Raw genomic sequence first — 260343 nt, 5'->3', positions numbered from 1 at the left:
CAGCTTTCTGGAAATCCTGTGTGTACATTGGCTTGTCTTCCTTTATTTTCTCAGTCAATTAAGAGATGGACTTGCCAGCCTGAAAAGCCCTGGTGCGGGGAGTGGGGGGGGAAGCTGTCTGCACTTGGTGTCTGGGCTCACCGAGGTGCTGCTGCTCCCCGGGGCTCCACACAAACCCTGCCTTTCATCCCGGGGCTTGGCTCGCACCCCCAGGGAGCTGCAGGGTGAAGGGGGACTCCGGCCTTCCATCCTGTTTTGGGACAGAAATGCCTTTCTGCCATCCTTGGTGGCAGGTTTGCTGGGCATTGCTGGCTCTGGCTGCAGCCCAGCCCCTGCCCTCACCCAGATCCTGCCCTGGCCCCAGGGCTCCCCAGCTCTGTGTGGGACAGTGACAGGGGTGATGCGTTCCTGACCCACCTGGGCTGAGCTTGCTGCGGATCCTGGGGACATCACTGGCCACGGGGACGCCTTCACTGGCCCTGGCTTGGGTGAGATTCCCAGCCTGGCTCTGGGCCTGCCCAGGAGCATTAATGGTTATTTCAGCCTCCTCTTCCCTCTTTATGCTGGGCTCCCACCTGTTGCCCAGCCTGCAGCTTGCCAAACATACCTTAACACATACCATCTCACTTTTTACAACCATCACGTATTGTTCCAGAATAAAGCATGGAGATGATGGATAAACCAAATGCTTCATTGTGATATGCAAATATACAGTGCTACACTTCAGACAAGAGTGTTAGTATCAGGAGGACAGCAATGGGGTGAAGCGTCTCACTGAAAATCCCTGTGGCTGATTATCACAAGAGTCCCACTGTCCTTTTTGCACTGCTCCAGTACCTGGTGTCTTGCTGTCAGAAGCTGCCTTCCAAAATGTGGCCCTTTTCATGCTCAAAGCTTTACAGCTCCCCCCCCAACAGCACCCTCAGCCTGTAAGTGCATCAAGAAGGGCACCAGCACACCACACTGCTTGGAAAACAGGCTTGGAAAGACGAGGTGCAAGGTAGCAGTGATGCTGGGCAGTGCTTATTGAGCCAGGACCCAATGCAGCCCCTGAGGAATGTGGTTCCTGCTGCCCTGAATGGCAGAGGGGGAAAGAAGCCTCCTCCTACAAGCTGTCTACAAAAAATACATAAAACAGCATGCTCTGGACCGATGTGGGGAGAGCTGCTGGCCTGGAATGGCCTGTAAAGCTCAAGCATGTGGCTGGAAGGGCTGGTACAGAGAGGCCACTTGGCTTCAGGATGCTCTGCCAGCACTCCTCACCCCTGCTCTCTTGGCTGCCTTTTTTTTCTCTCTCTCAATAAAACAAGGCTTGTGCAATGTGTGTCTGTATTTTCTGCTGCTTTTGAGCCTACCCAATGATTTTCGGAGGTGGCTGAGCTCCAGGATGCCCTTGGGCACCGTGAGTGTAGGATGCCAGCGGAGTTTGTGGGATCTCTGCATGAGAGCTCTGCCGGACCTGAGCCTGGAAACAAACCCTGACCCCACAGAGGGGATCGCTGCTCACGACAAGGGAAAAACATTTATTTTAAGGCAGGATCTTCCTGCACAGCCCTGTTTTGCCCAGCCCTCACCATGCCCTGCTCCAATTTCGGGGTGGCTAGGCTGGAGGCTCAGGGAGGGTGCTGGAGCCGCTCAGGGCAGGGTACTGCTGCGACCCATCCGAAACCCACCGAGGCTGGTGAGATGCATTTCCCTGACTCTCCCAGGCTGTGAAGCAGCGCTTCATCTCTCTCTGCTGCACTTGAGCACAAGGGGATGTGGCTGGGCAGCGTGTGGCCCCAGCACCAAGCCCAGGCTGTGCGAGGTGGCGCTCCCGGCCGTGCCGAGGGAAATGGGAAGGGAAGCAGGGTGCCAAGGCACGTACGAGGGGCCCGGGGGTTGAACCAGCCTCGGCTCACGCCCGGGACAGGCGGACGGGGTAGGTGACCATGTTGAAGCTGTCCCAGGCAAAGAGCCGCCGCTCGGCAGGGTTGTAGTCCAGCATGCTGAGGTAGCGGAAGCGGTTCTCAAAAGGGATGCTCAGGGCCCGGCTGCTGCCCGTGGCAGTGTCGTAGGCAAAATTGATGGTGGCGTTGGGCGCCGAGTAGCTGCTGACGGTGTAGAGGGTGCCGCAGATGAGGAAGGAATTGGCCACCCCCCGCTTGCGAATGTTGGTCTCCCAGGTCCGACGGATCTCCAGCGTCTCGGGGTCCAGCTTGGAGAGGACGATGGCTCCCCGGGCCTTCTCAGTGCTGTAGATGACCCAAAGCCCCGTCTCATCCACCGCCAGGTCGATGTCCGTGTAGCCCCCCCAGGAGTAGGGGTACTGCCCGTGGTAGCCGGCCCCGGGGATCTCCCTCTCGGCCGTGATGGTTTCTCCCCGCAGGTCGTAGCGGGCCACGGAGCGGGAATGGCGGGGCTGGAAGAAGAGCCCGCCGCGGTAGATGACTGCCCCCGTGCTCTCCAGGGGCCGCGGCAGGATGTGCACCTTGGCGGGGTAGCCCCGGGCCAGCTGCTCGGCCTCCTCGTACTGGAAGAGCTGGCGCACCTCGGTGCCCACGGTGTCCACACGCCAGGTGTTGTCCCGCGTGAAAGGCGGCACGGGCTCGGGGTCCTTCATCCACACGCCGTACTTGCCCGCGATGGAGTCGGCTCGGCCGAACACTACGGGCTCTCCCACCCACACCAGCTGACCGCAGCCTGCTCGGGGACAGGACGGGACACAGAGGAGTCACCGCCAGCCCTTCGTGAGCAGCGGGACGCGGGGCCGGCCCGGCGTGCCCGTACCTGAGTCCTCCTTGCCGGGGCGGCCGAGCGCCGTCTCGTCCAGCAGCCGCGACACGGGAACCTCGGTCCTCTCCGACTGCAGCTCCTGGTAGCTGAGGGGCTGCGGCTCCCAGCGCGGCGCTGCAGCGGGGTCAGGCACAGCGTGAGCGGCGCCCAGCCGGCCCCCTCACCGCCTGCCTGCTCCTGCCGCCCTCGGGGGGCTCCGTGCCGGGCTGCTGCCCCCCGAAATGCCGATGCCTTGGGCAGGAGGAGCTCGCTGCCCCATCCCACTGCGGCAGAACACATCTGCGAGCATTCTCTTTGGGGGAAAACTCCTAATACCCGAGATCAGTACGGTACCCTCCATGCCCCCTGTGCTGCGGGGCAGGCGATGGGATGAGGCGGGGTGGGAAGGGAGGTACGGGGCAATGGGCTGCGACCTCCCAGCAAGGCTGAGACCACCAGGGTCCCCAAGAGCGGGGAGCAGCGGTAGGTGCACAGCACGGGGACTCGGCCGGAGACGAGGAGCCGGCGGCAGGGACACACAGGGGTCCCAGCCCCGGCACTTACCCTTGGCGGGGGCACGCAGCGTGTCCCGGCCGGGGCCCTCTCTGCCGGGGGGGCAGCGGGAGGCCCGTAGCCGGGTGATCTCTTGGGCGCTGCTCTCCAGCCGCCTGCCCAGCTCCTCTTTCTCCCGCTCCAGCCGCCCTTTCTCCTCCTCCAGCCGGGACTTGGCCCGCAGCAGCTCGCCGTAGGCAGCCTCCAGGCGGGCGGCCACGGCCACTTGCTGAGGGTCCCGTGCGCTCCCTGACTCGGCTCCCCGCGGCCCCGAGCCCCCCGCTCCGCGCTCCCGGCTCTCCAGCCGGCTCAGCCGGGCGGTGAGGGCGGCCAGCTCAGCGCGCAGCTCGGGCACGCCGCCGGCAGCCTCGGGGCAGGCGGCCTCCACGGGGCTGGCGACCGTGAAGGAGTAGGTGCAGTGCCCGGAGCTGTCATGGGCGCGGCGGAGGAAGGCGGTGTCCGCCCGGCCTCCTAGGGCCACGGAACCCCAAAGCAGCAGCCAGACGCCCAACATGGCCTCGGCACCACCGCTCTGAGCGTACCGGTCCCCGGCACCCGCATTTATAGAGCAAGAGGGTCGGGGAGGCGGGGGGCGGGCGAGCCGGAACCTTCCCCGTGCCTGCGGGGTCACCGGCACTGCCCCGCCGCCTCCCCGGGGCCGAGGCCGCGTGCCAGCGGTGACGCCGGGGCGCGCGAGTCAGGGGCCGAGCCCCACGGGGGCCGCTCGGGGCCGGGACCGGGACCGGAGCCTGAACCGAACCCGCCGGCCCCGGCTCCGCCTCACAGTGGCCCCGCCCTCCCGGGGCGGCCCCGCCCGCTCCCCGAACGTGGCCCCGCCCCCGGCCCGCCCGCCATCCGCAGCTCGGCGCTCGGCTCGGCTCGGCGCGGCGGGCGGAGCGCCGCACGCTCGATGTGACGGGGGCTCTCCGGCACCGGCCATTTCCCGCCGGTCCGGTCCGGCCCGGCCCGGTTCGGTGAGCGCGGGGCCGGCGGGTCCTATTCTGGGCCTGCCGGGCGCTCCCTGCTCTCCCCTCCAGGCTTCTCCTCCCGGACGCGAAGCCCCGCGGCACTGACCGGCCATGCCTCCCAAATTCAAGCGGCACCTGAACGACGACGAGGTGACGGGCTCGGTGAAGAGCGAGCGGGTGAGTGCGTCTCCTGTCCCGTGGGGTTGGGCGTGGGGCGGCCGGGCTCGGTGCCCGCGGTAGGGCTGCCTTGGCCGGTTCTCCTCCGGGGCCCAGCAGCCTGGAGCGCGGTGACAGCGCCATTCAGGGAGCGAGGGGCTGTGCGAGCGCCAGCCGCGGTCCCTGTGTGTCACGCCGGTCTCGGTACGGCTCCTTTGGGAGCTTGTTGCGGCTCCTTCAGGCTGCATCTGTGGCCGGGAGACGCCGGTGTGCTCCTGCCCTTCCGCAGAGCCTGACAGAGACACGGCCTGGCTCTGCTGCCCACGCTGGCTGAAGGATTTGAGTGAAGTCAACCTGTGCTTTACAGCTGACTTTTTTTCTCCTATCACCACGGTCCCCTCACGTTTGAATACAGGTCCCAGCAGTTGCTTGGTTTGGACAAAGTGGATTTAACCTGCTGGGGTCAGGCTGTGCTGAAGTTCACATTAGGCTGTGGTCAGAAATGCTGCTGCAGCTCCTGACAGCTGTCAGCGAGACCAAGAGCCCGAGCTGCCAAGAGCAGATTGCTCCTCCCCTGAGGGAAGCAGCGGCTGGAACTATTGCATAGTGTTGCACGTTTGCTTGAGTTGATTGAGCAAACGTGACAGGATGCAAATGTAGGTGAGCTTCAACATCAGAACATCAGGCTTACAGGTGGGAGCCCAGATCTACATACAGGAAAGCAGCAAGTGTTGGTACCCCTAGGACCATCTGCTGGGTCCCTGGGCCCACACCTTTAGTGTGTCACCTCCCCCTCTTGATTGTTTTTGACCCTAAGCAGAAAAGTTTTTGTCTGGAATGCTCAGGCTTCAGTGTTGTTCCTCTGTGGTCATCCCTCTTACACCTGCTGCCATCAGATCTTGAAGAAACCACGTCCTCCAAACCTGGAGTGGATCTGATTTCCTATGTGGATGGGACAGCCCAGGGTGGCTGTGGGTGATGCTGATGTTTTTGGGTGCAGGACTGGGGATTGTCCCTTAAGCAGCGAGGGTCTCCCCATTGTCAGAGGATGCTGAGTTGGATATGTGTGTGTGAGGTGGTGGTTGCTTATTGATGAGATGGTTTTTCTGTGTTTGCAGAGGAACCTCTTGGAGGAAGACTCTGATGAAGAGGAAGACTTTTTCTTGTGAGTTGGAATGCAGTGTCATACCTGCCTGCAGCTCTGAGACTGGGGGCTTGGGAATGAAAACCTTTGATTCCTTTGGGATGTTCTTCCACAGCCTTGGCCTTGAGCATGAATTAATAGGTGTGACCTTTTGTAAGAGTGAGATGTCCCATGCATCCTAAGAAATGGGAGGGACCCATGGGAGGTATGAAAACAATCTTCTGTGCACAAGGTGTTGGTTCTCTCCTCTGTATCTTCTGGGTGTGTTTAAAAACATGTTTTCATTGTACCTCTTGTCCTGATTCCTCTTTTCTGCCTGCAGGAGAGGGCCTTCTGGACCCAGGTTTGGACCCAGGAATGACAAGATCAGGCAGTAAGTTGTTGTTCCTTAGTGTCACAGAGAGAATAATTTATTCTGGCACTGTGAGCTCCTGCTGCTGTCTTGTCAGAGTATTTCTGTGTAGCTCATCATAGGAACATTCCTTGTGCCTGTGTTCTTCTAACTGACATGTCCTACCCTATGTGTCCACAGCTAAAGGAAATCTTAGCTTTGATGCAGCCTGTCAATAAATTGTATGTTGACAGAGGGAAAGGGATAAAATTATATCACAGGAGCTTACTGGAGTTTCTGAAGCCATTGCTGTGTTCTGGTGGTGACCTGTTCCATGCTTTTCTGAGGTTATTTCTCTCTAGCATTAACCCTGAATTTTAACCTTTCCTAGCATCATTCTTTAATTTTTGAGGCTTTTTTACCTCATCCTGTAACAAGCTCCTTAACATTTCAAGAAAGTGGTCAGGAACACACCAGGACCATCGGTTTTGGGCAGCAGCTGCTCCTCTAGCGTCCTCTTCTTCAGATAAAAATCTGATATAGGTGACCTGGAGATGAGCAGTGACTCACTGGGGTCAAAGCAGCTGGAAAACAGGAAACCATTACAGCTGGAAGAGGACTGGGGCAAGAATGAAGGAGTGAACAGTCTGGATCCTTCTCCCATGGAGTAATTTCCTGGATGATGCTTGTTCAGGGCTCCAATTTTTCGTGTGAAGGATGTGGTGGTGCTACTCAATCAAAATGTGTGGAAACTGACAGCCCCCTGGTCTGTGTTGCCCTATTCCTTTGCTGATCTCTGTGGAGCCAGGATAGAGATCTGTGTGGGGAATGCTGCCTGGGCATTCTTCAGACTGGATCATGTTTGCAGCTTGAGTGTGGCTCTTGGTTGGGGATTGTTTCCATCCCAGGAGGAAGCCAGCACATCTCTGGGATGACTCACTGCCATCAGCATTAGGCTGTGCTTGTTATCTTGAGGAGTGAAGGGCACTTGAGCTGCACAAGAGGCAGAGGGCAGGTGGCTGCACCCTGAGTTTTCAGGGTATCTCTGTTCCCTCCAGAGTGTGAGGATGCTGTTGGTAGAGAGGAACTGCTCTTTGGAGTAAGCCAGTGTGAATAGAGCCTCCCTTCTAGGGCATGATCTGGAATGAATGAGAAAGCTGAGAATGAGGTTTATGAGTGGGATCTCACCTCCACAGAGAGGTAGAGATGGGGTAATGCCTATCCCTTCATCTTCCTGTGCTAGGCAGCACCTACAGTGGCTGCTGTGTTCCCTGTTGGTGGGAGAAAACAGGATCTCCTCTCTTGTCCTCTCTTGTCCTCTCTTGTCCTCTCTTCTCCTCATCTTAGCCTGGCAGAAGGGAACAGTGGCTTAGGTAGAGAAGGACACTGCACCTGTGGAAAGGAAGAAAAGTGAAAGAAGCATTTTGCCAGGAGCTGGTGGGTCCATAGGTGTGATGGGACTAATGACCCACACATGAGGCTTGCCCATTGCCAAATATTGCCTGTTTGTAGTGGGTGTGGCATGGAATATATCCCTTAGGCTATCAAGGGGCTACATCTATGGAGCATCTGTTACAAAACAGAATTTATTTTCCACTATCATCAGCGTTGATTGCTTTGTTTAATAAGCGCTTACACCGTGAAGTCACCACTTCTTGTCATGGAGATCACTATGAAATTTCTGATCAGTTCAGCCCTTGTGCTGTAGGCATCAATGCCTCGTCTCACTGGGTGAGTCAGTTTTTGTTTCAACAAAGAAAGGGTTGGGTGGCTGCTGAAAAACTGGAAGGAAAAGGCATTTTAAGGAGGAATTTGAGCATTTGGAGAGCTTAGGCATAGCTGGGCAAAGCTAGAGAGGTCACGGCATTATAGGGCTGGAGGAACGAGGTGTGAAGATGGGCGTAAAAGGAAACTGGACGGAGAATTGGGTAGAGGAAAAAGTGATGGGATTCTGGGAGCAAAGGTGTAGAACATGTTAAACGTGAGGGGCAAGACTGGAAAGTTTTTCTAGTTGTCCTTGGCAGGAAAGGGGGATGGATTGGGTCAAGGTGGAGTGTTTGGCAGCAGAGACCCTCAAGGCTGCCTCGGCTGTGGGGAACACTGCAAACCTTGTAGAGGAAAGAGGTAAGTTACAGTCAGCAACAGTGAGAGGAGGAAGTGTCAGCCTCCTTCAAGCTGAGCTTTGTCCTGAAGTGTCTGGAAGCTGCTTGCTTGGGGAGGACTCTACTCTGGTAGCTGAGAGAGCCACTTTGGCTCCCTTTGAGGCCTCCCATCCCCAGGGTGGGCTGGAGCTGAAATGCAGCTTTTAAAGAGCTTTTATCCTTTTTCCCAAAGGTACGAAGAACAGGTAAGGGAGAGCTGGTCTCCTTTCTCTGCCTTTGCTTTGAGGCTTTGGAAGGAGTGCTGATTGTGTGCATGAGAGCCTTTTCAAGGGAAGGTGGGATGCTCATCATCCAGCTGGATTTCTTTTATTTGGAAAAGGATCTTCTCATCACAGACCTTCTTTTCAGAAATTCTGTTAAAATCAGCCCCTTTTCTGTGCTGCTTGACTCACTTCCCTCATGATGTTTGTGCTTTCAGGGAACTGTGCCATTGGGTTCTTGTTCATGCTGCTGCTGAGGATCAGCACAGTGCTGGGGTTCCCCAGGAACCTCTTGGTCTCTGTGAATCCTCCGTTGTGCTGCTTTGAGGGGGTCAGCATTCCAAGCCCTAGTGGCTCTGTCTGGCTGCAGCCCCTGAGCAGGGGGAAGGTTTGGGGAATGGTTTGAACTCTTGAGGCAAGAACTGATTGCAGCTTCCCAGGGCTCATTGCAGGTTGTGCAGTGAACCCCAGCCACAGTCCAGGCTTTCATCTGAAGGTGCTACCAAGAGCACCTTGACAGATATCATGGTTGGATATAATCCTTTCAATGACTGAAAGGCTTCAGGGAGGCATAGACTGATGTTTTCCTCCCAGCTGGAACTAAGCAGCAACTTCAATACAGGGCTTTGTGGCATGGTTCAGTACTGTTACCCCATTTTTGGGAACAGCAGAGGGCTGGGGAGTGCTGTGCAGCACTGGCCTCCTGCCACTGTACCTTCCATCTGCCTTGGCTCTCCCTTCTGTTCCCTCTTCCCTGGGTGGCTGCCACAGTCAGGGGTGTTTGGGTGTAATTTGCACCAAAATACACAGTATTAATATTGCTGGGGTGGAAAACTGGAGTGTATCATGGCTGCAAACAACCAGCTTGGAGACAAGCAGCAGCCTCGGGCTGCACATCCCATGGTGTGTGCACAGGCTGTTTACAGTGTCTGGAGAATGCAGAATGTTAGCCCAGCACCCTGACCAGCCTGGGCAGGTTTTCACTAACTAACCCAGTGTGGCCAAAAATGGAAAAGCTTTTTCCTCCCACTCTGGAACAGCAGAGCACAAGAAAAGAGGAGTCTAAAGTGAGCCAAGTGCCGTTGGATCGTGTTGCTTTGATGGTGTACGCTTGCTGTCCTTGTTAAAAGCTTCAGGCTTGCAGTAATTAGTAAGAAAAAAGGTCATGGAGACATATTTCATGTTTTTGTCTTTCTCCCTTTCCTGGCAGGTATTTATTCCACTTTATTTCTCTTAGAAATCTGGCAGGAGTAAAGCACATGAAGTGTATGTGTCAAAAGCCTGCAGCTCCCCAACAGGAAATAAACTTTGTGTTAGAGGACTCGTTGCCTCTTGCCAAATAAAACAAGAAAATATTTTCTTATTAATATGACTTGAGTTTCCTACTTCAAGCATGCCAAACTTGTGGGAAGTTTTGAATTTGTTCTGAAGCTGCTGGGCTAATACATAGGCTGAGCATTTGTCAGCCTCCTCCTGGAGAGGCAGCAGTGAAGGGTGGGAGAGAGTAGAAAGAAAGAAAAAGCTGCCTTAGGGTCTGGGTAAGGTGCTGTGTGGAGGTCTGAATTTTGCTGGCTTGGTCTCTTCCCTCCTGTTCTTTGCTTTGTTGTTTTGTTGGGTTTTTTTCCCCAGATGGCAAACCAAATGTATCTGTGTTCCATGGCAGCAAACACCTCAACATTTTTGGGAGTTCATAAACCTTGATTTCTTTGTGCCTCCATTCTCCATCTGTGAAAAGTTTTGTTGTCTTGGGGACAGCTGACAGCTTGCCAGGGTTTGGGTAGGTAACAAGGGCCCTTAGCATTTTGCCAGCAGCTCAAGTGAGAAGAGACACAATGCTGAGAGGCAGCTTGGGCAGTAAGGGTCTGTGCTCCATAGCTCTCCCCCAAATGCTGTTAACCACCACAGCAGCTTGAAGTTACCAGCTTGTTTTGCCTCTGACACTTTGGGGTGTCCCAGGACTGCAGCAGCACACCTCAAGGCTCTGATCTGCACTGGCAGGGATACAGGTGGTGTTGAATTGCTCTGCAAGTTCCTAGATGCACTGTAACCTTGCGTGCTCCCACTTGTTAGTTGTACCCGGATAACTTGGTTACAAATCTGTTGTGGGAGGAAATCTTCCTATATTCAAGCCAGAAAATTATTTTAGAAACATTTCCATACTGTAAATATAGACTTGTGCTTGTGAAGCCGATGTCTGAGGCTTAGAGGTTTTGCCAAGTTGGCTCATCTGGGGTAGCAGATGTTGGTGCTTTTCCTCTCGCTCCAAGCTGTAGCTGCATCGCTGGCAGCTCCAGGCTGAGACTTGTTGTGCCAAGGTAAGGAAAGCCCCTTGCAGAACATGCCTGCTTGTTACCCAGTGCCCCAGGGGTGGGCCATGGGGCTGTGTGTCCTGTGTGGGACACCTGGCTCCACAGGGCACTGCCGTGTGTTTCCTGCTGCATCCTCAGTGCCGCCTTCCGAACTTTGCCAGCAGCGGCAGCTCTTCCACTCGCCTCGGACTTTGTAAAACAAACAGTGGATCAGAACAGGCTCCTGGGCACGGGGCACTTCCTGCTGAGAGGTCTTTGGAGATTATCTGTGCCCTTCCCCTCCAGATAAGGAGCTCCTGGCAGGCGGCTCCTGTCAGTGTGGAGGGCGGGAGCTGCCACTGTATGGTGTAGGCGGGTTCAGAGAGATGCTGCTCCCACAGACTCTGCGATGCAGCAGAGAAGGCAGGTTCTTTTTTTATGCTATCCTAAATAAAGCACATTTTTACATGTGGTGCTATAGTCCAGCATGTGCCTTATCACAGCTGTTGACTCAGAAATTGGTTTCAGAGGAGTTGCCTGGCTCTTCTAGCCCTGGAAGCCACAGTGCAGTGGTACTGGAGAGCTTGACCTGAAAGCCTAAGATGGGAAACCACTTCATATTTAGAGATGTGGAACTCTTCTAGAGCTTTCTGAGGAGAAAAGTGCCTTTTAATGACTATTCTCACCTCTATTTGGAACAGTAAGTAACTGTGAGCAAGTGATGTGACCACTATTGCTGGTTTCAGATTAGCACAGGTGTCTGCTTGGTGAGAGGCACATAGCTGGTGGGAGAAATAGGTCAGTGTGAACCTGTGTCTCTAATTAATTAATTAATTAGAGGCATGGTGGCAAGGACAGAGCCCTGTTTCTGGTTCTGCAGTGCCCCATTGACAGGCCTTGAGTCTGTCTTGGCCCCAGTGTGATGGCTGTGGGGGAGGATACACTGTTTCTCTTTGGAGCTATTTCTGTCTTGTTGCCTCCAAGGCCCTGCTGTTGCCTTTCTGGGAACAGTATGTCTTAAGCAATGTATTGTTATCCCCCAGGCCTCAAGCAAATCCTCATTTCTGTCTCCAGGAAAATAAGCGTGTATTAGTTCCAAAATACCAACCAGAACGGAGCAGTACTTTTCCACCAGGAAAATTTTTTTCTCTTGCCAGTGTATGTTTTTTTTTGTGGAGTGAATAAATACATTTTTAATAACCCTACTGGTGTGATTTAGGCTACTGTTCACTGCAGGCTACACACAGAGTTGCATAACCTATGAGAAGATGAATTATAGCTTGGTTTAGTTCGTATCAACCATTTCTTTGCTATCTGCTTGATGCCCCTGGCAGAGTTAATTTAGCAACTCAGTTCCTGGAGGAGGGAACTGATTTAATTTCACCCCTAGTTATTGAGCAAAGGTGTGATGTGGAGTTCTATGAAATGTAGAAAGATAAGGTATGGTTTTTATACTTCTTTCTGCTTTGTGAACTCTTCTGTAGGAGAGGTGCCCACCAACAGTAGTTAGTGCCTTTTCATACTGCATTTGTGTGTTAAAGGTGTTAGAGAGGGTGTCCCACTTCTGTTGACTTCCCTGTGCTCTCTCTGAACCCCTTGTGTTCCCTTCCCCTTCACTGGGATTGCCAGAGATCTACCCCATGCAATGTCATCCCTTTGGCTTTCTTTGCATCCCATCAACCTCTTTCCACTGTTGTGCCCTTTCATTTTTGTGTTTGAGCTCTCAGATCCCGCTAGGCTGGGCAGCTGTGGTGGTCACTTCTGCCTCTCACGCTGCCTTTGCCCTGCCCTAGTGTCCAGAACCAGGTGGATGAAGTCATCGATGTCATGCAGGAGAACATCACCAAGGTGATCGAAAGGGGCGAGCGCCTGGATGACCTGCAGGATAAATCAGGTGTGATGTCAAACACAGCTCTGCTGCCCTGGTCCCCTGGCTGCTGGAACAAGTTAACCTGGTTCAGTTCTGAAAACACCTCGTGTCAGACCTGGGCTTACATTTCCGTCCTTCCTGAGAGCAGTGTTGCTCAGCCTTGGGGCTGCAGATCTGATTTTCTGCTGACTCTCTCTCCGTCTTTTCCTGCTGCTCTGTGCAGAGGCATTAGTTGGGAGGTGTCTGGGTGCTGGGATCTAGTTGGTCCTTCAAGCAAAGGTAGATTGCTGTCTTCTGGCACTGTCCACTGGCTTGCAGAGCAAGTTCCTGTCCTCAGAGAGCAGCCACTACAGAAAGGAGCACAGTGGGACTTGTCTGTGCACTCTGGTGAAGAGCATCACATTGACCCTGCTGTGGCTTTGGTGAATCATGCTGTGCTTGGGTCTTTTATTGCATAGAACACAATGGAGTTAGAACAGGTGAGCGGGTGCTGTAACAGTGTGTGTACCACTGAACTGACTCTTTCTTTTCCTTTAATAGACAGTTTATCAGACAACGCAGCAGCTTTTAGCAAAAGAGCCAAGCATCTCCGGAGACAGATGTGGTGGCGAGACTGTAAGGTGAGCAAGAAGGGGAACAGGCAGGGCTGTACCTGTGGAAGGGTGGTGCCAGTGGACAAACTCTGCTTCCTAGCTGAAAACATGCTGGTAGGCAAAGGCCTCCTTTCAGCTGGAAGCAGCTACCCCTGGCACCCTGTGTAAGGTGGCTGTGTGTTCCTCTTGCAGATGAAGGCGATCATAGCGATGGTCGTGGTCATTCTCCTGCTCGTCATCATCGGTGAGTAGCTCCACGTCACCCCAGCGTGTCTGGCATGGACAGATTGGTGGCACTCTGTGCTGTGAGTGACACTGTGGTGCTGTTGTCCCTGAGGGACAGCACCTGGGCCACTCCGTGGGCTCCACTCTGCCTTAAGTCACCATAAGGGGTGCCTGCAGAACATCCTGTGTTCCTCTTCTGCAAGGCTTAAGGGTTTGAGCCTGCTCCTCTGCGTGCACCAAGTCCTGCTGAATGTGACCAAAGAAAGACCAGCAGTGCCCTGCCAACCTTGTACTGAGCCAGGGTTGGCAATGACTGATCCCAAGGCGGGTGGCAGTACATGGAAAAGTTTCAGGTTAGAGCAATATCTTCCAGAAACATCTATATGTATCAGCCACCTTGCAATGAGCCTGCTGTGTACAAATGCTCTTCCCTAAAGTTGATGTACTGCTTAATTTCCATCAACTAGCTGCTGTGGGTTTGCCATTGGTCCCTTCCCATGCTCTCTGCCTTCCCTGGAGCTCCCCAGAACAGAGATGTCACTGCTTTTCCTACCAAACAGCACATAATGACCAGAGCATGTTTCTTCCAGGCAGGAATAATTGATCCCTCTGCCTGCAGAATGACATGCACCAGGGATACAGGCAGCCCAGCATGGCAGTGCAGCTCTTCTGTGCCACTGGGTCTGAAGGTTTTCCTCCCACTGAAACGTCCAGGGGCAGCTCTCTAACTGTTGCTGTTGCTTCAGCAAAGCCCTTGGGGCCTGTTGTCCTTCTAACACACAGCTTGCAGTGGGAGAGGCAAAGCTGGCAGCAGGGTTGAGACTGATGGAAAATCCCATCTGGTTTAGTTTTGGGAAGCTGGAAGGAGATGAATGAAGCAGGATATGTTGTCCAGCATGTGTGCAGACAGCAGATTGCTTTAGCCTGGGGCTGGGAACGCACTTCTGCTCGCAGCTGCTGGGTGTTTGTCACTGCAGAAATGGGGGAGTCCCTGGCAGGGATGGGTGTGTGCTGAGAGATTCTTCCTTTGTGTTTTGCAGTCCCCATAGTCCTGAAGTACCGTTCCTGACAGGGCAGCTGGAGGCTTCAGTGGATCTGCCTCTGGAATAACCCAACTGCTGTGTAATTTAAGTGACATATCTGTATATAGCTTGGAAGTTGTTTATTCTCCTGGGAGCAGGAGGTGGTGGCAAGCAGCCAGTTCTGAGGGAGCATTTTAAGGACTACCAAACAACCCTTTTCTAGTCCAGTACCTGTTCCTGCTGTCAGACTTTTTTTTTATAATACAAGATTCAGATCCCCAACTGCCTGTTTTGTGGAGTTCTGGGTCTCTGGTTTGGAGCTGGCTACTTGCCCCTATGGTCCATCTGTATATATGGTTAAGTTGTAACAATAATAATAATAATATAATAATAATAATAATACAGTTTTGAGCAGCTCCCTGCTGCCTACTGGAAGGCAGAGGGGACTCTGTCTGAATCAGAGAAAAGGAGGTGATAAATGTCTGAAGAGAAATATACCAATATATCTTACAGGGAGTGGATTCTTATGAGGACAACTGCAAAGGTGTTGTTTTTCTCTTGTTCAAAAAAAAAAGGTAAAAAAAAAAAAAGTGAAAGATAAAAATGAAACTAGGTTCTACAGTCCAGAAGACTTTCTGGTTCTGCCATGGGAATGCACAAGCTCAGTGTTTTCAGTATTGCTACTTACAGCTGTGACTAAAGACATTCCAGTAAACCTATTTTTGACTGTACACGTAGAGTTTTTTGCACATTTTCATCAAGTTTTGGAGGACATTTGGGGCTCTGTGAGGCTGGCATGCTCTGTTTCTGTGTGTTCTTAACCAAAAGTAAGAAATGCTTGTAAAACCCAGCAAGCAGCACGATTATATAAAGACACAGCTGGAGAACAATTCTCCTGACACCCGTCCAGTTCATGTTTAGAGCCCTTCACCATGATGTGGTGGTTGTGGTCTTGAATAGCAGCTGATTTTGCTTCCTTGTGATCCAGGGGGGTGGGGATTATTCCCTGACATGGGCACTGGGGAGCTGTAGGGATCCCTGTGCTGGAACGAACAGGAACTGAGCTTCTCTATCCATAGGTGGGACTGTGGTGCTTTGGCTGTTTCCAGCCTTGATCTCAAGTGCTGGTGGCATTTCTGTCAGCCCTTTATTTTTGGGGCCTTCTCCTTACCAGCCCTGGGCCTGGCACTTTAGCTGAGGCAAGCTCTTCTGGTTCTGTTTTTGGTCTTTTCTAATGAGAGAGAAGACTTCTGCTTCAGCTTCTGCTTAGCTGTCCTGCTAAGCACGTGTTTGAAATAACTCTGGAGAGGATAAATGGTGCCCCAGAGAATTTCCAGTGCCATATCCCAGCTTCCTCCTCTGACCCTGCCCCCAGGACCTTGTACAATTTCCACCCGAGTGCTGCCCCATGCAGAGAAGGGGATTAGGAGTGAGCAGAGCAGCCTGGAGGGCTGGACGTGATTGCAAGCTCTCTTGCCCAGCTGGAATATAAACAGGGCTTTTCCCCTCTGCTAGACCTGATCTCTCCAGGTGGGAATCAGGAAGGCAAGCTAGGGTTTTCCTGCTGAAGTATAGGTTGTTTTTAACATCCTACACTCAGTGGAAGGGACAAAAGTCATCCTGCCTGTGCCTTTGGCTACTCTCTGCCTGCAAGGGATGGTGAAGGTAGATGAGGAGGGACTGTGTCTACCTCCAGGGGGGGGATGCAGATCCTGCTGAGATGTTTTGTTCCATGTCCTACCAACTGGAAAGTGAGTTAATTCACTCCTGCTGCTGCAAAGCCCTGCCAGTGCCTCTGCCTTTCTCCTCCAGCGCAGCCTTGCCTTTGCTGCTGGTGCTGCTGCCACCCACAGGAGTCCTGGTCAGAAACATCACAGGAACAGTATTTGCGAAGCAAGTTTTATAGATTTTGTTTCCCCACAAGGCTGGAAATACCATTAGACCTTGGGGTGGTACAGAGCAGTCCTCCACATACTCATTTGGTATTGTGGTTCTATAGTGCAGCCTGGACTGGTGGCAGAGGGAACTTCAGTCAGCAGAAAGGGGTGTTGTTTCCAGCACTGTCTGCGTGCTTGGGGATTGATTTTCACTTAGGAGATGTTATGAAGGAGATTCTGCAACAAAAACAACTCTTTCAACCAAGCTTTGGGTCTGTTTTACCCATTCCTGCATTGTGCAGAGGACAGACCATCAGCTGCTGTTTTCCACGATTTCTTTTGTACAGGGAATGGCGTCTCCTGGCAAAAGCAGTGCATTCCTCCTCCCGGGATTGCCGGTGTGAGCCTGTGGTGTGACCCCGGGTCCCCATGAGGGAAGGGGCGTGCAGGCATGTGACACAAGTGTGGAGAGGCCTCCTGGCTGTGGCAGCTGGGCAGCCCGGGGGGAAGGAAGTCCCTCCTGAGGACTTTGGCAGGGTCTGGCAGTGAGGAGGAGCCTGGGTGCACGGTGGGAGGGCTGGGACTCTGCTGCAGCTTCTTCTGATGGCTCTGCTCCCCACCAGCGCTGCCCTGTTCCTGAAGGGCTCCACACTGGCCCCGTGGACAGAACTCTTGACTCGAGGAGTTTCTGTTACAGCCGCCAGCCAGTCCTGTGTGTACCTGAGATGCAGGGCAGGGAAGGCTGCCACAACCCAAGCCATCAATGCGCAGCCCTGAGCTGCTGAATTGGGTGGTTTTCAGGTGTTCAGTTTCAGGTTCAAGTCACTCGGTTCTGGGGTTATCCCGGGCACACACGTTCTCAAGAGACAGCTCTGGCTGTGAGAGGCACCACCAGCAACAATCCAACAACGATGCAACTTGATCGCTCCGACACCGCAAACCTGATGGCAAAAGGCAAAGAGACGAGCCAGAGGTCGGAGGCTGAATAGAAACAAAGCTTGGAGCACAATCTCCTTCCCGATTCCCCGTCTACAGCTAGTTCTACTTCAGGAAGAACGGCGCGTGGTCCAAAGGCCGGGCTGTAACCAAGGGCCGGGCCCGTGAGGGGGACAGGTTGCCATGACGACCCGCCCCGCATTTCGCGTGCCTCTCGCGAGACCTACCCCGGCGTTCCCCCTGCGGGCCCGCAGTTCCCGCCCCCCTGGCGCGGGCGGACGTGCTTCCCATTGGCCGGGCGCTGCGGGGCGGAAATGCTTCCCATTGGCGGGGCGCGGCGGTGCCACGGGCGCTGATTGGTGGCTGGGCGCGCAGGGGCCGCGCGCGCGGTCAGCATGGCGGCACAGGCGCGGCGGAGCGTCGTGTTCGTGACAGGCAACGCCAAGAAACTGGAGGAGGTGAGGGGCGGCGGAACCGGGGCCCGGCCGGCGGGTTTCCCTCTATCCCTCCCTCTCTCCCTTTTCACCCCCTTCTCCCTGTGCAGGTCACGCAGATCCTCGGGGACTCCTCTCCCTACACGCTGGTGGCGAAGAAAATTGACCGTAAGTTGTTGGCAGGGCCTGGCGGGATGCGGCGGCTCGGCTCGGCCCGGCCCTGCTCAGCTCCGCTCCATCCCTGTGTCCGCAGTGCCCGAGTACCAGGGGGAGCCGGACGAGATCTCGGTGCAGAAGTGCCGCGAAGCCGCCCGGCAGGTCACTCGCTCCTTCCCCTTTCCCGGCGGGATGGGTGTGCAGGGACCCCAGACAGGGACACTGAAGCATCCCAAACCCATCCCACCTGGCCTCGCTGCTCTCCTATCACCCGGCTGTTCTGGTTGATGCCGTGTCCCTCTAACAGCCGGAGGTCACGGAAGCCTCTTCGGTCCAGGCGTGGTGGCTGCAGGACAAAGAGTTTTATGTCTGCTGAACATTCCAAAGCTGTCTCTGGGATGGGTGTTTTAAAAGAACCAAGTGAGGGCTGAGACTGGAGAAAAATGCAGGCATGCCTCTGGAACACAGGCTTTCCCTTTCCTTGTCCTCCAGGATGGCAGGGAGTGTTCAGCTCTGCTAGTTTTCCTCCATATGAAACCTTCCGTGCTGTTCTTCAGCCTTTCTTGACCTGCATGGGGAGAATTTGGGTTTGATTGTGTCTGTCTGGTGTAGGTTGCTTTTGGGATCAAGGAGATGGGATGGAGCAAGGGAATGGGTTTGGAGGCAGTGCCTTCATTTAGGTCTAATGTTCTTCTTCTCTTGGGCTGTCGCTGTAGGTTCAGGGACCTGTTATAGTAGAGGATACTTGCTTGTGCTTCAATGCCCTGGGGGGCCTTCCAGGACCCTACATGTAAGTAGGAGGGAAGCTGTTTCCCCTTTCAGGTGGCAGGGTTAGGAGCACAGGCTGGCAGGGTGGGCTCCACACTCCAGAAGCAATGAGGCCATGGAAGTGATTGCTGCTCTGTGCCCAGCTCTTCATCCTGCACCTCAGGGGCTGGACTGGACTCCTTGCGCCCTGCTGTAAATCACAGAGCAGGAATGGAGAGATAAACTTGTGTTGTTGGCTCTGGTTTCCAGTCTGCGGTGCCTGTGGTGCTTGGGAAGCTGTCCAAAGAGCAGGCTCTGTGCAATAAAGGCACCAAGCCTTTTAGCAGGAGTCTGGCATGAGTGCCCCATAGGTTCTCGTAGGGCCAGCTTTAACCCAGAAGATAACAAAGCTATTATGTATTTCTGTGGACCCCAGAATGCAGTAAGTAAATACCCCACTGCTGTTTTCACTGTGTCCCCTTCAGCTTAAGAGATAAGTCTGTCCTTCCTGGTAAATAGTCAAGAATGGGTGATCTTACAGCACACTGAGAGGGATTCAAAGGCCTATGAAAATGTAAGCAACAGTGTCACAAGGATGCCTGTATTTCTGAGAGATAATAGCAAAAATTGATCTTCCCTCTTTCCTTCCTTTTCAGAAAATGGTTCCTGGAGAAACTCAAGCCAGAAGGTACTGTCTTCATTTACTGCTCTGTGTGTAACCCACTCCTTTGCCCCTGAAGTGGCTCCCTGCCCATGCTGGGAGAACCAACAGGTTCTTCTAGCCTGTTCTGGGCTCTCCTTCCCAGGATGTTGTTTGTCTAAGTAGTTTCATCCCTGGATTCCCAGACTCCTGCCTCTACAGGTTGGTGGCAGGGCTCATGGGAGCATCTTGTTTGTCCTCAGTGTGACCTGGAAGACCTCCTGTTCCCTGTGGCTTCAGGGCATGCCCCTCTCCACTGATGCTCCCCTCCCCAGCCGTACCTTGATCCCGCAGTTCAGAATGTGACTGCAAATCCTGTGCTGGTCTCATTAACATGAGCATTAATCAGGTTCAGTCACCGGGGGCTTTAGTCTTCCTTGGTGCTGCATACTCAGTTGCTTCCTCTCCAGAATTCATAGCAGGACTCTGGAGATGAGCTCTGAGGCTCTGGCTTCAGACACAACGTCCTGGTGCCTGAGCTTTGTCGCCTCCTGTGGTGGTTGGGAATGCCATGCGGAGCACTTCCCTCATCCTTCCGTGCCTGAGTGGGTGTGCTGCTCTCCCAGGGAGCAGCAGCACCTCCAGGGTCTCTTCTGTGTCCCTCAGGCCTGCACAAGCTGCTGGCTGGCTTTGAGGACAAGTCTGCCTACGCGCTCTGCACCTTCGCCTTCAGCAGCGGGAACCCAGAGGAACCAGTGAGGCTCTTCAAAGGCCAGACCCATGTAGGTGGGGAAGGCAATGGGGACGACTGTGGTGTGAGTTTCATCGCAGCTCTGGCTCTGCTGAGGACAATTGTGGTGGCCTCTGGGTGGCTGAATGTTTGGAACAGGCTTAGGGAGAGTGCAGCTGGTGGGAGGTGGGTTCTGGGGGTCAGTGCTTTGGTCAGTGGTGCTTCCTGAACTCTGCCTGTGACCTCAGTCTCCTCAGCCCCCCCCTCCCCCAGTCCACCTCACTCTCACAGGGCTGTATTCAGTTGTTAGCTCAGTTATTTGGAGGCGTCAAAGCACTGTCAGCATAGGGCGGCACGAGTTTGGAGCTGCTAATGTTGGTCATGTCCTGGGGAGGAGCTGGGAAGGGGGACAGCACTGCAGAGCCTGTGGTGGCTGCAATGTGAGCTGTGGCTGCTGTGTGTGTTCAGAATGTAACTGCAGGGAAAGTGCAGTCTTTAAGGTTTTTTTGTGCTTTCTCACGGCAGGGACTGATAGTGGAACCCAGAGGCCCTCGGGATTTTGGCTGGGATCCTTGCTTTCAGCCGGATGGCTACAACCAGACGTAAGCGGTGCTTTACCTATAGCTCTTTATGTAAAGCAAACCTTGGTCAAGAGTGTCCAGAGGAAGTTGCTTGTGAGGAAGGGCATCAGGGAGAAATGTCCTTCTGGATCAGAACAGGGTGGGTGATGGGGAAACCCCCGGATCAGGGGTTCTGTCACTACAGACCCCTGCTGAGCCAAGCAGGGAGGCGGAGGGAGAGCTCTCGGTGCTTGGGGGATGTGCTGTAGCGTCTGTGCCACTGACACCTGTGGTTTCTGTCCGCTGCAGCTACGCTGAAATGCCCAAGGCGGTGAAGAACTCCATCTCACACCGGTACAGGGCGCTGAGCGAGCTCTCGGCCTTCTTTCTTCAGAGCGACTCGACAGAGCCCCGCCCCGCTCCCAGCTAGCGCCGAGCCGTGGGCTCAGACACCCACCCAGAGTTACTGGGGTCGGGAAGAACTTCTGGAGACCACCTAGTCCAACCTCCACCAAGGCATGTCCCACTCAGCCCCGCTGCAGGATGCCATTAAAACAGCTCCTTTTGAACCCACCGCTGCCTCCTTCTCCGCTCCTTTGGTGGTTTAAGCGGTGCCGCGGAGCCCAGCGGGGGTGGGCTGTGATTCGGGGGCGGCTTCGGACAGCCACGGGGGGGAGCAGCCGGGGCGGAGCCAGCCAGTGGGGGAAAGCGGCCGGGGCGGAGCCAGCCAATGGGGGAAAGCGGCCGGGGCGGAGCCAGCCAATGGGGGAGCGGCCGGGGCGGAGCCAGCCAATGGGAACTGGCGCGCTGCGCCGCGCAGCCGGAAGCGGTCAGCGCGACGAACACGTGGGGCCGAGGCGGCGGCGGGATCGGGGCACGGCTCGGTCCGGTCTGGCCCACCCGGCCATGGAGCTACTGCCCCGCAGCCCCGCCGAGTTTGGCTCCGCACGCTACTGGGATCGGTTCTTCCGCCAGCGCGGGCGGCGGCCCTTCGAGTGGTACGGGGCCTTTCCGGAGCTCTGCCCCGTTCTGCACAAGTATGTGCGGCCCCGCGACAAGGTGAGCCCGGCTGGTACCCAACGCTGTGTCCCCTCCGGGCTCTTCCTGGGCGGCGAGCTCTGAGGTTGTTTTGCCTAGAGAAGAGGAGGCTTATGAGTGATCTTACCGCTCTCTGCAGCTCCCTGACCGGAGGCTGTAGCCAGCTAGGGGTCGGCTTCTTCTCCCAGGCAACCAGAGACAGGATGAAAGGACTTAGTCTTAAGCTACGCCAGAGGGGGCTTAGGGTGGACATTCAGATAATGAATTTCTTCAGAGAAAGGGCGCTTAGACATTAGAATGGAGTACCTAGAGAAAGCTGGAGGGGTCACCGTCCCTGGAGATGTTTAAGGAAAGACTGTATGTGGCACTCAGTGCCGTGGTCTGTTTGACATGGTGGTGTTTGGTCATAGCTTGGACTCCGTGTTCTCAGAGGGCTTTACCAATCTACTTGGTTCTGTGTGTGAGGTCTGACACAGATGATATGAAGCCTCCAGTGTGCCTTAGCAAAAGGACAGGAGAGACCACTGGGTGGCCCTGGTCTGGGGAGCTCTGAGGGTTAAAACACAGGGGTCATTCTCAAGAAACATACAGCAGAAGCATCGCTTCTTTGCCCATGGGACTCCTCTGTGGACATGTTATCTTAGGCTGGGGAGAGTGAGGTTGCAGGCCCTAAGGGTGTGGGCTCCTAGACACAATCTGGTATTTGCTCCTAAAATGGGGAGGGGGGGGGTGTTTCCAAGGTGTTCTCACCATCACGCTGCTCTCGTGCTGCTGCCCAGGTTCTCGTGGTGGGCTGTGGGAACTCGGAGCTGAGCGAGCAGATGTATGACATGGGAGTGTGCGAGGACATCACCAACATCGACATCAGCGATGCCGTGATCCGCCAGATGCGGGAGCGCAGCGCTAGCACGAGGCCCAAGATGAGCTACCTGCTGATGGACATGCTCCAGATGGACTTCCCTGATGCCCACTTCCAGGTGGTCCTGGACAAAGGCACGCTGGATGCCCTCCTGACCGATGAAGAGGAGGCAACTTTAGCCAAGGTGGACCAGATGTTTGCTGAGATCAGCCGGGTCCTGCAGGTAGGAGGGCGCTACCTCTGTGTCTCCTTGGCTCAAGCCCACGTGCTGAAGAAAGCCGTGGAATACTTCTCCCAGGAAGGCTGGGTCGTTCGTGTCCACCAGGTGGCCAGCAGTGGGGACAAGCAGCAGTTTGTCCTGCCGGTCTTCGTGTATGTCATGACTAAGTTCAGGAAGATCCCTGGCTCAGCAGCACAGATCCTGGAGATCTGCCCTGAGGAGCAGGACAAGCCGATGCGGGTGGAGAGCGCAGAGCGGCTGGTGGCAGCAGTGAAGGACAGGCAGCATTATGCCCTGCTCTGCAGCCAGATAAGCAAAACCCCTTGCAGGGAACAGCTTTTTTTGGATCTGTGTGACAAAGAGAGCGGGAAGCCTCGCTACACGCTGCACGTGGTCGACAGCCCCTCCGTGAAACCATCCCGGGACAATCACTTTGCCATCTTCATCAGTGAGTACAGCCTGGCCAGGCTGCACTCAGGTGGTTGCCCTGGCCAGGAGCTGCAAAAGAGTCAGCTCTTCAGGGCCTGTGGAGTCAGGGGCTGGAGAGGGATATAACCCACCTGTGTGAGGCTGGGTTGATGTTTTAGTCCTGGCTTGGCAGTGGGATATGTGCTTGCCTGGTGAGGTCTGCCACAGAGCTTGCTGGGATTGTTGCCTGCCCTGCCTCCAAGGTGGTGGTGATTCCTGCCTGGATGCTGGTGACAGCCAAGTTAGCACATTGCAGCTGGGAAGGCATCGCTGCTCTGTCCGGGTGCTCCGGGGCTACACTCACAGAGATGAGTCAGCCTCTGCCAGCAGCACCATTCCCTCCCTGCATGCTTGCAAAGCTGGGGCTTAGCACAGCCTGGAGACAGGTCAGGAACCTGTTGGACACCCCCTTCTAATGAGATGTGGTTTTTCCAGCTTCTTGCATGAACCTGCCCAAAACAGGGGAGATCCTGGCTCTCCTGATGGTCACAGTGCATGGCTGTAGCCTAGCAGTGGTACCTCCCTCTTGCCATTTCATTCCCTATGGCTCCTCCCTTGGAAGCTGGAGGGCCAGGAGCAGCCCAGGCTGATGGCAGCCCCTTCTGCAGTCCCACAGGGCAGAGAAACGGAGTGGCTCTTTGGGACGGAGGAAGGGCGGAGGCAGCTGGCGGCCAGCGCGGGCTTCGGGCGCCTGCTCACGGTGGCCCTGCACAGGGAGCAGCACTACGAGGGCATGGCTGGCATCCAGGCAGAGCTGTCGGGGAAGGTGATGGAGCTGGCCCCGCCAAGCCTCCCTGCCCGCCAGCAGGTGAGCCTCCACTGCCCAGCCCCCTGGCTGGGCTTCCCAAAACAGAGCCAGGCTGGCTCTCTGCCAGCAGGGAAACCCTCTTCAAGGGAGACCAAGCTGTAAGGTGTGAGCTGGATGCCATGGTGGGCAGGAGATGGGCTTCAAGTCTTCCTTCAGCTGTCTGCCTGTTCTTGGAGGGAGGATTTGAGGTGCCTGTGTGTTAGGATTCATTATTAAGTCCTTGCCCTCCAAAACCCAGCATCCCAAGAAAAGAAGGGATACAGAAACCCTGAACTCCTCCCTGTCTTAATCCTGGCTTTAACTTCTGTTCCTTCTGTCTTCTCCTTCCTGCCCCAATTGCACACTTGCAAAAAATCTTGCTGTGTTTGCTCCCTGTATTCCCTGTGTCGGGTGTGAATCTAGTGAAGATCCCCAGCTCTCCTCTGGCATCCCACTGCTCCTCTATTGTGTCTGCTTCATCCTGGATCTGTAGCCATAGTCAGGATAGTGGGAATGCCAAGCTGTCTTCCTGTACCCTTTCCTCCTTCAGAGCAGCCCCTGTCTTCCCTGCAGGTGCCCTTCCTGTCCGTGGGAGGGGACATTGGGGAGCGGGCGGTGCGGCACTGTGGCAGCAGCCCCCTGAGCGGGGAGTTTGTCGTGGAGGACGTCAGGGGAGATGGCACCTGCTACTTCCGCCGCCTCATCTTCCTCCAGAACAGGAACGTGGTGCAGTCAGAGGCTCGGCTCTTGGCCCCCATATCTCTCCCAGGTACATGGGGCAGGGGCCAAAGCTGATTTTTTGGGGTGACAGAGAGTGAGAGCAATACAGGAAGAAGGTAGAAGTCCTGCTGGGACCCGCCTGTCTTGTCCGGGAGCAGCTCTGGGAGTGTTTTTACACCATGGGTGGGACAGGGCTGGGAGTGGCTGGTTACCAGAAAGCACTTCCATCTTCCCCCTTGCCTTACTAGCTGGTGTCTCCTGTTACTCAGGCCAGAAGAAGCGGAGGAAGGACAAGAAGAAACCCAGCCCCACTGAGCCACCTGGAGCCATTGACAAGAGCTACCTGTGCTGTGAGCACCACAAGGCCATGGTTGCGGGGCTCTGCCTGCTGGGGGGCCCCGACGCCCTCCCAGGTGACGAGGCCGGCAGTGGGAGGCTGTGCTGGGGGCAGGTGTCCCCACACCACAGCCCCTTGGGGGAAGGCTCTTTTGGCCAAGGTGCCCCATGCACCCTTCCCAAAGCAGTTTGGGGATGGTGGGTGGGACGGGCAGTGGCACTGTGGCACGCTGGTGGCTTACTGGCTGCTCTGGGTTGACAGGAGAGCTGGCAGTGCTGGTGGTGGGGCTCGGCGGGGGCAGCCTGCCCCTCTTCGTCCACGATTACTTCTCGCAGGCCCGCGTGGCCGTGGTGGAGATCGACCCCTCCATGCTGGAAGTGGCCACGCGCTGGTTCGGTTTCTCCCAGGGCGACAGGATGCAAGTGCACATCTCCGATGGCCTGGACTACGTGGCCAAGCTGGCAGCTGAAGGTACCAACCATCTCACAGAGCATTTCAGCTGCCCCATTGAGCCCATTGGGTGCCACGCTGGGTAGCAGAGTCCTGAGCTGTTGCCACCACCTGCTTCCTCTCCCTGCTGCATGTCACAATTTCCAGCCTCACCAGGTGTCTGTAGCTCACAGCCCGTCCTTGCCAACCTGTGTAGAGGACCTGAGATTTGTTGCCTCCCCCAGCACCTAGGGCTTGTAAACAGAAACCCCAGCAGAGAAGACACCCATAACATGGTGGAAGGGGTGTCTTGACCCTCCCATCTTTGGCCTTCCCTTGTGTGTAGCTCAGCTCTGTCCCATAGGATAACAGCTGTCTGTGCTTTGTCCTGCAGGACCAGCCCAGTATGATGCCATCATGTTTGATGTGGACAGCAAAGACCTCACAGTGGGGATGAGCTGCCCACCCCCAGCCTTTGTGGAAAAGCCCTTTCTGCAGAAAGTTAAAACCATCCTCAAGCCAGAAGGTAGGAGGGTAGATCTGGCCATGTCTCCCTGGCCAGGCTGGCAGGTTCGCTGTGGAGCTGGGACTGTGCCACCCTTTCTCATCCTGAAGAATAGTGGCCACAGCCAGGATTGCTGCATGGCATCCCCTTCTCCTGGCATCTGGGTGTTTCAGTGGCACTGTTGCAGGAATTCAGGACTTCTGAACAACTAACCAATGTGGTTGTGCAGAAGCCACCTCATTGTTTACATTATGCTCTACTTACACATTCTAAAACTATCATGCATTACTTGATTGGTGCCTCTATCTTGTCCACAAGCTCTGCATGCACCTCTCAGGAAATATGATTGGTTACAGTCCAGTGTTTCACTGCCCACCTTTATCTAGTTCTTGCAGTCTTGGTATTCTGTTTTTCAGCCTCTTCTTTCACAATTTAGCGCAATTTATGTTTCAGTAACCTTGATGAGTTCCAGAGTATTTGATAAGAAAGCTGGCTTGGTTGGAGCACTGTGGCCTAAGCTGTTCAAATACATTGCTGCACATTGTGACAGCAGGATGGAGAGGGTGACCTGCAACGCTGCTGGCTCGGGCAGGCTGAGACATTCCAGGGAGGCCAACAGAATTTTCTGAAAGCAGAAGATGTAGGCAGTTCCTGAGAACAGATCTTGTGGCCACCCACAACCCGTGGGGCTGGGGCCACGGGGGGGACGTTTTCACCAGGGTGGCAGTGATGCCTAGAGGAGCTGGAACAGAGGCTAGACAGAATTAAGAGGAGTAAAATGGATATTTGTTGAGGGGCCTTCAAAGGCCACGCCCTGGCAGTACCAGTGCCACAGTTGTGGCCCTGCCTGGATGGCTTCGAGATGGAAACAAAAGAGGGCTTGGTCACAAGGTCTCACATTTTTATAGGTTTTAGTCCATTTGCATGCAGAAGTCAGCTGTCCAATTAATAGCCTCCAGTCATGAAGTTTCATCCTCGCTTGCTTGCCCGCCCTCCTCTTTTCACTTTGTTTATGCCCAGGGCCTGAAGTTTGAAGAGATTGTCCTTGAGTCCCCAGCTGGAATAGGACTGTTTTGTCGTTACCAGCTGTGAAAAGATCCTAGTAGCCCTTAGTATAAAACTAAAAGCTGCACACCCAAGCACAACAGAAAAACTTAAGGCATTAATTTCAGCAGGGTGGGCTGAACTCCTTTCCCTCTCGCCCTACCGCAGGAGTCTTCGTGCTGAACCTGGTGTGCCGTGACGCCGGGCTGAAGGAATCCGTGCTGGCCGCCCTCAAGGACGTCTTCCCGCTGCTGTACGCCCGCAGCATCCAAGGGGAGGTCAACGAGATCCTGTTCTGCCAGCCGGGCCCCGCGGGCCGGCGCGGCCCCGCAGAGCTGGGGGTGCGGGCCCGGGCGCTGGAGGGGGCCCTGAGGCAGCCGGGCCGGCCCTGGGACAGCTCCTGGGCGCTGGCAGACGTGCTGCAGGCCGTGCACATCCTCTGAGGGGGATCTGCTGCTGCTCCAGCACAGCTGTGACCCCACAACAGGGTGCCCGTGGCTGGCACTGCCGCCTGGTGCTGGCCTGGGCCTGCTGGAGGGGTGGGAATGGCACGGGAAGGTGGTTCCTGCAGGTGGGGTGAGGTGAGGAAGATGCAGAGGGCCTGGCAGGACTGTGGGTTTGGGTCTGACCTTGTTGCTTTCCCGCATTGGGAAGAACATCCCTCCGACTCTCCCTCTCTCCCTTTCCTCTGGCTCTTTCTCCCCTTCATTGCCGCTCCTTTTGTTCTGATGGTGCCACTCCAGCACCCCTGGTGTCTCTGCAGAGCCCCAGCCCTGCTCCAGGCCTGCTTGTGGATGTGGGGGGGTGGGCTGTGAGAATAAAGTACTCGGGGGAGCTCTGAGGCCCTTTGTAGAGATTTACTGAGGCTTATTTCTGAAGCACCCACACCCCTGGAAAAACTACAGTCACCTCTGCGCTTCAAAGGCACGTCTTGGCAGCAGACAGGTGCCCCTTGAACCCCATTGCCCCCTCACCACTCACCCTCCCCAAACTGCCTCCCACAGCCTTTCTCCTCTTCTGAATCTCCACTGAACTGAAATCTCCAAGCTTGGAGCCTTCTGCCCCAGGGCCAGCAGGGACCAGCCATAGGCTCAGGCTCCTGGCCACACCAACCCACTCACCCAGCTGGTGCAGGTCAGCCCTTGTGCAGGATGAAAGGGCAGCCAGAAAATACCCATTAGGGTGTTCCCACAGCACCTCGGTCCTGCCAGACAGCTCATTCAAGGGCTGCCCTGTGTGTCCGGGCTAGTTACAGTGCAGCTGACTTGCATGACCAACCCTCATTCATTCATTCATCAGAAGCTATTTTAGGGGGGCTTGTCTGTCTCCCCTGCAACAGCTGGTGCCAAAATGAGCCTGAGACACGGTACCAAAGTGACCAGCTTGCAGACAGCTGATCCTGCACCCTCACTCCATGCTCCCTTCTACTAGTGGCAGCCTGAGAGAGGACTGTCTGTCTGGCAGCTGCTTCCCAAAGCAAGCCCTCCCCAGCCACCTTTCCACAGCCCAGGGAGCTAACAATGCACCAGAAGTAGCTCCAGGAGGGATCTCTGTCTCAGCATCACTGCTGGTGCTGTCTCTCAGCTCTGCAGCTCAGACCCCCCTGTCCCAGCAGGGTTTGGGCTGCCCCCCTTTGGCCTCTCCTTGCTTGGAAGGAGCCAGCTCTCCTCCATCTGTGGGAAAACCTCTGCCACTGCAAAAGCAGAGCGAGAGGGTGGGTGAGCCTGAGAGTCTGCAGGTCCCCAGCTCCGTGGGGTCATGGAAAGTGATGTCTAAGTTTTAGCTTTCATATTTTCTGGATTCTGTGCTGCATTGGTGTGTGACTCGGAACTTCATATCGAGTGTCAGCAAATTCTCCTCACAGCTCAGTCACACAAAACAATCCTTTTCCAGCCCCACAACCAAGGACACCGCTGCAGCTTCAAGCCCAAAAAGTGCAAACAGCAGGGAATTGAGGAGAGCAATCTGGGAGGAGGGGACTGCAGAACCTGGAGCTGGAATTGGACAATTAACCCCAATATGGACATGGACCAAAACTTATAAAAGTGTGAAAAGTTCTGACTCAGAGTCCATCTTGGGTGGAGCCATGGCCAGGCTCTTGCACTGCCCAAGGTGAATCCTTTGAAAGGCTTTCAATAAATCCCTGCTTTATTCCTTTAACCTGTGTTCCAGGTAGCCTCTTTAGGCAGCAAAAGGACATCCCAAAGGCTCTCAGCCCCTGAAGCAGTGGGGATCATGGGGGCACTCCACCAGTGCAGAAGATGGGGCTGTTGGTACCTGGAATGCACCATGGCAGCTGTGCTGCCAGCAAGCACCTCCCTCTCATAAGCAGCCAGGGATGTATTTTCATTTTAATTTGCTAGCAGGTTCTACTTTGGGAACTGCTCTCTTCAGATCCCTTCTCTGACGCTTGCTCCCTTGCTCCCCTTCACACAGAGGGACAGATGGGTGCCCTACTTTCTCTCTGGGCTAACCTTCATTTACGCAGAGGGAGTAGATGCTTTTTTTAATAAGTGTGTTTGATGGTTCCCAGGCCCAGGATAGCAGCGCTGGCCTGCTCCCTGCCTCAGATAAAGGCTGGCAGCCTGGCTAGATGCCTTCTCTGTCACTCGCCACCCAGCCAATCCTTTGGTGTACTCTGTGGTGAGTTCAGGACAGCAAGGCTGAAGCTGAAGCTGGAGCTAAAGTGTGCGTGCCCCTGTGCAGGTTCTAATGCTCCTCTGTGACGAACACTGTTTTCAAAGATATCTATTATCCACCTAGCTTAGCAATGGCAAATTTCTCAACTAGATCAGCAGTGCTGCATTTACTCTGTTTTTTTTTTAGCATAGTTTGCAATTCTCAACATAATCTTAACAACATAGGTTTGTGTGTGACCTTTATTTCACCGAAACCATCTCCTTTCTTCCCCAGGAGCTCATACAAAGGCTGCCTTCATCCTGTCCTTGTCCAGTCCCGCCTTTCTGTTGTGCTTCCAAAATGCTGCGTAACGCCACATCCTGGTGGCAAAACAAAAGCCATCTATTAGAAACAATATAAGGATGAAATCTCAGTTCATTGCAGCTGTTCTTGCAGCTACTGATAGCCTGACAACTTTGGTCTGGAAATTAATTTCAGCTGGAGAACTGGAGTGCTGCGTATCCTCTTCTGCAGGTAAAATGCTCCAAGGCTGGAGTAATTGACACATAGTAAATATTCCTCTGCTGGGAGCCAAAACATGCGGCTAATGTATATGTTTGGCAAGGGTGATTCTGTCGAGTGTTTTGGCAATGTACTCATGTTTACATCCCTTACTCCTCACTTCCTCCCCTTGCAGTGTAGGCACACTGTCAGTGGTGGGATAGAAACAAGCTCTGCCGTCACTTAGCAACCTCTCCTGGCAAAGAGATGATTTTTTTCCTTTCTGGCTTTCCCAGTGCAGAAAGAGCCTGGTGTGTAACTCATCTCATGGCTCGGGTGTGAGGCTGTACTAGCTGGGAATGCTTTGGGCTGGTCCAGTCCCTTCTCAGAGCATTGCATGCGTGTCCTGCTGCTACTCCACCAAAAGAGACACTGGGAGTTGGTGGGTCAGCCCTGAGTTTCCTGAGCTTGGGTGGAAGAATGCAGAGAGGTTTTTTGGCCCAGAGTGGCTATAGGCAGGCACTGATGGGAGTATGACATGCAGACCCCATAGTGTTGAGGAGAGGAGAGAGGAGAGAGGAGAGAGGAGAGGAGAGGAGAGGAGAGGAGAGGAGAGGAGAGGAGAGGAGAGGAGAGGAGAGGAGAGGAGAGGAGAGGAGAGGAGAGGAGAGGAGAGGAGAGGAGAGGAGAGGAGAGGAGAGGAGAGGAGAGGAGAGGAGAGGAGAGGAGAGGAGAGGAGTCACTCCAGTTCCCTCGGGAGCTGGGTGGATGTGGATAAGGGACATACTGTCATCAGCTCAAAAGTACAGCAAGCAGCTGGGAGAGATTTTGCAGCAACAAGAGCTGCAGGGACTGAGCCCTGGGTTGATTCCCTTAATTCAGCTGGGCAGAACCTTGGCCTCACTGCCTGGGGATGCTGCATGGTATGGTCCAGCACAAGGGCTGCAACACCCACTCCCAGAAGCTGGAAGCTCGTGGGAAGTGTTTTGCCTATGAAATCTTCCCTTGGGGAAGCACTTGGTTTGTCAGGCTTTGTGGCCAAGAAAGCAGGCATGCTGCCAGGCTGCAGGCAGGGATGCTGCAGGGATCCCTGGGTGCTCAGGACTGCAGGGAAGCATCTTTGCAGGCTGCAACGCAGCACGGGGCCCTTTTTCTACCATGCAACTGGATGCACTCGACTAAAGAATGCAGCTGGAGGTCACAGGGCAGGAGAGAGGAGAGATGGGACAGGGATTGGGCTGTCCTGCGATCAGTGAGTCAGCAGCGCCTCGGGCTGTGGGGGGAAGGCAGAACGCACATTCTCTTTACATGGAGAAATGCTGCAGCCGCTACTCTAATCACAGCTCTGCAGACACTCTGGCTTTCTTTCCCGGGCTTGAATTCCATCTTTTGCAGCTTCAGGGTCTGAGCTCTGGTCCTGGCAGATGCACAGGCATAATTCTGACTGGCGCCTTCAGTGCTGAGCCAAGAACCTGGGAGCTCCCCCTTGCACGGGCTCCTTGCCCACACCTCTTCCTGCTCTGCACCCATCAACTGCTTGAAAAGCTCTGCAAAAAACTCCGCGTTTGTGTCCGAAGCGAGAAGGAGGTGGAGAGAGGAGTAGGTGTGAAGGAACCTGCCTGTTCTCAGGGGAGAAGATGCAGTCTCTGCTGAGCTCTGCTCCCCACTGGGCAGGGCAGCGTGGCTGGCTCTTCACTGCAGGCATCTGCAAGTCTCCAACTCAGCTGCTATATATATATATATATATATATATATATAACTCATTTCTCATGAGGGGAATTGCACTGGTGTGTGTTTATGGAGCAGCCTGGGGACCTGGTCCAAATGTCCTCAGTTTTAGCGTCATGCTGCCTGGTTAGGGAGAAGTGTCTGTGTGTGAGTTTGTGGGTTCAGCTGCATCCTGAAGCTAGGCTACTTTTGCCATTTATTTTTCTGAAAGTCATAGCAGGACAAGCTTGCTGTCTGTAGCCTGGATCTGAAAGGCACTGGGGGCTGTGCTGGTCACATATGACATCAGGCCATGCTGTTGGAGTCAGGACGTCACCTTGGGGAGCAGGGCACCCACCCTTACTGCCATGCCAGGAAAGGTGCTTGGCAGAGGTTTTCTGTCCTTTCTGACCCTGGCATGCAGCACAATGAAACTGCAATTATTGTGGGGCACAGCTGAGCACAGCAGGGTAAAACCAGATGGTGTTTAGCTGGTTAACCAGTGAGCAGCACAGCTCTGTGCTCCTGGGGATTGCACCCACTGCTCCCACAGAGAACAATTGCTAGCATGGCCCCCTGGCACCGATTTGGGTCTTCTATTTCAGGGTTATTTCTTACAAGAAGCTTTGCAATGGTCTCTGCTAGTAGCACCTCTATTTCCTTTAATTTAGCCACTCTGAATCTTGGCAAATTCAGAAAGCCAGGCTGGGCTCTGCATGGGGGTTTGGAACAACCTGCCCAGAGAAGCCAGTCAGGAAAAGCAGAGACCTAAAGATAGGCTCGGGTACTTCTCCACTCTCCTTCCCTACGCTCTTGGAGTTGTTGGAAAAACGAGGAAAAACTCTCATGATGACACAAGTATCCATAATGGAATTGTCTGTGCTTTTTCCATGAGGTGGGGAATCTATATGGGCTGCTTGTGGCCTTGTTTTTTTTTTTTTTCTTTTGTAAGTGATAGGTGAATGTGGGCACTTAGTGGCTTTAATTTTGCTTCACCAGACAAAAAAAGTTTGGTTTGGAAATTTCCCAGACTTGGGGGAATAACTCAAACTTTTCTTAATCTTAGTTGTTTTCCTAATTTATTTCATTTTAATCATGGAAGCAGACAAAGCTGTCATTTACAGACCTCACAGAGAGGACAGTTCCCCAGGTTATCAATTTGAAGGTGTGCATGGTGCTGCTCCCCAGGCATTGTGCCTTTCTCAATCTTCATTTGTCTCCTGTGGAGATGCAATCCTATGGCCAGGCTGCTCTTCTACGGATCTTAATTATTCCATGGGGGCAGCACAAAGTGCTCTGACACTCATAATGTTCTTCCCAACTTCCAGCCTCCATAGAAACCCACAAACTGGAGGAAGGCCAGTGCCTCCTGGCATAGCTTGTGGGGAAAGAAATAATCATGCTGCTAATTGGCATAATTATGTCAATAACTCCCAGGCTTCCAACTAGACAGAAATGATGGCAAGGCTTTTCCCAGAGGCTGTGATCTAACTGCAGAGGCGAGGAGAAGCCATCTTCGCCTTATGCTGATTAAAAGCTGCTACTTGTTTCCAGAGTTATGGGTCGGGCTGTTGTAATCTTTTTACACTTACTGAGAGCTCTGGCCAAGAAGTTTTGATAATCCTCCAGATCGTTAGTCTCTGTCAGCCTGCGGGATGTTCACAGCTCCCTTTTGTTTTGCTTTTCACGCTGAGCCAGGCCAGCGTGTGCTGTAATAGAGAGGATAACTTTTATCACTGCAGGACTCCAAAGCCTGCGTTTCGGTTATTTTCACGATGTGACCGCTGCCAGTAATCTCGGATAAATCTTACCTCTGTTGTGTGCCTGAGCTTTGAGCTCAGCCTCAGCGTGCATTTTTAATTGAACCCGCTGCAGTGACACAGTGACGTGGCTTGGAGCCATCCACCTGCTGCCAACCCTGCCGGATCCAGCTCCTCCTCACAACGTGCCTGACCCTGGCAGCGCTCCTGCCTATGGCTGAGCATCGTACACAGGTAGAGGAATCATAAAAGAAAGGCCTCAGAAAATCAGGCCTTGCTCTGCTGGATTAATAACCGGCTTGTCACTTCTAAGTGCAGCTAAGCAGTTACAAGTTATGGTGTGAAGCTGTTTTGAGAATGGGAGCTCGTTAACACAATGATCTATTTCTAGGGTGGAGGACAAGTGCACCTGTGTGAACAGTGGGATCTGTCCCATGAGAACCAGTAAAGAAAATATGTAAACAAATTCAGGAATAGAGAGATTTGACGGACAAGTAAAATAGCTTTTACTAACCAATGGATGGGCGAGAAAGCTCTTAACCAATTTGAGTTGCACACAAGGTCTGTGAAAACTGTATAAAATGAGTTGTGGGAATAAAGAACTGCCTTTTTCTGCATGAAGAAAATGAGCATTGCCCCAGCCCTTCCCACCAGCAGGATGGGCTTGGGGCTCTCAGGGGAAAGGGGCAGCATGGTGCTCCTCATGTCCGAGTGCACCAGCACCGAGGTGGCCTTGTCCTCAGGCAGGAACAGAATCACAGAATGGGTCAGGTTGTCATGAAGCACAGTGGGGCATCTGGTCCAGTTTTCCAGCTCAAGCAGGGTCATCCTGGATCACAGACACAGGTTTGTGTCCAGTTGGTTCTGGGATATCTCCAGTGGGGGAGACTCCACAGCCTCTCTGGGGAATCTGTGAAAACACAGTTCCTAACAAGCAAGCTCTAAGTTGTCACAGAACGACAAATTACTTGTCGGTAGAATTATCTTGTTAAGGTTTAGGGCTCCACATGTTTCAGTTATCTCAGACCTAGGGGGAGGTTACCAAAGGGAAAAAGGATGTACCACTCTTAGCTGACACAAAGAATGCAAAATTTAGGGGCTACAAGGATATTTGGCAAAATATCCAAGATAAGGAAGAAACTAATAAAAACAACGGAGCAACTGTGCTGAAATCAGTTCTGGCAGGGGCAAATTGTGACCACTGACTCACAGAGCACCGACCCAAAAAATCCACTAACTCAAGAGAAAGACTTAGCATGCAGACTAATTAGCATTGGAAGCAAGAGGATCATTAAGCAACAGAAGACAGAACACTAATTAATAAGCGAACTCGATAACTTGTAGCCAATAAACACCAATACCTCGGTTTGTTAAGATCCACAAAAAGGGAAAACTTCTGACACTCGTCGTGCTGGCTTTGTGGATTCGCCAGCCAGCCATCTTTCTGCGCAGAACTATAAATACATCCAAACCCTTGACTCTGAGCGTGGACGGGCCTTCAGCACGACCGAGGGAAGAAAGGATTTGAGGACGAAAGGATTTGGGGACAATTTGGAGACAATCGTGGGAGCCGCACGGAGGGGGCGTGGCCTCCGCGACGAGGCCACGCCCTATCCCGTGGAGGGAGGGCGCATGCGCAGTGCGCCGGCCGTTACCTGTCAGCGGCGGCGGGCGGAGGAGGCGGCGGCGGGATGGAGGGGCTCATCCCGCTCGTTAACCGGCTGCAGGATGCCTTCGCGGCGCTGGGCCAGAACTGCCTGCTCGACCTGCCTCAGATCGCCGTGGTGGGTGGGCAGAGCGCCGGCAAGAGCTCCGTGCTGGAGAATTGCGTCTCCAGGTGAGGGTCGGTGGGCACGGCACCCCCCCCCCCACGCCTCCCCCCCTTCCGGCGCCCCCCTCACGGCCCGCAGCGCGCGCCCCCCCCTCAGGGCGGCGATGGCGGGTTGGGGGCGGGGATGGACGAGGAGGGGTTTTCGGGGGAGAGCCGGCGGCTCCGAGTCCACCGTGGGTGCTCGGTCCCTACCGAGGATGCTCGCTGTCCTTCCCCCCCGCCGTGCCTCGGGGGTGGCGAGGCGGGCCCTGGCCCGGCGGCGCCCGTGATGCGATGTGCGCGCTGCGGGGAAGCCGCCGGGGCGAGCGCGATCGTGTGCCCCCTTGGCGTGCGTGTGTGGGTGTGGGTGATCGCTGCCTGAGAGAAACGAGGTGTTTAAAGCCCCAAACCCTCACTTCGATGGGGTGCTGGCTCGGAGAGTCTCATTCCTCCCATCCCATCGCATATAAATCCGCACCGTCCCAACGCGCCTGTGGGTATTCCAATCATAAAGGTTGGAAAAGACCTCCAGGATCGTGAAGTCCAACGTGCGCATCCTTTCTAACAAATCACTGGCAGCAAAAGGGGAAGCCTGACGATTCAGGCGGTGCCTCTGGAGACGTCCCGAGGTAAACACGGGCTTCACGTGCTGTTGGATGAAGCTCCTGCTGCGTTTGCCTCAAGTAGCTGCGGGCTCCCGGGGGGAGGTGGTGCTCCCGCAGCGGTGCTGCGGTCCTAGTCCGGATTATGGGCTCGAAATACTGTGGTGTGTCGGTGACTGGGGGACTTTGATGTGCGGAGAGCTTCACCAAAGGTAACATTAAATGTTGTGACACTCCGCAGCCTGGCCGTGTGTGAGGCTGCAATAGCTCTTGATCCCCGGTGTAAAAATACTGTACAGTGGTTCTCCATCTCTCCTTCAGAACTGACTGTGTTAAATGTCAGTTCTGCTTTATCCTTGAGGGCTGTAGCTAGCTACTGGTGTTGACAATACTGCAAAGTCTCTCGAGTATGGAAAACATAAAGGAGATCCTCAGAAAGCACGACTGGCCATCAAAGTATTACTGTCTTCTTTAAACAAGTCCTTAAAAAGTATTTTGGTAAGCTTTTGACGTTTTGGGCTACGTGTCCACAAAGCTGCGCAAAGGACGTGTGCTGAGGGGGAAATGCACCCTCAGTCTTCTCTTCAGTGAGGATATTTTGGTCCCTGGGGTCATGGCTGAGTGAGGTGGGCTGTGGGCTGATGTCAGTCTCTGGATCCAGATGAGCTGATGGAAGAGCGTACTGCTTCCAGATAGATGTTTGTTGCTGCTCGGCTGCCGGAGGGATCTGCTCTGTCTGATCCGCAGGTGGAGCTGTTCTTTTGAGCTGCCTGCATGTGCCTGGGCTGGAGCACAAGGGTGCAAACGAGCAGTTTGTCCTGATCTGGCTTGTTTGGTCAAGAAGCTGGAGGCAGCTGCACGAGTGAGATGTGGACACTTCTAGGAGGAATTCTGAAGGAGAGCTAAGGGCAGTAACTTTTTTCACTCGTGTAGTTATTCACTGCAGCCTGCAGATGCTTCAAGACAGTCTCTTCAGAGCAGAGATTGCAGGCTACTGTGAAACACCAGAATGCCTCTGTCACATGGCATTTGGAATTTGGATTCTTTCAGCCTGGTTTCAGAGTTCCACATCGTTGTTTTACACAGTAACTTCTTGAGATTCAGCATGAACTGATCTGTAGTACCTCCCTACCTGCAGCCTTGGAGCCAGTTGCAAAAATGACATTAAACTGCATTACTTCAAACCTATTCCATGTGACTTGAGCGTGGATGTTTTTCTTGTGCTTTTCCTCCAGACTGAGTATGTGTGGTCAGCAGATGTGCCTTTACTAAGCTGTGAGAATTTGGTTGCGAACCCTCAGAACCAAATTAATAAATATCCATGAGCTCAGAGGAGGATTTCCCTTGTTAGATCAGCAGACAAATGGCCTGTGTCTCTTTTTAGTAAGCCATGGGATATTCCTGTTTTTATGGGATAATGCAGCTGCTCTCTGCAAACAAGTTTGTTTCATCCACATCTGTCTTAATACGGCTTGTAGAGGTAGCAAGTCTCCATGCAGAGCCATGCTGTGCTCATTTCTCTTTGTTACTGGTATATTGCATGACCTCTGGCAACCACAGGGCCACCTTTAACTAATAGTAACACAGCTCTGATAATCGACATCAAAATAAACCAGTCCTTGCATTGCTCTCAAGCTTGAGCATTCATTCTCAAGGCTTTTGTTTAGGTTTTTTTTTTTTGGTTTAGGTTTTTTTGTGGTTGTGGGCTTTTTTATGTTGGTTTTGCTTTGTTTTTTTTTTTTTTACCACATGAATAATTATAGTTAATAGATTTTGAGCTCTTAGCCTTCAGAGAGACATTGAAGATCTCTTTTTCTTCAGGGATAGCTATAATTGGTACGGGGAAGGCACAGTGTCCTCCATGTGAAAGGCAGGGTCTTACTAGACACGTGCTGCTGGTTGTTAACCTGTATTTGTCAGCGGAGCTGTGGTGAGCTTGGTAAGATGGTTTTAACTCTAGGATCAGGTTGTTATTCCCTGCTGTCTGTAGCCACTATAGCACTGTGGTTGTTTCAATTTTCCATAAGATCTTTGGTTGTGCAAAGATTACTGGGTTTTTGTTTTTTTTTTTTTTTTTTGCACTTGGACAGTAGAAACTATTTTGTGACTTGAAGGTGGTATCAAGAGTTAGAGCTCCTTCATGGATCCTAGGGAACATGCTGGGCTGTGCAGGGTTATCCACCATCTTGTTTATGGACTCCCATAAGTTTTTGGAAAGGTTGTGAGGTATCTGTGCTGGCACAGTTGTGGGGGCTGGCAGATCCCACAGGTCCTGCTGAATGACACAAATGCATAACTGCCTCCAGGGTAGCACCAGGCCTATTTGGGTGCACACAGGATCCTTAATGACTACCAGCAGGAAGGGGATATGGGGGGGTTAGTTCACATGTGTTTTGCATTGATGGTGGTGTTGGTTGAGCAGGAATTGTGTGACACCCAGAGCTACTGGTCTCATTGTAGGCTGGCTGTGAGCTAAGCTGGAATGAAGCCCTGTTAAATCTCCCAATGTGTCCATTGTTGTTGCTATTTGGATTAGCATCCCCGAGGAATTTGGAGGGTCTCCTCTTTACCTACTGCTCCTCTCTGTGTAAGGAGACAGTTTCTTTTGGCGGTCAAGGACCATGTGTGAAGGTTTTTTCTCTGAGGATTCTGGTTACATTTAGATGAAAACAGAGATTCCAGAGAGCACCTGAGGACAGCAGTCATTTCCATTTACGGGTTAGAGCTTCATGTGTTCATAACTGGAGCTCATGGTGTGTGCTTGAGGAAATGAAGTGGTCTGAAGAGCAAATGTTCTTGCTGCCTCCTTCTGCTTCCCTTTGTAACAGGAGTAAATGTGCCCAAAGTGTTGAGCCAGTGTTTGAAGCAAAGGATCTAATGCAACCTTCTGGTAGAGGCTGGTTGGAGGGCTTCAGAAGCACAAAGAGGAGTCAAACAACAAATGCCAGCAGACTGCCAGTGGGAGAAGGCACTTGGCCTCTCTTATTCCTGTGCTCCTGAGCACTTCAGGGCCAGGAGCTTAAAAGTTGTTTGTGTTTTTCAAACTCGCTTTTGATAATAATGGGGTTACTTAAAGAAAACTAATGGCAGGAAGCAGTCCCTGTAAACTGTATTTGGAGAGAAAGTACTTGCTATTATTTCATCTATATCCAAATGGGTTTTTCAGATAACTGAAGGCACAAACAGTAAGCTACCTTGTCAGGCCCTCCTTCAGCAATCAGAGCCTTGTTTTACTCTTAAAAATAGCAAGAAGTTAATAATTAGGTTTCCAACTTGAAAGCTCTTTGCTTCCCTTCCTGCTTAATATAATGCAAACTGCATGTGGCCAAATAATTGTTTTATAAGAGATGTGAACTCTTGATTTTAAGCCTGTCAGTCATAATCAAACAGACACTTTCATTTTACAAGCCCGAGGTCTGATTGTGTAATTCAGCTTTGCAGCTTTTTGATCTGAGATGCTTTTGATAATCTTAGGGCCACTGTATATAAGTAGAGCTATTTATTATGGCATATGTAGTGATTATTTCTTTTTGAAATTACTATTCCTCGTGTACTCAGCTCATTCTGTTCTGCTTGAGATGGCGGTTGTGAAAAGACTGCGTTGAGTCATTAGGAGAGGAGAAGGGATTTTAACTCTGGCTGCTAGAGCAGAAAATTTCTCTGAAGAATGTAGACACATATTTAGATTGATGCTTCCTGGGGGAGATGTATTAATATTGGTGCAGGTATTTTATTCTTACAGTTACTGAGCATTGACAGAAAAACTTCTTTACAGAAAATCTCTTTTGTGGAACAGGCATGAAGAAGCTAAGTAGTGAAAGTGAATACAAACTGAGACATGGTGCTCTGTACTCTTTTTTTTAATCTTAAGGATCTTTTGAAAATGAGAGCCACTCCTTTTCCTGACTAATTAAACCATAGTACAGCTTGGAGTACTGTATTGAGTATATTAGCCTGGTTATCAAAATACTCTGGTGCAATGAAAGCAAGAATTTTCGAGGTATTTAATTAATTAGAAGCAGCAGCAGATGAGACAGTGGCTCATTTGGGTTTCTTCCCTGAGTAAGCTTTTGCATTTATACATTGAAGAACGAACTGGCCATTGAGATGGGATACAGGTGGCCTGGTTTTGTCCTTAAATGTAATTCCGTTGTGGACTTAAATTGCTTTATTTTTTTTCTTCAAGTCTTGAGGATTGATATGTACAAAGTAAAGGAAATGTGTATTAAAAAACAGACTTGCAAATAAATATGCTATTTTTTCACCACCACCCCACATGTAAAGCAGTTTCTTTCCTCTAAAACTACTTTGAGGATTTTTCTCCTTTATTTTTGGCATTTAAATTTTGCTGACTTAGAAAAGCTGTACTCTGTCATGAGGCAGGCACAGTATAGGGAGCTCTGACCTTTATTCTGGTGCTTAAGTTTAGTGTATCAGGCAGTTTAGAGATGCTAAATCAATAAGTAGCACTTCACTTTTGTTAAGTGTACCTGTGAGAATACATAGTTTTACTATAACTTCAGCGTGCTGTGTACGATCAGGGTATTGTAGCATTTAGTGAACACAAGTGTAGTATTTGAAGTCTGTGCTCTAGACTTCAGAAAAACTTCAAAACCCTGCAAAAAGCAATGTTCAAAAAACCCCCAGTCTGGTCTCGAGTGCCTTGTGAGAAATCAGTTCTACAGATTCAGTGGCAGTTGTTAGTGGGAGTTCAATCCATCAAAGTACTGCAGGTGGCTGCACTCCTCTGATCGTTTTTAAAGAGAACAGTTATCTCGGGAGAGGTTTGTGGGTTGGGTCTTTTTTTTATTTTCTTTTTTTTTTTTCAGACCATAGGAATCTACTTAACTTTATCCAGACTTTTCCTGGTTTTTAATACAGAGGCACTTCTGAAAGTTTGACAGAATGTCTGACTCTCCAGACTCTTGTACAATATTATAAATCCTGTTACTCACTGCCTTCAGGAAGGAGCCCACACTTGGGATTTTGTAGTGTTGAAGCCAACAAATAACCAACACCTTTGTTGCCTTGCTGTTTCTTGATGGGCGTTGCTGCTCATGTTTCAAGCTTATGTCACTTTCCTGTGTAGATGAAGTAGCAAACAAGGATTTCCAGCTCAGATAAAGGGATGTTGTTGATGGGATTGTTTGGACAGTCACCAGTAAACATCCGGAGTGATGCTCTGCTGCCAGGGTTTGCAGCAGAGATGTGGAAGTGTGGACACTGCTCTCTGCCAGTCTTTACTGTGTGATCTCAAACTGCTTTTTAAATATTAGCTGACACACGCCTTTACTGTATATAGAATACAGGTTTTTATTCCTTTACTTTTAACTTGCTTCTGTCTGTAAAGGAAGATGGTAGCATATAATCTTGAAGTCAGTGTGGGGTAACTGATTGTTGTCTAAAACTTGCTGTTATGCATTTCTCTTGTTTGAGTGATGGCTGATTTAGATTTCTGTGTGGAACCAAAAGTGAGCCTTGGATTCTGCTTCGGACAGCTGAGATGTAGCAGTGTTTCCTCATCCCAAAAAGGTACCAGCAATAGCTTAGTCATTGAGAGAGAGATCATGTTTGTGGTTTGCCTTCCCTCAGCTGATGACTGAGCAAATTGATGATGCTCCTCCAAGTATGTATGGGTTTCTCAAACAGTGCCTAGATTGCAGGCATGAGAGGGAGAGACTGCTTCTTCTGGTTTGGTTTTCTTACTGTTTTGGGGGTGGTTTTTAAACATAACAAGGCCTTCCAGTAAACAGAAGTCTGTGAATTCCCCATGTTTGCTGTGCTCGTGTGTAACAGGCTACTGGGAATCCCTTTACTGCTGTGTGTCTGCAGTGTAAACCTGTAGTGTAAATATGCTGAGAACAGGAAATGAGCATTATTTAACTGTGACCTTGCATCCTTTTCTTCAGCAAGTTGTATCGAGATGAACAAGGCAGCATTATTAAACTAGAGAGGAGCAAAATCCCATTTAACTGGGTGCTGGGCTTTGATGTGCTGCCAAGCACTGTTGTCTGTGATAGCCTCTGGGATGTAAAGGAGACTGTAGCTGCAGATAAGAGAGGTTTTCAACCCGATCGTCTGCTGATAATGTCAGCTTTTATAATTTGTGTGTGGAAGTTATGCTTTTAATTCAGTACATAGCATGGTATATCTGCATCCTAGCTCCTGTGCAAAATCACCAAGATTCATTGTTCAGGTGTGCAGGAGATTCTCTCTGTGCTGTAATACACATTTCAGCCCTCACAGATGAGCTCACTAAAGCCCCGGTAGCCTTAGGCACTTGGTCCCTTGTTTACTCTGTGCACTGCAGATGCCTAAAAGCGTGCCCAGCCATTCAGTGGTGCTCAGCTCTAGAGGGTGCTCTGAAGCTGCCTGTGTGTAACTCACCTGCAGAGAGCAGACAGGGCTTTGCACGGCTAGGATGAGAAGCACTGAGACACATCTCTGCTGCGTGTCGGGGGGAAAATGGGCTCTCTTCCAGCCCTGCTCATCAGCCAAGATGAAGCTGACTAAGAAATTTTGGCATAATCCATCAGAGGCAGTGTTAGGCCCTTGTGTGCTCACCTGTTTATTTGTTCAGGTGCTAAACAAATGTTGACAGAAGATCCTCAGTGTCTGTCAAATCTGGGAAAGAGGCTGAGAAGCTCAGCAGTCTGGACTCAGACCTGCAGCCTAATGACTTTTGTTAGCGTTCTGGGAAGTAGAAGCACAAAACATTCTTTTGGATCAGACTTCTAATAGAAATTTTTCTTTTGGTGATAATTCAGTTTCTGGTGGGCAGAGAGATGGGAGATGATGGCTGACACTAAATTTCACTGTTGAGCTAAACAGACTTCACGTTGTTCTGGACAATATATTAATTTGAACCTACCATGGGCTCTGAGAAGGATAAATGGGCAGGATAAATGGAAAAGGATAAAATGGCTAGAGAAGAGAAGCTGTTTGAGAAGCTTGGACTTCCAACTTGTTTTGGAAACAATTCCCTTTCCCCTTTCCTTCTGTAGTTGGTTGTCCTTCTGTCGATAAATTCATGCTCTTTATACTGCAGTTCCCACTGTGTATATATTCTGGAGGGAGTACAGGAATTAAATCCACTTACATTCCTCTGCAAAATGATCTGAAATGGCTTGTATTGTACCAAAACAGGTAATTGTGCAGTTTGACACCTTGTCTGCTACAAAACAGAAATGCATTTTCACGATGCTTCTGAAAAGTTCTTGGATTTTACTAAGATGTGTCACAGCTGGCTGTATACCATGCTACTGTTTAAAAAGTCTCTATTGATGGATCTCAGTTCAGGACAGTGGGATTTGGGAGGAAGAGCAGCAGATCGTTTTTTCTGGGTTTTTGGTAACAGCATGGAATCCACAATATCTAAAAGGTTTGTCCTGACAGAGTATCAAGGGGTGAATTATTTGCTAAATCCAAGTATTTCTGTAGTAATTAGCTTCATGTAGCAGATATGCCTGGTTTGTTGGGACATGTTATTTTCTTTCTGATCCTTGCGTCAGATTTTTCTCTCTGATTATATTAGGAGGAAAACTTCTTACTCAGATCTTTCTAAAGAAACATTGTTAATTGCATTTGGCAGCTGGAAGTGATTGGAAAAATTCCCAAACAGCCAAGGTCTATTTAAATAGAGCACTGACAACAATTTAAAGTGAGTCAAAAATTTTTGTTGTTTGTTCCTTGTGTTACGATACAGAATCTTGCTGCATTAGTATTCATCCTGAGAATGGATGGGCTTTTATGCACCAGCATCCTATGCAAATGAGTCCTCTCCTAAAAGCAAATGTATCCGATTAGGGAGAATGAGTGGTCCTGCAAAGTCCCCTTTATTCTTTCTGACACTTATATTCTTAGAATTGTTGGGCTTTCTTTGTGTTTTGTGCTTCCTTTCTCCCCCTTCCACCACCGCTCAGAATTGACCGAGAGCACCGTTGGGCAGGAAATAGCAGAAGCTTTTGTAAAATCTTAAAAGGGAAAGAGGAAAAAGGGCATTTTCAGCAATGGCATGAAGATGATGCAGCAGAGTGCTGGCTGGCTGCCAGGGAGGACAGATGCACCGTGCATACCGTGCCTTGCCCACGAGCCTGCACATTGGCAGCTTCCCTCTCTTGTTCATCAGCGAGCCCAGCGCAGCACAGGCACTGCAAACAGAGCACTCTTCATCTCACACTCCTGGCCTTTTGCCTGGCAGGTTTTCATGCCTGTGTACAGCAAGTTTACAGTCCTGTAAGCATTACTGAGATTTTAAAACTATCTACCGTGTAAAAGACGTTTTCTTGAATCCTGGGAAGCGCAACAGTAACAGTCTCGCCTTTTTCCTGTGTGGAAATGTGATGTGGGGTACTGTCACTGCTTCCTAGACTTGAGTTCAAATGGACCCTGCTTTGGAGAACCTGTTGATTCCAATTTTGTTTAATGGAAGACTTTACCACTGGGACCAGAGTAATTTTTGGCGCTAATTTTCTCATAGCCCTATGATGTCTAATGGGGGAGATGAAATAACTTCTGGCTGCTTGTTGGGCAGAAATGCTGCTGCTACTTACAGAAAGCATCTTCCAGGTCCAGGAGAAGTATAATGGCAGGGATTTCTGAGCCTGTTCTCTCTCTGCAGTCTTCTGCATGAAGAGAAAATCTCAAGCTTTGCTTTCTCACCTAAGCACTGGCATTGAGCATCCTTGTTAGGAAGATGCCCAGTTAGTGTGGCTGGAGTCCCTTGCCAGCTTACTTGAAGTTTTTCAAGGACTTTTCAAAAATATGTTTTTTGTCACATTTAGAATCAACACTCTCACATTCTAACTGCTGTTTTTTGGGGGGTTTTTTTTGGTTTTGTTTTTTTGTTTTTTTTTTTTTTTGTTTTTTTTTCATTGCTCTCTGGGTTTTTTTGTAGCTGGTCTCAATTCCATAAAGGAGTGGAGGGGAAAAAGGACATTTTCCATGACAGAGAGACATTTTAGGCTGCTACTTGTAGTCCTGTGTAAGATTTTCAATGTTTTATTTTTTATTTTACTGAATTCAACCTGTGTTCTTACTTGAAAGTGATGGATAGCATAATTGGGGTGTCCCTGCTTTGCTGTTGAGGTCCAGTAGTTCTGCAGTGGTGGTGAAGGACATTGATAGGTTGGAAAATGGCTTCTCAAGAACACCTGGTTTATGTACCCTGCGTAAGAGGAGGAGGAATTGAAGCCTTAAGGTGTCTGGATATCTGATTTTTGCCCCTAAAGCCCTGCACAAACTGCATGGGCTGAATGTATAGTTACTGTGCTTGATTGAGCAGGTTAATTAAAATAATACATCAGTAGAAGGAAGAAAGAATGGTTGCTGCAAGCTGAGACCAAACATGAACTAAGCATCAGCCATCTATGCTGTCTGGTTTCCAAAAAAAACACTGGGAGGATCAGTACAGAACTTCAGGAGATGATACATCTGAGGTCACTGAAAATCCACAGCCTCTAAAACACATTAGTGTGCCTGGTAGGCCTAATTAATATAGGTATCATTGGTCTTCAATAAAGCAGATTAATTGTCTTGTACATCTTCCTGTAAGGCCCATGGTGTTAGGCCATTGAACAAGCATGGGAGACTCTTGACTGACAGCCATTGTGCCAAACAGAAAGCCATTTACTCTTCTGTAACTAATGAGAGGAGGTGAGGGATCAAGTGGTGACTGAAAGTAAGAGCTGGTCTCTGTACTTGGAGCTGATGAGGAGCAACATATATGGCCAAATATCAGTGTCATGTAGAAACACTAGTGTGTTACTGAATTTTAAAAGGCACATGGTTGACAACATCAAAGCACAAGTGAGGCAGTGCCTTAAGGCTTTTGAGACTTCTTGAAAACATGTCCTAGGGTTGTCTTTGTACTGTCACTTGAAGGGTAGAGAATATGTGCTTCCAAAGCCACTAAGAATAAATACAGTGGTGTCTTGTGTCTGTGATGATAAATGTCATGGACTTAATTCCTAACGCAAAGTACATTTCCCATCTCTTGGATGTACCTTGCTTTGTAATGAATTAAAAGTGAGTGAAGGATCTGCTGCTGGATCCTCTGTGGGGTTGGTGAGCACAGGAGCAGGTGAGATAGGATGAGCACATCTGCAGATGTATGTTTTTAGCATTAAGAGTTTTCCAGTTACAAATTAACTGGGTGTGATTTATGGGTTTTTAAAACCTGATGAAAGAAGTTAGAAATGTTTCATGCCTCCCATACTCAGGCTTACACTGGACCATGCTTTTTCCTGTTTCTGGAGATTTTTAGCGCTTTTCTTTGAGGATAACGATGAGAAATGGAAGAAAAATGAAAGCTTTTTGAGTGCTTCTGTGTGTTTTCCACAGAACTTGGAGATGCTGCATGGACATGTGTCAGTGTTCCCGTGAAACTGTGGCCTTTTGCACAAGGCATGGTCATTCAGCTGCTAATATGGGCCACAAGTGCTCCTGGAGTGCCAGGCTGGAGCTGTATAAAACAATAAACACTGCTGGAAAAAGGCCCAGGGAAACTTTTGACTTTGGGCGCAATTGCTTCCTATTGCAATTAAAGCCGTGTTGCATTCCTTGGCAAAACCTGGGAATAAAAGCCTGTGGGGAGTGCTACCAATGCACTGTTGTTTATATTAACTGCTGATGGATCATGGCCTTTCTGCATTGGAGGGAGGTTTAGGGTCTTGGGATGGACTCTGTGTTAGTGGGAGATTTAGTGACATTGCTGATGTTGCCTGGCACAATGAAATAGATGGGGCATTTCTGCTTCTCTGTGAGAGAGCTCTGGTTCTAGTCCTGAGCCTGGCATGTTTCTACCCTTTGTGAAAAGTGTGGAGGCTTTTTCTCTGGAGGTAATTCTGGTTTTTAAAACAATTCATCAATATCAGTTTGAATTGTTCGTAGCTCTTTAATTAATGCAGTTACTGTGTAATTGTTGACATTTTCCTTGGTTATTTGATTTTCTGCATTCCCCCTATGTTTTGTATGAATTAATTATATTGGACTGATGTAAATTAGTTACCATTTATCCTGTGTGATGACCATGTAACTGATCAAAGCACAGGACATTTCTCAGCCCTGTACTGGCAAAGAAAATAAAATATAAGTTACTCTTTTGAAACTACAAATAAGTTTTACATGGTGATGCCATCATCACTTTTCACACAAACTGGGGATTCTTCTGTTTTGACTTATTTTTTGTTTTTATTTTTTTTTAATATGATAAATACTGTTAGTGTGCTAGAGATCTCCTAAATGGAAAGTCTCCTTGGAAATCCTCCTGAAACATGTTACGTTTATGTTTTATTTGTTCGGTGTGTTTTTCTTTGTAAACTGCAGTCCTGCATTATAATGTGACCACATCACTGATGAGCCCCTGTCGAGTTTGCTTTTCAGCATTTCCCTACAGTTTCTGCCCTTCCTGAAACTTCCATCTCTTCCGTGAGACTCTTCAATTAATGCCTCATCTAATTAGTTTTTCACCTTAAAGCTCCAACTGGCTTGTTAATAATAAACTGCTGAAGTGTTGGTGTGGCCGTTGCTAACTTGTTTTACCACCCTAAGCATAAATTTGAGACCTGGCTTTTAGCAAGTCAAATTCAAGCTACTATCTGTTCCTTTATGCATTAAACAAACAGCAGACACCAAACTTTGTAGATACACTTGTCCAGATCTCTGATACTGGAAATGAGCAGTACTAGAGAACACAATACAGTTTGTGTTATGCAGTAAGATATGAGTAATTTTATAGGGTAAAAGTTCTGTAACCTTGAGAATATTTTGCTCTTGAAGGTATTTAATGATATTCTAAGAGCTGAGTGCATTCCAAGATTGACAAGTTCCTGAAGGGACGTCCTGGCAGACCTGGCTGTTTGCCTCTTATTTACATTTGATCAATTCAGCAGTGGCCAGGCCTTGCTGCTGGAGTGTCCTGTCACTGCGGCGCTGCTGCTGAGCTGGTACAGCTGCTGTCAGCACAGGGCTTTGTGCTGAAAACGCTCCGAGAGTGAAGATGGAAAAGTAGCTGGAATCTTAATGCAGGATGAATGTCTCTTAAAGCAGCAGGGCTTTCATTCCCAGCTTGATTCTTGCACAATGCGTTTCTTCTTTCCTGCACCTCCTCATTGTTTACTGGTCCTGCAGTTGTGCACACAGGTGCTCCGGGCTCACTGCCTCCACCATGGAAAACAGCCTTTTCTCCCCCTTGTTGATGCCTTTGAGCACAAGTTCTCAGGCATAAATGTTTTCCTAGATGGATTTCTTTGCTGCTGCTTCAACTCTGATGTGAATATTTTCTCCCAGCTCTCACTAAACAAATGTGTACGTGTTAACCAAAAGGTGTGGGTAGCAGCTGTTTCAAGTCTGTCCTTAGAAGAATGTTAGGCTGTGCCATCAGGACATGGAAAGGCATTGTCCTTTTGGTCCGAAGGAACCTTTGAGACTTGGCTCTGTTCATTCCTGTTTAATTTTCCATTTTTTTGCTGCTGTTACTTGTAGAAGTTGTGGGACCATTGCTAATACAGAGCCGTTTTGTTCAGCACCACTAACAAACCCTTTAGAGATTGATTTCTGTTCCAAGGGGAGGGGAAGAGGAGCTGCATCCTGTCCTGTGGTGTCAGAGTAGACATTTCTGCAGAAGCAGCTATATCTGAATCCCTGTTGTGTGATACTACATTGCTTTCCCTAAAGATGTGCAAGCTATGTTTCAAATTTGACTTCCATTTCTGTGTGTGTTTAAAAAATTGCTTTTTTTTCTGTAAGTAGAGTTTATGTATTCATTTGTAACATCTGGTTTGAGCTGTACAGAGAATGCACACAGGTGCCATTGCCTTGGGGCTGAATGTTAAAAAAAGTTTAAAAAAAATCCTAATCCTTGTGGGCAGACTGACATCAGTGTCTCTTTCACAGAGGTAAAACTCCCATTCCGTGGTTAAATGGTGGGGAGGAATTTTCTCCTGAACTCTCCCTGTGAACCCCATTACTCTCATTCTTTGACTTTTTCCCTCTTCAAACTCTGCATTTGTAGCACAATTTTCATGTCCTGTCTCTGCACTGTTTAGTTGGTTATGTGATCAACACAGCTCTCCCTCTCACCAGGCAGGAACCTCTCTCTACTGATGTTTGCTTGAACAGAAAATAGTTCAGCTCATAAGACGGGGTAAAGAATGCCATCACTTTTGGACATCTTAAGAGGATGTTCTGAAGGAAAACTTTTGTCTTACCTCTCTTTGTAATTTTGCTGTTGAGGAAAAGTCAGTGTTGCGTACACTGGGAGCTGCATTAATGCAGTGTTCTTTATCGCTGAATGTGCTTAGTCTGAAGCAGAAAATCAATAAATCTTTTCAGCCTTTGACTGCCCAAAGCATTTTCTTGTCTCCTGTGGTGCTGTAGAGGACACTGGTTTGGGTGACCACTTTGTCCTGAGTGGCAATTCATTTTAGCTTCTTGAGGGGAAAATACATATATATATACACATATATATATGCGTGTGTGTGTGTGTGTGTGTGTGTATATATAAAGAGATAGTAAATGCTTGAAAACCAATGTATGAAACTGTAATCTTAATAGTCATTTGCTGCCTCCTTGGGCTGCTGTCATTTCAGTGCTTACAGAAGTGTGACCATGTTCCCATTACTATTTTCTCTGTTTCCCCATGAGAAAATACCAGTTGATGTTCATTGAGTGGCAGCTTTCTCTCCATTAGTAGATACTGAAATTATGATGGAGACCTATCTGAAGGCCCTCGGCATCTCTTTAACTTAATTCTTGTATCCTGTTGCTGTCTCAAGTGTTACAAAGCATCACAACAAATTTAAATCAGTGCACCTGATGTTTTTGCAGTAACTTTGCTTTAGGGATTACTTGGATGCGTAATTAATTGTACTTCTCCCTGCAGGTCTGTGTTTGAGTAGGGAAGTTAATGAGAGAACTTGTGTTGGACCAGCCTCCCCTTTCATGGGGGCTTTGGTTTGCGGAGTAATCACTCTGTAAGCACACATTAACAGGTACTGATAAACAATTTAGCTAGAAATTAACGCTGGTTCACACAAAGTGCTGGGGAGTTCTAAAGTGGTGTGGGGCGCAGATGACAGCTGATCTTGTTCCTCAGAGCCTTAGAACTGCTTGCATATGGTATTTTTATTTTTTTTATGCCTAGATGTTAGGTTAGGAAAGAAACCTTCAGGACTCATATCACAGGTAGAGCTGTTTCTTTTCTGCCAGAGCTTTGTCACTGTGTTGGTGCTTCTGGAAGGAGGTTCACCGTTACACTCCTGGGACTGCTCAGACCTAATATCCTCTGATTTGCACAAATAATATCCTGGATATTTGTGTGGTTTATTTTTCATAGATGTGGCCTCAAGGCCTGTTTTAAACCGTGCAGGTTTGTATGCGGCCTTTAAAGGAGCTGCAGAAGTCTGGCTTCCGTTGACTTCCAAGTTCAGTATGAAGATCCTCAGTTGTTATAGCCAAGAGGTGATTCCCAAGTGGCTTGAGCAGACCTGTCTTAGCAGTTCTGTCTAAAAGGTCAGCAGGGCTGTGCTTTGTTCTTTTGGCTCTTGTCCTTCTCCCCATCCCTCCCAAGGACACTGCACATTCCTGCCTCACCTTTGTGCAGGCACTTAGGTGTATAACAAAAGGCACCCACATCAGCTCTGCCCATGGGCTGAAAATTCCTGCCCTAATCCTTTGCAGCATTGCTTTTCTCCTGAGCCGAAGAGGTGAGTTAGCAGTGCTGCTAAGACAGGCAGGAAAGTGATTCAGTATCCCCTGTAAGGCAGGAAAAACGAGGGGATTTTGATGAGCTTACGCTGATTGTGCAACTCTGTTTACCCCTGGATTTTATTCCTCCGAAGATCCCTATTTGAAGGAAACACTCTACAAATCCTCTCACGGAACCTCATCTCATGGTTTTTAAATGTTTAATAGGTCTGGCAACTGGGGAAGACACTGAGAAAAAATTGTTATTTTGCTTTGGGTTTCTTTCTTTTCAGTTGCATAGGGAGTCTCCCTGTCCTTTGAGACATGGGAAGGATCATGGGGATGCATAATGATATGGTAGAACTGGTGTCTTTGTTTCCTGGCTTGCTTTCTGGTTCAAGGACACTATCTCCCTGTGTCCCACAGGACTTCTGGTATTCTGCTTTCAACTCAGAAGCTTCTGGGAAGATTTGTTGGTGGAAAAGTTATTTGGGGATTTGAACTGGCAGAAGTTAGATTTGTGAAAGAGTAGTGCAGAGTGCTGCCAATTGGATTTGTGCAGAGCTTTGGTGTGCTGTGTGAGTGTGTGAATTCCTATGTCTGGATCCTCTTCAGATCAGGTGTGCAGTGATGGCTGAACCATTTGGGGAAATCTGGCAGGGCTTCAGGTACTCTTACTGTGCAAGGTGAGATGTTATTTGTGGTGGTCTTGAAGAGGCTTGGTAATGCCCTGAGAGAGTAATTTAGTTTTAATGCACTTTGTCTAATATGTATCTTTCTTATCTGTTGTCTTTTTAATACACAGTTTGTCTAATATGTAATGGCCTTACTACTATCTTGAACCAAAATTAACAGCCCTACTTTACAGGAGTATTTGTTATAAATCTATCCATACCAACTTTCCATTTTCATACAGAGAAGTTTCCAAATTAGTCCAATGTCTTATGTAACTGCACATTACTTCTGGCTAGTAACTATTTTTTTAATGTTTTTAGGGATTTTCTTCCACGAGGTTCTGGAATTGTGACAAGACGACCATTGGTCCTGCAGCTCATCACTGCCAAAACAGGTAATCTCTTCCTCTTTTTGGGTCAATGCCTGGACAAAGTGCTGTTGTACTTCAGCAGGAGAAAAGAACTTCTCTAAGAAGACTTGAGCACTGTGAAGAAAGCTTTCACCAGAGTGTCTTGAACCAAGGGCTTCTGCTCCAGAATTGTATGCTCAGGTCCAACCCATCACGTTTCCCATTGTGGGAAAATGGTAACATCTAAATCCTAGAGCATGTGGTGAATTGAATCCACATCATTGCATGTAATATGCTTTGGAAATTAGCTTTGATTTATTCATTTCTTGATGAGCTTTGCAGTTGTATTAGTTAACACACCAAAACTGCTACACTTCTACCTTTAGCTCTTGCTCCAGTGCACACATATTTGATTCCACACAGGCTGTTTCAGAACTTGTCTTTTTTGGTTGGGCTCAGTGCACTAAGTAGAGCAGAAGGTGGATTGGGGGAAAACAAGGGTTCTGTGTATTTCTCTGGTCAAAAATAGAAATATTTTTGGGTGTACCACTAAGCTATGGGACATACTGAGATCTTTCATGAGAATTCACCACTCTGTACTCTCCCAAGGGGCACTTGATCTGCTGTGGTATAGCTCAGTTCCCTGGCATATCTAAAAGCAGCTATGGTTCACCATCATTCCAGTTTTTGGTGTTGTTACTTCTAAACCAATGTAAGTGGCAAAAATCACTGGGCTTCAGGGATTTTTCTGAATTACTACTTTTAAAACACAGTCATAGTTTCAACACCTCTGTGAAATTTTTCTTGCTGTTTACACTGTGGAAGAGAAAGGAAAAACAGTGGAATTCAGTATTTCTGCATGCTCATCTTAGAAACTTTAGGATTGTCAAGTGTGTTATACACTTAGAGTGTTTTATATGTGGCAAATATTAACATTTGTTTTAGTTGGAGAAATGAACATTTGCCGTTCTGCAGATCTGGCTTTTGGCCTCTGACAGTTGATGCAGAAATGCATGAATAAGCTGGGGAGAGTCTTCATCTGACTTTTCCAGCACCATGCAAGAGCAGAAGCAAGAAAAGCTTAGAGCTTTGTGCTGGCAATCTTTTCAAAAAGACTCAGCTGAGGGGACCTGTCAGTAAGTGAGCACTTACACTCTGACCTCAGGTGGTTCAATACTTCTTCATTGACATCCATCCTAAACTTAACCCTGACTGCTTTGTGTTGACCTCTTTTGTAAAATCAGCATTGTCCTTTGGTTTAGGGCTTGTTTCTATCTGTTTTTCCTCATTGCTATATTCCCAAAGTATTTGTGGCTTTAGTTAGGCCTCTAGGTTTCATACAGGTACCTTCTCTGCTGAAAATTAGTTCTTCATTATAGCTTAAATAACACAACAAAAACCTTAAGAAGTTCAGGAGAACTGAATGTCAGCCTAATTTTGTATTTCCTTGATGTCAAGGTGTATTTCTCCCTTTGGGAAATGCTGTGTAGTTCTGGTTTGGGTTTAAATGCCAAGACCTTTAAAATGCAAGCTTTAATTATTTTGTTACTTTCTTTAAACTTTGTTCCACTGTTATTGTTTTTGATGCTGAAATTCCAAGTCACTTTATCTTTTAAGTCACCTTTATCTTTGTGAACTAATTTTAAGAAAAGAAAATAAAGAAAACTGCTTAGAAAAGCACAGTGTTCTTTTACAGGAAGCAGATGCTGAACTGATTTCTGTGAAGCCCATAATTATCTAAAATGTTATAGAATAATTAGAGGGCTGTATCAGCTTCTTGTTGCTAATGTAAACAAAACAAATTTTTAATCTTAGGATTTTTCTTGATTCTTAAAAGTAACTGTTCTTAATCTTGGAATACTCCTTGGAAGAGAGGAGGTGCTTTCTGTACGGGCATGCACAGGTGGCCACAAGATACTTTTGCAACATTTTGGAAGTGGCTGAGACCAGTTTTGGAATGTGAATTTGATTGACAGGGAAGGTTCAAGCTTCATTTGAGTCGTCGCACTAAGAGAGGAAAATTAGCAGAAAAGGCATTTGTGCACATCAAAGTAAGAGAAAGCTTGGCCCATCCATTGTGAGGGTCAGACATAGGATGGAAGGGTGCAGCAGGAATTGGTTGTGAGGAGTTACCAGGGATCCTCAGGCAGCTGAGAGATCTGACACATCTGGGTAAAGAGCTGCTACCCCTGCAGGGGTAACATGAAATAACTCCATAGTGAGGAATGCATCTCATGAGAGGTGTGGAATATGTGTGTGTGTGTGTATGTATAATATTTTTTTAGAATTATGTTTACCTATTTTAAAAGTTCACTGTAGTATGTACAAAGCTATTTTGGCCTCCTTTAGTCACTGACATGTTTTGGTGGTACCAGTACAATTCCTAAATGGCATGATGGCATTTGCATTCCACATTCATGCAAATATGTACTCTGCTCAAATATTGAGGGCAAGTACAAAGTTTTTAATTAAATATTGCAAGTAACAATTCATTTTTTCATAGTTTTGAGTATTTTTCTCTTGAGTTTGATAATGTGAGAAATTGTGTGTCTTAAAGATGCAAGTGTTGGTGCTCAGCTGACCTGGGATGAGAATTTCAGGTGTGCTTGTGAGCTGGTGGTGTTTTCTTCCTTTGAGTTGGTGTTCCTTCATTTTTACATTAAATGTTGAAGAAATAACTTTTAAAGTTTTTGTTTCACAAGTTCAAGTACAATTTTTAGCTCAGTGGTTTTTTGATCTAATACAGCAGTAAGATTAAATAGTTTTTGTTGGAGTTAATAGATATTTTTAGTGGTGCTGCTGAGTAAGCTTTAGAAGGTAATGACTTGAAATTTCTGGACTCTTGAGAGATGGGTTGGTGTTTTTGTTGGTTTTTTGTTTGTTGTTCATTTTGTAGTGGGTTTTGTTTGTGTTTTTTTATTTTTTTCTTTCTGCTGCCATACATTCTGTATAACCTTAGGCAGTCTATTCTTCCTACTGTGCTGTCTTCTGCCTGTGCAGGTGAGATAATGACTAGATTCTTGGAGATTAGGTAGTACATTGTTTTTGAACAGCAGTGGCAACAAAAAAATGTGTGAAGTCTTTGTGGTAGGTCTTCTCTTTGTTAAAAATACATTCTCTGTTGTATAAATCGTGTTATTTATTATTTTCATCTTAAATATCCTCCCTCTAGGAGAGTTATTTTCCTCATTTTGATAACTGTTTTTAGAGCAATTTCAGGTTTTCTTCTTGCTTCAGCAGATCAACAGATTTTGAAAATCATTACTGAGGTGGACATTTTTTAGATAAATGAGTCATATTTACAATACCCACATTTGTGTAAGTTCTGTTAATTAGAATACTAAGTGGAAAGTAAATCATAAGGTTCAAAAGGCATTCTGATTTTTTCTGAAGTCTTGCAGATGCTCTTTTCTATTGAAGTTGTTGAGCTTTAATCCAGATTTTGTATATTGCAAGACTACTCCTCATGCATAGCCATCTTCTGTTGCCATCTGGTGGCAAAAACAATCCTCTAACAGAAAAAGAAATACAAAAGTAATTTAGACTGGTTATTGCAGCTAACACAATTGATCTTAGAGACATCATCAGCTAGCAGGCAGTTGGAGATCTTCAGGGACAAAAACTAGAAAAATGCCACGGTGCCAATAGCAGGAAAGAGAACGAGCTCTTTACAGGGAGGAAGGGCTGACAGTGGCTGCCATTTCCTGGATCCCACTCTCATTCAGATGATGAACAGGGATGCTGGAGAGATCAGTAGCATCACTGAGGTGTGTACCCCATAAGCAAAAAAGTGCCCCCAGCAGGAGGAAAAGGTGGTAATGATGGGTGACCCTTTCCTGAGCCAACGAAAGGCGCATCCCCTAAACAGGACTGACATCCTGGAAGAGAGACAGTGCTGCTGGTCTGAAACCTGAATTTAAGCTTGTGTAAGGGCAGAGGGACTGCAGATGTTCCTTTGCACCTGCAAACCTCCCAGTTGTTGTCTGTACTGGTAATCTGAGCTAATCCCAGTGACTGCTGAGGTCTGGCAACATGGTTTGGTGGGCTCAGCCGCTTGTCCCATCAGGACCTTCAGAATGGGATATGAGCTTCAGCTCATGTTGGGACCGATTACTGGTACACACAAATACTTGGTTTTGCCTGGAAGCTTTTGTTTCCTTGAGCCAGATTGATGCTCAGTGACATGAGGAAAGATGGAATCCCCTCATTAAGGTTGGAAAATGGCTCTATATATGCCCATCTTCATAAAGATAATGCAGGAAAGTGACAGAAGAATCAGTCAATGTTCACTTTTAGGAGAAAGAAATCTGTTGGTAGTTATTAGCTAACAATCTGAAAGGTATTTGAGATTAACACCAGCCACCACAAACTCATCAAGGGAAATAATCAGTCATATCAGTGCAACAATTTTTTTTATTACAGGGTAGCAGGCTTGTAAATTAAGGTGTGGCAGGTCACTTATCTTGGCTGCAGTAAAGATTTTTAAATTATCTTCCTTTTTTGACAATATAAACAATCTTGGGAAACATGATTTAGCAAGAACTCCTGTAAAGTGGATGCACAGCTGCTTACAGAGTGGAAAGGACACCCCCTCCAGGTCGTGTTCAGTGTTTTGTATTACTGATAGGATGACAGAATGGAGTGTGTTTATTAAGTTGCTGTTTGGCAAATACAAGTGAGAATATGAAAAATACTGGTGGGCAGAACTGGAATTCAGATTGCTTGCAGAAGAGGAGAAATACCCCCAAAATAGGAAGCACTTCAGCTGGGATATGTTTTTTTTCCTGTACTAAAAGGATGTATTTGAGAAAATCGATTTTCAGAAAAGGACTTGGTGCTCACAGTGGATCTCTGACAACATAACTCACTGATGTTGTGCTGTCATCAAATACAGAAGTAAACATTGTACAAGATGCATCACAGAAATGCAATCTTTCAAGGTTCTGCTTTTTCTCAGTCCTGGGAAAGAAAGAGCTCTGGTGAGAGCTCTGCCTCTGTAAGCTTAGGAAAAAAGTGCCTGGAGGAGGGCTGTGTGAGGGCTTGGAACTATAGAAAGCATCATCCATAGAAAAAGGCTAAAAGAGCAGGGAGAAATTCCTTCTACAAACAAAAACTTTGATGGTTGGGAAATATTATTGCATCAAAAATAGCTTTTCTTCCTCTGGTACCCTTCTAATGAGCCATTTCTCTGGTTCCTAAGGGCATGACCTGCCATCTTGTGGTAGTTACTTTCATCAGATCTACCCTGTTTTCCATGTTTAATATATTCTGCTATGATATTCTTATATTCTGCATTGTCAGGATTTTCTGTTTTGTCTTCAGGAAATACCAGGGAACTTGCATTTCTTGTAGCCTTTCTGCTTGAAGGTTAGCAGTGGAATAACTCCGTTTTGAATATTTCATCTTCGGCTCGTTAGAAAAGCTACGGAAATAGCAAAGCAGAAGAGGGATTGTAGTTTGGGTAGGACAAGGGCTTTTGATACTTCCTCTCTTTTCAAGGAAGCACTGTTGAATGATTTGCTATGGTCCAGATTCACTTAACTGCATTTACTTTGTTCAGAAAAAGCTGTCCATCATCAAAGAAAAGGTGAAGTACTTTGCCTGGTGATGTTTACTTGCATGTTTTTAAAACACCCTCTTGAAATCACTCTTTTGGAAAGAGTTCTGAGGCTTTGGGAGATGCTTTATTGAAGGTAAAAAGTGTTGTTGCTTGAGTGGTATCTCCCCAAGGGGCTGGCAGATAGAAGATGCAGTAATAGCAGATACTGCTTCCGTGCTGCAAACATTTAAAATATTTGCTACAGGCCTACAATTTAATGAACCACCCTTTTGGAACACTTTCAGTCCCTTTTGAGTACTCTACACTAGATAGTGCCTCCAACTTGGAGCAGCTCTGCTTGAAATCAGTTTGGGAGCAGTTCTGAATCCAGGTCTTGGAGAATTCCTGACCTCTAGTAACAGATTATTCTGTACAGGGTAAAATCCTTGGGCTTTGTAAGCTCTTGGGCTCAGCCTGATGTGGATCAAGGATGTTTTCCAAAACATTCCTGATGTATTCCTAAGGGCTGATCCTTGTCACTTGGCTCATTTTAGCTTAGAGACAAATTTATGAACTATCTCAAGTGTTTATATAGTTTCAATAGTTTGAGAACAGCAGTGTCTGTTTAGCACTCATAACAATATATCATTGTGCTAGATTAAATATAAAGGCATAGGGAGGTATAACTGACAGGAAAAATAAGGAGTGTTTTAAAAGATATGATCCCATATCACTCATTTAAAAGATTTGTCTAATTTAATCAAAACTGAAGAGATAACTAATCACTTGTGGATGCACTGAAGGAGCTATGCTATGGCAGACTTTTCATTCCATGTTGTCAAAGGTGCTTTTAATGAGTCTGGGGAAAAAAGTTATTTTCATGCAAGGACTGTTTTAGTTTTGTATCCAATTGTTCTCTTAATGTAACTTCAATTTTATACAAAAATTCATGTCTGAAAGCTAGACATCAGGCAGGATCACTTTTCTTGTCTGGCTTTATGTCCTTTCCCACAAAAATATAAATAAAACATTTTCTTAGTACTGTTCTGTGCATGAAAGCTGGAAATGGAAGGTTGCATAAAGCATGTGCTACTCCAGCCTGGCTGGAGGCATCACTGCCAAGGACAGGCTGAGGGCTGAAAGGAGCAGAACAAAGCTCTGCTTGTCTCTTGGAATTCTTATTCCGTCGGCTGCGTGTGGCACCACAGGTTAGGAGCCACCGTGGAGTTGATTCCTTCAGCACTGCTGGCACCACAGATAGCACCAGGAGCAAGGAGTTTTGATAAATATTTTAACCCAGCTAAAAAGTAGCAAACATTTTTATTTGGATTGCTTTGAAGCCTTGTCAGGTAGTGATTTTATTACTAAGTGTGAAGTGGGACAAAGAGAAAAGCTTCCTTGGCTACCAGCTGAGTCAACTGATTACAGCTGGGCACCAACTATTAATTACTGGATTTAGAAATAATTTCCTGAGAAAATCTGATGAACTATTGGGAAAAAAAAAATTAAGAAGAATGTGTATGTTTTATGCCAGGAGATATGTGTGAAGTGGGATAAAATATTACTGACTTGTCAGCTCTTTTTTACATTGGGTATCTATTTGCCAACTTTGAGATGACAAATTTTACAAATATAAGCTCTCAACTGAGATATATTATTTTGTGCACCATGTTGTTTATATTTGAGTATTCCCTGGGGTTTTTTAATAAACAAAACTCCCATTCATTGTCATTTTGCTGCTGGAGCTGAAAAAAGGATATAAAATAAGGTATTTTTTGTTAGATGCTCTCTTGATTTTAAAATAAGTGATGTATTTTTTGTCTGAACAAGGGTGAGTCTCCCTGTTCCTCTCGCCCTGAGTCTGGAGGGATTATGGTATGGTAGCACAGACAGGTGGCTATTTGATGTTTTCCTCTTCACTCTGTCCTTTTCTTCTGTCAGTTTGCTTTAACTATTTATTGTAATTTTGACTACTTATTACTTTTATTTTTTTTTTTTTGGACAGCTCTGTCATTAATAGTAACAAAGTGGCTTCTGGTCTTCAGGCTTCAATACTGGCACATAAGGTCCTCTTTTAATCCATATTCTCACCTTTGGAGTTCTCAGCTGCTGTTCTTTGCTTACCAAGCTCGCTCTTTGCACTCACTATGGTGGGCTTGTTACCAAGTAATATTTTCCAGGGAAGAAACTTCTAAAGGGACCTTTGAGACCAGGCCTGCATTTCAGGATGAAATGAACTGGAACATACACGAGTCTTTTCAGCCTTTTTCCAGTCCTGCTGCTCAGACCTGCTGGGGGCAGGCTGTGAGCTGGTATCTGGAATTCCTATTTATGCCTTTATTTCTGATGGCAGCCTCACTGTGGAGATAAACTTTTGTGTTCTGTTTTGAAGGAAGAAACTCTGGTTTTAAAATTCTGGCCTGTGCTTTTGGTCATGCAGGCAACCAAAAGGTTGCAATAGTTAGTATCAGTATTTGGATTCAAAAATCCAAACTGGGACTTAGTGGCATGTTTGATACATGAAACAGATAACAAATTATCTGTTTCTGATTCCTGGTCAATACTCTTCTAAGGTAAAACAGCAACTTGTATGATATTAAAGACTTGGTAATTACTTGTGTTCTCCCACTGCCCCGCAAAATCACAACTATTTCCATAGATTATTTTGCAAACTTGCAAACATGATTCATATTTAGACTACAGGAAACTTACGGGAAATGAAAAGCTGTGTTAAAAACATTACAGTGTTTTTAAGTGATCTTGTTTTCATTTTGAACTCGTAATAATTCACAGAATTGATTTGCTAAATTAATCTCTGACATGAGTGTTAGTTTTTGAAGCAAATGCTAAAAAACTTTCACAGTACAGAATTTGAATTACTTTTCCATTTAGGATATATTACAGGCAAATTAGATCAGATGAAAACTCAGAATCTCAATCTGTTCCCTATTCTATTACTGTAAATTGCATCTAATTGAATCTTTCACATTGTTCCAGAAGATGATGTGCTAAAGATAGAAGCAGTAAATCATATCCAGTCAACTTGACTTTTAACTGAGCCTTTCTTGTTGAGGGCTGGTTTTCATATGTGCAGTCATTAAATAACGCTTTTCTGATAGCCACAATGATCAACTTTTGTGCCCACATCTGAAGAACACTGGGGGCTTGAAAGTGGTTGTGCAAGTCAATGAGCCTTTGAAATTGTTATTGATAGGTGTTATTGATATTCTTGACAGAGTATGCTGAATTTCTACACTGCAAAGGGAAGAAATTTACTGATTTTGATGAAGTTCGTCAGGAAATTGAAGTAGAAACAGATAGAGTAACAGGAATGAACAAAGGCATTTCTTCGGTTCCTATTAATTTAAGAATATATTCTCCACATGGTAGGTAAAATCATTCTACTTTACATTTATGTCTTATAAACGTATTATGTAGCTCTGTCTGTGTAGCCATCACCTTTTGTATCTGTTCTATTGCCTGATCTTCTGGGCTGGAAAAGGTTTGAGGCTGAGTTAGTAAAGATCAGAAATGGGACTTAATAACAACTTCTTTTTGGCACTCTCCAGAGGAATTCCCTGATCTAGAAAGTCTCTGTGTCTCCCTGCCTTACTGGAAACTTATTACCTGCTGTCACTAAAAATATAATCAGACAATAAAAGTGTTTGAAGTTGCTTTCTGTTGAAGACCCCTGTACATATTAAAGTTGGTTCCTCTGGTTGCCATCTGCCCAGTTTAATGAGGACAGTCTAGAGAAAATGTTTTCCATTGAATCTGTCATTGATATAGGACAAAAGTGATGTGTTTGGCTGAAGCATGTGATTTTTCTAACTGCAGAGAAGCTCAACTAAATCCCCTGCCTCAAAGCTTGTTTGTTGAACATGCTGACTCCAGGAGAAAGTGAAAATTTCCTACCTATTGCTCTTACTTTGCTTTCTTAGGATCAGTCTTTTAGTTCAGCCACAGTTGTCTGTATTAACCAGACTCCAAATACACTTCTGGTGTTTCCTTTCTAGGAATTGCATTTTTCTGATTTGTATAAAGGATGCCCTGTTACTCCAGTAGCAGGATGCTTACCCCAAGCCAAGGTGCCTCTAGTTGGCACTGTGGCCTTTACTGGGGGAAATCATACCACAGCAAACCAGGTTTTCTTAATGGATTAATTTTTTCATCTTTCTGACTTTTCTGAAGATGTTACAGATTAAAAAAAAAAAAAAAAGAACCAACAAAACTCCAAACCAACAACATATCCCCAAGCCCCTTAACAACAGTTTTGCTATATAAGTTAGGCTAGCTATTGATTGGTTTTTGGGAATTTCTTAATTAGAGACATGGTTGAAAACATGGTCAGAGAAACACTGTTTAAAAAAAAAATCAGAAAACTTTTGATTCATTTGGAGGATGCAATGAAAGTGGGCTGTTGTCTTGGTTTGAAAGGCAGGTGTCTGCTAAGGAGGGCAGGAGCCTCTCTTGAAATGGAGAATGTAAACCCCTTCCCTCCAAATTACAGTTTTGAAATTAAGGGGTTCTCAGGCAAAGATATGGGAATAGGAATAACAGTTCTTTACTAGGAAAATTAAAATAGAAATACAGTATTACAAAAAACAAACCTAAAGCACTGCCAGAGTCAGAATCCAAGCTGACACCCCATCAGTCACTCAGGGTGTTGGGAGCAGTCCCATTAAATGGTGGCTGCATCCTCCTGCAGTGACAGATGTGGTTCTGTTGGAGCAGTGCTCCTGTAGAAGGTGCAGTTTTCCTCTGAAGGTCCAGTGATGATGTAGAAGGGTTTGATTTTCCTCTGGAATCCAGTGGGAAAAGGCTGCTCTGATGTTCCAGATCTCAGATTTTATCTGGGAAGGAAATGCTTGGTTCCTCCCTCTGGGTGGAGCATCTCCCAATGGGATGATGGAATTTTATCAGTGATGCAGTGGGACTCAATGGCCCATTGACAGGAGATCTCTTTCCTGGAGGAAGGATGGGTTGTGGAAAAGATAAAGAGCACTGTCCCACCTGGTTTTTAAGAGATGGTGACAGAATACACACTGCTGGTCACATCCTATATTGCAACCTATTGCATCTGTTGCCTGTGCTCCTGTTGGACAAAGCTCAGAAAGTGCTGTCATTTGTCTTAGAGCCCTCAAGGATATTTGATACAAGTATCATTTTCTACCAGTTACAGTATTTTAAATATTGAATGGTACTAATTAATACAGAGATGCAAGACCAATGGGGAAACAGGTCTTTGCAGATTGTCAGGCGTTTTGTTTGAACTGTTAACAACTGTTGACATATTTATCTGCCTGTAAAGGGATTTTAAGTGGGATTTTATGTGACCAAAACTTGTGTGCAGCCATAGATGTGTTGACCTCTGTCATATGTGGCATGCTAACCAGTTTCATGATCCATGTTGTCCATGTAGTCTTAAGCCTGACCCTTATCGATTTGCCGGGAATCACTAAAGTGCCAGTGGGGGATCAGCCTCCAGATATCGAGCAGCAGATCAGAGACATGATAATGCAGTTCATTTCTCGAGAGAACTGCCTCATCCTGGCTGTGACTCCAGCTAACACTGACCTGGCCAACTCAGATGCCCTGAAGCTGGCAAAGGAAGTGGACCCTCAGGGTAAGCAGGATTGAATGTCGCCACTTTTTGTTCTCAAGTGTTGGTCTTATTTTCAATTATGTCATTACTCTTGTGGGAAATGGTATAATTTATATTATGTAATACAGATGTGTATTTACATTCTCACACGATCTTCAGCATCACTATATAACTGTTTGTTAGCTCAGTATTATTTGGGTATGTTGCTGTAAATGAATTTAAAAAATGTTGTCACTGTCTCTTATGAGCAAGTGCAGCAATGCTTATCTAGGAGTTTTTGTAGTACTGGACAAAGTAGGGGATGGTGCTGATGGGAATTCTGGAGAAATTTGATACAGTTGTATTGCTGGGATGCTGAACCTTGGTAAGGAGTTTTGCGAAACACATTTCAGCACTGGCAATTATGTTCCCTTCTTTTCCAGACATATCATAACTTGAGTTGGGGCTGTTATTGTGTCATAGCTCTGAGAAGGGCACAAATATGTTACTACATAATTGTAAAATGTATTTGTTCTGAATCTAAATGATTCTTCCATGACTTTTTCCTTCTGCTTTCACACTCGTCAGGCCTTAGGACCATTGGTGTGATCACAAAATTGGATCTGATGGATGAAGGAACAGATGCAAGAGAAGTTCTAGAAAACAAACTCCTCCCTCTTCGTAGAGGTGAGAATGTTCACCTCTACGTTGCCTTTACTCTTTGCAGTCCAGAAAGTGCTTTGGATAGGGGTGATGTTTGGGAGTCCTGGAGATGAATCAGAGGTTATGCTGGACTTGATGTTGTTCCTTGCTTTTGCAGTTATCTATTCAGCAAACATAAAGGTGACTGTGTTAAAAATGTCCTTTCTGGACCTGGAAAATCCTTGCTTCCTCTGGAATATGCAGTGTAATGCCAGCACATGTCATTAGCCAATATTTTTCTTCTCTGCCAGGTTCCTTGTAACAAAAGAATTTTTTTTCTTTGCGTATGATAGAAGCAAGCACCAGAGCTTTGGTAATCTCACTGTAAACCAGTTTTGATCCCTGGCAAGTATTTTCCATGTTTTGGCAGCTACTGCCACATTTGCTCATTCTGTCAAGAACATCGAGAATTTTGGTTCTAGTTATAATTTATTGGTGAGACTACTGCCTCCTCCCCTGGAGCATGTTGGTCCAGCAAATGAGAAGAATGTTTTATTTTTTTAATTTTATTAATGTCATATCATTTATCTATGTAGGTCTGTGTGTGTATTTCAGTTTTATTTTGGATTTTTTTTAGTTTTTATTTTTGAAGTGGTTTCTTTGGGATTCACCAGAGTTTCAGATATTTCTCTATTTGAATTGGTGATTTGAAAGGAAGTCTGTCTGTTGTATGTGAACAGAATGAACAATTTAGACAGTGTTAAGGTTACTTTTCTAGTTGTAAACATGATCTAAAAATGCCTAAATTGGAAAGTTTTGTTTGAGCTGAGACTGTCTCGTTCTATTAAAGATGAATTCAGTGGTTCAGGTAATAGCTGCATTGATTTACCCATTGGTTTTGTCATGTTTTAGGCTATATTGGTGTTGTAAACAGAAGCCAGAAAGACATTGATGGGAAGAAGGACATAAAGGCAGCTCTTCTAGCAGAAAGGAAATTCTTTCTTTCCCACCCATCCTACAGGCACATGGCAGATCGAATGGGAACACCCTATCTCCAGAAAGTTCTAAACCAGGTAAAACCTGAAGCCTTTGTGGTGAAAGGAAGCTTTGTAGTGATAGGGCCAATATAAAAACTGTATCAAAACGAAGTTGGTTGCTGAACCTCACTCATCCTTTCCTGCTTTCAGTGTTTTTTATTTGCACAAGTTAAAAAATGAAGCTGTATGTTACATGTCGCATACAAAAGCTTGCTGTGAGCTGTAGTTTCTGACTTTTTCTGACAGTTCTGCACTCCCCTGTTCTTTAGGATACTGAATATGGACATCAAAAATAAGATTTGTTTCCCTCCCTGGAAGTAGATCATCCTATTCCTCAACTGTTACATTTAACTTATCAGTTGCCCAGTGTTTTTGGCATTCCTTCAAGTCCAACTTGATACTGTTTTTCCAGCTCACTGTCAAATTGCAGCTTTTTGTCTGGAATAGACAAAGACCAGGTCAGTCTGGTTTTGGACAGCAGCTGGAAACAGCTGGAATGTTCCTGATTTAAGTAGAAAACTAAATGGCTGGTCTGCTTATTTTTTTGCTACAGGACTTTGCAGCTGTAACTTGACAGCCGGGCTATGGAATGCTCTAGGCTCACTCAAAAAAACTACTAATGCCATTTATTTGTGCCTAAGAGCCAAAGTCTTCATCAGGATGCAAGAACTTGCTTGTACTCTGCATTTTTATCTGTGTTTAGAATGTTTTGTCTTCTTTCACATCTTGAAAGTTTAGTCCATATGTCTTAGTTTTGAGACTGAAACACAAGCTTCACATGCCTTTCAATTATCTTGTCTCTCCTGACTTGCATTGCTTTATATGCTGTTAACTTTTTTGAGAGCTTCTGTTGCTTTTACTGTGTAGAATGTTAGATATGGGAAGATCTGCGCAAGTTCTGTCCTCGGGATATTGGGGACCCTATTGTGGTTTCAGGTAATGGTTCTGTTTCTTTGTATCCACAAGGTGGTGCTCCAAGGAAACTCCAACTTTTGATTTGATGCCTGTCAGTCTGCTGAGCAACCTCAAACTTGAGTTTATGTATTTTGGTGTATGACAGTTTAAATGTATAGCTTGTCTAGCTGGGGTTGGGAAGAGGTTTTGGGGCGTAGTGGAAGAAGTCCAGCTTACTTTTAATTAAGAATTGTGTACAGCACCTGAGAAACTTATGGCACAGGTAAGTCACGGACAGTGGTGTCCTAACACATTAAAACAGACACACAGACTCACAGACATACATATACATATGTCTATGTGTAGAAACATGTTGTGGGTGCTCAGAAACTTTCTTTCCCACATTGCCCTGTGGCTGTAGCATAAAGGGGTTGTTGTGCTGAACAAGTACGTAGGGAATTGTGAAACACCCTTAAGAAAAGCAGCAAAATGGGAGTGTGGCATCAGCACAGAGGTGAGAGGTAGTTTTAAATTGCCCATGTAATGTGTGTAACTTTTTCAGGTGTCACTAAACAGGTGCGTAGTACCAGGGCTCAGTGAGTAAGAGGATGAAGGAATTTTCTGAGCCTTCTTACAGTGTGTGTGCACCAGGAATATTGGGTTGTTCTTTAACAGTCTCCATTGCATCAGAGATCAAAAAGGAATTGCTCTGGTAAACTAGCACAGGTCATGGCTGATACAGTTAGCAGTCAGAAGGAAATGGTTGTGCTGCTGCTTTAATCTTTTTAACAGTATAAAGAGATTTTTATTTGCTTTTTAGCAACTTACCAATCATATTCGGGATACCCTGCCAGCCTTCAGAAGCAAACTCCAGAGCCAGCTGCTTTCTATAGAACATGAAGTAGAGGTATACAAAAACTTCAGACCAGAAGATCCCACCAGAAAAACGAAAGCCCTGTTGCAGTGAGTGTCTTTTGTCTGCTTTTCCACTTTGAATGGGCTTGTTTTGCCTTTTTCCCCCTTCTTTCTGATTGGTTTAAATTTAAACATTAGGGTATTGTTAAGGATTCTTTACACAAGCGCCAAAGAATTCTGTGTTTGATGTTCCAGAATACTTCATTTATTCTACAATTTCAACAGAATTTTCCCTAAATTAATTTTAGCAATCCTAGAAAAGGGAGAAAGCAGAGCAAGGAAAAGGCATGAGGATGGGCAGCAGAGATGATCAAAGGTAAAAAACTGCTTCTGATTGTGTAGACGCATTCTTCTCTCTGCCAAAAAGATGACCTCAAGCAAGGGAAAGACATTGTGTTGGAAGTCTGGAAGATGAGGAGGCTGGAAGAAGAATAAAGAATGCTTCTTTTTCTGGTATAAAAACTTGGCTGTTTTAAACTTGGCAAAAGAACCTAGAGATGGCAAGATCAAAATTAATCAAAGGTGGTTGTCCTTCATATGTTGTGCACCTCAGACCCAGAGATCTTTGCTACAGGAGCTGTCAGTCGAAGTTCGTGTGCTTTCAGAAAGCAGCGAGGCAAATTCTTGGAGGTTATCATCAGTTCTGAACTAGAAAGCTTTTTCACTGCTGAAGTCACTGTCTGATTTGGGTGTCATCCACAAAATAAGTCTGTCTCATGAGACTTTGATAACAGTGATGGAACAGAGATGAATGTTCATGTGACTTGGAATCAGGTGGAAGTGGAATCAAGCCGTCTTGATTGTGGATTTAGCAGCAGGGGGGAGGTACAATGCTGATGTTGTGGATTGAACACCAGCTAGCACCTGCTGCTTTGCTGCATCTGCTTCCTTCCTTGGCCTGTTTCCAGGGGTGTTGGATACTCAGTACTGCCTGTCTTTTCACCTGAAAGATCTGCCATGTTCAGTCTCCCTTTTTTTTTTCCCCTTCAGTCGTAGCCCTCTGTGTTTATATGCAAATTCAATTTAGCTCTTAGAGTGGAAGCATGTGAAGAAAGAAGGAGAAATGTAAAATGTACCTAGCTCTTCTCTCTTATATGCCTGTTGTCACATTCCTGCTCTGACTGATTTCAGAGGTTTTCAGCATTCTCAGTTCTCTGGGATAGATGGTAATAGCGCTGGATTGTGATAAATTGTAAGTTTGGGGGCAGACTGATTCTCTAATTAAAACTTTGGAATTCAGAGGGGAAAGTAAAAGAGAGGCTTTCTTGACCCAGATGTATACTCTGATTTACTCCTTATTTTTGTAGCAACTCTGTCAAAAGAGTAGGCAGTTCCTCATGACTTTACTCCAGATGTTTGGTTGCAAAAACAGAGGGACATCACCTTTGACTTTTCCAAGACTAGGAGAACTCTCCTGTGGGTTTTTCTGAATGCTCCTGCTGCAGAAGTCAAAGCAGAGCCAAGTAAGCTGGAGCTTGTGATCCTGATACATCACTTTATTAGTGCTGGTTCTTGGGCTTGCCTTTTGGCTTGGGGAAAAGAAGTTCCTTCCCAATCTCTTCTGAATTCTCCAGCACTGGATTCACTTCATGCTATTAGACTGTACTGAGGACAGCAGGGATGCAGGGAGATGTGTGCAGGTAGGGATTCTATGGATCGGCGTCTTGGCTGAATCAGTTGTACAGATACTTTTGACAATTGCTAAATACATTTGAATAGGCAGTACTAGTTGCATCGTACTGAAACGAGTTGGTAGCTGATATGCTTAAATTGTTCTGTTCTGGGTTTGGGTTTTTTTGTGTTGTTTTTTTTTTATGTTTTTTTTTTTGCTTTTCCTCCCCTCCTTTGACACTTAGGATGGTACAACAGTTTTCAGTGGACTTTGAAAAAAGAATTGAAGGATCAGGAGACCAAGTTGATACCCTAGAACTTTCAGGAGGTGCCAAAATCAATCGTATTTTCCATGAACGTTTTCCCTTTGAACTCGTTAAGGTATTTATCCATCTTGCTGATATGCTTTATTTTATTTATGTATCCTTATGTTCATACTGATAGTAGTGTAGCCAAGAAAAGATCTGATTGAAAGAATATGCTTTTAACTGTGGAAGAAATTGCATGAAGTTATAATTGAGACATTTGCCTTAATTTCTTGTATTAGATACTGAGACATGCTAAGAATTCTGAAATACAAGAATTAAAATATAATTATAGTCCCAGTTCATGCTATTTTCTGTGCTCTCCTTTTATCACAAATGGCATCTTTCTTCTGGTTAAATGGGGCAGGCAAACAGTTACGGTTGGTGAATTTGACTTGTGTTCAAGTGGCTGATATCTATTAAAATGAGAGTTATGGAAAATAGCCCTTTAGGCTCCTCCCAACCCAAATCATTCTATGATGGTTTGACTTAGGTAATGACCCTTTCATTTGTGACAACACTGACTTCTCTTCCAGCTAGCTGGCTTCCAGGAAACTTAAAAGAAAAGCTTTATAACTTCATTATTGAGACAACTCCTCTCTTAAATTTAGTTGAAAACTGTAGAATGGGAAGGGGGGGATAAAGAGATCATAATCACAGGAGTTTTGCCACTTTAAGAAACCAGGCTTTAAAAAAAAAAAAAAAAAGTGGAGTCTTCCAAATCCTGTTTCTGGCTTACTCTGTCAACTCTTCAAAATCATTCCAGCTGTTGGGATATCTGGAATGGAAGAGAGTCTGATTTTCAACAATATTTACTGCTGCCTGCAACCTTAGTGCTAAAACATTGAAAAATACTTATTAAAAATACTTATATAATTATAAAAATAATTATTACTTGTTTAGTGTAATTAGAAATTACTATTTTAACAGCTAAACTTGCTTGTCTTATGGTTCTGTAGAGAGAGGGGATATTTTCTATTCTGTTAAAACCTTCCCCTGACGTGCTCTTGTGTGCTGCTGTTCCTCCAGATGGAATTCAATGAGAAGGAGCTGCGGAGAGAGATAAGTTATGCCATCAAGAACATACATGGGATCAGGCAAGTGCATCCACATTTTCCTGCCTGGTCACATGATACAGGGGGATTATCTTCCCAAAGCATTGCTTACAAGCTTTGTTGTTCTCAGTGTTTTGGGAAATGTTTCTTGTTTTACCTGATTGGTAAATTCTCAGTTGGTTGACACTGGCAGCTGTGGTGCAGTATTTGAGCTTTCCTTGCCTGATTGCTGGAGAGGTCTTAATTTATCATAGTGAACTGATAATTTTGGGTGTGCTTTTATAGTTTGGTTTTTTATATAATTTATCTGCCAAGGTAGACCTTGGAGAACAGTGTTTGAAAGAGAAGGAAGGCTCATTTGTTTAGAACTGGGTCTATTTATAGATTAATTTACTCTGCAGTGACCAACTGTGAAATTCTGCATGTCTGACTCTGAGTAACAAAACCTCATTTTCTGGTGTGAGTGAGAAGTGCAGCTATAGGATTCTTACGGTTTTGCTGTACAAAGGATTGTGCATGGAGTGCTTGCAGCTGCCACTTATCCCTAAGGTTTGATGCACTGCTACTGAGGCTTTACTGAGTTATAGTAGTGCTCCTTAGAGTTCTTGCAGTCCTCTTGAAGGAGGACTTATATTCTTATATTCTGAGTATATTCTTACTCAGAATGACACTTCCTTTGAGAAAGAAGCAGATTTAGTTCTGTGGAAGCCTGTTTGTGTAGGGATTGTTATTACTCAGCTCCAAAAGTGATGATTTGAGCTATTTAGTAAAGAAATAAAAATATTCCTTGCCTGATGTTTTTATTACTGTCTTACGTATTCTTTTATGTCCACAGAACAGGTTTGTTCACTCCAGATATGGCATTTGAAGCCATTGTTAAAAAGCAGATAGTTAAGCTGAAAGGACCTTGCTTAAAAAGTGTGGATCTGGTGATGCAAGAGTTAATCAACACTGTCAAGAAGTGCACTAAAAAGGTAGCTTGCACATAGATCTGGTAATATAAGTAAAATGTAATGGTGTAGTGCATAATATAAAGTCTGTCTTGCATTTTATGCAAGAGACAAGAGATTACAAGATTACAAGGGATTTCTGATTCAGTCACTTGTTGGACAGAGTAGAACTTCCTCAAGTAATTCCGACTTCTGCAAAGCTCTCAAAACAACATAATGATGGAAAAGTTCATTTTTTTGGATTCATTTGTTTTGATTCTTGGGGGGGGGTGGTGTTTTTGAGTCAAAAGATGCCATCAGTTTCTTCTTTAAAACCAAGTTTTCACTTCTCAGCTGACTGGCTGCTTTTGCAGTCTCACCTGTCCATCTGCCTGTCCCACCATCCCAGTGCAGGGTACCCCGTAACAGTAAGTACAGGAGTGGTTCTGGGATCTGAGCACAGGTATTATGAGGTTGCTGAGAGATATCCTCCTGCATTTTTTCTGAAAAAATGAAAGTTTTTACACCAATGAGCAAGTAAAGGAGATATTTCTTAAAATTGGAAAGACAACATAGAGAAGCAGATTCTCTGGTATATTTTCAGCAGAGTTTCCGGGTTTTTCACACTTTTGTCAAAGTCTGGAGGACATGTCACTTGAATTAACTGTGCAGATGCTCTTCCAAGTGGTATTGGCCAAATTTACCACTGCATCTTGCTTTTTTCAGTATTGTTATGTAAAGATGGAGCCACAAGATGGAGCCTTTAAAAAACGAGAAATTTGGAAATCATTTGGAGCACCACTCTGGAATTAGGCCTGGTAGAAAAGATAGAAACCTCACCCCAGATAGACTGTGTTTCATATGTCCACCGTGTCTTTTCCTCAGTGTTCCCTTTTGGAAAAGAACAGCAACAATCCAAGGGTTTAGGTCTCTCCAGTCTCTGAACAGCAGCAAGGAAGGCTTGCTTTGCAGCGTGCTTAGCTTTTAGTCCCAAGCATTTATAATATTTACCTTCTTCCAAAGAGGAAAGCTGGAGGCTGCCTTGTTTGTGTTCCACTGAAGCCCCCCTGCAGATGTCAATTTCTATTAATTTTCTGTTTCAGTTGGCAACATATCCAAGGTTGTGTGAGGAAACAGAAAGAATTGTTGCTGGCTACATTCGAGAAAGAGAAGAGAAGACCAAGGATCAGGTGAGAATAAATAGGAGATGTGATAATTTGGGGAAGTGTGTGAGGGAGAATAGTTCTTACATCCAAAATATAGTAGGACAGTGAAAGATTTTTTTTTTTAATAGGCTACACATTTTAGCGAGGAAGAAAAGTTGCTTCATTACCACTGAGCTTTGACAGAGTAGAATTGTTACAGAAAGGTTAAGTAGTGTTGGTTTTTCCTGTACCAATGTGCCAGCTTCTTAGCTGGGCCACTGGAGCTGTTTGTGGGAAATCAGTATTGATTAAACAAATGCACACAGGAATAGCTTATTTCTACTTTGTTTCCTGGTGTTTTTAACATACCCATCCCATGCACCCACCCCTCACCTTAGTTACAGTGATGCTCACAAGCAATTGTACTGGGACCCTTGTGAGAGTGACAAGATTTTCTTCCAGTTAAAAAAAAGCTAAAAAACAAATAAACAAAAAAAAAAAAATTCAGAGAAATTTAGTTCAAGCATTCATCACTCAGCCATACGTTCCAAATCAGGAAACTGCAAATCTGAGATTACATGTGAGAAAATCCAGTGGAAGTGAAAGCAGGAATTATTGGCTGGAGAGTGTGGAGTGTGACAATAGAAATATTTGGGGAAGAAGTGCTCAGCAGAGCTCCTAAGCTGTTCTGGACTCCTGGCTCTCTAGTCCTGTCCCTGTGCAAGTTAGGGAGCTGTGCAGCACATCATGCTGCATTAATCTGTGCTGAAAATGTAGTCATAAAAGTAATTTAACAAAACAAATTATTAGCTGGGCTTGTACTTGCAGGGAGTTCTAGTCAGAGCATTTCTGTCTCAAAATTTTGGAGAAAATACAAGTTGTTTAAAATAATTGAGTTTTATTTTCCTGTTCTTCATTGCATGCACATACCTGACTATTTCTCAGAACAAAGAACAAAATATGGGCTTTTTGTAAATGCCAAAAATTGACCAAACAGGTTATTGTCACATTCACATCGTTATTTATGATATTAGCAGTTATGCTTAATAAAATCAAAACACTAGTAAGAATATTTTCAGAGGTAAGAGATGGAGCAAAAAGCATAGTGGGGATTTGAGTCTAAGTGAGGCATCTCATATCCTCTGGAAATTGTGAACAATTTGGGAGTGATGCTATATTTGAGGAACTGTGCAGAAATAAGATTGAAGAGATTAAATGCCACCATTTGGTAACAATAGTTTCCTTCCTTGCTCCATCTGATAAATGGAAGCCTGAAAAGACAGGGGTGCAGTGCAGCCTCATGCATGTTCCAGAGCCTGTTGGAGGGAATTTTTGCTGATATCTTGGCAAGTTCTTTGCTGAGTTAGATTGTCAAGGTTGAATAAAATTCTCTGTGGGCTACTGAAGGACTGACAAGTGATAAGTACACAAACCATTGTGCTGTTTTGTTGATAGCCCATCTCTCAATGCAGATGTGCACACCAGAATGGCTGGCTGGTACCTGGACTGGACATTTTCTCAGCCAGGACTGGATTACTTATCACTTTTTTGTGTGGTACATAAAGAAAGTGTAGGTACCTGGATTTTGGGTTTAAGGTTTAGGTTCCTTGCTGGCTTGGCTGGAATGCTCCAGGTAGACAGAATTTTGCTTAACTTGCAAAATGCAGAGCTGGAATCTATGTTACATAATTACCAAAATTCTCTCTGCCCATGTATGATTGATCTTAATGGAATGGACAAGAGCCAAGAGAGTGAAAAATGAGGTCTGTTAGGGAAAAAAGTAGGAAAAGGGAATAGGACTTCTGTAATGTAACTTATTAAACAAGCACAGAAACAGAAGCAGTGGAATTCAGAAAATATTGCTTTTGGCTTGAATAATTATGAAAACAATATTCAGTAATGCAGAGAGCTCAAGAGTTGTGGTTTTTTTCCTCCTTTCCTTTTCTTCAATCTCTCTCTTCCACCTTACCCATCCTATTTTGCTTTCCTGTCTCCCATAATAGATGCTGCTGCTCATTGATATCCAGGTTTCTTATATCAACACCAACCATGAAGACTTCATTGGCTTTGCAAAGTAAGTGTATGGAAAATTTGTTATAAAGACACTGCCAGGCTTTTTTTGTTTATTTGCTTGGGGTTTTTTTATAAGGTTCAGAACACAAGTCCTGAAGTGTGACAGTGAAGATCCAGGCTGCAGAGTCCCAGACATGCAGGACTATGCTCTTTCTCAATAGCCACAATGTTGAGCTCTCTCCCAGTTGCAGGGGAATCTTCACCCAGTTCACAAGCCTGGTTTCACTGAAGCTGGAGCTTATGTCTTGGTCTGGAATCACACGTATTTCAGGACCGCAGAAATGGGTATTGGTGGTCTTTCCACATTGTTATTAATGCATACTTTGGGAACTGTGATTCTGTGTGAAACAGTTTTGTCCAGAATAATGGATGTCACTGAATTGTAAGTGTGCCTGCTGTTTGGCTACAGAGAATAATAGTAGCAGAATGCCCTGCAGGGCCTGGTTTGACGTTCTCTTCACTTTATTGAAAAGGCTGTGAGAATATTTTCCAGAATGTTCTCCCTCAGTTTCCAGCAATTTGTGCCTCAGGGACTTAATACCAACATTTTGACACTCGTAAAAACATTGAAGATGTCCTCACTCTTTGAATAACAAATGTTCCTTCAGACATATTCATGCCATATTTGCCATAACAGTGATTGGAATCACAACAGGTTTCGGCTGTGTGAGATGCTGGCAACAAATTTTGGCACCACAATATGTATTTGATTCTGGCCAGTTCTAGTTAGCACTGTGAAGGAAGGTCCACGTCTTTGGCAGTGTGCCTTGAAAGTTTAAAGCAGGGAGTTCAGTAAGTTGAGAGGAGAGAAGGTAATGCCAGGCACTGTTTATGTGTTTGGTTTGAGCAACTTTCTCTAGAATTGTTTGTGGGTCCTAGATATCATTATCAGTTCTCTTGACAAATGGCAGGATGTTGTAGGAATGGTGGCTGGCCTTCTAGAGGTCAAGATAACAACCTGCCTGTTATTTACTACTCTTCATCCTTTTCTGACAGGAAAAAGGCTGCTAAAAACACTCCATGTATATTCATGGTGTGTGTTGTGACCTTGGGAAGTCACATAGTCCCACCTCTCGCTTGCAGGAGGATCCATGCTGAGTTCAGACCAGGCTACTTTTTTTTGTCCAATTTTGATTTTGTCCAATCAGATCTGGAGAATTCCCAAAACTGGAGATTCTCCAGCCTTTCTACGCAAGCCTCACCTCACTGTGAAAAGACTTTTCCTTGTGTCAAGTTGGAACTTTCTATATTTTATAATACTGGATTCTGGAATTCCAGGTGTATCTGTAGCTACTTCATTAAGTTTCTCCCCTGGAAAAATTCCCTCATGGCTGCTGCACCTGCAGCATCCATGGTCCTTGCTGCTCTGTCTTTACAATTCCCAAGTTCATTTTCTTGGGAAAACTGTTTTCTCTTTTGCCAGCTGAGATGTGGAAATCTCCAAGAGCTGTGTATGGGGCATAAGCTGATAACAAGTGGCTATTTGTTTAAATTCACTGATAAGCTTAAGCAAGGGTTTCTCTAGGATGGAGCAATGGGAAGGAAAATAGCCTTGTTGACTTCTTCTCAACTAAAAGAGTAAACCTGGATAGCAAAGTAGAATTTAAAGTATATTCACTTGAGATACAAAAAGGAAAAAATACTAATTTGAAACTGTAAGTGTGTTATTGTTACAGCAGTTACATTAGAACTGGAAAATGAAATAAGTTGGGTAGCACAGGGGCTTCTGCAGTATCTAAACATCCTGGACTACAGATTCCCCAGATTCCCTGGTGTTTCACTTCCTTTGCTGAGCCTTCTAGCCCCTTGTCTCATGTGGCTGTAGTAACAGTAAGTCCTGTGAACCTTGGTCATAAGAATGAGAGCACAAAACATTACAAACCACCCTGTAGCACTGCAGGACCTGAGGCAGGTACAGTGCAATGTGAATTGTCTTGAGAGGGATTTAACAATGCCAGTATTTAGAACAAATTTGCATAGTTATAAAGTTGCAAAATCTTAGAATATTAATGTTTGTCTCATTTGGCAGGATAAATGGCAAAAATCTAGGCTTGGATATGTATCCGGTTGGTATAACTCAAGAACAGCCACATGCTTCAATCTACATAAGAAATAATTTGTATTTAGATTATTAGGTAGAAGACCAATTGCTGGGCTACTTCTAAGAGGCTTGTGTTTCTTAGTATGGTATTAATGGTATAATCAGCTTTTCTAAGGTGATAAAATTAAGAAATAAAACCAGGGATTAGTGCTGTGTTTTCTGTGTGCACTTCATTTAATCATAATTTATGTACCAAAGCTTATGCAACTTAGATGATGCACCAGGGACATGCAGTGTTGTTTGGTCAAAAGGATCGGGATGATTGAGCTAAACACAGTGAGTAGGCACCTGGAATAAATATCCTTGTGGATCTCCTCCCAGACTGCAGGTGGACTGCTTGTTTGATAGTGTGGTGCAGAGGGCAGGATCAGAATTTGGACAAGGGTTGAGTTGGGTGCTTCATCAGTTTTTGGAGCAGTAGCTGTGCACCAAGCAGCAGGATTGGCCGCAGGCTGTGAGCCAAGCACACCTCTCTGCCTTTCTCTGCCTTTCAGAACAGTCTTTGGAGCTCCTGGCATATGGATGCTTTTTATCTTCAGTGAGTCAATGCCTGGTGAAATGGTGTAAACTAATCCAAACAAAACTTCCTGTCACCAGTGAAGTGGTGGTGGCTGAGTGGCCAAAGCCTGCTTTCTCCTTCTTCTTTCCAGCAATATTTTAATTTTGTGACCTAACACAAATGGCCACATAGTGCAAATGCTTTTAGAATTAATGGCAACTTGTTTGGTTTTGAGATGAGGAGTGTGTTTTGTTTCAGGAACTGGGATTACCAGAGTTCAAGAATTGAGAAAAATATTTTAAATATGGTTTAATTTCAAATGTGCTCTATTCTTATAAGATTTCAGCTTTGAACCAACTTTATGATGGCTTCATCCATGGGTTATATTTACACCCTCAAAGTGCATATAAATATTAGAATAATATCCAAAACAAACTGTCAAGACAAAGCTATTAAGGAGCCTCCAGCAGGGGAGGATTTTTTTGTACTGCTCTAAATAACAGAAATGGCTTGCTTTTTGTCTCTTCTGAATATTTATAGAGGCTAATGTTTCCAAACTTACCCACATGAGCCATAATTTCTCAGTGCTTTTAGTAACCTTTACCAATGCAAGAAGGATGTTGTTGGAAAGGAGATGATTGGTAGGAGCTGTCTGCTGTGCATGTCCCTTCTATCCTTAGCAGGCAAATATAATCAGGCAGAAAAGCAGTTGAAATATGCACATATATGCAATGATTTTCCAGTATTTCTTTTGCTGTGATAATCTAGCTTTTTCTGCTGGAATCAAAAGTAACTGTTACTGCTAAAATTATTCCTCAGAAGCTGGCTTAGTTCAAGTTTCTTCAGCATAACTCTTTTCCTCTGCTTCCCTTAGTGCCCAACAAAGAAGCAGTCAGGTTAACAAAAGTGCAGTGGGAAATCAGGTAGGCACCTAACAGAGAATGGATAATGGCATGTGCAAGTTAATCCAAGCTGTTTGGTTTTCTTGGCTGCATTTTCTGTTGTAAGTGTATCATTTACCTTTGTTTGCTTCAAACATACGTACGTGTGTCCTCATTGTTTTGCTGAACTTTTCAAAGCCACCTGACTTCCATTGTTATAATCATTTACTGTTTAGCATTTCTGTTGCTGCTTGCACTGCTGGTGAGTGTCTTCCCTCCCATGCTGTTCAGTGCCTTGAATCCCTCCTGTCACACATCAGTATTTTGTCATTAACTGCACACTTGTGAATTTCAGAGTCCCAAATGCTGGTGAGTACTTGCCTGTGTGTGCTTTGTGTCTTGTGCTACTCCTGATGTGTTCGCAGCTGAACAGCAGTGAAGGGCAAGTCAGCAAGCAAATGTGGATTTGCCTTTACCTCTTCTGAAACCTTTCAGCTGACATCACACAGTTGTTGACTATGTACCATAGACCTTTCTCAAAATAAACAAAGAATAAGTGGTTGATGCTCTCAGATTAATTAGCATCTTTGCTGAGATTCATTAGTGAAGTTTCCTTTTGCCATGTAAGAGTATGAGATTGATTCTGCAAGGTGCTCAGAGCTCCTGAGCCCACCTCCCTTCTCTGCTTTTGTGTGGGCCAGGGGTTCTCAGTACTTGGCAGGACCAGTTCTCCTCTTAATATGAGATGAAACTATGGAAAATGCTACGATTTGGAGAGTTTCTGCTCACTTTGAGGTTTTTGCAAAGTCTGAAACAGACATAAAATTGTTATGGAACTAGTAGATACTTGAGAATGAAATAAAAAAAAAAGTAATAAAAATATGACGATGAAATTTTGTATAATTACCAATATTGATCATCTTCCTGATGTTTTCACATGCAATGCCGTCAAAAAATGCTCAGGAGGTTTCACCTCCTGATCAAGGTTTTCAAATGTGACCACTGAGTTTAGATCCAAGTGATAAACCTGATATTTCAGTAAGGTTCCTATTCTGCTGCTGTTGTAGGCAAGAGTTCTTGGCTAGAGTTCTAGTTGTCTTTTTGGGGCTAGAAATTCAATCTCTTCCTCTCACCAAGAAATTGCTAGTTATTTTCAAGATATTTCTCAAAATAATCTGGCAACTTCTTGGACGTGATGGTTCCCCACAGCTTGACCAGCATGAGTGGCATTTTTGATGTAATATATGGTTTGGAATAAAATGAAAAAAAACCTGGAAGGTCTAAACACTGCAGTGGCTTCAAAGAGCAGCCTCTCCCCTCTGAGGAGAGATTTCCTTCTTATCTAGCTGTGCCGGAACATGTGTCAAACACAGCGACTGTCATCACTTTGGAGTGTCCCATAAAAGGAAAAGCAACCAATTATCTGGCTCTTCAAGAATACACAAATAAAATGAATGATTTTTTAATTGGGTGAATGTTTTCTCTCTAAAGAAGTGAAGAAAAAGCTTGGCGTTTTAAATTCAATGTTGAAACTTGGTAACTTGTGGTATGAAGCACTTTGCTGAACCTTTTATTGTAGAGATAATAAACAGATGTTTGTAAGTTGATTGTTTGGAGTTGAAAAGAATGAGAAAATGTTTCTGAAATAAAACTTCATTTTTGCAATTTGCTATTTCAGGGAACCAATCTACCGCCTTCAAGGCAAATTGTACGAGCTAAGTTCTGTAAGCTTTATTGTTGCTTTTTCATTTAGCTTCTCAGAGGGCAAAGTTTGTCTCTAACTCATTGGTTTGTCCAATACTTGCTGCTAAACTATTTAATGTTAAGCTGTCTTGTCTGTAACACTTCCTCAACAAAGCATAATTGCAGTTCATCACTTAACTGCTACTAACCTGCTGTTACCAGTCTGAACTAGTATAACTTAAGATGTTGTAGAAGACTTTGCATAGAATTAATATTTTTATAATTTACCAAGTTTCTCAAACTAAAATGACTAATTGGTGTTTATTTTATGATATAACTGGAAAGCAGTTTTTATCTGATGTAAGTGCCTCTATTCTTAGTAAACCTCTCTTTGAAAGGTGGGCAAATAAGTTTCTGGTAACCTAAAGGAAACATTAGCTCTGGTGTAAATGAACATGCTGTTTATGGATGCAGGTACTGTTCTTGGTGATTTGTTTATGTCAAGGAATTAACTTTGGATAGAAAAAGTGAGTTTTATGAATGAAAATATTTAAAGCCTTTTTAGCATTCTTTTCATAGCACCAGGAGGATCAATATATCACGGACAGACTCTTTTCTAACCCTTCCACTTCATGAGTAAATAAATATGTGAATGTCTTTAATATTACTAATTAGAATTAATTGTCTAAACTGCAGTTAATTTTATAACAAGTTCCTACCGGTTCAGTGATGGTAAGGTGTAAGAAATATATTTCTGTATTGTGTGTATTCTTTGGTAATATCTGTGATAAAAACGTACATTTTTTCAGTTTGTTGACACGTCATTGGATTTGATAAGTAATCATTTTAAACTAAACTTGTGTTCAGTTATGGAAAAAGGACTAGGCAGCACTGATTTTAGCAGCTGTTAAATGGACCCCCTTGGGGAGATCATTCAAGAAAATTCAAGATCACTGAATTTCCCAAAACAGTGGGATGCACATTTGCAATACCTTGCTTTTCTTTTTTAGTAGCTTGCTTTGGACTGGAATGATGCAGATAACTATCTGAAAATATTGTATCTTGGAAATAAGATGAACACAGCAACACCCTATTTTTGGACAATAATGCAAATTCCTCTTAGCATGTTTTTTTCCTTTTTCCTCTGCTACTAATTTATCCTCTCACACTTAATCTTTGGCCTTTTTTGTTTGTCTTTTCTTTGCTACCGCCTGAGGTTTTGACCTGACTCCACAAAGTTTCTTTTTAAGCCACAGGTTAGTCTGTCTTCTCATTTGCTTGAAGTAATCTGTGCAATGCTTGGTTTTACACAGCACACAAGGTTTGGCTCCTGAAAGCTGACCCACTCTTAATTGTGTATGTTGTGTGCTGAGATTTGTTTTGGTGACTAAAATTAAATGATTTAAGCTCCACTTCATGATAAAGCTTTAAAGATGAAGGTGTCATTGCTCCATGTGCCTAGGTGATGTGTGCGAGAATGCAAGACACTCAAATTATAGAGGATTATATATAGTTTATAGGAGATTCTGTGCTTTGCTTCTGTGGCAAAATCTGCTGCTGTACTTGAAGCAGCTCTGTAATTGGAGAAGGGGCTTTATGTGAACTGTGAGTTTCAAGGCACTGTCCAGGTGATGTGGAGGTTTGGGTCTGAGGGCTTTGTTTGACCTGCCTCTCTTCAGTGTTACACCAACAATCTCATTAATTTTCTGATTAATTTCTTCTGGACACAAGTAGCATTCAGACCCCATCAGCTGGCCTAAAGTATAGTTCTAATTAGTAACTTTCCCCCTAGCGATCTCTTTTTTTCCCTTGTTTTTTTCATTTTCTTTTAATCATGATTTGTAGCATACTTTGCTGTTTCTTTTCTTCAGATATACTTAAATCCTCTTATCTTCTATGATCCAGGAAAAGAATGTTGATAGAATTTTTTTAAGCAACCAGATGGAAGTGGAGACTTGTGCCATGGTCAGTGAGGTGGTCATGAAAAATCGTGACAAAGCTGTTCTGTTAATAAATGTCAATATTTCTATGAAAGAGGTGGTGCCCATGAGCTTACGCATTCAAAAATATTTCAATATTTAGCAGCATGAGACCTGCTGGTTTTGAATTTTCACATTATCAAGTCTAGAGTATTGCTGTTCTAAATGGCCTGCAACTATTTATTTTATAGTTTAATATCCCTTCATGTCTGACTTACATCAGTCTTTGTTTAACTTTATTTGGAAGCATAGTTCAGTTTTTTACCCCTGAGAGCTTTGCTTCAGTAAAGACTATGTTTTTCTTTAAAGCAGACATGATTGTAGGACTTTAGGTGCTGTCACTAGTTAGTTATGTAATGTATTGTAGGGAAGTAGTGTCCCAAGATCTTGGCTGTGTTCAATATCAGAGCAGATCTGATCAGTTTATGCTGGGACATTTGGCAAATCACAGTGAAATTCTGTAGTAGGTTTCCCTTTTACTACATTACAGCTTCTGTAGTGTGAGGATCTTCATGGCTGAATCCAAAGAACCAGCAGCTTGTAAAGATGCCTCCCTGAGTAGTTTTTGTAATTTTTATTCTCTCAGTGTGCTTACTGTTCAGTAGCATGTGTTGTAATGACAGTTGTGTTCTGTGTTCAGAATTATTTCAGTGGAGTTACACAACCCAATTTTAATGGTGTTACATTAACGAGTGCTGCTGCTTGTGTTCTTGTGGGAGTGCCCATTCTCACGATTCTCACATTTGTGTTTCTGTCTGCCCAATTCCATGTATCTCACTTATCTTGAAATCATCCTTCAAATACTTCTTTAGAAAATCAGAAAGTGTCCCATTTCTTTAAATATATTCCTTTTATAAATGCCTTACTTGCTGCATGACTTTAATTGCATTAAATCAACACATAAAATGTGCTTATTGTGTGAAATCCTGCTTTCCTGTTTATCTATGAAACGGTGGAGAGCGCAACCAACAAATATGATTTGGGTTTTGTGCAGCTGAACTATGAGAAAATTATTTCCTTCTGGCTTGTTTGTGTGCATTCAGAGACTCTTTTAAGTTTCACTTTTCGGTCACCCAGATTAGGTATCAGGATCCTGAAGGAAGGAACTGTGTCATCTCTTGTTCATCCTGTGCATGGAGTCCAGCTGCTGGTCAGAATAGTGTCTCCAGTAACTTCTGGCTGTGCCCATGTTTTTCACCTTCCTGAGGTTCACAGCTCATGTCACTAACATCCTCTCTGCACAGAACATTTAGAAATAAGACAGAATATAGTGAAATGCATCTCTGAGATACAGCCCAATGAGAAAATGAACTAGTGAGAACAACAATGAAGCACAGTGCTTTCATTTTTCAAGTTGAAGTACTATAAAACTATTAAACACAACGGTTTAAAAAACCTCCAAAATAATAACTCTCTATCAAAGTTTTTTTAACTTCAAAAGTGTCTTTGAATATCTTACCTTCTTATTTCCTGTGGAGGAACATTTCTAAAATATGGCTTGAGGGTTTGTGTTATGAGTTTTTTTGTTTCGTTTTTGTGGGTTTTTTTGTTTTTGTTTTGTTTTTTTTATTTTTTGTTTGTTTGTTTTGTTTTGTTTTTGGTTTTTTTGATAATTTGGTCAAAGTTGTCATTCAGCTTCTCTGGAAAGGGAAACTATATTCCTTAGTCTCACTTTTTCTTGCATTACACCTTGATCCAACATCTGACACTGATGGTGAGTCTTCTGTGAGTGTAGCTTTTTATAGTTAAAAGAATGTGCCTGGCAAATAGGAAAATTCAATGAAAAGGACATGAGGCTTAGCACACTAAGCTCATCTTCTCCCTCTTGGTGCCCCCTGGAACAGCTTCCTTGTATTTTACATTGTTATGACCTGTTGTAGAGTCCAGGTTATTTTAGGGAACACAGTACTCTATTTTCCCAGAGGGGTATCGATAAATAGGACTATTTCACATGAAAAACACACCCCCAGAGTATTGTTGTAGGTTGGTGTCCTGCTCTTCCTGCAGGGTTCTGTGGGAATGGCAGCTGCATCTAATCCTCAGCACACAGGATTTTTGAGGAACCAACTGGCAATTTCCTTCCTTTGAGACAGTGACCAAGGATTGTCCTAGCAGGTCAGCTTGTTTCTGTCCACACCCCGTGATGGTGGCACGTTTATGGGGAGATGTGTTGGACTGGAGCATGACACAATTCCTACCTTTGAAGTATTGAAACCTTTGGTGCTTCTTAAATGGTTTGTATAGTTTAGTTTTTAAGATGTTGGCTTGGTCTGTTCTGAGACCTCTACTACAAATGCCTTCTTGTCAAATGGAGAAAATTGGACTCTTATTAAGCTGTTACAGAGCCTGTGGTAATGGTGAGGGAGAAGATGGGATAAGCAGGGAGTGCTCCTTCCCTTCCCTTTGAAGTGCTCATCCCCTGTAAGGTTCCTGAACCTGCTGCTTAGGTGTTCCTGCCTGGTTTGCTTCTAGAAACCATCCTCACTGACACCTGTGTTCAAATCTTTTACCTTCCCTGAGATATTTCTCCAAAACATTTTTCTCCAAACCAGGTGCTGGCCGGGCTGCCTGGGCTTCCTGTGTGCAGATATGGGCTTTATATGGAACAACATGGCATTTACAATTTCAGACAGTGTGGTTCAACATCATCCTCTCTCCCAGCTTCTTATTTCATCTTCTTTATAGCACGGGGACATATGCACGTGTGCTGTGAAGGCTTTAGTGTGCTGCACAAATATAGCTCCCCTTGCTGCAGAACTACGTTTTCAAGTGAATGGAGGACCTTAATTTTGTTGCTTTTCCCCAATTTTTTCCCTTTGCTTTTCTATAGTTCAGTGCAGAAAGAAAAAATAGAATTAGTTTAGTTCTACAGCTTGTCCTGTGGCAGCTGCCTGAAGGCCAGTACACTGGCTGTATATGCATGTTATTTGTTTCCTGTTAAAAACTTAATTCAATAAACATCGTAAAATAAAATGAGGATTTGATGGGTAATCAAGTTCTTATCAGTATGTTTCCCTTAATTTGCTTTTAGGCAAGCATTCCATGTGTGTTTGTACTTAATAATGCCCCTCTCCACTGGGGTTCTCCCCTCCCCCCCCCCCACCAGTAAACACAAATATTGAAAGTCCTGACCCACTTTTGTAGAAACCTTTGTGGAACAGACTATTCCATCTAATCTGCTTGTGCCATACTCTTGAGTCTCTTTTCAGAAATCATGTCCAGTTCTCTCATCCCTTACTGTGGCTTCACAACCAAAACAGTGCTTTCTTAGAGATTTTCTTACAGTCTGAAAACTCACATCCTGTTCTTGGATCATCAGGACTTTTCTTACTCTGCTGGGCTGGTTGGTAGTAAATGAGAAAACACATTTATCTTCCTTGAAATGAAACTGGTAACTTGTGGATGATGTACATTTCTGATACAATTTCCTGCTTGTCAGGTGCAACTTCCTTGGTTTAGTTATCAAATATAATTCATTCCCTTGTCCTGTGCAAAACCAAAGCTGGGTTTTTTTTGTTTGTTTTTTTGTTTTGTTTTGTTTTTTTATTGAGGAGCTTACATGAACATCTAGGCTGAATAGGAGTGAATTCTGATTCTGAAACTTTTATAGATGGCAAAGAATAGATAGTGTTTATCTTTGGTGAGTTATTGATACTGGAGTTACTGGTCTTGTAAAGCCCTATGAGAGGAAGGTTGGTCTCATATTTCTTTAAATACAAGATGAAACTCATGACTGATCACACAAGTTGGTGCCTCTGGGGCTTGTTGAGGGTTCTGATGGGCTTCTGTGAACACTTTTTTCTGTCTCAATATTCCATTGGCAAGTGAAAGGTGTTGCTGTGGGGAGAAGAGTTGAGGTTCCTTGCATCTGATTGGGAGAGTTCTGTTGTCTTGTTCAGAGCATAATAGGAAGGACTGTTTGCTTTCTCATTTATATTTGAAAGCAGTATAATGACTGTTCCAATAAAACTGGAAGTCTCCATCTCATTTGTAAATGAGTTTTCATAGTTATTCTCTTCTGCTGTGGAGTTGCCTCATTTCTCTTAGTTTTCTGTTGTCCCCCTTTCTCTGTGTATGATGCAGCCTTCTGGTCTTAGTGTTTATAGGTATGTTCCCATCTGTTTTTTTGTCTTTGGCTTGTATCTATTTTATAAAGTTTTGCTTTACCTTTTTTACCTCTGATTTTTATTGCTGCCTAAGGTTTTTTTCTCCTCTTTTCTTTTTTGTCTTCTATCCTATGAGAAAAAAATGGCTCTCGCACACCTCTCCTTACCTCTTACTGCCTTAATTTTAACTTAACTTAGAAGACCTCTCTCCTTTGTCACTCCATACGACCACTTCTGAAAATTCCCAATGTCAGAAGCCAGTCACTTTACCAGATGCTTTTCCTGGTGTCCACCTTTAGAGATGACCTTAACAATTAGACCAGAGCAGTGGAATTAGAGATTAAGTTGTGTGGACTTTCACAGTGTATTCATATACAGCAAATAAATATCTCCAAGCTTACATGATCCTTAACACACACACACACTTGCTGTAAGTACAACATTCTGATAGTTAGGCTTCTCTCTTTCTCCAGCCTTCAGACTGAAAATATTATACTCCATTACTTTTTTCTTTTTTTTTTTTTGAATGCTAGAAAGCTGCAAAAACTCTTGACTTTCCCAGAGACTGAAAAAATGCACCTGTTCTTGTTTCATTTAGCAAATCTTTATTTAAAAGAATGAATGCAGCAGCAGAACACTGACAAGTGGGTAATGAACTAAACTTGTACCTGACTGCACCTCTGCATAGGTCATCCGGAAAGGCTGGCTCACCATCAACAACATAGGCATCATGAAAGGAGGGTCCAAGGAGTACTGGTTCGTCCTGACTGCAGAGAGCTTGTCCTGGTATAAAGATGATGAGGTAAGGAATGAAGAACTTATTTTCTATTGGGGAAAACCCCTGTATTAATACAGTATTCTGGTATCAGCTTAAAATATTTAATCAGTTTGTGTCAACTTGAAGTGAGAGATTGTTTTAAGGTTTAACAGTGTTCTTTAAGTTTCTGGTTTGATTCATGGAGGTTGCTGACTGTCTAAGACTTCTGTTGAAACACTGCTAACAAATATAGGGTATGCTATGGGGTATTTTTGTTTTACTTTTTTCTTCTCTTCCTGTGATTTCCACACATTCCTTTAAAAAAGAAAAAAGGAAAAACATCCCAGGCTGTTTTGAAATACTCTGCTTATTGTCCTATCCTTGTGTGGGTTGCTCTTGTGCATCTACTGCGAGTTGATCATAAATTGTCTGGGTAAATTTACTTCTGAAAGTAACTACAGCAATTGATTTAATGAGAACAGCTGTTCTCCAGTCCTGTGTTCTGAGAGGATGAAAAGCCCATCTGCAGGGTTCTGTAGCTGGTTGGTGTGGATTTTCAAATTTGACCAAAAAATGCACATTCATTGGTGATCAGTAAATCTGAGGTGAGTAATACAGAAATAAAGAAAAGAACAGCTACGTTGCTCACTTTGAATATATTGTTAGGCAGCTTGTCTGTTCTGTTTAATGACTTTTTCTACATATGAGTAATGATACATTTTATCCAAGGCTCCAGTGGATTTTGGGACCCTATTTCAGTCCCTCCCTTTTTTTTTTAAATTTAAATGTTTTTAGTAGAAAAAATAATGATTTTTAGGGTGAACCAGTTCAATGGATGGAAGAAGCACAGGTAAAAAGAAAGCTTTAAATGAGCTCTAAAACATGACTCCATCGTTTCATCTTATTCTAGGTTATAAAACACTGGTTGATCCCAACAAGACAGGTTGATGGGGACTGTGCAAATTCATATTCTGTTTAAACTAACGTGGTGTTTTACTGCAGGGGATTTTCTGGAAGCCCTGGGAGAGGGCCTGCAGTGCATAAGGCAGAGCTCTCCTGAGTCCTGCAAATCCAGGATGTGGAATTCCTTCAGTAATGCTGCTGAGGGTGGGAGCTGTGATGCTCAAAAATCATTCTTCCCACCCCCCCCTCCCCCCCCACCCCCAGTCTGTAGCCATAGACCTTAAGGCAGAGGGATAGATTAGATGAATCTTGAGGATTTTGCCCCCTGCCCTTTTATTTATGTTTTAAAGGGATTCAAATTTAGTGGGACAGGAAAAGCAGTGCATGTCAGGCAGAGGAGAGGAGTCAAGGGACAGATGTCAAGAGAAGAAGTTTTATTCTTAGATTGCTGAAATAGAATTTGAAAAAAAGTGGAGAAGTGACTTTATGAATATGAAAATTTGAAGCTGTTTTTTGTGATCTATCTTGAAGTTACTAGAACCAGCTTCCTTAGGTAAGATACAGCCAACTGTGACTAAAAGAAACAATGTGGCAAAATTCACACACCTGCTGTGTTTTGTCTCAAGCAGTTGGAGGTGCATCCAAGATGAGCTGTGGCAATTTTTTTAGGTAGTTTTAGTGTTGCTTTTTTAAATCTGATTTTTGTTTAGTGTGAAATATAAAAAAATTCCTGAAAATCCTAATGGTATGTCTTGTGCTGTGCAATTTTAAAGATAAACAGTTTTGATAATCTGCTGGGGAGAGTCACTTGGGAAGTTCATGAAAGTACTCAGAAAGAAATGGCCACTGTGTGATTTCCATATGCATATTTAAGGATAATGTCTCTTAATTGCCAAACAGCTATGTTTTGAGAGTCATGAAAGTGTCAGTAGTTAATTCAGGCCAGAATTTCGTAGAGTAGTAAGAGGATAATAGCATTGGATAATAGCAGAGTACTATTCCTTGCTCTGCTGGTGAAAGAAGTTGCTCCTTAAGTATAGATTAGCTGTATAATTTAACTATTCTGTCCTGCAAAAGAGTTTATAAAGTTGAGGGGTTTTAAAATATTTTTTTGTACTGGACTTTCTCAGTAAGACTGAAAAATCAGCAAGGCTCCTCAGCTGCTGGCTGCAGTGGCTGTGGGAGTGTTTCCCTGCAGTGAGATGCACAGTCTGGTGATGTGAGAAGTGATCCCTGTGTTTGTGTGTCTGGCTGTGCCCTGCGAGGTCGTGGGGAGTTCAGAGCTCCCAGCTCCTGCTCCGGGTGGCCAGGAGCCTTTCCATGGCAGCTGGGAAGCTGCAGGGTCAGCTCTCACTTTGCTTCCCTTGAGGAGTTTGTGCCCTCTGTGCCTATACCCAGCACTGTAGCAGCTTTGTACCAGAGAGCTCTGACAATGTGCTTTGCAGAGCTCCAGTGCCTGCTGGGGCCTCCAGGGCTGTGTACCCCCTCTAGTGTAAGCTGAGCCTGTTTTCCAGTCTGGAATTTGCTCTGAGATCAAAATCACTAGTGGTGGCTTGCTAGTGCTGTTAGAAGGATGTAAATTCCTTCGTGAGGTACAGCTTTATAAGTGATAAATCCACAGTGTAATGCATTTAGAAGCAAGTTGCTTTGGCAAAAGATTTCAGATTTGGCTGCATGATTCTAGAATTAAAAAAGAAACAATTGGTTTCTTCACAAAAAACAATTGGTTTTGTAGCTGTCAAATATACACTGAGATTTTATTCTTGATGAGAGGATTTCAGTGCCTAAGAATGTTTGTTTTTTAAACTTGTAGTTATGGAGATGCCAGGTTGATGTTTGAACAGCGTGCTTAAAGCAGTTAGAGTATCAGTTCTGTGAGAACTACTGTGGATTAGTTTCTGATCCTGCATGCAGTTGCTTCTGTTTGTAACTTTGCTGTGTAACCAATACCATGAGTTTGTGCTTTTCTGCTTAAAAACCAAGTGCCGTATACTGGCTTTGAGGCTGCTGTAAACAAGTGCAAGATCAGTGTACGCTCAGTGACCTCACAAATGCAGATTTATTTCATAGAGTATTCCATGTAAGCCTAGCTGAAGCACTATAAGGCACACCTGCACACAAATTACTAAATCTAAGCATGCTAGCTCTCAGTTGTTACCATTTTGTTACCTAGCATTAACTGAGGTTCATTTGAGAGTCAATCTGCAAATCTGAAGTTTGTGAGTTAGCCATTTCTGCATTAGGATGAAATGGGCTTTGGGAATGTGGTATGTCATTCTAGCTTGTGAATAAAAAACCTCTTTACTGTAAAGATATGGATGCCATTTGTAAAGTTGTGTAGCATTGTTACAGTGCATGGTCACAGAATGTGATTTTATTATTCTTTCTAAAGCATCCAGAAATTTTGATGGCATTATTGCTGTGCAAAGGATGCCAGGCTGGACTCTAGGATTATAATTTCTAAAAATGTGAAATTTACATTGATGGGGAAAGATCCCTTTTAGTCTTATTTCCAAAGAAAATACTTCCATTCTGTTTCAATAGTAAATGATATCATTGTCAACGTCCAGTGATGGATGCAGTCTGTGTTATAATTTCACAGTTTGTATTATGATTTCACTGTTCATTCCCAGTTGTAAAATTATGCGAGGCTTGAGAGTGAAATCGCAAAAATAAGTGAGGAGGTGAGAGAGTGGAAAGGGGAGAAGTTACTCTCAGGTCTGACATTGTGTGTGTTTACAGAATGAACTTGCCACATAAAAAGCTGCTCTTGGCTCCTGTGGCGAGCAGGAATATCAGGGAGTTTTGTACAGCAAGAATCGAGTGATGCCTGGGAAGCAAACGGGAGGACAGAACATACAGAGGTGCCGCAGGGCTGCGGATAAATCAAACTTGCTGTTAGCGAGTTCATGAGAACAACTAGGAAAAGAGTACTATAGGAAGCACAGTAAGAATTTCAGCAGTGGGTTTTATTGTACTTCACAGGCAGTGCTGCTTTGACTCTGGGCTTGGTGACTGACCGGCCGTCTGAGGTCCAGAGCGACTCTTGGCTGGAGCTGGTGCTGCAGATGCTCTGGGCTGTCAGAGCGGGGTCCCACTGGCAGCTGTCCCTCAGGCTGGGTTGTCATGCGACTGCCTGTCTGTGCCTGCTGTACAGGTGAGAGGATGTTCTGCACAGCAAGTGTAGACAGGCAGACACATGACAACTCCGTCCAGCCAGTCCCTTGGAGCCATCGCCGCTGCTGTGCAACACTTTGTGCCAGTCCACTTTGGGGGGCGTTTGTTGGGGGAAACACACATAACAGAATTAAACTTTCAAACATTGGCAGCTGCAGAACAAGAACGGAACTTGATTTTATTCAGAAAAGAAGCTCAGTACATGAGTTATCATTGTGCTGACACATATCAAGGATGCCGTTTCAACAGACTGCTCACGCTGAACATTTGGAAAAGCAAAAAGAACCAAAGCCATGATTTATTTTATATGCAATTCATACAGAGTTTTGCCTGCACATTGTACTCGCACATAGTAATTTAACCAGATGTTTTTACTCTTCATGGAAGCACAGAAATACTGAAGTTCAAGATAAAGGATATGTTTATACAGTGCATATTTTCTAGGAGAAGATAAGTACAATAATCTGGGATGTTAAAAATAAAGATCTTTCTGTATAAAAGGAGGCCGCCACTTGCACATTAACCCTATTATAGGGAATGTGCTGGAAAGAAAACTGGTTGCATTTTGTATCCATTTTGCTAATAAGTGGTAGCTGTACACGTATTATATTCCTTCTAGCATTCTGGTTTGCACGTTATTTAAATTTTGCTTTGTCTCAAAATCTGTGCTTTCTGACAAAAAAGAATTAACCTCATAAAACTTCAGTAAGTTTTTTTCAGTTAAATATGGACTATATAGAGATCAAAAGCCTACAAATAGCATCATTTCACATCACAAGATGTGCTGCATTGCTGAATTTTCTCTATTCAGAGCACACACAGTGACTGTAATCCAACTTTGCAGTGATGTTTGTAACTTCAAAGGTATAAAGAAGGTATAAAACCTCTTGGAACTTTAAAGGGGAAAAAAGAATAATTGTATTAATTTTCTCTACAGATTAAATGTTTCTGGTTTGTAATGGTGTTCCTGAATCTCTCTTGCTCGCTAGTGCCACCATAGGTAAGCACAAACTTGTGCTTTCAAACCCTTCTCAAACATATCCCATTCAGAATAGCAGCCAAACAATTTTAACTCCAACCTGAAAACTGATTATAAATTACCAGAGATTAAAGATGGGGATAGTGCTGAGTTTAATATTAAACTAACAATAAATCAATATGGAATTATTCAGGTGTTCTGTCTCTGATAATTTTGCCTTAAAGAATAATATGCATTTTCATTAATATATGAATTGCCTGTACAAGTTAAGTTTATCAGTTATATGAATAAAATTTTCCTTGAACCTACAAGGTGGAATGTCTTAAATAAATAAATCAACCACAAAACACAGCTGACTAATTCACACCTGAAAAATTAATTCCAATACATTAAATACTTCGTCTTTATAAAATGCTTCCTTAAATTTTTGTAGCTCAAAGTAAAATTTTAAGAGTATACTTTAAGTTGACATTTCTTCCTTTTGAAGAAATTTTGAAGAAAAACACAAGTGGAAAATTAGCAAGTATTTTTAAAATAAATATAATACACTGATTGTTTCATGGATTTAATCAGATTTAACTCCTGCATGTAGTTGCTAAAGAAATGAAAAATCTTTAGTCTGGAAAAAATTAGGTCTCACTTTCTATGTTATGGATCCTTCTTGAAATAACAGAGTTGTATAGTCAAAATCACTGGTAACCTATAGTACAGAATATTGGAATAGCAGAAGTATTAATTTTCTAGAATAGGTTTTCTGTTAACAAATGTCAGGGAGGTTGTGCTGGGAGGAAAATCGCAAGTGGAAACTTTGTGCTGTCTTTCTGCTAACTGTACACAAAGAGAATTCATCAAAGAATCAGCAAAAAGCTTTACATCTCAACAGAGACAAGTTTGTGTTCCCTTCAGTTAATTCATTACTAGACCTGACTAGATGAATATCTCCACCTAATTTTTATTTAAAAACTGAAATTCCTTGAAATTGTAGTTAACTCACTGTAAGGGCTTAACATTTTTGTGTGCTGTGTCTGGTTGACACATTGAGTCAGTAAAGGGCTTGAGAATATTTTAGAATACTTGTAAGAAAAAAAAAATCTCATGATTGCCAATATTATATTTACAGAAACTTATCTTAGGAACCTGACTTTAAATATTGGTACCTTGGAAACTGAATTAAGATATGTATTCCCTCCGGTAGTGATCGGGACTCTTTATTTAAGGCAAGGCTGTTATTTTTAGATACTGCTTTGCAATCCTGTATAAAATGCAGTACAGAACTACAGTAGAATAATTCAGGAAAGTTTCATTCTTAACTGTGTCATTTCCTGTCTTTTTGTAGGTTTAAACCTGACCCTTAGTAGTATTTCAATTAGATTTTTTTTTTCTAAATAAAGTACAGTTCAGGAAGCAAATCCTTCTGCAAATAAAAGTAAAGTTATGCTCTTGATTAAAATCTGTTCTTTAAAAAACCCAACACATTAAAGTTTAGGGCTTTTCATTTTCCAATCTGCTTAACAGATTTTGATTGAAAAGCTATAATGAACATTCTATGTAGAAGCCTGGAATTTTGATGCAGGTATTTTGCTATTTTGGTTATAATATTTTCCATCTTGAAATGATACTTGGGTGGTCTGGAGGCACAGTGATATTTCAGGAAGGGGGGCAAGGAGCGTGGGGAGGGTGGCAGTGTCTTTATGCTCTGAAAATACAGATGCACTAAATAGCACTGGCAATGAGAGTACAGGATATACAGCTTAATGACAAGGCAGAAAGATGGCAGATGACATGGGGTTTTTTTTGTTTTTTTCAAAATAACTAGTTTTTTCACATTTGGATGCTTACTTTTTTTCAAAATAACTAGTTTTTTCACATTTGGATGCTTACTTGATCTATATTTATCTCCGTAAAGTTAACTAACTTTCCCCCACCCTTCTCTCTCTTTTCCTTTTATATTTAACATTAAAGGAATCATTAGAAAAGTTTTGAAATATTTTCTTCTTCTTCCCTATTTATTTCTTTTTTGAGTACACTTAAAAAAATATGCTCCCTAAAGATGAAAGAAAGTCTATTATATTGAAACACTCACCTATTTCAATGTTCCTACTGGTCTTAATGTGCATTTTATGGTAATATGTATCAGTTCATACAATAGGCTTAAGCATTGGTATCGTCCTGGCTTTAGAGAACTCTCACCATGATTAGTCTGCACTGGGAGCTGCTATTTTTTTTTTTTTATTAATTACAAAAAGTAATATTTGGTATTTTAGTTTTTTGGGTTTTTTTTTCCTCTTGAAATATTTATAAGCAGCGTATTTGTTTGTTGTCATGCGTGTTTAAGGCATCTTGTGTTATAACTATTGAAATCTCTTCTCTGTGTCTGTGATCAACTAGAAATTGTTTCAACTAAACCAGCAGTGTTTTTAGAGCCACAGAATCATTTAATTCACTTTGAAAATGTTTTGATTACTGAGCCGAGGTCGATATACTTCCTTATTCATTACTAACAATAGAGTCTTTCTTTCCATATCTGCTGCTTTGCACTCTGCATTTCCCCCCCACCTCCTTTCCAAGCCCCATGCCAAGGGGGCCTCCTCAATCTCAGCCTTACAGTCTAAAAATGTAATTTTGAAGAGTCATGGGTCTATGGGAGGGGAATCACTTCCTAAATCCAGAAAGGTCATTTAAAATAAAGATTAATGCAAATAGTGGACTAGAGATAAGAGAAACACTAGTTCCATATGTTTCCATTGTCCTTGCTTATTTAGCAAAAGTTAACACAGGCTATCTGCAGCACTGTTTTCATGGAGAGCCTATTATTCCCTGGATAACTGTATTTCCTTCCTTAATTTCTGGAATTTTAAAAAAATAGCTTTGCAAGTAAGCATTAGAGAGAGAGAAAAAAAAACCTGCATACTATTATATTCCCCATGAAAGCAAAACTGAGCGAATTTCTTAACAAGATGTGGAAACATTTTTCTACCGCTTAAACAAAATCTAAGTCATAAAACTTTTCAGATTTGCTATGCCTAAAACAGCAATCGAGAAATATTAATGCCACTTTGACTCTAGTTCCATTCCTTTAATTTCTTCCTGTTGCTTCAGATTTTCTCTTAATAACCACATTTAACTGTGTGTTGTAACTCCACTTTAAAACAGAATGAGAATAAAATTTGCATCAACTCGTACTATAATGGATTAAACCCCACTAAATTAATCCTAAAAATAATCCTCTGCAAAAAAAGGGAAGAGAGGCTGAATAGCTTACTAGTGTATACATACATTAAAAAAAAAAAGTTTTTTAGTCAAAAGAAAAGCTTTGCTGGGAGGCGGAGAGAAATGACAATGCTAGTCCTTGCTTTGTAAGCTTTAAGGCAGCCAGTCCAGGCACCATCACACCAACACTCCATGACCAGTTCTCCCCAATAGCTCCTCTGTTGATTATCGAAGGAGCAATGGAAAAGGTCAGCATCATATACAGATTTTTTTTTTTTTAAGTATAGCATGAAGGCTGTCTAAAATACGACACATATTCTGCAAAATCGTCTGGTTATAATACTAATGGCTGCATATTTATGCTAATTCTTTTTGCAGTACAGATATTCCAAGCCTTCCTGGCAATAATGAGCACCATATAGGTGGGATTTTTTTCCCGGTTGCAGTAGTTTGTTACTACTGTTAACTTTAGGGGAGCTGACTCTGGGCTTCGGCTGGTATCAAATTGCAGCCCAGGCTTTTTGTATTATTTTGTCCGTGGGGATTTCATTCAGCCTGAGGGTTTTTTTCCCCTACTAGGACAGCTGGAAATTCACCAAAGCAAACTTTTGCATTGGTTTACAAATTCCATTTTTATCAGTGGGATTCAGGACAAAGTAACTTATCATTTTGAATGGTAGAAGAACTATCAGCAATTCAAAGTACACATGAGAGCGGCAACAGTCAATCGGTCTTGATCACTCCCATGCAATGTCCAGCCAGGTATCAGGTTGGAAAGCTCTTTCTTCCCTTTTATTTATTGATTGATTTTTTTTTTTTTCCCATCACATTCTGAACTTTAAAAGGTAATTTTTCCTGGCAGTCAAAGGTTTTGTTTTCTACATGGCAGCAGCCTAGCATGGAGTAATCAGTTTTTCTACAGTTTCTCTCCCAGTTTTCATTAGCACATCTAGCATAAGTTACTTGCAAATAAGTTTCAGCTGCGTATAAAAAAAACTAAGTAGAGTTTTCCTAGAGGTGATATAATATATCATACAAGAATTTAAAATATTATTCATGCATTCTTTTCTAGTATTTTATTACTTTAAGCAAAAGTAATTTTTAAAATTGATCTTCAGATCATAGATTACAGCAGGAGCTATTCAGAACACATACTTCTAGCAAGCCTAAGTAAAAAATATACTTCTTAAATATTTATACTGGCAGCTACAAGTAAAAAAAAAAAAAATTAAATTTACCTTTTTAGTTTGTGGGGAAAAAAAGCTTTATTTTAAATTTTTAAAAAAATTAATCAAAAAGAAATGACCGACTTTATCTTTACTGTTGTACACTTCTCTAGGCAGTGTACCTCTAGGCAATATACCTCTCTCATTTCTTGCATGGCTTTTAGTGCACCATCAGAGCTCCATCTTTCTTGCAGTGATGACTGGAGGAAGGGGGGAGGGGAGTCACCTAGGTTCGCCAGGTCATAGGCCAGGTGTTCTTCCAAAGTAGGCCTTACCAGAATGTCTTCCCCGCTTTATTCTGCAGTCCTCCTTTTTCACAGTGTCCCTTAGCGTTTCTTATTCCCTAGTGTGCAAAACCTGTGAAGAAAAATACTGGATATGAGATCTGAAAGGAGCAATGAGTGTCTTCTCCTTGGCAAGAGCAACTTGCGTCCCCAATAGTCCACGCCGCCGCTTTGCCTTGCCCAGTCTAACCAATGTGCAGACTACTGTACAACAGCATTGTCCTGAACAGGTAGTCTGAACACTGGGGCGACGGAGCAGGATCTCCGGACGCGTCTATTTATTTATTTTAAATCCTCTTTTAGTCTCGGGGAAAAACTGCCTTCCTGCATCACGGGTTGTGCTCGGCTCTCGCTCACACTCTGCAGCACTCACTGAAACACACTGAAGTGCTGTGATTTCCAGTCTTGACGTGGCACATTTGCAGCAGACTGGGGATCTGGCAATGAATTTAGGACCAGGAAAAGGGGGAGGGCTGGGCCTGAGAGTCCATATATGGGATGATGTCACCCTGGGGAGGTTTGGGTATGCACTGTGCCGCTGGTGAGACCGCTAGAATTGCCTGCTCTCAGACATGGGTCTGTGTATAAAATGGTACCAGATGTTTTAGTGTAATGTTAAGCAGTCATTTCATCTTCAGGCCAGATTTTTTTCTTCAACTGGGCAGGAAGTGGGCCCCAGTATGGAAAAGCTGTAAAAAGTCAAGATGTACAGTTTCGCTGCAGCCAACAGAGAGCGAGTTAGTGTAGACGCAGAATTTGCTCTTTTGTGAAGGCTGAAAAACCGAATTTATAAAAAGGATTCTGCTCGGGAAGCTAGTGCTTATTTTCTTTCTTTTTAATGACTCTAGTTGTGCTTTTCTATTTTGGCATTTCAGACCAAGAAAAGGGCAAATAGGTTCATTTTTTCTTGGAACTGTCAGCGGCATGCAGGCTGCCGAGACTTGAACAGTAATTAGAGTTACTTCCTGAAAGTGAAGCCCCCATGAAAAGTCTGGAGAAATGTTCTTTGTCATAGCCTCTACATGAGTAATTAGTTCCACATGTGGCCTTCCTATTTCCCTTCAGCTATTTTGGCTGGCTGGTTGAATACTTTGCTATAGCTCAAGACTTAAAGAAGCTTTAAAGTTTTCATTTCAAGCATCCACTGTGAAAATAGCTATTTCTGGTGTCATAATAAATTGCTTCTGGTAGATCAGCGCTATTAGGCCTGGCATTGTTTTTCACTGGTAACCCTGCTGGTCCCATTTTTCTTTTAATGGTGCTTGGTGGAATTATTCTGCTGAATTTTATCTTTGATGTTTACCAGATCTGTTGAATTTTGCCAACTATGACTTTACCGTAGATTTTAAGATACTCTCCCCACAGGCAACCAGCCTTGTTCTCCGGTAAATTTCTTTTCTTTGTTACTCATTCTGTTCAATCTAAGTGTTGTACTTTGATTGATTTTGTTGTGTGGGTTTGTTGTTTTTGGGTTTTTTTCTTCTTTTTAAAATCTGCCTTAGCCTATGGTCTAACACAACAGCTAACAGAACAAGTTACCTCTTCTCAAGTCAAACCTGGAGGTGATTGAGTCTGGGCTGGGTATGCACTGGATGGAATTGGTGCCAGCAGTTCTTTTTCTGCCTGGAATTCTGAGGCAAATATCAGTATCTTGAGAGGTAGATCTCTACCAGCTTCCTGGACAGGAATGTATGCCAATCTAAACGTGTGCTGTGAGCTCTGGTGTCCTGAATAGCTTCTGCATGATTTGGTTCTTCCTAGGTGCCGGCAGATTCTGAGAGAGCCATAGCTCCCAGGGGTGTGCACAGGGCATGTTGCCAGAGCTCTCCCTTCAGGAAGAGTGAATGCAACCAACTTGGCTTCTGGGGAATTGGAATCTGAAATGAAAGGGAAAAGTGACCTTCAGGCTGCTTTGTGGTGTTGGCAGACCAAGCGCTGGGTGTCTGTTTCCGAATGTGCGTCCTCCAACTCTTCCATTTGGATCACAGGGGGCTAACGTGTGTCTGAGCAGTGCTGAGGTTTCTTATTTAGTTAGCAGAGGTAAAGGTTTGGAGGGGATTCATGTGATGTGTGCTTCACTTTCTTAAAATCAGCAGCAGCTGTGTCAGAGAGTGAGTTGGTGGGCAAAGGCTTTTGAAGATAAAACTATAACAAGGGAGAAAGTAGAGCACACCATGGATAAACCAGAAGGGCTCCTTGTCTGTGCACCATTGCATGTGCAGGGTTGGCTTTTTTATGGTATTCCCACTTGGCACTTGCCTTGTGGAAGAAGAATCCAATTTTGGAAGGACTGAAGGGTGACTTTTGTGAGTGTGATCCTCAGTAGAGCAGTCAGATTTTCCCCAGTGAGGAACTGTCAGAGATTAATTGCTGCATGTGTCACCAGGAGCAAGAAATTATGTTGTCAAGGAAAGACAGCGTTCCAGGGATCTTCTTTCCATATCAGCAGAAAGGGACGTAAGCTGGATAAAGCAGAAGGCAAAACATTAATGAACCAGGCAGGTTTAGGGGTGAGGGAAGTGAAGTTTGGAGTGTTGCTGCCAACTGCAGCAGCATTAGTCTGTTGAGTTTTTCCTGAGATGGTTAAATAGAACCAGAATAGCTCCCCACACTGCGGCCTGGAAATTTGTTCCCCATGAGTTTTGTTTCCTGGCAAAAGCAGAGCTTCAAAGGAATGAAGGAGAAGAACGGGGGGTCGGGGTTGTTTTGGGAGCTAAAGCCTTGCTGGGGAGAACCTCTAATACAGTGAAAAGCTGTTCAGACCTCTAATGCACTTTTTCTTTCCTTCGTAAGGGCTGCTCAGCTGCTTACACACATCTGTCTTAGATGTTTAGACCAAATCCCTCCTCTTCCACTTGATTTCTGTTTGGAAAGGAATAGGCCCAAAAAGCCATTGACATTTCCATTCCTTCTGATACCAAATTGAGACTAGACTTGAAATGTTTGAAATCTTTCACTAAATAGCTCCCCATGTCTACAGTGGGATTTGAACTGCTTCCAATCAGCTCTCGAGGCTGTCCTGTACTTTCAGCCATCATGGCAGCAGCATGGCAGGCTGCTTTCATGGTTGCAGTAATCTCCACTCAGAGAGTCAGTATCAATAATAAACTGTTACCCATAGTTTATAGTAAGTTCCTTCCAAGACTAGTGATAAACTTTCATTTTTCATGAGTTTATCAACATGCTGATGTTCCTGCCATGCCTATGAACTCAGCCCCGTGATTAATTTTTTTTCCACAAGCTGACAATATTCTTTGATTTTTAACTTGGAGGAAACTAGGGATTTTGAAAAGTCCAATTTCTTCATTAATGCTTATTTGGAGGGCCACTATGAAAAAGAAAAGAGCTGTATTTCTGCTGGATTGTTTTCTTTTCCTGGCGGACAGCAGTGTAGTGCCAGGCCATTCTTCAAACTGAATGGGATGGACACCTTTCAAATGGTCATGAAGTGTGTGGGTAGCACAGGAGCTGTGTGCTTCTTGTTTGTAAAACATCCCAGACTGCATTTACATGGTGAAGTGGCTGAACTGCCATTAGTGTGCAAAAAAACCCTTTTTTCTTTTTTTAATTTTTTTTTCATTAAAAAGTTACTGTAGTAAGTGTCTGGATATCTATAAATTTTATATCTCTGCATTGTAAAAGCATAGATATGATCCAGGGAAGTACAGAAGAGTGAGTGGGATGTCTGCAGCTGATAAATGAGTTGAAATAACAGCAGGCTATTATTACATAGCTATTTTTGAAATTCTCAAAGAGAAGGTAGTCTGCCATGATTTGCTGTAGCTTTTTTTGCACATCCAGCAGCAAAGGTTAACCCTTTTTGGCACTCAATAAACTACATCATGATTTAAAAGGATTAAAAATAGGTAGTCATAGGATACAGGCAACAGTATGAGCAGTCTGTCATTGCCATCAGAGCAAGAAACCCCTGCAAAACTACCTCCAGGCACTACTTTGGAGCTGAGTGAACAAAGTGAGTAGAGAATTAAATGCCAGTGAGTGAACAAGTGCAAACAATCTCAGCTTCATTCACTGCGATGCATGCTGAGAATGCTTGGGGCATGCATGAAAGAAGGAAGATAAGGATAATGTAGGGATAGGAGAGGTGAGGGTGGAGGAAGCAGCAGCACAGGAGGTGAGAGTATCTGATTCATGTTTCTGTGGAGTTTGTTACCTTTCTGTTAATGAATATCACTTATGGTTGGGCAAGGTCTAATGCAGTCCTGCAGTCCTGATGTTTCTTGGTCTTCCACTGCGATCAGACTCATTCTTTTAATTTTAAATTTGCAAAAAAGAAAATGTGTCCCTTAGCAATATTGTTGCTTCTGGCCATGGCCATCCAATGCATGTAGGCATGATTTGTGCTTTTAAGTAGCTGTGCCCATTGTTATGAGAACATGTTATTGAAGTGTGGTGCTCATTTTCAGCTTGTACCATCATCCTCAAGTGTTGTTTTTAGCATCATTCGTGGTGTCTGGAAAGACTGTGAGGCTGGCAGGAATTGAGCAGTGCTAACTGAAGCCCCCTTTGGGTGGGACCCCTCTGTGAAGGTTATAGGACTGCTCAGAGCCACATCTCTGTGCTGCACAGTTTTTCAGGCAGTCTGGTCTCAGTAGTGTAGTCAGGGATTTGATCTTTTATAAATTAGTTTAGTACAGCTCTGGATAATGTTCCAGCCTAATGCCCCTCTGTTGTGCAGTTTCTGTAACACATAAAGGACTGGTAAAAACCACAGTCTCTAAACACTGTATTCCCTGTTCCCAGTCCTCTTTCCTTCCTCTATTCCTTATCACTTGTTCCCCTGTCCTCTCCCTTCCCATCAGACATGTAGTTTGGATGCTTTATATTTACTCTTCCCCCCAGTCTTTCACCTTTCTCTGCCCAATTCCACATTTCTGCTCTATGTGCTTTGTCTCAAATTTTGTTCAGGTTTATGGGAGAGACACAAATGGGGAGAAGGCAGAGCTGGAGGGGCTCAGTCCAGCTATTTTGGATATCTGAGATGAAATTCATAAAAACACATTCAGGAGCCTGTGTTTCCTTTACCTTTGGTGTGCAGGGAACATTTCAGCACCTCTGAGGTGTACAACTATAGAGAGCCACTGCTAATTTCTGTCCTCACAGCTGTGAAGAACCCAACAGAAGGTTTGATATTCATGCCACTTCTTTTTGCCTCTTCAGCTGTCTGGTTATATTCACTCTGGTTGTAATATGTGCATCACTTTCTGGTCTGTACTTATCAGTATTTTTTCTGCCTTTCTAGCCAGTGGTCAAGATTTATCAATGAATAATCTGAAACACTGGAGAAGAGCCAGTGTACTACAGAGCAGGTATTTTAATGTACAGCTGACTTTGAGCTCACTGTGCATTTCTCGACTTAAATTGTGTGTATGTACTCACACTCATATCTAATAAAATATATTAAAAAATGATATGTTTTTATATATTATATATATTTGAATATCTAAACTGGTGTTTGGATAGGAGATTGCTTTGGGGGAGCCATGTGTGCTCAGCACAGTGGTAACAAGTGATTATAATGACTACCAGTGTTTAGATTGCATATAGATTATTTCATTCCTGCTGAAAAAAAATAGTAGCCTTGTTGAATTGTTGTGTCCTTAATGGGAGGTATCCTCTCTGCCTGTCATGTTTCTCTTCAGGAAAAGAACAGGATATGGAATAGCTTTGACATTTCCTTAGTCATTGCTTACTCATACACAACACACAATTAGTGGGGATGCAAAATTAGCTGAGCTAAGTTAATTTTCAGAGCAGTGGTGAAGAGCATTATGTGCCCTGGATTAACACTGTCCTATTTCTTGACTGCTGTGATCTTCTCAACTATGTTTTAGCCCTGAAGCATGTTAGTGTTAAGCTTTTGGACCCTTTATAAAACCCAGATGTGCAGCTGAATCGAGTGTTCCTTTTCCCCACTCAGGCTCAAATGTTTCAGTCAGGTTACCACATCACTGGAATAGCATTGCCTCTCTCACAGGAGATGTCACTTCTGCTACAAAGTGATTGTAGCATTCAGTAAAGTGAAATAACTGCACAGTAAGGCGGTGCTTTTGAGGGAATGGGAGCCAGTTGTTTACTGCTTAACGAAAGCCAGGATATATAATGGGTACACTCGTAGTGGTTTGTGTTTCTTTTTTAATTCTATTCTAGAAAAAAATCCCCTTGAAAAGAGAACTGCCTGGGTGACTGAAAAAAGTGTATTCTTCTAGAAGTTTCTAGTTAAAAATCCTGTGTCTTGTTGGTTTAAACTGCTGGTTTTGTCTAATTAGACTTTGGGGTTTGATTTACCCCTCCGAAATATTTTTATGAACATTCTTTCTTCTGCCCAACTGAGAGACAGTTTGTTGTTACTTTTGTGGTTTTTTTTTTTCTGGCAAAACTTTGTGTTGCAGCTATTTCTATGTTTCAGTAACATAATACACTCTGGGGGCAGATCTTGGAGATCTTTGACTCTAATGAATACCAGTCACGTGAGAGCAGATACATGATTTATTACATGAGTATATTTTCGATAGTAATGCCTGGAGATTTTTCTAGCGGGGGGAAGGGAGATCAAGAAAGAGAAGGATGCAGTTGAAAGAAATTAGTGGCAAAGTGATGTTAACTCTCACCTCAGTTCAAGCCTGTGGTTTGCAATTCCAACATTGTGAAGATCCCAAAACAAAGACATCCATCCTTTTCATATTTAAGAATAATCTTAAGGGAATTGTGTTGTAGAAGCAGATCTTAAAATGAACACCAGCAATATTTCTCAGGGCCTCTAAAACTGAAAGCCATTTTTTCTAGTATTTATTGTCTTTGGCCAGGACCATTATCCTCTCTTTATATTAACTGCTGCGTGAATTGTCGTCTTTGTCGTGCCAAAACTTCTGTTCATAACATAATTTATTCATAGCTTTCTTGCTTTTGATAAAGACTTACCAATAACGAGCCAGGTTGTGGAATGTGAAACCCCGAGTTCCTTTCCTGAGGCTAAATGAAGCAGTCTGTCATTTGTGCTGTGCAGAGGTGTGAGCTCTGAGGAGAGGTAACTGTCCAAGCTGCATTGCTGCAGCTCCATGAATTCCATAACAGAACAACTAATCCTCAGTTATGAAATCTAAATCTGGTTTCCAAAGATTAAGAAGTAGTATCCAAGGAGCAGTTGTATCTTTTTCTGCAGGTATGAAGATGTAATCACTAGTCTTGCTATCTGAGTTAATTATGTAGACATAAGCATTTAAATTAGAATTAAGGGCCAACTTAAAAGCCTTTTGATTGTTCAGAGATTTTTGAGGTCTGATTTATGCAAAATTTTCTTGTGAACTGGTGAATGATAGTGCTCTCAGGCATAATTTACAATCTCCCTAAAACATTAAATACATTTCTGGAAGATGTTGGAAATAAAGAGTTAACAGATCAAGAGAATGTTATAGTTTTTGTTACATTGTCCATAGTTTTTATAGTTGCTTTTTAAATCAGTGTCTTCAAGGAAGAGAGGTTTCAAAATTCCTCATTACCACTCTATGTATCTCCCAATTAAAAGAAACAGAAACTTTTGTCACTGGAGCTTCTGGAGCCAAAGGAGAGGTTTTGTTCCTGCCTTCATGGCAGTATGTGTTAACTAACTAAGGGACGATTTTTCAGTCTAAAATTCTGATGAAACTGAGCTACTAACAGCTTATTTATTATTTACTTCATTATTTACAGCTTATTTGTTATTTACTTCATCTGTCTGCTTTACAACTTTTTAGTGCTTTGCCTTAGCTGTAGCTTGTCATGCAGTGCAGGAAGATGTGTGTTTATTGTGGTTTTACTAATGTTCTCTTAGCAGTTGAGGCAAGATGTCTTCTAAAAACCTGTGAGCCCTGGTGTTGGCCTGGTAGATATTTCTTAGTGTCTGGCAATATCCAACTGCCTAAACTCACTGTAGCTACTAAGCAGGAGTTTAGTAAAATTCAAATTCAGTCTTGTTATGTTCATAGTAGTTTCCTTTTCTCAAATTACTAAGTTTTTTCAAATGCCTGTGTAAGTTTCAGAATAAGGAAGCAGTTTACTGAAAGTTTGAGAGATGGAGTCATGTCAGAGAGGCTATGGAGAGCTTTTAAAGAGCTGATTGATGTTCCTTTCCTTGTGGATCATGTTAGACACAGGGAATGCTTTAAAAGTATTAGTCATGACAAACACCTCCACTGATGCCTCTTGGTTCACACTCTTCAGAGATCAGAAAGTTCTTCCCTGTCCCTAGAAGTGTTTGAAATCACAGCGATAACTTCACCTTTGCAGTACAGAACCCCAAAAGGAAGTGTTCATTCTTTGAAGTCCCTGTTACTGATTCAGTATGTTTTTCTGGGGGATGGTTCATGACTCTTCTCTCCTTTCATGTTCTTACAATGCTGATCTGTGCTCTGTGGTCTCTCACTGACAGCAACCATCACTGCATATTGATCTGTTCCTTTCATGGCAGTCTCCACAGCTTCATCCCAGGCCTTCCTTTTGCTGATGGAATGACTTTTACTTGGATGTACAGAATTACCCCCTCTGCTGTCCAACTGAGTACTTCAACCTAAGATAGCAAATATTTTATCCAAGTCTTTTATGTGTAACACTTAACCTCTTGATGATCTGCTCTTGATTGAAAAGCAAAACCTCCAAAACAGCCAACAACCCACCCGTAGCCTTTTCTGGCTGCTTCCATAGGTTAACACCCAAAATCAACTTGTCCCTGTCACTGCTCACATTTCACATCTCTGCAGTGGTTCCCTTTGTGATATGGGAACCTCAGGATATTCTGAAGACTGCCTAAGGTTTAGGGATGAAGTGGACGGCTTTGCTCTCTATTCCCTAAGAGACTTTCTGTCCTCTTTTACTCCAGCTGCAAGGTGTGTTTATTAAAAGTGTCTTTTCCTAAAACCTTATAAAAGCATTTTTTGGTTGAGCACTCGACCAAAGCATTGCCTTGTGTTGGGTAACATATGGGAAATATGGAAAATACAGAAGAAGCAGCAATTGTATGCATTTTAATGTTGCTTGGCATATCATTCACAAACACTGTTTTATGTAGAGTGAGACCTGAAAATGCAGTTAAAAGGGTAAAATCAAGAGAGAGCCAGGAAAATGTTGAGTATGTATGCCTGAGATGCCCAAGTATGCCTCTGACACTCTGCAACCAAGTGGGTTTCACAAGCCTGATGAAGCTGAACTTCATTACAGCTAAAAAAATTTACATACCTGCTGTATGCATTAAAAAACCAAAAAGACATTGTATTACAATATTATTTTCCAGTACCTCTCTATGTTCTTTTCTGGACTACATCAACAAGTGATTTAATTGTTATTAGATGTGTTAGTCTCTAATGCACAGAGGAAGAAGGTTTTCAGATTTTATACCTTGTATACAAGGACTGGCTAAAAATACCAGGGAGATGTCCTGGGTTATCCCACAGCTTCCCTCCACAGGTGTATCTGTATGGTTTTTGTCATTTAACAAAGAAAATATTTTACTGTTGATTTAACAGTAAAAATTAGTGAACTGAGAAGAGTTGTCAGGTACTTGAGAATCTTCTGAAGGCAAAATTCAGAGTTTGGAATGGTGAAAACTTAATAAAGCTGGGAAAAAGTAATTTGAAGTAACTGTATGGAAATGGGAATAACCAATAGAAAGGTTTGTTCATGCAAGTTTGCCTTTGTTTGGACATGAATTTAATGTAAAGTCTCTGGGATTAGAATGTGTTGTCACAAACCTTGAATACCCAGGTTTTTTCAACACCCTGACCTGGCTGAGTTTTAGGGTCAGCACTCGAGAATGTGAAGGTCTGAAGTGCCAGGTGGAACCAAACTAATGTGGGGGTGCCAGTTCTGTTACTTGATTTTTGAAGCATGTGATGCTGTACATTTAGTTTTTCATGTTAGTAAGTGCTTAAAAAAAAAAAAGGTACTTTCTTCTGTATTAATATTTTAAATTTTTTTGTTAGTTTTCTACTGACTACTTCTTTCCCTGGGTAACATTTTTCATTTTCATATATGCAAATATAAGAAGGCACAGAATCAGCAAAACTTCCTTTTCTTCTTTTAACATGCTAAAGAATTCTCAGCCCACAGTTCTCCATCAGAAATAGGTTTACAGACCACGTAACCTCTGCGCTCTGGACTTTTCTGAACAGGCATACCAGTGCTTAGATGCTGAGCACCTCTTAAAGCAGAGGCTGTGTCTGTCAGGCAGGATGTGTTCATCCCATGCTGGTGCATGTTCTCTCAAAGGCAAGATATTGTCAGATGTGATTTTGCTAAGTTTTGCTAAAGTTGGTCTTTGCTTCCATCTTGCAGCTATGCAGAACTTTAGTGTCTTGTCTTTCCAGGGAGCTGTGCTGTGTGGTTCTGATGTGCTCACCAAGCAGTGCTTTTGGGAACGTTTTTCTACACAAACATCGCCTCCTGCCTGGACTTTTACCTTGAGAAGGTTAAAGAGGTGTTCCAGATTTTCCATTTCATTTTTGCATTCCGCTCATGCCCCTCTTAAATCCAGTCTCTAAAAGGGGTGAAATCTAAACTGCTGTTAACTCATAGAAACAACAAATGCATCTGACAAACAGCAGCTCATCTTTCATTCTCATTCACTGACATGGAAACTTCCAGGGAGTGGGGGAGAAGAAACCTCCTGCTTTGTGAACCTCCTTTGGTGTCTGAAAGAAACATGGGACGCTTGCCTTGGTGTTTGGATGTCACCAGGAGCTACTGAGAATGCAAGAGGAAAAAACATAGTTCAGGCTATGAGGGATAGGAGGAAAAGATGAGTTTTATGTCAACAAAGTCAGAAAAACTTTGGAAATAATGACTTAAATCAGCTAGGAAAGCTGATGGAATGCCATAGTTATGGAGGCTTTTTGGCAGAAGTGGTATTTATTGGCTGGGTTTAATTTAGCACAGAGAATGTCAACTAAGTATAAAGATGTTAGTGCTGGAAAACCCTGCTGCAAAGAGGAGTAAAATGCAGCAAGCTGTGTGTGTGCTGCACACCAAACCTGCTATGCCTGAAAACAGCAGGTTCACACAGACACAGACAGCATCATCTGAGTGTGCGTATTTTCTAAATACTGATTTATTACCTAGATCCAGTGGTACTTTCTAGGAATGATTTACCCTAACAAGATAGAGCACAGACGGATTGCAGCATTTTTGTGCACAGAGTTGTCTCCTAACTCCTGTGCTGACAAGGTTCTGCAAGTGGACTTCAGATCCAGATTTGTGGGAGGGATTTCTTCATTGACTCTCTATGAAACATTGCATGGAGGAAAATGGAAACCATATGCAATTCACTACACAGATCTGTTTTTCATTTAAATCTTTTCCTGTATTATATTTTCTGCTAGTAGAGGAGAGGGAAACAAACTGCTAGATAAATAGTATGGAGCTTAAAATGAAAAGAGTGTGGTTTCCTTTTTTTAATGAAGAAAAAAATTTGATCAGCAGTATAATTTCATGTAGGGCTCTATACAGAATGAAGATAATTTGTATAGAGTGTGTTGGAACATGTTAATTTAAGTCTTAGTGTATTGAAATTATATCAAAGATCTGCAAAGCTGCTGAGTTGATAGAGCTGTAGCACAGGAGAGGCACCAAGTGTAAAGGTCTTGAACACTGTGCACAGAACTAAATTCTGCACTGGTGTATGATACTCCTCAAAACATCCTTAAGCTGCTGGGGAGTTCTGGAAAATTTCACCATCTCTGAAAACTGCGTGGTGGATTTAATCAGAGTCTCAGGGTTTAGATTTTTTCACCTAGTTTTGAACAGAAGTTCAGTTTTTAAAAGTTCACTGACACTCTTCAGTGCTGAGCTAGTCCCTTGGTTTTTGCTCAGAGTCTGGGAAAAGAAGCGCTGCAGGACAAATAAAGTAGAGTACACTTTGAACAGAGCTGAGCTTTTTCGTGTATTGCGTGTGTTATACTTTAAGTTCTGGCCTGTGAATGAAGGGTTTAACTGGCTTGAAAGGGAAGTTGTGAAGATCTTCTGTCTCCTGGAATTTTTGGAAGCTGTACAGAATGGAACTCTTTAGTGATAATTACCAGGAGCTCAGCAATATGTGTGTGCACACGGTAAACACCCACATTTGTCCAGTGATTTCAGGTGGTGTTATCTGGCAGTGTAAACAGCATGGTAAGGAATCTTCATTTGGTCAGGGCAGTAGTGAAAATTAACCAAAGATGAATCCCTAGGTCCAGTTTTCTTAGATTTCCAAGGAGAACATCTAAATCTGCTTGAAAAATAACACCTCTGTGATAAAGGAACATTGCAGACAGTCAGGAGTGTTTCTGCAGCTCCTGTCAGCATCGCAGATTAACAGAGGCTGAAGGACCAGTTTCACTTGTTAAATCTCTTTAAAGAGACTTTCAGCATTTTCATCTGTTTGTTGCAAGAATGCTGAAGTAGCTTCTGAGCAGTGGAAATGCCTAGATCAAGTGACAGCACATACGTTAAACGGTGAAGAACTGCACAAAGAGGCCCTGAGCTCACAAAAGCCATTTGAGAAAGCCTGAGTGGGTCGTGGGCTGATGATGCTGCTGTCGTGCAGTTGGCTGAAATCTGTCTTGGTTCAATTAGCAGCCAAGACCTGAAGGCACATAAGGGCATAACCAAAAAGCAACTCAGAAAAGCCAGGGAATGTTTCTGCTGTTCTGTCAGTGTCACACAGCTCAAGTGTTCTCTCAGAGTATTTGAATTCTGAGCAGGGAAAAAATGGAAATGTGATTCAGTGGAATGTAATTCTGAATTCCTGCCTTGTGAACATCAAATAGAGGAGAGAATTGTCTTCTCCTCCTTCTCTCTCTCCCCCTCCTTTTCAAAAAGGTGTTAATTAAATGTACTTGATTCCTGTATTGGCTCTTTTAAAAAAATGCACTGAGATTCGTGTCCTGTGAGAGAAGCTACAGAGTGATTTGGGGTTGGTATGGTCAAAACCTTGCACTGAGAGGGGAAAAAAGGATACTCTGATTTATGTAATAGTGAAGTGCCAAGTGGACAGGAGATGTAATCATTGTATCCTTGTGTCTTATTGACAAAGTATGTAAGATCTTATTTTGATTACTACAGTAATATGTAAACACATCTCACTGATCAAAACCTCAAAGAACTCTTAACAAAATGTTAATCTTAATAAAATATGTTTGCCTGGTATAGTTAATTCCCATTTAATGTGTTCTGGTTGTATCTTTAAACTGTAAACATTTAAAAATATTGATTGCTCTGTGTGCATCCAAATCTCCATATAAAGATGTGACCCTAAGTTGCAGCATTTAGATACTGCTATAACAAAAATATTTACCGTTAACGTTTGGCTTGCACATTGTTTCACAGAATCTCATTTGGTGTTTTTTCTATTGGGTCCCTTAATTTTGGAGGGATGGGAAGTATCAAAGTGCTGTCTTTAGTCTGAAGTTTTCCAGTTAGCTAGGAAGAAACATGTTTTTATGTGGAAAATTTAGCTGTTTGAATGTATTTGAATTATCTGAAATTTTACTTATATGCTTTCCACCTGTTGAGAAATATTTGTGGTGTTTTTTTAGCTTTCATTCATAACTCAAGCTCCTGTTTTGAAACTTCATATTTGGCATACTGTGAGGTATTGACAGACTGTTGCCTTGACTAGGAAAAACAATTATGGGGACTTTAAAAAAACATCGTTGGTGGTGTCTTTCCCTTCTTGACTTTGAAGATCCACGAGACATTTGATTATGTAAAGTCAATATGCTGCTGTTTTGGAGTCTCAGTTGTGTTTAAATATACAGTGCATTTAATTCCAGAGCTGTTAGTGTTTTGTTCATTCATAGAAGAGCTGATAGAAAATTTCCTGTACAAGAGGACAAGTTTGCATAAATCTCCATGTAATGGGACTATTTCTCTTCATGGCCACGGTTCATTGTCTGTTTATTACACCAGCAGCTTTCTTTTCCTAGAAACTGCACATCTCTTGCAATTGGAACAAAATCATAACATAGGAGTTGAAATGAGGTGATCAGTGACAGGAGACAGAGAGATAGTAGAGCATAAAGGCAGTGTTTAATTACTTGGAAAGGGATTACTACAGCAGCCTTTGGATGTGGTAGGTTACTCAGTGTGCTCATTAACTTCAGTGCCACTCTGCTCCCCACGGCCACCACACAGCCCCTCCAAACCAACCTGTTCTTACAGCAAGCTGCAAAAATCAATGAAGAAATTATAGATAATACTCCAAAGAGAGGCCTGTGTGAGGTCTGCACAAACCCCTGCTCCTGAGCTGAGACTGCACCTGTATGTGTATATGCGCAGTGCTCTGTAGAATGAAGGAACCAACGGGGTTTTGGTTTGTTTGTTAACAAATTGGCCATTTTTCATTCCAGGCTTGGAGACTTATAGATACAAAGATAATGACTGCATCGTTATCAAATGATTTCATTTCCATATGCTGAAAAAGCATTAACTGAGGAAAGAGAAAAGGCAAGGAAGCTGCATAATACATCAGTGCTGGAAGCATTCTGAAGAATTCAATGTATTTATTTGTAATATGTTGAGAATAGGCTGTATGATTGGAGCAAAGACTGAATCAAGATCCTTGCTCTTGTCTTTGTCATAAGCTGGTATGACCCTGAGCAAATTATTTCTATTTTGGGTTCTTTCTCTTTTCTGTAAAGCCTTGAGAAGAACTTGTTGAAATGCAATGCCAAGTGTTTTGGGCTGTGATAAAATAGTTGCAAAAAACAGGTAATAGAGAATGTTTGAAGTTAGGCAAGAGGCACTAGGGAATTATGCAATGGGAGGTAGTTTATGTGCAAAGGTATGTTTTATAGGCTATAAGGTTGAATTCTGTCCCACAAAATCTCCTGCAGTGTCCCCTTTATGATAACTCTCAGAAGTCCTTCATTTGAACAGCTCCAGGGGAGAAAAGAGTCTTTATATAATATTCTGCCTCTGTCTCAGAACAAGAGGTTTAAGAGATCATGTTCGGTTCCAGCCTGACTAGAATATTGTGTGTTGTGTCTATTGTCAGTTAGTGCTTCTGGATCCTTAACACCTGGAAAATTGTCCTAAGGCTACGTTGAACTTGAGTGCACTGGATTCAGTCTGGACCTTGAGTGGAGTCTCCTTTGCCCTGTGGCCTGAAGGCCCTGTTTTTCCATCTGTGTTTTCAGACCACATCTCCTGAGTCATCTTTCAGTTTCTTGAAGTGATGCTATCACCATTTATCAATCTCAGACTCGGGGGACCTTCAATTCCTTCCCCCAGTGACTTTCCTTCTTCCACTATTGTATCTGTAAGCCATGATCTCTAAAGAATTGCCATCTGGAAGATTTAATATTGCAGTTCTTTCTGCACCCAGTCCCTTTGCTCCCCAGGACCAGTCTAGTCCCACTTATCCATTTAGTCATTAATCCATCAGTACTCTGATAGACATCTGGTATTTATTTTTCCTTTTATACTTCTGTTGTTTTGTTGCTTTGCACTTATCTGGTCATATAGAAGGAAAAGCTGTCAGATTGTGGCCTTTCATAATCTGAGACCTTTCTATACCACATGGAGTTGAGTTTGGAAAGAACATTCTCTGGAGAGGAACCTGTGGAAATCATGCCTGTATTATTCACCTGCTGCAGTCTAAATCTCCCTCAGAATTTTGCATAAAGGTTATATTTATCTTCCCTACTGTTCATAAATGTCAATATTTTAAAGTAATTGCTAAATATGTCTGTTAAAGGCCAAAAAATGGATGGTAAATTCCTTTTACATAGGGTATGTGCGTGTAATTAAAAAAAAACATACTCTAGAGCCAGGAAGTCAGAAATGAGACCTTACTTTATAGTATCAGAAAGTAACATCAGGGAGAGCTGTTAAATATGTACCCAATTCATAGTCTTCTATGTAGCATCTGATATTTTCACATTGCTTACATTTATGAAAGTGTTGGTGATTCATTCTCTTAATGTAGCTTTGCTACTATCAATTAGTTTTTTTCTCTTGTATTACATATCAGAACATGCTTATCTGACTGAGTCTGTGTTAAATATTTTTGGTGGGATTGAGCAAAATTCTTCACCTATTCTTTTGCATAGGTGAATCATAACTGCTTCATTTTTTCACCCCTAATTACCTTCCCCAAAGTAATCTGTGACTTTGTTTGCAATAATAGTGATATACCTGATCTGAGGCAATAAAAATTGTTCAGTATGGGTTGTGGGAGTAAATGCTATAGAAGTGGCCTCATCCTGTTTATATTTGCTAAATCTCCAGATTCTTATTTCTGTGGACCTTGGGATGTGTTTATGAAGAAAGGGAAAGTGAAGCCTATGTCAGTAAAAGAAAAATAGCAGCAAAGATGCTGAGCAAATGCCATCAGAAGAAAGAATGGAGAAGTGGGGAGAATAGCAAGCTTAGGAAGGGAGAGGTGAGGAGGGAGCAGGGTCTGTGGGGGAGATTGTCTCATGAGCTGGTGGCACTGTAAGGCTTAGCATATGTTGTTAGGAAATCCATAAGGAGCCTCAATAATACTGGCAGCCTCCCAGGAATCTTCATATAATGGTTGTAAGTTCAATGATAAAAATTCAACTTGGCAACAGCAACTGGGTACTCCAAGGGTTTGTGGTGCAAATGCAGGTGTCATATGCTGAAAGAGCATCCAAGGGATGGAGTAGGTGTGCTTGAAGATTTTGTTCTCTGGTTAAAAAATGAAGGTGTTGGTGTTTACTTAACCCTTCAGTCACAGCTGGATGGCTGCTTAGGAAGGAATGTTAGTTCTGTCTTCTGCTGTGTAGAAACACAGATCATTAAATTTGGCACTTGGTGTCTATTGTACCTGAATATGTTCACCTTGACCTGGTTTGAGCAGGTGAAGAACATTGAACACTCTCACTAGGCAATTAAGGGTTAGTCTTAGAGGCTCTTTCTGTATATTCCTTACTTGCTATTCACGGTGGTTTGCTAATGTTGTTCTGGACAATATTAATTTTGAAACTAGTGTGCACGTGGGGAAAAATCCTGCTTTGCTGTCCCGTAATTCTCTCTTACAACTTCTGAAAATGAATGATCCTGTTTGTGCATTTCAGTGTAGACATTATATATTGAGGGCATTGCTAAAGCACAGTTATGTACATTAACAGAAACCTCTCCTTGCTTCCATACTGCTTTTGTAATAAAGTCACATTGCACTGGAAAAGGCTGCGATCTGCTTTCCATCTCCATTAAGATTCACTGTAACCCATGCTATGAAAATTCCTGAATGAATGGCAAAATTGGAGACCTGCTTGCCTGTTTCCAGTAGAAATGAGAAGCCAAATTTAGCTGGAGTGTTTATTCTGTGTAGTGAAAATCTTGAATTTGCTAAGGGCATTTCCTTCAGAAATTTGTGCCAGTTTCTTCCCAATGTCAAAGGAAAAGTTTAAGAATTCTTTCAAGCCTTGGACAGCATTGAAAGCAATCAGAAAATGAGATGGATACTCAAGGAGATATCACACTTCTACTTGTAATCTTCTTAGTGATGACTACTTGGGGGACGAATTTTAATATTACTGTGTTCTGATGCTCACTGGATTACTTGCTCACACAGCTATGAGAGAAAAATGCCCAGTAAAAAATACCCTGGTGGTTAAAGGAGATGGGGGAGCCAGAGTAGCAGAAACTGCAGGATGTATGTGACTCAGGAGCTGTGGCTGAGATCCCCGGCTGAGCTGGCATGGAGTTTTCCTCCATGAGTTCTCAAAGTAAAACCAATGAGACCTGATTATATGGGACCCTTCAATACTATTTTTATGGTTGTTATATTTTTAAACAGAACCAGCTTAATAAGCAGTGCTTTTGGACATCTGCTTGGGAGCTGTGGAGTAAAAGTATCATGTGTGTATTTATCCAGTGCCACCTGCTGAGCCAGCAACTGCAGTGTGCTCTGGGTCTCTTCCATCCTAGCAGTTGATGCTCTGATAGTCTAACTCAGGTATAAAGGCTACTTTATACTGCCTTGGAAGACATGATTCCAGAAATTTGTATGAGCTACTTTCTGTTTTTCTTTCAAGTTGTACTAGGTAAGATTTGTGCCCTTGCCTGCAGCTCAGAGCTTCTGCTTGCTTTACTAAAACAGCTCCAGTAGCTTTAAAGGGAAAATGGGGCTCATTTTATGTGTTACTATTTTCCTTGTATATTTTGTAAGAGTGCAATTAAAATACTATTTACTATAGGTTGCCCTCCAACCCCCACCCTTCTTAATTGTTTACTTGGAGCTCAGAGAGCACAGTTCATTGTTAGGAAGAAAGAGAATAATTCAGACAACTTGGTCAGTCAGTCTGCAGCTTGTTTTAATTTTTACACTGCCTCTATTGTGTGGAAAATATGACTTTTATAAGCATGATAGTGCAACCATGAAGTAAGAGTTTTTGCAAATGTTACATCCAAAAAATCAGTAGGTTTCAAAAATTGATTCTGTACTCTTAGACGAGACTGTCAGTCAGGTTGTTGCGGTGTTTTTAGGCGTAGGCTGTACAAATATAACTACCAGAAATAGACATGAAAGGAACATTGTTTGCAAAGTCAAGTACTCAGAAGCTAGGAACTAGCAGATTTACGGTTGTTTGTACAAATGTAATTCTCTCCTCTTGTATGTGCTTTCTGCACAGTGAATGGGGCAGGAGTCCTGGAGAAAAGCAGTGCACAATCACGGAATCAGACACTTAATCACAATGCCTGCACACGTGGAGTGATTGGAGGTTCTGTGTGCAACCATAAATCTCACGTTCCTTGACTCTCAGGTGCTTGATGTTGAAAGAATTTCATTCAAGTTGCAACATTGGTTCGTTTTGGGCATGATTTCCTTACTTTAGGAAGGAAGGAAGACTAAAAGAGTTTATTCAAATCTTGCGGTTGGATGCAACTCCATGGATGGAGGTTCAGGGTGAGGGGCTGAGCTTCAGAGCTGGTGCAATTCTCAAGTGTCACAGTGCCAACTGTGGGAGCACTGCAGTGCTGGGGAGATCAGCTGTGTTTGCCCCAGTAATAAACTTACTGTAACAACTCTGTCTGCCTTTTAGACCTTCACCCTGCAGCATTGCCAGAGGAGTTGTAGGGATTAGCAGTGGTAGTTGGCAGAATGAGAAAATTGTCTCAGTGCAATTGCAATTCACTGTCAGATTCAGGTATTGTGGTCATGACAAATGCCCAACACATGATGTTTTCCTTCTGCATGAAGAAAAGCGAAGCAGAATTTCATGAGTTGGAGAAAAAAAAATTGTAAAATGTCCTGGATTGAAGAGTTAGTTTGGGTTTGGTTTTTTCCTCCTCTGCCGTATGTTATCAAGGGCTACAGATTTGAGAGATCTTTGAAGATTAACCCACGAGAAGGATTAACAATGGGAAATGTGAGGGAGTTAATTTTAGGTTAGTATCATCTGTTGAATTTAAAATGGTGTTATACCCGCATGGACTCTTGTGCAGTTCATCAAGATGTTTGGAAAAGACTAGGTGGTTGTAAGAAGGTTCAATTTATCTTCTGTAAAAATCCCATCAAATCTGATGGATAATTGTAAAAAATATATAGAAAATATAACAGCCATCTTGCACAAAAGCAGCCAAACAAAAACAACCTACGGCTGTCCAGCTATTCCAGCCAGCAGTGAACTGCTTCTGGGTAAGCTTCGGGACCTGGGGACAGTTTGTCTCCCTTGTCACCCTGCCTTGACTGCTACATCACAGCCTGGAATTGCCTGTGCTCTTGGACCCCAAGTGGGATTTGTGCATCCAGCACTGTATTTAGGTCACAAAGTTTGCAGTCAAGTGAGCAGATTCTTGGTCCTCGACCCCTGGCTTTTAAATAGCTTACCTCAGTTGTGTTGCTCTCATGTGGAACTGCACTGATCAGAAGTGTAACGTGAAACTGATTTTGCAAAACAATAAATTGCAGAGAACTTGAGGAAACAGCTGGTTTTGGTTAGTAAATTGCACATAAAATACAAAACATCAGTAAATGGAAGGCTTGGCCCCAGGAGAGGAGAAGCAGGGTTTAGCCCCCTTGCTTTCCCTGTGCTGGGGATTGGTTTGAGCTCACTTGCTTTTGGCCCCAAAGGGGACTTTTCCAGCAGCCTGGAATAGCCAGAGCATTGCAGAAGCTCAGTCACAACCTTTGTGTCTGCCTGTACTGGAGATTGTAAATAGCAAGTTACAGCAGCAAGGAGTGGGAGCTTCCCACGGGAATGCCTCTGCCAGGGGCATTTCCCAGGTTTCTGGATTTGCCAACTCTGTAGATCCTGGTTGTGGCCAGAGTGGCATAATCCACTGGGTTAGCTGGACCCCAGGTTTAAAATACTTCTGGCCTTGCAATGGCTTGTGATTTGCAAAAGCGAATTAAATCACCCCAAGAAAAACTAAAATCTATTAAAAAAACCAAAAACCCAAAAACCCAACCAACCAAATCCTAAAAAAAAATTCCTTCTTTTGCAGTTAACGCTGAGTAACTAAGTATTCGTGAGATTCACACTAAGTATGGTAATAAAATGTAGTTGATATTGAATTAATCTTACCAATTTGATGCATGTGGTAAGGATGATGGCTGCTTCAATCCTTACTGTACCAGAGATGTATAAATGTAAATTGTGTTTTCTGAACTGGAGCTCTCTTTAATGTTGACTTCTAGCTGTGTTGCAGCTAAACCCGTGCCCAGATCCAAGACTGCAGACGCTCACACACAATTAATCTCACAAATTTATGAATGCCAGAGCATGGAGCAAAATGAAAACAACTGGAGGAATGTATAAGGGGAATAATTGGACTGTATCCAGATGTGCATGTGTAAAACATCACTGATTGACTCCTCCCCCATATCCTGCCTGAAGAAAGGAATTTTTTTCAAAAATAAACTGGGGTTATTTGAAAGAAGTTGTGGTGTCTGAATGAAATCTAATAGGCAGGATTAGTGGTAATTAGGTACGTTCTTTGCTCATTGGTGTTTCGGTTTTGGTTTGGTTTTTTCCAGCTCTTTAAGTATCACTGAATTTAACAGATTCTTTGCAGTTTCAGAGTTACAGCTGGAGTTTTTGCCTTACCGATTTGAGCTGCAGGATAGTAGAGGAGAATCACAAGGATTGCACGTGTATTCGTGTGTTATGCACTGAAAATTTTCTGAGCACTACCAGGCATTTGTAAGTTCTGTATCAGGATATTTTTGTGGCGAAGGTTGGTTAAGAGGCAGAAGACACTTGAAAGTTTTTATATAGAGAGAATTTACTAAACAGAAAGGGGAAAAAAAGAAACGGCCCTTCCTTGTGTTGTATCTGCAGATTGGAGTGGAAAGGAAGGTGGTAAATATGCTGTTACCCAGAAGTGGTTAAGTGTCGGGCTCAGGACTCGCAGCACACGCAGGCAGGGCCAGCATCGTTCCTCTGCCACCACTCTTTGCTCTTACAACAGGCAAGGGAAGGCAAGAGAAGGGGAAGGGAAAGGAAGGAAAAAAGCCTGGACTGGAGAAAAGTCAACTTTTGCTTTACTGCTTTGTTGATTTAAAGAAGAAATAGATAAATCTGGCGTTTCCCTAATTATTTTGAAGCATTTTTTCTATTCTTCCTCTTCAGTAAATCACATTGCCCACCTTTAAATGCTTGTGTGCTTTCTCAGCAGGAACTTTTCCTAGACATTTTGTAACACTTACCCTACTCCCCAGATTAAAGTAGCAGAAACTTTGGCTGAGTTTCACAAAACACCCTCACCAGCATGCTCTACTGTCTTATGTTTGCTTTGGTTCTGTACCCAAGTAGGTTGAGAAAAAAGAAAGAAATAGCACTGAATCTTCTTAAAAGCTGCAATCGATACTTACTGCGGGGAAGGCTCGTAATGTTCTGATTCTTTTTCTAGTCCTTACTCACACAGCACTGTCCCTGAAGCCAAGGACATGAAAATAAAAAAAATTCTTTGGGGTTTGGACCACAAGACTGTAGCCACCTCCCTCCACTAAAACCTTTATCGCAGAAGGACTCTGTGCCGATTTCTTTTCACAAAATCTTGTTTTCGACTTTGCTTTTTATTTTAGCTCTGCTTAAAATGGAGTTGAAGCAATACTACAGTTTGGCTCCTGTTGAAGGGATGGGTTAGAACTTAGGCTTTCTGTGCTTCAAGAAGTTAGAATTTTTTTCCCCCCTCTAATGGAAAAGGACATGCTAAACTGTCCAGGCAGGCTCGTAGTGTTGCCAGGGATGTAAAATTCTTGCACTTACACTGGAAAAGCACAGAGGCATGATACTGTTTTTACACGGGTATAAAAGTGCCTGGCACAAATCTGATTTAATAGAATATATGAATATGTTTTTGAGCTTAGTGTCACAGTGTTTCCACTAGAACACAGTGGTAAATATTTTTGAAAAATAGTCCTTGGATAAAGAGCTCCAGCAGTTCATCTGAAAATGCTTTCTAGTTGGAAAGACTCTTTAGAAAAAAAGTAAATTTCGGGGTTGCCACAGCTCTAGTGTTGCTTCGCTGAAGCTGCAGCAGCTGTCGAGGTGAGATGGAGTTGCCTTGGCAACAGCACATATTGTATAACAGTACCACAGCACCATCAAACCAGCGAGGTGAGAAGTAGTTTAAAAGCATTACTAAATTTTTATGGTTCGTCTGCTACATTTTCAACCTTGTGGTTGGCTGAGTTTACTCAGTGTAGCCTTCCTGGAGCCCAGAAAGCTCAACTGCTGAATCCTGTTCAGTATAGAAAAGGGAGGGGGAATCCCCAGTTTGTGCTCATTATTTTGCTTTAAATGCTTAAGTTAAACTGTCTCTATATAAACTTCTTAAATTTTTAAATTATGCTTATGCTCACAATGCAGTTAATACTTTGCTTAGACCAATTTTTCTCTCCTTTTTATACCTTCTATTCCAAGCTTTTTTCACTGTATTGAGTAATGAAAGCAGGAAACACTTAGGAAAATCTATTAAAACTTAGCAGAGAAAGCCCCCAAAGATGAAATTGGCCTGGTTTTACAGTTGCATTACAAATATGGGCATTCAAATGGTGATGACTTTTGTGATGACACAGGTACTGTGCTTTCTTTCCAGCTTGTTGTTTTCCAGTCCTTTTGTGCTTCCCACAGCTGTTTAATTTAATAAAATACGAAATCACTTCCCACCTCACTATTCACAAGGGATAGCTGTGCATGCCCCTCCCTCTATATCATGGATTCAACCAGAGAACTTCAAATCTATTTTTTTTATGAGACCAGTGACCTCCAAATGATCTTTAAGGGTCTTTTCTGGATTTATTTACTAACAAAGTATGTCTTGGTGGAGAGATTGGTCATGTAAATTTTTCACCTACCTTCACAATTGTTGCACTTCTTGGTTAATTTTGACAAAGATTCAGATCACCTTGTCTTTTTTGTGTAGTGGTATTTAATGGCAAAAAAACAGGCAAAAAACAGGGGGTAGGTTATTTCATGCTTTTAAACTTAAATCTGAAAACAAAACAAAAAAAACCTTGAACAAAAACATGGTATGAACCTTAAGCTGAGGGAAAAAAACCAGCAAGAGGAGCAAGTATTGTGAAAAGCCTGCAAATCACAACCACCTGGTTGGAGTGGTGAGTCCCATGTAAATTAAAGAACTGACTTCAGTTGCAGTGTTCAAAAAAACAAACCTACAAGACACTGCCCAAAGCTCTAGTTAATAATTACTGCAAACAGCTTGGAGCCAGCCCAAATTGTCCAGGACAGTTGGATCCTCTCAGGGGTTCATGCATACCACACTGATTATTGCATGCTTTTCCAAGCTCCATTGTGTGCTCTTGCTTGTGGGATGTGGTGCCTCTAGTGCTGAGCTGTGGAACTCTATGTCAGAGCTGTCTCAGCAGGTATCCTCACGTTTCAGCTCCTTGTGATGTCTCAGTCTATGGGAGCTGGACTGAAGTGTGCTGGACAGACCTCAGAAATGGTTTACTGTGCCTGGGAGTTGATGGAGCTATAGAATGCATTGTAGAAGTTATTAATAGTGTGCCTAAGTGCTGTTGGAGTTGCTGCCGCCGAGCTCTTCAGGATCAGAGGATATTCCAGAGCATCTCTCCTGCTCAGCCGTATTTCAGGCACCAGTGCTGATAATCTGATTAAAATTCAGGGCTCACTAACCTGGGTGTAGCCCTTTGGAACCAGATCTGTCCCACTTCCAGTTCTTCATTCAGTTCAGAGCTGCCTTGTGTAGAATGATACGTGACAAAGAACAATCTAGCAGGGCTTCCTGCATTGAGTTCCCTGTCCTTAGCATGGGCGAGGCTAGATTCTCTCTGCCAGTGTTGGTCAGTCTACCAAGGAATCTTTGAGATTTGTGGATTTTGGTATTTTTGATATTTTGTCCTTAGCACAGGTGATGCTGGATTCACTATTCCATTGTTGGTCAGTCTGCCAAAGGATCTTTGATGTTTGTGGATTTTGAAGACAGGGAGGAGAAACGGAAGTAATAGTGATGAGGGAGGAATCTGTCCTTTCAACAGACTTTAAATCCTACTAAACTATCTAGTCTGAGCACTGTTTTGTTACTAGCCCATGCAGTTTGTTGTGCAGTTGCACAGCTTTACACTTCATACTTATTTTCAGTGAGGTTGTATGGAGGCAATCTTACCAACCAGTTATCAGTTTGTAAATAATCCTCATTTTCCTAACATGACATGGTTTTGTAACCTTTGAAATAGGGTCTAGCTCCAACAGCAGAGGAGAATGGGTGTTCCTGGGTCGCTGCCAGATGGCCTCCAGACTTTTACTCATGGTGACAAGGCTTGTCAGCCCTTGGGGCAAGAAACCTTACATATATTTTTACAGGGGCAGTCTGGAATATTCCGTAGGTGTTCCCACAGTGCAGGTGATGGTAACAGTCCTGTTTCCAGTCCTGAGTTTAGCAGTAGGTTGACAGAATCTGCATTTCCCAGGCCTGCCTACTTTTCTCTGCTCCCATTGCATCATAGACCCATGTATTTGAATGTATATTTTTACCAGTAATCAGAATATGACTTGAGTTCTGCTGAGCCATCTCTCTTCATTAACCACAAGTAAGAAACATTATAACTATAGCACTTTTTTGGCTGAAACATTTTTTTAATTGCTTATGTTAGTAGCTTGGGTGAGTGATCTGGCCTATTAAGTATTCCAGTGGTTTTAAATAATTATTTGATTTTTGAAGGCTTTTTTCTAGTAGCTGAGGGGATTAAATTATTGTCTTGGCAGTCAGAATACAACATGTGTACTGGAGCAAAAATTTTGAGAAAGGGCATCAGAAAACTTAGTAGTATGTCAGGCTGGTAGTTGTCACAATCATTTCTGTGTTCTGCTCCAAAGATTTGGGTTTTTCCCCTGTACCTCTTTGAAGGTAATTTTATCCTGGTCTCTAGAGAAAAGGCATCACTATTTGTGATTTGTTGATAACATGCCATTGGGGAATGGTATGGTAGATGTGCTCCATTGTTCCTCTTTTCCATTAATTTGGGGGTTATCTTACTCATAGTGCAGAACCTTAAAGGAATGGTGCTTAAAATCATTCTGTGTCTCTTTATGGAATGGCAAATAAGAGAGGCTGATGTTTGAACACACTTATTTTGTAAGAGATTCCATAATACTTTGCTTTGCCTTAATGTCTTTCCTCTGCTGGTACTGAGGGACAGACCAGCATCTGCCCATGCCATAGGTAGAGCTGTTGAATTTTTTCCTGAATTGTTGTTTGTATTTCAAACCTTGCTGCCTGTCTGTGCCCATGGTTGGCAAAGATGTCTCCTCTTCTTGCAGAATATTACACTGAGTAGCTCAGTGGATTGTCCTGATGGTCACCTTAGTGTATCCAACTGGAGAAGAATGAGAATAGTCCTGAAGCCTCATGTCTGTGAAACTTGCTGCCATTTGCAGCAACAATAACAAAAACCCTTGGAATGTCCTCCCTGAAGCTGCCATAGGTCCGGCAGGGAAAGGTCAGGCAGGTAATGAATGTGTAACGCTGGTCTGATGTTGACCTCAGAACGCACATGGGATTGAAGCACTCTGTGCCCTGTGTGTGGACACTGCTGCAGCTGTGTCTGCAGGAGCTTTGACTTGGCTACCTGGCTTCTGGGAATCTTCAATAAGTGACCAAGGCCCATCTTTTCTAGTTAGGAGAGGTGACCATGGGGTAAACATGTCTTTCAGGTGCCTTAGCTGGAACACATCTATTCTGCTGACTGCTGGAATGGAGGGCCTCAGCAAGTTCAACCCACTGAAATGGGCTGTCTTGGTTTGGGGCAAAATTTGGGAGGAAACTTCTGAATGGGGTCATTTTAGAAAGCAGATTTAAGAGGCTCCTCTTCTAATTGGTTTGGGAAAAGATTCTTTTGAAGAAAAGTGGAAAAAAACTACTTACTTAACAAGTACTTACAAACACCAAAAGTGAATAATATTAAATATTAAAACCTTTTGCTGTTCTGAAGAGATGGCAAATTTAGAAAGTCTCTCTCGTGAGCTGTAGGTCAGCCCCGTTAGTCTCCTGTCAATCTCTCCAGAGCTGGAATGCAGTGTCCCAGGTCCTGGTGGGCCACAGGTGTGAGCTCCTGGTTTCTGGGTTTTCAACGTTTGAGCAGTTCTAAGAAAAAGAAAAGCCCCAGTCTGAGGAACTTCTCTGCTTCAGCTAGCCAAAAAAACTAAAATTAAAGGAGAGCTCTCTCCTGCTGTCTGTCTGTGCTGCAGACAGCACAGTCCAGGAGAAGGAATGCTGAAGCTCTCTATTTCTATATTTTGAAAACAACCTCCTCAGATATTTTACTGCTTCTCCTTCTTCCCCCCTTCACTCTCAGATCTGGTTTTAAAATTGTCAAACTTATTTCTGGCCTAAACAGATAAATAGGGATACAATTAAGCATTATAAAGTCACTCCAGAACACAAGTTTAGAAAGAAATCATTTAAGTTGATGTGCTCTTGTGTTCTGTTAAAGTGAAATTTGTTGTTTTTCCTATCCATGAAGTCACTTAAAAAGTGGGAGAGACTGGAGATGGTAGGAGGATGGTAAAAAGCATCAGTGTAAAAGATGGTGGTGACTTCAGTCTGAAAATAAAGAATGTTCTTGTTTAATTAATGTGGGATTAATCAGTGGAGATGAGACTGGGTACAGTATATCTTCTGTTGTTTGTTTTTATATAACTTCTGGTCAATCTTAGGCTATTGATAAAGGTTGTGAAAATGCACTGTAACTTTCATTGGTGTGAGTAGCTTTTATGTAATCCATCATCTGTTGCAAGAGACATCCCATGTGCTAATGTATGTTTCTAAGCATATCTAATGTGCTATCTGTTTATCTGAATTTTTTCACTTCCCACTTTTTCATTGCCCTTTTATTTTTATTGTCTGGCTAACAAGTGAGAAGTAAACTCAGGGTAGTGGTTTAAACATTTTGCAAGAAAGAATAGTCTTGTAACTAAAACATAAGATGAAAAGTTAAAAGCTGTGATCGGGTTTCTGATTCTACTGTTTATTTTGTTGTTAAACTCACTGTAAAGAGATACTGTCAACATAAAATCAGACTTCAGTCTGCAATTTTCTTATCTCTTAGGTGTAAACAAAACTTTACCATAATGAAAAAGCTAAGGAAAGAAAAATCTCCAGTTTTGACATTGTGCATGTGACAGCATTTTGAAAAGTAGCGATTCCTGTTGTGAATCAGATCAGTGTGTTTGTCAAAGCAGCAAATGCCAGATGCTCAAGAGCAGCTAAATCTAATAGAGTGCTGCAGCCCCCACAGCAGACGGCTGGGCAGCATTTGGCTCCCTCCCTGGCTTTATGGAACTTTATTTTCCTTGCATGGGTTCCTTCTTCCTTTCCTAATGCAGCTGGGAACATCCATAGGAAAGGATTTCTTGAGTCACACTGAATTCTCAGTCTCAAGGATGCTTGGCATCAGTGCAGGTCATAGCTTAAGTATGTGCTTTGTTTAAAGAAACTTCTGTTTATCAGCTTCCACAGAGGAAATGCAACAGTCAGCGACTTGTTAGATTTCATCTTCTGTTTATATTGGAGAAAACAATATTCACAAACACAGAAAATGAATGTTAAAGCTACAGAATGGTAGGTGGTGAGTGCTTAGAGGAACAGGTAGAACTTTACACTACTGAATACAGTATTGGGGTTTTTTTGTTTTAGATTAAAACATCAAATACGTATCTCTTTGATTGCAAAGCCACTCATAAAAAAACTGTGCATCTTCCCTGTAAGACTTCCATTTAATAATTAATCTTTATAGAGAGTGGATAACTCCATTGCAAAATGCATAAAGTCGAAAACCAACTACTTCCTGAGCATGTGAATGCCAATGGCCACCAGTGGGTTAAAAATCCTGCACATTTTTGGTAACGTTAGAAGCCCCGATGGGTGGAGTAGGCAATGGGCGTTGTAGTGTGGATGCTTTGCTAACCCTTTGCTGTGCAGCTGCAGGACAAACACACTGAAGCCATGGCCAGCAGCAAAGTGGATTCTCAGGGAGCTCTGTTTCTAAAACCCTTCTCTGTGCAGGAGAGATTGAGCAATTTCTGCTGCAGGAGGAGCAAGGATTTTAACTGTTTTCTAATCACTATCTTTTTCTGGTAAATACTGTAGAAAAAGCATTGCAAGAACAACTTTAAAGAGTTAGGAAAGCTCCTTAGCAACCACTTGCCAAAATATCTGTTTCTACATACTCTACACAAGTTAGAATAATCAAATTAAATGAAAGGTGGTTTTTGCATCTGGTTTTGGATCTGGAAATAAGTTGATACAGACAGATTCACTGTACAGTTTAATTGCTGTAATAAATTTGCAGTAAACCTTGTGAAAATAATATTTTCTTTTTTCACTGTGAAGACAGATACATCCCTACATAAAGATAAGATGGCTTCCCCCTTTGTCTCATTGTCAACAACTGTAAATTTTCAGTTAGGTTTTTGTAATAATGGCTAACTACACATAAGAAATCCCATCTTTATTAAATACCGTGGAAAACGTAGGCATCCACAGAGGTGGTCAATAAGCTGTGCTGCTAACAGCAGAAAGTCTAGCAAGAAATGTCTTTTTCTTATGCTTTGTGAAAATAGCCTCTGAAGATTCCACACGGGTGCTTTGTGGGAGGGCATTCCACACTGCGGGAGCAGAACGAGTGCCTTTAGGCATCTGAGGTCAAAATGTGGACAAGGACTTCAGACATTTATAGTTGTGTTTTTCCCTGCTTACAAAAAAATGCTCAATAGTTTAGGGACAGTTCGTATAGCAAGCTTAATTTGGGATAACCAACACTTTGTTGGCACAAATTACATGAAACGTAGAATTCTAAGTTCTTCATTATTTCCATCATGATCATCTTTGCTGTGTACAATGCACAAATTCCTGTAGCCTTCATGTGAGACATGTGAATTGATGCTTTTCTGTAAATTATTTGCCGCTGAGATGATGGACCAACACCCTACTCTACCAAATGGAAAAGATGAGTAGCTACTCCTGGGCTAGGCTGGTACCCAGCCAGGAGGGGATAAATGAAGGCGTGGTGCTTTATTTCCCAGAGCCTTGAGCCCTTTGCTTTTGGAGCAGACCCACATGTTGACCTCCTCAATGGAAGATGAAGGTGCCTCTATGGATTGAGTCTCCTGCTCAGCTGGACTGGCTCCTCTTCCCTTGGTTTGAACTTGCAGTTTATTCCACAGTGGGGGTTCTCATGCTGGGTGATCACCAGGGTACTGGTGCCCTTCAGCTCCACACAAACAAGTAGCTGCATCATTCCTGATAAATTGAGTTTGTTTAGTTCTGTTGTTAGAGCCCCTGTCTTGTGTGCATGTCTCAAGCACCTCTGCCAAGCTGTGTCTAATGCACCACCCTGAGCACCTTCCTGAGAAGCATGGGACAGCTGGGACTTGGAAGAGTTCTGGAGGGGAGCTGGTGGATCCAGGCCCAGAGCATGGAAAATTGTCTGCACCAGGATGGAGCAGAGAGGAAAAGAGAATGTGCTTGAAATACAAAAGCATTTGAGACTCTTAGGCTTTCCTTTTGGTGAAGTGTGTGTGTTGTCTTGAGCAGCGGAGGTGCTGCTTGCAGTGTAAATAGCAGAGTAAGAGCAGGGCATAGTTCCAAGGAACTCTTGGGCATTTGAAGTCAGGTTTGCTGCTTTCTTCTCTCTGTAATTTAGATAGGAGGTTTACACATATCATTGCAGAGTTCTCTTATACTTCAGGCTGTTGATTTAAATCCGAGACACTTGAGAGAGCTGAAGGAATGGGGTGGGTGCTTAACTGAACTTTGCAGTTTATACCAGTACTTCATTTTCTTTAACTTAATTTTATTTTCTTAATATCTAGCCATAATAATTTTTACTGCTTTAGAAGCTTTTTAGTGAAGAGTAATATAAAAGAAGGATTGAATACTGGAGCTTTCTCAGCATCTCAACTTTGCCTATTAATGGTTTCTCCCAAACCAAGCAGTACCTCAGCTTTTTCCATGGTGTGTCTGCTTTAGTTAAAATATGTCATTAAGTTCTCTGCTATGAATCTGTATTGTGATCACTGAAAATCCTGGTGGTGGTGAGGCAAGTGCTCTTTGTTACTTTGTTGCCTTTTGGAGAACTCTGTTGTGCCAACCTCACACCAATCCGTGTGATTTTCATATGAAAGATGATGCTTTTCCAATGATTGTCTGTATGGCTCTCTAAACAAGAATATAAAGATATGTTGGTTTTCCAGAGGAATTGTTCCTCTAGATGTCTTATAGATCAATTAAGTAGTAATTTTGTTTCTGTATTAAAAATTTCTAGCTTTTCCTGTTTGTATGCCGTTATTAAGTTAGTCTACAGATATTTTAGGTAACAGTGCAGCAGTTTCTTACATAACCTTTTCCTAACCTTATTCCCACCTCTGCAGCCCCTTCTCCAGTTCACCATGTGTTATACTTATCAGTTGGTCTTTTTACTTTCTTAATTTCATCTTTGAGGTACTCTGAACTGCTTTATAGTCATCCTTCCTAGGTTCTGCTCCCTTCCAGCCCCAGCTCCCCTTTACGACATGAACAGCAGAGAAAGGAGTGTCGTGATTCTGTAGTTAACAGTTCTTTTGAACAAGTCCAGAGGAGACCATTGACATGCTCAGAAGGCTGAAGCACCTTTCCCATGAGGACAGGCTGAGGGAGTTCAGGTTCTTCAGTCTGGAGAAGAGAAGGCTTCAGGGAGACTTTAGAGCAGCTGAAGTGTAACTTAAAGGAATTCCAAGGAATCTGGAAAGATACTTTTGACAAGGGCTTGGAGTGATAGGACGACAAGTGGTGATGGCTTTAAATTGATAGAGTGGGTTTAGATCACGTATCAGAAAGAAATCCCTCCCTGTGGGGTGGTGAGGCCCTGGCACACATTCCCGGAGAAGGTGTGAATGATCCACCCTTGGGAGTGTCCAAGGCCAGGTTGGACAGGGCTTGGGGCTGCCTGGGACACTGGAAGGTGTCCCTGTCCATGGCAGGGGGTGGGAATGAGATGAGCTTTCAACTCCCTTCCAACCCAAACCATTCTACACCATTTTTTCCTTTTGAAGCAGTGCTGTGGATGTTTGTGTGAGGGCAGGGAGGACTTTCTTCAACTGCAGAGTAAGCTGAGAATTTGCAGCCTAATTCAAATCAATTAGAAATGTTTTCTTACGGAGCTCAGTGCCTGACACCAGCCAACTTTTACGCTAAATGATCCAAATCATGAAATAATGAAGACTTTTTGGCTGTGTTGTTTAAGCTGAGAGAATTTAGCATCCAATGGTAATTAGAGTATAATTATTTTAGATTGAGGGTCCTGTTATGGTATATAAAATTTTCCTCCTTTTCAGTGAGCAGAAGAAGCATTCCATAATGTGCTTCTTTTCAAGGTGACCTTGTGTCTTGGTGTTCTGAAAGGGTCTGGGATTTTGTTTATGCCTGCAGAAAATATCAGAGGTCACTGATATCAGAGGTTCCCATCTTCCCTTTTAGGAGGAGGTAGTGTCAGTTTTGTAGGAGTGCAGTGTATGGTTCCAGTTACTGTACAAACAGTGCCCTTCTCTGCAAAAAGCACCTACAAGAGGTGGTCTCCGTCCACACACAAACTGGCAGAGTTGTCTTTGCATTTCTCTAGTTCCTAACTTGAAAAACACTTGCACCAAACGTCTTTTGCAGGAGATGTGGGAGGTGAATGGGAAAAGGAAGTGAATGCAAGAAAAACAAGGGGACTCAGGATTCACCTGTAAAAGCTCTGTGCAGCTGCCAAGTGAATTTGATTTTTAATCATAGTTTTGTCTTCTTAGTCTAAACTGTATTTTTCCCCTTCTGAATTAGGTTCTCCCCACCCACATTTCCAAAGTGATTTCAGGGCAGATCGAAATGTATTTTGAGGTCTTCTGTTTTCATTAGGGAATGTGAATTTCTTTGAAATGTAAATTTTCCAGGCTTATAACACTTGTTTTGGGGAGGATTTTTGTTTTTCTTTTTTGAGTAATGGCAATTAGTTCTGTAATGCATTTATTTAAATATACATGCATTTAGCCTTGTCTGTTGTCATGTACTTCTTTCCTGGGAATTACTAGTAATTATATTTTGGTAATGTATTAGTATAAAACCCTCATTATTTCAAGCTATTTCAGTATAATGTATTATTAGACATTTAAAACAAATCTAAACTGCTAGACAATCTAGGTTTTGTAACCTTGGGAATATCCTCAAAGGAGCACAGAATGTTATTTCAGCAAAAGGAATGAATTGAGACAATAATTAAAAGATACATTTAGTTTGAGTAATGAAAATGCAAAGAATGGATCACAGAAAATCAAATTGCTGAATGTGATGTTAAAACAGTGCTTGGGCAGACGTAGAACACTTCTAATGAACTTTTTATTTCAGTATTTTATTTCTATACTTTTGAGGCTTTTGAAAGCCAGAGGGGAACTAGCTGAATTGTTTTCTTTGTTTTACACTGTATTTTAAAAAATTCATTGCATGGACAACTGTGATAAGCTGTCCTCCCTGCTTTGTATCTTTCCATGTCCTGAAAACAAAATGTTTGTCTAAAATGCTCTTTATTGCTTTAGAACACGTTAAAGGATGATCTCTGATAACAGAATTAACTGTTCTTCAGTTAATGATTTCAGTGTGTGAAATGAGCTCATATACAGCTAATAAGATAGTTTACATCAGCAAGGCTTAGTTGTACAAATTCAGTTTTCAGAATCCCTCACAGAACCAGCTTCTTCGTGAAAAATGATAGACATGGGTGTTTGATGGTTTCACTGTTCTAGATTGCTTACTGAAATTTGGTTTTGTACGTAGATGTGGAAGTTAGCTATCTTGTTTTCACTTGGATTTTTGTTGTGACCATGCTGCTTTCCCATGGAAACACTCTCAAAATGTCAGTGTTAGAAAGCAGTTGTAATAGATTTTTCCAGCAGCAGTTCTTTGTTGGTTGCAGTATCTGTAAAAGCTAATGACATTAAGGAGTAATGGAGTATATCTTTCAAAGCACAAGTAACGAGCAATAGGGGTGTTTTGACATAGTGTTTAAAGAAAAAAAAAAAAAAAAACATGGAATTTGGTTTCCTGCCCAGAACTTTGACTGACTGTCTGGGAATTCAGTGCCGTATGTCAGTGTTATGTAGAACTGGTGTATGTACACTGCAGTGATTCTTTAAAATTGTTACAGTGTCCTGCAAGTTTAGGGCTAGGGAATTGATAGTCTCCAATATTTTGAGTCAGCATTGGTAAAGACTTCCACTGTTGAGGAAGTGCTGCACAGTAAATATTTCCTTTTCTTCAAGAGAGGCAGTAGTGTTCATCTTCCCTGTCTGCATACTGTAAAAATTCACCATTTTTGCAGGCAGATTTCAGCTTTCGGATTTCAATGCACCTTTTTTGTTGCCTTCTGTGTTTGCAATAATTCCCGTTCGTTGTGTGGAGTTCTCAAGCTCCTGGAGACTTTCAAAGCCATTGTACCTATCTTTGAATCAGCTGAGGTTAAGCTTGTAGCCAGTGCTGCTGAAGCAAAACTTTACACCTTGTTTATTGAATCTTGAAAAATCTTATTTTCATAATGTCACTGCACCAGCAATAGCTATCCAAGCTGCATATTACAAATTTTTAGAGCATAATGTAGATAGTTCTTACAGCCATTGTGATTATTGGTAAGAGGTTTTTTCCTTAGGGAAGAGCTTCTTTCTAATCGTGCTCTTGGGGAAGCCAACTGACAGTATCTTAACAAAGATGATTAAGTAAATGCAGGTGTTTGTCATCTTAGTACAACTTTCAGTCTACACAATGGTGTATTCAATGTGTATTTCCCTCCCTAAGCAAACATCGTGGAATAAAAGAGGGTGTTAGGTATGAATCAGAGTAGTAGTTGATTGCAGGAATCCAGACATGGGAGAACTGGAATTCTTTAAAGATGATGTTACTTTATACAGAGGAGAAATGTCATATTTTTAAATGTCACTGCAAGAAAAGACAAGGTTTGCCATTAGTCTGGATGGGAAGAGATACAGAGAAAAGTAGAAAAACAATTAAAAATACTTTTGAGTTATTAGTAAGGTTTTTATTTGGGGATAGCCAAAAAATATGACTGCAAGACTTTTAAATCTGGCAGTTACTGAAGACCTCATCCCCCATGCAAGGGCCGGGGAAATGCCTCCTCCCAGGTGCTGATACTCTCCTTGCCCAGCTTTTTGTGCTTGTCGCTCACAGCAGTGAAGATGGAGTCTCTGGTGGGCTGAGAGTTTGGTGCTGCTTTGCTAAGAATGAATCTGGCAGCCAGAAACATCCCAGATGTTGTCTCCTGACTTCAGTACCCCACTTCCCCCCCGTGCCCCTCGCAGTGCTCAGTGGCAGTCCTGCTTTGTTCCTAGCTCTTGGCTGTGACAGTGCATGATGTGCCTCAGCACAAACCTCTGACATAGAGAAACTGATCCCACATGGCTGAGGATATGCTGTTGATGCCTTGGAGAGGCTACCTAGAACAGAGGCTAGACAGAGCTAGAAAATAAAGTAGGTATTTATTGAAAGGTCTTCAAAGGGTACACCTTGGGCAGTGCAGGAGCCTCACAGAGGCTGCACCCAAGATGGATGATAGTCATGAGTTTTTCAGATAGATGTAAATTTGGTCTATTTGCACATCAGAGGTTAATTGTCCAATTATAACTTCAGGTAATGAAGTCAATTACTTCAAGTCGTCTCCCCCCCTCCCCATTTCACTGTTGTTTACACCTCTCAGGGCCTGAGACAATAAGGTATCCTTGAGTTTCAAGCCTAGAGAGAAATTGTTTCTTCTGAATTAAATGGGAGAACAGTAACTGACAGGCTATGGAATTTTAGAGTTACACATTAAAGCACTACTGATCTGAAAAATATAAAAGCTAGAACTTAAGGCATCACTGTGAGCTGGTACTTGCAGAGTGACTGTTTGCCTGCTTCTGCTCAAGCTGGCTGCAAAGGTGGCTTTGGATGATCTGTCCTGGACGTAGCACAGCCTGCTCTGGGCCTGCAGGAGAACTGCCAGCAGTGCCAAGGATGGCCAGGCTCCAAGGCTTTGGTGTTAGGGGTGTTATCCTCCGCTGAGATTCAGCAAGGGCGCAAGGGAGGGCTTGGATGAAGCTGACAAAGGTGATCTGTCAGTAAATAACCCAAGGTCTTCCTCTGCATGAAAGGCAGGGACAACACTTGAACAGTCCGTGGTTTTTTCAGTTTTCAGTATTTCTGTCCATCCAGAGGTGTTGCTGTGTGCTTCCCCAAAGTGTGTTACCCTCTGCTGGGGTTCCTGCCCAAGTTCAGCACCTGCCAGGCTATTTGAAGGGAGCATGTAGCCGAGGCAGTGGAGTTTGTCCCTCTGTTTCAGGTGGGTGTTTCTAAGGTGTGCTGTAGGTTGACATACTTTCTCTTGGGGTGAAGCTGGAACAGGCCCTCTGCTTTCTATATTATGCTGCAAGGGAGCAGCTGAGCAGCACAATCAGAATGATTTGTATTGTGTCCAGTGTCCTTCATGGACCACACTTCTGCCTGTGACAAACTAACATACAGTTACCAGGAAAGAGCAACACTTGGACATTTGCATTTAGTCTGCAGCATCTGCAGATTAAAACCCACCATACTTGGCAGCTCTCCTACACACACGTCCCTTTGCACACAATCCTGGTGGTAGGGGTCAGGAGGAGACCACCACTGCCTGGCATCTTTGCAGTCACTTTTTTTGATGGCAATAACTTTGATGGAGCCAGTCCAGAGAAGGGCAACAAAGCTGAAGGAGCACAAATCATATGAGGAGAGGCTGAGGGATCTGGAGTGGCTCAGCCTGCAGAAAAGGAGGCTCAGAGATGGCCTTATTGTTCTCCACAACTATGTGAAAGGAGGCTGTAGCCAGATGGGGTCAGACTCTTCTCTCAGACAACCAGCAAGATAAGAGGAAATTGCCTCCAGTGGAACCAGAGGACCTTGATACTGGATCTTCAGAAAAATCTCTGTTTTCTTGGATGTTCTACTAACACTTTTTTCCACATTCCTGTGCCTCTGTCAGGTTCCTTTTTTTGAGTTGAATCAATCCCCACTCACATTTCAGTACTTGCTGGGCGGGTGATGGACATTCAGAGGTGGCTTCTGGCTGAGGAGTGTTTGAGAACAGAGAAAACTTAAGGTCAGTTTGAGGAGCAGCTTTGGCTCTGAGCTTCAGGAGTGCTTCAGTCTGAGACAGCTTCATGAGAACATTCCTGATGAATATTTCTAAGAAGATTTCAATCTAATATTGATTTCCAAGGACAGAGGGCTGCAGGTTTTCCTGTGCTGTAATTATTTTAGGATATCTTTTGTGAAATTCTGAGACATATCTCAAAACCCTCCCTTGAAGATTTGATGGCATTATGTTACTTAGCATTTGAAGGTAATGTTTCTGATATGAAGAAGAAACATAGAAATAGTGGTTGGTGGTTATGGTGTATTCAGTTTTCTTTGTTTATTAGTTATAGGAACATCCCCGGGGCTATTTATTTTACCAAAAACCCAAAAAAATCCCAAATATGTTGTTGTGATAGGGTGGTCAGGTGATTTTATCATTCATGTTAAAATTCAACAATTTTTCTTTGATGAAATTGATAAGATAGAATATATTTATACATATGACATAGAGCAAGGAAGGAGATAACTTCAGACAGTTGTCTCAGAAGTTAATGTTTTCCGTGACCCAGGTATCTTGGCTCATTAAAAAAAAAAAAAAAAGAGAACTAACCAAAAAGAAGGAAAAAGCTGAAATGTACCTTTCAAAAAGTGCTGCTATTAAAAAAAACAATCAAGAAAACCAACAAAAAAAAAACAAAAAAAAAAAACTAAAGAGGAGGGGTGCTAGGGGAGAAGTCTTGACACCAGAAGCTCTGTCACAGCAGTGTTTCTCTCGGATGTCTGGAAAAAGTCTTATACTTCTGGGATGCTTTCCAAAATATTTTCAGTGACCATTGCCACAGGCGTGAACTTCTTAATGCATTTTGCAGTAATCTCCAGTACAGTGAAATTGATTGCTGTCTGAAAGCTTTTAATGATAACAAGCAAGTAGGGCAGCATAAGTGCCATGAGCTAATTTGTGTGTGTGCATTATGTTGCATGTTTAGGAGCTCTGCAGAGACAGATGCATCACCTCAGGAAAATCCTGCTTAATGTTTTTTACAGAATTATGTAATTGCATATTTATCATTTTACATCTTGCAGGAAAGATCTTTTTTCTGCATACACAAAGGATGGAGGGTCTCCGGAAATATTTCAGTTGCTACCCAGGGAAGGGTTTCTGGTGGCTTCCTGAGTTTGAGCTTTTCTAGGGTTCACTTTATAGAAACTAAAATGGATAAAAAAGGCAGAGGAGTTTTAGGAAATGCCTTTCCAGCAGACAAAAAGGTTCTGTATCAAAGGTACACCTTCTTCATGTGCCTGCCAAAGAACGTCAGGAAGCTTATAAATGAAAGATTCTCTTTCTATCTTCAAGTAAAGGGCATTGAGGAAGCTGAAAATACAGTGCAACTTAATGGTTTGGGTTTTTTTTCCATATTATATTGTATTCCTAATGCAGGAGTTCATTAGAACTAGAGAGGTTCATCCACCAAGACCATCACTTTTTCGAGACTGAAATCTGAGCTGCACTTAAATTCAAAGAAAAGAGGTTTCAAGAATTATGTTTTTTCTGTAAATAAAAAAATCCCACCACCAAAACACGTGTATATACATATAAATATATATAAACCACAATATTTTTATACGCATGCACGTATGTGTGTGATAATCAAAATTGTTTCTGCGAATTGCCAAGAGAGAAGCCTGATCTCACAGAGCCTGGTGTGTCATTGTCGCTCTGTGCCAGCACAGACATGCTGCTCCAAAGCCCTTCATCCTGCACTGCTACTCCCACAAACCACTGTGGTTGTTGGATGGTCTGCAGAGGTGAGGAGTGAAAAACAAAAACTTGAGCACAAGCAGAGAAAAACAAGCTGTCCTTAGCAGGGTTTGTAGCAAGGGATACATTTATCCCCCTCTGCCGTCGGAGCAGCCGCTTGGTGCATCCAGCAGAATTTTTCCAGACTGTCACTGGTTCATCAGTCGGGGCTTTCTCTAAGTTTTAAATGCCAGCATCACTTCAGTGCAGAGGAATTGCTGGCTTCTTTCCCAGACAAGATTTCCCAAATTCAAAATGACCTTTCAAGATCCTAACTAATAGGAGCTAAACAGAGATTTCCTCTTCATCAGGCCCTTTCTCAGATTGATCCTTTTACTGACAGCACAGACCAGTGAAAGACCAGCCCTTCACTTGTGATAATAAACACCTCTTTTGGAGAGGGGCAGACTGAACACTGAATTTGTTATGTATTCCAGTAACTGTTCCCCTTGTGTTTGATGCACTGATTATGTAAAGGCAGAGGGGGATGTATGTAAAGTACCAGTGGAACTACTAGAGTTCCTTTCTTTTTTTTTTAATTATTTTTTTTTTATTTAATGCAGCCATCCAGACTCTGCAGTGGGGTGCCTAGACAGCCCCCCTCATTACTGAAGGAAATGGGGGAAAGGTGTGCAGGCAGAAACCCCATGAAATTAGCCAGGTACAGCAGGTTTGTCAGCTCTCACTTCAGGGCCAGCCTGGCTGCTCAGCACAGCTCTCCCCAAGGATTCTGTGCCCATCCTCTCTTCCAGGCAAGGAGAAGGAGGAATTTGGGGCTGCCTAGCTCTGAGCAGGTGGGTTGTGAAGTTCTGCTCTGGGGTGTGCTTTAGGAATTCAAACTGCAGCTTTAGCTCCCTGGAAACCTGGGCTGCAAAATAGTGATGTAGAGACAGCCTATCCTGATGTCCTTCTGGGAAGTCTTGAAATGTAGCAGGATAGAAAACTGCTTTCAAGGAACAACCAGTGACCATTTCTTGTTGAAGTATTTCAAATGCAGAGTTGGGAGCTCTTGTTTTTCTATTCATGAAGAAATTTGGGGGAAAAAAAGCGTAGAAAAAAAATATAATGCTGGTTCTTACAACAGGAAAAACACTGTATGAAATGAGTGACACTCTGTAAAATGAATGATAAGGCCAGACTAAGGACTGATTTACTATTAGCATCAGTTTTAGTCCCATAGCTGAATTCTGAAGGAACAGCAGAGACATAACAACGCTCTTAAATTTTTTTAGTAATACGTTGTGGAAAAAGATACCAAAAGATTGGGAAAAAATTGCAAGTGCCAGAAGTATGCATAATTGCCTGAAAAATACAGTACAAATTCAAAATACAGAAAGGTAGTAACAAACCTGAAATAGCTTGGTTCTATCATGAGATCTTTCATTCAGCTATGGTTTCAAGTTGGACATTTTCAGCTTTGATTTATATAAGAAACTCAATACTTTGACCATGGCAAAAGATAAAGACTTGTAAGACTGAAGGAATATAAGTTTTGGTATTTGTGCTCTGTGCCACGTACTCTGTTCTTCTAACAGCCCAGCTTATCAGCCTGAGCCGTTGTCACATTTTTGTCATGAGATTTTCAATTTGGAGTTGACTCTAGAAGACTGGAGGGGAGAGGTGCATAGATGGAAGAAACATGTTTTCATCTGCAACTTAAGTCTTCTCTTGCAGTGCTTTTCATAAAAATGTTAGAATATTTAGGTACGTGTTGTTTTTCTGGTAAAGCAGCTCCTTCTTCATTTTATAGACACATTAGAATTATGTTTTCTACATCTGTACCCAGGAGCACGCTCGGGGCTGAATCCCAAACTGCTAAGTAGGCTGTAATAAAATAACTTGCTTTATTTTTCTTCAGAATTTTGCAGTAGTGTCTGAGAATCTCATGCTTCATTTTTCAAAGTATGCTTTAAAGCCAAGTGTGGTGAAGCAGAGACCATTGTGAAGATGCTGTGTGGCTTTGTCAACTGAGAGAGAAATATAAACCGAAACAGAAGCACAGGAAAATTCTCTTGGGTATATTTAAAGTCAGAATATGGTACATTCTTGGATATTGATTTGAATACTATGAGGGTTTCTATAAGGCATCTTAACAGTTTTCACTTTCATGGAATGCTACAGGGTAGGCTGTTTGCACTGGCAGCCAGAGCTCCGAGGTGTAAACAAGGCTGAGCTTTTCCTTTTTGGGAGTAAACAGGCACAGACCACCAGCAGTTCCTTACACTTCTAGTATTTTTCTTCTTCTTTCTTTAGTACGGATCACTTTGGCTCAACAGGTTCACAAGTCACTGCTTCTTGTGTCTCTGTAGAATATGGATGCTGCTCTGGCCATATAAAGGAGGACAGAATAGGTAGTACAGAATATCTTTGCTTTGGAATTGTTTTCTGCTTCTGCTGCTTAACTGCTTTGCAAAGCATTTGCTTGGCTTGGGTGTTCCACCTGCAGGTTTTATTATTTTAAATTTATGTATTTATATAAATATCCTGATTGCAGGATATTTAATGATGCCCTGCCTTCACTGGCTGCTGGCAGAAACAGGGTGGAGCACGATGCCTGTGGGTCAGGTAAGTATTATCCTCGGGTATGAATGCACAAACAAATCCAGAGAGCAGTACAGTGTCGGTCTGGAAATCTGGTCCAGAGGCAGAAATGCCAAGTTTTTTATCTGCTGTTCCCCAGCTTTATTTCAAAGCTGTTCTTCCTCAGTTTATGATTTTAAAGCAGTTCACTCTTTTGCCTCATCAATGCCTAATACTTGTTAATGCCTCACACTAATGGCAGGGGCATTTTGTGCATATCTACATTTGCTCTCAGTGCACAGTAAATACTCCTGAGATTTATACTCTCAGCTGATGCAGAGAAAGAATCCTGCTGTAAACCAGCCTTTGTTCCAACCTTTCCAGTGTGGCCTGTGCTTCCAGGTGGGAGCTTGATTTCTTTGAACTTGAGGTCCCCACACAGGTTTTGGTTGGTGTCGGGACCCTCCATTTCAAAGCTGATGTTCTATAAGGCACTGGTGAACAAACCAGCTCAATTCTCTTGATGTAGCTGAAAGTGCAGTTGGGCGAATGCTTGGCTCAATCCTGCATTTCAGAACCTGAGCATCGTGTGCTTGAATTGTGCTGCCTAAACTTTGCTTCTGTTCTCTTGTGGAGAAGAGCCTGTGGCTGCTGCACTTTAGCTAGCCTGAAGTGACAAAAGAGCCACCTTTGATAACTGGAGGAAACTGAAGTCATTTAATAATCTTTTTTCTTTGAAGCAAAGGAATTCTGTTCCCTCTTATCATCCAGTTTGCTGACATTGTGTCCAAGGTTTCTTTTGCTGTTTTGACTGAGCCTGAAAATTCCAAAAGCAGAGAATGATTTCTGAAGCGGTTTCTGCCCCTGGCTGAAAATGCAATGGAGTTCATTAGCCTGGAAGTGCTGGCTGAGACCCTGCTGGGGGAAGGGGAGCTGCTGTTGTATTTTTTGTATCCCTTGTGCCATTTTGGACTTGAGCAGTATTTATTTTTAGTACATTTTAAACAGTGCAGAAGGAAGGGGCAGTTGTAATATGGCATATTTACATCATGCTGTCAGTTCCTGGCAGCTCCCTTGCCTGTTGGAGAACAGAATTGGTCCATTAAGGATGTGAGTGCTACTTATGCCCACGAGTGGTGAAACATCGTCTCCAGGGTGGGAAGGCCTCCCCAGGCCAGCAGGTTCGTTTGTTTTTCTAAGGAGGAGTATGGGGATTTTTTTTTTCATGTCACAGGGACAGGAATGGGCCATTCTACCTCCCACTTTTTCCTTCTTCTCTTCTCTGGAAAAAGAGAGGCAAAGTCTCTGTGTGAGATCAGCATGTGCTGGTTTTTCCCTTCATGTCACGCTTAAGTTCTCTGCCCCTTTATAAAAATAAAAATCTATAAATAAGAAAGAACAAATGCTGAGGGGGACAAACTGGACCCACAGTTATGTGCATGTAATCACTCGTCGAAGTGTGCCTAACCCCATTCCTCCCAGGCTTCGTGCATTCCCTGTTTCTTAAGCTGTCAGCTTCTCAGGATCAGAAGCATGCACAAAGAGTCCTGGCTGGAGCTTTTTTTTTTTTTGCCCTACCATAGCATAATATTCATTGAGCTTAGGGTGAAATGTTGGGCTCATCTGCTGAATTAGCTCATTCTCCATTTCTGTGTATTTCCCCCACTTTGGAGGGGAAAAAATGGCAACGAGTTTTGCTGCCACACTTTAATGTCCCAGTAATACCTTTCTCCTGGAATTAAGCAGTATTTAGCTCTGATCTCTCCTGTGTGACTCTGTTTGCCTCAAGCAGAGGCACCCTGTGATTTCCCTTTCTTGGAAACTGCCCTGTCTCAGCATGTGGGTAGGAGGCCATGTAAATAAATACCAACCACTTCTTAGCCTTCAGTAGGCATTTCCTTTTTCCTGGTGGCTGCAGAAGAAACACTTTCTCACAGTTTGGCATCAAGCATTTATATAACTTTCCTGCTTGTGGAATTTTTGTTTAGACAATCAGATTCTTGGTATAGGTTTTTCATCAGTTTCTATTTTTATTCATCTGTGGTTGCTTGGTTTGTCAGTAAATAGTGTCAGTCAGAAGAAACACTTCATCAGAAACTTCTTAAATTTTCAGTAATTCAATAATAAGTCATGATAAGCCTATTTTGTAATACTGAAAGATAAGTTTTAAAGAAAAAATTAAACTTATCTTGACGGTTTTTTTCTTAGTTGTGATGGAATATATCTACCCAAGTGGAATATTTCTGCCCCGAAGATTTACTTAATGTAAAACCTGCCTTAAGTTTTTGAAGTAGAATACAAAGTACCTTACATTGTCTTGCAGTCCAGCTTCCAGCTGAAAAAGAAAATACTTGCTTTTGATACAAAGTTGAATATATGCTAGAATATTTTTCAAGTGTGTGTCCCTTGGTCATGGCAGCAGAGCTAGTACATTTTTATCCTTTATTTGCTGTACTGGTTAGGATATAAATTTATAACAGCAAAACAGATCATATCAATACAAATCAGTATTAGAGGATAGGTACTTCTAATTTGTATACATAAATATTTATAAGAGCTTTATTTAGGTTGCTTACTATTCTTTACTTTTTTATTGATAAATGATGAATTTAGTTTTATTGGTCTCAGTGGTAATTCTCACTGAATGGGTGACAGTGTACAGTCCCTGCTGGGAGAGCCCCAAGGCTTTGGTCCATACAGATTCCCTGGAAGCAGAATACAGATCTGAACTGTGATGAACAGCTACAGAGTGGCACAGAACTAGACTCCTTCATGGGAGCAGGTGTTAGATGAGACAGTGAAGAGTATACCTATATATCTTCTTTTGTGAGGAATAATTTCTAGGGTGGTTAAGATACAGGCAGTTTCAAAATCCATCAGATGCATTTTATGTAATACACAGAACTTGATAACCTTTGTATTCAACAACAAGAGAAACTGCTTTTCCAGAAGGGCTTTTGAAATCTGGAAAAGGGCTTTTTCCTCTCCTGAGGCCTGCTAGGAGGCTGTCTAGGAAAGTGAGCCTTTGTTGGCCATGTCACAGTATTTTTACAGTTTCACTCTTAGGGCCTTTCTCGTCCAGCTTAGTTTTGCAATCTGCTGAAGCTCAGCCAAGATGAATTGCATCTGCCCTCACGGAACACACGTTCAGCCCAGCCAGGACATCTTCACATCTTCCAGTTCTGTGCCCTGCAAGTTGTTTGGTGTATTCTGGGAAACACATCCAGAGAAGACTGAGTCCTAGTTTGGTTTATCCCTTTGTCCTGTCTCATGGCATACAATAAACTCTTGTCCCATGCATTTTTCTTCCTTGAGCCAAGCCCCGTGAGTGATGTCTCAGCCCAGAATACTTCAGGGAGTGCAGTGGTGCTGGACTTCAGAGCTGGTTCTGGAGGTGGCTGGGCAGAAATCTGGCAGCCTTGCTTCGTGCTGATAAGGGACTGTACAGGAATCAAAGCTCTCCAACTTGGGCATTTTATTGAAGTTCTGTAGGGTCATTGGGTAGCCAAATTCACAAAAACCCCATTTAGTATCCGCTGGAAGAATTCCAGGGCGTAAAGCCTCTCTGCACTCCATTGCTGCCACAGGAGCACCAGCCTTGACAGTAAAGCATTAATGGCTTCTAGAAGCTGTTCAAGTGTGCTGTGTTAATACCACTGTGAGCAGTGCTGTCCTGATGTGCAAGCCCAGAAGGAGGGCTTTGAGGATGGCCTCTTGTCTTTGGATCCTTCTCTTTAACGTCAGGCGTGTTTGCAAAGCAAACTGAAGAGGTTTGCTTCAATTCATCCGTAAGTGCAAGGACTTAAAGAGGTTTAATGCAATGGAAACAGCTAATGATCTCAGGGTTTTTTTTTGTTCTGACATAATAAATTACTTTGGGAGTATTGCTAGTTCTTACCTGGAAGTGAGAGGAAGGAAGAAACCTGGAAAAGGTGAAATTATTGTGATTGTGCTGCAAATGAGGGTTGTGACTAAATTGCAAAGGAGTTGGCTACAGTAAAAGTGAATAACTCATTCTTATTTGGAGAAATAAGCTGGTTAGATTAGAGTCTGATTGTATTTGTGCATGGTATTATTTTTATTGATTTGTATGAGTTTTGTATTTTTCACTGGCAGAGTGAAAGTTTCTGTGTGGGTTTATTGAATGCCATGTTTCCATAATTAATAATTGCAACAAAGTAGAGATGAACTTATGTCACCAGTTACTTTACTTGCTCTGCAGACATAAAAGAGTTCTTTTTTGATCAGACACTTTTATTTTAGTTAAGTCTGACCCTTGCCTCTTTAAAATTCAGAGGAATGAAAAATAACAAATGTAGATGTTTATGTGTTTGAGGCGAACATTTTTTTATTAGGAGATGTTTTAAAAGGGTCAGTGAAAAACAGAACTGAAACTGAGGTTTCATTTCTCTTGCAGGTAGGTCTGTGAAAGATAAGCAGACATTTAAATTTGGCCATTTCCTTATGATAACAAATGTACCAAGGTCATTACCAACTCAGCAGAGCTTGCTGACATCAGGCTTCTTCTCACACAGTGTTGTTTCCATCCATTTTTTTTCTAGGAAAAAGAGAAGAAGTATATGCTGCCTTTGGACAACTTGAAAGTGCGAGATGTTGAAAAGAGCTTCATGTCCAGCAAACACATCTTTGCGTTGTTTAACACAGAGCAGAGGTAAGGAAAGGTGCTATTCTGCAGATACTTCTATCAAATGGGATCTAGCTGAGCATTTTAATAACTGTGAGTGCAGTTCTGCTGTTTCCACCATGTTGAGTACACAAGGTCTTGATAGTCTTGATTTATCTGCTGCTTTGCTGTTGCATAACCATGGGATGAGAGGTTGGTGTCCTCTGAGCCACTCGTGGGGTGAAACAGCTCCATGATGAGTCAGCCAGTCCTTCCTTATGGCTGAATAATCATCTCCTGATCCTATTTTTGTTTTATTTGGCAGTCACCTAGGCTTACCAAAACATTCATGACTTCTGTACCTTGTGACCAGATTCAACTGGTGTAAATCTCAAAAGTGTCATTGCTTTTCACTTTCTCCAGTGGAAAATCTTGGCTGTCACTAATCTTGGGACTCATTTGATTGTTTGTTTGGGTTTAAACACTGCTGAATGGAGAAAAATTAGATTCCTCTACTTCTCTAATTAATAAAATCTTTGGTTTTTAGTTTTTGCCCCACACTTTTCCTCTCAGAATCCTGTCTGTTTTAAGTGGTGCAAGTGCTCTATGGAAGTTACTCCTGATGCACAGCCAGTTCAGATTACCGTGCACAAATATTTTCCTTAAATGTTACAAAAGACATAAAAGTGACGTGTAATTTTTATTTTTTTTTTAACTGAGGAGGAGAGTTGCATTTGTAGCTGTTTCAATGGAATTGCATTTTAGTAGATAAGGGGCAGTTTCTATAAGGTTTTTTTGCAGGCAAATAAGTAAATTGAATTGCAGGGGTAGCATAGATAGATATCCTTGTTTCCCTCTACTGCTAAATTCCTTCACACCTGCTTCTCCCTCACGTCACCAAAGCTTGGCATTACCTGCAGGTATTCAAGATGATGAGGTCTGGATGTGGCTCTCTGCAGAGGCAGTTGTCTCTGTTCCCAAACTGGCCAGGAATAGTGGCCAGAATTTCAGAAGCAAGGAGCGCCCCTCCCTCCTGCAAAGCAAAAGCAAAGCACGGGATTTCTGGGCTGTCAAGTTTCTGCTGACCCCAGAAATGTGAGGACACAATGTCAGTCTCAACCCAACCTAGCCCAGGAAGGCTCTGCCTGTGTCTGCTGACACCTCAGCCAGCCTGCGAGGGGACGTGGTCTGCCAGGAGATGCCCCTTGAAAGCATGTCACACACATACTAGCTGAGAATAACATTTCAAATGCTTGACCAGTTGCATTTCTGGAGCACAGAAAAAGGTTTTGAAAGGCTTTTCATGTTCTTAAAAACATAAATGATCTTTGGATGCTGGAAATGAATGTAATTCTGATGATTCTTGCTGTAGTTATGTGTGGATCATCCCAGTGTTGTGTGTACATCCATCAAGAAAGGTAACTTTGTCCTGTTGCCTTGATAGCAGCTGCAGATATTAGGTTACTTCCATGAGAAATTTGTTCACTTTAGCTCATTGTTTCTCCTTTGGTTTGACTAATGGCTTTGAATATTATCATCATAAATATTAATCATCGGACTGCTGTGAAAATCCAAGAGAGGCATTTCCATTGGCAGGTTTGGGATTTATTTAGGTGGTATATTCACATTTTCACTTGATCTTCATCCACACTAGACATTAAGGATTTAAAAATCAGATGGCTAAAATGTTTGCCGTGTCTGTAATAGCCCTGCCTCTTTGGGCTCTGGGTAGACCCTGCAGTCTCTGCAAGCTGCTCTAAAAACATCCTTACATCCACATGGGCATGTTAAGACATGACAGCACAGCAGCAAGACCACAAAATACCTTTGCCTTGGGTGAGGCAGCTCATGCAATCAGTCCTGCAGCTTTAAGGGAGGCAGAAGTTGTTTTTGAAGAAATATTTATTGAATTCTAATTAAAGCAGCAGTTTCTCTGTTACTGTAAAACAGCTGATTTTTGATATTTCTAAAATCTGCCTCCTGGCACAAATTGATCAAAACAAGATTAGTATCACTTTCCACTGAATCCTGAATTCACGGATGTGTCAGCAAAAACGGGAATATTAGCTCTTGAGTAGGGTGATCTAGCTGGGGACTCTGTCCCCCATCCCACATTCTTAAGGAAACTGAAAGAGGGAATTGATACAGATGCATTGAAATAAGAATTCTTGCTGTTGTTTTTCTTTGAGCTAATCTGTTGAATCCTGGTTTCTGGTGTGAGTATGGCTTGTTTTTCGAAGGTCATGTAAAAAATTAACTTTGTTTCTGGCGTTTGTTTTTTTTTTTTTTTTCTGTTGGGGGTGGTGGAGTGGTTGCTTTTTTAATTAAAAAAACCTTAGCAACTGAGAAAGAAATCAGCTTTCGAAGTCTGCCCACTGAGGGTTCTGGTTATGGAACCGTTTTGCAATTTAAGATGTAGATCATTAAAGAACAAAGGCAAAATCATCTGTTCCAGCTTCCATGATAGCACAGAGATTATTCTGTATATTTTTTCCTCCCCCCCAGTCTGCAGCATTTTCTTCCCTTGACTATGAAATCTTTCTTAATGTTCAATTAAATTATTGTAATTTTCAAGCAAAAAGCCCTTTAGGAAAAGAATTTTAATAAGCTTGTTCTCCTTTTCATTCCCAGCCCCTCACTGCATAGGTATTTGCTCCAGCCATATGTTTCTGATACTGTACATTTCAATAGTTTCCTGGATTATGCACTGCATTTTTTCCACTTATGAAAACCTTTCCAGCTCTGAAATATAGTTAACAGGAAAATACTCATTTCACTGCATAGAAGGAAAAACCATCTTGAGTTAGCTGAGGCTTGGGGATAGATGGAGAAGGAAACTAACAGTATCTGTCACTTTGATTTACTGCAGAAGTCAACAGTTCTCTGACAGGAATCAAATGTGACTTGGTAATGCAGAGTAAATGGAGACTGTGACGATTGATTTCACAGTGAAGATAAATTCTCATGAAATGAACATAATTGTGTGTTTATGAAAAGGCTGTGTTGTGAAATAATTAAATTATTTTCATGTTACTTTTTAATTAAATCTTAAAAAAAAGGTGAGGATGGGAAAAGGAAAGCTTTGCCTTGTAACAGTCACAGTATTACTTAAAGAACGGGGAGGTTAGGTTTGTTTTTCTGCAAAGTAAGTAATACATTTAAAGTTCTCGAATGGGCCATTTAACTTATTTGTAGACACTGTGGAAGACCTTTTCAATGGACTCCTCTAGTTTCCTTACCTTAGGAGTACTAGATATTAAAGCAAAGTAAATTCAAGTGAGTGCCCTGTGGGTTCCTGGATCATTTTTGTGATCCAAAAATGCCTTTAAGTGACTGAAGTTGAGCTGTGGGTTCAAGCAGTGTGTGTCTAAACCTAAAGCTGTCAAGTGAGTGCTATTTTGTGTTATCCATTTTCTCCACAGGAAACTTGTGGCAAGTCTGGTTTTTTTTTTTTTTAGACTGGAAAAAGAGATCAAATATATTGAGTATTTAAAAATAATGATGCTATAGGAAAAGAAAGAATGTTTGCAGTACTGCTGTAGAGCTTACTGTGAAGCTGTGTAGATGTAGCCACTGAGTGACTTTCTAGGCAGAGCTAAGAATGGAGAAGAGAGGATTTTGTCAGCATCTCAGCTCACACTCAGTAGATTAACCTGTCATGTTCTCATTGCTGAGTGGGTAAAACTCCAGTTCAGAACTCAAGAACAAAGAAAACGAATTCTGTCCATTCCAGAAAGTTTACTTTCCTTACAGGAATTTCATTCTGAATACTTAATTTATTCTCTGTGTATTTCTTGTAAAAACTATTCACTTCTTGGTGCTTTTTCTGTTACACAAGTAATGTAGCCTGGGACAAGAGCTGTGGTCTTAAATGTGTGTCCCTGAAGTATCTGTGCAAGTCCCATCTCTCCATCCCCCCTGAGAAGGACAAGCACTCGCTAGCTCTCATGATCTCGCCCTGTTGATCCATGTGGAACTATTTAGACAGGTTGCTGTTCTAAAATAACCTCTTTGCCTTTGCAGTAATGTAATTGCACTTTTTCCTGATTTACTGGTCAAGAAATTGTATTACTGTATTACAACTCCATTTATATAGCACTTCCCTTTTAATTAAAGAAATGGTGCTGAGCAAAAAAGCCTGTCTTCATTTGCTAGAAGCAGAGAAAAAGCTTCCTTCCACCTCTTCTCCAGCTCTGGAGAGATGAATTCTCTTTTATAGGAGTAGGGATTCTCCTAGGTACAGGTTTTGGGGATTATAAGTGGTAGTATGGTGCAGTGTTGGTTAAGTTGGTGAATTTTCAAACCTTCTCTACCAATACTGGGAGCACAGGGTGAGGAAGGGTTACCTGGTGGAGAGTCCCTGATCAGCAGCCTTCCTCTGCTCCTCTTCAGGCTTATTCCTTTCCTCAGAGCCAGAGGAGCAGAAGCACAGTGTGAAATTTTGCCTTCCTTGCAGAAGATGCCAGCAGTTCTCCTTGTCTTTTACTTTCCTGCCCAGCCAGGACCCAGATGAAAGTGTTGCTTTCCTCGGCTCTGCAGTTCTGTGTGATACAGGGGTGTGAGGAGCAAGTGCAAAGCACAGAACTGTTCCTGTTGCTTTCACGAGGATGGGTTCCTGGGAGCAGAATGTCCCTCAATAATAATGAACCAGTGGGAGAGAATCTGCCATGCCTGCTCCAGAGCTGCCTGTCTGTGAAAACAGATCTTTAATCTGACAAACAGATAAATGTCCAGAGGAGAGCGAGCAAAAGGCCATTTCGAGGGCACACAATAGGACTGAAAATAGAACTGCCAGATGAGGAATTGTAGCTGCTGACTCCTGAGTACACTCTGTCTGTCAGGAATCATATTGCACAGGGAACTGAGGTGTCTGGCAGCACCCAGGAAATCACACTGTGTACTCAGTGAAAGGTATCACTGCATGCTTTGGGTAGATGTTATTGGCTGTGTGTTGCTCTAGAAGGGGATGGAGCACAAGTTGTTTCTGGGACTCCAAATGTACTTGAAGTACTCTGAATGAGCTTGAAGTACTGAGTTTCTGGCCATGGGCAGCAAGTGGTTAACTGCTATCCATATATAAGGGAAATTGGGCAAGAGCCAAAATAAAGGGAACTGGTGAAAGGAGACCGGGTCAGAGGAGGTGTTGGATAGAAGCCAGGCTAAAGGAGAAAGCCTAAAATGAGATGTATGTTTAGTTACTGTTTTTGAATTGCTCGGAAAGCTAAGCCCCAGGAAGAGCTGGACTGTAAGCTATTCAGAGCCCTCTCTGTTCGAAATGGAAGAGAGAGAATCTCTTTAATTAAAAAGCTCTACAAATTTAATCCAGGAAAAAAGCTGCTAACATTTCTAAACAAACGCCTAAAATGCTGGCGAATACAATATTTAAGAACAGGAGAAATATACAAACTCAACTCAAGGAATAGCTAGCCTTTATTGCCAACTGCTTGCCCTTAAGGGGTAAAGAAAGAAAAAGACTGGATGGTTTTTTTTCTGGAATACATTCTTTTTTGGTCATTATTGACAAATATTTTTTGCATGACATATAAGAGAGAGTTTGGTGCAGGTATTGACAGCTGGGGGCAGCTTTTGTGTCTGTGTGGCCCCAAGGCAGATTCCAAACCAGGCTTCCATCCCTCACCGCCAAAGGCATCAAACCTTCTCCTCCAGGGACTTCTGGAATATTTTAGTGGCAGTCACTGTTACTACTGTGGATTTTGGCCTGTGTGGTGTTAGTTTTGGCTGCATTTTTGTTCTGGGTTACATATAGATCTCGAGATACTTCATTGCCAAGACTGGCCTATATACTGAGCAGCATATCTTCTGTTCATTTGCACCTTAAAGTTGTGGGGGGCTGTGTGTGTTTTGGGTGTGTGTGCTTGAAAGGATCCATATGCTTTTGGGAGAGCACTCACATGACATAGGTGGCAAAATCCTTAAGTGCTATTATTTTATGACGCTGTCTCAGAGATTGTCTCCTTGGCATTTCTGGATACTAAGGAAAAAATCTTTAGAGCCATGTGTAATTAATTTTAATTAGTATTCACATTGGAGTGATCTGAAATGGTTCGCCTTGATAGAAAATGTTAGTCATTGCTGTTAACTCAGAGCAGATGGCCATTTTTGTTTCTTCAAAATATACGATTTGCAGAGCTTCTGGTAGAGCTTTCTTATTTGGAAAAGGAAAAAAAATAAGTGCATATGCTCAAACCAGCCATTGTGCAAATACAGGTGTCCAAAATCACAGACAAAGGCAAAATTTGAATAAGCAGAGTGTGCACGGTGGAGATGCAGTTTAAGTAGATAGAGAACATAGAATTTCATCCAAGATTACCTTTTCCAATAGCTGGAGCGTCTGGATTCTGTTATTTTCTCCCCTTTTCATTTTAGGTCACTATTCATTAAACCCATATTCTCTGTGTTTGCAATTTCAATCAAATAAGAATTATCTAAGAATTTAATCTTCTGTGTTTTTCATGGAATAAAATGGGACCAATTTGCATTTAGTTCTAGACTTCTAATGTTCAGTTCTGCTCCCATCCTACTAGAGATGAGATGTTTACAAAAAATCACTTTGAAATCCCTGTAAAAGAAGATAATTCCTTTATCTTTCAGTCTGTGAGTAGCTTCACTTGTGTCAGTATGACTGCTCAAGCTAAATGCAGGTTTGTGTTCTTTGGAGGATTAATGTAGTTAATAGGCCCAGTTCTAAAAAACGTTACCAGTATTCTTACTGTGTTATGGTTGTTCTGTCTCCTGCCACACTGGCAAGAAAAAATGCATTTTTAATTAATCTTGGTTTGCATTTTCTCTCTATAAAAAGAAATTTTTTATGCATATCCAGTACAACTTTGTCTAGTGAAATCCAGAACCAACTCAACCTAAGAGCTCCCTGTGCACTTCACTATATGTGAGTACAGATTAATATATATGCAACATGTTAACTGGGTTTCTAATGTGCCTGCAGTGGTTGCCTTTTGCAATTTTCTAGCTTTGCTGGAGATAAATATTGAACCTTATCTTAGTATTAAGAACTTGCAAGAGATACAGTCTATCTTGATGTGCAGCAGTGGGGTGTGCTCAGTGAGCACATTCTGATGTGCAGCCACCATGGAGGGAAGCTCACTGGTGCTGTAAGGGCTGTTCTTTCTGGGTGATTTTCAGGTTTGTTATTCACTCCCTGGTCCTGGACTGCAGAAATTTGGTTTATAGGCAGTCAGGGCTTTCCTAGGCAGTACTGACAGCCCAGGCTTCAGGGTGGGTGGAAGGGAAATCTCGGTAGCTCACAGCTGGGTCAGTCTTCAAACTTACCTGGCATTTCCCACTTTCCTCTTGGGCACTTTCAAATACCTTAATTCAGTCCTGTTAGGATTCTTTTGTGATGGGAGGAGTTCAAGGCACATCTATGTACATTTCTGTATTAGGCTCTGAAATATTCAGGGGAAAGGAATCAAGAAACCAAGGTAAAAATAAAGTGAAGAAGTTGTAAGGTAAGCAAAATCACAGCTAGGTGGCTGCTGGATTTTCAGGTGATGGCCTGGCCTAGAGAAGGCATGTCCTGAATGTGGAACCTTTCCAGAACTGGGGACAATGCTTTTTTAGTCCAATTGTCTGTTCATCTTCATGAGCAATTATGTTGTATTTTTAGTAGAAATGCAGTTCTAAGCTGTGGTTTATTTATCTAGAGTATAATAAAATCTGCAGGTAACAAATGGTAGCCTTTTGTACTTTTAACTTTGGGGGGGGAAAGGCAGTATTATCAGTATTATGTTGATTTCTAGTAATGCCACTGTAGTTATATTTTCATGTATTATGCATGATATTAAATTACGGTGTGAGACTCCTGGAAGAAGGGGAGTAGGTAGTTGTGGTAGATGCAGCTCCCTCACTTATGTGTTCACATTTAAGGCATGCTAAACGTTCAAGAGAAATACTGCTTGCAAATGGTACTTCTAGACATGTTCCCATTTTCTGTATCTGTCTTGTTTCTGCACTCCCTTAGATTTACAGATGTCTGAATATCAACAAGATTGGTGCTGTTGAGAGTTCATCTTTCCTGGTATTTTTATTCTTTCATGGCTTTGATGTCTAACATCCCATTTAGCTGCTATAGAGATGACAGTGAGAACATAACTTCACAGTATTCCTTATGGAGAACGTAGGTGAGGCTTGAATAGTAACTGTTTCTGTGCTGATGTCTTCAGCAATTTTAAGAAGTGGAAGAGAGAAAAAAACAGAAAATCTGAATTGTTTTCAAAACGTTTTTACAGCTTTCCATGAGACGCCAGTGGATTCCTAATGAGTAAAACATGTTAATATGATTTTGTAAGATTCCACTGGTAAGAGGAAAAGGACACACTCCTTTCAGAAGTTACCGAAAGAAGTTACTTTGGCTTTTTTTTTCCTTTGAGAAGTTCCTATGCTTATCAGCCTTTCTGGGAGAAAGACAGGCAGGGGCAGTCTTAGCAGCAAGGAAGCAAGCTGGGGAGACAAGCATCCCATTAGCTACTCTGCTGGAACATTTCTGGGAGCACTCAGGGTGTGCATCCTTCAGTTCCTCACACGTGCTGTGTCCGTGGCAGTGGAATAGAATGAGCTGCACTTAAAAAGATCTCAGGGAGAAAGAAGGGCCTGGGAGATGTGGAAACATCATCTGCTGGGCCGTGAGGTGTCCCTAGCCCCAGGAGAAGTGCTGACACAGAGGTAGAATGCAGGACTATCAGCTCCCACGTGTTCAGAGCCCTTGGCTGAAATCCCTGCTTGCACGACCACGCTGCTTGGAGCAAGCCACAAAATGCCAAAAAGTGTAATATATAACATGACAGGGCTGAAAACGTGTTTTCACAAGCTGGTGTCATGTTGTTTGCTCTTGCAGATAAGTGTTTTTGGAACTTCTCTATCACTGTTTTGCAGCCTTTATTTACTCTATTGTTATTTTTAGTCATCTTTGCTGAGAGTACCCTTTTACCATTTCAGCTTCCAATTTCTTCATAATTGTAGCTGCTTAGTTATCTTAGCCAGAAAAGCTTATCTGAGTAAAAGTTTCTCCTAACAATAAATTAAAGAATTTTTTTTCTCTGACAATTTCATTATGCTTCTCTTTTCTTTCTTTTTTTTCCTTTTTTTTTTAAATTCGGGTGTTCGCTGAGTTTTAAGGTAACGGTATCTGATAAGGTCATCCGGGCTGTTATTTGCCTTAAGACAGGATTAGTGCTTTGGAAATCAGGGAAGAAAAATGATTAGTTTTAAAATTCTCAATGAAGAAAAGAATCCACAGAGCTTTCAGCTGTTCATCCTGTCAGTGGCTTTGGCTAAACTGTGGGATCAGGCTCCTTAGTGTGTCTTTGTGACCTTTGGGGCTGGTTTCTCTGGGAAGGAAATGCCCTGGTGGCACCTCCAGTCTGGGTTTTTGAAGGGAACAGTAGTGCAGACCTGGGGTGCTGCATGCTCAGATGTAGCCTTTGAATTTGTTGAGAATTGAGTCACCAACATAAGGAAATAAATCTGAGCATGTCCTTTATTCTTTGCGGTTTTGAATTCTACCTATGAGCCTGCTAAAAAATACCTCATTTTGCTCTCTTCCGAGTGGGTGTGCTCTGGTTGCTGTACTGTGGTTTCATGGTGATAATTTAATGATTTGGTGTCATGGCTGCTTCATGCTCAGGTTCAATTACATTTTTTTTAACCTTTTTTAAACCTGTTTCCTGAGACTGCCCCTAAAAAGCAAGGCTGTGAGCTGCCTGGTGACGTTGTTGGTTAAGAAAGAATCACTTCTGTGAGTGGCAATTACATCAAGTCAGTTGTGTTCCAGCAGTGTGGTAGTGAAATCCCACCAGTCCCTGAATGCTAAAGAAATTTGTCTAGGCAGTGACAATAATAGCTTTATTTCCTTGTTCTATAGTGAATTCAGTTTTTTATTACCCCTCACAATATGTGGGAGAAATGACCTCTGTAGTTGCATAATGAAACCGAAGGGCCCCTTGTCATTGGGAGTGAAGCAATTTCTATCAACCCCTTTCCTCCACAGCTTGCTAAGGGAAGAAAACAGTCTGCTTGGGATGGAAGATTGATCCTTGTGCAACTGTTAAGATCTAGCAAAATGTGTGTTCCTACCCCTTTTCAGCTAAGCTTGTGGCCTTTCCTAAAAAGACTGTTGGCTGACAAATTTACAGTGATCTGGTCTGTGTATAGAATTGGAATTCAGAAACAAATGGCTAAAGCATAAGGGGAAAATCTGTTCTGTTTCTTGAAGAATTTACAAGTACCACGTTCCTTCTCTTTTCTTCCATTAAGTGAATCCCTGTATTTATCTCATTATGTGAACTACCTGTAGGAGGTTTTATTTGAACATGTCCCGCTTTTCTTATTATGACGTGAGACATCAGAGGTTTGTTTTGCTTGTTTCAAAATATCTTGATTATCATTGTTGTTTTTCCTTCTTTACTATGTCTAAAAACTAAAAAGGGTATAATATGGACTGAAAGGCCTTACCGTGGGAAGAAGTTGCATCAGTGATGATTTTGGTATTTATTGGTTACAGCAGCAATCCATCACAAGCTGTGCTGTTATGTTGGCATGTCTTGTGTGTTTGTCCTCTTCATCACAACACCCTTTTTTCCTCTAAAAGTGCTCTGTTTTAGCAAAAGCAGGAAAACTGATTTAAAGTAGTTTCATGGTGCTTTTAGCTGATTATTATTTCCAGAACTGTGCTGTAGCATTCTAAGATATTTTAAGTACTCCATGTAATTATTAAACAAGCACCTGTCCCATAAAGTCTGTTGTCCAAAACAATTACCAAGTAATTTCTGATCCCAAAGGATTTTTAATTTAAAATGCTGTGTGCATGATAGAGAGTAGTAAAATGCTAGTTTTACAATGTGGTGCTCTTTGTTCTAGGAATGTTTACAAGGATTACCGTTTCCTTGAGCTAGCCTGTGACTCCCAAGAGGAGGTGGATAGCTGGAAGGCATCTCTGCTACGAGCCGGTGTCTATCCTGATAAATCCTCAGTAAGTTAAAAACTCACTGGTTTGCCAGTAGCTGCTCTGTTTGAGTCAAAAAACCCCAACTGTATCATCTGGGAAAACACAGTGTCTGCAGATAACTCAAGAAAGCCTTTTCATTGTACGAGTCTGTGGTAATTCCAAAATATTCATAATGAAATATTTTAAGACCAATTTGTGCGTCAAACCTCAATGTAAAAAAACCCAAGCAACCACAAACCAGACCTTCCAACATGTTTCTCATTGGATCCATGTAGTAAAAGCATTGAGCAATTTGGGGTTTCCTGAGCTTCGTTGTTTCTATTAATGTTTTCTAAGGTAAAGATGTGCTTTGAAGAGTTTATTCCCTCAAGCTCTGTATTACAGAACTGACAGAAGCATTCCAGGCAATCACGTATATTTATTTTACTTATTCACTGCATCATTTTTTTGGTGTATGAAACACATGCTTAACCTTTCCAAAGGCAGTTTTACTCAACTAATCATCATGTGGAGCAAATGGAACAGGATACAATAAAAAAGCCTCTATTAATTTACTAGAAATGACAGAAATTTGGGAAACAGAGTATGTCCAGCTACTATTTAATATTTTTTGGACCTAGATCTCTTCATATTTTACTTGAAGTGAAGGTTTGAGGAGATGTATCCAAAGAGAAGGCTGACTAGCAGAAATGCCTGGCATTTGAACCTTTGAAAGTTTCTGTAATGCTCAGCTCACCTTAGTGCAGTGAGTGCTGGATGTCTTCAGCAGAAGATCTGCTCTGAGAAATGATGCTTTGATTCTGATGATTTTGTTCTTCTGCCTGATTGTTTTCCATGGGAAGGCTGGGTTCCTTGAGTCCAGGGTTTTGTTCTGTCTTCTCTCTTCATCTTTTTCTTCCCTTATGGTTGTGGTGCCTGCATATCTTCCAGGACAATTCTGTGTGCATCTCCTCCAGGAGCTGTTCTTGCAAGCAAGCTCAGCTCTTCTCTCCATACAAAGTTTCAAGACTACCATGAAAAGATAAATAAGAAATTCTTGTACTGCTGGATTCTCCAGTTATCGTAGAAATAAACAGTGAGGATGGAAATGTTGATGATTTTTTTAGAGAGTAGTGCAAATATGCATGAATTTTATGCCGATATCTCAGATACCAGGTATCTGAGACTTCACCTTTAAAAAGTAAAACAGTGTTGGTGACTTTTCATTATGTTGCCTGTTACAGTAGATCTGTTCCTACCTAAGAATATCAGAAGCCACTTAATGAGTGTTAATTATGAGATTATGAGAGTGTTGTTGTGAGAGGTTACCTAATTAATTACTTGGACCGATATACTGTGTTGCTTTGGGGTTTTTTTGCTTAGATTTTAATGATGATTTCACAAAAGCCTTTTGCTGCCTCTGGTTTAATCTTTTAATCTGTGATGGTTTTATCATATTGGTGTATCTGCTACTTTATCCTTAAACTAGTTGGATTTCTGAACTTTTATTCTGTCTTCCTGTCTCTCCCTTCCCCCTAAAAATACTTGGTATTCAAAATATGTTTACAAAGAATTCTTGGTTTTGTTTAAATTTGGTCTGTCAAAAGAGTCTTAGATGCAAGATGAGAGACTTCCTTGAAAGAAGTAGAAGGGAGTCAAAATACACTTCTCCTTTGAGCAGAAATTATCTTTGCATTATAAAAAGAGTAAATATTATTGTTCCAAATGCCTGTAGTTTGAAATTCGCCCAGTAGTTTATCAAGCTGTTCAGGAAAGATGCTCTGTGCTACTCTAGGCCTCCAAAACTTTATTCCTAAAGGACCAAAGGTTCAAATATGGACTGTGAGTCTGCTGTTAAGAGTTTTGAATTCTGCAGAGCAAAATCTCCAAGGCCTCAGGTACCTTAGAAGATCCAGTGGATCCTAAATAAAAATGAGCAGTGTTTCATGAAAATCCTGTGCGCGCTCCTCAGTTTCACACCTTCCTCTGACAATAGAAAATAGTATTTGAGACACCCCCCAGTCTCTTATTCTCCTTCAGAAATTCAGGGACTGTGTTTTTAAGTAGGAGGGACTGCCAGGAAATGGCAGCAACTTGAGTTTACTCCAGTGCTTTCCCCCAGCTTTGTGATTCCAGAGTTTAAAAGGCAAAGAGGTGCCTTAGCTCCTTCCCAGACTGAACTTCTCACTCTCTTTTGCCTATGAGGACAGCTGGGAGCTCTGAGTATCCAGGGCTTTGGCACCAGCAGTAGAAGAGTTGTTGCTTAGAAATGAAAACTCAAGGAAAGGTAGGAATCTGGCACCAATTCGAGAGATGTATTCTGAATTCCCACCGAAGACAAATCTCTCAACTAAGAACATTAATTTTTCTGTTGATTTTTTTTTTTTAGTAGTGCTACATACAGTTGTTTGATCACAGCGGTGATGGGGCTCCATATTTGCTGCCACTAACATGGAGTCTCTGCTACTCATTTAATCCTGTATGCTAAAATCCAAGATTCTAGATTTATAATCTTTCTTTTTGCCTAAGCAGGCCTCATTAATATTTTAAAGACCATATATCACCCTCTTCCTCCATTTCCTTGCTTCATTTTCCTTGTCTTCCCTGTCCCTCTGTCCATGGGGATGCAGAGAGTGAATATGTTCCCATGTTCACTGTCCCATGAATTACCTCTGATCAGCCCTCGACGTTGCTCCGCGAGCCCCCAGAGTCTTTGCAGTTTGCCAAGTCACCTCCTTCCCACAGTCCATTTGCCTTTGTCAGGCCGTGGGCTCTGACAGCCACCCAGATAGCAATGAATCAGTGTTTTTATTTTTCCAACCCATATGCAAGTCAGCTTGCTTGATATAAATCATCCTGTGGCCAATTCACTTTGAAATGGGATATCCATTTACCAGCTGACTTTACTGCTGGCTCTCTGGACCGATGCATTCAAAATCCTCCTTTTTCTTTTTTTTTTTTTTTTTTTTTTTTTTTTTTTTTTTTGGTTAAAAAGTGACTACAATGTTGTGACTAACCTTTCCAGACTGGATTTCTCAACTGGTGTAGGCTGGTGTTTATTTTGGCTGGCTTCCCACTGTATAATATACACTGTTCATGCCAGCTCATGGCAAAACTCACAATCAAACCAAAATAATAACCCAGATGTTTGTCATAACTTGCTCTGCACACTTTACCTTGTTAGCACCACCCATTCCTTCTCCCCCCACACCCCCCAATGCCATCTCCTCCTTATTTCTATTACTAATCTAAAAATTCAATATTTGCTTTTTTAAATGCTTTGGATCTTGAAACTTTCCATGTGCTGGCAAGTTGTAGAGAATGGCTGTCGTGGAAGGCGCAGCAGAGATGTTTAGTGAGCTGCTTTGCGTACTGGAAGTTCAGAGTTACCAACGCACGAAAATCCCTCTGGCTGCCATCCCATCCCTAGATCACTTCTAGGGTCTCATTTTCTTCTCCCTTGTATTTGCATCCACTGACTTCCCAGGAACTGCTCCTGATTTCCAGCGGAGGAAGCGAAAGTGGGATCAGAGTGTTTGTGTAGTGAGGAAAAGAGCTCTGCTGAACATTTAAGTCCTTTGCGAATGTCCTGTGTTCCCTGGAAGCTGTCTGACTGCAGGATTCAGTGACTGTTCCCTGAGTCAGTTCCTCATTTGGCTTAAGCCATTTCCAGAACTGTTCAACTTAGGCTGAATGCATGTAAAATAAATATAACTAATACTTCTTTTTCCCCCCCTCTTTTTTTCCGTGCTGCATCCTGCAAAGGGGAGCAACAAAGTAAGTTGTTTGTCCTTTTACAAAATCCTTTTGTATCCTATCTGAAGGACTTTGCAATGAAAATTAGTTTGTCTTTCAGTTCTCCCAGCTATTGCCTGCATGCTCTTTAACAGCAGAATGTGACTTAAAATGTGGGTGCAAAAGTGTTGTCAAGAAAAAGTATTACTGACTCTTTGTTTTAATTCTGGAGAAAGAGTGTTAAGTGTTGCTGAGCTGTTTTTAAGGAGGTTCAGGAGGAATGATACTATAAAAGTATTGGGCCCAAAGATTATGAAGGTATAGTAATAAAGACCTTCTGAGGAAAGGTACTACAGTCTGATGAAACTCATTACAGCTGGGTTTTTTGACCATACATCAAAGCTTGTATTAATGGGCAGTTATAAAAACCCAGCACTGAAGTCTTAAATAACAGATTTGCTGGCGTTGTTGGCTAAGCTGAACTAGATCAGTGTACTGGCTTTGAAGGTGCCTTAAAATGGATGGAGGAGGGTGGGGTCAACATTTGACTTGGCTTCTAGACCCTTGATGTGTTCCAGCTGGACAGCAGCAGAAGGGTGTGGGGTGTGGAGAGGGAGAACTGAAATATGCGTGGTAGGGGTTTTTTTTGAAAGTAAGCAGCACATAAAAAGACAGTTTTGCTGATGTTGATCTGATAAACGAATAATCATGCAGTTCCCAGAGTTAGGGCTTTTTAATGCCATTTTTACTGAGCTTAAGAATGGAAGTTGCATCTCTCACACCTTGGAATAAGATGCAGAGAGTCTGTCATACCTCAGAAAGGATTTATACAGCTTTTGTGACTTTTTTCCCCCCCTCTTTCCTGTTTTGGTCTACTAACCCTTAGGAAGATGAATCTAGAGCATCAAAAGATGCTTCACAGCAAACGTTGAATATTGCCTGTAGCATCTCTTTGTGAGCTGGAAGCTTTCTGGGATATTTGGGAAAGACCCAGGCAGGTTTTAAAGGTTTTGAAGATTGGGGAATTTTGTCTGCTTCTAGTGATCAAAAACTAACACGTTTTTGACCACTCCTGTCTCCATAATACCCAGGCTCAGAAGCACCAAAAATATTCTGTTTTGTTGGCCTGCCTCAGATCATGTGCTCTTAGTGTTGGGTGGGGAGGGGTTAAGAGAACTGGTGTATTGATGGCAATGGAGAGAGGGACTTTACATAGGAGGTGGTGTGAAATGTAAATGTTAACTGTGTACACAAAAATGTCAAGGTAGTGTTTATAATGTTTCCTTATGACATTCTGGCTTAAGGCTTTTCTGCTGCAGTGGATGCTGTTCTGATCTCATAGGAGACTGTAGATGCTCTGTTAAGGGAAATGGAGATAGATGGGACACCACTGAACTCTTGGGGCCGGCACAAACTGAGTCTGGAGGTCAGGAGTTGCATGGCCCAGCTCTGTTCTGCAGAGCTGTTGGGTACCCCAGGGAGGTGAGCACCAGAAGCAGCTGACAGATTTCAGCAGGATACCTATGAGCAGGGAGAGGAGAAGCCTATGAGATGTGAGGATTTGGGACCTCTTATCTCTTCCTTCACTCTGAGCCAAGGACAGTTCTTGCTGTAGGTTCAGAAACATTCGCCATGTGGCCTGGGTTGCCAGCCAGAAGATAACTCCAAAAGAAATCTCCAGGAAACCCTCCTGATCTTTCTCTTTGTTCCTTTGTAAGGATTCGTGTCTCGTCATCTGTGTGTCCCCCTTCTCCCTCACACAGATCATTCCAGCTGCAGTCTGGAGATCACATTATCCCAGCTGGACAGGTAGGACCAACCTGCAGTTGCGTGCAGAGGCTCAAACCCCACAGTCTTCTTGAGATTTCTGTACCAAGTGGAGGTGGAAAATGACATGGATAAACCTGAGAGGTGACCAGAGAGTTTCTGAGAAGAGGTCAGGGGACAGACTGAGAATGATGACAGCGTCTTAAAGCTTCTAACGCAGCTTTATGCCGAAAAGCTGCATAATCCTTCCTTATTGTCCTGGTGCAGCTTTCCTGGGCTGCTAGCAGAGCTGTAACCCTCCTCCAGTGCTGCCCAGTGTGCTGTTCATACACTGGATCCTGTCACGTGTTCACATGTCAAAATCCTGTACTCACCCATCCGTTCAGACTGTGGCTGCTTTTATACCTCTGCTTTTAGCTTTGCACTCTTGGACTTACAAAAGTAAAAATAAACATTGGAGTAATGAGTCTGTAAGAAAAAGGGGGGAGGAAGGGAAGTGAAGAGGGTTTATAATCGTCAGCGGACTACTAATCATTTTTATTTTTACTTTTTATTGTTGCACAATCATTACTGTAAGTGAGATTTCTCACATGGTTAAAGATAAATATATCTTCAGAAGCTTCATTGGATAAAATCTGTAAAAGGGTCGTGTAGAATGAGGTAATGGAGACCTACCTCATTCAGCAAGCACATGTTGGCAAGCTGCATTTTGCTAATATTAACACTGAACTCCACAGCCTTGCATAGGGAACGAGTGCAGAATTGTCCAGAGTTGTCCACAGCACTGTAGCTTCAGCCCAGCTACTGAAGACAGAGGAGCTGAGAGCTTCTATCTATCTTAACCCACCACTGTGGATTTGCTGCTTACCCTGTATAGCTTCTTTCCCCCATTTAAAAAACAAATTGCCTCGAAACAGCCCTCCAGACTGTCTGCTGCTCTTTGAAAACAGTATCCAAACCTGAACCATTTCTCCCAGAGTCCATCTGCATGTGCTCCTAACATTGTTAGGTCAAAAGAGTAGATAGAGGCTGGATTCTTAGGAAAGTGATTCTGAATCCCTGTTCAGAAGCTCAATAAAACAGCAACTCAAGCAATAAAACAGCAGCAACAACAAAAAAAAAACCTCAAAACCTTAAAGTGCCACTTTTTAATGTAAAAAGTCACCTTTCCTTTATCATCATTAAGCCCTGGGTTAGCCAATAATTTCTACTTGATTCAAAGTACCAAACACTTAAATGTTGAGCTCAGACCTGAGAAACTTCTACTTAGAAAAACCAAAATCTCTTTAAATTACTTTTCACAGCTAGTGACTATGAATTTCTTGCCGCCTTATTATTTTGCATTGCTGTGTTTGCTGATACCCTTTACAGAATGTGTAGAATTGAAGTCTATAAACTCCATATTCACATCTCAGTGGAGTTGTCATAGTGCAGATAGTGCTGTGCATGCAAATGGTCACTGAATATAAAATCAGTATAATTTAGTTTGAATTTTCTCTTAGGAAGAGCAGAATCCCGCTGAAAAGAAATGGAAAATACTCTTCCTGTTAGTTCAGTTTGCCTTTTGGTCCTTCAAATACTTTTTGGTAACGTATTAATGGCTTAAATTGAAGTCTTTCTTTTCTCTCCCCATTTTTAAAGGTTTTTTATTTTATTTAAAGGGGAGTTAGTGTTACTAAACCCAGATTCCAGATCAGCTACTTCATTAAGGAGTCCAGATGTCCTCCTGTCTCTCGAGACAGTCCTGGAAAATGGGAACATAGTGAAGTCAGGATCCTCATTCTCCCTGCATATATGACAACAGTGCTCTCAGTTCATGTGTTTCGTGCTTGGCTCTTCCATGTAAATGCAGGTGCAGTGCCAGAAGCTGGAGGTGTCTTGCACTGGAATAAAGCTCTGGTGCTTTCTTTTCAAGTCTGGCCATGTTTCTGAAGGGGCTTCAGTTCCCTCCCACACATAACTCTGTTCCTGGCTCTGGTGATGCTCTGCAAGTGCCCTGGCCAGATTCAGGCTGGTGGTGAGTGGTTCTGCTCTGGGATTGCTCAAGTCCCTGCTCAGAATAAGTCCCTAAAGCAGAAAAAGTAAAGAATTGTTTGGGTTTGTTGAAAAGCAAACTGCTGATATGTCATAGGGAAAACAGTGTAGTCAGAAGTGTAAACTCTGTGTTTATTGAGTTTACTTTTTTTAAACTAGCATATTTTAGAAAAGAAATCATTGAATTCTAGGAAAAGAAGAATTCACTGCAGTTGGGACTAAAGGTGGCTTCAAGCCAACTAGATTTAAAAATAACTTTTAAATGAAGTGTTAATTAATTTATTTTTTTTTCAAGTGGAAAAATGCCATAATTTTATAGACAGTGTTTCAGCCATTGCTTTGAACAGATGAGCTGGATTTTACAAGAAAGTCCCGGTGTAAAAGAGCAGCCCAAGGGGGTACGAGTGCATGCACACACAAGCTGGGTGCAAAGCAGTCCAAAAGCCAGGGGGAAAAGGAAATGGCAGGCTGTTTTCCAGTCCCTTTCTCTCTGCCTCACTGCTCCAAGGATGTGGAAACATGTTTCAGATATCTTCTGCTTCTCCTAAATATTTACTACTACAAACAAAACCTAGATGAAACCTTGTTCCCCAAATGTTCCCAGAGAAACAGGGCAGGCCCAGTTCATATTCCTGTAAGAGTAAAATAACTGCTGTCCCAGGAGAGTTAAAAATGTCCAGGGGAGAAGAGATTCACAGGATTGCATCAGTTGCAGGGAGTGTAACAAGATGCAGGCTGATGTTCTGAATGATTCCAAACCCAGTCTCGGCAAAGCTGCTGATCGGGGTTGGGGGTTCAATGGCTGTCACAGGGTTTTATGTTCCTGCTCTTAGCTGGGGCTGCTGACATTAAGCAAACTCCAGGAAATTTAGAAATGAGAAAACGTTTTTTATTTCTGTTATGTATTCACGGTGGGCTCTTTACTGTGCTTTTTGGCAAGGCATCTGCATACTGAAAATATTTTTGAATTCTTCATTTTTTATGGGGCAGCGAGTTTTTGCACCACTTCCACTCTGCTGAGGGATTTTGATGAAACTCTGCAGAAAGGTGAAAGCTCTCTGGCTGTGAAGTTTCAGGTCATGGAGCATGAGTGTTAGCCCCTTTCTGGACATTCAGTGAGGTTTGGCCTGGGGAAGGCAGTGAGGTTGGCCAAACTCTTAGGGTACTTTCCTAGACCTGGTGAATGAGCACTGGAAGTTGGCTGGAGGAGAGAGGAAGGTGCTTCTGGGCTCTGCTGCACCAATCTCAGCCACAAAGGTCCTTAGGAGCCCAGGCTGGTACCAGCAGCTGGAGTCCCTGTGACTGTAGGTCTTGGAATTGTCGTGGTCATCAGGAAGGGCAGGTTGCTCCTTCAGCATCAGGATCACCCCTGAAAGGGGACTGAACAGAAGGGGAAACACAACTATCACAAGGTTTTGGAACAATCCTAAAATATCTTCCTTGTCTTCCAATTGCAAGTAATTGCACAAAAGGTGAACAGTAATTAGGAGTAAATAAAAATATGAAACTTTTTGTTTTTTCTGCCAAAAATGTCACCAGTCTCACTCTTCCATAGCATGTACGGTGTAACAGGAAATGTCATCACTGGACATGAGGGTGGAGGGCAGCTGGTGAACAGCCAGATACTCCTTTTTTTCTCATCTAGAAGGGAAAACAAGATGATCAGGAGAAACTGAATGTTGCTTTCCCTGACTGTTTTGGACTAAAATGAAGATATGCAATGCCTAGTCTAACACATAGTTTATCCTGGATTTCTTTAACCTTCTCTATCCACCTTTTTTTTGTGGAGACAGGTTTATAATTACTTTGCATGTGCTGAGTCAAAATCAAGGCCCATATTATGGGTCTACAATTGTCCATTCTGGATTTGTATTCTTTAGTTACATAACTCTCCTTCCATGATGTCACTGTTCTGTGGTCACTCCTCAGCTCCTGTTTCCCAGCTCCATTGTGGCCTTTGACTGATGTCTTCCCTGTTCTCTGTTTGGTATCTGGCACTTGATATCTCAAGTGTGCCAGTTTTGGAGAATGGTGATTTCCCACTAGGAAGAGCTGTCTGTGGACATGTTGAGGTGTCTGATCAATGCAGTTTTTTGGTGATTTTCATACCTTTGTTCCTGAAGCTCCTGTTCCTGCAGCAGAGAAACAAGTGATCTCATGCTGTTTGCTTTATATTCTTCTCTTTGAAACTCTGCTCTTCTATAAGCAAGCTATTTATAATTAAAAGAGAGAATTACTAAGTACCACTGTATGTTCTACTGAGTTAAGATAACATGTCACATTATTGAGGTAGGTAGGAGTTTATTGGTGTGTGTGGGTACAAAATTACCAAGAGCTGTAACACAAGGCATCAAGCCCCTATCAGACCCTTTAGCAGCAGATATTCAAACTTTCTGGTTGCATTTGCTGCATTATTATCTTGACCTGTTCAACAGCTGGGGCTTCTAAACTGGATGGCAGCAAACCTAAGGGGCATTTACAGAAATCAAGGAAAGAAACTAACCCCTAAGATAAAGTCCATGAGAAAAATTAGTCTTGTGCAATGTAATTTCGTGTTCAGTTGTAGTCTGGTTTAATACTGTTTGATTTTCAGATCTAGATATTCTTCCAGTAGAAGCAGGAACCTTCTTGTAGTGAGCAGAAGCCTTTCCAGTCACAGGCCAGCTGTCCCTAGCTGTGTTTTGCTGGCACTGTCTGCAAATATGTAGTTGTTCATGACCATGGTCTGGAAACAACTGCTGTACTGTATTTCTAAATTATAGCTATTAAAGATTATCTGGCTGATTCAGACAGCAAATTCTCAGAAGTAGTGTGAGTGAGATTGTGCTTAGCTCCCCTAAGGACTGACCTTAGCTCTGCTTAGCTTAGCTTTTAGCCACTTTTGCAGCTGCATACGGGGCAGGCATCCTCAAAAAGCTCAGCTTCTCTTTCAGATCACGCAAGATGTGGCTGCAAACACTCAAGAGATGTGTTCATGTCATCTCTGTGCACCAAGGAGGTCTATGGGCAGAGTTCCTTGCTGTTTCTCAGCTGAGGGCTTTGACATTGGTGATGCTCTCTTTTGAGAGCAAAATGCAGCATTGTCTGCAGTCCTTAGCACCTGCCCTTGGTGTCCTGAAAATCAAGGCTCTTTCTTTAGGAAACTTCACCTTCAGTTGTCTTTATAGTTTGAAAATATCAGCTCCGTCTTTGTTATACATTGCTCTGCAGAAAATACCTCTTAATGTGGTGGGTGAATGTGTGTGCTCATGGTTTAATTGGTTTAATGAAACCAATTCAATTGGCTTTTCTGAATCTGCCAAACCAATTGAATTGGTTTTAGAAATGGTTTAATTTCAGCCTGTCTGGGTCATGGACAGGCTGGAAGGTGGGCATGGGGAAGTCAATGGCATCACTTCCAGAGTGAGAATTTCACCTGTTGTGAATGGGGCTGTTGTCCTTAGTGTTGCATGACTCAGGGGACTGTTTGGGTTTTTCCAGTGCTTTTTTTGCAGTCTGATTAGTGTTCTGTTAAAATAAAGTCCTCCTTTCATAGAACCAATCCTGTCTTTGTCTCACTGGGGCTGTGATTTCTGCCCCATGTTCCATTTCTTTTATTGAGCTCCCTCTTCTTTGTACAGTTTCTTTTGTAAGCCCCAGCATGATGCCTTTCCAGCAGCTGGCTTTAATATGGGGAATAGATATTATTTGTCTAGAAGTTGCAGTTGCAGACCAGGATCCCATTTTACAAACTGAGAGCAAGAACATGCTTCCTGGCGGTCCAGGAATGGCACGAGAGAATCAATTAGTTATTGCAGGACAGCATTGTTTGTGAAAGGTCTGTCACTAGCACTGGAGTGCTTCTAGAAACAGGGTTTTGGGGCACACTATTGGTTTGGCACTGGTCAGCCTAACAAAGGACATTTGTTCTTTAAAAATACCTCACTCCAGCATATTTTGAGCATGCAGGATTCTTTCTGCCTGTCTTTTAAATATAAAGGGGATTAATCCTCCTGTTCTGATTATTTCCTAGATCCTCCTCAGTTCTTCTGTGTGTCCATCCTTACATGGTGGAACCACCTCAGCTTGGAGTATGATTGAAAATCGCTCAAAAGCATGTGGTGGGTCAGTTGTTCAAGTGATAAAACATCAGTCATCCTTGTGAAGTCTCCTAGATGTAGGCATGCATATGAAATTCTCCCTCCTTTTGTGTGCCCAAGACTGAGTGTGTGTGTGTTTTCCAAGAAACTGATTCAAGTCTTTTTTCAGGCACACTGGATGGACTTCCTTTAGGGTATATAACCATCAACATTTTCCCATCAAAATTCTGGTCTTTTCTGAGGGGTTCCTACTGGGAAATTGCCTTTTTAAGAGTCTGTGTTTAGAATAATCAATGATTATTCCTTCCAAGCCTGGATCTCTTGGCTGTGAACTGCTTCACTCTCTCTTCATTGACAGTGGGTCCCGGGAAATGCCAGGTTCTTAGGTAATTGTCTTTGAGCAGTAAAGCAGGGGAGCTCAAATTTCCAACTTGGTACTTAAATACACATCTTTTTTCTAGTGAGGCTCCCAGTGTGACCTTTACCTCTCTCATGCATTGCTAGGGTTTGTTTTTCAGGCAAAGTCTTCCTGTCTATTCTCCTTTTAGTTGAATCTTCCATTTGGGGTGTTTGAATGGTTTACTTGATCTAAAAGGTGCTCCCTTTTTAAAGGAATTCCTTGTACCTTGTTTGCTCCTGCTCCTTCAATATTGGTGGCCTTTAGAATGTTGTTTCATAGCTTTATATAAAACGTTTCATCGTATGGACAGGAACATTAAGCTATAGTCACAAATACCTGGAAGATTGTCACAAATGCCCCATTCCTTCCAAATTCAACCCCCAGCTGACAATGGAAAATTACAGTTCAAATATTGGTGATGCTACTGCTTTTGTTGCTGAGCATTTGGGTAAAAACACTGCTTTACTATGGTAACTTCTCAGCCCCTTGGGAATGACTATTCAGTGCTTTCAACCTTCTATTTTTTTCTTGACAATTTTCTGGCTATATCCTGGAAAGTTTCTGGAGTCTGCTATGGCTCTGCAGCAGCTGAGAATAAACTAAAACATGTTATATCCAGTATGTAAAGGTATAACTTTGGGCAGGGGAGGTTTCCAGTGCAAAATAAAATGTCCACATTCAGACTTAGACTAAAAACTCAACAGAGAGTAAGATAAAATTGCTGAGAAGTTGCTCCCAGATTCCCACTCAATCATCTTGGATATCTGCAAAGTCTAAGTGGTTTTGCTACAGAATGTAATCTCTTCTTGACACAGAATGTTTCTGTTAATATTCCTACCTGGAATTTCCTAGTCAGTCCAAGTTCAGACATCACAGTGTTCAGATCTGGTCATTTGTGTGGTAAACACTGTGTTTTCTCATATTTTTATGAATTTACTGAGTTTAAAGTCTATTGCTGGAAGGAATGCTTAAAAACACATAACATACTTCTAAAATGTTGTGCTAATTAAAAAAAAAAGAGAGACCGAGAAGAAAGAAAATAAAAATGAAAAAAACAAACCTCTTCACAGCCCAAGAAGTTCTACATTGCAAAATATATCCATCCCTTCTTTGGACAGAGGACTGTTCTTTCACACAGCCCAGCATATGCTGTGTGTTTGATAAGATGCTCCAGAGAGAGATGCAGTGACCTTTCCACTCCATGTCTTTGGATGTGGGGTGGCAGGATATTTGAATGTAACATTTAGTTTTAAACTTCAGAATGCATTGAAATCCAGGCATTTCTTTATCTTGAGAGTGCACCTGCATGTAGTCAACAGAGGAGCTGTAACAAAAAGCATTTTTTCCCCACTTTCTCCCAGCTTGCATTGGACATGTCACACAAGAGCTGGAATATGAGGCAGACTTAACCAAGCAGCCACAGCAGTTCTTACTGGTTTTTGGGCTTCCCAAAAGGATTTGTGCTCAGTAGGTTGTTCTGCCAAAGGTTTTATCATGTGGACTGAATATTGTAACAGAACAGACAGCACCATCTTCATGTGTTTTTAGACATGTTATTTACTGGGGTTTCCCTGAAGAAAGCTCGGGGATTCTTTCCTTATGAGTCACTAACAAAGTGATTGTTTTTATATAAACTTTCCTTCAGCTGGTTAGAGTTGGAACACAGTGTCTTGTGCTCTTTCTGGGGTCTGACTTTCCTCTTAATTTCTTTTAATAGTTGTTCCTGCAGCCAGCAGGATGGCTTGAACCTCCTGGCTTTCCCTCACACTCTTGAGTTCCATAGTCTTGAAAATCACTGTTCTGGCCAGCGGACGTGCTGGTGGTGATCACTGTGTGTGTACAATTTCACTTCTCAGCTTTCTACCTTGTGCTGCTTTTTCAACTCTGCACCTTCCTTGTGGTTTAAGGGAGAATGTGCTGTTGACATTACCCAAACTGGAGTTTGCATTTCATGTGCTGATATGAAAACAAAATTTTAAAGAACCTTGAGAGTTGACTTCAGCGGCATAAAGGTTAAAAGCTGGAAAGTGCTGTGTTTCCATAATGGAAATCACTAGAGCTGGAGAGGCACATCCCTTCCCTTGCCTGAATCCTTCTCCACCCTCTTTCAGTGGCTGCAGCAGTGGTGCAGGGTCACTTTTAATTACCTCCCTCCACAGCTTTTGAGTGCAAGCCCAACTGATGGCGCCAGGGGCTGAACCACAAGGAGATCTCGGGGCAAGTCATGCCTGTGTCAGCCGCCTCGCCAGGGAGATGCTGTGCAGCCCATTGCACTTCCTTGTGGGGTTTTTTTGTTGCATTTTGCATTTTTGAGCCCGAGACAGGAGCTGTGTTAAATCCACTAACTCAGTAATGTGCCCATACGTGTGAAATTCTAGGCTACGCTTGCCAACTTCAGTTCCCTGAGCTCACCTCAGATATTTATACTCTGTGTGTACATGTGTGTAAACATACAGGTGTGTGACTTCACAGGTAACATACTCTGGATTTACAGACCTGTTAAGATGCAGGGCATTATTTTAACCCAAGAAGTATGCCGAATTCGACGAGTCTTTTTTATAACCCAAGATTGTATTTCTTTATTTTTACAGGAACAGGAATGGTTTAGCTGGAATGAAAATGTTCATTCCACTGCATCATTAGCTACAGGCAATCTTCAGTTGAAGCCTAGCCCATTTTTCATGCTAAAGCTCTAGTAGTTTGATCATTAATCAACATGTAGGATGAATTTCTGGGGCTGAGAGAGCTTGTCTGTATGCCTGTAATTTAAGATGAGCTCTTTTTTGTTTTTTTCTTATGAAAGGAAGGTAGTCAGAAAACAAATTCTGTTTTAAGGAGTTCACCTCTCTCTCACCCCGTTCTCCCATTCCCCTTCTGATAAACACCCCAAAACTTTTCACGAGATGGGCATGGAGTTCTAGCTGGAGTAGCAGATCCTCAAGTGTGTCATCGGATCCTCCAATAAATCTAAAGCAACCTTCTGTTCGACGAGATCAGTCTCTGACATGGTCACTGTCTCAAGTGTCCTTAGTACTGATAGTCCAGTCCAACTTGCTTTCATCACTTTAAATGTTCATTTTAGGCTCTTGGATAAAGTTTTTCCTTCCTTCCTGCATTATGTGGAAGCTGTAACCAGCAGCCCACGGGAGCATCAAGATCTGTAGGCAGCTATTTACCTGCCCTTTCAGCTGCCTGCTCTTCTCCCACAAGGTGAAAACCCAGAGGACTGATCCTTCAGTTTGGAGACAGCAGTGGGAAAATCCTGCTTCAAAAGGCAGGAATTACTTCCTTAAGCTGCTGCTCTGCTCTAGTCTGACCAGGCTCCTCAAATTGCTCTGCACACACCTGTGAAACATGTACTGCTTCTCCAGCCACATGAAGAAAGTGCTCAAACAATAATCTCCTTGCCCAGTAGCCTAAGAGAAGTCTTCTTCAAAGGCTACATTTCCTTTTTTTCCAGCTCCACTAAGCAGCAAAAGCAGCTTTGGCTGGATCAGGGAATGCACGGGAGTTTTTGGAGGGCACTGTCCAAATCCCTTCCCTCTTTCCTCCCTTATATACTCCCCAGCTTAACGTGAGAGCTGCTGCAGAGCCCTTTCCAGCTTGAAGGCAGGGGAGTATGGTTTGGAACATGGACAAGGATCTCGTGGGGGAGGAAGGAAGAGGGCCATATAGTTCATATAAGAGGCAGAGTTATTCCAATTTAACTGTCCAGGGCTCTCAGAGGCTCAAGTGCTCTACCCAGGGGAGGCTGAAAAGCAGTTTCAATGCAATGAAAATAAAATGTTCTTGTTCTCAACATGCAGCTTCATTTGACTCTTAAGGAAATCTCACAGCAGCCCTGGGAACAGGGGAAGTGTCAAGTGTCATCTGTCACCAGGAGTCTGGTGGCCTCCTCGAGCAGTGCCCAGTCCTGTACAAATCAGGATTACCTCTGTTGGATATGCCCTGCTCAGAACAGAGACCACCAGCACGTGCGCTCCTCCCATGGCCACATCGTAGCAGTGTCTTGGAAACATCTGATGCTCAGTTGGATGTGCCTGGGCTTCCCTTTCTGTTTTTACTTCCAGCTGATGAGCTCCCTGTCCCGTGCAGCAGCTGGCATTGGTCTGTCAGCATAAAGCTATCATTTTATCCTGTTTCTGTTTTTCCAAACCTTGAAGTTATCCATGTGTTCCAGGACCATGTTCAATCCCCCATTGTGTTGATGCTACCTCACAATTCTGTCTAATGGGCAGAATCAAATTTAACTGGCAAGTTTATGCTATTGTATTTCAGTAAGACCCATCAACCCATTCAACACTTTGATGATGAAATCCTTCAAGGCTGCTAGTTTTTCTTTCCATATTCTAACTTACTTATCTGTTAGAGGGTTGTTTTACTGCACTATTCTTTCATTAATACTCATCTTTATGAGCTTATTTACCAGTTTCCTAAGAGTATCACTTTGCTGAACCAAAGATCTGTCAAGCTTTCTTTGGTCAGAAAAATCAGTTAACTTACTGAGTTTGGCATGCTCTGCCATCTTTATTTTTATTATAAAAATTTTATTTAAGGTCTCTCTTCAGAAGCACATTCAAAAGCCTTGTATATAGTCATGGTTTGACTAACAAGCCTGTACTTGCATCAATTTTCTTCTCATTTTGGGAAGAGTCTGGGTGCTGCACTCGCTGTTCCACAGAACCAAGTACCATGCTGGTACCTTCATGCTGAAATTCTGCACCTACTCCATGAGCAGTAGCAGGAGCTGCTGCGTTACTGGGACCTGATGTCTGGATATGGGTGGATATCCATGATCATTTCAGGGGATTCTGCATAGTTTCTTTTGTTGTTGTTGTTGTTGTTGTTGTTTTGCATCAGGTTTGGGAGTTTGGTTTTGGTTTTTTTCATTCTGTTTTTTTGAGGGTAGCAATTTATTCCCTCACTGCGTCCATTCACATCTCCTCCCGTGGTTAGGAGAGAGTGATGATTTTGCAGTAAGGTTTCTCTCACCTGAGAAATCTGGTGCAAGAATTTTGTCTGTGAAAGAGTGGTCTGAGGAACCCAATGGAAACCATCCTGTCAGATAAGAAGCTTCAAGGCAGAGGGCACAGGTTTTCCCCTGGCCTGCTCTGGATGACAGAAAACTGCCTGTGAGTGCCAGGAATTCACATTCCTGTGGCACAGCATCTTCTTCTTTGACATTATCAGTGAACTGCATCCTGAAACACAGCCTGTGATTCCAGACCATTGTCTTTCTTCTGCGCTTCCTTCACTGCTTCCCTGGCCACTGGCTGGTTTTTGTTTTTACATTCTTGCATTTTTCTACTGGTTCAGTTCCCATTCCTCTTCCAGGTTTCCCTCAGGCAAGTTGATCTCTTAGTGCTTGTTTCCATAAGCCCTCACTTCCCTTCAGCAGTGGTTCCTGTGAACCTTGGATCGCATCCTTGTAGATATTCATGCCACTAACCCGTGGCCCTGCACTCACACATCCTATCTGTGTGTGGGTGAAAGAAGGACATGCTTTTGTAGGCATCTGAACTGACACTGTGCTAGTTCATGCTGAGGTAGGTGTCTGTCTAATTCTAGACAGCATTAGGCACAAATAAGAATTGTTTAATGTGGGATACTTAATTATCAGTGGGAAAATGTGCACGCTCTCAGATGCCTTGTCAACAATTCATGCCTCAAGATGTGCAGTGTCCAGCAGCTGTGGTGTTAACCTTTGCTAGGTGTTGGGGGTTGGTTCTTTCCCTTTTCCCTCTGTGGAATTTTCCCCATTGTCATGCTAAGATACCTGTTGACTGGGCCCTGGTGGCAAGGGGGAGGGGAGAGAAGAGGGAAACCCCGAGAGATTCAAACATCCAGAAGAGGAAGCGGAAGGCTCTGGCTCGCCCCATTTCCCCCGCGGAGTTCAGACGAGAAGGACGATCGCTGCCTGTGTCCCATCCCTGCCATCCCAGCGTTGGGAACCATCCTCACTGCTGTCAGACCCTGCACTGCTGGTTTTTTTTTTTCGTCTTAACCTGCCACCATCCAGCACTCTGCTGAGCATCGGGACCGACACCGTGAGCGGAGAGCTCTCTCTCCATCTCTCTCTCCCCCTGGGACAGCTCTGCCATCACCCCCAGCCCTCCTGCAGCTCTGCGGGAGCCGCCCGCCCCCAGCACCGGGAACTGCAGCTCAGGGAAAAGGTGCCTGCAGCCAAAAAACACTGGGACTGAGTTACTGTTCTGTTTGTGGCTAATTTCATAGCTGTTGTTGTTCTTGTTTGTCTTATCAAATATACTAGTAAAGAACTGTTATTCCTATCCCCATATCTTTTGCCTGAGAGCTCCCTTAATTTCAAAATCATCATAATCTGTAGGAAGGAAGGATCATTTCCTTAGCAAACACCTGTCTTTCAAACCAGGACACTAGGCCATGCTGAACATGTGAAAACCCAGTCATTTCTGTGTGTTTGCATGGGATATTTCTTTGCTGTGATTAATGGTCCACTAACAGTGTCCAGTGCAAGTTCAGTGCAATGTACAAAGTGTCTTTGATGCCAGACGTTCTACAGTGCTGTGCAGAAACCAAAGTTAATAGTTGTAAGCCTGAGAAGACTGGAATGTTTTCGATTTACTTTTAAACAAATTACTTTACTGTGCCATTCTCACATGGGAGTAAATTCCACAGTCTTAGTGCCACATTAGACAAAACTTTTTTACCTGCTGGTTTCTGTTTATACTTGGAGAAAAGAAATAAACCTCAGTTAGGAGTTGGAGGGAATAGGACAGGACTATTAAACTCGGTGGGAATTCTGGCAGGGGTTTTGCTGGGAGCAGAGTGGGATGCAGGAGTTCAGGATGTAGCTGAAGGATGATTTGTGGTGCAGTGTGGAGTTAAGGAATTCTTTGGGCCCAATAATCAAACTCGTGAAGGGCACCTGTAGGAAAAGCATTAAAACTGTTTTTGCCACTCCAGAAATGTAAGGAAGCACTTGTAGTCTTAAGTAAATGGATGCTGGGAAGGAGATTCCTAGTGGCTGTGATTGGGGATGGATTGGACCCAATTCCTGAAAGGAGCAATTCTAATGTAAGTAATGGGGGTGTGCATCCATCCAGGAATGACACCTCAGGGAGAGAAAGTGTCCCTGAACTCACCATGTCCTCCTGTAATGGTAAAGATTTTCAGACTGACACAGGGAAGTTCCGAAAGAATTAGACTTTAATGCTTTTAGGGCGGACTAATACCGTGACTTTTAAAAAAATGAAATGTGTACAAAATGCCTAAGTAGGAATGTGGATCCATCCAGCATTGCTCCAAGTGGGACACCCTCTCATGATAATAAGTGCACTGTGATCTTCTGATAGAAGATAAAATGCACAACCCATTCCAGTGACTCCTTTTGATTGAAACATGAGTGTATATTAATTATGAACAGAACCAAGAACACTGGATGATTTTTTCAACTGCTCACTTGGCCTTTTTTGTGCTAAACTTTTTTTTTACAAGGCTTTTGTTTTGTGCTTGTTACATGGTTTTATGGCTTTATAAATGCATATGCAATCAAAAAGGATTTTAATTTTGTTTTGAGTAGTTTTTGCTTTAAGTTGGGCCATCTACAGTTCATTAGTATTTTATGCTACGCATGGAAATCCAAATGGAAAAAAAAGTTTATATTTAAATGATGCTCAGATAAATGCAATTGCAAAAATTGGACAAATAAATCCCCTCACCTGAAATCAGCTTTAGAGTCTGTTGTCTTCCTCTGATGTTTCTAACCTGCATCTCGTCTTTTCCAAAATAGCAGCTCCTCTCAGTGCAGTGGTTTCCCATAAAACCTTACCTCAGTTAGAAAATGAACAATGCAAATGGTGCAAATAATTTTTCAGCGTCCTCAGAGCCCTAAAGCCTTTGCTGCCACTTGTTTGGACTCTAGAGTAAGATACACCAAAAGGTGATGCAGAATGTGGATGGGAGAAAGGCTCTGAGAGGATCTGAGGGTCTTTCCACTTCAACTTGTGAGGCAGGGAAAGTCTTTCATCTTGGTTTCTTTTCACTGTGTGGCCTTTTTCCTATGGAAAAAGAAAAAAAAGTGTATATTGATCAATACTGAAAGAAATCAATGTGTGTATAGCATGTGATGGCTTTTCTCATCCTGAGTCAAACCTGAGATAAGGAGTGGCACTCTCAGTGCTGGGAAGCTTGTGGGGGCAGAGGCAGGGCATCCTTCCCAGGTGATGCCTCAAGTAGAACAACAATTTTGGTACAATTCCAAACAGTAAAAATGGATTTTTACTGGCTTTTCCAAACAGTAAAAATGTATCTCAGGACATGTTCCTGGTCCAAGTCCTTTTCCTGTGGTGAGGAAGAAGCTGTGTAGGAGAGGACAGGATTGTTAAACCTGAGTGTTCCTGGGCAGCAGGTGCTGAGCTGCCCTCTTTGGATGGGAATCCTGAAATATCACCAGGCCTGAGGCTGTGTTGGGTTTCCAGGCTGGGCAGAGTAAGGAGCAGTTATCTGCTTTTGCCTAAGATTGCTCCAACTCTCTCTAACCCACTGGCTTCCTGGCCATCTGGAAAGGCAAGCCTCTCACGTGTAGAATGTCTTGGGAGAAAAAGAGGAGGAGGGAGTGTGCTGGGCTGGAAGTGTCTCATCCCCTTTATCATCTCCCAAATGCCTGTCTACATCAGGGAAATCACCTGTGCTTCAAGGTGGCTCCCCAGAGTGCTCCCCAGTTTGGCAGACTGGTAAGGAACTCCAGAGGGTTTCTCAGATTAAATGATACTCAAGTCTTGCCATGAGGGTCTTAAGAATCCATGAGTATTAATATGGCCATAAGGCTATAAATTCAGGGATTTTGACCTCAGAGTCTTTGAGCGTGTTTAAAAATAGCTCACCCATCCTCATTTTATCACTTCATATACTCTGACACAATTTTGGAACCTGCCTCCATCCCATCTAGCAGGGGAACACTATAATTAAGACTCAGTTTTGAAAGGCTGTTCTCTCTTAGCTTAAGGCAGAAAAAGGCTTTATGTATTTTGTACGAGATTATAAACAATTCATTGGCTAAAATTAGCAGTAAAAAGGGAGCCCCAGCTCTTTCCTGCCCTGTGGTTTGTACCACAAAGACTTAGTGTTTTTAAATCATGACAGAGCTCTCTAAAAACCTTGAAAGCATATTATGTATGTGTCACTTTGGCTCAGTTAGGAATAGTCTCACCTCCAAGCCAGAAGGCCATGGGTTCAAATTCCATGCCCGCCCTTGCACAGGGCTGTCTCCCAGTAATTTCATTGCAAAAAATGTTCAGAACCGTAGGGGAAGAAGAGGGAAATTCCGTGTCTGTAGCTCCACTGTGAGACATTCAGTCCTTGGGATGATGCATTAAACCAGGGCTCTTGCCCCCCAGCTTTGCTCAGCAGGCACAAACCCTGGAACAGGGGAAGGGGAGCCTTCGTGGGGGTGGCAGCTTTTACTTTTCTTGACAAAAGCAGTTGTAATCCTCAGGATTGTGTGTGTGAGCTACTGCTCCTCATCATGCTGCCACAAGGACAGGGTTTCCTTGGTACTGTTGCGAAGAATGAGTTTTGACTTTACCTTTTTGCTGCTGATCAATGCCAGAAGGACACTAAATAAAAAAAGGCAATAAATCCTTTTGAACTGAAAACACCATAATAAGTCGTTTAAAAAAATGAAGTGCCAAGTAAGGGTTGTTTGTGGCAACAGCAAAGCCAGGTAATTTTTGCTGCAAAGGTAGACTCCATATGGACACAGTCTTAATCACTGATGTCCTTCACCTTCCCCACAGAGAGGAGGTCAGAGTGATTTAAGCTTTAAACTTTATAGTTTCATTGTGGTTTGTGCCAAAGGGAATGTGGTCTTATAACACGAAGTGTTTATATTTGTTGCTTACAGACGTGTATTAACTTACCAAAATCTCACCTTCTCTTAAATAAAATTTATTTTAGGAGGAAAAAAACCCCATTATTTAATTTTCTACTGTTTTTATAGATTACATAGAAGGGGTTTGTCATAGTTATACAAAATGGAAGCCATGTCATAAATGTTATGTACAGCATAGTTGCTCACAACTCATTTCTTACCCTGAAAATAATTTTACCCAATAATTTTCAATTTCTGGTTTTTTGTGGCACAAATCCAAAGTGTTCCTCTATGGATGATTTTCTTTTGTTTAGAAATATTTGTTACATTTCAGTAAAGCTCTCAATGTTTTAAATTCCTCCTCTGCTCTGTTTTGAGGGCTTTTTTGCTACAGGAATGTTGCAGGTCCCATTTTGGCTCCCAGCTTTGAAAGGGAGCAGAAATGGAGAGTGTGGATATGGTGATCACTGATGCTCTGCTGGGGTAAGAGTTCTTGCCAGAATTTGTAGCCCACTGTCACTCTGTGTGACAGAGGGAAACTCACTGGAAAACCCACTGATGTGGATGAGAACTTTGAATCTTAGGACCTGAATTATCAGATGAAATGTTTTGATGAGAACTCTGGCCAAGCTATGTTTGGGATATGATTAACATCTGGGAAAGGCAGATTTATCAACATAAGATGATGGTGGTTCTTGTGTGTCCACTTACTAAATTAGATTAAACACATTCCTCTCTCTTAGCAATTCTTTTTTCAGATAGGCAATTACTGTGGGAAGTACAGAGACTATGAGAATTGGGCCAGTAGGTGGAGGGATAATCCATCTTGTCCTGGCAGGAGTGTTGACTCAGTCACATCTTGGGGGGGAGGGGGGGGAAATGGAGGAAGGGGGGGGCGGTTAGAGGTGGTCCCTGCAAGGCTTGAGTTGGTAATGGGCTGTCAAAATTCAGGGTAAAAGGTGGGCTAGGGGCTTGTCCACAAGACAGATTTCTGTACTATGATCTGGTCCATGCTGGGAAAAAAAGATTGAGAATCCTTCCCATAGAGCCTGGCTGAGCAGTGCTGGCTGAATATGAGGCAAAGGGGAATGTAAATGGTGCTGCTCTGGAGCACAGGGATCCAACTGTGTGAAACCAGTGTGGGTGCTATTAAAATGCCATCTTCCTCTTCTTTCCCCTTTCCTTCCTCCCTTCCTCCCCCTCTGCTGTCAGCCTGGCTGAGGAAAAGTCAAATAACGTACGACTGTGTTCCTTGGCATCACCACTGCAATTTCCCTTTAGGGGCTTCAGACTTGAGAATGGGAGGTTTTAAATCTTGCTGATTCGTGCTATTCCAGCAAGCGTTATGTGTGAGGAAAAAGAACAATGCCAGTTCGAAAGAGAAATCACAAGTGAGAAATCATTGCTGCTAAATCAGGTGTTGCAGAGGCCAGTGGAAAATTCAGTCACTAAGAAAAGTAGGAAATTACTTTGTTTAGAACTGAGAAGGTTAATGAGAATGAAGTAGAAAGTGCTCTCTGTGTATTCAGCCCCTAAGGATTTGAGCAAAGTTAGAGGGATTTATTTACTGATTATCCAGACTATACAACTGGCAATAAGATTAAGTGAGGAATTTTGGAACATGCTGACATTTCTTATTTGCATCATTTACTATGGAGATCATTTGTCGGTGCTGCACTGAGTTTGTGGTGAACCAGGGCTTAGTCTGGCCCAGCAGAGACAGATCTGGTACTTCTCATGGCTCGAGGGATGTGGGGGTGAAAACAGTTTAATGTCCTCTTTTGTGTCTCAGAAAGGAAACATCAAGTTTGTCTAGGTGCTTATCAGGGGAGAATTTCAGAATATTTTCCTAGAAACCATTAATTATGAAAAAGAATGGAGTTATAGGGGCCACATTGCATTAGATCAAGTAAAAATAAAAGACAAGGGTTGTAATTTATAGAGCCCTGCACTGGATGCTGTACAGAGCTCCCCCACTGCAAGGCCTCTCTGAGCCCGTCCCTCCCAGCATGCACACAGATCTGCACATGGATCTGCTGCCTTCCTCCTCTTCCTCCTCCCCCTCCTCTGCTCACACTTACTTCAACCAGGCTGCTGAGCACCAGAAGTTACCACCTCAGCTGGAACAAATGAGGAGGGACCGTGGAATAGGAGTTCAGCATAGGATTCATTTCAAACAGAATTATTACTTTAATTGATTATTCTGGGTACCTGCCACTGAAATGATCACATGTGGTGAAAAAAGTGCAACTCCTAGACAAGTTAAGTCATAAGCTGCACTTTAAATATGTAATCTCAGGCAAAGTATTTCACTCAGCCCATGTCTGTGCACTGAGCACATACTTGCCCCATTTTAATCTTGAAAATAAGAAAATTCCTTGTTCCTAAAGGAATCCTTTAGCTCAGCCTTGTGCAATGTTGCTGGAATGAGGAAAACTTTGTTAGTGACCCTCTCTTGCCTGGTTACTGCTAAGTAAGGGAGGTAAAAAACAGAGAAGAGAGGCAAGGTGTGATTTCAGTCTTCCTGTTAATACTTCCCTGATCAGCCTCATGGATGACTAATTTTCTTGCTTTCTGTTTTCATCATCTTTGGTAGAAATTCTGGGACTTGTATTTGTTTTGGTTCTTAGGGGACTGCATACCACAGCCAGTAGCTTTAATCCTTTAATCCTCACATGTCCGGCTGATGCCTCCACCCATTGATTGCCTCCTTTCTCAGCAAATTATCCTATTCCCTTCACACTTAATGACCACTGCTGGACCAGGCTGCTCTCTCTGGGAATGCGTTTCATGTGCTTGGTAACAAATCCACAATAAATTTCATCCTGAACATCATCTGGGCCGATGCTTACACTTTGAGTCGTCATCATCATCATCATCATGATTTGAATTCCAGGGTAACTCCCACTTCTGGACTTCCCAATACCCACTGACATCCTTCTACACTGAAATAATAGCAGATAACATGCCAGTAGTATCTCATGTCCGAGATTTTTTTTTCTAATGTTCTCTTAATAATATGGGGCACTTCATGTGTTGTTATGACAAGGAAATTCTTTGACAGAAAAGTTTGCAAATTCCAAAGTAGTATTTGTTTTATAAACAAAGGTGCTGTTTTCCTTATACCAGCCTCTTTTTGCTTTTGCTTGTCCAGCAGTCTGCTCTGAAAGGCATGAAGCAGCTGTTGGCCCCCAGTCAAAATTTGCAGTGCAGGGAGGGTTATGTAAAAGTCCTTTGTGTGAGAGACGTACATGGCAGCAAATGGTGAAATTGGAGTGCAGATTCTTTGAGGGGAGACAGCTATTCTCCCTATAGCAAGGGGAGAATTTTTTACTTGATCTTTGCATAGAAGAAAAAGTAGAATATACTGTAATTTTTTTTTATTATTATTATTTTCCAAAATCCCTTTTCTTGTGCTGTGGGTAATTTCACACCCAGTAGCTTCTGCTGGATGGAAGGGATGCAAGAGGTTGCCTATTTCTTTTTCTCAAGGGAAAATCTCTGTACCTAGGTCTTTTCTGAGGGATGCTGCTCTAATCCTTGGAAGAGATTTGCAGCTATCCTAGTCCATCTATTTCTGTGCTTCACTGTTCTTACCATAGAACACTTTCCAAATATTTATTTGACATCTTTTGTTGTCTGCAAAGACACTTACCTCTACCCTTCCACAAGTGATTTCTTTTGAACTCATCAGTCCCATTTTATCTTACCTTTTCCCTTGAGGTAATATTTTACAGAGCCCTGAACCATCCTCAGTGGCTTCTCTGTGAACACTCTCAAAATGTTCCTTAAATTTCTGGTGCTGTGATAACCAGCACTGGATGCACAGTTCTTGTACTGATTTTGTAATAGCCAGACATTGTTGACTCATGCTCTGTTTCCACTGCACTGTGGACACAGCTCCTTTTCTGCTGAACTGCTCCTTAAGTGGCCATTCTCACACTCTATGTTAATAAAAGATTTATTCCTGCCTAAGGCACCCCATGGTGGGATTCTTGGGGTGTCCTGTGCAGGGCCAGGAGGTGGACTTGATGCTCCTTGTGGGTCCCTTCCAACTCAGGAGAATCTGTGAAGTCAAATAGTTTATATTCATAATGAATTCATCTAGATTTTGAACCTGTTTCTCTAGGTCATTGTGAAGTCTGGTGCTGTCATCTAACTTGTTCACATTCCCTTCCAGTTTCTTCTCATCTGTATGTGTAATAAACCCAGGCTATAACCCACCATCCCGAGCATTTTTAATAAGCATATTATAAACCACAGCCCATGTGAAAGTCCCCTCGATCCAGTTCTCCAGTTGGCCACCAAGCCACTGACAGCTTTTCTATGTAATGAGCATCCAACCAGTAACTGCAGGGAAAGCAAATTTCCATTAATTTAAATGTCACCTGAGAATGTGTCAGAAAGCTTGACTGAAGTTTGAAATGTGTGGTATCTGTGTTAACAACTGTAAGATCTGAATCCCTGTTCTAAAAGGAGGTTGGATTGATTTGCCATGATTAGTTATCAACCTGTTAAGAGCTGTCAGATGAAAGTAAATCCATATTTCTTGGGGTTCTGGTAATACATCATTCCTCTCTGTTCCAAAACAGCTTCTTTCAGGCAGAAAACCTGACAGACTCTGAATGTTTGGGATGGTTAAAGCCATGCAGGTACCTGGGGAGCAATGTGTGCATTCAGCAGGAGGATTTAGCTAAGGGTCTGCACTGGGCAATATCTGTAACCACAGAGAAGAATTGGAGTAAATGCTGGTTTAGGCAAATCCAGAGAGTGAAGTATTTGTGAACCAAGTTGCACTAGGGTGTATCATTCTTCTGGGGGTTATGAAGTGAGAGACATGGTGTGTGTGAGGGAAAGGCAGATCTTAACCTCTGCTTAGAGCAGTTCAAGGCTGCTGCTGAAGGCATTGCAGCTGAAAGGGACAGCCTGTGGGTGGCTCAGTAAAGGGAACAGCAGTACAAAGTCAGGACATGCTGAAAGCATGGAAGAGAGTGGCAAAGTCACCCTCTGTGAGGGAAAAGGACAGCTTCCAAGCTACCCGGGAAGTGTTCTTTTTCTGCTGCTTGCTTTGTTGTAAATACACAAAAGTAATGTATTGTCATTTACTTGTGGTTCCTTCCAGTAAGAAAACCTCGCTGTGTGAAGCCATCATGTGGTTTCAGCAGTCCTCTGGCAAAAGGCACGCTATGTACAGCTGAGAGGATCTTAGCTAAATTATGTATCCAGCATCAAACTGCAATGAAGAGAAAATCAGTTGTAAAGATTTAGGGAAAAGCAGGGGGGTAAGGACAACTGCAGTGTGCTGAGTGTTTGTGCATTAAAGAAAAAACTTACTTGGACAGGGATACATAAAATAGATTTTATGTGTATTTTCAGCAGCTGCGAATTAAAACATAAATACAATCTGGCTGGCATAATTAATTCTCAGGTGGTCGTTGTTGTTAAGAACTTGGAACCGTAAATGAAAGAGCTGAAAGCAGCTTTTAAATGAGCTATTTCTTACTGCAGCCATGGGCATATTTCTCACTGTACAGAGATTTGCTTTGCTGCTGCTCTGATTTTTACCCTTGAGCCAGTCACCTTCCAGTCTGCTTCCTCTCGGTCACTGTTAATAGAACGCCTTTTTGATTACAGAAAATTGGTTGATACACTTCTCTAATGAAAATGCTAGACAAATGCTCCTTCTTGGAACTGACATCAGGAATGCTGTACAAGACATTCTTAAATATGTTGGCAGCTGCCCTGAATGTAATGAAATCATGGAAATTAGAAGTATTGCTCTCTCTGTGTGGCCTGCTCAGGACTGTTTTCAGTGTGTTACCCAGTTTTGCTGTGAATTTCAAAAGGAATTACTTTTCATTAAGTTTCCTTGGGACATTCTTGAACTTGCTTATAATTTCTACATTCAGAAAAATTACCCTCATATCCTAAGGTATTGCTCCTTTGTTTTGGATTGCACACAGTTCCTCATGCCTGCATCCCCAGCACCACACTAAATCATTGCTCTTGCAGCAGAGAGTTTACAATCTTCAGAAGATCAATAACTTTTCTGGTAGAAATGATGAAATCCTATTCTCACTGCAGTAAAATTCCCACAAACTTAAGTGGTTTGAATTTCACAGGCAGTTTTTAGTCCCCTCTTGTATGACACATCCATTAATCCTTAACACATTCTTAGTACAGAAGGTGTCTAAATGCAGAGAAGTTGCAGAGTAGAAGTGGAGTGTACCTTGGGTTTCAGTGGCACCTTTTTAATCAGGGATCACAGAGCAGCTTCTGAAAGACAGGTGAGACCCACAGCAGGGTGCAAGGGATTGATATTTTTAGTCTCCTGAAGTGCAGGGAGCAGAAGGGCAGGATGTCTGTGGGTGTATGGAAGGGTACATGGAAGCGCCACCTTGGCTCCCACCTTACCTTCTCTTCATCTGTGTTTTTTTCACCTGTTGCTTCTTTGTAGCCTTGGTGTGTTTTCATCACATATTTTGATTTAGAGTTTTCCCAGATGAATTAATTTCCTTTACCTGTTTTGTAGCTCTCAAGCTTCTTCCTTAGTTTCTTTGCCAAAGGTTTACAGAACTCCCTAAGTAATTGCATTTGCATTTGAAGTAGTAATATTCCATTCCTGTCAACAATTAATAGCAGTATTAAGCGAGAGTCAAGTGACTAAAAATTTAGTCCAGATTCATGTGCTGTCACTTAACACTTGCTGTTGGAACTAGTGAGTTCTGGGGGTGAGGAGCTGAAAGGACTGGGGCTGCCTTGGCTGCTGGGAAAGGAAGCATGGAAACCTGTTTGCACCTTCTTTGTTCTCCTTTCCTGCTCAGTTTGGCCATTCCTTTCAGAGCGGGCAGAGAGCGGGCAGGGTTTGCTCCCATGTTCTGCTTTGGGCTCCTTCATTGAACAGACTTTCATTGCAGGAGCCTTGCTGTAAGAAAGAGTGGCAGGGCTCGGGCTGAGGCATGGCTTGCACTGAAGGTGGAGTCACTGTGAGGCTCAGAGAGGCAAGAGCTGTTGTGAAAGGATGGCCTGGAGGTGGAATGGGGCATCTCTGTCACTTGTGATGCCCAGCCTTACCAGGCAACTTCATTTCTGGCCGCTGCTGTTGGCAGAGAGCAAAGAAAGCTTTCTAATGCTCAAAGGTGTCCTGGAGGGCACAGAAATCTGCTGGAAGCAGATTTCCATCTGCATGATGCAATGCAAACAAGATGGTTTCTGGCATGAAAAGCCTTCAGTTGAGACATCAAATCATTAGGAATGCTATGGCCAGAAGCTTTCATAATAAATTACTGTAAAGTCATGAAAGATTGATCTTTTTTGATTTCAGAGAAAATAAATCAACACTATGAAGTCAGCTCTGTTACAGTTTCAAACAAGAGACTATTACCCTTTGCCTCAAAGAACGGAGACAAATTACTATTTTTACTTTACATTCACTTGATGAGGATAATGATAAACATCTGCCACTTTGCTGCTTAGCCAGTTAGGAATCTTATTGCAATGTGTCATTTAAAGAGTGAAAAAAAAATAAAAGGAAAAAAATACATGAACAAACTGCACTTTATATAGACAGCAAAGAAGAAAAGAAAGATAATAGATGTCAAATACAGGGGAACTGGGAAGGGGGCATTTTTGGTCTGTAGTTACTTGGCTAAAATCTGAAGATATTTGATAAATGTATGATTTTTTATTTATTTGGTATTTCACACGGAAAATTACCTTTGCTTTCTCTTTAGACATGGAGGCTAAGAAAAATAGTCTTTGTGCTGTGACTTTTGGCCGTTAGCAGTTTATGAAAAAATATTAGTGTTTATAAGGTAGTGTCTACCAGTGTTACAGCACTGAAAACCCTGCTTTTATCAAGAGCTCTTCCAGTGTCCTCCACAGTCACAAGATTTTTAGGAAGCGCTGCTAATTATTTTTAAAGATCAGCTGCTTTTCCAGTAATCCACCTGTACTTTTGAAAGTTCTTTTACAAACAGTTTTGTTTCTAAATGGTACATTGGGTCTTATTTCTTAACAAAGCTATAACTTAACACATCACAAACACACCATTTCATTTAGACTGGACTGACAAAGCTGTAGTTGAAAAAAAAGTGGTCTACCTACCAATGAGCAGTAGGACATGGAACTAGTAATCCCTTCTTGGCTCACTCTCATACAGGGAGAAGCCTCTTTGGTTTATGTTTGCATATTTAGCACTAATGGCCTTTCTCTGGTGGGTTTGATACTGATCTCAGCTGCTCCAGAAATCTTAAAGCACCAGCCATGTGGCAATTTTAGCTAAAAGCTCTGTTGTAAATGGAGCTGTGCTGGCAGGGCTCTGTCTGGTACATTCTAACTCATTCTCCTTTTTGGCTTCTTCAATTTTTGCAAATGCTTTGTGATTCTTCTTGTTCTTCATGTCCAAGGCCAGGTTGGATGGGCACTGAGCACCCCCGTGTGCCAGGAGGTGTCCCTGCCTGGAAGGGCGGTTGGAATAAGATGAGCTGCAAGGCCCCTTTCAACCCAAAGCACTTTGTGATTCTGTGATTTTGTGCTGCTAGGTACCTACAGAATAGATTTAGATATTATAGTTCATGCTAAGCATGCTCTGGCAGTTGTTTTCAGGGAGAAGTCTATCTGGGGAATGTTGCTCTTTGTACTCTCTGGCTAGAAATTCTGTTCTTTTGACTTCCAGCCTCAGACGGTTTGATTTTCACCAAAGGGGTTTTTTTTTTGTTTTTTTTTCCCCTCCTGTTTTCCTATATTTATACAGGCCAGACTGAAGCAAAGTATAGGCCTTTTAGCTTCCAGTTGAAGTTCCTGGTATTTAATTAGGTCAGCTGTTTACATATGAAGAAGTTTATCTCCTGTCCAATGAAAAAGAGACCTCAAATATATAATTCAGCCTTGAGCATTGGAAGCAATGATGCTTTTGATGTTATCTTTTACAAACCCTTTTGTTTGTATAGGTGCTGTTCACATCTAACAAGTCTGAGACTGAACTGCAAAATTTGTCACAAATCAGCTTCAAGTAACAAGGGTGTGTTTAACCCACAGAAGGGTAAAATTCAAAATCCAGACTTGTGGTGCTTTCTTGCATGGGTCCAGCTGGCTGAATGTGAATGGTAAAAGATTTGATAATAAGTATTGCAGTAAGTGATCTGAGATAATTTCTTGGTATGACGTTTACTGCCGTGCATCTTTGTCTGAAAACTTTCTCTAACATAAAATTACAAAGTAGTGTGGAAATGCGTATATATACTTCATGCAAAAGGTGTCACTTGGCATTAAACTATAAAGGTCCAAATTTCATTATGCTGAACACTAATGTTAAACAGGCCAAGGCGTCATATTTTAACCTGTGTATAATCTTTGTATGAGTTATGTTGCTGGATAACTACAGTTTAAGTCCAGGGGTTTTTCCCTCAACATATTTCAAGGTTACTGCAATCTGAAAGGATTTTTTTTTCTTCTTTGTAGACTGAAACTGAAGAGAATGGCCAAGCAGATAATTTTTCAATGGATCCCCAGCTGGAAAGACAGGTGGAGACAATTCGAAATCTTGTGGACTCCTACATGTCTATTATTAACAAATGTATCCGAGATTTGATACCGAAAACAATCATGCACCTCATGATCAATAATGTAAGTAGCAGCCATGGCTCTAAATTAATTCAAGGTGTCTATCAGACCTCTCACTCTCAAACACACCTCTGGAATACAGCAGCAGCAGCAGGTACTAAAGAGAAGAATAAACATCACACTTGTAGACAAAATATTCCAATATTCCATAATGCTTGGAAGTTCTGCAGCCTTCTCAAATGCTGGCACACTGCCTTGAGTGCTTATCCCAAAATCCTAAAGACTGAATTAATTTACATCTTAATCAAAACATAAGTTATTATTTAAAGGTAATTCAAGGTGGGGTGGTTTTGTTTTGGGTTTTATTTGATGTGTTGCTTTTGATATAACAGAAGGAGTTGGGAGCTCCATGTGGGCAGCCTGTGAGAGCAGCAGAGTTGTGCTTCCTCAGTTTTCAATCTGCAGGCCTTTGTCACGGGTTCATAAAGCAGTTCTTATTTTGTTTGGCTTTCTTTATATTTTCAGGTTACCATTTTCAAGGAATAAATCTGGCAGCTTTGGACACTGCTGTTTAGATGAGCAGATGTGGTTGGTTGATTTATTGTGTGTGGCTTTCTTAGATCTGAAGATTATTTGGTTAAAAAAACGGCTTTGAGATAGCGTTGTTTTTCCACTGCAGTAGGATCTCAGCCTTCACATCCTGGTCGAGTTCTGAATGGACCTTGTTGAAAACTAAGCTTAATATTAGTGCCACTGCTGCCCTATAAATTACTAATGGGAAGCACAGCCCCTGCTAGTTCTGAGCAGCACCATTTCTGAGAGGTCATCAAGCCAATCAGCCTTTACAAGTGCAATATGCTGTGAGGCAGATGTGATTAGAAGGTAGCATTTACTTTTGACTCAGAGCCACCTCTAGCCTTCATCTGATGGATTTCATTAGCCCTGTGGAATTTGTGTTGCACTTAAGAGTTAGGTGGTTGGACAGGAAATTTCAGTGGGATTTCCTGGTACATTTAAAATGAGCAGAATTTCTACACAAGAGCAAGAGATTTTTCATTAATTTCTTTGGGTTTAGAGGACTCAAGATCTAAGTAATGCTCTAGTAATGGGTGAGTTTTTACAAAAAACCATGGGAACAATGGAGCTGCCCTTTTCTTCTGGGAATCAGCCATGCTCTAGGCTTCAGAAGTCGAGTGTATGTCCTCACTGCTCTTTCCAGATCATTGCTTTGACTTAGCCTATCTCCAGTGCCTTTGGAAAGGCTGGGGTTTAGCTTTCATTTCATAAACAGCAGAGCTCAGTGAGCAGTTGCTTTTGAAAGCTTACATTAAATTTTCTGCCACTCACCTCCTCATCTGGAATGGTTTAGGGGTCTCTGAAGTGTGTGCGTCCCTCATAAATCCATCACTGGAAGATTTTGTGCTTTCAGTCTCATCAGCTGTTGGTGATATTGATAAAGCCTGCCAGGCTGGCACACAGAAATCACACACTTCAAATATCAGCTACTTTCAGCTGACCTCATAGTCCCAAGCTGCATTTGGGCTTCCTAGTGAGCTGAGGCCTAAACCTACATCCTAGAGCTTAAATTTGTGGCAAAGAATCAAAATATTTGAAAGAACTCTGAAGAGTGACACTACTAGCATTACTGAATTTCTTTCTGTACAACATAGGCAGTAAAATACCATATTGAAAACAGTAGGTAAAATAGCAATTTTTAAAAATCAGGGCTATTGTAAAGAGAAAGAAATGGTTGAATCAAGAGTGCTGAGCCCTTCCAAAAGATTGTGTAAAGATCTGGAGCTCTGATGGGAGTTGGGTCCTGTTAAGTTGTGTATGTGTGTTCCTTGGAGAATTGAAAAGTCCAGCCCATCCACCAGGAGTTAAGTGAAAACACTCTCCCTACCCCTTAATGAACATATTCTGTATTTTCTGCTGCCCCATCATGTTGCCTCTTGAACTCTGGAAACAAATCGATCCCAAGGAATTTGTTTCCATGACAATTGCAACCTCCCAAGTTTTCCTAGAGCTTCCTTTCCACTTTGTGGGCCCATAAACAAGTACTTACAATTCGAGGAAAGTATCGGATTCAAACTCAGTGTACAGAAAATATTTAGATGCTGTCCCTGAGCATATTTTGGGGCCTAAGCCTAGATTATTGTATTCCAAGTGCATCCCTTGTTCTTCCCCTAGGGTGGATGTTGATTACCTTACAAGAAAATACATTTACCACACAGAACTGCATTAAGTTACCGTTACCAATACAAACATGCCCAAACAAAACACACATACACAAATTTGTATTTCATGGTGCCTTGGTATCCTGGGTTGTACAAGGGGGGTGGTCTGAAGAGTAGTCAGTGCTGATAGTGATCTCAGCTGAGGAGAAATCTCCAGAGGACTTGTTGCTGCCAAACTGCAGGTCAAGGAATGGGTTGTGTGTGTTCTCTTCCCACTGCTGGGGTTCCAAGCCCACCTTGCCCCATGTCAGAGTGCCAGGGCAGATCCGGGGCACTGGCATTTGGATGCTTGCTATGGTTCAGCTTTGACTGCAGGCCTGATGTCTGTGAAGGAAAATGTTTCAAACCACTCCTGTGAGTCTGCTTTCCAGAAAGGAGCAAATGTGAGTAAGCATCACTTTCCCTTCCATTTCCAAACTGGAGAAAGTGGCTCTGGTGGAAGATCTTCCTCTGTCTAGTAGAGCACAGGAGGGCAGGAGGCTGTTCCAAGAATCATCCTTAACACAGCAGTCTTCCCTTCACAGAGGAGTCCAGGGATTTACTCAAATCCTCTGCCAGTGACAGACAGGGACCTCTCATGATAATTGTCACAGGCTGATTTTTTTCAAACAGATATTTGTGGTTTAAGAATGCGTTTACAATCGGCTCTGGCCTTAATCTAATTTTAGGACTTCTTTTTTTGAAGTGATGCCATTAAAATGCTCATTTCATCGAGCAGAATGTGATGCTGTTTAACTCTGATATCTGTTTTTAATGTGGAGTTATTGGCAATCACAAGGAAAGTAGTGTACTCTGGCTCTTGATCAGTACCATCTACTGGAAAACAGCATGAAACTCATGGAAAAGTTTTTCAGGCTTTGCTAAGAATTTGTGCATCTCCTGTCATACGTGAATGGGAGATGACAGCCAAGGCCAGGCACAATATGGTTTTGTTTCCCTGTGAAGTCTGTCCTGGCTGCCTGCTCATTGCTGGTGACCAGAAAAGGGTCCCTGCTCTGGCTGACTGCTCTCACTGACCTTGTCTAAACACCAACAGTGCCTTAGTCTCACTGGCAGGGTTTATATCCCAAAACTAGCACAAACCCATGTGCAAACAGAGCTCAGGTTTATGTAATCAGAATCCTGGGAATGTATTATCATCAGTATCTCCAGCTCAAAAAAGCTTTATGGAGCAAAGCACCAGATGAGAAATAGATCAGAACAGCAACAAAAGTCTCAAATGCAAGGATTTAGTAGGTCAGCAGTTGGTGTATTTACCACGGTTTTATTTAATCAGAGTACCTCTAGCTTTTTATGTCTCTTAATATGGCCCAGGTTTCCATAACCAGGGCAGGCAGAGCAGGAAATCAATATAGAAAATTAGATTATTTGGAAATTTCTCCCTTCAGTTTGAGTGTGCGTGGATGGGTTATTCAGAATCTGACAGATTTGCTGGAAATTAAAGACACTGTCTACAGTAGGGTAAATTGTTGCTAAGAAAGTAATTGACAGGTATGTCATAAAGCCCGAAAATTGCCATTCCCTGGGGAATGTATATCTGATGGTACTGCCATTTACTTCCCAGTCAGCCCTTTAGAAATGGCCCAAAATGCCAGCTGGCTCCTGGGAGCTGTTGGGAAACCTGTTTGAAATGAACTGTAAGCAGAGGTGTCACCTCAGAGATGCAGAATTGCAGTAGAACTGTGTAAGGTAGTAATTAATCTGTGATTAAATCTCCTGCTCCCATCTATCTCCGCCTGTATTTGTTCAGCGTTGCATTTTTTCCATAGAGATTCTTGTTTATTTCTTTGGTGGTTTGAATTTTATTTTTTTTTTCTTTTGTCTGATGAAATAGGTCAAAGAATTTATCAATGCAGAGCTGCTGGCTCACTTGTATTCCTCTGAGGACCAGAACACTCTGATGGAGGAGTCGGCGGAGCAGGCGCAGCGGCGCGACGAGACCCTGCGCATGTACCAGGCCCTGAAGGAGGCCCTGGCCATCATTGGGGACATCAGCACCAGCACTGTCTCCACCCCTGCTCCCCCTCCTGTGGATGACTCGTGGCTTCAGCAGGCACGCAGGTGAGGAACCTCAAATCTGGATTGCCACGAAATTCACGACAGGCAGATGTAGTCGGCATCAGGAACTCCCTCCCTGCCTGTCTTTTTTGGAAGATGCTCCTCCAGGTCTTAGTGACATCTGTGACATCATCAAAACATTTTCCCATATATACCTGTTCTGTGGTATCCAGCACCAGGCAGGATATTTGCCTTGCAAAAGACCATCCAGTGGACTTTCAGCTTCTCTGATGCTTCAAACAATGCCTTCAGTTTTAGCTTTCATATTTTCCAGATCCTGCAGTGCATTAGTGTGTGACTCTGAACTTCATATCAAGAGTCAGCAAGTTCTCCTCACAGCTCAGTCACACAAAACAATCCTTTTCCAGCTCCACAACCAAGGACAGCGCTGCAGCTTCAGCCCCAAAAAGTGCAAACAGCAGGGAATTGAGGAGAGCAATTTGGGAGGATGGGAGTGCAGAACCTGGAGCTGGAATTGGACAATGAACCCCAATATGGACATGGACCAAAACTTATAAAAGTGTGAAAACTCATGACTTGAAGTCCATCTTGGGTCTGTTTTGGTCCATCTCTGGTCCTTCTTGGGTGGAGCCATGGCCAGGCTCTTGCACTGCCCGAGGTGAATCCTTTGAAGGCCTTTTAAAAAATCCCTACTTTATTCCTTTAATTCTGTCTAACCTCTGTTCTAGGTAGCCTTTCCAGGCATCATAAATAGCAGCTGCTTCTGTCACCCCAGCTGTGTATCCACTTGGCCTCCTTTTGCAAGCTGTTACAATAATTCATCATCTCAGGCTCCATATCCTAGAAATTCCACTTAACAAAACATTATTAGGATCTTGAATAATAAAATCCATTATATTTACCTCTTTGCTTGTATGTTGTCAGTGGGAAACACCTGAGACTTAATTGTGTATGTGATCCTCTGACATTGGCAGCAAAGGAAAATGCCAGTAAAAACCATCTGTCATAGGTTATAAGTTTTGTTTAAAGTAAAATAAAATACATCAAAGAAAACCCAAAACCCGAACCCCCACCTTACTGAACCTCTAAAATCTCTGCTGTTTCACCAGATCACCTCCTCCAAGCCCTTCAACTCCGAGGAGACCTACACTCAACAACCCCCCAACGAGACCTTTATCTGGCCGAGGGCCTGCTCCTGCCATCCCGTCTCCAGGCCCGCAGTCGGGGGCTCCCCCAGTCCCGTTCCGCCCAGGAGCACTGCCTCCATTCCCCAGTGCTGAAGCCCATGGAGCACCTCCCCAGGTCCCCTCTCGGCCCAGCCGGGCTCCCCCCAGCGTGCCAAGGTAAGGAGCTGGGTGTTGTGCTGGTGGCATGGTTCTCTCCCTCTGGCACGACACACTCACTCTGCGCCCCACGAGCGTTGTTGTGGAGAAAGTCTTGTAACAAAGCAAAACTGGGCGTTCCCTGCACAGTCAAAGGTGTTTGATGGAACCAAATTTTGGCATATAACCTGTTTGAAAAGATAGGAGGATTTTTTTCAATGAAGTCATTTGTCAGTTGATTTGCTTACATGAAGAACCCCAGTTCTGGTTGTGTTGTACCTTCATAGGGGCTCACAGAGAGAGAGGTCATCTACCCCCACCAGGAGAGGGGCAGAGGTGCAGATCCCCACTTCTGTCCTTTTGAACCCTCACTGGAGGAAGCAAGGGATCTCCTAGGACAGAACAAGAGCGATTCTTGTAGAACCAGTGGAACAAACTGGTAGGAGTCTGATTCTTGTCCTGCAAAGCCAGTAATTTCCAGCCAGTTGCAAACAGTCCCTAGCTGTCTGACAGAGTACATCATATGGTACCAAGCAATTAGTAAAGGAACAATATTATCTTCAGTGCATCCTTTCCTTTCCTTTCCTTTCCTTTCCTTTCCTTTCCTTTCCTTTCCTTTCCTTTCCTTTCCTTTCCTTTCCTTTCCTTTCCTTTCCTTTCCTTTCCTTTCCTTTCCTTTCCTTTCCTTTCCTTTCCTTTCCTTTCCTTTCCTTTCCTTTCCTTTCCTTTCCTTTCCTTTCCTTTCCTTTCCTTTCCTTTCCTTTCCTTTCCTTTCCTTTCCTTTCCTTTCCTTTCCTTTCCTCAGTAGCTTTGCATATTGCATAATTTTCTGTGGCATTAACTGCTTTTTATATAAGTTACACAGACAGAATGTCCTTAATGTTTATTTTCGCAATGATGTAATACACCTAATCACTTACATATATATAGTAAAACCTCTGATTTGGAGGGATTCATTAACGTTCTAAATTATGAGAGGCATGGGCAGATAAGGCAATGTTGGAACAAAGGGGTGTCTCTATTTTTGATAAATTAACTGTTACATTGAAAGTACTCACAGTTTGGGGAAAAAGGAGCCAGCTAAATAGGAACAAAAATAAAATGTGCACATTTTCTATTTTAAAAATGGTAATTGAGAAGAGAAGCTTTGGAGGAGAATTTTCTTTTAAATAGGTGAGATCTGTCGTAGTTGTCAGTAACTTAAATTTGAGGCTCAGTGTTTCTAATATAATTACCCTTTATAATAGAAAGCATAAATAAATGAGGTATAGCAAAGGAATGAAGTATTTTCATATATTTGCTATGAAAAGGGCATTGTTGCATCAATGCCCAGCCATGAAACACTTTCACCTTAGTGGATATCCTGCATTAGGGACCGCTGGGGAGAAACCTGGAATTGCCTTTCCAAACTTTGTGCTGGAAGGGAAGAAGCCATCCGAGGCTGGGAGAGCCTGGGGCTGTGCCAAAGGGCGCTGGCCCTGCTGTTTCCTGAGTGCCATCAGAGGCCAAATCAATGAGCTGCAGGGCTGAGGTGCAGTTTTGCCCAGCTGTGCTGCCAGAGAGAACCATGGCTCCCGTCCCCTCGCCCTGCGAACCTGCGCGTCTCCTTCCCCTGCCCGCTGCCGCTGTGCATGGACGCTGCTTTCCTGGGGTGGCTTGCCAAGAGCATGTCTGATGATCAACTTTTTCATGCCTAAGTGACAGGTGGGATGGAGGCCAGAAAGGAGTTTTCTAGCACTCAAAAGACACATGGGTAAGCAGCTTGGGAACGACTCGGTGCGGGAGCGCCACTGGTGGCGTGAAAAGCAGTGGCGGATAAAGGAGGTCAGTGATTTTAAAATACTGTAGTTGGATGGAGAATTGAATGTGGGACTGCTTGACATTTTTGTGGAAAAAAAATAATCTGCAATACACATCTTCTGGACTGGATCCTAGTTGTCTCCTTTAGAGCTGTGAAAGCCTCAGACAGAAAAAATCTCAACTGCTAAAGAATGAAGTCAGGGTTTGCCATTCTGCTGAAACTTCAGGTTACTCCTGCTGACTAAACTGTGAGGGAGGAAATCCCAGGGAAGGGGCTGCAGGGGAAATCACCTGAGGGGGACAGTGTGGCCAGCTCCTGCACCTATTAAATGTTTCTTTTGAGCCCTGGAATTTCAGCTACGCTTGGTCTGGTTTTAATAACAGCCTTTGCAGGATCATAGGAAATTGACTCAGAAAATGGGTCTGAGATATTAAAAGGGGAAAAAAAGTTTTGAGGAAGACTTCTTGTGGAAACTTGAGCTTTTTCTGTGACTTATTTTTGAAGTGGGGCTTTGTGCTGACTGTTCCACCACCATTTTCTGCAGTGATTCCTTGAAGTGTTAGGATCTCTCTTATCTAGGGAAATAGTTCAACTGCCTGAGAAGAAAGTAGTATTTTTAAAGTTTATCTCACTTTCCAAAGGAGCTTTCTGTTGCAGCCCCTGTCCCTGTCACATGGAGCTCAAAACCCTGGCATGCTGAAGAAATACTAAGTTTCCATTTTCTCCTGTTCTGCCTTAAGACAAAAAAAAAATATTTTCAGACTTGGACCATCCTTGTGTCCAATGAGCAGATTAGCACTCATTTGGTGTGGAAAATTTGGCACCTTACCATGAGATACCTTACCATGAGAAAGCCTCTGTCTTTGCAAACACTGTTTTTTTTTCTTCTGCTTTATTAGCATTCAATCAAAGGAATTGTATGGAAATTTTGAGCTCTCGGCATTTTCTCACTGCTCCTCCCTTGATGTACAAGGAAAGGAAAAGAGTTAGGAGAGCAGGAAGTAATTTTCTTCCCTGCTTCGCTCTGATTCTAAAGCTGGTTTGGGTTATGTGCTCTGAATATTTCTGTAAGGAAACAGAAACTATTTGCATGATACATGCCTCTTTTAATTAATCCCACTTGAGGTGGGTGGATCTCTCCCAGCAAAGCCTGTGAGTAAAGGCCCCTGGCTTTAAGGGCTTGATGCCAAAGCATATATGATTTGTGAAATATTCCCCACTGCCAGAATCTGGATTATTCCCCCTCTCTCTTAAAAGGCTTCAGTAGTATTTTGAAAGAAAATGCAGCTGTGTGCTTGCTTTGGTAAGAGAGCTTTAGGCAGGCACTAGAAACACTTCAGCTTACCCTGTTGTGTGTTTGCCTGCCTGTGTGCAAAGCCTGATCTTGACCAGTTTAAGTTCTGCTGTGGATGCTTGATTTTTAGCTTTTAATTATCCTGAATGGGAATCTCAGTTTTGCCACAAGGAAAACAATTGAATTGGAAATGTTTTTTCTCCTGGCAGCGGAGCCCATGGTGTTTGTGGGGGTGGAAGGCTGCTGCCCTTTTCTCCCTGGGTCCTGCTCTGCAGTGCTACTGTGGACTCAGCAAGGCTTTGGGGAGAGAATTCACACTGTGCTGCTCACATACTGTCCCTACAATTTCCTCCCACCCACAGCCAGCCAGCAGGGAAGGGCTGGTGGCAGCTCTGCACCTCCCCTTTGTTACACCACCAAGGCTAATTCCATCACCTGCTGTGTTAGTAGCTAATCTACCTTGTAAGCCATCATTACATATTTCTACCAAACTGGCACCAAAAAAGGTACTTTTACCTGACAGTAATTGCAGTTAGAAATTTTCAGACAAAGTCAGTTTTAGTGCAGAAAGCATTACTGCCTGATGTCTCCCAGCCCACAGGCTCCCACTCAACTCCTTGATTGCCAAATATCAACCATTCACCAAGTTTTCTCTGATGGATTTTTATGGATTAGAGTTCTTTGACAGGATTTAATGAAATATCTAACCCTGTGCATTGGATGATAAGGGGATTCTTATGAGCAAAAATTGCACATGATCTTCTGAATAAAATCTGTTATAGTTCATAGGCATATAAGGCCAGAAGGGTTATCCTGCCTGAACCTGGCAATATTCTTTCTCCTGAAAGTTTAACCTTGCAGCCTTAAAAGCTTACTACTGTATTTTTAAATGGAATATAAATTGTAATCAAATAGTCATTGCATCAAATTCTTCTGGCAGGATGAGTGAGAGCCCACCTTAGAATGTTTGCGTGCTGACTTGGATGATCTTAATCTGAACACCCAAGTAGGAGAGCACAGCTCTCTGTCCTCTTTAAATGGATCTTTGGCAGAAGTTATATTCCAAAAGTATAGTCTGCAATTAGGATTGTTTCATTCAAGCAAAGAGACAAAAGTGTTACATGGACAGAATTCAAAATCCTGCTGAACCTTGGGAGAAAAGAAAGCCAAAGAATAATTTAATTTAATTCTGCATCTCATGTCTGTGATCAAAAGAATATACAGCTACATGGGCAAAGCCAGAGCCCTCCCAGGGCGATCCTGCCCTTCTGTAGTCAGTGTGTTTCCATCTCTGCCTGTCCAAGGACCCCAGAATCACAAGGCTTACGGGAATATCAGTTTTTATTTCTGTGATTTCTGCCCAGAGGGAAGACAGCCCTGTGTAATTTGTTACCAGTCTAATGTACATTTCTTGTTGAAATGCACACCCAGTAATATGTTACTTCTGCTGCTGGCTGCTTCGAGTAGCAGCAGAGTCAATTTATTTTCTCTTATCTCTTAGAAGCTCTGCATTTTCCCCTCCTCCACTGGGTCCTTTTTAACTGTTTTCCCTTTTTTTCCTCAGCCTTTCCCTCTCTGCCTCTTTCTTGACCATCCTGTTTGCTTCTTCTTTCACCTCCTCCTTTCTCTTGGTTTCCTGCCTGGTTCATTTGTCTCCCTTCCCCATGTATTCCTTCTTTTCCTTCCCACCATCTTGTCTTGGTTTCTTTCCAACTTATCCCTTCCTTGCCACCTTTGTAAATCTCTCACCTTGCATTTCTGTCTTTTAGAGTTTTTCAGACACTTTTCAAGCCATAGAATGCAGTATTTGGCAATCTTTCTTAACAGCAGCCTGATGGCAGTGGCTGTGACACCCATCAGCACCCAGGAGCTCCACTGCTTGGGGCACTCACACAGCCAGGTGCAAACCTGGGGTCTTCTTGCAACTTTGGTCACAGAACAGAATCAAATAATAGAATCACAGAATCGTTTGGTTTGAAAGGGACCTTTAAAGGTCATCTAGTCCAACCCCCCTGCAATGAATAGGGACAACAGAAGCACTGAAAGAAGGAGCATTCTGCATGAGGATAAGTATTGGAGGGCTTGGCCTGAAAGCAGGTCCCAGCAAGTTGTAAAAACATGTAAAATGTCACAGTACAGCAAGTCTGGTGGCTTCCTTGTAATTCTGCAGTACTGATCTTCTAAGAAATTTGGAATGGCATTTGCACAGAACTGATTTGTTTTTGTTCAGCTGCCTGAACTGTAATGCCATGAGAGATAGAGGAGAGTCCTCGCTTCTGCTTCAGGAGCCTCAGTGACTGCTGCCCCTCAAAGGATAGCTCTCTTTTAGACTGGCAGTAGGATTTTGTTACTGCCTTCCCTTACATTCCTCTCCCCCAGATGACTGTCCTGAAGATCAAGGAAAACAAGGTTCATGGGATGCCAGACATTACAGCCTGGGTACCATGTCTGCTGCCACTGACTCTTCTCTTAGCATCTCCCTTCATCAGCCAGAGGCAGGCTGTCCATACCTTCAGTGGCCCAGGAATTTTCTGATGGGCAGTTCACTTTGGCAGTTGAACAAAAGTATCTGAAGAATCACTTGTTCTGCACAGGGTTGAGATCTGATCTATCTGCATCTCAGGTAGCTGTTACCTTCTTGAGTATTGCTCCTGAGCTACTTGCTCCTGCCTTCTTCAATAAAAACTGGTTTAAAAACCAAGTGACATTCCATTGGGACTGTTGCAAGTCACTTTAGAAGTTCAGCAAAGAGGATTTGGCAGTGAAATGGCTTTTCATTACTCTCAGTGTAGACCAGGCCTATGTGATGGAGAAGGGTAAGTAAGAGATGCAAGAGGGGGGAAGACAGAAAAACAAGGAACCTGAAAAGCATCGGAAGAAGTGATTCTGGAAAAAAGATGATGTTGCAAGTGCAGACCTCAAACACAGCAGGAGTGGCAGCTGATGCACTGAATGAATTTCAGCAAAATTTCGAGTTTGGTTTGGGTTCATTTCTTTCTTCCTTAGCATTTTCTCTCTCAAGGTACTGTTAGCAGAAGGAAGTGGGTTTATTTTTAACATCTCCCTACTTGAAGAAAGAAGGTAGAGTCAAGCAATAGCAGTTGTTTGACAGAAATACAGGAACCTGAAGATGTGTTTTGTCTCAAGAAATTACTTAGTTTCATATGGAGTAGTTTAATAACAGTTGCCAATGAAGGCATTGCAGTATTTGTGCGAAGGTTTTGAGCAGGGAATTCCTGCCTTTTCTGAAAGAGTGGGCGACTAGCAGTGCATTTCTAGGCTGCCTTATGCTAGAAGAGAAAACATCTGAGAGTAAACAGAAATAGTCATGATTTGAACTTCCTGCACCTGCAGGCATCTTGAAAGGCTGTCTTGAAACTCTCCTTTCCCCCGCGAGCTGTAGTGGATCAGTAGTGAATGAGGGCACTCCATGGCTCCATTAATAACAGTGCTAATCCCATTAGTTGGCATCATGGACAAGAAGAGGAGCAACTCCAGCTGGAGGTGACAAGCAGGACATTTGCTCCCCTTCTTGCACCGAGGTAAGTGAAGAGGAAAGAGGCAACAAGGCAGATGAAGGTCAAAGCTGAGTAGGAAGGCAAAACAGAGATGTGTTCAAAAGTGGGGTCCACGATTCACACTGATAGCAAACAGTGCAGCTACACACAGTCCAGTGCACAGGTCCTGAGCTACTGTGAGAAGATCAGATGTTCCTCCTGCTGATTTTGTGGCCCTTCTGTTGTCATCTTCCATGCACAGAGCAGCATTCTGAACGTTCCTACTCAGCACTCCTAACTTCCTCTTCTTCATGGCCAGTTGTGACCCTCTGGACCATCCTAACCCAGGGTTTCTGAAAGGTTGGGACAGTATTCCATAGAGGCACCGCACACTTGCTTACTTGACATGTTTCCTGCTGAAGGGCAAACAAGAAAACTCCGTTTTTAAAGAATAATAGTCTGGCTCGGTCGCTCCGTTGAATCAATTTTGTGTTTATTCAAGCGGAGTTTTTCATATGACACATTAAGTCCCTGAAATGACTAATTTGAAAATGCAGTGTTCACATAAACATACAATCTATTTGTATGTGTGTGTGATGGACATTAATTTATTATGGTCATACAGAAAACATAGCTTGAGTTGTAGATAATAAATTATTTTGCTGGAACATCATATTTTGGACCACTTTGCCTCTGAAAGGGGTATCTGTATTAAGTTAAATCACACACAGTGGAACTTCACTAACCCTAGTGCTTTCAAACAGTGTAAGCCTTTGAATTAATAGAGATTTATACTGCTGCAGTATAGTGGTGGCCAGTGGAAGGACACATTCTTCCCATTCTCTTTTTTTTTTTTTTACTTAAAAGAAATAGATATCTGATAAAACAGCATAATTAATAACCTTAACTTGCTTATACTGAACAAAAAAAAATTCTTTCACTGAGAGAGAGCACTATGCAGCTGGGTCATTTGCAGTTTTGGGGTTCAGCTGTAGGGACAGCCAAGGCAGTCCCTGGCAGTACAGTCTGAGCATGCCCTCTTTGCATTTGCAGAGCCTGAGTTCAGCTGGAGAACTGCTTCAGAACTACCAGCCACCCTCAAAAGCTGTGCTCTGTGCCCAAGGGCTTCCCTTCCTGACTTGCCCGACAATAGTGAACCTGTGAGCAACTCCTACAGCAGACATTTTCTGTTTAACAAAATGACATTTTCCAGTACAGAAACAAATCTGAGCAATTTTCCCTCTCTTGAACCATTACTCTGGGATAAGGAACCATCTCAGGCAGATATTCCCCAGCTCCTTTTTCCTTTCATCACCACTCAGGGCGGTTTCTCCCTTCCCCCCTGTAATCACCATCTCCTCCTGATCCCTGTCCGTGATCCCTGCTTTCCTGCTCCCAATGTCATCATCCTTTTCCTGCTTTGTTACCATCTGTATCACTAGGATCAAGTGCCTTTCCTCCCCTTGGCTTTCCCACTTCCGCTCCAGATCCTTGCTCCCCAGTTGGTATTTGTGAGACTCTGCAGTGGCCGTGCTGCTGTGCTCTTGGACAGAGTTTAAACACGCACAGACTGAAGACTGGTTAGGTCTACAAGGTGTGCCCTGCCTCTGTTTTTAAAGCACGATGGGTACTGTAGTTTCACTTCTGGTTTGGATTGTCCTCCAAATCCTGAGGCTCACAGAGGTCAAGAGATGCCATATAAAAGTTAGGTTGGTACAAGTAAGAATCGAGGGTGTGGATCTCTCAGGATCTTACTGAAACAGAGAAAACCAGAGAAACAGTACAAAAATAAAATCAGTCAAAGCATTATCACTTTCTCAAGACCAAGCTACTTAGTTCTCTAAATAGTCACTCAAACAGGAAACCAGATGTATTCCTCACCTGCAGTAAGTCACTGTTTACCCTCTTACCTTATGCCTCACATCCGGGTTTGTTCTGTCACCTAAAACAAATTTGCCTGCAGTCAGTCCTAAAGCTGCTTAGAGAGTTGAAGTATTTTCTTGTTAAATTCTACAAAGATGGTGTCATGTATCAGGGTACTCCGAGAGGGCTGGGTTATAGAGAAACCAAGATGATGGAAAAGGGAGAGAATAATGGGCTTCTGTTCACAGCTTCAGATCTATAGGATGTATCGTAAAATTGAGTTCTGTGCATGCCTTCCACGAGTGTTCTCTGGTGGTCACAAGCAAGCAAGAATGTCAAGTATAAGTGGAAATGAAAGCCTTTTATTTCGAAGTCCTCTGGCTGTGCTGTGAGAAGCCATCTTCGAGCGGGGCCTCCCATGGTAATTACAGCCATGCTTTACTGAAAGCACATTTTGTGCACTCGCGCTGTGTGGGGAGCAATAGGGCGTCTCGAAAGGCAAGGGCTCGAAGAACTCCCATATGTTTCTGATCGAATTTTAAGTCTAGACTTGCTTTATTTAGTTTCTTTTGCTCTGCATTTGCCTAGCTAAATTTTTAGGAGTTCTTTTAAAACTGGAAACATGGGGGGGGGGGGGGGGGGGGGGGGGAATGCTGCTTAGGTTAAAAATAAATGTGAAAACTTTTCCTTTTTTAAAAAGTTTTTGCACTGGGGTAAGAACTCCCCTCTGTTCAAAACCCCACTGAGCTCTTCAAAGGAGTCTCTGTAGCAACATCAGGGAGTTATTAAATACATACTTAGTCCACAATTTTCATTGGTAAATTCTTTATGTCTGCTCAATGTGTGCTAGTTAGAAGAACTGATTCTTTCTGCAGACTCGTTTACTCAACCCCGGGGGGACCTATGATCTCCTGCTCCTTTAGCACTAACTTTTACAAATAGTTTCCTTTAAAAAAAAAACCAAAACAAAACAAAAAAACCAGCAAAACAAATAACAGCAACCCCAAAGACACGGCCCCAAAAGGCGAAACCGATGTTGGCGACAATAAGCTGGCGGCTTTCCCGCAGCAGTGCCGGGTTCGGAGCGGCTTTGGGGTTCCAGCGCTGCCCGGACCGGGGGGAGCGAGCCCGGCCCGGCCTCAGGTTAAACAGCCCAGCGAGCTGGGCTTAGTCACGGATTAACTCACGGCAGAGTAAATGGCAGATTCTGCGGAGCAGGGCTGCCGGGGAGAAGGGCTCTGTCTGCCCGCTCTCCCCCCGGCACGGCTGCGGGCAGGCTGCAGCTCCCCCTGCCGCTCCCGCTGCCCGTCCCGCTTCCTCGGCGATCCCGGGGGCTGGGAACCTCCCAGCCCTGCGGAGCCTCCCTTCGCTCGGGATGCCACGCTCGGCGTCCTCAGAGCTGGGCTTTGTGCGGCTGCTGCCCCGGAGCTGGTTGCTGGCTGTGTTATTTCAAGGTGGTTCAGGCTCCCGCACAGCTCTGTGGGCTCCCAGCCACTGCTACGGTGTACACGGGGCTTGGCCTCTCCTCTTGGCTTTGGGGCTGGGATTCCTCTAAGGGGATGAAGAAAGGTCTGAATGCTACTCCCAGTGTAGAAATGGTCACAGAATGACTTGTCACCTTGTCAGGGAAATCTAAGACAGGCAACTTCAGGGATTGTTGTTTCCTTCACTGGGACTTGTTTTTGGGGTTGGGATTCCTGTTAAAGGGTACAAAAAGATCTGAAACTACTCCCAGTAGCAGTGGTAGAATAGTAGGAATGGTCACAGAATGACTTGACACCTTGACAGGGACATCTAGGACACGCAACTTGAGGGCTTGCTCTTTCTTTCACTTGGGCTTCATTTTGGGGTTGGGATTCCTATTAGGGGGTGAAAAAACCTCTGAATGCTACTCCCAGTGTAGAAATGGTCACAGAATGACTTGTCACCTTGTCAGGGAAATCTAGGACAGGCAATTTCAGGGCTTGTTGTTTCCTTCACTTGGATTTGAGCTCCCACTCATGCCAGTTGATCCTGTTTGCCAGTGGCAAAGGAAGGTGAGGTGTCTTCCCCAAGCTGAGACCCTGTGCTCTGCCCAGGGCCTCGGGAGCACAGTCCCCCTTCCTCCACTGCAGATACCCCAGGAGAGTGTCAACAGCAGGGCTGGAGGGAAATGATGCTACTGCAGCTCTTTTCCCAAGTGCTGCCTTTCCCAAACATGGCCACTGCTCCAGAAGACACCTGTGCTCTTCAGGTGGAGGTCCTGCTCCCCCAGCCGTGGTGTGGAGAGTTAAGGAGCTGGAAGTGCACGAAGGCAGGCAGCACCCTTGAGGGGCTGGAGCTAAGGAGGGTTCTGCCTATACCCTCTGGGAAGACACAGGCAGGTGTTTGTGTCAGAGCATCCCAGCCACATATGGAGAGTGTCCCCAGACTGGACAGAGCAGGGCTGGAGGGCCCCCTCGCTGGGCACACCTGTCTGTAGGTGTGGCACAGGGAGGAGAAGGATGCTGTGGCTCTGCAGCAGCTCCTCATCACAGGGTCCCTTTGGGGGTATCAGCTTCTCCTGAAGTGCTTGGTGTCCTGCAGTGGAAAGAGCTAATGGGGAATTTTTCAGTTTAGGTCTGCACTGGGCTGGAAAGGAAATTCCAAATAGCAGTCAGTGTGCAGTAACAGCTCTGGGTCAAGGAGGAAATGGGGCTTGGGCCTGATTTTGGTTCAGGTTTGGTTTGACTGATTATATCCAGGAAATCCTCCCCCTGCGCTCTGTGGTTTCTGATCCTACTGTGTTAAATAGCAATTTGGCTAAATTGCATTATTTGAATCCAGTGGGCTGCATTTAACCTGGTATTAAAATGCATGTTTGGGCTTGTATCTTTTGAATTTGATATGAAGACAGCTGTATGCATTTTCCCTTGTTTGTCAATTGTATACATATGATACGATGTTTTCAGTAAGCACTAAACAATGCAATGTGAGGCATTTCAACAAAGGAATAATTTAATGCAACCCAGCAGAAATGCAGAGCCTTAGAAGTGGTTCTTTATGAAACTACAAGTTTTGGAAATGGGTCCAGAAGACCTACACTGGAGCAACACAAGAAACAATAGTTAACACAGTAACATTTTTTCTGTAAGAAAAATAGACCATGAAGAAATTATATTTTGCCTTTTTTTTTTAGCTTGTTGATTTACTTGAATGCTTTAGTTGGCATATTTTGTATTTGTAGCATGGTAGGGATTAAAATTCTCATTTCTTCACCAAAAGAGAATATTGTCACTCAAGATGCCCTTTGAGCCAAACAAGTTTTGGGTTTTTTTTGGTTTTTTTTGTCAAGTGTAAATTTGTCTCACATATTTTGTTCCAGTTCAAAGAAGATTAACACATTGTTACATTTTCTTCATCTTCAGTTTAGCTTTAGCAGAATGAGACACAATTCTGTGGTAATCTTCAGAGCCACAACTGTCCCTACTTGCAAAGGTGGAGGATGGGTTAGGAAGGGCTATACAGTTTGTTGGGGTAAATTATTAATTTATTATTATTAACAATTATTGATGAGCTTTGCTGCAGCTGATGGGAACCAACCTCAGCTCCCACCTTGATCAGAGCCTGGGTGCAGCCATGAGCTCTCCTGGTGATCTGAGCCTGGGTTAAGGAATAGAGAGTTCCTGGTACTTCCTGCTAAAGAAAGGGAGCAAAAACACCCTGGGATACCTGGATTGGGATAAATGCAGCAGCAGAGCAGTGCTGGAGAGTGCTGGACAGCTGGTCAAGGCAGGAACAGTCTCTTAGGCTGTTTATCCAGCACACAGCAGTGCCAGGCAGGACTGTGCCAGCTGCTGCAGGCAATTGTCAGCTCAGACTCTGCATTGGCCTGGCTTGGCAGGCCCAGGTGCAATGCAGCATCAACAAAATGTTCTTTGTAACAAAGCTGATGGAATTGCCTCCACACAGCCCTGAGGTGGACCTTACTGCACACAAAAAGGTAAAGTGTTGCACAGCTACCAGAGGGACTCCAGCTCCAGCAGAGTTGGGCTGTTATCCTTGGATCAAGGGAGGGAGGGATAAGTGCCAGCCTGGACTGCAAGGTAGGATGTGCTTGGAGATCACCTTGCTGCTAACTCTTGCTCTGGGGTCTCTTATCAGAGCATGACACAGTCCAAATTAAAATGCAGGGGTTTGCAGTGCACAGGAAAATTGAATGAAAGCACCTAAGTCTTCCCCCAAAAAAATCTGTGACTCCCTAGCACTTCCTGAAATGCATTAGTGGTAAATTAATGAATCCAGCAACCCTGGCCACGACTGGCATTTTCAACCTGGCTATTGATTTAAAGCTTCAAAATGTGCCTCAGATGTAGGCACATTGATAGGGCTACAGTTTGCCCAGGTTGCAAGAAGCTGCAGATTTTCCTGCTTCTGCAAAGCATGCCCAAAGTTGCTGCAGGCTGTTTTCGCCTGCTCTGAAATGTGCCTGTAAATCTGCTCTGTGACTGCCCAGGCTGGGACTGACCCCTGAAACCAGGGAATAACAATCCTCTCCTGCTGGTTTGTGTGGCTCCAGAAGGCAGTGGTGTGTGAAGAACCCCCAGGCTGCGCACAGTGATGGGTGAGAGGGTAAAGCATGGCAGAAATGGCAAACCCATTTCCTCCTTCCTTCCTTCCTGTGCATGCTCAGGGGTGTCTTGCTTCAGCACACGTGGCAATAGCATTGTTGTGTGCATGAACACGTGCATGTCCATGGAACAGCAGCCAGAGGTGCCAGGTTTGTGCTCAGTGTTTGTGCTCATTGTTTCTTCTCTCTCTCTCTCTCTCTCTCTCTCCAGTCGAAGACCACCCCCTTCACCTACTCGACCCACTGTAATCCGTCCATTAGATTCATCCCTGTTAGACTAAAAGGAGTTTCTGGCATGTCATTCGTTGTTAACCAAATCTGTGGAAACAAATTGCTTGGTAACTGTCACAATAACCAATGTATAGTCGCATGTGTGGACATCTCTAGGCAAGTAACCGATTTTACTGCTATACTCTGTCCATTCTTCTGAGGTCTTCAATGTTTGGGGAAGGTCTGTGCCGTCTTGACTTTTCCTTCTGCAATAACTGGTGTTAGCTAACTTACTGACACATATCTCCACCCAGACAACTGTGCTAGCAGTCCTCTACAGCAAACAGAGGACTTGACTCTGTGTGTTCGTGCATGTGTCAATTTGATCTGCTGCTTTTTTCCCCCCTCTTACCTGAAAGGAATCTTGCTTTTATTTGTACCTTCCAGGTTTTCTATTTTCTCTTGTAATGGCTAAACTGGGCAAAGAAAAGCCATGGGGTTTCTTACCGAGCTCTTCTGAAGGCCCCACACTTCTAGGTCTCTCTTGCAAGAGGCTTGCTTCTCCTATAAATTCTCCTTATCCAAAATTTAGTTTTAAGGAATGTTGTTGAACTAGCAGGGTGTGCTCGTTTGTGGGACAAGGCATGCTTCCATCCTGGCAGCTGCGATGCCAGGTTGGTCAGGTTGGTGAGGAGCAGGCTGGAGTGCCCCAGGTCCCAGGATGGGACAGGGTGGTTTGGAGGGCTGGGGTGTCACAGAGCAGCTTGTGCCAGCTCCCTCTGTCCTGTGCCAGTGCCTGCTCACGCTCCTGGGAAGCACTGGAGGGGAGTGAGTGCATGAAAATGTGCTGTGTGCAGGATCCAGGGAACTGAGCACTGCTTTTGGTCCTTTTGTGACCCAGAAGGACACAGAGATACAGATACATGCACAGCTGGGCGTGGGTGCCCCTCCTCTGCCCCCTCCCAGAGCTCCAGCCTAGACTGGCAGCTGGCCTTCCCAGGGGCTGGGTTTGGCTGTGAGATATTTGTGATATTTTCACATGCCAGTCAATAAAGTTTCCCTGTGCCCCCCATGTAAAAGATTTTCTTTTTGCAATACATGGTCCTTGCACACACCTTGGTTTGCTGTTGCTTTATCCAGCCAAGTTCTGGGAAGTGCTCAGGTGTGCGTCCTGGATTATTTTAGCAGCTGCTCACTTGCACAGCTCCTCTCTGCCTCTTGTTTTGCACGTTATAAATTAATGCATTATAAAAACCTTTTGTCTTAACTGCATTACTTCACTTTAAACACTTAGGGTCAGTGTCACCCTTAAAGCTTAGAACTTATTGAGTTAACAGAATTAAACTAGAGAGGAATTTGGCCTTGTTCCTTCAGAAAATATGAATTGCTGCTATTACAATTATGGTTACAGATCCCTAGGCAGAGCAATTGGTGGTTTCAAAGGCCTTCAGTACAATCAGTCTAATAAATGCATTTATTAAGACTGCTTGTAGGGCTCCAGTAGGCTGTAGCCCCATGGCTAGGAAGAATCCAATAAAAGATCCACAACAAATGGGGATTTAGCCTATTAATTCCCAGGCTACTGATTAGCTGTGCTCACCAGTGCAGCAAATCAAATTTCAGCTTGCAGGAGAGAAACGAGCTTGGGAAAGCATCATGATTTGTATATTGGCTTAAGTTTAATTTCCTGTCACTTGTGACACATGCGTGGGGAGTCTGGAGGTCACATCTGATGCACGCTGAAGATGGAGTTTGTCAGAGCACTGGCATCTTAGTGATCTCAGCAGACTGCTGAAGTGGCTGCTGTTTGTTTGGAGACCCCACATCTCCAATGCCAAATGCACAGAATCAGCTTTCAAGGAAAAGGCTGCAAACACAACCACAGTCACACTGATTTTTACTACAAAAAAAAGAAAGCATATTTTGATTATTCTTCTTGTCTTCTACAGAGGTTTTCAGTGCTCAGTGCTCTCTGCTGTAACCTGTGCTGCATCTGTTGGACATTTTTGTAAATAGCCACAGTAGCCCATATTGTTGCCTTGCCAGAACTCCTGTATATCCAAACAGAGTTTATCAGAACTCTGTTACTGACTGGCAGCTGCCTGCTGATGGAAAGCCTGGTTTAATGCCACAGAGTTCACTGATACCACTTCTGATATCAGAATATCAAATTCTGATACTCACTTGGTGATAGAAGGCCAGGTTGGACAGGTCTTTCAGCAGGCTGGTCTAGTGGAAGGTGTCCCTGCTCGTGGCAGGGGCTTGGGACAAGATGAGCTCCAAGGTTCCTTCCAACCCAGCCCATTCTAGGATCCTGCAAGGCCACGCTCTGGGTTTGTCCCACCATACCCCAAGGCCTCAGCTTAGTTGTCCTTTGTTCAGTGGGAAGAGCATCACCTCCAGGAGGTGATTCAGACCAGTGTGGCTGCATGGGGCCCGAGGGCAATGCTGGTAAGTCAGGAGTCTCAATTACAAGACACAGATCCTGGCCTAAAAATATGCTTTTAAATGCTCTGTGCTTGAGACTCCCTAATTTACTTTAGTGACTGTTTCTGCCAAGCATAAGGAAGTAGGTGGCACAACTGAGCACTGTCCCTTACTCTGCCCCCAAGAAACTATTTTTCAGCAGTAATCCTGAAGTGTAACTAGAGTTCTCAAGGGTGGATTTACCCAAAAGAGGAGGAGGAGACAGGGAGGCGTCAGCACCATCTGGTTCTGTGCTTGATGCTGAGGGTGCATAGCCCTCCTTCCTCTGCATCCTCATTCAGGTCTCGTCTCAATCTGGTCCTGTGCCCTAAATGCAACACTTGTAGGTGTGCAGGTTAATAAATAACAGTGAGCATGAATCCAGGGCTCGATGATCTCACCTCTTCTTGCTTGAGAGTAAACCACATAGAATTGTTTCTAGGAAAAACACTTAAATGCTTCCCAAGAAATTGCCACATCCAATTGAGTAAGTACTGTCCTCCAGCCTTGGCCCACTTCCTTCTGCTGTAGAGTGCCTGGAATGGGTTTGTTTGTCCCACTTACTCCTGATGCTGGTGAGTCCCATCCATCCTGTCCCTTGTTCTCAGAGGAGCAGCCTTGGCAGCAACTCCCTCCGTGCCCAAAGGAAAGCAGGACCTGTGGATCTGCCAGAGCGACTGAGCACCTCTGCAGACCCACTTAGGCAGGATGAGCCAAGTCTGAACGATGTGTCTGAGAAGCACAGGTTGCTCTGCCTTTCTCTGATTCCCTCTGATTGCCAGAGCGTGGTGGAGCAATAGTGAAGCAACACAACCAGTGTTTGTGATCTTACCTGAGGTACACAAAGATCTGGGTGGTGCAGTTGCTGAGTTTCGGGAGGGTGCTCATCTAATACTGCATTTAGGTTGAGCCTGGATCTCTGCCTAGAGAACATTTCCACCTCACCCCACTGTGGTTGACCAACAGCTGAAGAGCTTGGATCAGCTCTCGGCCTTGGATCTCAAGGGATCTTGTGTTAGGGTTAAAAAGATTGTATGTTAAACAAAAAGGCTTATGTACATAGTTAATGTGTGTTTATTTTATCACTGATCTTGTTGCACTTTCTGAGTAAGCCTCCTAAAAGTAGATTATTTATTATATTAAAGAAGATATATTATAGGTTATGACATTTCATGTTCCAGTATAACACAGGAAATATTATCCTCTGTGTTCCACACAGCTCCACTAGCCATGATGTGTACACAGCATATTGAGATTCCTGACTAGTTCTGTCCTTCTATCTTAAAATACTCCAAAGCTTCTGCATTGAGAGCAGACCTGCTTTGTCCCTGTGCCACCAGGGAGCCTCCTGGTGCACTCCTGGCACAGCTCCTCCTGCTGTGGCACTGCCCCTGCCGCCAGGCTGGTGCAGAGCAGCTCCCTTGTGTCAATGAATGTCACTCTGCCTGTCTCTCCTCTTGCTTTGTCTGCAGGCGAGCTGATGCCGACGGTTCCTCCCGTCCAGACAGTCCTCCACTCTTGCTTGATCTATGATTTGTCCCTCCTTGCCGGCCGTTTGCTTTACTGCTGTCTCTTTACTTTTCCAGGACGGGCTAAACGATGACTTCTTTTTTGTAAGAAGCAAATGCTTGATTTCTTTCTGATTTTTTTTTTTTTTTTTTTTTTTTTTTTTTTTTTTTTTTTTGCGCTGTGTATGTTAATGCCCTACTTCATGTGAGCCAAAACATCTGCCTTTGGTTTCGTAATCTGTAAATGGTTCCTGGTGCTGACCTTTGAGCACAGCGAGTGGATTCCCGAAACCATGGTCATGGTCATTACTGAGCATCACATACACCTGCTGTAAAAATGTTATGCTGCATTTCTGAACCTGAAATAAACTGTAATTCCTGATGGGCTTTTATTATTACTTTCTGGGTGTGTATGAGTGGTGTCTTCTGTCTCTTGCACCATCATCTCAGCATTCCACATTGCCTCGGTGGGGACTGCAGGGAGGATTTATTGGAGGTGCTGTTGTACTGAGATCACTGGAGATGTCATTAAAGGGGAGATGCAAGCCCTGGGGGAAGCATTCAGCCTGTCCCCCTGCAAGGGGCTTGGCGTGCTGCAGAGATACTTTGCTGGGAAATGGATGAATGTTTTACAAGCAGTATCTGGGATTCACTTCATTGCTGAGGAAAGCATGTTCAGAGGAGTTTCAGATCTGAGCAGAAGGCCAGTCTGAGTCCTCCAAAGCAGGAACTGGAGTTAAGATGTGCCTGAAAGGGATTTCCCCCTAAAGGTTGTGTAGGAATGTGCAGATGTCCTGATTACTCGGTTCCTCCTGCAGATCAGGATGAGCCAAGTAGCTGCAATCAGTGCTTGGAGATGGTCTGTGGAGCACAAAGAGCACAGCAGCTTCCTGTGGGAACACCACAGTGCCTGAGTGGGTCCTTAGGTTTTGGGAAAAGAGAGAGCAGAAGGTGGGATGAGCACAGCGGGAACATCCCTGCTGTATCCTGCAACACTGGGAGATTTCTTTATTGGTCCTTAATGGCTGAGGCAGTTTGTGCAGGCCCTTGAGGGAACAGCAGTGTCCCACATGTCCTTTCTGCCCAGGGCACCTCAGGACCCCTGGCTGACCCTGCTTCCAGGAATGCTGAGCAGATAGAACTGAGTGCTCTGTGCTGGGTACCAGGAGGAACAGCTGCTCTTTGCACTGGGCCCTCACTGCCACGGGGCTCTCCAGCTTCATTTTTAACCCTTCCAGGCAAGGTCTCCTCCAGACAGCCCAGTCCATCCACCCCACAGGCCATCTTGTTTGATCATTCCTCATTTCATCAGAACCTCACAAAAGCTCTACTCCAAGAGCAGTGCTTGAAGCAGATAGTGGTGAGTGGGTATAATTTGCTGCAAGAAAATTAGAAAGCCTGTGACCAGTGACCTCCACACCTGGGGTGGGATTGTTCTGGTTCTCTGGCACAGGCAAGTCAGAAGGGAGGCGGTAAGGATGAAAGCCAGGCTGTGCTGAGAGCCAGCTGATTCTAATCTTGCTCTTGCTCTTTTCCTTAATATGCATGTTCTGTGCCTTTTTCTTTTAACCCATTTTATTAATAGCATTTTGTACATGAGTCATTTTATTGTATCTTGGCCTTTTGTTTTACATCTCCCCCTCTCCCTGTGATTTTTGGGTTATTTTTTGGTTTTTTCCTAGGCGACCTCCACCAGCTGTTCCAGGAAGATCACCCTAACACACACATTTCTTTTGTGTTACTTGCAATGTATTTTTTTAATCCAACATTACCTTTAATTTGCACTAGCTTATTTGTAAATGAAAGATTTTATTTTCAGATGTCAAGGATAAGCCTGGATGTAAACAAAATAAAATTCTGACTACAAAAGGAGTGTGCCCTGTGTTTCTGTTGAAGGGTCTACTCACTCTTTCTCACATGGAGACATTTCTTAGCCTGTGGGAGAAATTACCTGGGTTATGTGGAGGCTCCTACCCTCCCAAGACTGTGGAGGAAGGGATGGGCATTCTGTTGGAGTTCCAGCACTGCTTCTGAATTCATTCACCACCAGGATTGCTCCATATAAATAGCTTTGGCTTAGGATTAGTGGGAAGAACAGCCAGCAGAGTTCCAAAACATGTCCAGTGCACCAGCAGCAACACCTGGCTGAGCGGAAGCTCGAAGGAGAAGATTGCAGCAGTCTCTAGACTGAGTAATCTACACAATTATAAATAAATTGCAGCTGTTCTGACCATCTTCTTCAAGCTAAACCTCTGCATTCCTTGCAAGCCAATCTCACTGGAGCATCTGAGCTCAAGCAGCTGTAAGTAGGGATTCTAAATGTGTCCATCCCTGTGGGATAGAGAAGATCTGGGATTTAGATTATGTGCTTGTTTTGGGTTCCAGAGAAGTCTATGGAGAGTCAGTCTGAAAAAAGGGGAGCTGGTGGGTTTAACTGGCTGTTTTTCCTCACAGGAAAGCAAAGGGGGTATCTCACAAAGTATGCAGGTAAGTCAGGAGGCAGCACTGGGTGCTGGACTCCAGCTTGGTGCTCCAGGGGCCCAAACAAGATGTTCCTGGGGAGTAGGGAGGTGATGGTGAGAGGGAGCTGCAGTGCTGCTCGGGATGGGGGCAGGGGAGGGGATGAGATCACTTTGTGTGTGGAGAAGGGACCAAATGACACCCAGCCTGTGCTTGTTTTCAAGCCTGGTCTGACACAACTTTGCTGAGTTTGGGCAGTTCTTGTTGCAGCTGCTTTAGGTCCTGCTGACCTCTAAAATATCCTGGGAGCTGCTGAACCACCTGCATGAGCTGGTAAATACCAGACATTGAGTTTGCTCAAAATAGAAGGGGATATAAGCCCAGAAAGCTGTAGATATACAGATATTTTTTCCTTCTCACTTAGATTTGGTCTTTTGGTAGAGCAGAAGAGAGAAACAGCAACAGTGTAGTAAAAAGTGGGGGAGCCCCAAACCCTGCTGTACCTTTGAACTGCATGCACTAAACTGGGAATTGCTGGGACTGGGTGAGGTGCTTCCTACACCCTGAGGCAGGGAGAAATGGAAACCTACAGTTCCAGGAAAACAGCTGTCCAAGAATGGAGTAGCTGAGCTTGGCTGTAGCTTTCACCTGTGGAATCCATCAGAAACAGCAGAGTTCAGGAATTGTGCGCTTTCAGGACTACTACAGAAGGACCTGGTGAGCTCTCGAGGAGGTTCTGCTCATGCCTGAGGTAAGAGGGAACGGGGACAGGCTGAACTTCACAAGCTGCTGTTTCTCCAGGTTGTTCAAAAGTCTGTTCTGCACTGAGAGAAGCTGTCCCTGCAATCCCTTTGTGCTACAGCACGGTACCAGCAACAGATGAAAGGTGGGTGGTATTTTAGCTCAACAGCCTGGTCCACAGCACCCAGCCAGGAGCTGTTGCTGACTCCACACATTAGGCTGGAAGGCACAAACTGGTTTCCTGGGGCATCTTGTGGTGGTAAATCCTCCACACAAATCTTTAACTTCTTAAGAAATATTTGGTAAAAAATAATTGTTGAAAATAGGACTCCAGATTCCATGGGTTTATGGCAGCTGTTTCTAAAATCTTTTAAGTAGAAAGGCACAGGGGCTGGTGTGCTGGGAAACCCTGGCATATTCTTTAACATCAGCTCACAAAGTGACTTTTTGAAGAGGTTGTTTCACCTGGTCTGTGCTGTTTGCAGCCTGCCCTGGTGCTCATTCTGTGGCCAGGAGGAGAAGGACAAGGTGCTGCACTTGTGACACTTATGAGGCAGTGGATGGGTCAGGACCAAAACCCTGTTCTGGTTTCCTGATCCAAGAGTCAAGCTTTGTTCTTCACAGGCTTCCCAGATCCAGTCTCCCACATGGGGAGGGACGTTGCCCCCTGACAGCATGGTGTGGGTGGCTGACACTGGCCTTTAGAGCCCTGCAACAAAGCTGGAGATGGAGACTGCAGCTGGCACGTGTCAGCAGCTCCCCCAGGAGCAAGGCTGATCCCCAGCCACTTCACAGCTACTCACATTTGGCCACCTTCAAATCAAAATAAAATGTCCCATGGAAGGACTGATCTCAGTGGACTGAACATTAAGGGAAAGAAACTTGGAATGCAAAAGAACATTTAACTCCTTAGGGTTGGTTGATGAAGTGTTCGTTGCATCACCAGCCAAGGAGCCATTTCTTGGGTCTCAGTAGGGGACTGCTCAGGTAGCAAATAGCCAAAGGACATCCAGCTTTACTGGACAGGTGTAGAGTTATGGCAAAATAATGTTCTGTAGAGGATCTTCTGACCTCAGGCATGCAGACATACCAATAATGGCCATTTATACAGTAGCTTAAATAACAGCACTGCAGAGCACATGTCCTCAGGAGGAGGTCAGGGAACTCCTAGGGAAGTCCTGCCTGCCCTTTGTGTCTCCTCCTCTCCTCTCCCTGGCTCCCTTTGGCATTCCTCCTTCCTTCAAGGTCCCTTTGTGCATCCAGGACTTTTGTCTTCATTTCCCAGGTTAGGGTGGGCAGGGTGTCTTTGTGGGCAGGTGAGGGGAGGGCTGAGCCTTTCCCCAGGGGCTCTCCAGGCAAGGACTGAGGCTGTTCTAATCTAATCCTAGAATTCTATTCTATTCTAAGGAGTTGAAGGGAAGGAGCTGGGGCACAGCAGAGGTCTGGGGCTGTAGGCAGGGCTGGGTGGGACAGTCTGCATCCCCCCTGGAGCTGGTGGATGGAGCCTGCTGCGTCAGAGTCCCCAGATCTGCACAGGTGATCTGCACAGGTCCCTGCTCCAGCTGAGGGGAAGCTGGCAGCCTGGCTCCATCTCCACCACCTGAAATGTTGAGTTTTCCTAACCCACAGCTGCTTTTGACAGTGTGAATTTGGGAAAGGTACTTTGGGGAGGAAATACTTCTCCAAGAAGGAGTGGGTGCAACAGAAACTCTTCTTTCTTTGTAGCCTCTGCTGTGATAGCCAGGGGCCAAGCAGAGGAGACTAGATTTATTTTTGATTTACATTCCAGCCTCACCCCTGTACCGATGGGCTCTGTGGATCTGTTTGGCATGGCAGTGTTACACTGGCATCAGCCCAGTGTCAGATGGGACATCGGGGTCACTGAGCAGCTTTCTGGGAAACCTCCCTGTGAAAACAGTCTCCTTTCTGCAGAGCTAAAAAATGTCATCTTGACTGTGAGCATCTGGCTACTCTGTGCTCCCTGTGAGACCTGAGCACGGGCTCCAAACTTCTACAGGTTTTAATTAAAAGCAAAATGAGATGTCGTTGCCACGACGACAACAGCAACATTTAACACTTGGCAAGAGCAGTAACAAAGCACTGGAGGTGTTGGGGACTCCGCCGGGGGTTGCTCATTTCCGAGAAAGCCCAAGGAGGACATGAAAAGCGCCTGCTCGCTGGGATGGGGAAAATGGAGCAGAAAACTGCACTCTTGCAGCTTTTCCAAGAGAGAAGTTTCACAAACACCGGGGCGATGCCAAATGCAGCCCTGGGAGATGGGGCTGGGGCAGGTGTGGGCACCCCTTCCCCGCCTGGGCATCTGCTCCCCGGGCTGGCCGGAGCTTGCCGAGGGATGGCAACAGGGATAGGAAAGCGCCGGGGAGGTCCCGGCCCGGGGCCGCCTGTCCTGGCCAGCCCAGCCCTCCAGCAGGACTTGTTTGCCGGGAGCGCCCTCTGTTGTGGTGGGAGCGCTGCCGGACAGACGGACACTGGACACACGGCAGCGGTGGGACCTCCACCGCTGTCGCAGCAGCCTGGCATCTCCGCAGCACCCGTGGGGGGCTATGCTGAGCTCCATTCCTCTGGCTCGGGGTCTGCCTCTGGAAAGCGGTTAGGGACGGGAGAAAGGTGTGAAAGGCTCCGTCCCCTTCCAGCCGCCCTCGTGCCTGACCCTGCAGGCCCATCGGACCCCTGCCCTCCCCGGGGAGTGCCGGCAGTCCCCAGCACACCCTGAGGGTGCTGGGGCCGAGGGCTCCATGGGACACATCCCCCTGGAGCCCGAGTCTGACTCCTGCCGTCCTGCCTGCACCCCTGCGCTGCAGGGCTCAGCTCCTTCCTTCGCCAACGCCACGCAAGCCAGGTCTGCAAACAGATCCTGAGGGGATCACCAGAGTGCTCCTTGTTGCCGTGTGAGAGGTTTTATTGGCTCGGGTGTCCTGCCCGTGGCAGGACCTTTGCACTGCTCGCAGCAGAGCGTCCCCGTGGGCCAGGCCTACGTGAGGAACCTGGAGAGGTCCTCCTTGATCTCAGCCTCGTCCCACGGGCCGTGGATGTTGTCCTTGAGCAGCTGCAGCCGGATGAGGCAGTAGGGGCAGAGGCAGGAGATGGCGAGCAGCAGGGAGGCAAAGAGCACGGCGCCCACGCTGGACACCGTGGCCAGCCCGGCCAGCGCTGCCAGCGCAAAGAGCACCGTGACCCCCACGTAGCACCGCGGCGTCCGGGCCTTCAGCTTCTTCTGCAGCATGGGCCACAGGGCGAAGATCTGCATGGCGAAGGTGACCATGACGAAGGCGTGGAGGGCGCGAGGCAGGCGCGAGGCCAGGCACACCGAGGCGAAGATGGCCATGTTAAGGGACAGCGTGCTGGACACGATGGCAGCGTTGGCACCGTAGTCGAAGAAGATGAGGTGACCCAGGAGCATGAGGGCCGACATGGCATAGATGGTGTCCGTGCTGATGGACTCGGTCAGCGTCTTCAGCACGGGCGAGAAGCCGTAGGTGAAGGCGGCGAACACCAGCGTGCTCTTGAGGTCAGCCCAGCGCGTCCGCCCGCTCGCCCAGCGCCCGGCCCCGCCGTCCACGGCGTCAAACAGGACGTAACCGAGCAGGGAGGACACCAGGGCCGCTCCGAAAAGCCCCTGCGGGCTCAGCATCCCGGCGTCCATGTACCACCAGGTGAGTACGAAGACGCAGACGCTGCACAGCTGCTGCACCACCGCTCCCGACTGAAAGACCACGGCCTGGTACCGGTACTGCCGGGCGTGCACGTTCTTTCGCAGCTCCTCCAGGAACCGCTGGTCTACGTAGTTATCGGGGAAAGGCTGGCGCTCGTACAGCACCTTCTGCCACCGCCGCCCGGAGACCGGCTCCATGGCCCTGCACGGGCAGGAGAGCTCGGCCGCCCGGGCCCGGCCGCGCCGCCGCTCCCGGAGCTGGCGCAGGGCACGCCGGGGCGCTCGCGGCCGCCACCTCCCGGCCGGAGTCTCGGGAACGCGGGCCGGGGCCCCGGGACACAGGTCGGACACCGCCACGCCGGGCAGGGGTCACCTCCCGTCCCTCGCAGTCTGCGCTCCCCGCTCCGTGCGAGCTTCAGCAGCTCCTGGGGGTGAGTTCAGGCCACACCGCAGCTCCGTGCTGGGATCTGCTCATCCCGAGAGCTGCAAGTGCCTGTCCCACAGCGGGCTGCTGCCAGTGCGTGCTGGCGGCCGTCTCGCTTCACAGAGGGATGCTCCTGCCGCGGTCCCACACCATGGCGAAGGGCTGTCCCCCTCAGCCCAAGCCGCCCAGAAGGGCAGCGCCGGCCGGTGGGATTTAGCCAGCGCCTCTCCGTGCTTGGATGTCCCCGTACGTGCCCAGCCTTGCTGCTGGGAGCACGACCCCAGCCCATACTGCAAGCCCCACTCCCTGTCCCTGTCCTGGTCCAGCGAGGCACCTGCTTTTCTGGCCAAACCAGGCTCCAGCAGCCAGGTCAGGAATGTGGGTGTGATGCTACAGGGCGCCCTTCCGCTGCAGCTCCTGCCTGCTCCCAGCTCAGTCCTGCCCTGCCCAAAAGGAGAGCAGAGGAAAGCAAGGCTGGAGAGGTGCAGTTCTGCAGGGACATCCATCGCAACGCCAAAGGGACTCCACACGTGCAGCAGGGGGACAGGAGAATATTAAGGGAGGTTTCACGAGGCCAGAGGTGTTTTCCCCAATTCTGTGTTTGCTTCTGCTCAGGTCAGAGCCTTCCCAGCCCTGGAGAGGTGCTAGCTGCTGAGCAGCTGCTTACTTTGGCCTCAGCTGAGAGGCCTCAGCCCAGGGCAGAGCAGCCCCGAACAGTGCCCTGTTTGTGCTGTAGGAAGGAGCATTCATGGCCCTGCTGTTGCAGGCCAAAGAGCTGTTGGTTATTTTCACCCCAGAGCCTCCCACAGGGGACTCTCCAAACAGATCCCACCTCACCCAGAGAGGTGCAGAGCATCAGGTAACACCCACACTGCTGGTGTGCCTTTGGGGGGGGCCTCAGGCTGAGCCACACCACAGTGACATCTAAGAAGTGCCACCTCCCTGCCCCTATCACTGCATTTGCTCAGCAGGGCAGAAGCAGCTGCTCACCCTGTGCAGGTAGCCTATGCCAGCAGGCTCCAAGCCAGGGTGGAGCTGGACTCAGTTTTAGCTGCTTGCCCTAAAAGCCCCCAGACCCACACTTTGCATGTGCCTCCATGTGCACAAGGCAGTGCCCACAGGGACGGAGAGTGCTGCCAGCTCCTGTGATTGCTGCATTGCTTCAGTGCCCAGGGCCTGGGAACTTGAGATTTTGAACTAAATGTCCTTCTCCCAAAGCCATGGAGTAAAGCTGGGGTGTGCAAGAGGAAAGCTGGGAGGGCAGAGTGCCATTCCTGCTGCTCTGGGAAGTGCCACGACCACAGAAGAGGAATGGCACCGCCCATGGGCATGGGCAGGGCAATGCTGTGCCCTCACCCCGGGTGGTGACAGCCCGTTTGCAGTAACCCGGCCCTGGGCTCTCATGCACTTCTCTGATGCTTTGGGGACCAAGAAGAGCAAGCTGGGGCAGAGCGTGAGGCTGCTTCCACGTGGTCAGGTCCCTGTAGAAACCCCAGTGGAGTGAATAAAGGTGAGGGGTACTTCACGTGCCCTTCCAAGTCTCCTCTGCTTTGGGCCAGCAAAGCGCCCTTTGGAGGCAGGGAGAGGGGGGAGGTTGGGGCTGGCCAGTGACTCACAGCGCTCCTGAGCCACGCTGGGATGTGCCAGCAAAGCAAAACCCCTCTGGGAGACGCCAGCACAGCAGCTGGCACCCCACAAAGTGCCCACCCGGACAAGGGAATCTCTGGCCCTGGCCCTGCATCCTTGGCAATGCTGAGACCGCAGGGCCTGGCACCCACCTGGTGCTTGGGAGACCCCAGCAGGTCTGGGACGGACGAAGCCGCTGCCGTGCTGGCACCGTGTCCCCGGCAGGGGACAGCCTGTGACTGCCACGTGTGATGGCACCGCCCACGGTGCAAAGGGCGGCTGGGCCCTGCTGCCCAGGTGGCCCAGACTTTGCCGCAGGGTAGTGACTCTGCTGCGTGCACAACTGGACACGCCACGTCACCGCCACTGTCGTCACTGTCACCGGCACTGTCACCAGCCGGCCCTGCTGCTCACAGGGGACCTTGTGCCATGGAGTCATCCCTCAGCCCTTCTGGGAGCTCTCCTGGCAGGGATAAGCAATAGCTAAGGTCAAGGATACAAAAGTCCTTTGTGAGCATCTAAATGCCCACTCTGGGTTCCGTGCCACAAGACCTCCCTCACCTCAGTTAGGTGTCCCCAAGTGCCACTGGCCTCTGGAGAGGCTGCAGGATGGTGAGTGCTTTGAGCCCCTCTGCTGAAATGCAGGGATGAGGAGCTGGGTGTCCACGGCACTACAAACTCTGCGAGTGCTGAGGTTTGGCTCGGCCCTGCCGTTTGCAAAGGGACCCCACTGCAGATTTGTTCAGTGTCTGCTGGCTCTGAAGGTTGGAATACACTGCTAAAGTTGTTTGGAAGGAAGGCTGGAAAAGGTGACACTCTGGGACTGAAATAGCTGGGATTGATCTGGACCTCCACTGGAGATATTTGAATATCAATGTATGGCAGGCACTGCACCCCCACCACTGGCTCGGGGCTGCCTCCAGGTGTGTCTGATTCCTCTCAGGACGGGACCATCACTTGTGCTGCAGAAATAGGCTTCAAAATAACTGAACAGCACACTCTGCTATGGGCCTGGGTTGGCCTGAGGCTGAGGATGGATCCTGCAGCTCTCCCTGTCCCTCTGACAGGGACCTTCCCCTGCATCCCTGTATGTCACCCCACAGAAATGACACGGCACAGCTATGGATCCTTGGGCCTCATTTCTCTGCCAAGCCATCCCCCAGCCTTCTCCTTTGACCCTGGAGCCAAGCCTGCCCTCCACAGGAAGGTTTTTCAGGGAGGGGGGAGGCTGGCCCAGCTCTAGCTGCTGCATTTTTCCATGTCCAGAGATCGTCTGTCTCCTGCCTTAAAAGGCCCCATGACACAGGCTGGGCCTGCTCTCCTGCAATCACCTACTTAAGGATTGTTTGGATTCCGTCCCCAACACGGACTGGGATGACACCAGCCCATGCCTTGCAGCTGGGCTGAGTCCTGTGGGGGGATGCTGGGGCAGACAGGGCTGCTTGCCCTGGGAGCCCTGCAGGGCCTGGACGTGGAGAGTCTGGAGGAGTCCAGCTCTCCCAGGCACCTCCCTTCCCTGTCTGTAGGTCAGATTTCCTGAGCTGAGGAGGCATCAAGGCTGCTGGAGAAACCTTGCTCAGAGCTGGGCAGAGCAGTCCAGGAAATTGGGATTGGGTATGAGAAGCCCACACTGGACTGGCATCTGCCAGGGCAAGGTTTGGGATTTGCTGAGCCTGTTGCAGGGGAGAAAGATGGGAAGGCTGAGGATCTGGGGCAGGAGAGGTGTGATGCGGAAAGACACACGCCTGCAGGGATGTGACCTCTGGAACACACAGCACGTGGGGGGGGGGGGGGGGGGTGGCTGTGAAACTGAGCTCCCTCGCTCCTGGCATTCCCTGACGGTCAGTGTGGATCCCCGCAGCCCTTTGGCAAAACAGCCTCCCCACCACTCACTCTGGGCTCTGGGAAAAGGGACAAGCCAGCCCAGCCCAGGGCAGCGGGTCAGCAGGGCTTGTTTCGTAGGGGAACTCCATCACAGAGTCAAGCTGTCACCTAGTAATGATGTTTTTGCTTTTTAATCTGCTTTGAAAAAAGCAAACCCTTAGGAAACTACAGCCAGAAATGACATCAGCAATATGCTCTGCCAGTTGCAGGGTGCTCCAGGGGGGGATGATTCCAAACTTCTGTTTGGAAGGTAAGCTCATCAAAGGTAAGCTCAGCTCAACCTGCAGCCGTATGTGGCACATCTCTAACACAGACGTGCAGGGAGGAAACCAGACCTTGGGGATAAAGTAATAAAACCTGCCCGTGGGACCTGAGTGTCAGTTGTCATGGAAGCTGGAAGGTAAAAACTGAGATTTGGGAACAAGGAGGGTCTTATGGCCCACACAGGTGTCTCTAAGACCAGGCAGAGCCAGGGCTGGGCATCCAACAACAAAGCTTTGCCAAGTGGTTTCTCACTCTGCTCCCCCTTGTTTAGCCCTAAATGTGTAGTGTAGGGATGGGGTGTGAACTGCTGACCCAGCTCTTCCACAGTTGGTGGAGAGGCATCAAGACCTGCAGGGGGCAAAACACTGAAAAACCCAACTGCTCAGAGGGTGGAAGCAATGTCCCCCCAGGGGGTGGTGGCTGGAGCCACAGAGCAGCTCCCCAGCACCAACTCTGCCTCCTTCAGCAGCCATTTCCCTCCCCTTGCAGCTCTGGGACACAGAGTTCCTAACAAGGTTTTTAGTGTCTGCCATGGAGATACTATTGTTTTATAAGTGGGGAGGGGGATATTGGATGAAATTCTGTATGCAAACACTGTTGGTTTTTCTAGGAAGGGTAGGTGGGGAAAAATTTGGTGTGCACAGGTCAAAAAGAAGTTCCTGTTTCAGCAACTCCCTGTCTCAGCCTGGTGTGCTGCGAGAGGATCCTCCTCTGTGCTTCCCATTTGCCTAGTAAAGAAGTAAAGAAGCTTTTGTTCAAACCCAGCATGGCCTCAGTCTGGAAACACAGCAACTTCCCAGGAATTATTCACACCGGGAGCCCTCCCTGCCCTCTTCCTTTGAGGAGCTATCTGGAGCTCCCAGCAGGAGTGCTCGGTAACAGCAGTGATGTGGGGGCTGAGGAGTGTTTCACACGTGCAATGCTACCCCCTGCAACACCAGCTCATCCTGCCCCAAACCACACGGAGGGGGTGCCTGATCCCCTGGAGCATGAGAGTCCTCAAGGAATGGCACTCCTGCTGCCAGCCACTCTCTCTAGTTTTAAATATTTGGCAGGGAGGGGATGGAACCAGGTGGGAATTTGGGTTATTTCAGTGGGCAGAAAGGGGAAGTGGCTGAGCCTGTGGCGTTCCCTGTGTGTGCCTGGTCAGCCCTTTGGGCTCCTCATCTCCACCACTGGGATGTAGCAGCGGTGCTGATGCTCCTGTGTGGGCTGTGCCACCCTCCCATGTTCCTGGCACTGCTGCCCAGGGCTCTGAGCACCCTCCAGCCCCAGGGATGTGTGTGGGAGGGTTGGTCTCAGGTTTGGGTTTTTGCTGAGAAAGCCACGGATGCACTGACCTGCTGGACCAGGAGCTTGTGACATCCCCCACTGTGGCCTTGGTTTGCACAGGGCCATGGAGGAAACCAGCCCTGGGCTGCCCCAGGTGCTTTCCCAGCCCTTTCTCTCACCCAGCGGAGAAGGTGAAGAGGGAAGGGGAAGATTCAGCCCACGCTGTCGTTCCAGAAATAAAGGCTAAAAAAAGCTTTACACTTGCATAGTGAAGTTTTGCCATTTCTCGGTTTCTGTGGTAAAATTCGATTTTTCTTTTCCCAGCAAGGCTCAGACAGCAGCTGTTGGGAAGCACCAGGGCCACCACGGCCCCCACCATGGTTCACCCCACTGCAAGACAAGAGCAAGAATTAATTTGGATTCTCTGTATCTCAGCTGTCAGCAGCCTTTGGACTTTCCCCATTCCATCAGCCCCATCAGATGGCAAGAGAAGCTCCCAGTGGCTGACCCTGTTTGTCTTCTCCAGCACCAGGGCTCTGCACTGCTGTCACAGCACTGCCGAGGTGCTGCTGAAGTTGTGCCTGGAACACCTGCCAGCCAGGCTAGGATAAAGGCAGATCCCTTCCCCAGAGAGCTGTTTTCCATCCGTACCCAAGCACTGGCTGTAGGAAAGAGTGTTTGCTGTCATGCAGAGGCTCTGTGGTTCTGAAACAGGGCCAGGAGACGCTGCAGCTTCCTGCTTCACCCTACCTGGGCATCATTACTGGAGCAATCATTTTATCTCCTCTTTCTAGGCAAGGTTAAAATTTTTAGTCACATGAAATGAGAAACTGAAATACAAATGTTGTCAAAAGTGACATCGCCACCTCTATTCTTCATCTTACATAAAGTTTTGACTTCCAGGTTTTGAGGCAGTTAAGAGGGGGCTCAAAGCCAGGTAGAGCAGAGCTGGACCTGGCTGTGCCCTGTGAGAGCTGCCCAAGGGGATGTCACAGGTGGTCCTGGCTCAGTCCTGCTTTTGGGAGCCACTGTGGCACTGTGCCACCCGTGCTGAAATTCAGGGCTCTTTCGGGCAGGGCTGGGGCCGCTGGCTGGAGATCTGAGCAGTGGCTCTCCTGCACCAGGTCACGCAGCCCCAGCCGGGTGTCACCGTGTCCCTGCGCGGCGCCAGCCCACCTTAATTAACCCGTACCACGTTAATGAACCTGCACAGAGCGCTCAGGTGAACCCGCCTGCGGGAACGTGCCGTTGGATCAGCGGGAATGTGCCCGCGGGACTCTCGGCACCTGCCGGGATTTAAAGGAGTTTGGGAGTGGGAATCCGAGCCCGTGCAGGAGATGTCCCCGTCTGGGACCGAAGAGGCACGGCCCATGTGTCACACGCAGTTTGCTGAGTGATGAAAGAGCGATTACCTGCTCAGCTGGAGGTGGAGTAGCTCCTGTTTGCTTTTCCAAGGAAAACGATTCCAACCTTTATTTTTTGCAGAGCTTTTCTTTCGGTGCAAATAGCAGGAGGTATAAAAGAAATTGAGGGTTTTTTCACAAGTGTTGTGCTGGTGTGCTGGATTCTCTCATTCAAGTGCTTAACAGTTCATCTGAAGTCAGAGGAAGGTCTCTGAAGCAATCTTGCAATTTACAGCTTTTCCTTTACCAAGTAAGAAACAGCCAGGAAATTAAACAGGAAATTGTGTCTGGAAAGAACAAAAGTTGTGTTGTCAGAACCTGCTTATGAAAGATTTACTTTATTTTAACCAGTAAGGAGCCAGGATCGATAGCCAGAAGAGGAAGGAGTTTGTGTGAACTAAATCACACGTGGGGGGAAAAAAAAAAAGAAAAAAAAGGGCAACACTTGGGAAAACAGGCAGCCTTTCTAAAGAGCAGATAGGGATGAATGGGAGAGAAGTCTTTGCCACTGCAGCAAACAAATGCTGCAAAGTGCTGAAAGGCAAAGGCCCAGGGTGTACCCCAGGATCAGGTGTCTCTCCAGAAGCCAGTCTTAAAAAGCCCAAATCTCTGGGGAATACTCTACAGCTAGACCTGTTGGAGTAAATGGACAAGCATTGCCCCATCACTGTGGGGGTAAAGGTGCAGCAGCACCTTCTCTTTCCTGCTGCTTAGAAGGTGTCCCTTGGGAGGCCTCCACCAGCTTTCCCAACCCAGGATGCCAAGCACCACAGCCCAGGTTTTATTCCTGATCAGCAGAGTGATCTTCCCTGCCATGGGGATGCAGGGGGACCTCAACTTCAGCCTCAGGACTTCACAGGAACTGCACCAGCTCGCCTCGTCCTGGGGTTTTCCATGAGAAATTTGGTCAAGAGCAAGCAAAAAAAAAAAAACCCTGCTACAAAAGCGCAGCACCTTTAGAGTCACACACAAATATTTGCTCCTTGACAACCCCACAGGCCAATGGGTTTTGGGTTAATTAGGGGCTCTATATGGGAGATTGGGTAATTGTCATTTTTTGACTCTCATATTGCTCATCAGTAGTTGAGAAACAAGCTTAGCAAGCACTGGTATGTGGGTATGGCAGAGGTGGGGACATCAAGACCCTGTCTGGCTGATCCAGGCTCTTTTGGGGGATGCTCCTACCTGGTGGTGACTGACTCAAAGGGGCTTTTTCTCCACGATCCCAGCACTGTAAAGCTTTCCCTGAAATGATGTGTCCTCTGTGACAGCCCTTGGGCTGTGTTTGGTCGAGGCTGTGCTTACTCCCCAGCTGGTAACGGGATCACAGCTGTGGCCAGGAGGGAGCAGCCCCATGGGCTGAGCCAATGTGGCTTCAGAGCCTTCTCCAGTCGTTGGGGAGGCTGCAGGAATTCCTGTCCTGGGAGCACAACAGAGGCTGAACGCCGAGCCAGGCCCAGCCGTACCCCAGTGGCAGAGCTGAGGCCGAGAGCTCTGACTGGCAGTACTCAGCAAGGGGTTAATGAATGTTTACCAGCTCTTCCAGCCAGCCAAATCAGCACCTGTTGGAATTTCCAGTGCTTCACGGATGGCTGCTCTGGTCCTGGCCATCCCCAGCAGGTATTTAGTGACCAAGGCTGTGTTGGGATGGGCAAACGCCCCGAGGCACTCCCCAGCCCAGGTTCAAACCCCCAGGACCTGGTTCAAACAGCAGCCGCTGCTCCCACCCCTCTGGGAATTCCAGAAGAGCACAGAGAGCCAGATGTCAAGGAAGGCATAGAGCCAGATGTTAACAAAGACATAAAATTACAGGGTGAAAAAATCAGGGAAAGAACAAACACAAAGACTTCCCCGAGGTTTCCACTGCTAGCTGACTCCAGTCACGCAGCTCTGTAAGGGCCGGGTCATGAGGCTGCAGCTGCTGTGGGGAAAACAGCAGCTGTGACCTGCTGCTACTGGGATTGCCGTGATTCACACCCCCGCTGCGGGCTGAGCTGTCCTTCCTCGTTCAGAGTCCTGACACGTGCACGTTTCCAGCGTGGCATCCTCCTGACTCACCCACCTGCCCTTTGCAGGGCTCCCTGTGCCGCTGCTCCTGGGTCAGGCCTTGCTGCTCACCCTCACTCCCCCGGATCCTGAGGGTGCTTTTGGCAGGAGTGAGTTTCAATGAAAGTTTTCCTGCCTCAGTGTGAAGACCAGCGCTGCAGATGGGCAGCTTTGGGCCGGGTTATCCACAAAACGCCTCGTGTTTTGGTAACAACTGGTGCGTTCTACCGGTCCAGTCCTTTCTTCTGTCCCAGATGCTACCTGGCCTGTATTCCCTGAGCGTCTCCCAGGAGCAGTCCCTGCTCGGCCCCCGTGCTGACACGCCTCGAGCACACGGCATGAAACCGGGACCCGCTGCCCCTCACGGACCCCTCAGAGCGCCCGCAAAATGGCGGCCAGAGACCCGCGGTTCGGCCCCGAACTACAACTCCCGGCAGCCCCCGCGCGGCTTTCCCTCTGCGGGCCCTAGCGCTCGGCAGCCTACAGAGAAGCCTGATCAAAATAATAAAAAACAATTTAACAGATGTCACGTGGGAGCGCCGGTGATTGAAATGTCCCCGGAAACGGAGGCAGCGGCGCTCCTCAGGCGCGGTTTTGCCGCCAGCCGTCGTTTATCACTGTGGCGATTTCCCGTTAACGGCTTGTTTGCCGCTGACACCTCACAGAGCGGGGCCTTTGGGGGGGCGGGAAGAGGCGAGCCCGCCGCCCAATCGGCGGGGCGGAAGGCGGGGCCGGCCGGCGCAGCGCTCCGGCCATTGGCTGGCGGCGCGGAGCGGGTGACGCGCATCCTTCCAGCTCAGCGCGTGAGGCGGTGAAAGGGGCGGGGCGCGGGGCCCGGCCCGGCGGGCAGTAACGGCCGCGCGCGCGCGCGGGGAGGGGCCGTGCGCACCACGGCCGATCCCCCTCAGCGCCTCCCGCCGCGCGTCCCGGCGCCGCCGCCGCTCCCCTGCCCCGAGGAGGATGCGCCGCCTCGCCCCGGCCGCGCCAGCCAGACGGGGGAGACGATGAGGGAGCCGCCCCGCCGGCCGCTGGCGCTGGGCTCCTGCCTCCTGCTCTGCGTCCTGCTCTGGTGAGTGCCGGCCTCTCAGCCCCGCCGCCGCCGGGCAGCCCGGGCCGCGCCCGCTGCCGCGGTGGGGATGTCATAGGATCAGTAGGATTGGAAGGGAGCTGTGGACGTGATCCGGTCCAGCCCCCCGGCCCAGGCGGGGTCACCTGGGCAGGTGACAACAGGAGATAGTCCAGGTGGGTTTTGAGTGCTCCCAGGGAGGGAAACCCCTCGGCCTCCCTGGGCAGCCTAGGAAGGTAAAGGCGCTTCCTTTCGGGCAGCCCGGGGTGTGTTGTGGTGCGGTGTCCCCCGGGAAAGGTGACAGCTTTCGGGAGGACCGTTCCCGCTGCCAGGAGCGGCGATAGTCAGGTGAGGGCTGAACCCGCACACCCCGGCTCAAAGCTGCGTTGTTGTCTCACTTGTGCTTTTACCGGAGGTGTCCGTGCATTCCCAGTTTCAAGCTGAGCTCTTGCACTATCCTCTGGAAAATCACGGTGCCTTATTCTCGAAACCTTTATGTCAGGAGTAGCGTTCAGTTAAATCAAACGAATCCCCTGTGGTTTTTTTTTGTTTTGTTTTGTTTTAGCGTCGATTATGCCTTTGACAGTATTTTTTATAGTGTTTACCTCAATGCTGTACTTTGTTCAGACATCTCCTGTTTACTTTCTGTTCAAACTTCCTTTAAGAAATGACATCTACTAGAGCACAAATATTAGTAGAATGTATTTCTGTATAGTAAGTTCCTACCTTCTTAAACTTTGGCCTTCTTTGAACTTGGTGAGTCACTATTTGAGAACTGATAGCCAGCTTAAACAGCAAACTGCAATTATTGCAAATGGAACAGCAACGTTCTGGCGTGTTACTACAGTACAGTTCCTGTAGATTGTTCAGATAGTCTGCTTAAAAAAAGAAATCATCCTGAAGTTCTGGCTTGTCTCTCAGTTGGGTGAAGAGTGGGAGCCAATTTACACCATCACTATTTACACCATCAGTTGTGAATCCGGTGGTGTTGCTTGTGTTGCTGTGTTTGGACAGTCCTGAAGCAGCTTTGCTTTCTGTCATTGCTTTTTTTGGGACTCAGAGACGAAAGCAAATTTAAAAAGTGCTTGAAAACTCTGTTGCTGTGTTTGCATTTAGCAAAATTTAAAACAAAAAAAACCCCTCTTGGCCATGGGGGTTTGATCAGGTGAGCTGTGAGCCTTGTGAACTGTTTCCAGACAGCTTTGATTTTACTCCTTGGACAGTGAAGTTTGTTCTGGCAGCAGGTTTTAGTTGTATAGCTAGGATTCCTATAGGAAAAGAGTTTTTGTTCCTTGGTTGGAGTGCCTTGAGGGCTGATAATCTGTTCCTGCCTCCAGGTAATTTGTTAGTGGAAGGAGTTTTTAGCTTAATGATCGATAGGTAGTCAGGTTAATTTGTTGTTGTGTTCTTAGTCTACTGTTTCACCAGGACCTGATATTGTGAAAAAATTCAGACTTTTTTTTTTTTTTCAGGCTAATTCCATATTAACAAGGGACTATCATGTTCAACTATCTTGTTGGAATAATGCATTTGTTCTGTAAATCCCTGACAGCTTCTGTGTTCTTTGGTGTGGTTAGGAGCTGCTCTTTTTTACTCTTCAAAAGGGATTGCTCTTTCAAACAGTGTCTTAACTGATCTCAGAGTTTGCACTGGAGCACCCCAAAGCTTTTTTCCCCTTCACAGAGAAGGGTTCACATTGTATGTTCACCCTGCTTTTGGTTAGGAGCAAGTGGATTAATTTAAATGTTGAGGGATGCAACTCCAGTTTCCCCATCTGCTGTCCAAATATGAATTCACATTAGAGAATTTGAAATCCTGTCTGCAGGATGGCATTGGGACCTGGTTTAATTTCAGTAGTCATGTCAGAGTTGTAATTAGAAAGTCTTGAAATCTGTTGGTTCGTGCCTTGTTGGTGGACTACAGAAGTTGGTAAGTTGTGATTTATTTAACTTTTTGCTATAAAGAAAATCAGCCCCTTTGTTCACTTCAGCAGTTAAGAAATTTCAAATAGCAAACAGAAGGATTTGTTATATAAAGGTTGGCTTTTTAAATTTAGTTGTTTTGAGATACAATTTTCAAAGGACTTTTTTGCTAGTAGGAGAGAATTTTTTTCCTTACAGGTGAAACTGGTGGTCAACAGGTGATCAATGGAACCCCAAGTCAGGGAAAAACCCATGAGACAAAACAACTGCTGAAAGAGCACTTGGGGCTGTTTGGACGTTTTGGCCCATTTTTTATTTTTTTTTCTTTTTACCTGGGCTTTGTTTTCTTTCTGAGTAGCCGTTGCTTCTTTCTTTGAAATGAAGCTGAATTGGGAATTTTTAAAATCTCTCATCATGTGCTTTCAAGCTCACCTAAGAAAGTTGGTTCAGTGAGGAAGCAGTGATTTGTAAAAATTAAATGGGAGGAAAAATAATTGATTTGAACTGGAAGGTGTCATCCTGTGCATTAAAAATGTGACTGTTTTATGAGATGCACAAAAATGCAGGAGCTTGAGTAGGGATTTGTTAGCCAGTGCCTTTTCAGTAAAGGGGTTGTGATGCTCTTTGGGTCAGTTATCAATACTTGAGGCTTTCTGAAGCTGGACCAGCCACAGCTCTGGCAGACCTGAGCCAGCAAGATCATTCCAAGTTTCAAAAAGAGTGGAATGGCTTTAGGGAAATACTTCTGATGGAGGTATGGCTCAGGAATGTAGTGCTCCAAAAATAATAGGCATCTGTGCAGTTTGGTTTGGACCTTCCAGTGTGTGTGACAAATGACTGCTGTTGTCCTGAATTGAGAGATCTTAATGCTCCAGTTAATCCCTTTGTGTGGATGATCAGAATATAAAAAATACATTTAAAACTTTGAGTGCTCTGTAGTTTGCCAATATCCAGGGCTGAGTAAGTGGAGTAGGTTTAGAAGCTTGTAGGATACCAGGACTATCTGAAGTGAGCCCAGCTGTGACAGCTGTTTGAAGAGTAACCTGTATAAATTATTCTGACATCAGCTTTTGCCTGCCGTGAGCTGCACTTGCAAAGTGTTAATTGGGAGTTTAATAAAGAAATCATGCATCCAGTAATTTGTCTTCTTATCCCAGAAAGTTCACTGCCATATCCTGACCTACTTTGCTTTTATTAACTCTGCTACTTAGGTTTACAGCTGTAAGTAAGAGGGGGATATGGGGGTCAGTGCATGTACATTTCAGGATCTTTCAGCTGTTACTCTCTGAGTATCCTGCCTCAGGAAATGCCTTGTGGCAAAGTGATTTAGCAGCAAGATGTGCTGGCTTTGATGGCAAACCCCTGGCCTAGGAGCTCTGACTGAAATCCACCATGAGAGCATACCCTGAAAATGGTAGAGATCGTGTTGGGTCAGAGGCACAGCCAGGAATGAAGCCTGGGTTACCAAGTACGGTGGAAAGGGATGCTGGTTTTTATTCACACCTATTAATGTGTAGATTCACGTGGATTTTAGTGAGACAAGATATTTCTAGTTTGGATTTGCATTTTCAGTCCTGCCTGGCTTTGAAGGTGTGCTTGTTGTAACACACGAGGAGCTCTGAAAAACCCAGTGCTGGAGCAGCACTGTGATAGCACCACCGGGTTCATTGTGTGGTGCTGCTGCTGCACTGGTGAGAGCTCTGCAAATCCCATCAGGGATCACACCACTGGAGCTTTTGCTGATGGAACATTTATTTGCCTCGTTATTGACTTGTGATTCAAACCTAGAGCTCGCACCTGTTAATAGCAGAAAGGTGTGAGTGAGAGGTTTGTGTTCTGGTGTGCATCATTAATGTGCCTCTTACCACTGAAATCCTCTTTCAAGCACAGTGCCCCCGTGATCTGGATAGGACTACCACAGTAACTTGCCTATAGTGAGGCTCACAATTTTATCTGCTGATTCTCCTCTTGTGTACTTAAATCTCTTCAGAAGGCTGACACTAAAATAAACACTGTGCGTGTATATTTTGTAGCAGGAAGAAATGAAATTATTTGAGTACTGCTATAATCAGAGCTGTTGTTCCAGGCATCTGATTTCAGAGTGGAAAGTATGTTCCTAGGTATGGAGTATCTTGTTTGGAAGTGTCTTTGCTCTGTGGTTAAGGTTGGGACAAAAGCTGCACTGGAACTCTTGGACTCCTAAAAATGAAAATCGAATCTGCCCAGCTTACAGCCTGCTCAAGTTGAAGGTGGTACATGCAAGCAAAACAAGTGCTTGGCTCAATCAATTATTGAATATTTTACCTTCTAAAATTGTTTGGAAATCAGTGAGCTACTTTCATGTACTATCTTCTGAAAGATTTGTCCCAGAAACTTCAAGTAGTTTGTTTGTTACGCAACTGGTGTACTGAAATGGCCTCCACCCCATCAGGAGGTTGCTGTGTTGGTGTACAAGGCCTTGCCCGTTGCACTGAAATGTGCCTCCCTTGAGCACTTAATTTGAACTCGTTCTGAAATGTCTTTCTCTAACCTGCTCTTAGTTCTTTTTCACTTTGATGTTCTTAATGTGAGTCTTGTACAGAATAGTTTTTTCCCTTGTCTTTAGCTCTCGTTGCTAATCCAGCTTTTGGGAAGTTCTGCTCCTCTTTCAAGGGGAGGACATGCAGTGTCTTTCAAAGTTCACTCTGGAGGTGCTACAGCCCCCTGCCTGGAGAAGTGTGCCCATAACAGTTTAACCTAGAACTGTAAATCTAAAAATTTCTTGTAATTCTTGGTGGAAATACTGAACTGCTATAACAGACTCATCCCTGGTGCCTCATCCCTCATTTCACTGGGTGAGTGAAAATGTCGATGTTCATGACAGACTGGATTGCAATATCAGTAAAAGGTTTTGACAGTTCAAAAATTAGCTCGGGTGGACAAAGGAATGGCCCTGACTTGGCTTGGCTGGGTTTTGAAGTGGTGATCAGGAGAATGCTGAAATCCCTTACAGATAAGAAACCTATTAAAATCCATGACACATATCTGGGAGTCAGGTGATAGTAGCTTTACAATGATCTAGGCTGAAATTCATGTTGCAGTAACATCCCCCTCCTTGGCACTGTGCTGTGTTGCTCTGAGGGTGGTTTTTTAGCATGAGGAGTTGGTGCACAGCAGCTGCTGGTTCTGAGACTGCTCTGGCTCTGCCTGTGTGGACAAGCTTATGAATTTAAGCAATGAGGGAAGTCTTGATGTTACTACAGACTCTAAAAGCCTTTAGGTTTACTCACAGTGCATGGCTGTTCTGTTTGCCTGTAGTCTTTTTGGTTGGTATCAGGTTTTGTGGTGGTTATTTTCTGGAGCGGGCGCTCTTCCCCAAACTCTTGCATCAGAGAAAATAACTAGAGTTTGAGAATGCAGCTTATGAGCAGCTCCCTGCAATCTTCCTTCAGTATTGCAGAAGCCTGTTTCCAAGAAACACCAGGAACTGCCTGTTCCTTTGGTCACTTCCAGAGGGACACCTTCTGGGGGTTGTGACTTCTGCTCTGCTTTAAGTACCCGAAATAGGGCACCTGACTACTCCTTTGGAGAAAGAAGAGGTTTGTGTTTGTCTGTGTTACACTGGAACCTGCATTTAATGTCACAGAGTCCTGTGAAGGTGCTGTTACCTCAGCAGCCTTTTCCAGGAGAGAATGGGAGTAACCCTGGGAGCACTGCAAGCCAGGAATGAAGTTGGTTTATGTTGTTTAACTTGGGACTACAGTGGACAGTCGTGAGCAAATGGTCTGTTCTCCCTGTGTCTTCCTGGGTTTGATTTCTGAGCATACCTTGGCTCAGAGCTGACTTTCTTCCCCTCCCTCAGCACTTACTGGAACGTCTCCACAATCTCCAGATCAGAGCGGAGGGTGCAGATTCCTGTGTGGCTGAAGGGGGGATTCAGTAAATCAGTTCAATCAGATAAATATCTGGTGTTCCTGGAACCTCCTTTTGCAAGCTTTGCACACTAATGATATTTAAAATGCTGAAAGCTCTATTTTAAACCAACGTGGGGATCTCATTGTATGCAGCTATGAAATTCAGTATTGTCAGAAGGATCTTTGTGTTTGGCTCCTCTGAATGAGTGAAATAACTGTTTGGAGAGCACATTCTTTGCAAAGTGTGGGCAAGCTATTAAAAACTTAATTGCAAAATACCAGAGATTGGTAAAGGGTTTGCAAGAAAAGCTCCAATTTCAGATATTTTGGGTTTAGTTTTTTTAAGCATGTGAATCAAATTAGTGGTAGGAAACGAGGTGATACCAGTGCCTTGCTTAGTCTAGATCTGCAGTTTAGTTTTCAGCATTTTTCTCCCTTAAAGGTCCATCATAACTTTCAGAATTATCTTAGTAACATATGCTGCTCTTCTGTGGCAATAAAGGGCTTCCAAATGATTGGTGGTTTTTGCTTGGTCTTGGTTTTTTTTTCCTTTTTTTTTTTTCTTTCAATTGTATTGAAGATGATGAATTGTTCTTCTTTGCATTTTAAGATGTATTTCAACTTCACACTCAGAAATGAGCGTTGTGTCTGGGGAGGTTGTGCTGCAGCAGTTCAGTGTTTTGCAAGTGGCTTTTCTCCTGTGACTGGCTGAAATAATGTCCCGCTCTTCATTTTCCATGACATTTACTTTGTTCTGCAGGCCCTTTTAAATACAAGTCCCCCTGGCTGGACCGCAGGGAGGGAAAGATGGATTGCATGAAGTTGCTGGGGAGAGAGGGAGGATTTTGCTGTTTTTCCTGTGTTGCCAGTGGTTGCTGCTGACTGGAGAGTTTGGTTGTGGATCTGCTGAGCTCCTCATTCCTGCAGAGCCTTTTTTCTCTTTGTCAGTTAGCTGGTGAAAGCAGTCACGGACCTGTAGGACTTGTTCACAGCAAAAAGTATTTTACTGCCTTCCTTGACCTTTCACAGCTTTTATCGTTTTAAACTCATTAATCTGAAATCAATTACTCTGTAATGAAGATGGTGACATTCATCAATCAGGTTCCTGCTCTGCTTGCTCTATCCCAGCCTTAAACCCTCCTCTTGCACAGGCCTCTCTGAAGTGATCTCGGGATGTTTTGAGTAGGGAATTGTCACATGGCAGGGACAGTGACATCTTCATTCTCCCTCTTAGCACATTGCACCTGTTGGTAACAAAACCCTCAGAGATCTGTGAGTGATTACCCTGGAGGAAGAATGTTCCCTGGGCTTGGAATTGGTGCACTGGTGATAAATTCCTTTTGTTTCTCTTTGCTTCAAATTCCTCTGTCTTGCAGGTGTCAAATGTAAACTGTTCTGAGCTGCTTCACTCTCCAGTGTTCAGAAATACCTTTTCTTTGGGGAGAATTTATGAAATTAATCATTTTGAGGACAGATTGAGTTTGAACTGAAACTATGTGTCAACGTTGTATGAAGTCTCTGGAAATGGAAGCCTAAACTGTTTCTCTCTGATCAAATTGTAGAAAACCTCATCTTACCCTCATGTTTTGGAATTTTTTTTTAGCTGTAAGTTGTAAGATTAGTTTTTCTTACCAGTTGTGTTTTCTACTTGATTTTTATGCCTGTCAGACCAGTTATCTGTAACTTCCCTATCTCTGATAGTTTTCTGCAGCCTTCTTTACAATTACTTGAAGAGTTTCAGCCAACTCAGAAGTGGATGGTCTTTCACATGAAACCTATAGTGCAATTTCAAAACCACCTGCCCTTTTGAATTTCCATGCGTTCCTTTTCGAAAGCAGAACATTCATCAGCAGACCATGGGCAATTTGTGTAGCAATGAGTGTAGTGAACCATGCAGATAGGGATGAGCAGCATTTCTGCTTCAGTGGGCAACCACAGTATGAGCCTGCCCTGAAAAAAGTAAAGATTCTACCACCCACCTCTGCTGCTTTGTCTGAGCTTGTAGCCTTTGCTTTTGGGTTTGTGCACATTAAGCTGTAAAGTTCGTGGTGTATTAGAGAAAATGGCTTTTAAACTGCATTAATGATAGGACAAAGAGTCATGCTTAAGCTCCTTTGTTCTTGATGAGATTTAATAGCAGGTGGTGTTTTGAGTCATGCTTACAAAAATGGAACAGTTGGAAACTTCTGTATCCACGTAAGTCACCAGCTGTGGGCTATGTGGAAAAATCTCTTTGAAGATCTGCCTTGTACCTGGGACAGTGTCTCTTGTGGCTGGTCTCATTTGGGCATTAAGTCTGCTCAGTTCTGAGTCAGCATTAATATCCCACTCCACTTTCTTGGTCACAAGAAAGGAAGAGAGATGTGTATGTGCAGAAACTGCTGTACTGCTGCTGGGTCTACTCTGCAAGTCAATTAAACTCAAGGGGAATTTTGCTCTCTGTAAATTAGCACTTGGATTATCTTTTTGTTTGTTTGTTTATTTTGTTTTTTTAATGTTTGACAGAGGTGCTGTGCCATTTGGCAATTTATTTTTCTTATGGGTTCTATCCTTTCAGCTAGAGAGGCCTGTTGAATTAATATGCCCAATGTTAAAAAGACAGAAGAAAAAAGCTACTGCTGCTGGTGGTTTTGATAAGGTTATTAACCTGACTTTTTCCAGTCTGACTGGTCTCAGGTGGGTTTGTGCTCTGAGTTCTCTGGCAGTAGTTGAGTGATACATCCTGCTGCATGCCCTGCTGCAGTGGGGATCAGGTTTTCCTGTGGGTGCGTGCATACTCAGAAAATGAGTTCTCAGTCCCCTCCCTAGCTTGGAGTGCTTTTGGGAGACTTGAGGCATCATGTTGGGGTTGGGGAGTAGACCAAGAAAAATTTTGGAAAATGATTAAATAAGACACTGGACACAGATCATGTCAGAGTAGCTTAAATCTGAGCTGCCAAACTGCATTCTTCTAAAAGCTGTGTGTGTGACCTGATAAAGCCTGATTTCTTGCATGAAATTTCTCAATAGATGAAGGCAAGAAATATATGCCCTCTGTGCTTTTTGTGCTGAAGCAGTTATTTGTGCATTTGTGAGGATAGACCTTGTTTTAAAATGCTGATTCACAGCCCTTGAAAATGTTTCCTTTTCTGCACCCTAGGAGTTCCTGCTGTTCTGTGCAGCTCACCCAAGGTGCCCCCCGGAATGGAAGCAAAATAAGAAACAAAACGTGTTCCTGTGTAATGAAGGGGTGGGAGGATGCTGTATGATACTTGATGTTTCTGGTGTATTTTTATGAAGAAACAGGGAGTCCATTTTTCTCTAGGAGGGGTACTGGAGTGGAGAGCATGAGAATTTCACCACAAAATGATTGAAACACCTTTTCAGAAATGTATATGACTCAAAGTATTTGCATAACTGATTTTTCAAAGTGAGAACTAGGTACTAAGGTCATAGAAGTCTGGTAACATTTCATTCATGCTTTGAAATGAGCATCCTGTGCATAGGGTAGGATAGAGGTTTGATGGAAAATTCAACACAAACAGGGATGGGAATTTAAAATATGTGAGAAGCTTATGCCTAATTCTCAAGTGAGACGTGAGACTTTGTACCTGCTACAAAATGTGGTTATTACTGTTTTCATAGCTTACATTTAATTCTTTATTTTTTAGTAACTGCAGCTACTTCTGCCTGACTCGAGGCTTTCTTTTAGTACAGAGGAAAGGTGCTACCTCAAAGAACAGAGAAATTACTGAGGTGGAGCACCTTATTTGCTCATCTCCCTAGTAATATGTCAGATCCTTGTCCACTGTCTCTTCTGTGGAGACAGTCACAGAATATACACAGAATATATTTATATATACATTAAAATTTTAGTACTTGTCTGTGGTCTGTTGTTTCATGGGCTCCTTCTTAGTGGAGGAATCTACACTGCATAAACTTCCCAGTAAAGTTGATCTTCAAGTTTTGAAGAAAGCTGTTAATTCAAATTCTAAGCAGTAGTGATCCCAGTTGTGTAAGTGAATAATGACCTACTAATAATCTTACTGTTATGATTAGTGCTAAGGCTGTTTTATTTCTCAAAGCTATTGTCAGAAGGTTGCTGCATCCAGGTTTTTCTGTGCTCTGAGGAGAAGGTGGCTCTTTTTTTCGGGGTGCGGGGTGATGTTTATGTGTGTTCACAGGAGGTCGTTCTGATCACTTGATTGTTATGCAAGCAGCATCTCCTGAATGGAAAATGTCTGTGTTTAAAGTGGTGGATAACTGGTGTTCCAGGATTGTTGAAGATGCTATAAAAGCTCAGTTTGCTTCGTGTTCTGCTGGACTTGGTTGAAATCTGCGTGAAAATCTTCGGGCCTCAAAGCCTGATTGTTCACTGTGCAGATGCTCCCTAGGGTGTGAAGGGACTGGGTATGATAAGAAAGAAAAGAAGCTGTTCTAGTACGAGTGTTTGTAGAGGCAATGGCTGCTTTTCTGCAGAAATAAATCAATTTCTACTGGCAACTAAAGCTGTTGAAAAAAGTACAAAACAAATCTCATTAGAGGTTTTGCATGGGGCTTTTTAAAAATGTACTTATTTTCCCTAATTTTCCTAAATGCGATTGGTGATGTTGACTATACAAAACCTTCTCAGGTAGGCTCTGTACAGGGGATTAAGGAGATTTCACTTTTTATTCTGTGACTTAAGTTTTTGCTTAGTAATGATGATTGCTAAAAATATCCCATTGCTTTTGGACAAAGGATGTTGACTCACATTGTTCCTAACTTGCAGTAATTCATCTAATTCGTGTCAGCTTTGACTTTGTGCTGTGGTGACACTCCAGGATCTGGTTTGGTGATACTTTGTTTTGGGAGTAGTAAATTTGTGGTGTTTTATGTTGCTAACTTCTGGTGAATCCTCAAATGGATTTTATGAATGAGTATCCATGAACTGTACATGTGTTTTTTAGATGCCTCAAGGGAACACCTGAAGAAGATTGAGGTAGACTGTGCTGAGGGAATTCTAAAATTTCATTTTAAATAAAGCTTTTTGACTTTTTTTTTTTTTAGGCTTTCTGTTTGGAATGTCTTTTGTAAAGACAGTCTCTCATCAGCAGTGCAGTATGCTTCAGGTGATGCTTGTGCCCTGGCCAGTGAGGATGAAAATGTCCAGGAAAAGGTATGCTGGATACATCATTTTAATTACTCAGTGTGACTAAATATTAAATTCTAAAATAAGATTCTTCTTGGCCAGAGTGTTTAATGTACACAGTTGTTCTTCGAGCTGTGGCATCTTCCCAAGTTTTTATTTTTCTTTACTTCATTTGTTGCAGTTATGCAACAATTTAGGTGGATAGTTTGGGGCAAGAGAAGGAATAGATGGTAAAGCTACTGATGGCTTTTTATTTATTTATTTATTTATTTATTTATTTATTTATTTATTTATTTTTATTTTGGGGGCCAGATGTTAGAAGTGGGCACCAGAAGTAATGTAGAGCCACAATAGGAGGTGATGGGCTGGGTAAGTCTAGGACACATTATGACAGTTCCATCTGTGTTGTATTAAAAACACTGTACAGATGATTGTTATCCTAAACAGAATATTTAAAATTAATTGCTTTAAGTAATATTTATCACTTTGTATTCTTTCTGTTCAATAAAGTTAAGAAGGCTAAAATGTGTTTCTGAAAGGTATAATAAATAAGCTGTGGTCCCTTTCATTTTTACTTTACTCAGCACTTCAGGTTCATTGAGTGTAATTGTCCCACCCTGAATAACTTATGACAAGTTTCTGCATCTTGCATTGCACAGTGAGTTCCCAGGCTGTTGAGTCAGAAAGTCATGGCAATTTTATTTATTCATTCATTTATTTGCCCAGGTACAGAATCAGTCCTATTCTGTACATGGGTAGTATTGATATGTTGATTTTCCTTTTCCTCCAGAAATCTGTAGTAACGTTAATCACAGACCTTGTTCCAAAAAAGCTTTTATATGCCACAATAAACTTGGAAAATGTGTGTAGAGCATTCTAGCTGACTCCAGTGGAGAGCTGAGTGACCATAAAAAATCCCTTTAAATATTGTAGATTTTGTAAGCATTTCACCCACTAGGGTAGCTGTTTTTTGCCAGCTTGTGCAGCCAAATAGCACTCAGTTCTATTCTTTTGGCTGCCTAAAAATAAAAAAAAAAAATCTGCTTGAATTTAATGTCTGATGCAAGAATACGGAAAAGTTGAAGTAAGCTTTGAGACTGGGAAGCCACTGGTGGATGATTTCCTACTCTGCAGCATTCTTCCTTTCATTCTGTTAATGTGGCTGCTTTGTTAAGCAGATTTCTGAGCTTAAACCCAAAGATGTGAAAACTAATGTTAGACTGTTGTTTTCACTCATTAAAGAAAATCTCTTGGGGGGATGAGAGATCTTAAGCAAGTGTCTTTTACTCCTAATTAGACTGCTGGAGCTGTCCTGCTCCAGAGGAGCAGTTCTGTAGCCCTTGATCAGTCATCTCTACCAGACATTGATGCTATTTCATCTTATGTGAGCTAGTAATATTTGGGGAAAAATCTTGCTCAGTTGTCTCCCAAGGTTTGTCAGCTCAGATTTGTAGCTTCTGCTCTTCAGTGGATGCCTTAATTCTCTCCAGTTAATATAATGTAGTGTTGTATAGCTCAGCTGCCCAATTTGGGTCTCAACACTGGCACCTGCAGTATTTGACCACAGGCTTTTAGATAGCCCTTAGAAAACAAAATGGGTATAAATTTCTACCACATTTCTTGTCGTGTTTTAAAGTATTGCTCAAAAGCAGCCTGCATATTTTGTGGTCACAACTTAAAGCTTGAAGGGCAATTGTAAATTCTTGCTAGTTTTAGTCTGGTGGATTTAAAATCTCTTCCCCTCAAGTGTTTGATACTTTTTTTGTGAATTTTCAGTTGTAGAACAGAAGGTTGCTTTAAAAGGTTCTGGCAGATTTGTGTAATTATTGTAGTTCTGCTGATAAGAATGCTACAACTGAAATGTGCCACGTGTTATTTTCTGAAGGTTGTCTGATGCAAGTCAGCTTAGAATTTTCTTTTTCTCCTCTTCTGGGCAGCAGGGAGATAGAGGAGGGTTTGTCAACGTGGGAAGTCACAGCAGAATGAGGAACTTTCCTTAGCAAACAAACTGAATGATTTAAAACAGTGCTAAAATGAAGATTCAGCTGAATTGTTTTAACTTGCTGTAGTCTTTGTGCAGATGGGATTTTAAACACAGGTGGGCAGTGGTTCTGAAGATGAATGTACCATAGTTTCTTGCTGTTTTGCTGGTGGAAGAAGTGCTGTTACTCAGTGTGTCCCAGAGGTGGCTGCTCTGGCTGAGCATGGAAGGCCTGTGCCTGCAGACTGACTGATTTTTATTATTTATTTTTCTTTTTTATTGTTTTACCTTCAACATCCCAGGGGAAAGAGGCTGCTCCCAGTTTGGAGCCTGAGCGTGGGGACTCCAGTACACGGAGTTACTCCATGGAAGAGCTGCTCAATGACCTGACAAAATCTGACCAGGCAAGGCTTTTTTGTTCCATTCACTGTCTTCATATGGCCTGCAAATGCTTCTTGCATTTCAGTCTTTCATTTTGGTTATCTAAAGTTCATAGTAACCATCTCTCACATTTCACCTGTACACAGGGTTGCTGTCAGACTCATGTTTCTTTCAGTAAAAGAAAATGTGTGAGCTAACAGACCTTGCATTTCCCATTTGCATAAATAATGAGTAATTTAGTGTTTGTAGGTACTGACTAAAAACTTTCCAAGATAAATTAAAATTGAATGCTGTAGGTATGGATGTCTGTTTATAAATAAAACATAAAAAGTCTTTTCACTGAGGTCTTTTATGTAGATGAGATTTGGTGATTATAGTAGTCCATTTTAGCTTTGATCCTTCATGGCTTCTGTCACTTTCATTTCCTTTGTTAAAATGGGAAAAGAATTGTATTTCAGCTCTGTGCCATTGACACTCTTAAGTCAGTGCTTGGTGTTAAATCTTACAAACCCACTGTTTAAGATTATTTATGTAAGTGCATATTTTTGTTTTCTAGATTACAAGGCATCACACATAGGACTTCAGAATATTTGTTTAATGGTTTGGGTGTTTAAATCTGTTAAATCTTCCTGACACCTTCATGTTTAGTGAGATGACTTGGAGTAATGTAGCTGTTGACAAGAGACTTTCTGTACAATATTTCCTTTTGCTGCAGGAGTTAATCTAACCTATTTCAGTGCTTATATGTTCTTTCAGATTTACAAAGCCTTATTTTGAATGTGCTTATGAAAACTGAAGACCTAGAATAAATAAGACTCAAGACTACTAAACACTCAAAAGTGATTTATCTCTTTGTTCACTTACAGCATGGAATAGGCTTTAAATAATTTTGGACATCCATTGGCGTGATGAAATTTAAAGGCTTCTCTAAAATTTAGTTTAGGATGAAAGCAATACATTTGATTGTGATGGAGCATGCAAATAGAACTGTTTCTTTTTGCTGCAATACTCAAGCTGCTTTTCTCATGGCAGTCTCTACAGGAATGCATCGTTGAGGAAGCTGCTGCACAGGCCTGCTCTAATTGATACTTTTACATGATTACTGCAGAAGAGTACTGCAGCTATCCCAGAGTAGCACAAAATGCCACCTAGGTGTAAGAAGAAACAAAATAGGTTTCTGGCAGAAATCTGAACTGCTAGAACTACATAGCAAATGTTATCGTGCGAGTGCTGTTCTTACTCAAGTGTTGAAAAATGTATATTCACCTGGAATGTTTTTACAGACAACAGAAGTAAGTGAAACAAGCCAGCCTGAAGCTGTGAGTCCACCTTCAGTAGATGTAAACGAAGCTTCCTCCAGCATAGTCCCAAGCACTGAAAACACTTCCAATTCACCTACCTCAGAGATTCCTCCAGTCTCACAGCCCGAGTAAGCTCTTGCAATTTTGTTGGTTCGGTCTTTGAGAGAATATCACTTACTCTGCTCTTGTTCAGATGTTTAGCAGGGGTAAGATGGGATTGCTCCCCGCAGTTGTTTTGCTGGTTTATGGTGTCAGTGCTCATGGAGTGTGCCCCCATTTCCTCAGTGTGTGGATGAACAGTTGTGCACTTGCATGAGGTGGAATACTATTGCCGTGACCAGTTTCTAAGCTGCTGCTTTGGAAAATAGCCAATGTGCTTAGATAATCTGTACTATAAAAGCCCTCAGGGCTTTACCATTAGGATTTGTGCTTTCACATCTGTGTCAACAAGCATTGAGGCTTCTTCAGCAATGGCCTCTGCTTTCAGTTGAGGAAGAACTCTGCTGAATTTTATCTTATAAAATTTATCTTTATCTTATAAAAGCAGCGAGTCTCAAGTTCTGATAATAAGAGGCTTTTGACAAAACAGCAAATTCTCATATTTGCAGTTTTGTTCTGGTGCTTAGTGTATTGCAGAGTTGCCTCTGCTGCAGGCATCTTTCTGGAGTCCACGTACTTTTTGTTTCCCCTTTCTTGTGGGATGTTGTGCTATCAAATGTGAACTGTTGTATAGAAATTCACGTGTGTGTCTTCCAAGGGTTTTCACAAAGTCCTGTTGGGCTTTTTGATGTGTTCTGAGGGAAGTATTCTTGGTCTGACTGCTGATAAAGATGAAGTATTTTTTTAGATAAAAATTGAACACATTGAAAATGAAGTAGACTTGTCTTTGGTGTCTTGGGTTTAAAAGTTCAGTTTTTCTGCTTTACGACACTTTGTTTCTTTACCATAGAAAAGGCATGGTAATTTGTTTGCTGGCTGATCTTACCTAGTCTGCTAGGGCTAGCACTTAAACACATTTTGGTACTTCATCAGTGTCTTTAATTGGAAGCCTTCCAAAATATGCAGTTTTTATAAGGCAAAACTGGAACATAGCTTCAGCCTGTTCTTTTTATAGCTTTTTTTGACTGCTCCCCTGATTTATGTATGTAATGTGTTGTAAGCTCTACTGTTGTCAGGCCCTAGAAGGAGACAGGATGTTATTTTCTTTGAAACATTCAGCTTGGTGTCTGGTAATTGTTGGAAATTGTCTGGCTGCCATAGCTGGGGAATACTGGAGTGATGAACTCCGAAGACTTGAACTGTCAAACAAATGAAAGTAGAAACTTGGTTTGGAGCACCTGATGGACAAGTTCATGCTGGGCAGTGGTGTTGTGACATTAGTGCCATTTACAGGCAGGAAGGGCAGAACTGGTGTAGCAGAGAAGCATGTTTGTACAGTATTTCAAAGTGCACTTCAGCTCTTGGTAATGCACAGATTAATGTCCAAACCAGCTGTGGTCCAGCTCCATCCTTAAACAAGATCTTTAAAAAGACAATTGCATTTGTTATCTTCATATATATTTTTACCTTTCTGATGTTTAGATGCTGATTCCTGACTGTGTAACAAAGTCCAGCTCTCTCAGGTGTTACTGGTCTGATATTTCAGCAGAACCTCTTAGTCAAAATATTTTGAAAGGAATTTTATTCCAAACAAGTTTCACTTTGTTGTGAATCCTTTTTTAGAACAGCACTCTGAGTGTAACTTTCCTACCTAAATCTAATCTGAGGAAAAATAATCTGAGCTCTTTCTGTCTAGAAGTAAGGAATCTGCTCTGCAAAGTGAGCTTCATAATGCATTTTAAAAATTAAAGCAAATCAAGGTCCCAAAGGAGAGGGAACACTGCAGCTTTTGGCGTCACCTTCTGCCAAAATCAGTTACTTGAGTCTAGTCAGGTACACCCTGAGAGCAAGGAATTTTCAAGTTCCTTCTTGTCCTATATTTTATTCAGTTGATAGTTATTCATACTGTCACCTACCCACTGAAATGGAGAATATCTGGAGCTTTTCAGTTTTGTGTAGTGGTCAGCTTTATTTAGTCAGTAAAGAGTTGCATGCAGAGCCAAACTGTGCATCTCAGATGGAGGAATTTTGAGGCATACAGGGTAAATACTCCCTGTTTCTAGCTAATAAATTCTTGTATTCATATTTGCTAGATTTTGCTGCATAGCAAAAAATCGTGGAATGCCTATGATTTTTTTTTTGGTTTTGTGCCACAGGAAATTTATCATGTGAAAGGTACTGATGTTGTCCCCCTGGGTTGGTTGCAGCTGCTTCTGTTGATAATTGTAGCAGTCAGAAAACCAAAAAAACAACCTTTTAAGTTTAACTGTGATGTGCTGTTTGTGTTTTGGCAGCTCTGTCATGATACTGGATTAACCTAGTTTGCTGCTTCCATTAAAGAAAGCTTATGTGGAAATTTAGAAGGCAAAGCAAAGCTTTTCCTTAGATCTGGCTCTAGCCTGGATCAGCATGAAAGGCATCCCTGTGCTGGAGAGGAGAGGACAGGCAGAAGTTATCACTTGAGAGTTATTCTTTGTCCTTCTCCCCACTCATCATTCATCCTGAATGATGGAAGGCTTTCTGTTTGGTTTGTGCCTCAGGATTTGTCTCATGAGCTCTGCTTAGCCTTCCTGGGAGAGAGGAGATGAAGCAGTGGGCAGATGAGCTGGTTTGGGCTGTTGGTACAGCTTGGATAGTGGTCTGCTGGGTTACCTGGTTTTTATTACACCAGCAAAAACCAAGAAATATATCAGTAAAAAGGAAGTCTGGCTGGTTCTATTTTTCTCCCTCCTGTTCTCTAGTTTTAGCCAAATTCTGTTCTGACTGCTGCCTCTTGACTTGGGAACAGGAGGAGCTTTTAGTGAGGGAACTCAGTCTCAGGTTTGTTTCCTTTGTTGAAAGGGAAAAGAAAATTACTGGCAGCCAGGTAGCTAAGAAGATGATGTTAGCCTACATGTGATGCTGGGAAGAATTATCCTTTACAGTGTTTAAGATGTTGGATGAGAGTTCTGGGAGATGAGAAGCCTGTTTTGAGTTCCTTTCTGGGACAAACAGGCTGGGAAAGGAAGTTCTCTTCTTTCATGGGTACAGCTGAGAATGCAATTCCACAAGTGCTGCATGCTTGATTCTTCTTTTGATTCTTCTTTTGATTCTTCTTTTCTTTATTATTTCTGTGAGACTACTGCTTTATTAAAACTTTCACGTATCTTTGTGGTTGATTGTCAGGCTTACTTGTATTATCAGAAAGCTAAAAAAGCATGTTGTTTGTTTCCCTTCAGTGCAATAGAGAATTCCCGTGCTGATATCCCTGTAGTCAGCTCTAGTGAAGCTGAGCAGTCAGAACCTGACTGTGATATTGGTGGGACACTTGAGGCTGACCCTCAGAGTGAGCCTTCCTCTTTTGTCAGTCCACCAGAGAGGTGAGTATCCAAGCAGGTTGTGTGTGACTCTGAATACTTAGAAGGGAGTTGTTCTTTTCTGTGCTGGCTTTGCAACCAACATTTGCATGTGCTTGCTTGTCTCCATACTTGTGTGTGCAATATTGCATGTGGCTGACCATGTTATACATCCTAATACTCTTTAAACTTTCAGCCTTGCAGGCCAACATATAGAGAACATATCATCTTCACATGGCAAGGGAAAGAAGACAAAATCTGAGTTTGAGTCCAAAGTTTCAGCAGCTGAAAAGGGAGCAGATGAGCAGAAATCTGCTCTTAATGCTTCAGAGAACTTAAAAAGGGAGGTAAGCAATGCTGGTATCCCCTCGGTACACAAAGGAGTAGTGTCCTGTGTTTGGTTATCACCACTGATAAAATATGTGGAGTATTCTGGAGTATCCCAGAAATATCACCTGATGCTTGTTACAGTGGGATATGCAGCTGGCTAGGCCTTCTGTGCTTCAGTGTATGACTTTTTTCGTGCTCTGCTTGTGAGGTACTTGCTAAAGCTTGTATTTTTTTAAATAAGGCTCTTTTTAAAATCAGGATGACCAAGGCCATGGCAATACTTTTTTTTTTTTGCTGTTTTAGGATCATGTTTAAACTGTTTAAACTTGGCAGCCACCTTTAAAATATTGTCTACAAAATAACTTGAAATGTCTAGCAAAAAATGTTCACTTATCTGGTGGTATGCTGAAAGTGTTTGTACCAAGCCATGAAAACTTGAAATGGAATAATGTTGAGTTTAGTTGGCAGGGTTCTTGCTTTGTCGGGCAAGTCCAAAACCTGAGATTTCTGAGATACTTTAAAATGCTTCCTTTAATGTTTAATCATTCTGCTGTTTTTCAGTTGTTCAGAAATTCCAGGGAACCTTTGGAATTCTGTCATGACAAGCATTGACATTTAAAGATTTTTGCTACAGGGAAAAATCTTTCTTCATTAGGAAGAGGAAAAGCAAAAATTGGGAAGAAAATGCAGGTGTTGGAGAAGAAGGCTTGCATTTTATTTAAAATGTATTGGCTTAGCCACAAAAATTGCCAGTATTTCAGTGAAATAATCTAATTGAGAGGAAATCATCACATGTTTTTTCTGGCTTATAATCTTGCTTACATTGGCTCTAAGTTGTTAACATGGGTGCAAATGATGTCTCTGCCCTTGACTTGATCAGAGCATGCTTTGTTTTTTGAAGTTCATCTTTGTTTTCATTGTTGGTCCTGAAAAATATTCACAATTGGTGGTTCTTTCTTTTGCAGAAGGACTTTAAGAAGACAGGAGAAATTGACCCTACATCAGTAATAACTCCAAAGGACCCTGGAGACATTCCAACATTTGATGAATGGAAGAAGAAAGTCATGGAAGTGGAGAAAGAAAAGAGTAAGTTCAGGATTCATTAGCTTGGTCTAAATACAGACCACTGTCATCTCATACTAGAGCTGAATAGAGAGATTGTCTCCATTTGGAATGCAGCCTGGAACTTCATTTTTCTGCTAGAACTGCGTAATTAATAGCCTTCATTACATAAAAGCAGTGAGCAGAAGCTCCCTGACAGTGCAAATACTGCTTGTTTGTGTGGTTTGTTATAGTAGCAATATTTTCTTGTTCCTAGGTCAGTCAATGCACCCTTCTGCTGTTGGTGGGCAGCATTCCACTAAAAAGGTCCAGAAAAACAGAAATAACTATGCCTCTGTAGAGTGTGGTGCCAAAATTTTGGCAGCAAATCCAGAGGCAAAGGTAAGCATTTATTAATTATTAGTGTGTGTAATTTTAGTGTACTGTTATGCAACAAGTAGCACAAAATACATTTAAAACTGAACATGGGTTTGTGAAGTTGTTATTCCGTGTTTGGATTTATTGGGATTTTGATTTATGAAAATAGGACATAAACAGTGATCAGTGCTTTTTTTTAAGAGGCATTGCTATAGAACTTGATGTCTTTTTAAGTGAGTTCAGAAAATGGGAGCAGAGTCTATTCCTACAGAAACTGAACAGCTGAGCAGAGTTATAGTAAAGAGTTCACCACAGTAAATAATCCATACTGTGTCCTGGATAATTGTCTTGCTCAGTGTTGTGAAACTTGATACTGGTCTACAAACCTAATTTCAAATTATTGTTAGAAAGAGGGGAAAAATCCTTGATGCTGTTGGTATCTACCGTGCCATTTAAAAGAAGATTCTTTTTTTTTTTTTTCTACAGAGCACTTCAGCTATTTTGATGGAAAACATGGATCTTTATATGCTCAATCCTTGCAGCACTAAAATCTGGTAGGTTCCTGAGGTTCACATTTGTGGCAGGAGTAATGACAGTTTTCCATTGCTGTGGGACTGACCTGACCTTGGTGTGCTGCTCCTTGGAATGGGTGTGTGAGGAGCTCTGGCAGAATTAGCACAAGATGATTTATTATGTCTTCCACAGAAATCTAGCTCTGGTATTGAGAAGTAATATTGTGGTGATACTTTTATTTATCTTAATGTGTGTAAGTTTTGCATAATTATCTTATGGCAGATAAAGCACTTGAGCATTCAAATAAAGATTTTTCGTTTCCTTCCCTGACTGTCACATAATTGTAGGACAGGTGAACAGAATTTACCATACATTAATTGGTATTTCAGGTGTGATTTAGACTTGTTTGCTTTCCTGAGTTTTTAGTTCTGTGACTTGGTGCCTTTGAGTACAGGATGGATAAAGCTCTCTCCAGGTAGCTGCAGGTGCTACACGGAGTTATTAAAGGAGATGTTCAGAAAAACACCACCAGTGATTCTTATGGCACAGCATTTTTGTATTTTCCTTATACCCCAGTGAAGGGCTGGAGACTGTAACTGCAGAAGAAAAAGTCTTTTCTTAAAAAAATACTTACTTTTTTGTCTTTAAGGTTTGTTGTTGAGCTCTGTGAACCAGTGCAAGTAAAGCAGTTTGACATTGCAAATCATGAATTGTTCTCTTCCACTCCTAAAGACTTTCTGGTGTCAATTAGTGACAGGTATGTTACCTAAACTCATCCTTCTGAATGGAAAAATGAAATAATTATTAGATGCAAGGCTTTATAAAGCATGATGTGTGTATGCTTGTTGTTATGCAGTGTAATATCATGTGAAATGACATGGGGGTTTTTTTTGTGTATATTGTCACTTGCAGTCTTTTTCCTTTGTCACCTTAAAAATTAAAAGGAAAAATTTGTTGAGGAGCAGAGTTTATACAGAAACTGGGTAGTGGATAGCAGATTATAAAATTACTTAATAAAATGCTACTGAGGTTGTGAACTCTCCCCTCCCTTGTCATTCAGACCGTTTTCACGTGGTTTGGGTTGTTTTCAATGCTGAGCTCCATCCAAAACCCCCCAAATTCTTCAAAAAGAGAAAAAGAGTAGTACACTATTGAGAAATTGGAAGGGGTGAGAGTGCTGCAGGTTGGCCAGATGGCTGCTTAGAGGGTGGCTTCATGAGGATTTAGGCAGTGCTGTGCCCCCACTGCTTCCTGGAGTGAGCAGATAACTCTGGTCTGTGAGTGAGCAAAGGGCATCTTTGCCTTTGAAAGAAAAACTTCTCTTCTTCTTGGATGCCTGAAGCAGGTAGGGTTTGAACCTTAGAACCTTTGAACACTTGTTCTGTTTTGCAGTTGTAGCTCTGCTTTGCTCAGTTTTCTACTGCCTGCTTGCATTAATACAGCCTGTCAGGTGTTGTGTTCTTCACTGTTCTTCTGGGGGGAGCTTTATTGTAGGCTGGCTGAATTTCAGTGATTGGATAAGTCTTGGTGTTTGTGCTTCAAGGGAGTGCACACTACTGTCATTGTGTGGAGCTCCTGCTGAGGTTTTGGGTTGGGAACGTTGCTGCTACCTTGCAGCTGGAAAGAACAAAATGCATTTCTGCTCTGGAAAGGCATTAGGAGAAATTTAGGTAAATATCTGTAAACAGTGAGTTTCTGCATTTCATTACCTGACTCCATTGTTTCCTTTCTAGGTATCCAACAAACAAATGGATTAAATTAGGTACTTTCCATGCCAGAGACGAGAGGAATGTCCAGAGCTTTCCTCTGGATGAACAAATGTATGCAAAATATGTCAAGGTAACTCAGAACTGCAAAATCATCCATGCTCCTCAGGGAAGGAAGGGTTTGCTGGGTTTCCTCTGTATAACAGCATCCCAAGAATTGTGTTATCAAAGCCTGCCTTACCATTAATTGCCTTTGGTTAATTCGTGGCCCCAGCTGGGTTGTCTGGGTACTAAATGCTTGTCACAGTTGTGACACTATTACTTTGCTCACTTTGGTAATTGAAGGATCTCGGGAAACCCCTTGGGTCCAAGTGCATACTTAGCTGAATTCATGGTACCTGAATTAAGGAAAATCTAGAGAAAGTTCTGTTCTCTTTGACTTAACCACCTGTCCCCTGAATGTAAGATCAGAAGAATCTTGACTTATTTTGTTTCTTGGCTGTACCTGCTTTACATATATATACATATTATCTGTATCAATTTAGATATAGATGTATATGTGTATATGCACACACTGTGCACTCAGTCTCTGGAGCACAGATCAGAATATGCCTATTTCTTGAGATTTTAGTACCATGTTGTGCTGTACACTTTAGTGAATCTGAAAGTGGAAGTGGGTCCATCTTAGTTCTCATTAATACTCCAAGTGCAGTTTTGCAGTTATTCAACCATAATTCTGATTCAGGCAAATTATTTATGCTTAATGCTACCGGAGCATTGCCATGTTACCTCCACTTTCAAAATAGTTTGCATTAAGCTATCTTTACTCAGGGGACTTAAGGGGAGTAAAACTCCATAAATAATTAATGTACTTGAACTGGGATTAAAGCTTTTGTGGAAATACTGGTAGTGAAGGTTTAAATTCAAATAAAATACAGACCTTTTTGGTCCTCTTCAGTGATGTGTTGTCTTCCAATTATTGTATTGCCAAAAAAAATTAGTTTGTGCTCTTTAATTATGCTTTGTGCTTTTATGATGAAGTAGCTATGAATGATAACTATCTTAACTTCTTTATCCAGAAATTCTGCATGAGTCACCGAATAGAGATTTCATTTATTTTTTATTCTGTTTTCTGGCTGAATTAATGCCTCAAGGTAGCTGCCATTGTCACTGAAACTGCAGAATTCCTGTAGATGCTGCAGCACTTAATCCCTTGGTAGATGCAGTGCTCTGCTTTGAATCATACAGCGTGGTAAAATTTCCAGAAGTTTGTTCTCATAATGCTTTCACTTCACAGTGCAAAAAGTAAGCAGGTTCTAAATAAGTCCAGAATATTTTCAAGAGTTAAGTTTTTTGAAGTGGTTTACTGAACTTTTCCAGAAACAATGGGATTTTTGCTTTTGTGGGATTATTTGTTTTGGTCTCACTTGCAGATTATTCTAGATCATGCAGTCCTTCGGTGATAGTGTCTATATAGTGGTTTAATAAATACTTGCAAATTAATTCAAATTAAATAAATACCAGTGTGTAGTCAAGGTTGCACTAGAAATACACAGCTGTCTGAAGCTCCCAAGTCTGTCATCAGCTGCTCTATTTATTGCAGCTGTGCTTCTGTAAATTGAAGTATTTTATAGTGAGTTGAAGCAGCAGCAGCAGTGCATATAGAGTGCATGCTACATGAGTTTGTTTTTCCTTTTGAGTCACTTTCTGTAATCTGTGTTCTTTAAGGGGGAAAAAATACACTTAGTACATTTAACACACTTCAGTGTTCTATCTGCAGTCATGCTGCCCTGAAAAATGGAATAACTTCAGTGGCTTAATAAAACACTTGTTGCATGTTACCTTCAGTCTGCAGGGTGCAAGGGCTAAATGGAATCTTGCTACCCAAGGCAGATGAAGTTGTGTTACCACTTAATTCTTCCCAGCTTGTCATCTTAGGCATTTATAGTAGTGAATTAAACCCAGCAGGACTCTGTAGTTGCCTGTGGCATGTGTTCAGCCTTTGTACTGACATCTACTTTTTTTCTTTTTTATCTCCTTTCCTCTGTCTCGCTTCAGATGTTCATCAAGTACATAAAGGTTAGCAACCTCTTCTTGTGGAGTGATGGCTGCATGGGGCTGGGGGTGTTCTCTGCTCAACTCAGCTCTTTAATGCATGGCAAGAATAAATCTGTGGGCTTTTCTGCTGTGGGCAAGCTGCAACTCCCTGGAGTGAACAAAACTTGCGATTTCAAGATCGAATGTTTGTCAAGTGACCTTTTGCCTCTGTGGGTCTTTGAAGTTTTATTTTAAGTACCTTTTATTCTTTAGGTGGAGTTGATATCACACTTTGGATCAGAGCATTTTTGTCCTTTAAGTCTTATAAGGTAATACTTGGTGTTTTGTTTAGTCTTTCTACCTCCTTGCAGTGAGGATTAGTCTGTTTTTAGAATAGTTGGGCAACAATTCCAATTTTCAATTGCAGTTACTTGCAAGTATGGTGGATTGAAGTAGTTGCCTGACCTGCCTGCTGTGTAGAGTCTTTTGTGTCTGTTTAAAGAAGCTTTGAATCTTTTTATTTGCTTCTCCAGTATCTACAAGGAATAGTTTATATTTGCAGAGGGAGGGAAGGAGGAAACGGGAGCCTTGAGGAGCTTTAGAGCAGGACATGAGCATTTCAAGGCTGACAAAGCAAAACGGGGAGCAAGTGGTGAACAAAGAGCTTTTTGGAAGCTGCTGTGTTGTTTGGCACCACAGGTACATGCAGTACAGTAAAGCTTGCAATAGCTGAGTAGAAACACCTGTGAATTTGTAATTCAGAGAACCATCAGCCTCTCTACTGCTCCTAAAAAACAGGTTTTGAACCTGGGAGGTCTCTCGTGTTAGAAGTCAAACCATATTTTTTGTTCACAAGACTTCTTTAAATTGGATTGATTTAATTTAGTTTTGGCAGAAGAGGTCAAAGAGAATGTGGTATGCAGAGTGAGGTAGTTCTGAATAGATAGTCCTAAAACAAGTCAAAGGTGAAACTGAAGAGGAGGTGTAAGAGCTCATGGAAGGCAAAAGACAAGGAAGTCCAGGTTTGAGTTGGAAAGGAAGAAAAGACTCTTTGGAATTAATATGAGAAACAGGATCTTGTTTTGTTTTCTTGTGGATACAACTTAGAGAAAATAAATAAACTTCCCTGCTGCTTGATCTTACCTGACTGCAACTACTGTATCTCGTTTACTTGTTACATAAAGGTAATATTGCTTATCAATTATGTCACATCATTCCTAATACTAGGTTTTTATTTTAAAACTTTAAATCATAGAGTATTTGGTACTAGCATGGTTGAAGAGTATGAAGAAATAGCTGATTCTCAGTATCAGTCTGAACGACAGGAACTGTTTGATGAAGATTATGGTAAGCATATATTTTTTTTGTTCATTTTTAGCCATTCAGACTGCTCTTGTGCTGGTCTTGGTGGCTCATAATTTCCTGAATATGGTGAAAGATTTGATTGTTACATTTTCTTGTTGGCAGTGTTTCAGCATTTCTGGGCTTTTCCAACAATGTGTTTAAATGTAGCTATGTAGAGGGTTGCTTTAAAATGATAGCAATACATCTCTGTTTCACTTGGCAGAACAGGCAATTTCTTTATGTGCTGACAGTAGGAAAGGATTACTAAAATAAAGCAGCTCACACAAAACAGTTCTATTCTCAGTGTTCATTTCAGTTTATAATAGCTGACCTCAAGCTTTCTGTAGTTTTATTTCCACACTGTCAAGTTGACATCATTGAGTGACATGTTAAATCTTGAGGTTTATATTCTTTGCCCATGGCAGATTAAATTTTAATAGTCACGAGTTGTTCTTCTTTATATATAGATTATCTATTGGATTATAACACAGGGGAAGAAAAATCTTCAAAAAATCTTCTTGGTTCTGCTACAAGTGAGTATAATTTATTAGAAAAAGTTATTCCTGTGCTTAAAACAAGATGTGCTAAATGAAAATGGAATGACATTCTGTTGCATAACATCTACAACTTTCATATTCTGCTGAAGCAGTTTGTGATTCTTCTTTAGTTTCACAGGAGTAATTAAAAATTTGGAGTTGGGGGATCATTCCTAGTGTTCTAAAAATGATTTTTCCATTTGAAAGGATATCTATTTTTTGGAAACTTATTTTCTGTACTTAAGGATTCTGAGTACTGAAAATAATGTAGAAGTTGCATAGGACTGTAAATGGCCAGTACTAAAGTGTTGTAGTACCTTAATTATTTGGAAGTTGGAAATCTGTGTTTTATTAGCATGCTGAATGTATATGAGGCAATATAAAGATTTACTTTGTACAACTTCAGGGCAAGAAAAGTATGGAGAATACTAATTCTGAGAAGGCTTCATGTAAATGCTGAAATTTATGTTCTTCATAAGGGCTGTGTATTTTTTTGAGAGAACTAAAGGTTCTTGACTGTCTCCTCTCGATTTTCCCATTGGAAAACCTGCATGTGTAGGTTTTACTTGGCTAAGAATCCTTGAATATTCAGTTTTAATGGTTTTCTTTACTGCTGAATTATTCAGAATAGTGTCACCTCCACACAGCATTTCCTAAGGAGCTCTTGCACTGTACCACTCTTCCTTCTGTTACAGCTAATGAAGATTTGTTATTCTAGTGTAGATTTGCACTCGGTTAATGCTTTTTGGAGCCAGGCTTTGCTTTCCTCCTGTAGTGGATCAGAGCTACAGAAATCTTTCATATTTTTTCCTAGAACATTGTTGTCTCCTGAGAATAAGGTCATGGCTAGGAATATTCACAATTTAGAACAGTTTTCAGAAGAGAAATAGATGGCGGGAAAAGCAGTTTATTTCCAAATGTGTGCCTCTCACAGATGAGACAAAGCAGCAAATTCTTCCCTGACACTATTTGTCTTTTTACTTGTGACTTCTAAACTTTGTCTTCAGGCTATCTTGGTGATGCATATTCACACAGCCTGTCTGCAAGGGCAGTATTACAAGTTTATATTCACTGTCTGAGAAATGCAGTGACTTTACATTTCATTTTTTTAGACTACTAAAGCTAAGATTAAAAGATTTGAAACACCTGTTGCTGATGGTGCTCAGCAGTCTCTCTAATGCACTGAAACATTGCAGTGACCAGTATTTAGTTCTGGCTGGTGGGTTTTGTTATTGAGACCTTTTCTCTCTATCAGGATGGTCAGTGCTTCTCTTTTGGAAGGACTAGAGTTTGTGGGTATTGGTTTTTGGGTGTTTTTTTTATATGCGTGTAGACAAATGGAACAGGTTTCCATTTTGAATCTTAAAATGGAAATGGATTTGAATCTTAAAAGTAGAGTTAAAAAGAGGGTCCTCTGAGGAGGAGATAGAGGGTTCTCAGACATGTAATCTCATAAGAAGCATTCTGCAGTCCTCCATGAGACTGAACCTTTGAGGGTGGCTCACTGTTCTCTCTTCTGCCATTCTCTCACATTGTAAAGCTTCTATACCAGCTCTGTATTCTCCCTCATTTTTCAGAAGAAACCTTCCATAATTCAAGTTTAGCATCTTTTGACTGTTATGACTTTTTGCATTATACAAATCCAAATAAATTAACATAAATCAGGAATGCAGCTTCTGACATGTTCTGGAGGAAATGCAGAACCCAAGTTTTGAACACAACTTCCTGGAGTCCAAGGAATTTGTTATTGCTACTAAAAGGCCTCTCTAACATGATGGCCTTGGCCATGTGACATACAGTGCCATATGTTCTTCATTAAGGGAAGAAATGGGCAAAATGAAGCCAGCTTCTGTGTGTTTGCAATATATAGTGCTCTTTACCTGTTCCTCAGCTTCTGAATGAGCCTGGCAGTTCTGTTGTCATTATCAAGACCAAAGAGTAGCTGCATTTCATATCTGGGCTGATGTAGAGCAGACTCTCTTGGAATTCACTTCTGTGAATTCAGAAGGGAGAGGAACTCTTCTACTTAACAGGTCCTTAAAATAAATATATGTGTAAGCCAGATCTGTGGATGTTATGGTACAGGTTTTCAAATGAAGGTTTCTAGCTTGTACACTTACCTTTAAAAGAAATGGCTGCCTCCAGTGTAATAGAATGACCAGATATTGTGTCCTTACACTGTGATTAATTTCAAGCAAGTATTGCAAAATAGCAAATTTCTCTGTACTGCTCATCTCTGAGCCCCCTGAGAGTGCCCTTGTTGAGTAGTTGTTGTCTCTTTTAGATGCTATCCTGAGTATGGTGAACATTGCTGCTAATATGCTTGGAGCCAAAACTGAAGACTCATCTGAAACTGAAGGTACTGTAGTTCAGATGAAAAGATTTCTGGAAAGTTTGCATTTCTTTAAGTTTATTTCCTGGGGTTTTTTTTCCCTTTTTTGTGAGAAGTTGGATGGTCTGATGGTTTAAATAACCGACTTTTTTCACCTTCTGTGGCACTCCTGATTAGTGTCATAGAACCTAGTGACTGTGAAAAGTGGAACAAAGATGCTGAATTTACTGAGAAGAAATGCATACAAAGATGAAGCATATGCTTTTTCAGCTTTATTTGGAGATCTTTGCTCTCTGTGTTACCCAGCTTAAGTTGTAAAGTCCTAACTTGCTGCTTCTTTCTCAAAGTATTTTGAGACTGTCCAGAGCATCATACTCATATATACATTTCATTCAGATAACTGTGGATAACTCTGCAGTTAATTTGGTAGCACAGCTAATTATTAAAAAACCCACCAGGAATAAGCCCAGACCTCAGAATTTGTTGAAAACAAAGATGGTTCTTGAATTTCCATGTTCACATTTTCTCTCCTTCCTGCAGCTGGGAACAAAAGTGTGTCTGAAAATATCACTGCCACCCCTGCAACTTCAACAGCTGCTCCAAGACTGCCTGAACCAACACCTGTTCCTTCACCAGAGTAAGTGATTGCTCTTGGGCTTTTTGTAATGTTCTCCAAGCAGAGACAAGCATGTGCCAGTCTGCAGTCCTTGGTAGCAGAATGCTCAGGTATGGCATGCTGACCTAAACAAGGGAAAAAGCAGGTATTTGGTAAAATCTGTAGTATGGTAATGGCACTAACCAGATAAATTTAGTGTTTCAGTTCTTGTCTATTATAGCTGTTTCCATTATGGTGTGTTTTGACACAGAAACTGGCTTAATATTGGTCCAGGTTTTGTGTTCCCCTGCAAGGGAGGCTAATTACAAATGTAAATTGTATTGCTGAAACGTCAGTAAAATTATATTGACAAAATTCTGGTTTAGCAGCTTGTACTTTGGTGGACTTCCCTTAATGAAGACATGTAGGCAGATGTACAGAGTGAGCTTGAGAAGTTCTATGTACATTCTGTTTTTCAGTTGATTACAGTTGCTGATAATTAGGCTGCTTAAGGCCAAGACCCTTCCTCTTAAACATCAGGACATGCTTTGTGCTGTATTTAGTGGTTTTATGGTTTTCTATCACTTTTGACTGAGAAAGGTCAGTGGGAATGTTGTGATTATTGCATCTGAGGGTTGCATCAGCAGAGTGAGATGCTTACTGTGTAAAAAAGGGGATTTGAACTGGTGACTTCTCAGGGCTGAGGCAAGAGGCAATATCTAATTGAGAAGGCTTGCTGTTTAAAAAGGCAGGGATTTAAATAATTTGTTTGCCTGTTGGGACTGAAAAATCACCAGAGAAAATGCTGTCTTGCAGAATTTCTGTCTCAAAACTGGCCTTTGGTCACTGGACTAAGCTTTGTTAATTTTCTGAAAGACTATTTTCACAGTCTTCTAGAGCAGGGATGTAAAACTCTTGAATTAACTCCTTGTCTAACTCTGTTGTAGACTTGTTACTACAGATATTCCACAGCTGGAGAAAGAGCAATTAATGGTGGATTTGACTAAAGAAAGCCCAATTGTTCAGCTAATGCAAGAGTATGAAGAGGATACAAGCCAGTCCACCGTAACTCTGCTGTCCAGTGATGAGCAGGAAGAGGAAGCAGCAGCATGGTTTGAACTGGAGGCAGAGGAGTACTGCTGTGACATGGCAGCAGTGTGCTGCATTTCCACCTTCTCTGAATACCTGTTCAAGTGGTGCTCAGTTGCAGCAGCCATGCATCGACAGCTCAGTAAGACTGGAGGTGAGGAGAGGCCACCTTACCCTGTGGATGTGCAGCAGCCGCAGCCAGCTCTGCCTGAATCTGCCCAGACAGCAGCAGAGGAGCCTCTGCCTGAGCAGTCAGACAGCAAAGCTGAGAAACTCCCTGGCACTGCTGTTGCAGTTGACTTTGGTGCAGCCCGTGAGGAGATCAGTAATGAGACCACAGAGTCCATTGAGCTGGAGCCAAGCCATCCTCAGACTGTCTCTCAGTCCCTCCTCCTAGAAGTTACTTCTGAAGTGAAGCCATCCCCCACAACAGACATGGTGCTGGAGCCTCCAAAGGTAGACTCGGGCCAGGTGGCCCCAAGGGCCACTCCCCAGGTGGAAGTGCCAGAGCTCAGCACTGGAATGGAAAAGGCTGAGAGCTCAGTTGTAGAAGAAAGCCTTGAGACTAGTGTGGCTACTGAGGTAAAGGAGATGAGCACCAGAGAGACTGTTGCTACTCCAGTGATTGCAAAGCCTACAGAGGCCATTGTGCAGCCTGAAAGCACGGTGGACGTGGGAGCCAGTGATGCTGTGGAGGGAAAGGAGAGCACTCCAGAAGTGCAGAAACCTGTGGTGCCTCCTGTGGAGTCTCCTGTGCCTGCAGAGACAAAGGAGGAGGAGCAGGCAGCAGAGGAAGCTTTGCTGGCCATTCCGGTCTCAGGGGGGCCACAGAGAACAGCCACTGATTTCTATGCTGAGCTGCAGAACTCCACAGAGCTGGGCTATGCCAACGGGAACCTTGTGCATGGATCCAACCAGAAGGAATCTGTCTTCATGCGCCTCAACAACCGCATCAAGGCCCTGGAAGTGAACATGTCCCTCAGCAGCCGCTACCTGGAGGAGCTCAGTCAGAGGTGAGGCTGTGGGGTGCCAAGAGTCCAGCCTGTGAAGTACAGGGGAACTTGGGCCGAGGGTTAGGCACAGCTTAAAGCTTAATGGAAAACTGAGGAATGGAAGGACCCAAGCCCAGGGGGCTGTTGGAGTTACTCTGTGTGAGACAGGGCTTCTTCCCTCTTTGTATTTCAGATAAAATCCTATTTGTTTTAATTTGGGGATTTTTTAAGGGATAAAGTGTTGTCAGGATGTAGGCAATCATCCTGTCCATTATCCTTTCTACAAAAGGGCACATCCTTGTTACTGTTCAACTGAATGTCACAGACCTATAATGCCTTTATTATTAAATTATTTCCACTTAAAGTACCTTGTTACCAGTAGTAATTCTGGTTGAATAAGTGACTGTGGAGAGGGACCAAGAGTTTCCTGTGAAGAATGTCTCTGTGTTAATGTTTATCTGTGGTGTTCCTTAGCTACAGGAGAGTTGTGGAAATGTCCCCATTTCAGAATTGGTTCCAAGGAAGGGGCTCACAGTTGCATTTACTGTGCAGAGTGAATTCAGTAAATTGGCACCAAGCTTGAAGGTGTTGAAAAAGATTTGACCCTAACCTTGGGGGGGAAAAAAAAAAAAACAAAAGGCACATAAGTTTTGCTTGTGAAACTTAAAAGCAGGGTACCACATGAAGTTTAAATAAACCTCTTTGGGCAGAGAGAAGGTTTTTGTTGGCATAGTCATGTTTTCTGAAGACAGGTCTAAGGTGAGTTTTGTGCACTAATATTTCAGCCTTAAACACTTTTTGTTTTAGGTACCGAAAACAAATGGAAGAAATGCAGAAGGCTTTCAATAAAACAATAATTAAACTTCAGAACACCTCAAGAATAGCAGAAGAGCAGGTATGATTTGTTTGGAGTGTTGAGCTGTTTTCCTAGTAAGAAAGGCTCACTTTTAATGAAGAGTTGTACAGTTTCAACTGAGCTGTGTATCTGCCTTTTAAAAGCATCCATTCCATGCTTCCCTGTTTCTCTCCATAAGGGGATTTTTAGACATATTCTGAGTTGTTTCAGTTTAAAGCCATTTTCAGCTCTGGTGTCTGATTTTGTACTTGAAGAAAAGTTCAGTTGTCAGCTGGTAATGGCTAAAACTCCTCAATGTCTTTGTCAATGAAAAAGTTATCCAGGTCATTTCCAACGCTTGTTTCTTGGTTGTAACTGCACTCAAAACTATTTTAAAAACTTGGTTCATTTTTCGTATATGATTTAAAGTAGTGATAGACAATTTCCCTGCTGCTGAAGAGACTGAACCTATGGGAAGGCAGAAGGGTACAGCAATGACTTAGGCCAAATCTGCACTTAAAAATGCAGTGCGTGTAACAAAAAACTTTACTTCATTCTTTAAAATGTGGATTTTCCCTGCTCTGCTGTCTCGGCTTTCCTGAGCAGCTGTGAAATAGAGCTGAGCTAAACATTCACTAAAGCAGCTGTGGCATAGCAGACATGATCCCAAATTGCCTGCAAGTTTCTGAAGTGGAATTCCAGGCCTGGAGTTGTTTCATCTGTGAACAGTGAAGAAAATGGCAACTTTCATGTCTTGCCTTTTTACCTCTTGGTTGGGTTTGGTTTTTTTTTTGTTTGTTTGTTTGTTTGTTTGTTTTGGGTTTTTTTGTTTGGTTTTTTTTTGCTTTGTTTCTTTGGAAGAGTGTCTGTGCTGATCAGTCTGAGGTTAATCTCCCTGGTGTTCTGCGCACCTTCCTTAAATCCTCATAGGACTGAGTCCTGTTAGGGCCCTTCCCAGGGAGCAATTGTTGGCAGGGAGGAAACTGTTCCTGGCTGCTCTGGGCTCCTGTCCTTGGGGATATCTTCAGCCTTAGGCAGGAGCTGTGCCTGGGCAGCTGTGTGTGTGCTGTGGCCTCCTGACAGTGACTGTGTGGAGCTGCCTGCTCACTCTGCCTGTGGTGAGGACAGCAGAAGTCTCTCTAATGAAATGCATGTGGCATCATGTTAGGAAATGTTAGCTGACAAATAAAAATGTTATGTGAGCGCTGTGTTGAAAACAACGCTGGACGGGCTGTGTGGCTGCTGAGTGCCTTGCTGTGTCAGAACACCAGTTCTGTAGCCATGAGTGCATGTGACGGTGGGAATGTGGCCAGTGACAGCATGCCCATTGCTCTGTTCACCACAGGATCAGCGTCAGACAGAGGCAATCCAGCTGTTACAAGCACAGCTCACCAACATGACCCAGCTGGCTTCCAATCTGTCAGCGACCGTGGCGGAGCTGAAACGTGAGGTAATCACAGCTCAGAGGAAATGGATGCATAGACACATCTCTGTTTGAAGAGACCAGAGTCTTCAAATGAAATTTTAAATTGTCTGTAGTGTTGCTTTCAGCCTACTTTTTCCTAAACTTCTGGCTGCAAATTTGACTAACAGGAGCTGTCTTGCACACAGGAAAATTGGTCATGGTTACTGCAGCCCTGCTAGCCCCCATGATTGTAGTGTGAGCCAGGGCACCCTTCTCCTTCCCCCGCTGGCTGTTGTCTTCTTTAGAGATTAGGGAAATCTTGGCAACAATATTAGGAACCTTTTCTCTCAAATGTTTATGTTCTGCCTGGCTGGCGTTTCAAGCAGTATCAAGAACATGATCTTTTGTATTTTGTGCATATTGCCAAAGACCTCCCTTGAGCTAACACTGGGTGAGACTCCTCCTTTGATGCCTGGCTGGCTAAGCTCCTGTTTGACTGCTGTGGTCAGTGAAACCACGTTGAATCAAATCATTATAATGGTATTTGGTGAAGTACTGCAGTGTCAGCTGTTAAAAAGCATAGTTTAGATTTGCCATAGTATTGCCTCCATGTCAGCCAGAGAAGTTACTTTTTGAGCTTTTTTTTTTTTAAGAAGTGTATTGCTTTCAGGGAAGTTTGGATGTTCTTTGCAGGGAGTAGCAGCTTCTGTAGTTATGTTAATATTGGAATAATTATGGAAATCTTGTCCTATTAGCAGCTGGTGGGATTCAGCCTTCACTCCTCGAATGCTGCACAGCCAATAGACTGCATCAAACCTCTGAAAATTTACTCAAATATGAACAGGTGTTTAGTGAAATTAAAGAAAAGTGACTTGAGATGACAGCATTTGTCTTTTAGAGCTTGAAACACAAGAATGGCAGTATCATGGAATCGTTCTGTCTTTAACAGTTGTCTCTGATCCCTGCAGGTTTCTGACCGCCAGACTTACCTGGTGATCTCTCTGGTTCTCTGCCTCATTCTGGGCTTGGTGCTCTTTGTGCAGCGGTGCAGGAGCCCTTCTCAGTTCTGTGAAGATTACCTCTCAAAAATTCCCAAAAGCAATCACTACCCTAGCCCCAAAAGGTAATGTGTTTCTATTTGAAACTTAATTGTTCTTGCAGTTTCTATTAATATTTCCTAAGTCTGCTGGCACCGGCACATCTGCTTTAATTCTGAATCTTCTTTCTGCTCATTCAGAAGGGCTCTCAAAGCAAAGGGCTCTCAATTGTAACACTCTCCTAGGAGCATTTTGGGGCTGCTGCCTTGACAAACGTGCCTTGATAACTTGTAGCAAAGACGGTAATGTGTCTGTTAGCCAGGCTTTCTTAGGCACCTCAGCAGTCCTGTCCTTCTGCCAAGAATGATTTTTAAGGGGAGAAATGTATACATTACCAAGTCCTGAGAAAAATGTGCTAACAAAACTTTCTGGAATTTCCTAGATGTTTCTCTTCCTACGATGATATGAATTTGAAAAGAAGAACTTCTCTTCCACTGGTCAGATCCCAGTCTTTTCAGCTAGCTGGTAAAGAAGGTATTATTCATATCATACATCTGGTCTGTGGTGCTGCTCTCAGTGCTGCACAACATGTGTGTGGTTCATGTATTTGTTCTGTAAGATAAGGCAAGTTACCAGATAGTCACAGAACTCTCCTGAATTATGCTAATACCTTAAATGCAAGTTTTGCTGCAGATATACTCTGCTCTGCAGATGGATTTTTGGGGTTAGGAGCAGTCAGTGCAGGCACTCAGGTCTGCAAAGCCATGAAGCTTGCAGAAACTAGCTTTTTTTTTTTTCCTTGGAAATGCCAGACGTGGGAAGTCTGAGTGCCCTACTTTTCTGAAATCCTGATAGCCTGTATTTGCAACTTGGCAGGTATTTGGGATTCAAATTTAGCAACTTCAGTAAGAAAACTTAGACCATTTATCTTGGCTTGGGTAAGAGGAATGATCTGATCTTTGCAGTATTCCTCGTAGGTTTGGGTCTACTGACTTTTGATTTCTTAGGCCATGAGTGTCATGCAAAAGCACAAGTGTTGCAGATCGTAGTAGCTACCAAGCATGCTGCTGACACAGCTTTTTTGGGTGCAGCAAACTTGCTTCACAAACTTTTGTTCTGTGAATAAAACTTCATTAAAACTCCTGAGTTGGCATGAACACTAGCTAAGGCCCAGACTACATTTTTTTCAGAAGGACACTTCCCCCAAATTCTCGTTGGTCTCAGGTCAGTGTGAACATCTGCCTCATTGGTAGGTGCACAACTGTGCTGTCAGGGGCAGGCTGCACATGAAATACTCTTACACTGGGAGCAGTTTATTTTCCTAGACTTCAGCATTCACTGATTCCTCCTTTTCCCTGTTCTTTGTGCCTCTCCCATAGCCATAACTCTGAGAAGGCCAGGGGTTTTTCAAGTGTATGTCACTGACAGCTGCCATGACACACAGGGGAATTTCTCTGTGTGCTGACTTTACTTCCAGTGTTTGTGTTGTGTCCCCTTTCACTTACAAAAGGAGAGGGGGAAAAATGTGCCTGCTCAGTGGAATATTTTGTCATGCTGCTGTTTAGTTTGGGACTGTGTTGCTCTAGAACTGGCAGTGTCAGCACTGTTGAGTATCTGTTCTCTCTCTTACAGTGGATGCAGAGGATCTGTACATTGTGGAGCCCCTGAAGTTTTCCCCAGAGAAGAAGGTACTAACTCACCCTGTGGGGAGGGAGCTGGTAGGGCTGAGGTGTTCGTGCTGGCAGGTGGGGCACAGAATTCACAGAATCACCAGGTTGGAAGAGACCTTCAAGATCACAGAGTCCAACCCGTGCCCTAACTGGACCACGGCACTGAGGCTACATCCAGTCCTTTTTTAAGCACATCCAGGGATGGTGATTCCACCACCTCCCTGGGCAGACCATTCCAGTACTTTTTGCTATCACTCTTTCCATGAAAAACTTTTTCCCAATATTCAACCTAGTTTTCCCTTGATGCAGTTTGAGACTGTGTCTTCTCATTCTGTCAGTGCTGCCTGGAGATAGAGACTGACCCCCACCTGACTACAACCTCCTTTTCAGGAAGCTGTAGAGAGTGATAAGGTCACCCCTGAGTCTCCTTTTCTCCAGGCTAAACAGCCCCAGCTCCCTCAGTTGTTCCTCACAGGGTTTGTGTTCCAAGCCCCTCACCAGCCTCGTTGCCTCCTCTGGATGTGCTCAAGCATCTCGGTGTCCTTCCTCAGCTGCTCTCCTTCCTGGTTTCTAGGCTTGGCTTGGATGCTCTGCTTGCCTTCCAGAACCTCACCATTTCCTTTTTTTTTTCTTCCACTTGTGATTTCAGAAGAAGCGTTGCAAGTACAAAAGTGAAAAACCAGAGACTATTAAGCCAACAACAGAGCCCCTGCACCCGATAGCCAACGGGGAGATCAAAGGAAGGAAGCCCTTCACGAACCAGAGGGACTTCTCTAACATTGGGGAGGTTTATCACTCGTCCTACAAGGGCCCTCCATCTGAAGGGAGCTCCGAGACGTCGTCCCAGTCGGACGAGTCCTATTTTTGTGGCATCTCGGCGTGCACGAGTCTGTGCAACGGGCAGACCCAAAAGACAAAAACTGAGAAGAGAGCTCTCAAACGGAGACGGTCGAAAGTTTCAGACCAAGGGAAGCTCATAAAAACTCTAATACAGACTAAGTCGGGGTCCATGCCAAGTCTGCATGACATAATCAAAGGAAACAAAGATATAACAGTGGGAACGCTCGGTGTCACGACAGTCTCTGGACACATCTAAAGCTAGCTGAACTTCTCAAACAGGAGAGTGTTTGTTCGTTTGAGAACAGTCTGTGGTATTCTGTGGGAGGATAGTGGGAGACGAAGAGCTCGACTCGTTGGAAAGTATTCAGAAATTTGGTTTCTGCCTTTTTAAATAGATGGGATTGTGTCAATCTTGGCTATAAGCTGCAGCTTTACAAGGCTGATAATTTCCTATGAGAACAGCTTGTGGGGGAGGGAGGGCAGGGTTCATTTTATAAAGGTTTTTTTTCACAGTTCCTGGGGCAGAGATTTTTTGAAACCCAGTTTGTTGGGTGGAATAGGGATAAAAGCCTAACCCTCTTCCTTTAGCTTTGTTCCTATTTCTTGCACCTTCCCATATTTATGTGCCTTTTGTCTATTTATAATGCCACTGGAAGAGGGGAGATTCAATTGTTTGTCATTTGATTTATTTTGTAATTTCTCTAGCTTTTTTTGAAGATGCAACACTACAGTGCTGTAAAGGGACATGTAGTTGGCCTTCAGCTGGACTCAGTAATGTGGACTGGATACTGTAAAAATACCAAGAGATGGACTTGCCTGACTAGATTCTTGTTTAGCAAACTCTGTTGAGGAAAATCTCTCACCAGGGATGGCAATTGTGTTTACTTGCACCTTCAGTCACAATCGGAGCTTACTCTGATGTGCAAAATCAGTGATGGTGGCTCTTCAGAATTTCCTGTTGGTGATGGAATCTGAGGCTGAGGAATGCATTTGTCACCTGAATGGCCTGCTGCAGCTCTCTGGAGGAAGTGCACGAGGATTGCTCCCTGCTGTTGTGCTGAAGAATGTGAGGCTGCATTCT

General features: G+C 43.8%; 7 protein-coding genes across 13 annotated transcripts; 5 read left to right on the top strand and 2 right to left on the bottom strand.

Moving 5' to 3' along the window:
* Window positions 1-1897: 1897 nt before the first annotated feature.
* MYOC (myocilin) lies at window positions 1898-3820 on the bottom strand. The gene is made up of 3 exons (XM_062497686.1): window positions 3319-3820; window positions 2770-2889; window positions 1898-2682 (listed from the first exon to the last, which is right to left on the bottom strand). Exons 1-3 carry the CDS (start codon window positions 3818-3820, stop codon window positions 1898-1900), a joined length of 1407 nt encoding a protein of 468 aa, XP_062353670.1.
* Window positions 3821-4228: 408 nt separating this feature from the next.
* VAMP4 (vesicle associated membrane protein 4) lies at window positions 4229-14905 on the top strand. Of its 3 annotated transcripts, none has more exons than XM_062497401.1 (7): window positions 4229-4451; window positions 5549-5595; window positions 5900-5947; window positions 12349-12449; window positions 12966-13045; window positions 13211-13262; window positions 14284-14905. In XM_062497401.1, the coding sequence occupies exons 1-7, from the start codon at window positions 4386-4388 to the stop codon at window positions 14310-14312; spliced, it is 423 nt and encodes a 140-aa protein (XP_062353385.1). In that variant the 5' UTR covers window positions 4229-4385; the 3' UTR covers window positions 14313-14905. The 3 variants fall into 3 exon arrangements, with proteins under 3 accessions (XP_062353385.1, XP_062353382.1, XP_062353384.1); XM_062497398.1 differs by having other exon boundaries at window positions 5897-5947; XM_062497400.1 differs by lacking the exon at window positions 14284-14905 and adding an exon at window positions 13447-13502 and having other exon boundaries at window positions 5897-5947.
* A 2568-nt stretch (window positions 14906-17473) lies between these two features.
* ITPA (inosine triphosphatase) lies at window positions 17474-20902 on the top strand. Of its 2 annotated transcripts, XM_062497455.1 has the most exons (8): window positions 17474-17536; window positions 17623-17680; window positions 17766-17830; window positions 18385-18458; window positions 19072-19103; window positions 19722-19837; window positions 20311-20387; window positions 20655-20902. In XM_062497455.1, the coding sequence occupies exons 1-8, from the start codon at window positions 17474-17476 to the stop codon at window positions 20773-20775; spliced, it is 606 nt and encodes a 201-aa protein (XP_062353439.1). In that variant the 3' UTR covers window positions 20776-20902. The 2 variants fall into 2 exon arrangements, with proteins under 2 accessions (XP_062353439.1, XP_062353440.1); XM_062497456.1 differs by lacking the exons at window positions 17623-17680; window positions 17766-17830.
* Window positions 20903-21251: 349 nt separating this feature from the next.
* Window positions 21252-27448, top strand: METTL13 (methyltransferase 13, eEF1A N-terminus and K55). 2 transcript variants are annotated; one of them, XM_062497598.1, is made up of 8 exons: window positions 21252-21404; window positions 22163-22465; window positions 23547-23738; window positions 24291-24486; window positions 24707-24850; window positions 25039-25245; window positions 25598-25729; window positions 26921-27448. In XM_062497598.1, the coding sequence occupies exons 1-8, from the start codon at window positions 21252-21254 to the stop codon at window positions 27193-27195; spliced, it is 1602 nt and encodes a 533-aa protein (XP_062353582.1). In that variant the 3' UTR covers window positions 27196-27448. The 2 variants fall into 2 exon arrangements, with proteins under 2 accessions (XP_062353582.1, XP_062353581.1); XM_062497597.1 differs by having other exon boundaries at window positions 22163-22910; window positions 23539-23738.
* Window positions 27449-35030: 7582 nt separating this feature from the next.
* On the top strand, window positions 35031-207562 carry DNM3 (dynamin 3). Of its 2 annotated transcripts, XM_062497051.1 has the most exons (23): window positions 35031-35176; window positions 51432-51505; window positions 60236-60385; window positions 62422-62625; window positions 63172-63270; window positions 64138-64298; window positions 65977-66119; window positions 67928-68063; window positions 69017-69084; window positions 69878-70016; window positions 71075-71161; window positions 73120-73190; window positions 76664-76712; window positions 78349-78378; window positions 85127-85240; window positions 140446-140555; window positions 151401-151512; window positions 155233-155244; window positions 182795-182959; window positions 186968-187194; window positions 188262-188495; window positions 204686-204768; window positions 207384-207562. In XM_062497051.1, the coding sequence occupies exons 1-23, from the start codon at window positions 35031-35033 to the stop codon at window positions 207560-207562; spliced, it is 2793 nt and encodes a 930-aa protein (XP_062353035.1). The 2 variants fall into 2 exon arrangements, with proteins under 2 accessions (XP_062353035.1, XP_062353036.1); XM_062497052.1 differs by lacking the exons at window positions 155233-155244; window positions 204686-204768; window positions 207384-207562 and having other exon boundaries at window positions 188262-188499.
* Window positions 207563-211894: 4332 nt separating this feature from the next.
* PIGC (phosphatidylinositol glycan anchor biosynthesis class C) lies at window positions 211895-212782 on the bottom strand. Its single transcript, XM_062497699.1, has one exon. The coding sequence runs from the start codon at window positions 212771-212773 to the stop codon at window positions 211895-211897; it is 879 nt and encodes a 292-aa protein (XP_062353683.1). The 5' UTR covers window positions 212774-212782.
* A 9667-nt stretch (window positions 212783-222449) lies between these two features.
* SUCO (SUN domain containing ossification factor) lies at window positions 222450-259738 on the top strand. 2 transcript variants are annotated; one of them, XM_062497048.1, is made up of 24 exons: window positions 222450-222563; window positions 233404-233512; window positions 235769-235870; window positions 237131-237276; window positions 240466-240606; window positions 240779-240929; window positions 241878-241998; window positions 242231-242355; window positions 242818-242885; window positions 243494-243601; window positions 244578-244683; window positions 246609-246629; window positions 246861-246916; window positions 247843-247934; window positions 248399-248464; window positions 250752-250826; window positions 251340-251436; window positions 252342-253496; window positions 254283-254370; window positions 255656-255760; window positions 256684-256838; window positions 257195-257286; window positions 258385-258440; window positions 259072-259738. In XM_062497048.1, exons 1-24 carry the CDS (start codon window positions 222499-222501, stop codon window positions 259516-259518), a joined length of 3747 nt encoding a protein of 1248 aa, XP_062353032.1. In that variant the 5' UTR covers window positions 222450-222498; the 3' UTR covers window positions 259519-259738. The 2 variants fall into 2 exon arrangements, with proteins under 2 accessions (XP_062353032.1, XP_062353033.1); XM_062497049.1 differs by lacking the exon at window positions 248399-248464.
* Window positions 259739-260343: the final 605 nt, after the last annotated feature.

Source organism: Cinclus cinclus, chromosome 8 (genome assembly GCF_963662255.1).
Source record: "Cinclus cinclus chromosome 8, bCinCin1.1, whole genome shotgun sequence".
NCBI lineage: Eukaryota > Metazoa > Chordata > Aves > Passeriformes > Cinclidae > Cinclus > Cinclus cinclus.
The sequence above is the reverse complement of the archived record's forward strand: the minus strand, read 5'-3'. Positions and strand labels throughout refer to the sequence as shown.

Coding starts and splice junctions, on each gene's coding strand:
- MYOC (XM_062497686.1), bottom strand. CDS start 3,820: ATGTTGGGCGTCTGGCTGCTGCTTTGGGGTTCCGTGGCCCTAGGAGGC. Junction 2,890..3,318: donor GCTGCGTGCCCCCGCCAAGG/GTAAGTGCCGGG, acceptor ACCCCGCTGCAG/CGCCGCGCTGGGAGCCGCAG. Junction 2,683..2,769: donor CCCCGGCAAGGAGGACTCAG/GTACGGGCACGC, acceptor GTCCCCGAGCAG/GCTGCGGTCAGCTGGTGTGG.
- VAMP4 (XM_062497398.1), top strand. CDS start 4,386: ATGCCTCCCAAATTCAAGCGGCACCTGAACGACGACGAGGTGACGGGC. Junction 12,450..12,965: donor TGACCTGCAGGATAAATCAG/GTGTGATGTCAA, acceptor TTCCTTTAATAG/ACAGTTTATCAGACAACGCA. Junction 13,263..14,283: donor TCTCCTGCTCGTCATCATCG/GTGAGTAGCTCC, acceptor TGTGTTTTGCAG/TCCCCATAGTCCTGAAGTAC.
- ITPA (XM_062497455.1), top strand. CDS start 17,474: ATGGCGGCACAGGCGCGGCGGAGCGTCGTGTTCGTGACAGGCAACGCC. Junction 17,537..17,622: donor ACGCCAAGAAACTGGAGGAG/GTGAGGGGCGGC, acceptor CTCCCTGTGCAG/GTCACGCAGATCCTCGGGGA. Junction 17,681..17,765: donor GGTGGCGAAGAAAATTGACC/GTAAGTTGTTGG, acceptor CTGTGTCCGCAG/TGCCCGAGTACCAGGGGGAG.
- METTL13 (XM_062497597.1), top strand. CDS start 21,252: ATGGAGCTACTGCCCCGCAGCCCCGCCGAGTTTGGCTCCGCACGCTAC. Junction 21,405..22,162: donor ATGTGCGGCCCCGCGACAAG/GTGAGCCCGGCT, acceptor GCTGCTGCCCAG/GTTCTCGTGGTGGGCTGTGG. Junction 22,911..23,538: donor TCACTTTGCCATCTTCATCA/GTGAGTACAGCC, acceptor CCCCTTCTGCAG/TCCCACAGGGCAGAGAAACG.
- DNM3 (XM_062497051.1), top strand. CDS start 35,031: ATGGAGGGGCTCATCCCGCTCGTTAACCGGCTGCAGGATGCCTTCGCG. Junction 35,177..51,431: donor CTGGAGAATTGCGTCTCCAG/GTGAGGGTCGGT, acceptor TAATGTTTTTAG/GGATTTTCTTCCACGAGGTT. Junction 70,017..71,074: donor TCAAGAAGTGCACTAAAAAG/GTAGCTTGCACA, acceptor TTTCTGTTTCAG/TTGGCAACATATCCAAGGTT.
- PIGC (XM_062497699.1), bottom strand. CDS start 212,773: ATGGAGCCGGTCTCCGGGCGGCGGTGGCAGAAGGTGCTGTACGAGCGC.
- SUCO (XM_062497048.1), top strand. CDS start 222,499: ATGAGGGAGCCGCCCCGCCGGCCGCTGGCGCTGGGCTCCTGCCTCCTG. Junction 242,356..242,817: donor CAGCAAATCCAGAGGCAAAG/GTAAGCATTTAT, acceptor TTTTTTCTACAG/AGCACTTCAGCTATTTTGAT. Junction 250,827..251,339: donor AGACTCATCTGAAACTGAAG/GTACTGTAGTTC, acceptor TCCTTCCTGCAG/CTGGGAACAAAAGTGTGTCT.